The sequence below is a fragment of the Barbus barbus genome (assembly GCF_936440315.1).
Source record: "Barbus barbus genome assembly, chromosome: 6".
Classification (NCBI taxonomy): Eukaryota; Metazoa; Chordata; class Actinopteri; order Cypriniformes; family Cyprinidae; genus Barbus; species Barbus barbus.
The window spans coordinates 19,704,621-19,950,398 of NC_136734.1; the positions used below are offsets into that span (position 1 = coordinate 19,704,621).

At 37.8% G+C, this 245,778-nt stretch overlaps 10 protein-coding genes across 26 annotated transcripts; 4 read left to right on the forward strand and 6 right to left on the reverse strand.

Moving 5' to 3' along the window:
* Positions 1 to 663: 663 nt before the first annotated feature.
* ckmt2b (creatine kinase, mitochondrial 2b (sarcomeric)) lies at positions 664 to 8,326 on the reverse strand. Of its 2 annotated transcripts, XM_079418555.1 has the most exons (11): positions 8,103 to 8,220; positions 5,769 to 5,936; positions 5,486 to 5,684; positions 3,978 to 4,073; positions 3,621 to 3,842; positions 2,880 to 2,906; positions 2,039 to 2,124; positions 1,670 to 1,793; positions 1,443 to 1,577; positions 1,126 to 1,251; positions 664 to 897 (listed from the first exon to the last, which is right to left on the reverse strand). In XM_079418555.1, the coding sequence occupies exons 2-11, from the start codon at positions 5,912 to 5,914 to the stop codon at positions 781 to 783; spliced, it is 1,278 nt and encodes a 425-aa protein (XP_079274681.1). In that variant the 5' UTR covers positions 5,915 to 5,936; positions 8,103 to 8,220; the 3' UTR covers positions 664 to 780. The 2 variants fall into 2 exon arrangements, with proteins under 2 accessions (XP_079274681.1, XP_079274682.1); XM_079418556.1 differs by lacking the exon at positions 2,039 to 2,124 and having other exon boundaries at positions 2,880 to 2,965; positions 8,103 to 8,326.
* A 668-nt stretch (positions 8,327 to 8,994) lies between these two features.
* On the reverse strand, positions 8,995 to 87,880 carry LOC306870736 (ras-specific guanine nucleotide-releasing factor 2-like; the record flags this gene model as incomplete). The annotated part of the gene is made up of 28 exons (XM_079418162.1): positions 8,995 to 11,432; positions 12,504 to 12,572; positions 12,698 to 12,815; positions 12,903 to 12,982; positions 13,085 to 13,282; positions 13,383 to 13,467; positions 13,664 to 13,767; positions 16,490 to 16,550; positions 16,686 to 16,798; positions 21,187 to 21,293; positions 23,499 to 23,588; positions 24,991 to 25,116; positions 30,255 to 30,667; positions 31,994 to 32,086; positions 34,202 to 34,450; positions 35,326 to 35,408; positions 37,088 to 37,224; positions 37,672 to 37,735; positions 38,988 to 39,148; positions 40,763 to 40,881; positions 41,742 to 41,851; positions 42,363 to 42,556; positions 42,898 to 42,977; positions 45,849 to 46,102; positions 46,259 to 46,348; positions 48,181 to 48,328; positions 51,360 to 51,466; positions 87,605 to 87,880. The coding sequence occupies 28 exons, from the start codon at positions 87,878 to 87,880 to the stop codon at positions 11,340 to 11,342; spliced, it is 3,822 nt and encodes a 1,273-aa protein (XP_079274288.1). The 3' UTR covers positions 8,995 to 11,339.
* Positions 87,881 to 89,855: 1,975 nt separating this feature from the next.
* On the reverse strand, positions 89,856 to 149,984 carry msh3 (mutS homolog 3 (E. coli)). Of its 3 annotated transcripts, XM_079418120.1 has the most exons (24): positions 149,672 to 149,982; positions 149,458 to 149,560; positions 148,120 to 148,352; positions 147,734 to 147,931; positions 146,739 to 146,855; positions 146,273 to 146,390; positions 145,477 to 145,610; positions 145,213 to 145,379; positions 131,759 to 131,889; positions 130,041 to 130,149; positions 127,549 to 127,633; positions 126,188 to 126,297; positions 123,404 to 123,536; positions 121,845 to 122,032; positions 121,496 to 121,664; positions 114,600 to 114,664; positions 114,017 to 114,133; positions 113,689 to 113,796; positions 112,776 to 112,890; positions 109,940 to 110,097; positions 104,523 to 104,709; positions 94,575 to 94,701; positions 92,212 to 92,380; positions 89,856 to 90,246 (listed from the first exon to the last, which is right to left on the reverse strand). In XM_079418120.1, exons 1-24 carry the CDS (start codon positions 149,819 to 149,821, stop codon positions 90,165 to 90,167), a joined length of 3,273 nt encoding a protein of 1,090 aa, XP_079274246.1. In that variant the 5' UTR covers positions 149,822 to 149,982; the 3' UTR covers positions 89,856 to 90,164. The 3 variants fall into 3 exon arrangements, 1 of the variants encoding a protein (XP_079274246.1); XR_013784289.1 differs by lacking the exon at positions 94,575 to 94,701 and having other exon boundaries at positions 149,672 to 149,971; XR_013784290.1 differs by lacking the exon at positions 104,523 to 104,709 and having other exon boundaries at positions 89,871 to 90,246; positions 149,672 to 149,984.
* A 992-nt stretch (positions 149,985 to 150,976) lies between these two features.
* Positions 150,977 to 161,234, reverse strand: ubac1 (UBA domain containing 1). Of its 4 annotated transcripts, none has more exons than XR_013784358.1 (11): positions 160,823 to 161,234; positions 159,717 to 159,837; positions 158,963 to 159,036; positions 158,743 to 158,850; positions 158,547 to 158,649; positions 158,128 to 158,236; positions 156,879 to 157,137; positions 156,312 to 156,398; positions 155,990 to 156,128; positions 153,143 to 154,511; positions 150,977 to 152,348 (listed from the first exon to the last, which is right to left on the reverse strand). XR_013784358.1 is itself a non-coding variant. In XM_079419778.1 (10 exons), the coding sequence occupies exons 1-10, from the start codon at positions 160,958 to 160,960 to the stop codon at positions 154,396 to 154,398; spliced, it is 1,254 nt and encodes a 417-aa protein (XP_079275904.1). In that variant the 5' UTR covers positions 160,961 to 161,234; the 3' UTR covers positions 150,978 to 154,395. The 4 variants fall into 4 exon arrangements, 1 of the variants encoding a protein (XP_079275904.1); XR_013784359.1 differs by having other exon boundaries at positions 150,978 to 152,351; XR_013784360.1 differs by having other exon boundaries at positions 150,985 to 152,348; positions 153,737 to 154,511.
* Positions 161,235 to 161,387: 153 nt separating this feature from the next.
* On the forward strand, positions 161,388 to 164,731 carry LOC306870708 (endosome-associated-trafficking regulator 1-like). 4 transcript variants are annotated; one of them, XM_079418134.1, is made up of 8 exons: positions 161,388 to 161,663; positions 161,814 to 161,899; positions 162,149 to 162,553; positions 162,685 to 162,758; positions 163,224 to 163,335; positions 163,458 to 163,520; positions 163,687 to 163,826; positions 163,948 to 164,731. In XM_079418134.1, exons 1-8 carry the CDS (start codon positions 161,624 to 161,626, stop codon positions 164,030 to 164,032), a joined length of 1,005 nt encoding a protein of 334 aa, XP_079274260.1. In that variant the 5' UTR covers positions 161,388 to 161,623; the 3' UTR covers positions 164,033 to 164,731. The 4 variants fall into 4 exon arrangements, with proteins under 4 accessions (XP_079274260.1, XP_079274259.1, XP_079274262.1 ...); XM_079418133.1 differs by having other exon boundaries at positions 161,395 to 161,663; positions 161,814 to 161,920; XM_079418136.1 differs by having other exon boundaries at positions 161,402 to 161,663; positions 161,855 to 161,899.
* Positions 164,732 to 164,876: 145 nt separating this feature from the next.
* Positions 164,877 to 178,612, forward strand: snapc4 (small nuclear RNA activating complex, polypeptide 4). The gene is made up of 25 exons (XM_079419236.1): positions 164,877 to 165,259; positions 165,943 to 166,083; positions 166,377 to 166,417; positions 166,530 to 166,632; positions 166,750 to 166,772; positions 166,887 to 167,033; positions 167,145 to 167,270; positions 167,371 to 167,449; positions 167,538 to 167,619; positions 167,818 to 167,919; positions 169,795 to 169,867; positions 169,977 to 170,141; positions 171,629 to 171,779; positions 172,127 to 172,233; positions 172,404 to 172,498; positions 172,602 to 172,696; positions 173,389 to 173,471; positions 173,560 to 174,036; positions 174,139 to 174,225; positions 174,471 to 174,618; positions 175,278 to 175,348; positions 175,445 to 175,510; positions 175,661 to 175,691; positions 175,836 to 177,988; positions 178,075 to 178,612. Exons 2-25 carry the CDS (start codon positions 165,960 to 165,962, stop codon positions 178,159 to 178,161), a joined length of 4,716 nt encoding a protein of 1,571 aa, XP_079275362.1. The 5' UTR covers positions 164,877 to 165,259; positions 165,943 to 165,959; the 3' UTR covers positions 178,162 to 178,612.
* A 332-nt stretch (positions 178,613 to 178,944) lies between these two features.
* On the forward strand, positions 178,945 to 185,585 carry card9 (caspase recruitment domain family, member 9). 6 transcript variants are annotated; one of them, XM_079418610.1, is made up of 12 exons: positions 178,945 to 179,263; positions 179,464 to 179,601; positions 181,960 to 182,285; positions 182,752 to 182,931; positions 183,015 to 183,158; positions 183,313 to 183,438; positions 183,895 to 184,083; positions 184,262 to 184,297; positions 184,458 to 184,506; positions 184,593 to 184,636; positions 184,713 to 184,792; positions 184,939 to 185,585. In XM_079418610.1, the coding sequence occupies exons 1-12, from the start codon at positions 179,062 to 179,064 to the stop codon at positions 185,030 to 185,032; spliced, it is 1,608 nt and encodes a 535-aa protein (XP_079274736.1). In that variant the 5' UTR covers positions 178,945 to 179,061; the 3' UTR covers positions 185,033 to 185,585. The 6 variants fall into 6 exon arrangements, with proteins under 6 accessions (XP_079274736.1, XP_079274732.1, XP_079274734.1 ...); XM_079418606.1 differs by having other exon boundaries at positions 178,981 to 179,263; positions 184,425 to 184,506; positions 184,912 to 185,585; XM_079418608.1 differs by having other exon boundaries at positions 178,981 to 179,263; positions 184,425 to 184,506.
* Positions 185,586 to 185,657: 72 nt separating this feature from the next.
* Positions 185,658 to 198,943, forward strand: ccdc180 (coiled-coil domain containing 180). Of its 2 annotated transcripts, none has more exons than XM_079419461.1 (37): positions 185,658 to 185,957; positions 186,104 to 186,222; positions 186,309 to 186,388; positions 187,244 to 187,353; positions 187,500 to 187,628; positions 187,736 to 187,846; positions 187,927 to 188,022; positions 188,106 to 188,269; positions 188,490 to 188,609; positions 188,709 to 188,788; positions 188,877 to 188,965; positions 189,052 to 189,171; positions 189,258 to 189,431; positions 189,543 to 189,658; positions 189,794 to 189,920; positions 190,004 to 190,049; positions 190,137 to 190,261; positions 190,332 to 190,519; positions 190,827 to 191,002; positions 191,715 to 191,895; positions 191,985 to 192,131; positions 192,239 to 192,383; positions 192,474 to 192,590; positions 192,679 to 192,777; positions 192,856 to 192,942; positions 193,020 to 193,207; positions 193,552 to 193,616; positions 193,748 to 193,856; positions 194,091 to 194,171; positions 194,256 to 194,325; positions 194,419 to 194,563; positions 195,918 to 196,078; positions 196,307 to 196,444; positions 196,555 to 196,666; positions 197,211 to 197,313; positions 197,415 to 197,556; positions 198,528 to 198,943. In XM_079419461.1, exons 1-37 carry the CDS (start codon positions 185,898 to 185,900, stop codon positions 198,660 to 198,662), a joined length of 4,455 nt encoding a protein of 1,484 aa, XP_079275587.1. In that variant the 5' UTR covers positions 185,658 to 185,897; the 3' UTR covers positions 198,663 to 198,943. The 2 variants fall into 2 exon arrangements, with proteins under 2 accessions (XP_079275587.1, XP_079275588.1); XM_079419462.1 differs by having other exon boundaries at positions 185,696 to 185,957; positions 193,050 to 193,207.
* LOC306871491 (protein O-mannosyl-transferase 1) lies at positions 198,854 to 210,224 on the reverse strand. 2 transcript variants are annotated; one of them, XM_079419464.1, is made up of 20 exons: positions 209,941 to 210,224; positions 209,710 to 209,837; positions 209,505 to 209,611; positions 209,141 to 209,191; positions 205,046 to 205,192; positions 204,846 to 204,951; positions 204,600 to 204,659; positions 204,364 to 204,457; positions 204,127 to 204,282; positions 202,846 to 202,976; positions 202,648 to 202,743; positions 201,848 to 201,940; positions 201,567 to 201,663; positions 201,387 to 201,479; positions 200,908 to 201,028; positions 200,735 to 200,832; positions 200,538 to 200,651; positions 200,316 to 200,442; positions 199,935 to 200,112; positions 198,854 to 199,410 (listed from the first exon to the last, which is right to left on the reverse strand). In XM_079419464.1, exons 2-20 carry the CDS (start codon positions 209,826 to 209,828, stop codon positions 199,236 to 199,238), a joined length of 2,163 nt encoding a protein of 720 aa, XP_079275590.1. In that variant the 5' UTR covers positions 209,829 to 209,837; positions 209,941 to 210,224; the 3' UTR covers positions 198,854 to 199,235. The 2 variants fall into 2 exon arrangements, with proteins under 2 accessions (XP_079275590.1, XP_079275589.1); XM_079419463.1 differs by having other exon boundaries at positions 209,947 to 210,218.
* A 287-nt stretch (positions 210,225 to 210,511) lies between these two features.
* LOC306870811 (uncharacterized protein) lies at positions 210,512 to 228,982 on the reverse strand. The gene is made up of 12 exons (XM_079418238.1): positions 228,783 to 228,982; positions 224,817 to 224,946; positions 224,430 to 224,529; positions 224,268 to 224,353; positions 223,961 to 224,129; positions 223,701 to 223,880; positions 223,478 to 223,600; positions 223,201 to 223,313; positions 219,744 to 219,771; positions 219,557 to 219,659; positions 219,377 to 219,476; positions 210,512 to 219,224 (listed from the first exon to the last, which is right to left on the reverse strand). Exons 2-12 carry the CDS (start codon positions 224,943 to 224,945, stop codon positions 211,881 to 211,883), a joined length of 8,475 nt encoding a protein of 2,824 aa, XP_079274364.1. The 5' UTR covers position 224,946; positions 228,783 to 228,982; the 3' UTR covers positions 210,512 to 211,880.
* Positions 228,983 to 245,778: the final 16,796 nt, after the last annotated feature.

Here is a 245,778-nt window from a genome sequence, read left to right on the forward strand (position 1 = left end):
TGCTCCCGTACACAGACAATATGCCCTATCTTAAAATAGTCTTGACAACGATCCACAATACTACATAAATTATATCAACGGAACACATCTGGAAGCGCCAGGTTATTATAAACATTTACTGTATACATGAATGAAAAGCCCATTACATCTAACAGCCTCTCACTTGTGTGTACAGGCCCTCCATTCCCCTTTCCTTCATTATGCCATATTTATTATGGTCCTGTAGTCTCGTTTGTTTGGAGATAAGTTTCTCTTCACCTGCAAGCAGGCTTGGTGACGTAACAAGACATAGTGAAAGCTGATTGGCTGGAATGAATATCACGGTTAATTGTATAAGCTAAATGTGGAAACGTGGCAATTAAAATTATTTATTTACGTAGCGTTATTTGAATAACTATGACATTTTATTTTATTTTTAATAAAAAAAATCTCTATATTTTTATATTATATTACAACATTATATATATATTATGTAAAGATATATACAGTATATATTTATGTAACGATAGATGTAAAAATATATAATGTTATATTACAACATTATATATTTTATATTATATATATATATATTACAACACAAAAAAAATTTTTTTTTTTTTGCTAAATAATAAAAAGAAAGTGCATAATAAGCTAATTTATTTTAAAGATTCCACAAGACAGAATTAAAATATGAATAATTTATTCAGTTGAGTTCCCTTTAAAAAGGCCTGCAGACGTCATAAATAACAGGTTACAGATCTCTCAGCTGCCTAGCTCTCAGTTCCTCTCTCAAGGATGCCATTATTTCTTGAACTGGGCTACTGGTGGAGGGATGGTGATATCCTGGCCCTTCTCAAGTTTCTTTTCACAGTCGATCAGGTAGTTGACACCATCAATCACACACTGAACGAGCTCAACCTGAAAGGCAATGTCAAATAAAATTGGATTTAATCACTGGCTACATGTTTTTTACAAACATATTGAAAAACTACTTTTATTAGCAGCATTCTACACTACTAACATTTGGTAAAACATCTCACATAATCGTTTGGAGTATGTCTACTTTCTATTTGCAGAATTTTCTATTTCTTTCCAATTTGATGCATTTGCACGGGTTAAGACACTCATCAAAGGTGAGCTATTTACCTCAGATTTGCCTAGACGGTCAAGGTTGGAAATATCAAAAGTGTCACCCACAGCTGCAGTATCCACGCCCCCTGTACCACGTTTTTGTAGCCTGAGATTATCCAAAATTTTATTGAAGCGTGAGTCCTGTTCAGAAGGGTATATGAAGTAGAGGACATTTTCTTAGGCTTTCAAGGCTTTCCGTGGAGTATTTAACATAAATTCTCAGTATATACAGTATATATTTCATTTGATCATTATTGATGGGAATTTAACCCATGACCTTGGCATTGGGAAATCAGTTTCAGATTAAACTGAACTATGTGAGATTGTAGCACCTTGCTTAGGAGGGGCAGACGGACGTGGACTCCAGCTCTCAGGCCGGTGCCTAGGTTAGAGGGGCAGGTCAGGATGTAGCCCAAGTGTTCATTCCACATAAACTCCCAGCCTCTCTCCTGAATCAACCTCTCGACCTGTGAAAAACAAACATCATAAACTGACCTCATTTCGATTTAATTCACAGACAATATGCATGTTTTTGGGCTGAATGCTTTGACAGTGATACCTCTTTCAGTCCTCTGCAGAACCTCTCAAACACCCTCTTCATGTTCCCACCCTTTTCCATGGAAATGACACGGGTGTGATCCTCCTCATTGATCCAGATTAAAAATGTTTTTTCATTGTTGTGCCTAGACATGAGGACAAAATGCATTCAGGAAATTTTGCTAAAACTGTTTTTATTCAGCCCTACGTTTTGCAGTAGAATCCATGAATGTCAACTAGCTTTTGATTCCATGTATACTAGTTGTTCTAGGGTTATTATTGTAACAGTGAATCAAAAACAGACACCCACAAAGACGCCTGATTATGTAACACACACAAGCACATGCTCTCTATAAGCGCCCTCTGGTGATGCAAACCTCATGCACCATACCAGATGCCTCTGGCATCGGGCCAATCCCGCGCCATTCCTGCACAAGTCAGCAAGGGTGATACGGGCTTGTCAAACAAGAAGTGGTCCTGGAATTTTCAAGAAAAGAAAAAGAAAGGGAAGTCTGGACTGGTTCAGTGTGGTAAAATATCTCCTCCAATCCTCTCCTTTCTCTCTGGTTGACCATCTTAGTTGTTAAGTATCTAGTGCGTTAAGTATCTAGTCATTCAGGCTGACATTATTATGTATAAAATGTGACTCTGGACCACAAAACCATTCTTAAGTCGCTGAGGTATATTTGTAGCAATAGCCAAAAATACGTTGTATGGGTCAAAATGATCCATTTTTCTTTTATGCCAAAAATCATTAGGATATTAAATAGAGATCATGTTCCAAGAAGATATTTTGTGAATTTCCCACAGTAAATATATCAAAACTTAATTTTTGATTAGTAATATGCATTACTAAGAACTTCATTTGAACAACTTTAAAGGCGATTTTCTCAATATTTTAATTTTTTTGCACCCTCAGATTCCAGATTTTCAAATAGTTGTTTTTCGGCCAAATATTGTTCTATCTTGACAAACCATATGATATCTTATTTATTCAGCTTTCAGATGATGTTTAAATCTCAATTTCAAAAAATTTACCCTTATGACTGGTTTTGTGATCCAGGGTAACAAATGCCTCTCTGGAACTGGAATACAGCTGCTGCCAAAAAAAGATTTTCAAACAGACATCTAGGTGAGAATATCTGAGCCAGCTTATGGGTGACTAGTAAAGGATGTGCTATAGGAATGTAGTGCTATGTTCTAACAACAGGTCAGTAGTTCTTCAGTCTTACCAAATCCCACGAGCATCTGGCCAATCTCTAGCCATACCAGATGCGATGAGGAGAGGAGACAATGGCTTATCAAAAAGAAAATGCTCCTTTGGTAGGCCATCATAAGACAAGAGCAGTGAGGTTTGTTAGAGAATTACAATATGCAACGGCCCTGATGAAAAGACGAGCATGTGTCTGGGCTAGTGTCCCTAAAAGTAGCTAAACCAGCAAATATGAAGTTTATACTGTGCTGGATGACCAGCTTCATAAGTGTTTCTGTTAAACAGTATTACTATGTTTATATACCAGACAGAATAGAATGCTGCAGGGATGATGTATTTTCGTAGGCCAAACCCTGGAAATGTTTGGAGACATTTTCGCATTTTAGCACTTCCAGTTCCATCATTCTGAAGTCAATGAGTTGTTTTGAATGGGTTTAAAAGCCTTTTAAAAAGATTTTTAAACAGGGATCTCTCAAGGTTTGTGGAGGTACTGCAGGTGATCTCCAGATAATATATAAAATATAGAAAAATCATTATATAAGATAACATTTTGAATTTGTATTATTTTATATCTGGTGTCCCTGCCTCAGAAGAGAATCTAAGTGAAGGTCTGTAAAGTGTGAAAACCTGGAAAAACTGTATATGACATGTATTTGCAGTTATAGCAAATAAATTTCAACTGACATGCATTTGCGTCAGCCTCCATAGTCATTTGCCTTCAGTGAGATTATGCTGAAATGTGTTTCTGGTGTGTACTTACATCAATCAGCTGCTGCTGCTCTTGCTCGGTCATCTCTGTCAGGCTGTAGTATTTGCCCGCCAGATCATCCTTCAGACCAGAAAGAGCCTGGACCACCACACGCTCCACCTCACGGCGTTCAGCACGAGTGCAGGCGGGTGGCAGACTGAGCCCACGAACACTGCGGCCTGTGCGCACACGTGATGACAGCACATAGTTGTCATCAAACATCCCGGAGGTGATCTGTTCAGAGGCCATCGGTAGAAACATTCAGTTTCCAGTGTAACTAAACTGAGGCAGGTCTCACCTTGCATGAGTCCTGGATGGAATGAGTTTGTAAAAAGGGATCAGAACCAAAGACAGCAGAGGAACCTTTACCTTTGAGCTATCCAGGTCTGTTGGGTGCTTCATTGTTGTAGGGTCATAGCCATTGTGCCTATCCTTAATGACTGGGTTAAAGATTTCAGCAAACACCTGAGGATCACAGCTATAGTCAATGATAAAGTTCATCTGCATGTACTGCATTTATGTCGAAGTACCTAATTTTGATACCACTTATTGACAGAGTTGACCATGGACAATAAAATAATGAACCCAAATTCCTTTGTCTGTTCAACTGAATATAACATAGCTCTTTTCAAAGTAGAATCACAGTGACCACAGTCCAAAATTGAACTCTTAAAAACTATATGTGACCCTGGACCACAAAACCAGTCTTAAGTCAGAACTCTCTGTGTTGAGAGTTGCTGAAATCGCGTTTGGTCTCGTACTGTATCGCGTATCTTGTCAGTGTGTGCACTTGCTTGGCCATTTTTAGTGATTAATAGGAAAGTGGGTTCATCTGAATTCTAGTAGTGAAGACCAAAGAGTGTAAAGACCATCGACTCCACCGGGCTGGGACACCGGCAAAGGATATAAGTATCGCTTTTTATTTTTATTTTATTCATTTATTTTTTTCCCTTTTTATGTTTACTATTGAAATGTTGTTGTATGCATTTGTCAATTTGATTTAATTTCTGTATTTTCTTAAATGGGTGTGTATAGAGTATTTACAGAGTGTTAACTTTTAGTTTTAGTTACTTTTTCTTATTTGTAAGTCGCTTTGGATAAAAGCGTCTGCTAAATGACTAAAAGTAAGTAAAGTAAGTCGCTGGGGTATATATGTAGCAATAGCCAAAAGTACATTATATAGGTCAAAATTATAGATTTTTATTTTATGCCAAAAATCATTAGGACATTAAGTAAAGATCATGTTCCATGAAGATATTTTGTAAATTTCCTACCATAAATATATCAAAACTTAATTTTTGATTAGTAATATGCCTTGCTAAGAACTTCATTTGGACAACTTTAAAGGCGATTTTCTCCATATTTTTATTTATTTGCGCCACAAGATTCCAGATTTTCAAATAGTTATATCTCGGCCAAATATTGTCCTATCATAACAAATAATTTATTCAGCTTTCAGATGATGTATAAATCTCAATTAAAAAAAATATATAAAAGACCAAAAATGGAGCCACATTTTATTTAAATATCATCAGCACTGTTGCTCCTCATATTAAAATTTTTGCTGGTAAATGCTGCCTTCACGTGCTATCGGAATTATCATAAATATTCCTAGTCGGAAATGAACACCCTTTCAAGCCATATTTACAACTGGGAAACTGAGATACATTTGATACCTGAGTTTCCCAGTTGGGTGGGAGTGATGGAGAGACCTTTGTCTTCCATCACTGTTTGTATTGTGTTCTTACTGTTTTTGTGCAGTTCGAATAGCATGTGAAGGTAGCATTAATATGAGAAATATGTCTTATAATTGTGGTACTGATTATTTTATTATCCTCTAAAGCCAGTTTTTACTGCTATTTGGGCCAGTTTTGTACCTCATAGCTCTCCTCATCACCAGCCACCATGCCCACAGTCTTGATGAAGGGATGACCAGGGTTGTCCACTCCAGTCTGAATACATTGATCAAGACTCCAGTTATTGGGGGTCAGCTTGTCCCTCAGCTGGCCATAAATAGCAGGAGTCAAGACAGAAGCCATGCAGTTGTTGTGTTTGCGCAGGTCTGGGTAGTCAGCACTTGGAAAGATAAAAACCAAGGTTAACTGGAAACTAAGTTCTCAGGTTAACTGGAAACTAAGTAAAGTCAACTTTCCTACTCACCTGGGTGGGTACAGCTTCTTTTTCTCCCCAGCAGAGACTCCCGACTCAGTCATGATATAGCTGGATACCAGGGTACCTGCACCCAGGCCGGCCATGATCACAGCCGTGTTGCGTCCAGACAGCACTCGAGTGAACATGCTTGCCATCCTCACCACTCACGAACTTCCACTTCAGAGCAAAGGACAGCAATAATTTTGTGTTAAAAAATGTTTTGTCAGGTAAAATAAACAGCTTTTTATGTGATTAAATAAATATTTAAAAAAATAATTATTCATTTTATTTTATTTTTAGTGAAGAAAAGTGAAGTGGGAGAAGGTTCTTGAGCCAGGATTCGAACTCGGGACACCCGTAGCTCAATGGCGCTATATGTCGGCTGTAATAATTTTTTGTGAATTAATTTCAATGATATTAATACAATTTCTTGTACCTTCGTATTTTTTATTTGTTTGGTTTACTCAACAATTTTAATTCATGTCTTAGATGGCCAATAAAAGATTAAAGGTATAGTTCACCCAGAAATGAAAATTCTGTCATTAACTACTCACTCTCATGCCGTTCCAAAAGACTCTCATTCATCTTTGAAAAGCAAATGAAGTTTTTTAAATATCCTTTTTTATTTATAATTTTTGTCTGTCCACTGAAAGCATATCCAAACCAAGATTTTCACACATCAAAAAGTAATGATCAACACACATCTCATGAAGTAAGTGTGTTTTATAGAGCTTTGTTCAGTGTTCTGGTCATGTGAATGAAAGCCGAAATTAAATATGTTCATCATATAAAGCGATTGTCTCTCTTCAGAAATCTTCAATTAAACCACTCGTTTCATATAGATTACTTTTTTCATATAGATTAATTTGACGTATAAAAATCTTGGTTGTGTGGACTTTCAATGAACGGACAAACATGATGAGAAAACATTACAAAATACTTTCATTTCTGGTCCGAAAATAAATTATGGCAAAGAAATTATGGCATTTTGACTGAAAGTAAGTAAAAAAGTAAAGTTGTGACGTATGGTGACCCATACTCGAAATTGGTGCTCTGCGTTTAACCCATCCAAATGCACACACACAGCAGTGAGTAGTGAACAAATGCACACACACGCACGCACGCACACACACACACACGGAGCAGTGGGCAGCCATGCTGCGGCGCCCGGGGAGCAGTTGGGCACCTCCCTCAAGGGCACACCTTGCTCAAGGGCACCTCAGTCGATGGTGGAGAGAGCGCTGAACATTCCCTCCCCCCACCTACAATTCCTGCCGGCCAGGGGCTCGAACTCGCAACCTTTCGATTACGAGTCCGACTCTCTAACCATTAGGCCACGACGTCCCCGCATGAATCAGTGAATCAATGAATCAGTGTTAATCAAAGGTGCTCTACTTGTCAATACAGTGGCTTGACATGGTGAGCAACCTCTGTGTCCTGACATACGTGTTGACTTTTTCCACTGAGGACTATCCAAATATACATTGGCTTTGAACTTGATGCCAAAGTAATATATGCCAGCTTATATTTCACATGCCCCAGTACCACGCAGTGCAGCCCGTGTGCCACATATGTTCCTGTCATCAGGTTTCTAAAACTTTACCCAAACATTTTTGATAAATCTTACACAAAACTTTAGTTATAAGCACTTCAACAAATGTTGTTTAAAATATCTAAATAAACTATTATTTTTTTAGTAGAGACTGGGTCTACTTGCTAATCCTTTTTTTTCACCATCATCTTAACTATGTTATCACCACCCTGCTTCTTTACAAAATTCACAGTTTGTGGTCCCTACGAGGAACTTATGGTTTCAGTGGTTCCAAATATTTTAGCTGTATGCCAAAGAGGTCAACCGGTCAACACTGTCTACACAGTGTTACAGCTGACAGTGGATCCACAGCAAATGGTCTTACGCAAAGGAGTCCAGACTTTGCCGGAATATGTTACAATTATCACATGACCTGTGACCAGTAGAGGGGCTTACAATAAGACAGGGTGGCTGTGCGATGGTCACACTTCTAGAGCATTCTAAGAATGTAATGGTGTGCATTATATAAACATAGAGAAAAAAATGGTGCACTTGCAAATGGAAAACAAACATTATTTACATGATTTTAATTATTAACAGCCATTTTGGATAAAGATATTAACTTGTTTCATTTTAGATTAGTTAACAGATTAGTGTCAAAACGTTCAAACACTGAACCAGACCATCATAAAATATGCTTAGCACAGTTGCAACTGGACAAAATCTAGCTTCCATTGTTTCTTTACATTTCTGTCAATAAATGAAGCTACACATACAAATGATTGTTAAAGCGAATGCTTTATTGTACTCACCTGTAGGACTGAAGGGGTCTCAGGCTTCTGTACAGCAGACTGTTCCCTGTAGAGTGAGACCACACTGGGCCTGTGCTTAAAATAAGAGCTCATCTCTCCAGCCAATCCTATTTCATCTGTCAGTATGACACCACGTCTGTGTGTCCTTGAGTTCTCCCTAACCAGTGGAAACCTCCAGTTACTGTACGCAGCTGGTGACTATGATACTATGTATACATATGTTTACCTTTCACCCACCGTAGTCCATCAAGTGGCCATTATTTTACAGTCCATGTTGAGATATGGATATAAAAAACTTTACAATGTTAATTAAGTGTCTCTATTTTCAGACAAAATACCCTTTTAAATGTTGTACTTTGTCAGATGTGGCTACAGTTGATATATAAAGGTCACTTGTTTAGTGGGACAGTGTGTGAGGGATAAAGTTAAACTGGTATTTGATTTGCACAGCCCATGAGCTTGTGCATTATCTGGTGCTCATCCCTCCCTTCCTCTGTAGGATTATGAGGAGAAAGAGAGACCTTGACATTAGTGTCTGGACTGTCATAACACTCTAGTTTTCAAATAATTTGTTCACAATCCACACCCTTCTGAAGAGACATATTTATAGTAGAGAACAGAAGCTGTGCTCTTACACCTATCCCTTTCAGTTTTGAGAAACATGAAACATGCAATGATTTCACTATACCCAAATGGCCTCTAGTCACCAGATGTCAATCCAATAGCACCTTTTGGAGGTGGTGGAATGGGAGAGATGTATCATGGACGTGCAGCTGAAAAATCTGCAGCAACTGTGTGATGCTGTTGAGTCAACATGGACCAAAAATTTATCTATCTATCATTTGATAAATAATTTATTGTAGATTCCATTGTTTGTTTGATTTGTTTATTTGAAATGAAAGCATGGAATTTAAGTACTGAAGCCATACATTCTCCAAGAGAATCGGTGATAAAATAAAGAGGAAGAAAAAATAAGGAAAAATAGTTTGATGCAGAAATGTACAAAAAGCAGATTTCACAGAAGGAATCCAACCTGGACATGCAAAGACATGCAACATACCAAAGCAACAATTATGTGTGCACAACACACTAAACCCATAAAAAAGAGAGAGAAAAAAAGGACAAAGGATTGTAAATTAATCATATATGCTACATTTTTCTTAACACATTTAGCAAAATGTAACAATTACAAGAGTGCTTGCAGAAATGAAAATCTTACGATGGATGGGGACAAAAATCACATTATATCATAAACCCATATTGACACACTATATACAAAAAGGGTCAAATAAATATGCCAGGAAATAAATACTACTGATTCACACTTGTTTTAAAGATAACAACGCTACATTGATGAGAGTGTAACTGACACCTTTCCAACCCACTCACCTCTGAGATCACATTCACACCTACAAGCTCTCCTGCCTTTCACACACTTGCACATAAAGAACAGAAATCCATCCCACTCCGAAGAAAGGAAAGATCAGACAAAAACAATATTGTTTTCATACAGCACAGTGGTAGATATATATTTATGGCCAATTTGACAGTTCTCTGCCAGTCTATGCATATGAAATCTCCAGCTATTACGATCAAAGTATTTATATAAAGAAGTGCAGTCAGATGAGAAGATAAATATATGTATGTATCTGTTTTACTTGAGGTTTCTAGAGAGTTTAAAAGAGGCTACACAGCAGCTGAATGACACATGACCACAAAACATGTCTTGCAATGCAATTTCCAAACATGCGATCACTGAATTTTTCATGCAAATTATGGAGAGACCCTCTTTTCTGTATAGCTGACCAGTGGGGTCATTACATTAAAAAGCAGGAAAACATTGATTATTGGAAAAACTTGCGAGTCAGATTTGGTTAAGAATCATTCAATGATAATAAACTTTTCCTCCAATAGGGGGCGGCAAAGCCTCGACTTACTGTAAAATCAGACCAGAAAAGGTTTTGCATTGCACAAGCATATGTCAATTTTGGACTACTTTGTAATGCATGGATGATGCAGCCTACTGTAAGTGGATTATATCTGCACGCTGAGGCTAAATTACGATGTTTTTAAAATGAAGGCCTGTTCACACCAAAAACTAATAACTATAAAGATAACTACATTAGCGTCCACACCAAAGCATAATGTTAACGGTGTTTATTATAACCACGCTCAGCAGTTTTGTTGTCTGCCTCTTAAAATGCGCAAGCTCTTTAAAGCAGGATGGATTCTGATTGACTGTCAATGTTTTTTTATCATTCATCAGCTGAAAAAATAAAAGTTGATCCCAACAATATCGGTCCTTCGTATCATAACAGTTGTGGCGTGGACTCTGCTCTTGATTTAGAATGATTTTTAAAACTATATCTTTATGGTGTGGACAGGCCTTTACACTGAATTTGAGCAGAAACTGCTAATTTATACTTGTATTTATTGGTTTAAATAGTTTGAATATCTCCATCCTGTCATCACTTTGCTACACAGGCCAATAATATCCAAACTTTTAAGCATTGCTGAGACAATTGGTTTTCATTTACAAGTGTCTGAGAATATGAGAAGGCACAATAAACTGATTTTTAAAGAGCTCACGTAGCTTCAGGGGCTATTACGAAATATCAATATCATCTACAACTGGTTAGTATTTTAGAAAGCTACTACACATTCCAAATACTTAGAAGTCTGATGTATCTTTTAAAATTTTCATGTGGTATTTTGGTTCAGTGCAGCCAGCTGTTGGCAGATGGGACAGCACATGGAGTGTAAAGTTGAGGCAAAGCACACAGCAAACCCACAGTCTAGTTCATGCACAAAGTCACTACCATTACCAATGAGGGGATGTGCCAAGGGCCACAGGCCCAGGGGGGCCACAATACACTACATAATATCTGGCTAATAGCTCTACTTCTGTACATGCTACATATCTTCAACCACTCTCTTCACAATTTAGACTGAATCCATCTGCTCGACCCTGAAACTCACTCATGACATCTGACCCCTGATAGTGGCCAGTTTTCATCCTTCATTGCTTCCATGATAAAAATCACCCTTCAGGGGACATTGTGGTGGTGAGCACTGTTTAACACTTTCCTCCAAACCTGGACCCTCTACTTTTTCACACTTTCACTTTCCTCCTTCACGTCTCTCTTTCTCAAACACTAGGCATTCTTCATGCCTTCAAAACATTCCAAGAGTGAGAAGCACATCTAGATGGAAGCTGCCAGGTACTGAGGTTGCAGTTCATGCAGGAAGCCTGGGTTCAATCTTGAGAGACAAGTCATACAGTGTGTCTTCATCCATAATCAAGGTCTTATCCAGAAGATACTGTGTGACCTGAACACGAAAACAGTAGATTACAGGATTACAAATTGGAGTGGAATTAGATTGCATAATAAATGTTTAAAACACACTGAAAAGTACAGGGTGTCATGATTCATTGAAGTCCAATATGCTCATATTTTTTCATGATATATAGCAATCTCTCACACACACACACACACACACACACACACACACAGACACACAAACTTCTGGCAAGATGTATACAGTATTTATGGATGTCACATTATGGTTAACTTGCAATTTGTTTAGACATACACTACCACTGAAATATTTTTTTTCCTTACATTTTTTAAATAAACGTCTTCTAATCTTAACACATTAGCATTTATTTGACCTTGAAATACAGTAAAAAAACAGTAATGTTGTGAAATATTATTATAATTTAACATAACTCTTTTCTATTTTTAATATATTGTAAAATGTAATTTATTCTTGTGATGCAAAGCTGAATTTTCAGCAGTCATTACTCCACTCTTCTGTGTCACATGATCCTCCAGAAATCATACTAATATGCAGATTTGGTAAATCAAGAAAAAATCTTATTATTCAATGCTGAAAACAGTTGTGCTACTGAATATTTCTGTGGAAATGGTGCTACTATAAAAATGTAAAGTAATATAAAGCATTTTTTTAAATAGAAATCTTTTGTAACATTATAAATGTTTTTACTGTCACTTTTTATCGATTTAATGCATTCTTGCTAAATAAAAGTATTAATTTCTAGGAAGTGCATTTGCTTATTTAAACAAATACAAGTATAAGAATTAATACTAGAAGTAATAATAATAAAAACATGAAAAACATTGCTTTTGTGTAGCTTTTGTCTAAATAAATGTAATCAGTAATCAGCTATATATAACATATATACAGGATTTAACAAGCACTGATTGCATTAGTAAAAAAAAAAATTACCCTTTTATACAGTCAAATATTATGAACAGTACAGATGTCTGAACACATGCCTGAGATCAATCAAATGATATGTATATAGTAATGATATTGAAGAAGCATTGATGCATGGAGGTGTCAGAACTTGATCTGAATATGAATTATCAGTCTAACCTTTGGTTGGTGCTCAATTCTGTAGGGAGTTTGCTGGAACTGTCGGATCTCTCGTATGATATGAGATATCTGCAGACAAAGTGTCATGATTCATTAGTCTACCCACACAATATCAAAGATACTAAAGCTACACAAAAATGAATTAGTCTTTTAATCCCTGAGCAAATTATACAGGATATGACATCATTTCTTACCATTCTCATCTTTGAGAAGTTAACCAGACCTTCCTCTGTGAAGTTTGGTGTTCCCTCTTCGATAAATGCGAGGTCTGTCAAGTACATACCCAGATATGGAACACAAGGGGGATTACAGCTGTAGAAAAGACAGAAATGAGGTCAAAAACAAGTCATACGTTATGTAATAATAATTTAGGTGTTTCAAAATGTATCAGTAGCTCACTTTTTCAGAGTTTCCCTCAGGTTTTTAAACCTTCCCTCAGATGACACAGTCTTTTGAAGTTTGTCCATTAGTGCTTTAGTCTGTTTGAAGAGACACAACAGCGATTAATAATTTATGACTTTCCATACTGATGTAATCTACTACATAAAACATTACAGCAGTTTTCACTCTGCATCTCTCACCTGTTTGCACACTTTAGCCCATGTCTTCTTTAGCCTGTAGATGGCGCTCCGGTTCAGGGCAGATGTGATCTCCAAGACACCATTATAATTGTTGAGACAGCGGCAAATATCAGCCACTGCTACCCATTTTTCAATAGAGCTGGCTCTAGAGCCCACATCTGTGTGGCTCATGATCTGAGAGGCCACGAGATTACTCATCTACACAGAGAAAGAGAGAGACAGTTTTATAAACAGGGTCATGCTTTTGTAATTCAGTCTCCTAAGAGGGTAGCAGATAGATATTTCCATATATACTCACATCATTGAAGTGCTGACTTGTCTTCATGATGTATGGAGTTCTCTCTGTCTTGTCTGTCTTCATCCATCCTTGGCCCAGGAACTCCCTACAGCAAGAGCACAGTGTATAGTGTTAGATGTGCATCTACAGAGGCTTCTTCTCTCATGAACACACAAGCTTTTTTTGAAGCCCATAATGAGTATGTTCAGTAAGGCTGACACAGATTTGTTCATGCATTATTCTCTGGTGTCTTTGAGGCTTGAGGTCTGCATCTCTCTGTACTGTATTGATGCTCTACTCACTCGTAGGGAATGCTCCTGAAGACTATGTGATCGAGAAGAGTGATTTGTTCAGCTATCTCCATGGCTGACAGAGATTCAAAACACTCAGCCTTTGGGCATTCAGCCTGGATGAGACGAACAGACACAAAATCAGTTCTTTATTGTGACAAGATGCCACTGTAAATGTACAACAACTCCTGGTATTACAAATACTGCATATCTACAAAATATTTTAAATTATGTTTTCATTAGTCTATATGTTTTTCCCTAAAAAATGAGCAGGTGTTCATTTTTAATAACTGAAATAGGATAATTAGTGCAAAAAAATGTACTTTTTGTCATTATTTACTCTCCCTCAAGTCTTTCTTTCTTTAGTGGAACACAAAATAATAAATGTCCATGATGCTTTGTTCCATACAATGAAAATTAACAGTGACCAGGACTGTCATGCTTCATAAATAAATAAATCTCATGGGCTGTATTCCAGCCCTTCTGAAGCCATATGACAAAAATGGAACAGAATGAAATTTAAATAATATTAAATGAAAATCTAGCTTGATAGACAGTCACCATTCACTTATATTACACAGAAATGAGCAGCATAAACATTCTTCAAAACATCTTTGGTGTTACATGGAAGAAAGTAAGTCAAACAGGTTTTGAAATTAATGAGGGTGAGTAAATTAAGACAGATTTTTCTTTTTTAGGTGAACTATCCCTTTAACAATGTAAACGTTCTATTCTGGGAACATTTGTACTTGTGACAACGTAACATTGTTTAATGGCAAAGTGCAAAATATCATGCTGATGCTGATATGACAGCTAGAAATTACACATATTGTACGTATATGAACTTATGAAAATCTATAATTAAACCGCCAATTAGCGATGAGTGATTGTTGGTTCTGTTTTCTTTGGCAGAGACACTTTTCAATTAACACAGTAGGTAAGGATTTTAAAAGCAAGATAAGGGTGTGTGTGTGTGTCCAGGCAGCATGCATTACTAATCAAAACATGCACTTACTCTCTCTCTCTCACACACACACACACACACACACACACACACACACACACACACACACACACAAAACTGTACAGACTCAGCCCTGATAATGCATGCTGTGTTTGTAATTAGTGAGCCCAGTATGCTGCTGCCAGTAGCACATTATATCATACAGCCGCGCATAAGTGTATGAATACATTTATCTGCGTATCTATAAACAATGGTGCATAAGAAACATTAAAATCGACTTATGTTACTCACTCAAGTCCTCTTAAAACACAGAGTACTGCATACAATATTAATTAAATGTACAGTATAAGCATTGGAATAAGTGGAACTGACTGCATTATACAGTAAATCTGCATATATTATACAGTAAATCTGCATACAGTGCAGATGCTTCTTTTACAATATTAATAAACATGGACTACTCTCATCACATTAAATAATAGCTATTTTTCCTTCACTGCCAATGACGGAACAAGCGAAACTCAACAAATATCACTAGCAGGGCTTTGAAATGTAATAGCATGATCATTTACAATAACACATGGATATTTCAGGCAGGAAATACCCCTGAAAGGCTGTTTAGAGTGTGTTTTTGTGTGCGCTGGCTTTGTTGCATAGAGTTTGCATGTGGAGGACAGCAACAGGCGCTCCGTCTCGCTGTTTCAAGTTGTAATTAGAGTCCTGCTGCTCAGAGATTTGCAGTTTGAACATGTAATTCAGTCCCTGAGCCCGATGCTGCCTCCGAAGCTGCCTCATGAGGCATGCCAAAATCTGCCTTCCCTCTGAGATCTCATCCTTGGGTGGCTGCTCAACAGTGATAAGTGATAAGATATCTTCGGACACATGAGACAGCTGGGCATGGGCGTCTTATATCAAAGTCTTATACAAGCTATGCTTTAAAACAGATTTAAGATTTAAATTCTCATTGGAGGATCCAAGTATGCATGTAAGTATGTCTGTTCCTCCATCCATCTGATCATTCATATTTATTCAAAGATGTGATATAAATTCAAGTATTTCAGCTATTTTAAGGCCACTCATATGCCCCAATGTCCTGATTTAATAGGAAATGACACAAACAGGGACTTTAATGGCATAGAATACATAGATATTAATATTGAGATTCTATAATGGAAAGTGTTCCTAAGAAGTTGGACGCATAGCATTGTCTAAAATGTCTTTGTATGCTGAAGCATCACCCATCAGACTGCCAAACAGAGAAGTGTGATGTGTCACTCCACATAACAGGTTTCCACTGCTCCAGAGTCCAGTGGCAGCATGCTTTACACCTCTCCATCTGACGCCTGGCATTGCACTTGGTGATGTGAGGCTTGCATGCAGCTGCTCAGCTATGGAAACCTATTCCATGAAGCTCTTCCCTCACAGTTTTTGTGCGGACATTTATGCCAGTGGCAGTTTGGAACTCTTCAGCTATGGAATCAGCAGAACGATGGTGACTTTTACATACCATCCACCCACTCTGTGGCAGAGTGATCCCACTCTGTGACTTTACATGACTGTCTTCCGCTTCATGACTGAGTTGCTGCTGTTCCTAAATGCTCCCATTTTCCAAAAATGCCACTTACAGTTGACCGTGGAATATCTAGCAGGGATGAAATTTCACAAACTGACTCACTGCAAAGGTGGCATCCTGTCACAGTGCCACATTTGTGAATGCAGACTGCATGGTTAGGTGCTTTATTTTTATACACCTTTGGTCAGATTGAAACACCTGAATCATGCAATTAAGAGGTGTGTCCCAATACTTTTGAAAGACAACGTAAGCTATTTCTTGTGGTTTATAAACATATGCAAAGGCTATAACTTATCCTCACCATCTGAAGAATGTCTTCAATCTTCAGCTGGGCATCGTCCTGGTCATCTTGAGAAAGGGCACTGGGGAGAAAAAGCCAACTTCCTTTAATGAGCTTTCAAGTTTGCCTTGAAAATACAATCTCAAAAAAGATCTATATTTATACTTAAATGTATACTTTCATTTCATGTGTGAAAGGTTGTGCTTATGTAACCTGCCTTAGTATGTTTGCTGTGGCTTTCCTCTCCTGGGGAAGAAGGTCAGGGTCTCTCAACACCTCCTCTAGCAGGCAGATCACACTCATCTTCAGCTCCCCATTCATTTCAAAGTCCTGAAACCCACCAAACACACACACACACACACACACACACACAGAATCACGATCCACAAACATGAACGATCCATGCATAATTTAAGTAAAGTAAAGCAAAGACTGATGGGTTCACATCCCCAGTAGACCGACATCAACTACTGGGTGAATCTAAATTAATTTCCTTGACATATGACACATTTGTTTTCTTTATTTTAACTAATACAGATTAATCTAATGCAGATTCTGTGCGTAGACTGAAAAATATTACTATCAGTATTTTTGTGTAGATTCTTTCGTAAGCATGTTTTCAAAGAACATATTTTGAATTAAGGATATCAAATAAAAAAAGACAGAGAAATGTAGTCAGATTCCTCTTATGGGGTTAAAAAAAAAAGGTGAATTCAAGAACAGAACGAATCTTAAGGCCCGTTCACACCAAGACTGATAACTATAATTATATTAGTGTCCACACCAGCAGATGATATCGTCTGTTTATTCCAAGCATACACTTGTCTGCCGCTTTAAATTCGCAAGCTCATTATAGCAGGTTTGATTCTGACTGGGTGTCAATGTTTTTCAGCTATAAAACGTTCATCAGCTGGTAAAAATCATTCTGAAAGTGATTCCAACAATATTGTTTCTCTGTGCCTTTTTCATTATAGCTATGGTGTGGACTGCTATTCTTTAATATTGAGAATGACTTTATAGTTCATATTTATAGTTTATAATCATCTTTATAGTTTTTGTCCTTGGTGTGAACAGGCCTTTAAACAATTTGCTTTAAGCTAATTTGTCTTGTTTTAATGATGTTTATATACATTATTTTTTACTGCTAAACAAGAACAAAATACAGATTAATAAAACTATTATGCAGCGTGAAAGTGTTTTAGATTGCACACTCTCCATTAGTGCTCATCAGAGGCTGTAATACCTCAGCTTTACAGTTTCCCAGTGCACTAATCAACAGCTAACCCAGCCTTTCCTCTGTCTCTCTGTGCCTGCAAGCACTGCAGGTGGGTGGCTAATCTCTTGTGTCACAGTTAAAGCATTCTTCAGTTCTGGCTTCATAAAGCCCCGCATCTATTAAACAGTCAGTGTTCTTCACTGTTTTTTCTCCATTCACTTTAGGTTTATTGTTGAAATAATTTGGCCATCGGGACCAAAGCATCCAGCTAGTTTGATCTATCCATGTTCATACCATCTGTGTTTAGAGCACTTTCATCTGCCAGTTTTGAGCTTACTAATAATTCCTGATCCTGACATGAAAAATGTAAATATTCCTCTAAGGGACAGTCATCCAAAATAGCATAAGTGACATGATTTAAACAAACCAATAAATTAGTACATAATATTCAGTGCAGCCTTTCAAATGCAAATGCATAAAGCACTTGAGCGCTTGTACTGTGTTGTTCTCAGAGTATAAGTACTCTTATGTTTGATATGCTAGACTGTAGTTAGCATAATGGGCAACTCACTTGCTTATTCCTGTTATGCAGTACAATTTTATGTCCCCTTTATGCAGTATATGTCTGGATAAAACATTAAAATTACCCTTTTAAAGTTTTTTTTTTACTTTCCTAAGAGATCATTTCCAGATATCTTCCTGCAAATAGAAACTTTAAAACAAAGAAGCAGGACCAGAACGGTTTAACCATTTTTCATGATTTTGTGAGGTTTCTGCACTTATTGGTAAAGTTGGTGGACCATCTTGGACCAGCAAACAAGATACTATGTAACAAAAACCTGCTTAAACTGGTGTGACCTGGCTTTTCCAGAAGGGGCCTTTGAAAATATATTGACTAAATATTAATCTGAATTCAAAAAGTAGTACCAGATAGTATCTGTTTCAGTTTGTCAGTTTGTTTTTGTTATGAAAATGGTATAAGGAGAAAGATAATGTAAACATCTGATAGAGGATGAGAGAGATGAAATGGCAGTGCAGGGTCTCTGGGCTCATTAACAGTGCAGCTGAATTCTCAGTCCTCTTATTCACTTGTGGGGGGTTTCAAAGAGATTCAGCAGCCTGCAATAAACGCTTCTAGGTCCAATAGTGATTTACACTAAATCATACTGTAGCTGGTACCACTTTACTGTGATAACAGTAGATAGCGGCTTATTCCAGTTTTGTCCCTAGAGTAACAAAAAAAAGAAGCCAGTAGTACCATGGTAATGCCATGATTTATTAGACACAGTATCATGTCAGTGTTGTTATTAAAATAATTAATTTTAAAGTTGTAATAAATTAAAATATTAAAGTAAATGTTAGAAACATTAGATACTAGATGAAAAGCAAAAATTAGAAATGTTGCCCTGGCAAACATAAGAATAGAATTTTTATAAATATAAAAGAAAGCTAAATTGAAACAGTGAAAAAAAATCTTACTAAATGATACAACATATATAAATAATACTCAAATAACATTGTATCATAATATATGATATGAATAATAATACTTCGAAGTGCTTTTGAGCAACTGCCTATTATCAGCTGAATATTTCACTTCTCTCCCCAGTATTTGTAAACATTCTTCTTCTCGTGTTTCTCTCATTCGCATCTTTCACCTGTGCAACCATAAAGGTCACTTCTAACAAGCTCTCTCTGTGTGAGTTTGTCAGGCCATTCTTAACCTAAACTGACAAAGGGTTCAAACAGATCAATGCAATTAGCCCACACTTTGCCTTCACTCAAACAAAGTGAAGTAAATGGAAAAATAGCTGCTTATTTCAGAAGGCCATTATGAGAGACTGTTTCCACTGCAGCAGATAATTATGCTGGCTGTGTGTGAGGTCCTGTGACTGTGTGTGTGTACTAGAGTATTGCTTTGAACAGTTGTCAATATTAATGTTATAATATCCCATGCTTTTGAGTCATGAAAAAGTTGGAGTTAATGGGCATAATATTATACAGATCAATATGACGACTATGGCTTTACAGCTGAGAGCAAGCCAAGTACTGCTGAAAATACCTGAATCAATAAGGATACAAGTGTACAGAGAAAAACCATAAGATGCAGTAAGGCCATAAAGCACAGCACACGGTAGATTTGAACATATAGGCCTACCACAATTCATTTAACAATTTCCTCCAACTACCAATGAAACAATATAAAAATAAAATTAAATAAAAATTTTCTGAAAAATTAACTCTCAGGCCACTCAAGATGTAGATTTTGGTGCAGATGTAGAGTTTTTTCTTTATTACATTGCATTACATGTATTGTAAGCACTTACATTACATTACTCACCACTGGATCCTCTGCAGTGAATGGGTGCCATCAGAATGAGTGTCCAAAGAGCAGACAAACACATCACAATAATCCACAAGTAATCTACACGACCCCAGTCCATAAATTAACATCTTGTGATGTGAAAAACTGCATGTTTGTAATGAACAAATCCATCATTCAGATGTTTTTAACTTCAAAGCGTTGCTTCCGGATTAAATACATGTCCTCTATCCATAATATTGCTTTCTCTAGTGAAGAAGTCATGTCATCTAAATCAGGAGAGAGAAATATGTACAGATCAAGCTCTGTTTATGAGCAAAACAGTTCTTTTTTTAAAGATTTATTCTTGGCATGTTTGCATTCGAGTAGTTAGATAGGAAGCAAAGATGGAGAGATAGGGGGGACAGGATCGGGAATTGAGGACTGGAATTGTGTGGATTTGATGTTTGGATTCTTATTCTGATGGCACTCATTCACTCCAGAGGATCAAGTGGTGAGCAAATGATATAATGCAAAATTTCCCCAACCTGTTCTGATGAAGAATCAAATTTTTTAAATGTTAAAAATTACTTTTCCTATTCCAACATAATGTGTACATTCAAAGTCATTTGTATCTCCTTGAATAATGTAACACAGGCTTCCAAGGCTTTCAAAACACTGATCAGCAACATTAACTCAAATAAAGAGTTTGGGGCGAGGCTATCTGTCAGTCCAACCAATGCTAGATGGGCAAATGTTCAAACAATTATTATTCTTTCAAATCCACTTGGTTGGATGCTACTGGCATAGAAATTACACACTTCACCTTTAATAGTCTCTCTTTCAAGAAATGCATTTTGATCCAATATTGGTGTGGTAATTAAGGTTTGGTACTGTTTATGTAAGGTAATTGGTTTCTCTTGTGAAAATAACATGGAAATTGTGAAGAGGTGTTACGCTTCCTCTGCCCTGTAAAATATGAAGCCCGGGGGTTAACCATGTGTTCACAGCTGAAGTCTGGACTAAAATGTATGCTGATAATATATCAGTCTAGCAGCAGGGAAGGAGAAAGAGAGGCTGATGAGGGTGACAACTACTGCTTTAGGTTTGTAGTGACATGAAATGTGTCAGCTGCTGTTCGGTAAGGCGATGTCATTGAAATACAAGCAGCTACAGAAGAACTGATGCTGATGGACAGACCTGTGAGTGTTTGGAGACCCAGTGGCGCAGGACATTCAGGACTCTGTTGGTAGCCGCACGACGTATAATAAACTCCTTGTCACAAGTCCGTTCAGAATTGTTAAAGACTGCAATGGAAAATACACACAGTAAGGGTAATACAAACAGACCTGTAATATCCAGGCTGTCGTTTCAAAATGTAAAACCAATGTGAATATAGATTACATGCTCAACAGCTCATTTACTTAATTTGCAAGGCAATGTACAGTGGGTACGGAAAGTATTCAGACCCCCTTAAATTTTTCACTCTTTGTTATATTGCAGCCATTTGCTAAAATCATTTAAGTTCATTTTTTTCCTCATTAATGTACACACAACACCCCATATTGACAGAAAAACACAAAATTGTTGACATTATTGCAGATTTATTAAAAAAGAAAAACTGAAATATCACATGGTCCTAAGTATTCAGACCCTTTGCTCAGTATTTAGTAGAAGCACCCTTTTGATCTAATACAGCCATGAGTCTTTTTGGGAAAGATGCATCAAGTTTTTCACACCTGGATTTGGGGATCCTCTGCCATTCCTCCTTGCAGATCCTCTCCAGTTCTGTCAGGTTGGATGGTAAACGTTGGTGGACAGCCATTTTTAGGTCTCTCCAGAGATGCTCAATTGGGTTTAAGTCAGGGCTCTGGCTGGGCCATTCAAGAACAGTCACGGAGTTGTTGTGAAGCCACTCCTTCGTTATTTTAGCTGTGTGTTTAGAGTCATTGTCTTGTTGGAAGGTAAACCTTCGGCCCAGTCTGAGGTCCTGAGCACTCTGGAGAAGGTTTTCGTCCAGGATATCCCTGTACTTGGCCGCATTCATCTTTCCCTCGATTGCAACCAGTCGTCCTGTCCCTGCAGCTGAAAAACACCCCCACAGCATGATGCTGCCACCACTATGCTTCACTGTTGGGACTGTATTGGACAGGTGATGAGCAGTGCCTGGTTTTCTCCACACATACCGCTTAGAATTAAGGCCAAAAAGTTCTATCTTGGTCTCATCAGACCAGAGAATCTTATTTCTCACCATCTTGGAGTCCTTCAGGTGTTTTTTAGCAAACTCCATGCGGGCTTTCATGTGTCTTGCACTGAGGAGAGGCTTCCGTCGGGCCACTCTGCCATAAAGCCCCGACTGGTGGAGGGCTGCAGTGATGGTTGACTTTCTACAACTTTCTCCCATCTCCCGACTGCATCTCTGGAGCTCAACCACAGTGATCTTTGGGTTCTTCTTTACCTCTCTCACCAAGGCTCTTCTCCCCCGATAGCTCAGTTTGGCCGGACGGCCAGCTCTAGGAAGGGTTCTGGTCGTCCCAAACGTCTTCCATTTAAGGATTATGGAGGCCACTGTGCTCTTAGGAACCTTAAGTGCAGCAGAAATTTTTTTGTAACCTTGGCCAGATCTGTGCCTTACCACAATTCTGTCTCTGAGCTCTTCAGGCAATTCCTTTGACCTCATGATTCTCATTTGCTCTGACATGCACTGTGAGCTGTAAGGTCTTATATAGACAGGTGTGTGGCTTTCCTAATCAAGTCCAGTCAGTATAATCAAACACAGCTGGACTCAAATGAAGGTGTAGAACCCTCTCAAGGATGATCAGAAGAAATGGACAGCATCTGAGTTAAATATATGAGTGTCACAGCAAAGGGTCTGAATACTTATGACCATGTGATATTTCAGTTTTTCTTTTTTAATAAATCTGCAAAAATGTCAACAATTCTGTGTTTTTCTGTCAATATGGGGTGCTGTGTGTACATTAATGAGGAAAAAAATGAACTTAAATGATTTTAGCAAATGGCTGCAATATAACAAAGAGTGAAAATTTAAGGGGGTCTGAATACTTTCCATACCCACTGTATATAGCCTATAATAAAGTATCCATTTTTTTTTCACATTTTAGACACATTCAGAGCAAACCCTTTAATATTTTCACAATTTGTTATTCTGATACCATAAAAGTACTAATGCAATTCTGATGGTATTTAGTAGGATGAGAGAATGTTATGCAGGTAAGAGGATTAGTTTTTTGACAATTTAATCTAAGCAAATTATTCCTTAATTCAACATGTAAATCTTGAGCCTGCTATTCCTGTTATGATTTGAAATACTCTGCTGATGCTGAAAAAGCTAACAGAGCTGCAGAAACTGCAACAGCTTTATGTGTAAAGTGAATTTCAATTTTAAGTGAATTTGTGAACACAGTAGTAGAGGGTCTACAGCATTCTGAGGCAAAGGGCAAAGCATATGAATCTGTGCGCTTCTCTTGGGTTGTGTCAGTGGTGCAGTGTACCTGGAGGGCTGCTGTGTCCAGCTGCTGCTGTGGCGATAGCAAACGCAGAGGCTGGAGAAACAGAGCAGCGCGAGTTCTCAGCTGACTGGACTAGAAAAAATAATACGGAGAACAGATTTAACAATGACCATTTAAAAAAAAAACTGAATCGGCCAAAAAGGGTGATGGCGCCTACAAAGAATCAAGTCGCTCAAAAATTCTCTCATTATTTACTCACTCTTGAGTCATTTTATCCATGGAACACAGAGAATCCAATAGTTTATTTATTTATTGGTTTTTAGGTTGGACCTCAATAACATCAAATGTCATTGAATCCCAAGTGTCTCATAACCACACGGCATGATGTCAAACCTGCACCATATCCATCATATTTGGTGAATCAATTTGCTGAATAATGGCTTAATTTTCAGTCTCTTCATCACACAAAATTATAGGATGAACAACTTTATTGAACTACTTTTAAAGTATTTTTATCCATTGTAGCTTGCTAGCTCTTGATCTCCATGGACTTATTGTATAGAAAATACTAATGTTAATACCATTTCAAAATTAATTTTTAGCGTGTGTTCCACTGGAAAAAAACAGCATACAGGTTTAGAATTACATTATGGTAAGTAAATAATGACAGAATTTACCCTTGACTTCCTCAGTGGACGTGTAGTACAGTATGTACTGTACGTGTAGCAACGCCATAGTTATGTCATAACCAGTCCTTTTGACAATCTGGTCATACTTCAAAATGACAGACATTTTTGCAAAAATTCCCCCTTTATTCAGCCAGTAACTGAGTGAACATATGGAAAGAGCTTTTCATGGAAGCTGAGAGAGCAGACGCAGTTATAAACCATATACTGTATATATCTACAGCTAATTGCTTATGTTGAACAAAATGAAGATGCTAATGATACCCAATGCAAACAGTCTGGATGGAACAACAGCTGCACCAATCAGAGCCAATTATGTGCTGGTGGAAGTCCCATATAATTTACTCCTGTCCCAAATCTCCCCATTTATGGCTTAATTTAATGTCATCCAAGCACAATATTTGACTGTCTGTGACTGTGGCCATTTAGTTACAGAACTGGAATTTATGGAGGAATGCACTGAGTATCATTTGATAGAGGAACCATCAGGAATGTCACATGCTTTCTACTCTAAAATGCAAATTGAAAATATTAGACACATAAAACTGATCTAAGACTAGTATAAAAGCAACTTTGTGTTCCATTGGCTATTTAATACATGCAATAGGACTTCACAAAGTTATCTACAGTCGAGCTTTATTTTATTAAATTATAGTCAAATCTTCATTTACACTGCCTCATTGTACGGAAAAATCAACAATATTGGAATGAAAGTGTTTCATTCACAGAAGTATCTATATTTCTCTCGGAAAGTCATAACTTGCCACTGTGTTTGACTCTATAGTTGTTCCCGTAAGAGGCCTGCACTGCCAAGGGAGCCGAATACAAACAGACATGTGCACGCTTACCTCCTGACTGTCTGTAGCGGAGGTGGCGTGGAGTGGAGGGTGAGCGGCAGGGAGAGATTTCTCCTGGTTCACTGCCTTGTGGCGACTCTGGAATAAATTTGTCCAAAGATACTGACTCCAGCACAGCTGAGGGGAAAGTCAGACCCTTTATTAAAATGGATAGAACCCCTCCTTGAAAAATGAATGGTTTTAGGGCAACAACTCTACAAGAAAAAGAGCAGGGAGCAGGGAACAGCAAATAACTATTGCCAGGGAGTGGCTATAGGTGGCTTAGGTCGTTGATACAGTGATATGAGATGCATGATGGTTACATACTGGCACAAGTAAAAAAAAAAAAGTAAACTCTAAGCAGGGTTATTACACGGCCTTGCATTCTTTTAAAAGAATTCTGCCAAATTTTGCCTAATTTCCATGCTTATCAGTGTTTGGATGCCGTAAAAAACCCACTGATGCAGCAGAAAACATCTGGGACATGTTTGCTTTTTCTTCCGTCACTATTTCTAACTTTAAAATTGGAGTAGGCATAATAAACAGGCATAATAGGCACAAATGGGAATCGTTCATACATGTAAAAACTGTCAGAGAATTGACCAAACAGCTGTACCCTGGCTCAGAGGAAGATAGGAACCATGCCTTTGTGTCATTTTTTTGGTGATTAATGGATGATACTAGACTTCATCGCCTTATGAAAAGGCTGAAAGGGAAAATGCTACAAAAAACTGTTAGAAACTGTGATGCACTACAGCAAAACAGGCACAATTTTTTTGGAATCATCATCCCAAAATTAATTAAAATAATAAATAAATAAAATGTTGGATTTCATTCAGTATGATGCAGGGCGCTGTTATAGTTAACCAAAACTAAAACCATAGAAAAATGTTACTTGAAATTAAATAAACGTTAACTTAAATGAAATAAAATAAAAACAGTTCTCGTTTTCATTTAATTTAACTTGATGTACTAAAATAACTATTACTTAAATTAAGTTTTATAACCAAGCTATAGACTATATAGACATATTTAAAGCTAATAAACTAAAAATAACAAATAAAATAAATTCATTGTGACTAACATTAAAATTAAAATGGAAAATATAAAAATAAAAAGTAATTCAAACTATTAATAAAAACTAAAATAATACCTCAATCTGCTAAAATAACACTACCCCTATGCATATACGATATTCTGGTCCAGAAATACAATTGGAAACATACTGTATGTAAGCAAATTATGTTTTGCCTGGTTTATGACAGACATTGATATAATACTTTGGGCTAGCAGTTTGTAACAAGGTACATCTGTGACAGAAAAATATTAATCGACAATAAATCCTCTATGTAGGCTCTCTCAAAACATTTGACTTCTATAAACGCAGAAAAACTCAAAATGACAGTAAAATCGAAAACAATAAAATAATCGTATAATTATTATTTTTTTTCTTCAAGTGAGACATTGATTGGACTGTGATACAAAAACAAACCAGAAGAGATCCTCATAGCAGGTTTAGTGTGGCTCATCTGATGCAGTGTTAAAGCTTACTATTAGTGCTAATGGTTCACAATAAGAACTCAGAATGTGGTGGATTTTTAGAAGAAAGAGGGGATAACAATACAAGCACATCTCTTTAAACAAGCAAGAAGCAAACTAGTAGTTCACACACCACACATCCTAACCAAAGTCACTCAAAGATGTCCATTTCCAATAAAAAAATTGATCCTTTGAATGTTTCTGAATAAAGCAAGCGCTTTATCATTTGGTTGAGTTTCAAACATGCCTGCTTCTGCCAGTATAACCACAAAATTATGGGTGTTTCGCCAAATATCTCAAGTCTTCTGTTTTGCATTAAGGAGGCACACAATGCAAGAATGTTTGCACTTTATTTGCGCGTGGATTTTATGTGGAGACAGGAGAATGTTGGTGAGACTAATAGCCTATAAAAGAAAATAACACATTTGTTTGGCCGTCAAGTTATCATAATGAAGTAGTTTTCAATGTTATTTGGAGCAGCTACAGATATCTTTCCCACAATATTCACTATGCCAGCAACTTCTGGGAGTAGATGAAATTATGCTTTTAAAAAAGCAAAAGCCAGCTAATGAAGTTCATATATATGAACATCCGTATTACCATCCAGCCAGTGTGTTGACCTATTTCCAACATCCCACCACTGCTCTATTCCAAAACCTAGTACGCTGCCAACAAAAGCATCATAGGCATGCACCCAATGCGAAAACTTTTAAAATAAAAAATCTTAATTATACTTAATTAGATACCTTGTTTTAGCCATATTATAATCCTCTCATGTAACCTTCCTTGAAAAGGCAGTGCCAAAATGCATTGTGATAAGCTCAGTGAAAAAGTCCAAGGATGAAGCAAGATAAATTTTCATTTGAAATGATAAAGAATTCACTCAGTGCTGAACAGTATAATCAAGTATAAAAAGTATATGACTTTAGTGTACTTATAAATGACCAAACATTTGTGTGCAGTAGGGCTGTCCTCGACTAAGGATTTTTCTGGTCGACTAGTTGAAAAAAAATATTTTTTATGTCTGTAAGGTAAAGATATACACAGAGTTTCGCACTCAAGTTCACAGACCGAGACGGCAAAAAGCGCATCATGTACGCTTTCATTATTTTACAAAAGCACGATTTGTTTTTATTGTGAGTGCAAACAAATAAACGTAGAGTCTTTACAGATTTGAAAGATGTATTATTCTTATCTGTATGACCAAAAAAGACCAGGGCCCGTATTCATAAAGATTCTAAGAATCCTCTCAGAAAACTCTTAATTTAGCTTAAAAACTTACGTAGGAGTCTTAGCTTAAGAGCGATTCAGGTCCGATCTGAGAGCAACTCTGAGTAAGGAAAAGACAAAAACTGTCATCTTAGAGAGGAGGCGGGGTTGACCCCGTTGCTATGTATGACACAATCTTTTGAAGACTGTGATTGGTTGGTTGTCAAGAAGGAAATAAAAGAGTGCTTTTAAGAGTATGGTATATTATAAGCCTTCACTTTGAAATTACAGGCGGAATTTTTCCTCTCGCTCTTTCTCACACACACACACACACACACACATTATATATGTATATATATTCTTTATTTTTTATTTAGCATGCTGTCATACTTAGAGCCGGTGGCGCACCTCCATCGGGGGGCATTTAAATTTCTAGGGGGGGGCACAAATCACATTGTGTGTGTGTGTCGGGGGGCTGGGGGGGCTGCAATCTGTGATCTCGTGCAGTTGCTGATGCTCGCTAAAGCGTGCAATCGCATTATGTGCGCTGTTTTATCGGTACTTTCGCTTTCAAAATCGATCGCGTTCAGCAAGGAGAGGAGAGGATGGAAAGTGGGGGGCACAGTAACTCGTTTGGGCGCCTTGGCACCGGCCCTGCATATTTACTGTGTTTTATAGGAAATGAACAGAGACATATAAGCCTAATAAGTGCTGTAACAGACCCAAATCATCACTGCTGCATAGTTGCATTTTTCCAGTTGCCAAATATTTTAATGTAGTGATTTCTGGCGCTATGGCAATTCTGCGCAGTGTCTGAGATGTTAGCATGTCTTTAATAAGATCAGTCACAAACATGATCCCTGCACGAACTAATGTGTAGTGGTCTTATTAACTCACTGTCATGCATTGTGTGCAACACATTTCTTCTCCCTCTTCATTTTCGTCCATTTTCTCCACTGCTAAAGAAACTCTTAAGCCCCTTAAAAGTCCTCGTCCATACTCCTAACAAGTTTGACCTTAAGACCTCTTATAAGGGTTAAGATGCTTTCTGAATTAATTTTTTCTTTACTATGATTTTTTTCTTTAATTTTAAGAGTAAACGCCCACATTTCTAAGAATTTTCTTAGAATTTTGTCACTAGGAGCTACTTTTTGCATTAAAATTCTTCATGAATACGGGCCCAGTATTTTAGGATCCATCTGTCCTGCAGTGAGCGCTATTCTTCAGACACACTCGGCACAGACACAAGAGCGCACATTTCTCTAGGTTAACATTAGATTGAGCAGCCATGTAAAGTTGCTAATACTTACATATTTCAGATGATAAGCCATATTTGAGGTAGATGAATGATAGTGGAGCGTTTGGATGTCCTGCCTGATGTACTGTATTATCATAGACTAACCGTTAACGATCTGTTAGTCACAGACTGCGTGACTTCGCCTGTGGATTTTTTTTTTCTGCGACTAAGCGACTAATACAATTTTGGTCGACAAAGTCTCTTCTGGTAGCCCTAGTCTGCACTATATATTTTTATTATTTTTATGTGTTGCAATGTTAGCTTAGCAATATGCCAACACCAAACTGGTGTGCAACAGTGCCCATGCTTTTTTTTTTTACCTGCTTTTGTCCCAAAAGTATTTTTCCCGTTGGGATTTTTTTTTAAAAGAGGCTTTGATAAACCTTATTACCTTGCCTTATAGCCATGAACCAAACCAACCAGTGAAGAGGTGAATTACAAAATGACAAACTTTGAAACGTTTTTGAAAATCGGACAAAAAGACTCAATGGCTTTAATGGGGGAAAGAGCTACAATACAATGAAGCACTGCAAATGGCATAATCAAACTAAAAACATTTTTATCCCTAGAGACAACTGATTTAAAGATGTTGATCTTCATGTGATGCTTCATGGGAGTGTTCTTTTGACACAATTTGCTTGTTTAGATTCTCTGAATTGTGGAGGTTTTTTGTAGAATCATAGGTTACAGTTTTTCACCTAAACTTCTGTTGTTGAACACGATTATTTAAAAAAAATAAGTTGGAAAAAATGTGGACTGATGACCTAAACAAAAGTAAGTACCATTAATTAACAACCTTAGCTTGTAGCTAACAATAGGTTTGCCTTTAATGGTTTATAACAGGGGTGCCCAGTTCTATTCCTGCATATCTACTGTCCTGCAAAGTTCAGCTCCAACCCTAATCAAACACAACAGAATCAGATAATTAAGATCTTCAGGAGCATTTGATCATTACAGACAAGTGTGTTGGATTAGGGTTGGATCTGAACTCTGTAGGTAGATCTCCACGAACAGGATTGGGCATCCCTGGTTTATAATTTAAAAATCCCTATAGAGAAAATGAAAGGGATGTTTACTTCCGGAAGCCAACTGTTAGATTTTGACTTCAGTCATGTGTATGCTTCCAAATTATGAGGTTCCATTTCAGTGGACACCATGGAAGGCCCCTACTGAAGGACAGGGGAACTCTATAGGTTTTAAAATAGAAAGAGAAAAAGTATTTTCTGCTCACCTCTCCTGATGCTGCGACGCAGTTTACCGCAGAGGGCATCGATTCGCGGCACCTCTGCATTCTCATCCAGAGCTCCAGGGCTCTGTTCGGGGGAGGATGGACTTTGTCCACGGCCGAGATCCAAAGGGGGCTTGTTGTTGTTGTTGTTGGACGGTGGCGGTGAGATGGTGGGGTTGGCAGAGGTTGGACTACTGGCTGCAGAGGACGAGGTCGTGGACAGATCCAGGATGCCTACTTTTGAGCCAATAGGGGAATTAAGAGAAAGTTTCCTGGTGCGAACCGGAGAGGAAGTACGGGAGGGGATGGAGAGAGGTGGAGGAGATGAGAACTTGCGACACAGTCTGGGGGATTTGTCATTTACATGGTCCCCGCTGCGGTTGTTCTGGTTGGTGGCAAAGAAAAGCTCCAGGGATCTGAGAACATTGAAAGATAGGGCATAAATGGCAGAGCAACACTGGCACATCTCTCATGTTCTGTTCACCGTACTTGCATGCCCCACTAAACACACTTGTCAAATAGTTTCTGGGATGCATTCTGGAAATAAGGAATATTGATAGCAGCTTTCAGAAATTGAGAAAACAGCAGTAACAAAGCAGGAAAACATTGCAAGATGTAAAATCTGCAATGGATGATAGCATTTGTGCAAGTGCAGAAGTTTTGAGAATCCAGGATTTAAAGGGGTCATGAACTGAGAAAACCAAAATTCCCTTGATCTTTTGACATATAAGAGGTCACTGTACTATAAAAACATCCTGTAAGTTTCAAAACTCAAAACTTTCTCATTAGTCTAAAAACAGCTTATATTGACGCCAATCTGTTGTGGAAAGTATGATGTAATAGTGTTGCCTCCTCAGAAGATCAACATCTGCTTCTACATCGCTGCCTGTTTAGCCCCGCCCACCGATTCAAGCACGTAGTGTAAATAACGCAGGTATACGCAGAAACCAAACGATAAAGATGGCTCCGAAGACAACAAGTCGCTGTTCATTGCCAAGTTGTGGAAAAACAGTCTTTGCATTGCCTTCCTTCTGATCCCAACGTTAGGAAAGAGTGAATGAACTTTATTTTTAATGAAGTTCCAGACCACATCAGTAAGAATTCGTTTTTTTTTTGTTTACTTCATTTTACCACAGATTCGTTTACAAACAAGGCGCAATTCGACGTGGGATTTTCAGAAAGATTGAAACTAAAAGATGATGTTGTGTCAGCTATAGTGGATCTGACTTTAATGTCGCAACACACAAGTGTGAGTAACTGTTTTTATGACGTGGTCACTATTGCTTTGTCTGATCGTTTGATATGAGTATTTATGTGTTTTAACCTAAATCACAGCAGCATCCATCTGTGAAGGACGTAGACTGTCAAACATACACAACTGTTAGCCAATCATAGCAGTGGACGTTTACTTACAAGTCTACAATCCACCATGCCTATTCAAACAGACCGTTCAGATGAAGGGGCTCAAAAACAGGAAAGAAAATGGCCTATTACTTCTAAATTATGTTTTTTTTATGTAAAAATCTTGATAACATTATAAGTGGACCTCAGAGAACAGTGCAAAATAAAAAACAGAGGCAGTTCATGACCCCTTTAATAAAATCAAATATTTGTAACTTCCAAAAAAGAGGATAAAGATTCCCAAAAATAAAGACAAGCAGAGTGGAAAATGTGAGGATACACACTAGAAGAAAATGGACAGAGATAAAAGTGAATGGGTAACAGAGAGATGGGTTTGTTACTTTGACTGATCCAGTGCTATCTTCTTGATCTTCAGGCTGTAGTCTGGGCAGATGGATGTAATGGACAAGCGGTCAAATGAGTGATACTGGACCCTGTGTGACAGCAAAGTAGGTGTGGGGATGAGGAACATCAGAGACAACACATTAAACGTCACATCACTCACAATGACCACAAACATCTGCACATGAGGTACACAGGCTTCTGCACAAGCATACTGAACATTCAAGGAAAATGGAGGAGGAAAAGTTGAGCACTTTAAGGCTTTCTGAACTACTTTTTAGGTAAAGGTTACCAAAAGTGCACCAATTTAACTTGGCAGAACACCTGCTTTTGGAACAAAACATATTCTTGTATGCAGAGATAAATGTCCTACTCACTCTCGCTCACAGCAGTGCTTTAGACACATACACCTAGTGGTTTCTTACACATATTTCTATCACACAGAGCATTTGAGTGTGAATATATGGTATTATTTCAAAAGGATTTGACAGGCCACAATGTAGAAAACTGACTATGATCCAACAAGTTTCCAGAGACAAGCTATTTGCCTGTCTACACAAAATATAAAACTGCTGTGTGACGTAAGACAGTTATAGCCATTCAGAAGATATTTATGTGGAGCAGGACCAGTGAGATCTCTCTATGGGCACTTTAAATGTGATTTCTTCTCAGGGTACTTTAAATATAATTTCTGATTTCTTTGACTATAGAATTGGCTGTAATCTACTGGCTAAAGTATATTGAATATATACAACTGCAATTTTTTTATTAAAGTTATTATTAAAGAGTGTCTCTGATTAAAACTTCAGAAGTAAGTTTAGCTTAATGTAGCTAAAAATACATTGTATGGGTCAAAATTATTGATTTTTCTTTTATGCCAAAAATCAATAGGTTATTAAGTGAAGATCATGCTCCATGAAGATATTTTGCAAATTTCCAACCGTAAATATATCAAAACAAAATTTTTTATACATTTGATTCATTTAAACAGATAGTTCACACAAAATAAAAATTCTGTTATTAATTACTCACCCTCATGTCGTTCTAAATCCGTACGACCTCCGTTAATCTTCGGAACACAAATTAAGATATTTTTGATGCATTCTGAGGCCATACGGGCCATTTTTATGGGATGTGTCCTTGCCAGGATTTCTATATTGCCTAAAATATCCAGGTTTTGGCTGTTTGCACTGTGCAGGTAGATTATTGTGTGATATTCTTGAGAGCTATAGAGAGCAGAGCAGACCGGTCTTTTTTGATCGGTGCGCAGCAACGCTTCAAGTCAAACGAACGAACAAACATGTGCGCATATTTACATCCCTTTGATCGTTCTCTATAGATCTCACCTTCTCACGCGCAGCGCCACGATTGGTCAATTATGTACAATACCTGCATGTTATTGGTCAAACTACTTTGGATGATTTAGGCAATATTAAAATCCTGGCCAGGACGTGTCCCATATGAATGGCACATATGGCCACCCTAGTCAGAGAGCTCTCAGAATGCATAAAAAATATCTTAATTTGTGTTCCAAAGATGAACGGAGGTCTTACAAGTTTAGAATGACATGAGGATGAGTAAATAATGACAGAATTTAAATTTTTGGGTGAACTATCCCTTTAACGGCGATTTTCTCAATATTTTTATTTCTTTTGCACCCTCAGATTCCAGATATTCAAATAGTTGTATCTCTGCCAAATATTGTTACATTCTAACAAACCATACATTAATGGGAAGCTTATTTATTCGGCTTTCATATGATGTATAAATCTCAATTTCAGAAATTGACCCTTATGACTGGTTTTGTCACATTTAAGTTAATTCAGAGAAAAGAGATATCGAGGGGTGAGAACCAGAAGGGCGTAAGTGACATTTTTGGTGAAATGGATATATATACATCAAATGAAAGCTCTAAATGAGCTCTTTCTACTGGCAAAAGTACTGTCATCCATGAGTGTACAATTTTTTTTTATAAACAATTGAAATCAGTACACAAAGTCAGATCAAACTATGGTAAAATTTTGGCTCTCCTGTAAAGTTGGTGAAATGTCACTTACGCCTTTCTGGTTCTCACCCCTCGATATACAGTATATATTTTGGACATTGAAAGAAAAAAGGCTGTAAAATATACAGTAGATATACATTTTTTTAAATTTGCATTACCCAGCTCTAGCAGTGACTTTTAACCCCTTTAAGAGCTCTATTACCTGACTGGTATGGATGTAAAAGGCTTCTTGTAGATGTCAGCCAGTTTCTCCATGACCACGGTGGCGGTGGTGAAGATCCGGTAGGTGTGCAGGAACGTGTTGAGGAAGTCTATGGAGAGGAAGCGCAGGTCGGTCAGCCTCTCCAGCAGTCTCTCCACGCTGGCGTAGCGGATCTGAGGAACCTTGCAGGAGTTGAGCGTCTTACTGAAGCAAATGTCAACATCATCTTTATGAAGACGCGCATCGGATCTAATGAGGAGCACAACCAAAGCATCTTTACTGTCTGTATGCTGTACATTTATGATGATATTATAAAGCATTAGTGGAGATGTACTGAAATCATTTTTCCACAGTTGATGGTAATTGTAGCTAAATGTTAAATTGCTCATAACAAATGTAACTTAGATTGCAGAGTAATAATAGTAACATATACTTGAAAATTGTGGTTAATTTTGATTAGAAGCTTTATGCTAATCTACAAGTGGAATATTAAAACTATTTAAACTCAAATCAATATTTCATATCTATATTTATTTCAAATTATTTCAAAAGTGCAAATGCAATAAACAAGAAACAGCCAGTTGGTCATTATACCAAAATAAACTCTAATTCATCCAGCTGGGCTGACTGTACATTCTCACTTACATCATAAAATCAATTTTTTTAAATAAATAAATACATACATACATACATACATAATCATTATGCTTTGCTTATGGCCCTTTTTTGCCAATGGTAGTCAATCACATGGACAGCTGCACTGAAATACTGTAATGCTTTCTGGACTGGTATTGCCAACATATTTTCCAGCAGGGAGAGAAATTAGTCCCGGTTGGTTGCCCTTATTGTAGTGTGCTCACTGTCACTGCAGTGTTTAGCTTGGACGTATGCGTTTGCACATGTGCAAGGAGCCAGCACTCGGGGCTTCAGTGCATGTTCACTGGGCCAGCTGATGCATTTTTGGGCACTTCAAATTTTGAAGGATTAGTTTAAGGATTTTTGGCTAGTTGAAATATTATTTTTAGCCATTCAGTCTTTTACAAAATCCTTCTATTATTGCAAAAACACTGACCCATAACAATTAAGACAAACATTATTTCACAATAAACAAAGGCCTGACTTACTTGATCATGTGTGGCACTGTGACTTTTGAGTTCTCCTCAAACACGCTGGTCATCAGGCCATTACAGCGGATGTTATCGATGCACTATATAGAGCAGAAATTCAAATGAACAGAGGGATCAAACCAAGGAGCAAAGAACAGAGAAAAACATGATTCATCCAGTCACTAAACACTAGACATACTGTCATTTCTTTCTTTGAGATAGGGGGATTCAAGGACAGAGAGATGTCTCTCGTGGGTTCATCAGTAAGCCAGGTTCAGTCCACTAGTGCAAAGTGATCCCCTTCAGGAACAAATCTTAACCTCATAGCTTTTGGTGTGAAGTTTCAGTGAGGTGGGTGTTAGTTATTATGTTTCAGTTCTTCTGTAGAGCCATTTTCCTTTTAAAGGCTACAGGGAATTTTTATGGTTAAGTAATTGCACACACTATAGATGAGGTGTCAGGCACCGTTATCTTTATATTTGTTTATTACTGTGTATGCCTATAATCAACAGGAAACTAGAGAGAGACAGGGTCGTATATTGTTGAATATGAAAAATGAAGCAAGCTAGATACTAAAACTTCATCTTCAGTATGTGTATTAACAACCATGCCACAACTCTGACCAAGTTTATCAGTGAGCATTTACAGAATAATAATACATACACTACAAATCAAAATATATATATTTTTTTTTGTGTGAAAATAATCATGGTTTCCACAATAATAAGTTACACAAATGTTTTCATGAATGGCTACTGAAATGTATCATTTAATTTACAATTTAAAATATGAGTGTAAAAGACTTTTCACAAACATTAAAAATGACAATTTTGTCATTAATTACTCACCCTCATGTTGTCGAACCCTTAAGACCTTCGTTCATCTTTGGAACATAAATTAAGATATTTTTGATGAAATCAGAGAGCTACCTGATCATAGATAGCAAAGCAACTGATATGTTCAAGGCCCAGAAAGGTAATAAGGACATCATTAAAATAGTCCATGTGACATCACTGGTTCAACCATAATGTTATGAAGCTACGAGAATACTTTTTGTGTGCAAAGAAAACAAAAATAATGACTTTATTCAACAATTTCTTCTCTTCCATGCCAGTGTTCTTAGTTCACTGTCTGTATATTCTTGTTTCAATAAGTAAGGCCGGGCAAAAAATTGCAAGTCATCTTCTCTGTCCAAATCTTCAGACATGTTCATGATGACTGTTTTATGTACAGCGTGCGTCTTCCTCTGCTTTAAACAAGGCGCAGTGCATCCAGGTTCTACGTCATAACGCCGTCTCCTGCGTCAGCAGCAACACACGCATGTGTCGTGATACTGTCGTGAATGCACATCAAATACTGACACAGAAGAGAAGAAATTGTTGAATAAAGTTATTTTTGTCTTCTTTGCGTACAAAGCATTCTCATTGCTTTATAAAATTACGGTTGAACCACAGATGTCACATGGGCTATTTTAATGATTTCCTTACTACCTTTTTGGGTCTTGAATGTGGTAGTTGCATTGCTGTCTATGGAAGGTCAGAGAGCTCTCAGATGTCCTCAAAAATATCTTAATTTTTGTTCTGAATATGAACAAAGGTTTTACAGGTTTGGAACGACATGAGGGTGAGTAATTAATGACAGAATTTTTGGGTGAACTAACCCTTTAAAAAGCTTGCCAACCCCAAACTTTTGAATGGAAGTGTAAATGATATAATACCCATGAGCAGTTGACTGTAACCGCAGAGGAGGAGCTGTTGGTTACATGTGGCTTCTCTCTCACCTGGCTGATGTCGCTGGTCCAGGCCGCTTTCTCCTGACGGGATGGTGCCAGTAGCACCACAGTGAAGGCAGGAGCATCTGAGGGCTCTACCACAATCTTAAAGTCCAGGTGACCAAACACTTGCCCTGAATTCTTAGCTAAAAACAGATGGTTACAATTAATCATGGATCATGCTTGAAAATCCTAATTTACCAGTCCCGAGGGACCACTCAGGAAAACAATGGCAATAAAAACTAATTAAACTGAAGGGATCTCTTCTTAGTAACACAATAATGGTGGTGATGTTTATTAAATAAGCTCTTAGGGACCATATTCAGGGATCACGAGAGGGTCGTTGTGATGCAGTTTTGAATTAGCCCTTGGGCTTCTTTCTATACCCTCAAATGGATAATCAATCCATGACAATTATCATCTCTGTCCATTTGACATTTAAACAGCAGACAGTTTGGACTCTTTTCTAACCTGTCTATAATAGTTAATTAACCTGCAGTATATGAATAATGGCCAATTTATAGCTAATGATGCATGTCTCCACTCATTTGTGCTGATGTGTTTGAAAATGTGCGTCAAAGAAACAGGCTCACCGTCTTCGTCGTTAGCGTCAGGCTCCTCGATGAGAGTGCACTCAATCAGGGACAGCACACCACCTTGCTGCCAGAGTCAAACAATTAGGTTGAGAGGTTAATCACAAAGGGAGAATTTCCTGATATTGATGGTTTGTTAGAATAATGGCTTTGTGATGGATCTCATGTACAAAGACATTTCAAAGGTGTATTACAAAAGCCTTTGTAGTGCTTTCTTATAAATCTCCTTTTGCTGTGGCAATCACCAAATAATTAAATAACTGGTCATTATTTAGTTGTATAACAAAAACAAAGTGTTTTTGAGAAAATGAAACCAAGAAAATAACTTGGGATTATTTAATGCATCAAACAAATTAGTAAATATTTTGTACTACAAAATAGCAAATTGTTTTATGTTGCAAATTAATTCAATATTAACAAAAAATATTGTACAACTATATTATTGTGATGCATATAAAGCAGAGTCCTGTACGCGGACAGGTAATTGGCTTTATATTCATCAAGATTATTATTGAAGCATGAAAATATAATTTAATTGAATAATACATAGAATAATTTATAAACTGTATTTAGCTATAAAATTAACAAGATGAAAACAAACTATTTTAAAATTTAATTGATATAATGTAATATATATATAATGTAATATATATATACTGTATATATATATATATATATATATATATATATATATATATATATATATATATATATATATATATATATATATATATATATATATATATATATATAGCATCAGAATTCTCCTGTGATTTATGCATTTACACTGCTAGACTGTTAGTACACAAACTAAATAAACTGTATCAAGATATTTTTTTTAAACCCTCTTAGTTATACCTAAGCTGACAAGGAAATTCAGCTCCAGAAATTGTGCCTGAGCATTGACCCAGTCAATTAAAATAGTACAATAGCATGTCACAAAGTGTGAGAGGACAAAGAGCAAGCACACTATGCAAAAGTTTTTTTAAACATTTTTTGATGTTTGGTGTAGCCAACTTTGCATTTAAAAAATGCTTCTACAAAGTGTGAGAGGAGTAATACACAAAATACGGCCAAGGGCTGTAGGGACAGAAGAAAATGAACAGGGGAAGCTCAAATCTCACATGATTAACCTTTTGACATTATTACAATTATCAAATACTTGCCGCACGGTTTCTAATGTCATTGATCATCAGGGGTTTGCTTTATAATCACTATGCCCTAGCTGCCCTGAAGACTTTTTTTTAGTAAGTGTATAGTGATAGTGTGCAGTAAATTTTCAGTTTCAGTACTCTGAGTGCATGTGTGTCACATACTTTTAGCAGGTGAAGTTTGCCTCCTGAGCTGCGTGTGCAGATAAGGAAGTGCTTGGTGAAGAGAAAGCACTGTCTCTCCCCTTCCTTTTTGAGTGAGAGAGAGCCTAGACGCACCTTACTGAGCTTCCCTCTCTCCACTGAGGGCAACTGGATCAAAGAGCCTGAGAGAAAGACATCAGAAACGAGAGAGAGAATGTAAAACTATTAGACAACAGAGCAACAGCAGCACAAATGATAAATGAAGATCAAAGACACCTTTACCACTGAACAAAAGATTACAAGAAGAAAGGGAACATGGGAGATTTTTAATCAAGTGAGAGAAATCATAAGGAATCATATTCAGAAATTATAAACCAGAGCCAAAAAGAATGTATCCATGTTTCCATACAAGTAATATATTTAGGACAAAATCTATTTACAACAAAAAATAAATCTATTTACTTTATTAAATCAGTTTATTAAATTGATATCACACTTTTTATAATAATTGAATTTTTTTACTAATTTATAATTTGAAAAAAAAAAAATTTTCTTTTTTTTTCTTTATTTATTTTTGCATATATTCATGTATATATTTTAGTTGCTACTGTAGTTTCCCCACCCTCTTACATTTGATTAAACAAGATACCATTCTAACTATATACACATATACAATTTTTGTATATATTTTTTCACAATTTTTTTTTAACAATTTTTCTTTAACATATCTAAATAAATTCATCTTATGCTTAGAGGGTTCATGGGTTAACGTTTCAAGAGGAGAAAAATGATCTTTCCACATTTAAAAAGCTGGAGAGACTATTTTGACAAGAAATTAGTTTTATTATCGCTAAAAAAAATTAACATTTTACAGAGGAGATTTTAGCATTTTAGCAGTGCATAATGCACAAGATGAACGATTATAGATGCATGATGAATGATCTTTATTGTATCACTGTATGTGGGCAGAGACAAATAAATGTTCTCTGTTGCTAATTTTTTTTCAGAAATCAGCATCTTACATTGAAAATATAATACTTCATGTATAGTATAGCAGTATAAATAACCAGTAGTATAAATAACCTTTCAAAATTAATTGTCAGTTTTTTGCTGTGCCTGTAAGAAACACCCACATTGCATGTGAAAACGGAAACTTCTCACATACGGGATGCAAGATATCTGTACAATTTAATTTGAACTTTGTCATTGTTCAATGACAGCCTCTTTGCAAAGCCTGTATTGTGACAGGACTCAGGATAAATAATAAAATAAATAAAAAATATTCAATTAAATTAAATTAAATAAATGTATATAACATTATATAAAATCAAAATAAACTTAGGCTACTTTAAAATTTGGATCCTATAGACAGAATACAATATATAAGTAATAGTAATGATAAATCCTCTCACACTGACTCATGGAGCTCACGCGTTTTAACAACAAAAGAAATTGCTTTTCCTGTCACTCATTCTACAAAAGAACATGAACTTTATCATGGTGAACTGATGTCATTTCCTATTCCATACATTGCATGTAGAGACCCCCAAAGTGCTTGTTATTCCTGGTTTTCTGCTTCTCCAGTACAGGGCCGGATTCTAATACATTATAAAACACCTCAACTGAAAACATCAGACACTCTGTCAATCCTGGAGACAATGCTGTCCAATTGTGAAATCATGAATAATTCAGAGCCAGAGGGGATCAAACCGAAGCTGTCGCTGTCACTCAGGTGCTGGTTCTGCTTAAGGCAGTGTGTCAGGCAGGTGGCAGCTTGAGGTGCTAACACGACTCACCTTGTCTCACAAACGTCTGGCTGGTGTCAAGGAGGATGTCACAGCCCTCCACAATCATGCGCTCAATAGCCAGGTTCTTACGGATGTTTTCTGTGTCACTCACTTCATCGTGCATCACCCTGGAACAATGCAAACATGACACTTGTTTCACAAATGGAAACGTGAGAAATTCACCTTCTTACTTTTTGCCACTTTGGTTCTCTGGCAAAGCTGTAAATGAACATGTCAGGGTATAAGAAGCACAGGGTATAAGACGAGTCGACATATTTCCAACTACTGCATAATGCCAAGGGCAGAAAACAGGAGGAAGTTCACTACATCTGCTGAAGCACTATCTGCATTGCTTTGACATATTATTCACTAAAATAATTCAAATGTGAATCAACTACAATTTAATTTTAAATTTAATGTATGATATAAAATGATTCAAAAGTTCTGATGGTCATCGGCTGATGTATGGATCAATAGAAAATGTTCTCTTTTCATTTAATTTACTGTTGAATTCTCCATTTAACACCTGCTTTTTGCAGTGGAATTAGCAGAATATTCAAATAGTGCTGTGCTTTTTTGAGTAGGATTCTAGTGATTTATATAGAAAGTAGAAAAAAATTACTTAATGCTCGTGGCACAATGCTATTTCAGTGTATTAAGGGGATGGGTCACCCAAAAATGAAATTTCTTTCATTATTTACTCACCCTAATGTTGTTCCAAACCTATATGACCTTCCTTCTTCCGTGGAACATAAAATATATATATATATTTAAAAGGTATATATATATATATATATATATATATATATATATTTTGGGTGGGGGTATATATATATACCCCCACCCAAACCCAAAACCAACATTCTTCAAAATATCTCCATTTGTGTTCCACAAAAGATAAAAAGTCATACAAGTCTGAAAAGGTTTTTGCAATGACATACAATGTGCAACTGTTTAGTAAGTTCTCCTCTCAGGGTGGTTTCCTTACCTGGAGAGTTCCTCCAGTTTAGACTTGGCAAACTCTAGACTTTTCCTTTCCACATGCTCATGAGGTGTATGAGCCAGTAGCTCATGGAGAGTGATGATATAACGAGGGATCTGTCAATCAATAGCATAAAGAGAGAAAAATTGTAAAGACCGAAAGCGTACAGAGTGAGAGTTACAGCAGGTCTGCATAGAATCTGCACCCACAGAATGTCTGTCTATCAATCAAGTTCTATATGTCTGTACTCAAAAAATGTGACTAATTTGATAATGCTTTCACCAAAGTGTCTAGTTTTCTCTGTCTAATTTAATTCTACTGACCACAAAATCACCCCAGAAAAAAGGTCTACAGATTCTGTCTGGACCTTGAGTTCAGGAAACTTATAAAAGATTACTTTGAATGTTTGAGTAATTGAGATACATCAGACTTCTACAAGTGATAAATGAGGCTCTTTGTGAGTGAGTGTGAAGAGCTCGCTAAAATGTTTTATGCAAAACAAATGTCTTATTTGTAGAAACACAAGCCAGCAATTCCCAGTGGCAGTTCAATTAGTTGAACAAATCAAGCTCTTCAGTGATCAGCCTGGAATTGAATATGACACTAATGAGATTGCAAAAGTGGCACCTGAAACATGGGGTATGTGAGGAAGGTTTCCAGCATCCTCCCCTCACACGCAGCGTTTGATTCGTACAGCTTTAGGAGTTTGTCAAAGTCCCGGTTCTGCTTACAGTTGGCCAGAACCTGAAGACTGTACTGGTGGTTCCTAACAAACTCCTGATAGATGTTCAGCATTGGCAGCAAGATATCAAAGAGATCCGCTAAAAAGGAGAAAACAACGTCAAAGTCATTAAAAAAACAGATTCTTTTATTCACAGCGGTGCTTGAAAATGCTTATCTTGGGTTTAAGATGTTGGCGGGTTTTTGTCTGGCTCTCATTGTTGTAGAAGTGTGTGTATGTGTCTGTATACGGTGAGATAGGAGAGAGTCAGACGTCATTGACGGGTTTGATTGAGATGCTATGCGTCAGCGGAAACAGCTTGTCCTTGATGTTAGTGTCACCCTGCAATGTGCTGTCTTTGTTGATGGGGTGTTCTGAATAGCTGCTCCTGAGTACGGTAATTAGCTTTCTGAGAGATAAAATGTAACAATCATGACATACCTAGAACCAGTGTGGGCCAGTTTGCTATCCTCGCCTTCAATCCCTGATGGAATATTTCATGTAGAAACATGATTGTCTCACTGAGGACGAAAAAGAGTATATATCAATACAATAAATATTTTAAAGGATTTATTAAAGGGGTCATATGATGCGATTTCAAGTTTTCCTTTCTCTTTGGAGTGTTACAAGCTGTTCATGCATAGATAAGATCCCTGAAGTTGCAAAGACTAAAGTCTCAAAACCAAAGAGATATTCTTTCTAAAAGTTAAGACTTGTCCACGCCCCCATGAAATGGCTCATTCAAACATGCCACCACATGTCTACGTCACGGTGTGGGGAGATTTTCAAAACACCGCCCAAATGTTTACGACTGTGTGTAGCACAATTCACGGAGGACTATTTCCTGAACCTGGCAGGAGAGTAGCTCAAAGGCTGTTTCTATAAAGTGGGGCAATTCCAACTTTGCAAGGACAGTTTGACGCTTCTGAATCACAGCCTGTAAGTACGTTTCTGCTATTGACTATTCAAGCACGAGTTTTGAGCTGTGTAGAGTAGTGCTTGTTGTTTGTCTTTCTCCAATCACAAATGCAGACATGGTAATGTTTGCATCACGCCGTGTAAAAAGACAGTATAAGTCATTATAATCAGTAATTATGTCCCCACTGGTGAAACACATGCCTTGTTTGTAATGGGTTTTATTGTTTTAGTCTCGTCTCGCTGGGAAAGGCCATCACAATACAGTGAGGGGCGTAACATTTCTGTCTTACGCTTGAGGTATTCGGCCAATCACAACGTACTGGATAGCTGGCCAATCAGAGCACGCCTCGCTTCTCAGAATGATGAGCTTTGTAAAAATCGACGCGTTTTAGAAAGGCGGGGCACTGAGGAGCAACAATAAATGTACAGTATGTGGAAAATAATGTGTGTTTTGAACCATGAACCACGTAAACACATTGCATTACACCAAATACACAAAATAATGTTCTTTTTAGCAACGTCATATGACCCCTTTAAAATATCAATAAATCCGATTATTCCATGGCACCAGGGTCAAAGCTTAACACTCACCTTGTGCCAAAGGCGAATAAAAATAAATCACTCACCAATAAACACAATGTTGTATTTTGGTTGCAGTTCATTTAAAATGCAGTACAACATTTATAGGATGTTTTATTTAGGTTTTAAATAATCAACACATTTGATTGAGATTCATTGAGTTTCAAAAACATTAAGGATCAGTTTTATCAGGCAAATTAGTGCGAGAGCGCATTTCCAAAACAGCACCGATAGACGTGGAAATTTCTGTGGTGATTAACTAACAACACGCAAATTAAAGAACACAGATGCAACATCTCATTTACATATCGACCAACGCAATATACCAAGTGCAGCGCAATAGTCGCAATTGGCATAGTCGCAAATAAAGAATAAAGAAAGAAGGCACAGTTCATTGAAAAGAAGAGAAAAATTAAGTTTTGATAGACTTGGTATTGCGGGACTCTTAGTTGAGCGTTCCAAGCCGTCTTTTATTTCCTGAAGCAAATTAAAAAATATATTTTTTGGCTTGGCCTGGCATGGCAAATGATATGTTTGGATAATGCGTTCTTCTGGCATTCCAAATAAATTAATATGTGTGGAAAAAATCCTCTCCCTTCTAACACGCACTTTCTGTTCTCTGCGGTGCCTCCTCCTATAGCAACAACAATTGCAGCCCTTTCAAGCGCAAAAAAGTATAAGACATGCTTTTTTGGGGTGTTAAATAATGGCACAAATACCAGTAATCTGACGATCACAAACATTAGTAAATCTCATTGCGTGATTCATTTTAATACTGTCAGAAAATTTGCATCTGAAAGGGAAACTCCAACAAATTCATATTCAATAAGGTCAGGCGCAAAAATAACTCTGTCCACTCCCTTTTCATTGCTTATTCGTCACTGCGCGTCTTTAGTAAATCAGTATTTACTAAAGACAGTACTTTTTTAACGCCAAAAGACGCTTTGCGCTGGTGCAAGCTGTTAGTAAAACTGGTCCTATGTCTGTGTTACAGAAGGATGTGGATGAAATAGTTCAAATCATCATGCAAACAAGCTGTCACAACACTGCAGTAATTATGTGTCAACACTGACCCTGGTTGATCTGGGTCAGAGGCTCTCTTTTATACATTTTTTACAACCCAGGATCATTGTAAAAAAATCCTGGTGCATAATTTCAGCAAAATGGCATTGTTTTTTTTTTTATATTTCAGAGTTTTATCTGAAACAAATCAATGTGAATCTGGGAACGTTTTATTATGTTAGCTGTATGTTATGCATTGTGGCAATTCAAAAATTAAATGTCCAGGGAGTAGCGTAAGAAGGATGATTATCTCTCATTCCACCAACACTAAACTTAACCAACAACAAAAGCAAATGTTAACAAAAGCAAAAATGACAATGCTTTTGCTGAATCATCTATGCCATTAGCTTGCTTCTACAAGTCTCTGAGTTCTTTTATCTTGGCTGTATTTTACTAGATTTGGACATGAAGGCTCTGAATCATCTGTGTAGTACTGTACCAGGTGAGCTACAGAGCAGGTTTACTATGTCAAAAAATCCACACATATGAAGCTGGTTATGTGATGCAATCATTAAAATATATTAGTTTTCACAAATCATGCACTATTGTAAAATTGTTTTGAGGTAATAATATAATATTGTGAAAGGAAAATGCAAAAATAAGTCTTTATTAGTTGCTAATCTGTCCCTGTAATTATTACTTGTGTGAAAAGGAATAAAGTTGTTGCTGTTTTACTGCCTCTAGTGTTATTTCAGCTGAACTCTGCAGTGAATTATATGTTCAGGCACATTTTTGGAGGTTTGCAAAAATCTAGGCCGAGGTACATTTCTTACAGGTCACTGGTTTTTCCAATGAGCCTTTGTTGATTTTTGGCAGAGTCCAAACTCACACACCTGTTAAGGAAGATGCTACTGACATCATCGTGGCTAATGGGTGGTTTCTTGGAGCTGGCGGCCATTCTGAGTGGCCTCAGGAAGCAGTTGACCAGGATGGAAAGCTGATGGACATACTCTGTCTCAGCCTCCACCATGTTGAAGACGATCTGGTTCCTCTTCCTCATGCTCTCAGCATGAGGAGAACAGATGTAGTCCTGCACAATAATCTTCCATTTCCTTCTACACAGCCACCCTCGCATGAAGCTCTGGACCTACAGAGACAAAGTGTCTAGAATTACTATTTGTGGTCACAGTTTGATCAATGAACTTCTCAACCAGTGGCCCTGGTTAAATGTTTAACAAACCCATATGGCAGCGGTACACATATGTACACATATTTCTGGCCATGTAATGCTGAAGTTCTTTACCTTTTTGATTTTTTTAATATCAGGATCCTCCTCTTCCTGGTATACATGGTAGGGACGCATTCTTTCCTTAGTTTTGTTCAAGGCTATAATCTTTAAGAGAGAACAAAACACAACATGACTGAGCATTACAATGCTGAAAACACTTGCGAAGGGAAATTGGTGGAGGTGACTGTCAAAATGATTGGGCCGCTGTGGTTATAATTTGACAAATCAGATAATGTTGAGGTATTTAACGCTCATCCTTCTCAATGAATAATCAGTGTGTCATATATGTGGATCACTGAGACCCTGTGTGGGTGCTGGCACATAAGATAACCATCTTAACTTCCTCTCCACAGACAATTTCCTTCCTTCATTCAACAGCCTTCATCAAAAAGCTCTCTCACCAAGCCTTTATCAGCCATTTACTTTGGATGCAAATAGGCTAAATGCCCCACAGCGTATCTCCCAGTATATGCGGTCTGCAGGCACAAGACAAGACTTTAGTTTATTGAAGTGCTATTGTACACTTTAGATAATAGATAGTGGTCATGTTTGTTGTGTTTTCTTTATTAGTTAAGTGTTAGTTTGGAATTTAGAAAATCTTTGTGTATAATCTGAAGGCTTTTATCGCTACTCTGCCTTAAGTGGATAATGGTTCAGTTTCCTTATTCTAGTTTTACTGCCATCATATAACATACAAAATTTGTTTTTTTCTTCAGTTTCACAACAATAAAAATTTGAGTTTCTTTTAATAAAACAAACAATACAATCACTTACCAAAATGCAGCATTTACACAGAATATACAGTATTTGTGAATATCTTGGCTTTATGTCATCAATACAAATGTTTTCTACAATATCAGGGTGTGAGCCAGTAGTAGTTGGTATCTTTTTTAATTGTATCCTTATAAAATATTTTTTAACTCAAAACAAGTTTGAATGCAGATGTTTCAGTTTAAAAAACAAATCACTGCTTTTATGGCTTCATCATTTATTCATAAAGAATACTTATGATATAATCATGACAATACAGCATAAATGGTTTTTATGGCAATTTATATTATACACCAGATCTATGTTTATATAAAGAAATAAGAGTGCAAGGAAAATGACAGCATGCAATAACAACGGTAGTTAGAACATAGATAGATAGATAGATAGATAGATAGATAGATAGATAGATAGATAGATAGATAGATAGATAGATAGACAGACAGACAGACCGACAGACCGACAGACCGACAGACCGACAGACCGACAGACAGACAGACAGACAGACAGACAGACAGACAGACAGACAGACAGACAGACCGACAGACCGACAGACCGACAGACCGACAGACCGACAGATAGATAGATAGATAGATAGATAGATAGATAGATAGATAGATAGATAGACAGATAGATAGACAGATAGATAGATATCCCGTCTTTTGTGAGTACTGAGCAATAAGTGTAATCAGCCTAATTAAGATAACGTTTCTCGTTTCTTTGCATTGATTTATACTTTGAATCGTGTGTTCACATGCCACTGACCCTGCAATGTCAATAATGGGGCATAATTCTTATCCCCATGGCGACTGGTCCAATGGGGAGGATAATTCCCTGGTAACACAACTAGGGAACAGATAAGATGCAGAGCCTGAGAGATGCTCTGTGGCACACTGGGATTGCATATGTTGCCGGTAACCTTAATCACAAAAAGAAATACAACAATCTGGAAAAAGCAATGTGAGAAAAGCAAACCTATGGCTGAACTCCATATCAGGATAAGTCACAAATGCTTTTAGTACACAAGACCGTTCAGTAATGGCGACATTTTTGGAGACCTGCACTGTTATTAGATTAATGGGCTCTAGAGTGGTTCACTGATTCATAAAATTGGACTGCATGTTGGAAAACAGCCCATTAAATGGCACAGCTCAAGCATATACAGTTACCTCAGATTTAAGCCTCTCAATCTCTGTGTCTTGGTCTTCCAGCTGTGTGCGGAGCTGATTGGCTGCCACCTTCTCCGTCTCCACAATCTGCACCAGGTGGATGTACTTCTGCATAAGAACCTCACGCTCGATGATGATGTCAGAGTAGCTGAGATGAAAACAACAGGGTTACACTCAAATTTAATGAGTTCTCAGAATATAAATGTAGTCGTTTATGTATGCCTGGGTTCATTTAGCGGGGCTCAACAATAAAGATGCCCAGTTGAGCAAACTGCTACTATCAAGCCACTGCTGAACATGTTACTAAATCTTAACTTGATCATGTTGATCATGTATGTGTTTTTTTTTTCTTTTTTTTTTTAAATAGCCTGTGTGTGTTGAACCTACTGAACTCACCATCACTTTCTTATAGTAAAGACAGTAAAATTGTGTTTATGAAATTGCTCTGATGGATTTAAATTGTAACTTTTATCATTCCCAGATATATTTATTTTTCATTTTTATAATGAAAATTTACTGAAAATTTTTAAATTGTTTTTAAAAATACAACATATATGCATGTTTTAAAAAAATGTAACACACACAAAAATGGTGCACTTTGACTTCACGTATTGTCTGTGATTTATTTCCAGTTGCATTTAAGTGAACAATGTCGGCCTGTTTGACTGAAGTTCAATGTGGCCTGTCCAGATGTTCACAGGCACATCTGTTCATGGGTAACCCAATAATCTGTTAGATTCGGCCGATCTCTCCAGTGACGCAATATAAATGTACACTGCGGCTTGAGTATAAATCTGTATGAGGAGTATAAATCTCTAGAGTGTCAGCATGTGAGTGCTTTAAATCACTGTGGGTTTGTGTGCCTGCAGAATATTAGGTGCATGTATGTGTGTGTGTGTGTCTCTTTGCGTAAGTTGCTAACAACAACAAACCATTGTCATAACATCATAAATTTGTTTTTTTTCCCCACTCAGACTTAAAACTGTATTTGTTTCATTGTTTAAGCGAAGCGTATAATTATCTCAATGTCAAAATACTTTCACAACTATAAATAAGCCATTCGTAACATTAGCCCAAAAAGTGTAAACACTGAGGCTTTTCAAAACATTGCTTGAGCATCCTAATCAGCCCGGCTCAACCAATTACATGAGTTTGGATACATATTCAAAAAAACAATATTATTGTCATGGTGTCATGTCCCCCAAAAAAACTGATTTTAACTCAGGATCCCTGTTTCTTTTCTTTTCTGCATTTCACCTCTATTCTAGCTTGTTTCCTGACGTAGCTTTCTAATAAACCTGGCATTATATACTATGAATTTTGTTGGCTCTGTATTGAATTGCTTATTATGCTCCTCATTTTTGGTCGCTTTAGATAAAAGCATCTTCATTAATGTAATGTAATATATATGCTAAAAGAAAACTGTACCACTAGACCTAGTCACTGTCTTAGAAGTATTTACATATATTTTCGGGTAAATAAAGCTATTGTTAACTATTACAATATTGCCAAATACAGCAACAAATCTACAGTATGACTTCACGATTCAGTTAGGCTCATCAATGATTACCCCATCAACTTCGGTCAGAAATCTTGGTGTAATCTTTGATGACCAGCTGACCTTCAAAGAGCACATTGCAAAGACTGCTCGATCCTGCAGGTTTGCACTACACAACATCAGAAAGATCAGGCCCTTTCTGACAAAGCATGCTGCACAACTTCTTGTCCAGGCCCTTGTCGTTTCTAGGCTGGACTACTGCAATGCTCTTCTGGCTGGTCTGCCATCAAACACAAGCAAACCTCTACAAATGATTCAGAATGCAGCGGCACGACTGATCTTCAACGAGCCCAAAAGAGCGCATGTTACACCTCTCTTCATCTCCTTGCACTGGCTACCAGTGGCAGCTGGTACTACCACAGGCTCAGCACCCTCCTACTTCCACTCACTATTACGAACCTACATCCACTCCAGAAGTTTGAGATCTGCTAGTGAGTGACGCCTTGTGGTACCATCACAGAGAGGCTCAAAATCACTCTCCAGAACATTCTCGTTCACCATTCCTGGCTGGTGGAATAATCTTCCCACCCCTATCCAGAACGCTGGATCCCTGGCAATCTTCAAGCAACAACTGAAAACTCATCTCTTTCGGCAGTACTTGACCTCATCCTAAACTCAAAAAAAAAAAAAAAAAAAAAAAAACTCTTTCCCTCTATCTTTCTCTCCGCTTACTAGCTTGTACTTATTTGAACAATGACTGAGACTTGGTGTTACGAGCACTTCCTCTGTCTGACTGCCTCTTCAAGATGAATCACTTTTTGTATTCCCAAATTGTAAGTCGCTTTGGATAAAAGCATCTGCCAAATGACTAAATGTAAATGTAAATGTAACAAATAATATGGAAAATATTATGTAAGAAGCTTAAAGAAAGAAAGAATTAAGAAAGAAAGAAAGAAAGAAAGAAAAGAAATGCTGGGAAGTTAGAATAGAATAGAATACAATACAATAGAATAGAATAGAATAGAATAGAATAGAATAGAATAAACTTGTCCAACTGTCTACTTGGAATTTTTTTTTACTAAAACCCATTTCAGAAAGGGGGAAAAATGAATCCCAGCAAAAAGACTTGTACATGCATAATAAACTACTAAGTTACTAAAAAGTTTTCAAGTTGCCAAAGGTTATCTTTAAGTGATCTTGCCTAGGGCACCAAGTGAGAAAGGGCTGGTACATCTTTTATAAAAAAAAAAAAAAAAATAAAAGATTGGTGCATGGCAACAGGGCTTCCACAGTCTGAAATGACAGCTTAATATTCAGTCTTGCTCTAAGGCAGATCTGTGATACAACAAATAAAGCAGTTTAAGCTTTCTTTAGAGATTTGTCTCCTGGAGATGAGTTGTATAAAACATGACTGCAAAGTTTGATCTTAGGCTGCATGTCTGAGCACCAGGGAGAGGAGAACAACAGTGCTATCAACCTCAGAGCGGCTTATTTGTTGCTGTGCTGCTCTGCAGTGACAGGGATAAATGCACAATGCGCTTAACTTAACCTGCTCTGATATGTCTCTTTCGTATTATGATGATTTTATTCTTTCAGCCTAAGAGTAAAGCTTCTTTAGCGCTTCTAAATATTATCTTTGACTGAGCAAGATACAAAAAACAAATACACACAGTCACACTACCTGGCCTGCTGGATGGCCTCCACCCATTCATCACATTCTGATTCCTCCTCTGTCCGCAGTTCCAGAGGCTTCTGTCCATCATGCCCGAAGACAACGAGGAAATAATGCTGAAGAGATAAACAGACAGATACAAACTGAGAAGTTAGTCTGTGTTGAACCTACTGAACTTCAAACTGTACTACAGGCACTTTCCATAAATAGTCTACTTTAGAGAGAAGTGGTGTGTGGCCCATACTCGGAATTTGTGCTCTGTATTTATCCCATCCAAGTGTACACACAGTAGTAAATATACACCCAGAGCAGTGGGCAGCCAATGCTGCGGCGCCCGGGGAGCAGCTGGGGGTTCGGTGCCTTGCTCAAGGGTCTCAGCTCAGTCATGGTATTGAAGGTGGAGAGTGTGTTGGTTATTCACTCCCCCACCTACAATCCCTGCCGGACCCGAGACTCGAACCCACGACCTTCGGGTTACAAGTCCAACTCTCTATCCATTAGGCCACGACTGCCCTTTAGTGTCCTATTTTAAAGCATTACAGGCATTTTTTGTTGTAAAATTTATTTGATGCTAACTATTTCATGCTTAGTAAATTAGCTGTATGAAAAGCAGCTATTTTTAACACATCAAAATTAATTAATTGTGGCCTGTCTCACTTCACGTCTTAACTTTCTCAACTGTATTCAACAATAAAATTCTAACAATGTCACCATCTTGACAAAATCTGTTGAATCTATTTAATTATTTTTAATTATTGCCTAATTTTATTTACCCGTTTCCCACATTTTCTTCGCAACCCTCTTACCATCTGTTTTTTGTCCAATAAAAAAAAATATATACAACATTCCTTAAAATTGTGACACTTATAACCACACTCACAATTTGGAGAGAAATAATCTCAGTTTTACCACAAAATGCAGTGTTCAATGCTTGTCATAATTAACCTTGTTATTTTTAAAGAAATAAATAATTAAATCTTTCTATTTAATTTGAATGCATATTGCTAAAAAAAACAAAAACAAAAAAAACAAAACAAGAATAACCATTTGTTAAAAAGCAGTTCAGACATTATTTTCTACCTTATTTGTCCAAAGCACTACAATCTACAGTGCCCTCCAAAAGTATTGGAACAGTAAAGACAAAATTGCTCTGTTTGCTGTGGAATCAAGACATTTACAAAGATGAATATGAGACAAAACTACAGAATGTCACATTTTATTATTGGGCGATTCAACACATACTGTAGATGTTTTACCAGCTAAGAAGTTCAGCACTTTTAGAGTTTCATCACCCTATCTGATGTGAGCATAAGTATTGGAACAGTTTCCTCACAGGTCTTTCTAAGTGATCAGCTGTGTCCTGTTGCATTAAGTGCTTCATATTGCATCAGGACAATGACCCATAACACCCTGCCAGTTCAGTCAAGGAATTTATAAGGGCAAAGAAATGGAAAGTCTTAGATTGCCCAAGTCAATCTCCAGATTTAAATCTGATTGAACATGAATTTCACCAGCTGAAGAGGAGAGTAAAGGCAGAAACTCCCCAAAACAAGCAACAATTGGAATTGGCTGCATTAAAGGCTGGGGAAAGTATTTCAAAGGATGAGACCAAGAGTCTGGTGATGTCTATGGGTCACAGACTCACTGCTGCGATTGTGTGCAAGGGATCTGCAACTAAATAATAGCTTTTAATCTTTTATATCTGCCTTATGTTCGACTTTCCCAATACTTATGCTCACATCAATGAGTGGGATGAACTCTAAAAGTGCTGTTCTTTTTATTTGGTAAAACGTGTGTGTTGAAACGGCTAATAATAAAATGTGACATTCTATAGATTTGTCTCATATTCATCTTTTAATCATATTTGCAAATGTCTTGACTCCACATCCAACAGAGTAATTTTGTCTTTACTGTTCCAATACTTATGGAGGGGACTGCAAAATATGAAGTTCAGGAAAAAAAATTACCACCACAAAAGGCCTGCTTTTAGATATAGCCATCAGAGCACCTGCTCTGTATTAGAAACAGCAAACTTTTACTGCTAACACACAAATGCTGACAAGCATCGTGAAATAAAACAGGTACAAGGTTAGGAGAGTCTGAGCAATATGCAGCTTGAGGCCATCTGCAAGGCAAATAAACACATACAGCCGCTTAACAGCAGGTGTGAGAGGAGTTGAATCAGCTATTGTCATAATGACCTGAGGGAAAATGCATGGTGTGAGCTGGTTAGCATGTGACATTCATAAGCAGCTTCACAAAGCGTAGAATAGCATATGCATTTCATGTTAAATGTATTGTTTTTTTGTTGTTTCCTAGAGTTACAGTTAAGTATGGCAAGTGAAGACGAGGGAAAAATATGGTAAAACACAACTTAAGAAAAGTCCACAAATAAATAAATAAAACACAGAATAGAATAGAATATGTGTGTGTGTGTGTGTGTGTGTGTGTGTGTGTGTGTGTACACACAAATTCTTGTACATCCAATTATAAATAACGTCATCAAAGTTAAAAGCAACTAGCTATTTTTTTTATATAGCGGAATAAACTATTACTGCAATCCCTGCATAAGTCAAGTCAAGTCTAGTCAAGTCTGCTTTATTGTAAATTCTTCCACATGTACGGCACATACATACAGAGAATTGAAATTGTGTTACTCTCAGACCCTTGGTGCATACAGTTAACATTTAAGACACTGACAGTAGACGTTCAAATACAGATAAATACAGTTTAAACATATGTACATACAACTATACAGATATACAAATGAGGACATTGTAGAATAATAAAGAAAGAGATAGATAAAGTGGCATAAGGCACATGGTAGATAGAGTGCAAACCAGTTAAATAAGACAAAACTGTGCAGATATATGTGTATATGTATAGAGTGTATATATATAGTGCAAGAGGATCTTATCAGTCTGAGGATATTGTAGAAAAATAAAAAAAGAGATAAATAAAGTGGCATAAGGTACATGGCAGAATAGATAGAGTGCAAACCAGTTAAATAAAAAACAAAACTGTGCATATATACGTGTAGTGCAAGAAGAGCTAATCAGTCTGTTAAAGTGACAAGAGAACAGTCTTTTTATCAGACTATCCGAAGAGGTAGTTTGCAGTCAATGCTGGATGAGGTAGTGATCAGTCCAATGCTGCACAAGTGACAGGTGCTGGACACAGTTTTTAAGTTGGTGGGGGGTGGAAGGGTCCTGGGGATGTGGGGAGCTGGGGGGGGGGGGGGGGGGGGGGTCGTAGTATCAGTGTTCAGTGTTGCATGGGGTAAAAGAGGGGAGGGGGGGGCAAGGACGGGAGAGAGTTCAGCTTCCTGACAGCCTGATGTATGAAGCTGTCCTTCAGTCTGCTGGTCCTCACCTGGAGACTCCGCAGTCTCCTCCCTGATGGCAGCAGACTGAAGAAGCTGTGTGTCGGGTGGGTGGGATCACCTGCAATGCGGAGGGCTTTGCGGGTGAGACGGGTGCTGTAAATGTCCTGGAGGGAGGGGAGAGAGACACCAACGATCTTCTCAGCTGCTCTCACTATGCGTTGAAGTGACTTGCGGCAGGATGCGTTGCAAGCGCCATACCACACAGTGATGCAGCTAGTCAGGATGCTCTCGATGGTGCCTCTGTAGAAGGTGCACATGATGGGGGCCGGGGCTCTGGCTCTTCTGAGTTTGCGGAGGAAGTAGAGACGCTGCTGTGCTTTCTTGGCCAGTGCTACAGTGTTGTTAGTCCAGGAGAGGTCCTCTGTGATGTGCACACCCAGGAACTTGGTGCTGCTCACTCTCTCCACAGTCGCACCGTTGATGGTCAGAGGGGCATGCTGAGTGTGTACTCTCCTGAAGTCAACAACAATCTCCTTCGTCTTCTCCACATTCAACCATATACACTGCTGTACATGGTTGAATGGTTGAACCACATTCAACCATATAACCATATACACTGCTGTTTCAAAGACATTATTAATGAAATATCAACTGCATCAAAGCATTACTAACAACGGTCTGACATGCATTTAAAAAAAAGAAAGAATTGTGTCTTGGCCTTTTTCAAACAGTGAAAATCACTTGTGAATAAAAAAAAAAAACACTCTAGCAGCATTTAACTGACACTGAGAGCAAGCAATCACAGTCTAAATGCAAGAAAGCTGATAATTTCCATCCCTTGGTGCCTGAATTAGCATACACTTAGAATCCAGTGGGAAATAAGTCTAAAATATATAAACAATTCTAACTAGTTTATATAATTTCTTAAGGCATCGTTACACATATAAATGCAATCTGCTAATTCAAAGGCTTAGGGATCAGAAAGCAGAACATATTGTGTTTGTTTGTGTATCTGATATTTGCATTTATTTCACATCTGCAGCTGACACTAATGAAACGAGTGACTTCAGCTGGTCATGCAACAGTAAACACAGCTCCACTCGTCGCTCTTTGAGTCATCGCTAGACTCGCGAGGAGGAGACGAAATACAGCGCAAACATTTGAGTCAGTTTGTGACAGCCATGTACTGTACATGTCAGAGACAGAAAGAACTGTTTGTGTGTACAGATGTGCATATTCGTCCAGTATATGTATGTGCACATATATAATCACAAAACTGCAGTTGAAGTCAAGTTCAAGGGATTAAGCGTTCAGTGTTTTCTAGCGCAGACAGGCATGAGAGGCCTTATGTAACCCTCCCTAGATCTATTTACAGTCTCTCAGGCTGGCTGCCTCTCTGGACGTCCTCCTGCACTCTTCTCTGGTCGTTTAAGTTGCATGTAAACAGAAGGATAAAATCTGCACCAGGCATTCCTACATACACAAAACCATCTCTACGCTCTCAGAAAAAAAAAGGTACAAAACTGTCACTGGGGTGGTACGTCCCTGCCCCCCTCCCCCCCTTTTTTTTCTTCTTTTTGTTTTACTACAATTGCCAGTGGCATTATCTTCCATAGTATGGAAAAAATGCTATGGAAGTCAATGGCTACCAGCTGTTTGTTTACCAGCATAAATATCTTCTTTTGTTTTTAACAGAAGAAAGAAACTCATACAAGTTTGGAACAACATTAGGGCGAGTAAACGATGACAAAATCTTTATTTTTGGGTGAACTATTCCTTTAAATATTCAAATTCATCTGCAGCATCCAGCAGACCTACTACAACCAGCCACTGTGGTGTCTGTTAGAAATGTTGGTACTGTAACACTTACAATAAGGTCTCATTAACATTAGTCAAAGCCATAGTTCACAAAAAAATAAAAATTCTGTCATTAATTCTGTCATTAGGCTGCATCTTACAGCGTGCGCAGATCGGTGAAGGAGGCGAAGCAGCGCTACGGGAGGAAACTAGAGTCGCAATTCCAACATGGCGGCTCTAGGAGCCTGTGGCAGGGACTTAGAACCATCACGGACTATAAAACACCACCCTCCATATCGGGGAATGCGGACGCTTCTCTGGCTGACGAGCTGAACACTTTTTATGCTCGCTTTGAGGCTGCAGCTAATCACGCTAGCGGCGCTAGCAGTGCTAACTGCATGCACGCTGAGGAAGCCGGTGAGGACAACGTATTCACCATCACGGAGCATGACGTGAGGAGGGCATTCAGGAGAGTGAACATCAGGAAGGCAGCAGGACCAGATGGCATCACAGGTCGGGTTCTGAAGGCCTGCGCTGACCAGCTAGCACCGGTATTCACCGAGATCTTCAACCTCTCCCTGGAACAGTCCATAGTCCCCTCATGCTTTAAGCAGTCCACCATTGTTCCTGTCCCCAAGAAACCGCAGCCCACCTGCCTAAACGACTATCGCCCTGTAGCCCTCACATCAGTGGTGATGAAGTGCTTTGAGAGACTGGTCAGAGACTTCATCATTGCATCACTACCAGACACACTGGATCCACTACAGTTTGCATACAGGCATAACCGCTCCACGGAGGACGCCATCTCACACCTCCTCCACACCACAACAAGTCACCTGGACTGCAGAAAAGGGAATTATGTAAAAATGCTGTTTGTGGACTACAGTTCAGCGTTTAACACCATAATTCCCTCCACACTCACCTCCAAGTTGGAGGTCCTTGGTCTCAGCACATACTTGTGCCAATGGATCTCCAGCTTCCTGAAGGACAGACAGCAAGCCGTACGGATGGGTAAACACACCTCATCCTCCATCACCCTAAGTACTGGAGCCCCTCAAGGTTGTGTTCTGAGCCCCCTGCTGTACTCACTGTACACTTATGACTGTGTGGCCACTTCCAACTCCACCACCATCATCAAGTTTGCTGATGACACTGTTGTGTTGGGCCTGATCTCAGACAACGACGAGACAGCCTACATACAGGAGATTAAGAACCTGGAGAGTTGGTGCCAGGTGAATAGTCTACACCTGAACATCAGCAAAACTAAGGAGCTGATAGTGGACTTCAGTACGAAGCAGGAGCGGTCATACCAGCCGATCACGATCAACGGGACTCCAGTGGAGAGAGTGGACAGCTTCAGATACCTGGGTGTTCACATCACGCAGGACTTGACTTGGTCCTGTCATACCAGCACCCTGGTGAAGAAGGCCAGGCAGCGTCTGTACCATCTGAGACGCTTAAAGGACTTTAGACTTCCCTCTCGGGTGCTTAAGACTTTTTACACCTGCACCATCGAGAGCGTCCTGACGGGCAGCATCACTTCCTGGTTCGGGAACTGCACTATGCAGGACAGACGAGCCCTCCAGAGGGTGGTGCGTTCAGCGGAACGTACCATTCACACCGAGCTCCCTGACCTGCAGGAGATCTACAGCAAGCGGTGCCTGACCAGGGCCAGGAAGATAGTGAAGGACCTCAGCCATCCCAACAATGGACTCTTTTCTCTGCTGCGTTCAGGGAGACGCTTCCGCTCCATGAAGACGAACACAGAGAGAATGAGGAGGAGCTTCTTCCCTCAGGCCAATCGGAGTCTTAACCACTCTCCACTCTAATCACATCACCCCACACTTCCACTTTGCACATTTTCAAATACAATCTGCACTAATTTGTAGAAGGTTACGCAAGGATAAATGAGTGGGACTTACATACCATTTGTCTTTGTCTTTAGTATTCCTTTTACTCACTTATACATTTTACTGCACTGCACAGCACACGGACACTTTATCACTGACATACACTTTACTTTTTATAGAATCTATATAGAATCATATTCTATTTTTATTCTTCATATCTATTTTTTATTCTCATATCTATTTGTTATTTTATTTTATTGCTAGTTTATTTCTGTATATATGTTTACTGTACTTTTTCTATTTGTATTTTTGTAAACTTGAGGTTTTTCTTAATTTTGTTGGACAATTTGTTGGACAGTCGTACAATACATTTCACTACATGTCGTACTATGTATGTATATGCATGTGACAAATAAAATTTGAATTTGATTTAATTACTCACCCCCATGTCATTCCAAACCTGTAGCCTTTGTTCATCTTCAGAATACAAATTAAGATATTTTTTATAAAATCTGAGAGCTTTCTGACCCTGCATAGACAGCAATGCAACTGAAATTGTTGAATAAATAATTCGTTATAAGTTATTGTTTTCTTTGTGCACAAAAAGTATTCTCGTAGCTTTGTAAACTTACAGCTGAACCACCGATGTCACATGGACTATTTTACCAATGTCCTTACTACGCTTCTGGGTTTCATGACAGAATTTTCATTTTTGGGTAAACTATCCCTTTTACCCAAATTAAAAGGGATTAATTACCCATTAATTAATTAATTTACCCATTAATTAAAAATTGCATTAACTAAAATTAACTAACAATGAGCAATACATTTTTAAAGCATTTATTAGTTTTTGTTAATGTAAAAAAAAAAAAGAAAAATAGGATTAATACATTCTGTAAATGTATTGTAGGGCTGGGCGATATGTCAAAAATTATCGCGATATCCGATAATATTGTCTACCCAAGCCCCACCTCCACCACACCCCGCCCCGGCTGAGACAACATTGCCTACATGCACCATAAACACGTTCAGTTTGGTCTTAATTATTGCCACATTAAAGTTTCACTTTTACTTTTTCTTAGTTTGTGTTTAAACTATCAGAAAACATTAGCTTTACTGTTATGTTGGTGTTGCTAATAATTTCCATTCTGTTCTTATCAAATTTGTGTTTGAAATTAATTTCGTTTTGTGAGGAGAGCTGTTGAGGAAAAATAATAGAACCCAATTTTAAGTTCATCATGGTGAAGTTGGACATTCTGGCGGTGATTGTAAGAATGATAAATGCATGTTGATGTAATTAATAAATGCCTCAATCATTCATTCATTCATTCATTTAATATCTTGAATAAAATATGCCTATTTTCCGATGTTTGTCTTTCTTTTTGGCATTATCGCCGGTGTAGACATTTCATGATGGTCTATATCGTAGGCTATTTGAGCTATATTGTAGGCTATTTGATATTTAACATGTATGATTAAAATCATGCAGAGATTAAAAACAAATTCTGAGCAAAAACGTTGAGTTTTTTTTCTTTTCTGGTAGCCTAGTTCAGAGGTCTCTTTTGGCCCGTTTTTAAATAAATAAAAATAACTGCTTTTTTATTAGAAGCGGGGTGATTTAAATTAAATTTTTTGTATTTTAATTTTTATAGTTTTTATTTTATTAATCAAAATAATAAAATTATTATTTTCTCACCGGTAGATCTTTCTGGGTGGCCTGGGGAGGGGAGGTATCCAAACCACATCAACTGGTCAGTGGAGTTCCTCAGGGATCGGTTCTTGGACCCCTCCTCTTCTCCCCATACACTACAGCACATGGCTTCTCCTATCACTGCTACGCTGATGACACACAGCTCTATCTCTCTTTTCAACCAGATGACCCAACGGTAGCTGCACGGATCTCAGGCTGCCTGGCGGACATCTTGGCATTGATGAAAGAACATCACCTACAGCTCAACCTGGCAAAGACGGAGCTTCTTGTCTTCCCTGCCACTCCGACTCTACAGCATGACTTCACGATTCAGTTAGGCTCATCAATGATTACCCCATCAACTTCGGTCAGAAATCTTGGTGTAATCTTTGATGACCAGCTGACCTTCAAAGAGCACATTGCAAAGACTGCTCGATCCTGCAGGTTTGCACTACACAACATCAGAAAGATCAGGCCCTTTCTGACAAAGCATGCTGCACAACTTCTTGTCCAGGCCCTTGTCATTTCTAGGCTGGACTACTGCAATGCTCTTCTGGCTGGTCTGCCATCAAACACAATCAAACCTCTACAAATGATTCAGAATGCAGCGGCACGACTGATCTTCAACGAGCCCAAAAGAGCGCATGTTACACCTCTCTTCATCTCCTTGCACTGGCTACCAGTGGCAGCTCGCATCCAGTTCAAGACACTGATGCTTGCATACAGAACTACCACAGGCTCAGCACCCTCCTACTTCCACTCACTATTACAAACCTACACCCCCTCCAGAAGTCTGAGATCTGCTAGTGAGTGACGCCTTGTGGTACCATCACAGAGAGGCTCAAAATCACTCTCCAGAACATTCTCGTTCACCATTCCTGGCTGGTGGAATAATCTTCTCACCCCTATCCAGAACGCCGGATCCCGGGCAATCTTCAAGCAACAACTGAAAACTCATCTCTTTCGGCAGTACTTGGCCTCATCCCAAACAAAAAAAAAAAAAAAACCTTTAATCTTTCCCTCTATCTTTCTCTCCTTCCCTTACTAGCTTGTACTTATTTGAACAATGACTGAGACTTGGTGTTACGAGCACTTCCTCTGTCTGATTGCCTCTTCAAGATGAATCGCCTTTTTGTATTCCCCAATTGTAAGTCGCTTTGGAAAAAGGCGTCTGCCAAATGACTAAATGACAAATACAATTTTCAGTGTTGGGCTGCCGAAACTCCGAACGCGTGCATGTTGAGCTGAGATATAGTTTTGTAGCAAACGAATTAAGAATTTATAGTGCTATATCTCAGCTTAATTAAACATAATTATACTGTATACACTGTTTAAAAAAATCTGTAAAAATAGGGCACTATGTGCGCTGTATATGCTGTGAAGGAATTTGCATATTTTAATTATAACTCATGTTTGTGGTTATTCATCATTATACATTGTTTAAATATATTCAGAAACACATGCAGTGCTACTATTTTTCTTTTTTCTGTTTAACTTTTATTAAACTGCAGATCAAAATAGAATAGGTCTATACCCTAAATAAGGATAAATAGGATTGCATTTCCAAAATCGCATACGCAGATGCACGTTGCCATTATGGAAGTCTGCACCGAAAAACAGGCAAATAAAATATAAACCGAGGTTTCAAAAGTGATTAAGTTAAGAGCAGTGAGGGATTTTCTTTTGTTTTGTTCTTTGAATAACATTAAAGACTGGCGGCAGCAGCTGCTGTCAATGCATGTCCATACACCCTTGTATTATTTCTCAACTCTTTACGTTCACTTAAGACATAACCGATTGTATTTATGGGATATTTTGATACAATTCTGTGTGTATTTGTCCATTCGAATGTGTAAGAATGCCAGAAAGAGAGCTGAGTCCAGTGTTCGCGTATATAAGAGGTGGCTTTTGTGCATGCGCTTTGTGTGTGCGCAGCACGGAAGAAAGCACTCAAGTGCAGAAGCGAGTTCTATTCCTTCTTGCAGTTGAATCTTTTGGAATCACAATAAATGCGCATACAGGAATCGAGAAGCAGAATCGAAATTTAATTTTACAACAAGTAATTCGGTTCCTGACCTTCCATCTGATCTGATTTCAAAAATTGGAACAGCTTTTCGATTCCCAACCCTCCTACTAAATTATTTAATTCTCGCATGCAAAAAGACCTGTATGGTGACTATGGGGCCGTGAATTATTTTTTTTTTTTTTGCAATTTACTAGGTTTATCATTTGTCTTTTTTTTTCTTTTTTTTAAAATCGATAATCGTCTTTTACATGACCGTTGACATCGACATCGCGATACTTACAAGACATAGTCGATATACGATAATATCGTCATATCGCCCAGCCCTAATGTATTGTTCATTGTTCGGTCATACTGATACAGTTAACTAATGCTAACAATTGAAACAGTATTGTACCAAAGGTTTAAAACAGCTACAATATTTGCAGCACCCAGAGGCATTTTTTCGAACAACAAACTAAAGAGGTTTGTGAGCTGCCTTGGTGAAAGGAGGAGATAAAAACAAAGTCAAAACAAATACACAGACATCAGAGTTAATACAGAACACAATATTACATCTCTACAATCATAAGCCCTGGAGTAATCTTTTAAATAGTTTTTGCAAGGCTCTAGTGTATACTGATATTTCCTGCGATAACAGGAAGTAATTTGCTCAAACTCATAACACTCGCTAAGAAAGACAATCAGATTTTACACAAAAAGAACATTCAAAAAGGAGATCAACTTCTATAAATGAAAAATGGTCTGACAACACAAGATAATATAATATCAACATATGATAATCGTTTCAGGACATGTTTAGAATAGTTGGGTAACAAGAGTTACATGTATAGAAAAAAAATGACTGAAAACTATCAAAAATATGCTCATTTTAAAAACCAGACAAAGCAAAAACCCACATCAGGCCTTTCAGATTTTCAGCTCAGTTTCGGCCTTTTGAGTCAGTGCATTTCCAAAGAAAATGTTCAATTCATTGATCATGTTGATTAAAATTAAAAAGTTTGAAGTCAGTTTTTTTTCTTTTGAAATAAATTAATCCAGCAAAGATATATTTGTGACCTTATAAAATAATTTGTGACCTTATAAAAGGAAAGTTCACCCAAAAATTTGTTATCATACTCACGCTCAAGTTGTTCCAAAACTGTGTGATTTAATTTCTTCTGCTGAACACAAAAGAAGATATTTTGAAGAATGTTGACAACCAAATAGTTGACGGCAGCCTTTGACTTCCATAGCATTTTTCTATACTGTGGAAGTAAATGGCTACCATCAACTCTTTGGTTACCAACATTATAAACTTAGGGTGTATTCACACCTGTTTTGTTTGGTTCGATTAAAACGAACTCTGGTTCGTTTCCCCCTTTGGTGCGGATCTTTTGGGCAGGTGTGAATACAGCAATCGCACTCTGGTGCGCACCAAACAACCGAACCCGAGACCCAGCTGAAGAGGTGGTCTCGGTTCGGTTCCAAACGAACCAAATATGGTGAAAAAGCACTGCGTGCCTAAGCAGAGTGCAACATGATTTTTACTATGTAATTAGGGGTGATGAAATGCCTACACATATTAGTATGCATTATGCAATAATAATAGCAGTGATTGTAATTGTATGAACAATTTAAATTTCTAGGGGCCACAAATCACGTTGAGCAGGGGGTGGTGTTTTCGGGCGATCGTGCAGTTAGCTTACACGTGTGAAAGCCTGCAATCGCTCTCCTATGCGCGTTTTTTATTAGGTTTCACTTTCGCTTTCTTTATACCTGATCCGTGTTCTGCGCAGTGCTACTATCAGTATGCCATGGTAGGCGCACATAAAAGCATGCTCTCTCCGTCTGAACCGTCTTGCAGCACTTATTCGTCTTCGCAAAATCCTTGTTACAACATGGTATAGATGACATTGTCTCATCTGAAGTTCATAGGTGTCTGCATATTGCGTTTGTAGCTGATAAAAGAAAATCAGTAAAATAATAACAATTGCACTATGAAAAATCGTACTCGGTTACTATCGTAACCTCGGTTCCCTGAGATACGGAACGAGTACTGCGTCTTGCTAAAGACGCTATGGGAAAAAGCCTTTTTTCTCCTTTACTGAAGCCTTATTCAATCACGCAGTGAAACTGCACGATCATTGGTTCGTGCAGTGTGTTAAAAACGAACCAATGTGTCGGCAGCGGAGCTGCATGAGCCTATGGCGACGGAGCCCGCCAGATCCCGCCAGAATGGGCGGGGTTATCTGGCTATATAATCGGCCGTCTGGCCATAGGATCCTCAGGTTTACTTCGACTGAAGCGACGACTGAGTCGTGCAGCTACCTGGCACGGCAAAGTACGCAGTACTCGTTCCGTATCTCAGGGAACCGAGGTTACGATAGTAACCGAGTACGTTCCCTATCGATACTCCACTCGTACTGCGTCTTGCTAAAGACGCTATGGGAACACAATTCAATCACGCCGTGCTATGGTAGAGGAACGACTGTGTAAAATACCTCCATAAGCATTCCATGCTCAGAGGGAAGTATAATAGTATACTCGGGCTAAAGCGAGCTGAGCTCGTAGGGGTCACGCTCGGCCCGGGTCATTCCATGTATTCCTCGCATACTCAGCACTTTCAGGGCTGAGATATGTAAGGAACCCATCAGAGAGCTTGAGTGCCCGTGCAGTCAAGAGTTCTCCGTTAGGGTTGTTCCCACAACGTAAGTCATAATCATCTAAGCAGATAGGACCCTGGCCTGCAAGGCCGGTACATCCAGCTTATAAAACCTTGCAAATGTGGACGGCGAGGCCCAGCCGGCCGCCGCACAAATTTCTGTAATAGACACACCGCTAGACCAGGCCCGTGACGAGGCAATGCCTCTAGTCGAATGGGCTCGTACTCCAATGGGGCATTGAAGGGCCAAGGAAGAGTAAGCCAGCGTAACGGCATCCACTATCCACTTAGAGAGTCTCTGCTTCGTGACCGGAAGCCCTTTGGCGCGGTTACCGAAGCTAACAAAGAGCTGTTCCGTGCGCCTGAAGGAGGCGGAACGCTCAAAGTAGATCCGTAGGGCTCTAACATGGCATCACAAAATTAACTCCCGGTCCTCCTCGGAGGGAGGAAGCGCGGAGAGTTTGATGACCTGAGCTCTGAACGGAGTGGAAAGTACCTTAGGTACGTATCCATGCCTTGGTTTTAGGACGACCTTGGAGTCGTTTGGCCCAAATTCCAGGCAGGCGGGGCTCACAGAGAGCGCCGGCAGGTCTCCTACTCGCTTGACTGACGCTAGTGCTAGTAGCAGAGCAGTCTTCAGCGACAGTGACCAAAGGTTCGTGGACTGGAGCGGCTCAAAAGGAGGGCACCTCAGGGCCCTCAGCACAGTGGGTAGGTCCCATGTAGGGACAGTAAGGGGCCGAGGCGGATTCAGCCTCTTGGCACCCCTTAGAAAGCGGACGATAGCATTGTCCCTACCCACTGATTGGCCCGCAATAGGGGCGTGGAAGGCCGCTATAGCCGATACGAACACCCTGAGTGTGGAGGGAGAGCGTCCTTTATCCGGCAGTTCCTGCAGGAAGGACAGAATCACCGCCAACTCAGATGTAGGGGGGTCCTCACCGCGGTTTAGACCCCATTCAGAGAAAACCGCCCATTTAAGGGCATAGAGGCGTCTCGTAGACGGGGCTCTAGCCTCAGAAATGGTTTTTAGCACTCGCTCTGGGAGGCTGGTAGGCTCCCGTTGAGCGGCCAGAGGTGAAGCGCCCACAGTTTGGGACGAGGGTGCCACAAACCGTTCGCCTGAGAGAGGAGATCTCGTCTCAGGGGCACGGGCCAGGGGGCTGCGGTTAGCAGCTGGGTCAGCTCTGACATCCAAGGCTGGTTCTCCCACAGGGGGGCCACCAACAAGACCTTGTGTCGTTGTTCCCTGATTCGCCTGATGACCTGAGGAATCAGAGCGATCAGAGGGAATGCATAGAGGAGGTTGGGCCAGTCGTGGGCCAACGCGTCCTTGACCTTCGAATAATAGGCTGGGCAGTGAGAGTTGTCTTTGGAGGCGAAAAGGTCTACTTCGGCCTTGCCAAAGATTCTCCAGATCATTTGAACCGTCTGCGGATGGAGCATCCACTCTTCTGAGGGGATGTTGCTCCGTGATAGCATATCCGCTCCTCGGTTCAATCTGCCCAGCCAATTTGCTGCTCTCAGCGAGCGCAAGTTGAGCTGAGCCCACTCCAGAAGTCGCTCTACCATAAGGAAGAGGCGCTTCGAGGAGAGACCTCCCTGGTGATTTACGTAGGACACCCAACCCATGTTGGAGGCGTCTGTTGTGACAACTTTCCTGCTGCAGACCATCCCTATGGTCACACCCTTTCTGAACCATCGTGGGTTCTTCCAGGGGACCAGGGCTGTTACACAGGCCTGGCTCACCCTGATATGTAGGCGATCATGTCGCCATCCGTGGGGCGGAACCCGTGGTTTCAACCAGCGCTGAAGGGGCCGCATGCGAAGCAGGCCCAACTGTAGCACCGGCGATCCTCTGAAACGCTTTGACGGGGCGAGCGGTGCCGCTCTGGAAGGAGGCTGCGAGCTTTTAAATGGCCAGAGCGCGTTCCGGCGCTAGCACAGCTCTCATCTGAGCTGAGTCCAAAACTGTTCCCAGAAACGACACCCGTCGGCTGGGAAACAGCGCGCTCTTGGCAAAATTGACCCTGAGCCCCAGGCATTCTAGGTGGCTGAGGAGGAGGGCTCTGTGTGAGAGTAGTTGTACCTCTGACTGGGCCAGAATGAGCCAGTCATCGAGGTAATTGAGAATGCGGATTCCCATCTGCCTGAGAGGGGAAAGAGCCGCGTCCATGCACTTCGTAAAAGGCGAATCTCAAGAATCGTCTGTGATGGGGGGCTATCTGGACGTGAAAGTATGCGTCTTTCAGGTCCAGGGAACAGAACCAGTCCTCTGAGCGAATTTGCGAGAGGATCTGCTTCAGTGTGATCATCCTGAACGACCTCCTCACGAGGGCGCGATTCAGGCGTCTGAGATCGAGGATGGGCCGGAGGCCGCCATCCTTCTTGGGAACGAGGAAGTAACGGCTGTAAAAGCCTGATTCGCTCTGAGCTGGAGGAACCATTTCTATGGCTCCTTTTTCCAACAGCATCATGATTTCTGAACGTAGAACGTGAGCGTTCTAGCCGTCTACAGAAGAGGAGACCACGCCGCTGAAGCGCGGGGGTCTGCGAGCGAATTGGAGTGAGTAACCTCGTTCTATTATCCGTATAACCCATTCTGACACTCCGGGGATGGCCCTCCAGGCCTTGGCCCGCGTGGCAAGGGGCTGGATAAACTCGAGTGGCAGGCCGCCTAGCGGGGACCTGAAGCTCGTGATAAGAGGGAGAGGAATGTGCTCCCTTTTGAAAATGTTTGCGTTTTATTTCCTTGCTATAACAACGATCAGTTGTGTGGGCGCTTTTTGAAAGGGCCCAGTGTTCACAACAGTATTTACCACAAACTCATTGCCATCGGCACCCGGAGCTAAACGGGGTGTTTGGAGGCGTGACAGAGGCCATTTGGGCCGTGGGCACAGCCCAGAAGCGTCAGGAGTCTGAAGCTGTCAGTTATAATCATAGTGACAACTTGCTTTCGATCTGCCTAAAAGGATCAACCACTCTTAGAAGAGGGGTATTAATTACCATTGTGTAAACACACCAGCAGATCAAAAGTGCCGCTCGCATCCTCTCAGATCCGCTCGTAGCGGACGAGGGGCCGTCTTCACTGAAGAAGGCGAGCCGAGATCAAAGAGTGAAACGCGGGGCTGCGCTGGCGTAAATTCACTCAAGCTTGATCGCTCGAACCCTGGAGCTTGCAGTTTCTTCCCCGAGATAACTGGGAGAGTAGAAACACTAGAGCAGGGGAGGCGTGGCCACCTTCATTGAAGAAAGGGACCGTGAGCGCGGCAGGGACAGACTGATGCTTTCATAATGAAAGTAGCGCTGGCAGATCAAAGAGCTGCAAAAGGCGCTAATCCTTAGTGTAAACACACTGGCAGATCAAAGACTGTATGCAGAGTGAAAAACGCGGGGCTATGCCGGCGCGAAAAATCACTCAAGCCTTTTTTTTTTTTTTTTTTTAATATTTGTCTCCTTCTCCGAGGTGACTGGGAGAAGAGAAACGCGAGAGGCGGGGCCGCCCAGTGCAGCATGTTACAATGTGCACAGAAGGATTGAGCCACTCAATGTAATGAGGCGTGCTAATCCACACGCGCTGGCAGATCAAAGCGCTGTATGCAGAGTGAAACACACGGGGCTATGCCGGCGCGAAAAATCACTCAAGCCTGAACGCTCAGCCATGCGATTTTACCGTCTTTTTCTCCGAGGTGACTGGGAGAAAAGAAACGTGAGGGGGTGGCCGCCCAGCGCAGCATTTTACAATGCGCACTCAATGTAATGAGAGGCGCTAATCCACACGCGCTGGCAGATCAAAGCGCTGTATTCAGAGTGAAACACACGGGGCTATGCCGGCGCGAAAAATCACTCAAACCTGATTGCTCAGCCTCACTCGCTGTTCCTGTCTCCGAGGTGACTGGGAGAAGAGAAGGGGGGAGGCGGGGCCTGCTACATAGAGGGCCGCGAGCAAATCAGGGCAAAGCCCGGCTTTCGGTGAAAGCAGGCTGCCTGTGTGAGCGCAGTTTCAGTGACGCACACACATAGCTTTCCACTCCGGTCCGCCAAAGAGAATTGAGCCACCCAATGAAGGAGGAGCTCTGATTCTCACGTGTGAACACCGGCGGATCAGAGCGCTGCAGGAAGCTCCGTGGCTCTGATGTTTCATTCTCCGAGCTTTGCTGAGAGAGGGGAAACGGGAGAGCGGAGCTGCCTCCACAGAGACGGACAGCGAGCGGGAAGAGCGAGACTCATACTCGAACGAGCTGTCTCAGTAAGCGCGCAGTCAGTGCGTGGGCGAGACCCAGACAGGCGGCGCGCGCTCACTGCTCTTTTGCATCGTGCAGGATTCCCTGCACGAGCCACACTCGCTGTTGCGGCATTTGCAACAACGCCGATAAATATGCATTTTTATAGCACTCACCGGATGGCGGCAGCGAACAGACCGGGGCTTCTGCGGGGCTGGAGCGCGGTGAAAGCGGCGTCTCAGCTGGCAGGAGGTCTCTGGCTCAGCTGCGAGGCGTGTCAACGGCGAGGCGGCTTCTTGGGATCAGCGAAGGCGAGATGTCGTCGCTGAAGGAGAAGAAATCTGAGGATCCTATGGCCAGACGGCCGATTATATAGCCAGATAACCCCGCCCATTCTGGCGGGATCTGGCGGGCTCCGTCGCCATAGGCTCATGCAGCTCCGCTGCCGACACATTGGTTCGTTTTTAACACACTGCACGAACCAATGATCGTGCAGTTTCACTGCGTGATTGAATAAGGCTTCAGTAAAGGAGAAAAAAGGCTTTTTCCCATAGCGTCTTTAGCAAGACGCAGTACGAGTGGAGTATCGATAGGGAACTCCATGATTAGCCTGTTTTCGAACTTCCTGCTTTTCCCTGCTTGAGAATTTCTGTCCAATGAATTGATGACCTTGGCACACGTGTGGTTTTGTTTACAATTACTGGTTCACTTGAAAAAAGGGCAGTGTGAAAGCGAACCGCACCACCAAAAAAAAAAAACATTCTATTTGGTCCGGACCAAAGCAAGTGAACTAACGGACTTTCCTGGTGTGAATACACCCTTAGGTTTAGACTTGAGCATGAGTAAAGGTCCTTGCACACTGACTCAGAAATTTGCGTATGTGTTTTTTCATTTATTTCATCATCCTTCCATCCTGCTTGCTATGGATACAAAAATGCAGAAAATCGAACCTGATCCGAATTTTTTATGATGGATGAAAGTTTCGGAGGCAGTGTGCAAACATGATTGACAATGTGAGGTCATATTTATTTTTTAACGTGCGAAAATTTCGGACGAGAATTTTGGACTCAGTATGCAATGAACTTAAATGATGACAGAATTTTCATTGCATGACCTAAAAGTTGTCTGGTTATTAAATATAATCAGTGCAAGATTGTGCATAAATGCAGTCATACTTAAGTTTAGATAACATTCAAATTCTAGATAAAATAACAAATACTAATCCCAAACTACAACTTAGCAAAAATGTCTGATATACTATTAATAGAGCCAAATATTCTCTTTGAAAAAAATAAATAAAAATAGAGAAGTAGCCCACACGGATGCTGACCTAATAAACTAAATCATTGGCGCTCTGCCCCTTTACACGCATGAGCTCTTTTTAATGCGGGTGAGACTGGACCGGTGTCACTCACAAGCAGTTATGTCGGTTTTTCCCCTGGAACGGTCTGACTGAAATATTTCCTAACCTATTTCCTCACACAAGTCATACATTTGCAAAATTCTGAAGCCCTGTATTCACAAGGCCATGCCCCAAAGCACTGAATTATATGAAGAGTGTCTATTCTGGGCAAAGCTCTTATATGGAAGCCGTACACAAAGAACACTCTTGTTCGACTCACAGGAGGGCACTGAACTATGTCACCACATTAGTGCCCAAGGCCAACACAAACCAACAGGCCTGGTGAGCAGGGTGAAGGTTTGGCCCAACACCTCTAAATCTAGTCACCGAACCCTCCACCAATACACAAATTCATCGCAGCATGTATCCGCAATAGTAATTTGCTCTGGAAATCTGCCAAGCCTACAGAAGGGAAAAACAGAGCGGGTGGGTGAGAGACAGAACCTCTTGCATAACATTTCTTAACAAGTGTCAAGCATATTTTTAAACCATCACTTTACCAAACAAATCTCGTTTCCATGACAACGCAGTGCTCTGCGCAAGAACAGTGATCAATAATGTGTTTTGCTCTGCATTCATTACTACCGCTTTCTTCGTTCAGCGCCTTGCCAATCTTCATTTTAACTTCCTCGTCTTTTAGGAGTTATGTTATGAATACGTTCGGCTTGCCTTTAGCAAATCATATTTGCCATGATCTTAGCACCGTAAATGATGATAATATGTTGAAAAAAACAAAAAAACAGCCTAAAGTGATTTCTGCTGGTTTGATCTGGTTTGGACAGTTTGGCCTGTCAGCCAGATGGTTTTCCAAATTGACGACCACTCAGACCCCCAATAAAACCAGCAAAACAGAATAAACAAAGACAAAATGGGCCTATATTAAAAATAAAGTTTGTTTATTGCCATTTTTGGTTCCATCAAGAACATCCATGGAATCTTTCCATTGGTTCTTTAGAATAAAAACAGGATATTTAGGTCATTAAAATGTTCTTCACTTCAAGAAAATAATGGTTCTTTTAAGAACTTGATGGAACCAAAAATGGCTCTTCTATGGCATCACTGCAAAACACATGCAACAGAAAAACTGCTTCTTTTAAGAACTGTTCACTAAAAGCTTCTTTGGGGAACCATTTATTCACTGAGTGCCTTCATTTAAACTTCCTCGTCTATTACGCTGACAGGAAATTGTTGTTTCGCTCACCTTTTGCAAATAATATTTGGCATCATCTCAGCACTGTAAATGACAATGTTGAAAAATAAACAACCTAAGAGGATTTTCGCTGGTTTGATCTGGTTTAAACACTTAGCCTGTCAATCAGCCAGTTTTCCTGCCTGACAAGCACTCAAACCCTATAAAACCAGCGAAACAGAGAAGATTGAGCTTAACTGGATTGGGAGACCTCCTTTTTTTATTTTAAATCTTTATTTTTTAAGAGTGGAGTGGAGGTCGGTTTAAGAAGGACACATATTTGTCGCAGTTACTTGTCCGTTTTATGCATTTCTCTCATTGGAGGAAGGAAGAAGAGATGGAGCTGTCAGCTTTGCTGGTTTTTCAGGAAAAGTGTTGATGTTCGCTGTCTGGATGAAATAGATGATGTTTTCTGCTCTCACTCCTGCTGGGTGCTTATGGATACTGTTTACAATCATGCGGTTTAGCTGTACGCTATGTCTGTAGTTATCTTATCTTTACAGCTACAGCCAGATATAAAGCAATCAATCACAAAGCAATATTTGCTGCTGTCATAATGCATCTTTGTGGTATGTTTATGACAGACAGATGGCAGTAAAAGAAATGGAGCAGGTCCTGCTTTTTCTCAGGGTGACAGCGCACTTTTCTAGTTTTCAATCAAATTTTTATGGAATCTATTGTAATATCCCACCTTAATTACTTCTTGACATCCACGTAATATTTAACACAGAGTATAAAGTGGTCTGTCAATAATATTTGAATCTTGAAGAAATTAAGGCTGGAATACAGAACACAACTTTTGCCCAGATTTTTGACCTGATTTGCAGTCTGGATAAGTCAACGTTAGCTTCCGACAGTCAGAACCAGTCTGTAGATTTTAGTCAGTTGGAGTTAAGGTCTCTGCACACTGAAGACCATTGCACACGAGTCCGAAATTTCCACATGTGTTTTTCAGTTTTTCCCCTCCTTTCCTATCAAAATGCATGCTACGGATGCGAAGACGCAAAAAATAGAACCTGATCCGAATTTTTTTGGACAGAAGAAAGTTTTGGAGGCCGTGTGCAAACGTGGTTGACACAATGTGAGGTCGTATTTATTTTTTAACGTGTGAAAAAAAAATTCAGACTCTGTGCGCAGAGACCTTGAGTCTTAAATTTTCGTCCGAAATTTCCCTTTAAATTACGCGATTCTGCCGCACACGCGTTCGTTACTAAGCAACAAGAATGCGCGCGCACATGGAGTGTGTAAGTTGGAAGAGAAAGATCCGATGAATGCTGTAGGTAACCCCTTCATTTTTTTTTTTTTTTTTTTATAATTTAAGATTCCTGGACGAAATCACTTGCCTGTGAAAAGATAGTGAGAGCTGATTTTGGGGAATATAGCCAAATTCGTGCTAAAGTGTATTATTGATGCAGTCAAAAAAACTCTCCAACTGCTTTGCAACCAGAAGCTTTAAATTAGCATTGGTTCCTGAAAGGAAAGTACTAGAGGTGATATAACAGTTGCAGTGTTGGGGGTAATGCATTACAAGTAACGCGAGTTACATAATAATAATACTTTTTTCAAGTAACTAGTAAAGTAACGCATTACTTTTTAATTTACAAGAAAATATCTGAGTTACTTTTTCAAAAAAGTAACACCAGTTACTTTTTCCCATTTATTGACTGACAGTGCGCTGTGAACATGCTGTTACTGTAGTTCTAGATTAAATGTGAATGTGCATTAATTCATTCCACTCGCAAAAAACAGATTTATTATTCATCAAAATGAATTAAAACAGTGAAATGCAAACTCAGAATATGACGCAAACCAGCAATAATTAAATGTTAAACAACACAAATGTATCTAATCCCATTTTATTAACCGATGTCTTTGCTGCCGACCTTTGATGATCCAGTTCAACCATACTAATAAGCAAAAATGACTTTAGATAAACTAACAGATGTGCTTGATTGTTTTTTTATTGCTGAAGAGTGTTGAACCTTCTTCTCCTGCGTTCTACTTTACAGACGTCAATTTACTTTTCCTTCAGCCTGAGGTTTATTCATCACACTTTTTGGTGTGAAAGGGCTTTTACGTTTGCTATAATTAGAACTTCTTATTAAAAACAATCAAGCCCTGCTCATATTTAAAAAGTAACGCAAAAGTAATGTAACGCATCACTTTCCATAAAAAGTAGCTAAGTAACGTAATTAGTTACTTTTTTAGGGAGTAACGCAATATTGTAATGCATTACTTTTAAAAGTAACTTTCCCCAACACTGAACAGTTGATAAATCTGACAAATTAATCCAAATACATGTGTTTGTTGCACATTTTGATGCCTTGATGACAGGGGTAGGGGGCTCCCATATAAAGCAATGTGGCTTCCCCACTCAAATTCAGATGCAGTGTGCTTTCCATGGTGGGTTTGAACAAAACTAAAACTAGGAACAGTTTGACTCTGGATGGAACACTATTATCTGTCATGACAGTGCTTTATGTGGGAGTCCCTCTACCCCTGTCATCAGGCATCAAAATGTGCAACAAAGATTTACAACAGAAAAAAAGAAACATAAGCTGAAATGTATACTCTCTCACTCTCTCACCCACTCACTCACTCACCCTCTCACGCGCACACACACACACACACACACACAGCTTTACATACATGCTCAGGGTAAGTGGGGTGTGAAGTAATGAATTACAAATACTCACGTTACAGTAATTAAGTAGTTTTTATCAGTAATTGTACTTTTTTGAGTAGTTTAAAAATTGTGTACTTTTACTTTTACTTGAGTACATTTTAAGTGATGTATAGGTACTTTTACTCCTCTATTTTCCTCCATTTGTGGTCGTTACATGCTTATTTTAATTTCATTTTTATCCATTAATGTGATTGGATAGAGAGATAGTAATCGGTCTCGTGACTTTCGTCAAATCAAATTGTGCATAGAAAACTTTAACCGCCAACTGCTGTTTATCATGGCTACTACTGGAAGTGCATTCTTCAAGCATCAATTCAGTCTCATCTTCCTCTAATATGTTAAGGTAAATTTCGGATTTCTGCTTGCTAAATGATTTGTACATATGCCTGCCTATCAACACGACCTGAAATTTGGTGTGAGGTTTCGGGTTTTGCGTACAGTGTTAACTCCCGCAAGTGCCACGTTCGGTAAATTCCCACTCACTGCGCTGCCTCATCTCTCTCTCGCGTGCGTTCTGCTGCAGTCACTTGGATAAGTCGTTGTTGCTTGTTGAACGTGTTTACTTTTGATGAGTTTGAACGCGTGATGTGTGCTGTGAACAAGTGTGATGGAAACACTGTAAAAGGTATGGCATTATGCCATCCTTCTAGAACAATGCGCATTTATGTTAAAATTGTAACATAAATGATCAAGTTTAGTTATTCTTATTTGTTTATTGCAAAACGCTAAAACTGGCTCCGTTTTGGAGAGAAATGGGCTCTCATTTGAACCCATATCATGGTGTGTGATGCTGAACTATGAGTTTCTAATGGTGTTTGTATTTGCACTGTTCTAAACATTAATATTTTATGTGCAACAACAGCATGTTGTCTCAGTGGCCTTACACATGATTTTAAATCTATTTTTCAAACTTTATGATTTAAATGGTGATAATTGTTCTGAGAATAACTTTCATCTTTTCTTCAACTGAATATTGTTTCCGTGCTGTTTTGATGTGTTTTAAAGAGTTGGCAGTCAAAATTAAAACTGTTGTATGATAGATATTGTTCATTCTCTATGACAAACAAGATAATGTGAATCACAGAATGTACAACGTTTTTTAATTGTGACCATGGACCACAAAACCAGTCATAAGTGTCAATTGAGATCTATACATCATATGAAAGCTGAGTAAATAAGCTTTCCATTGATGTATGGTTTGTTATGATAGGACAATATTAGGCCGAGATACAACTATTTGAAAATCTGGAATCTGAGGGTGCAAAAAAATGTAAATATTGAGAAAATTGTCTATAAAGTTGTTCAAATGAAGTTCTTAGCAATGCATATTACTAATCAAAAATTACGTTTTGATATATTTACAGAAGGAAATTTACAAAATATCTTAATGGAACATGATCTTTACTTAATATCCTAATGATTTTTGGCATAAAAGAAAAATAAATAATTTTGACCCATACAGTGTATATTTTTGGCTATTGCTTTAATATACCCCAGCGACTTAAGACTGGTTTTGTGGTCCAGGGTCACAAATGTATAAATTGCAGTGTAGAGCGGTTATTATGAAGGGGTAGAATCCACAGCTCAGTACTCACTACTCAATACTCATGAGTACTTTTAAATAGGCTACTCTTTTACTCTACTCAAACTACATTTTTTGGAAGGTAATGGTACTTTTACTTGAGTATATTTTTTCTGTACTCTTTCCACCACTGAGGGTAAGTACTGTAATCCTACTATATATGTGTACAGTATGTACATTGAGTACTGCTGTTCAGTTGGCATGTTTGGGGCAAAGTTTCTTTTTATTTTTGATACATTTGTATTTTTAAATGCATAAATACAATGAACAATAGGTAAAATTAAACTGCTAACAAAAACTTGGGTGCTGTAAATATTTGAGTGACTCCTCCCCCAATCTCACTCCAAACTTTCACTATAACTTGAGAGCCCTGTTAGTGTTTCAAAAAGAAAGGCTTCTCCAATTACTGTTTATTTATTTTTTTAAATCTTATATTACATGATATAAAAAATTTAAACAACTTTCTAGGGTCAAATTTTGCTATGGAGCAAACATGAAATGTGGTTTCTATCACTGGTGAGCATGGAGCTGGAAATGGAAAACCCAGAGTGTGACTGGAGTGGAGTGATTACAGAACACTTTCAGCAAGAGGAGAAATCGCTGTCACTCCACTTCACTCATACACTCGGCAGAAAAACACCGTAGGCTTGTTTAAGCTGTTATTTTTGGCAGGGTTTTGGCAGTACGAACATCAAGCTCCCAAACCCTGTCTCTGATCTGTGCCTCCACAAGAGGAGTTGCACCACACAAGGATCAGATGGAACTAATTTAGTTTAGGCTCCTACTGATCACATTATCAACTCAGACTATGGAAATATCAGGTAGACTTTGAACGTGTGGACCAGTGGCAAAACATTTTTGAACCCTTTGAGCACACAGAGCAATATCTAACATTCAGAGGGAATTTTAACAATATATTTAAAAATAAAACACTTAGCAGTGATTGGGAGTCACGGGAAAAATGTACAAAACTGATGAAAGTATTCATGAATATTTTTCCATTTGATTAATGTCTAGCACTTACACTCTTATGACTTATTATGGGAGAGTGTTATAAGAGTGTTGATTATGTGGGAGAATGTGTGGATTGAATTGATTTTTACTTCTCACTGATATCTACAAATATTACATGTAAAATCACTTTGTGCAACGTGTGCAATTTCTGTGCCTCCATTTGGATTTGCAAAAAAAAAACTACGTTATAATAATGATCAGCGAAACAATAGGAAGATCATTGCATCATGTGCTCACTACATATAGTGCAGTTACCTTTCATGCAAATGGTAGTAGTTCTAAATATAACTATAATCAACACTTCATGATTAATTTATCTTGCTGGCTGTTATAGTAAAAACACAGTAAAAGTTTTCAAGAGAGTTCACATGTACTGCTCATTTCATACGCAAAGATATTAGCCAATCATAGACACGCCCCTTCCAAATCATAGGGCTTAATTCAGGGTAGAAAATGACAATTTATATCTAAATTATGACCATTTTTGATGAGGAAAAAAATAAGTAAATAAAAGCATACTAAGATTATAAGTGCACCTCAGGAAACATAATAAAATCATTTTAAAAATGCATTTCATGACCCCTTTAACGAAAAACACAAATTATGATTCGCAATAACACAAAGCAACAAAACAGCAGGCTTCACATCCCAAAACAATATTTTTCGTGGGGACCTGCCATTTTAATGCTCCCAATCTAGAGCTTATTTCTGAGGCCAATTATCAAAGCGTAACAGCTGGGAATAAGTGTCTCCATATCTCCTCTTAATCTAGTAAAAATTCTGGAGGTGGAGGATTTCCTCACAAAATGTATTGTTAATGAGGAACACAGGGACGAAATAACTTTCACTGTGAAACTACTGTCGTTTAATGCTGAAATACATCAGTATAATTGGAAAAGATTCACATTATGTCTGAGCTCGTTCTTCCGATGGTAATGGTAATGATAATTCTCGAGGCTCCATGGTGGTGGAACTGTCATGGGTCGTGATATATTTCATACATTAAAAGTGTATGAATTTGTGATCATCTGCTTTTGTGTGAAGATGGATGAGCTTACATAAGATGCCGAAGAAAAAAAAAAGAATGGTCATGGCCCTGGAAATAGTCTCTTAATATGAATTATTAACAATAATTGATTCAATAATAGCAGCTGCTTCACTGTAGACATACTGAAATGTGGGTGCAAATTAAAATAAACACTGCATTTCAAGACATTTTAAGTGTCTGCACCAAATCAGCCAGATAAACTACATTGCCCCCCTTTTTCTTACTTGTACTTTTGAGAACAACAGATAAGGTCTTTGCACACTGAATCCGAAATTCTCATCCAAAACTTTCACGTTAAAAAACGAAACACAACCTCACATTGTGTCAATCGTGTTTACACACTGCCTCCGAAGTCATAAAAATCAGGTTCGATTTTCTGCGTTTTTGCATCCGTAGCAAGCATTTTGATAGGAAAGGATGACGAGTACAAAAAGCGCATACAAACATTTTGTGTGCAAGGACCTGCAAAGATAAATTTCTACATCTATTCAGTCACAGAAATCTTTACCATCAGATACAAGGATACTTGATAAAATCACTATTTATTTAGCATGATGTTTTATCAACACAAGCACATCGTGTCCAGCTGTGCGTATCTCAGAGGCTGATGACAGCAACAGGATGACATAACTGCACTCGGGTGTGAACAGTAATGAGGCAGCCAGCAGCGATTCTTTAAATGTTATTAATAACTGCAGTCAGGAGAGCAAATGTGTAATCTAATATCATCATGACGTCAGTGGTCATGGCTCAGCATATTAGTAGATCAATATTAGATGGATCGTTTAATATTTAGATTAGTTTGTTTTGTAGGGCACACTGGGTGGGCAATATGTCAAAAATAACATCACGATTCCAGATCTTATCACAATTCTTTGTCATGTTGGTTTTACTATTTTGTAAGTTGTCTGAGCAGTACAGCCAAACTAATTTCCCTATTTTTAAAACAAAGCCTTATAAAGCAACAAAATATAAAATAAAAATAAATGGCAGACATTTATGCCAAAGTGGGCGGAGATTAAAAAAAATCTTTGTCATTATTTTATCTTTGTTATTAAAAAAATAAAAGCAGTCTGAAGAGAGAAAAAAAATGGGTGAATAAAGTATGTTAAATGTCATAAACAATGATTAAATTTTATTAATATATTATTTGTAAAATATTTTTGTCAAAATATCTGTTACATAAATTTACAAATTACTTTTTTGTTTGCAATACAGAGCAATATCTACAATTAAAACCTTAAGTAAATAAATAAATCTGTTTTAAAAAAATAAGGTGAATAAGGTATATACTTGGAAGGGAATACTTCCTTAGAAGGGAGTATATTTTTGCAGCTCACTGGGGTTTGGAGCAGAGATACGTCACAATGTATTTTTCTTTTTTTAAATGGATGAGTATGTTATTTCCAGAAAGAAGAAGAATATAATGCTGACTGTTTTTGTAAACTGTTATTAGCAAGAGTCTGGCAAAACAGACTGGGACTAAATGTAATGAAAAGACAGATGTCACATTCCACATGCTCTGTCCTTTCTTGCAAATCACGGAGTGCAAATTAAACTATATCAGAAACACCTGCTTGTTTTTCACTCCAACATTTTCCATTTTAAAAAGTATTTCGCTGCCCCATTATCTTAGTCGTGCTTATTATATCAGCTCATGCTGTAAAAAACATAATTGTGCGCTATCTGGGCCTGAACAGGACTATTAAAACAATAAAACAGGTTGTAGAGTGAAGAGCAATGCAGTGAAAAGGTCAGGCTACTTGAACTTTTTTCCAAAACACATCCATCCGATGATCTGCTGGGAATTATGTGGGATTTCCCAACGCATGTATTTTCCCTAATTGGAAAAACAAACTCACGTCAGGCCTTCTGTTAATAAAGATGCGAAACACCTTGTTTTTTAACGCATTTAGGGTGTGTGCTTTAATTACAGTTAATGCCTGATGCCAAATTACAGAAATTTATTTCAGCTATCACACACCTTGTTCTGAAATAGCAACATGTATTTCCACTGCAATATGAAACTGCAGTCAGAATTGAACTGCAGTGACGACGCACAACCTTGAGCTTGCATAGCTAAAGGTGTTTGCATCCACGTATTTGCTCAGAGTATGTTTCGGGTCTGAAACTGAGCATGCGTACAATATTCAGAAAACACATAACTGCAACTGCAGTAAACTCAGAGATTTAGACTGGGATCTGTTTAAACAAACTTCATACCGCCACCTTTCCTGATCTTTCATATTTCTATAACTCTGTACCTGCTCATTTTATGAGAGCAAACCAGCTCATCTTTTTTTTTAAGTCCGCTGGAAAGGATGATCTACATGTTGTAGTCTCTCAGTCGGATTATATGAATCCTACGCACTGCACACATTAATGCCTATACTTTCAAATTAACGGAGCCATAGATACTGTAAGAATAACATGCAAGTAAGCCTACTGGTGAGTGTTGCTCAAGTAAACTTGAACTGAACCCTTTACAAACACTTCTAACACTATGCTATAGTGTGTCATACTATATCATTATATATAATATATCAGAGATTGGTCACAGTCACTATGAAAACCGATCAATAATGAATGAGATATTACTGTTGCTAGAGATACAAGCTTATTGGCATCTCACTTTCTCAGTATAATCTTTAATAAGACTAGCAGCGCAACAACATCAATAACTCATGTGGGGTAAAAAGCAATTTTTAGGTGTTATTACATAAGAACAGCTACAAGAGGTCCAACAGACTAATTCTCTTTAATCAAAAAAAAATCACTACTTATCAGATGATATCTTGCAATAGGTTGCAAACTGAATCGAAAATTAATGATGTAATTTTTTTTATCAAATGTGACCCTGAACCACAAAACCAGTCTTAAGTCGCTGGGGTATATTTGTAGCAATAGGCAATAATATGGGTATGGGTAAAAATTTGTGATTTTTCTTTTATACCAAAAATTCCTACTGAAATATATCAAAAGTTAATTTTTGATTAGTAATATGCATTGCTAAGAACTTAATTTGGACATCTTTAAAGGCGATTTTCTCAATATTTTCAGATTTTCAAATAGTTGTATCTCAACCAAATATTGCCTAACAAACTATACATCAATGGAAAGCTTATTTATTCAGCTTTCAGATGATGTATAAATCTCAATTTTGAAAAATTGACACTTAAGACTGGTTTTGTGGCCAAGGGTCACAAATATGTCAGTGATGTAATAGACACAAACAATAAGATGAGTAATAAATCATCTGCTCTGTACTGATGAAGTAACTATATGTAACTGAGTTCAGGCTGTATCAGTTACAAAAAAATCAAGCATTTGATTTGATGCTGTAAACAACATCAAATGGGACACCAATGTCAAAATCTTACATTTCATAACACTGAAATGCTGACTACATGAAATGTCAATCAATAAAATTAAATAGGTAGTTCACATTAAAATGAAAATGCTGTACTTGACTTAACTTTCTTCTGTGTTACTCAAAACGAGATGTATAATGTCAATGCTGACTGTCAAAAAGGACAAAAAAGTTAAAAAAAATAAATGTCCAGACATTATCTATTCTTTATGTATTCCGAAGCTGCATAAATAGCTTTGTGGACAGAACAGACCAAAAGGTACACTTAAAAATAAAGGTGCTTCACGATGCCATAGAACAGGGGTCTGCAACCCTGCTCCTGGAGAGCTACCATCCTGAAGATTTCAGCTCCAACCCCAGTAAAACACACCTGAAGCAGCTAATCAAGAAGGTTTTCAGGGCTACTTGATAATTATAGACAGGTGTGTTGCAGCAGGGTTGGAACTGAAGTCTGCAGGACGGTAGCTCTCCAGGAGCAGGGTTGGAGATCCCTGCCATAGAAGAAACTTTTTGTCTAACTGGTTCCATAAAGAACCTTTAACATCTGAAGAAAAGTGGTGAAAGAAGGTTCTTCAGATTATAAAAAGGTAAGGAAGAGATGGTTCTTTAAAGAACCAAAAATGGTTCTTTGATGGCATCGCTTGAAGAACCTTTTGAAGCACCTTTATTTTTAAGAGTATACACAGGTAAGAGTGTAACAGCCCCTGCACTCTTAAAAATAAAGTTTTTATTTATATATATAATTTTTTTTTTTTTTTTTTTTTTGCTAAGATGCTATAGATGCTAACCATTTCTTCACACTTTTTTCTTAGTGTTAAGAGCATTTTAATAATCTGATAAAACTTTTTCCAGTATAAAATAAAAAAACCTTTTCCAGTATTAAAAAAAAAACTTTTTGTGCAATGGAAAGACTGAATGGATGTTAAAGGTTCCTAATGGAACCGTAGATGGCCATAAAGACACATTATTACATTAGAAACAGTGTGGTCACATTTTCTTTTATTGTATGGAAAAGAGCCATCAAGACATTCAGCTAAACTTCTACTTCAATGTTTCACAAAAGAAAGAATAAGGGTGAGTAAAATAATTAACGGGTGAGTAACAATTGTCATTATGGGTCAACTAACCCTTTTAATAGTGCAAGTGTTGACAGCTAATCACTGACTAATTTCTTTGGCTGAAGACTCAAGCAAAAAACACATCAACAAAGCGAAAATCATCAACTTTGCTTACAAGAACTTGCAGTATTACTTTGTCATCCTTCCCTCTGTACCTGAGTCTCTTCTGAAAATTACAGCCCCCACAGACAATGCATCTCTTTGCCCCTCATTCATCAGACTGTCAGCTCATCAGACATGCTGGATATGAATGAACTACACACAAGACCAAGAAACATCAATGAGTCTTTGGATAGTGTATATGAAATATAAAAATAAAGAATTGGTGTTAGCATTTAAACTGCATGGAAACAGTAAACAACAGTAAAGAATTTACCACTGTAACCTAACTGCATTCTGTTGAATTATTTATACTACACGCACAAACAAAATCATTGGAATCTGAAAACATCAGTAAGATATGCACTGAATCAACTACATCCAGCTTGAACAAAGCAAAGATCAACTTCCCTTGTACAACATACAAATGCAGCAAGTTTGTTGATGCTCTAAGGTGATTATTTATTTAGAAATGATAAGATTATGATATTGATCCAAGGCACAACATTAGCAGGAATACAGTATTTATAACTTATGTCTGTTTCAAAGCACTTCATGAGTCCCAGAAGTGTGTTATTACCCCATATAATTTCTGTGTTGATGCAATTAATCTTTCATAAAGGCAGTTAATTGAAATGATCTCATAACAACAAAAGACTCAAAATCAAATCATGATGTCTGATTGTTCCACGGTCTTTATAAGCTTAAGGGCGTCTGTTTGCTGTATTTTCAGCAAATGCCAATCTTCAGAAATCTGGCATTCTAAAAAGAGTTTTGGACTTCATAAGAATACACAAATAAAATCAGTCAGGCACACTGACATTAACGTTAGCTTTATGTTTCAAATAAGTAGCTGGAAATCTCCACCTACACATTTCTGTAAAATCTTTATGCTTTGCTCATCAAAAAATAGTCATTTCTATTAAAAAAAATGCACTTTGATCATTAGTTACAGTGCTGAAAACATTTATTCATATTCGTTTTGGTGGGTTTACATTTTCTATTCCTCTGGGTTCCTCTCCCCAAAGGAGTTTTTGTTTCCCTATCGACTGCTTCTACACCTGTCTGTACTCTTTATAGACCAGCCCACATTTATTCCTTTGTGTCTTTTTAGTTGTCTGTGGGAGAGAGTGTGCATACTTATATGCAGCCGCGTGGGAGTCTGTGGGTGTATGATTGAGAGAGTGTGTTCTCACAGAGGAAAAAGTCGATACAGGGTACAAACATGCACTGTGTGAGAACTATATGACTTCTGTAGATTAAAAGCCATCTCATTTCTGTTTGAACAGGCATAATATTCAAAAAGCTACACAATTGCTGACACTTACATCTTTTTCAGCTATAAAACTGAATATTTTAGTATGGCTAATTTTCCGAAAGCCTTAAGTTGACATGGTATACCATAATTTTGATAAATGCACAAATGCACAGCACCATTAAAGGAGTCATGAACTGAGAAACAAAACTTCCCTTGATCTTTCGACATATATAAAGTCATTGTACTTTAATGGCAATGGCAATTTTATTTATATAGCACTATTTACTACAACCAAGGTTGACCAATGTGCTTTACAATAAAAATAAACTAAAAACAGCAAAGACAAGGAAGTAATACATCATAACATACAACAAAACATAAGACAATGATAACAAGTGCTTCAATCAGAATAAAAGGCCTTATCGAACAGATAGGTTTTTAATTTGGACTTAAAAATAGCCACAGATGAAGCCATTCTAATAAAACTGGGCAGATCATTCCAGAGTCTTGGAGCAATTGTAGCAAAAGCGCGATCACCCCTACACTTCAGCCTCGACTTGGGGATAAACAAGAGTCTCTGGTTAGAGAACCAGGGATCTGGTTACATTGTGCTCCATCAATAGATCAGAGATATATGAAGGAGCCATACCGTTTAGTGATTTATAGACAATAAGTACAATTTTAAAATCTACTCTGTAACGCACAGGCAGCCAATGTAAAGACTGTAAAACCGGAGTAATATAATCCCATTTATGGATCCCTGACAGAAGTCTAGCTGCCGCATTCTGAACCAATTGTAATCGGGATAAAGCTGTTTGACTAATCCCAGCATAGAGTGACTTACAGTAATCTAATCTAGAAGTAATAAAAGCATGAATCACTTTCTCAAAATTTTTAAAAGAAAGAAAAGTCTTAGCTTTAGACAAGAGCCGCAACTGAAAGAAGGATGATTTGACCACAGAATTTATCTGCCTATCAAACTTCAAATGTTCATCAAATACCACACCCAAGTTTTTCATGTAATACTTAACACATGAGGATAACCCACCAAGATTTGGTTCAGAAACAGTTGATGAATCTGAGGGTTTAAAGACAATAATCTCTGTTTTCTCCTCATTAAAATTCAGAAAATTTAGCGACAACCATTCCTTTAGATCTTCCAAGCATGCCAGGAGAGCATCTAATCCATCTGAGTTTCGTATTATAGGCAGATAAACTTGTGTATCGTCAGCATAACAGTGGAACGACAGCCCATACCTTCTAAAAATGGAACCAAGTGGAAGCATATATAAAGAGAAAAGGATGGGAGCTAAAATAGATCCTTGGGGAACCCCGCAGGTTAATGCAGCATTACTAGAAGTAAGATCTCCCATCTTAACCGAAAAAGTTCTATTGGTAAAATAAGATTTAAACCACTCCAATGCACTGCCTGTAATACCTACACAAAATTCCAGTCGATTAATAAGGACAGCATGATCAACAGTATCAAATGCGGCAGTAAGATCTAGAAGCACAAGAACAGCGTAGTTGCCTGAGTCACACGTTAATAATATATCATTAAAAACCTTTAACAATGCAGTCTCAGTGGAGTGATATTTTCTAAAACCAGACTGAAAAACCTCAAAGATCAGGTTGTCGGCTAGAAAAACATCCGGTAAAAACATTTTGAAACTTACCGGATGTTTAAAAACACCCGGTAAGTTTCAAAACTCAAAACTTTCTCATTAGTCTAAAAAAAGCTTATATTGAAGCCAGTTTGCCTAAATGACAGGTTGTGGAATGTGCCAATCTATTACGTAATAGTGTGGCTAAATACTGTCTCTGCAGAAGAACATCAACAACTGCTTCTACATCGCTGCCTGTTTAGCCCCGCCCACCGATAGTAGTAGTGTATAAGTAGTGTTTACAACAGAGTTGAATGCAGGTCTACACAGAAACCCAACGATAAAGATGGCTCCGGAGACAACAAGTCGCTGTTCATTGCCGAGTTGTTTAAAAAAGTCTTTGCACTGCCTTCTGATCCCAACGTAAGGAAAGAGTGGATTTACTTTATTTTTAATGAAGATCCAGACTGTGTCAGTAAGATATTGGTCATTTGTTCACTTAATTTTACCACAGATTTGTTTACAAACAAGGCACAATTTGACACAGGATTTTCAGAAAGACTGAAACTAAAAGATGATGCTGTGCCAGCTATATTGGAAATGACAGTAATGTCACAACACACAAGTGTGAGTAATTGTTAGATATAATATATATATATATATATATATATATATATATATATATATATATATACACATATATATTTGTAAGCAACATTTAAATCACCATGGGGGTGACCTGTGCCAGCTAAACAACACCCATATTTATTTGTTAAAAGTAAATTTGGTCAACATTTGGAAGTACATACCAAATGTAGTACATGGAAAACTAACACTGACAGAACAAAAGCCACAAAACTCTCATTTTGATTTCATGGGGTCCTCAAGAGATTCAGCTTTTTACAAAAGGTCCACTTTCTATCTCGTGTAGTGGTGCTCCATAGAGAAAAATCATGTTTCTATTTAGAAAATAGAGAGGTCTGTCTGAATGATATTATTTCATATCAGTAAGAGAGACACTATTGTGTTAAGATGATGACTAAAAAATAAAAAAATACCACATCTTTTCACCTAATTATTCTGTATGTATGTGACTGCAAATATGTGCCTGTGAGAGATTCATCAGCTGATGAAAGTGTTAACCACAACATGGGTGGTTATAGAGCTCAGATAATTCCCATATTAGTCTTTTTTTTCTGTACAGAGGTAACAGACTGCACCTGTTGAATGGGGAGCCTCTAATACTGTTGCTAACTGAAATCAATATCTGACATCAATGGCAACCAGCAATATCATACTTTTAATGCTGCCAGCAGACCACTACATTAGCAGAAGGTGAACATTTCCTCATGAAAAGGAAAAAGGCTTCATCCACATTTCTTTGTCAGAACCCCATTTGAGATTCAATTATTACCTATCTCACATACTAAAGAAGACATCACGAGTCAATATAAACATTATAGGGGTCTTCTGGATGTGATGATCTTATATCAATGCATAAATTAAAGGTCACGTTTCTGCACTGCTCGATATTCAGAGGACTTGGGGTGTCCACTGCAACAGGTTTTCATGTAGCAAAGAAATTGCTTTTACAAGACATTTGTAATTATCTATTAGATACTTTCCAACACATTGGCGACGTTTAGCTTTTTACGATATGAGCAGAAGACTAATATATTCTCCAAATTTAAGATTAGGCTGGATTTCCAGAAGTCAGCGATCCATCATTACGCATACTGTGATAACAGCACTCAAAATACAAAAAACAGAAAGATATTTCCTTCCATCTCCAGTATTTTTACCATTTTGGTTATATTTAATGTGCCAATTATTCAAGGACTTCGGGGGGTCTGGGTCTTTTTAACAGCACAATCTCTGGAGGTTCCTCACGCGGATGCACAGTTAGCTAAATGACAACCTTTGAAGACGTTTTAAACAGAACCCTCTATAGTTTTTGAGATTATGTGGTATCTAGAACTATAGTAATATGATAATGACCACACTTACGCATTTGTCGATTTACAATCCGACACTAATGTTAAGTGCTAAAGCAGCGTATTGTTGCTATGGTTACCTCATCACTTCGATTCACAAGCCTGTTTAGAGCGTTCCGACAACTTGTAATTGAACTTTTTTTAGCTAAGGAAACGTTTAAAGGGCAGGCTAAAGTAACATGTACGTTTGTGTAAAAAAAATACATGTTTTAAGACACCTTATCCTTTGTTTTTACCTCCTTTGGAGAAGTTCAAGCCTTATAAGTGCTCAGTCTCCCTAAAGCCTCCATAATCCGTGCCTTTATTAAACTGGTATGTTGAAGAAACGTTGAACTCACCAGCTTGTCAAGTGCGTCTTTGCCAGCAGTGGATACCTTGAGCGCAGGGATTCGTTCACATGTGCATCCTTCCAGAAGATAAATCCCTGATGGTCGAGCACTCTGGTCGGTGTCGAAGTAAAATAAAACATTCTGATAAAGTGCAAAAAACTTCTCATGCCATTTACTGTTTTCTGTGGTCTTCTTGCTGAGATAACCTCGCTTGGTGCCCTCTTTACGCGCGATAACGGAGAGATACAGAGCGTGTCCCTCATTGTACCGAACACTCTTCTGCATTTTCCGTCTTGGTTTAATGTGTATTCACTTGTTTGTCACCATATCCCATGTGATTTTAACTTTCCACCTAGGATGTTTGGAGAAATGCGCACGGGAAAGTTGCCGAGCTGAAGCGCACTGCGACTCATCCAAACGAGTTCGGAGCCCAATCCATTCTGGCCTGAAGAAAAGTTTTAACTCCGACGAACAACACTATCTGTCAACGCGTTTAGCTCACGCAGTACAGCAAAATAAGCAATAGCAGTGGACAGACGGTGAGAGAGAATCACTGTTGAGATCAGATGTAATCGGCTTTGGCATTCTCTTAAAGAGACAGCGCCTCTCTGGCGCTCTCTCTCCCGCGCTGAGATCCACTTTCCCTGGTGGCTGAGCTCAGCTTTTAATGAGTGGGCGGATCGAAAGCGCGGCAGATAGACTCGATCTTAATGAGGAGGCGGGGGATGCAGATATTTTAATAAGGAGGCGGGGCTGTGTATTGATTTTAATGAGGGGGCGGAGCGACGCGCGCACACACAGCAAGCAACTGTCAGGGTTCAATTAGGTGCTTTACTGTTAAGTTGCTTTAAAGGAAAAGCCACAATTTACACTGAGTACATGCAACATGTTACATTTCAGATTCCTTGATATTCATCATTTAGAAACAGAGGTATGCTGACAAAAAATAACTACAAGCAGCATTAGAAATTACACATTACATTCATAGTTTATCATTTCATTAAATACTATGCATAAAAACTGACACACAAACAGGTGTAAAGGCCCATTCACAACAAGAGCGCTATCTATAAAGATAACTAAAATGTTGATTATATTAACATTATATCCACACCAACACATAATACCATTCTGTTTATAAGTATACACTGCCATTTTGTCATCTGCCGCTTTAAATGCTAAAGTTCTATAAAGTCGGATGGATTCTGACAGGCTGTCAATGTTTTTATCGCTCATCAGCTGGAAAAAAAAACAAAGCAATTCCAATAATATCGTTCAACTGTGATGTTAGTTATAGCTGTTTTGTGGATTTCCATATTCTTGTAGGATTAGAATAATTCAAATTTTAGATTTACCATTATAGTCCATGATGTGAGCAGGCCTTAAACAGCCAACACAGAACACATTTTTACATTCAACTGTTTTTTTTTCTCCATTGTTGTCTATGTACAGTAAACACGTGCCAGACAATGTTGTACTTGTGTCTCAATTACAGCAAAACACAGCACGCAAGTTAAAATGTCAATTTCCTTAAGCACATTTTCGCAAAGTGTCAGATAAGGGACAAATGCTGGACTAAAGATCACTGTCACATGGATGCTTCCTGTGCACAAGCAAGTGACATTCTCAGACTGCATCAAGCTTCAATTATATTTGAGAAATGCACATTCATTTTCATCTTATTTGCCATTCTTAACTTTCATGATGTTAGGATGACAAATATTAAGGGTCAAGTTGGTAATGATAACTGATATACTGCATCTTTGATGATATAAAGATTAAATAATACAAATCAATTTTAAAATCCAGTTCAGTCAGTTTACTTTATAAAGTGTAGCATCTATAATTCATGATTTTAAATGACATTTAAAATAATATTATTAAATCAAACCTGGGCAACTTCAAAGCAATGCAAATGTGAGTAAGGGAGGAAGACACAGGAGGGTTTTATGTTCTCAGCCTGACTGCTTCAGCTTTTATGAAGACTGATTATCATTCACCTCAGACGTCACATTTGAAGAACAATGAGATTACTGAGGAAACTTAAAGGGATAGTTCACCCAAGAAATAAAAAGTCTGTCACCATCCCAAATATTTATTACTTACATTCTCCTGTAGAACGTACATTTAGTCACCATCAAATAAAACTGTTTGCTTACCAACATTGTTCAAATTAAGAAGAAAGAAATCATACATGAGTGAGTAAAGGATGACAGGATTTTCATTTATGGGTGAACTAATGAAATGAACACCACAATTTACAGAAAAATTTTTAATTTCCAGTTTAATTAATGTACATACAACATGACACTAACAATCTTAGAAAGGTGCATTATTTTCTTTTTTCCTATGGACACAAATACAGCATATTACCAGCAAACCTTCTGGCCACAGCATCTGGAGAGTGTCTATATAAGACATCATTCATAGTTGTAAGATATACTGTTTTGAGTTAACGTTAAAATGGGTGATCAAATACATGATGTATTCAAATCCATGATATTCAGTTCCTGTTTGTTTAACGGTTTTTGCAACCATCGTCCTATGGGCAAAAACCATCATGCTATTATTAGAGACTACACTTTCTCCAATCCAGCAATGCTTCCTTGTTGGTGATACTCCAGGCATCAGATAACAGTCTCACCATTTTCCTATGTTTGTAAAGACATAAGGGTGTAATATCATGTTACATACTGCACAATTACAAAAAGGTTTAAACAGTGTCAGTACCTCAGGAAATATTTTCTAATAATGTAGACAATTCAAAGACATATGGAAGCCTGTTTCCGCCACTGAATACAAAAAAAAAAAAAAAAGGTCATTTGATTTTTTCATTTCTTTTTTTTTCTCAGAATTGGGAGATATAAACTCATAATTGCAAGTTATAAAGTCAGAATTACAATGCATAAACTAGCAGTTGAATTCTTTCTCAGAATTGCGTGAAGTCAGTATTGTGTTGAAGGAGTGGAATCCTGGAGCCATCCTGACCTTCATCAAGACATTAATTATATGGTTTCTTGAGTGATTATTAATCAGTTTTTAACCTCTTAGATTGTAGTTGACTGAATAAAGTTATTAGTTACCATATATTACGTACACTGCTGTTGAAATGTGTCTTTTTCCCTTTTATGTGAGAAACAGGTCTCTCCATATGCAAACTTCTGCTTTCTCCTCTAAGGTTCAACAGGTCACTGACTGGCTAGGCCATAGAGGTCATTGGGGCCTCTTGTCTATGTGGCCAATGTGTACCTGAACATTTAGGGTGTTTTATATGTCTGTATGTAAAAGAATAAGCTAAATATGGTCCGAGTCTTCTCTCCCTTTCTCTCTCAAGAAAGAGACTCACTGACTGTGTTTTGGGAAGAGTAACTGATAAGAGTAATAACGTAGCTACCTGACCTTGACGGAGATCAGTGTTTCTCTATGTATGTGCGTGGTTATCTGTTTTGCAGGACCAGTTGCTACCAGTCTTCAGGGAGATTCACAAACGGAACCCATGAGTAACAACCATACGGGATCTTCTGCCACCCTGGTGTCCGGGTGGCAGATATACGTCTTAGGAGAAGAATGTTGCATCTGACCTTTAAAAACATGTCATCTAAATAACCTTTGGAGATATGCTTTATTAACTTTATGCACATCTGTTAAGAGTTTGCTTTTTTTTCTGTAAACTGACCAATCAGAATCCGTTTTACCTATGCATTGATGTAATTAGTGACCTCTGTTAAGAGTACAATTACTGGCGTTTCTGACATGTAAGGAGAGCGGCCTACGAACTCCATCGAGAGTGCTGAAGCTGAAGCTGATTTCTGCCGGATGAAACTGCAAACTATTTTCTTCAGTAAATCTTTCTTCAACTGATTGCATCTCTGACTCCTGGTCTTCATTCATCATACCTTGTCCTTGGGTTTTAACTGTAAATTCCCCTACAGTGATATTAACTCGCAATTGCAAGACAAAACTCAGAATTGCTAAACGTACAATTCTGACAAAGAAAGTCTGAACTGCAAGATATAAACTCAAAATTGCGAGAAAAAAATCTGAATTGTAAGAATTTGTTTTGTTAATTTTTATCCAGTGATGGAAACGGGGTTCCATTATGACATTTGATAAACTGCTGCTGTTTTACACTGAGACTCATTATGGATATCTAAACTTCAGTATGCACTGACATGATATATAATCATGGATAACTGATTCTGAAGATTAACATTTTAATCTGAAGAATGACTTTTGTCTATTTACTCAATTATTTACTTCCTCTTCTACATTTCATGCATGTGTAAAAAGGAAATACTGTAAATGCAACTGGACAAACTGGCTTCCACATACTGTATGTGAAAATAATCTATGCAAAGCAGCTGACTTTACACAGTTAGGTTAGGTTACAATACATTTCTAATTCTGACTATTTTTAGCACTGACTTCAATGTAATAAATACAACATATAAAAATATGTGAGTATACAAAATATTTTTCAATTAGAGCCTCAAACCGAGTAATAATTTGTAACCTCTTCACTGAAAAGTCTTTAATTTGTTCTGAAAGAAGCTCCTCCACAATCCAAAATGACTACAGTGTTCTTTTTCCATTGTGTAACCAATCAGCCCACGTACCTCCGGCTGTTCACGAGAGCTTCCAACTCTTTGGATTTGAATGCAGCGGTCCTGAGGATGGACTCTGGGATTTCAGCCAGACATGCTACATTTAGCCCATAGCTCCTGGCGGCTGCGCCTTCAATCAGCTGATAGAGAAATGTGATGAACTCTGGCTGCACCTCCTCCTCTAGAAACGAGAGTAACAGAGTTATTAAACACTTTGGAAGCGCTATGTGCATCAAAGTAATGATCAGAGGATTCAATGTGATAGAACAAGTTTAAAGAAAATAATTTATGAAAACAAGTTCCAAGATAATCCTGATGATGAGGATACTAAATTTATACAGTAATAAACAGTCTACTGCTTAAATACTATATTGTTTTATGCTAATATTGCAAAATAATGCTTTGATGGTCTATGCTACAATTTGATGAATTGATCAAGTATTTTAGCCATTATACTGGGATAAGAGAAAGCATTTTAACATACAAAAAAAGAAACACATTACCTTGAAGTATAAAGTATAACAGCATATGACCAAAGTGTCAAATCAGTGAATAATACCAATGTGATGGCATAATAACTGTAAATAATTTTTTGTCTGAGAAAAGATATTTCATCAATGATGGACATTAGAAGGTCATTGAGTTGTGCTGAGAAATTTTTCCATAAAAGACACTTCTTCAGAACTCTGTTAATGTTGTTTCTTGTGTTATGGTGTGACAGTAATGACACAATTATTAGTAATCTGATTTGTGAATCTGATTTGTGAACATTTCTTGATCTCTGATTGTGATTTAGACATGAATTTCAATGACGGCAGGCGAACTACACAGCACAGTACAATGAGAAACTGAAGAGGAAAGACTACTTATGCAATAGGATTACTGCCATACACACAAGCTAATTGTTAAGTAACCACTACCTGGGTCTTGTAACAGTGTTACAAGGATTTAAGGTCCTGGAATTCTCTTTCTTCCTGGAAAATGTAATTTTATACCACAGAACTCCAGAAGGCCTGACTCCAATGTTTCCAAGCCATCAATTTGACAATAAATTTGTTCAAATTCCATTTCCTAGTCATATTCGTTTATGAAAAGTAGCTTCTACCAATCAAAGTACCAGCCAAAGTAGTTTCTATCACAGGAGAAGCAGACTTGGGCTTTCTAAGCAGGATGCTTAATTTTGAACCTTGATCAAGATCTTGAGATAAACAAATGTGCTAACTGTTGTAAAAGTGAAATCGGAAAATGTAAAAAATTTAAAATTACTACTCAGGGTTCTTGTCTTCTGCAGTCCTATCTGCTTCTCAACACTATGTAAGAGCAAATATGATCTGTTGACCTGTCACCGCCTGAAGTCATTTACAGATCAAGCAATGTGCTACACAACTTATTACCAAATCTATTGCATACATGAAAGCAGGGAAAATATTTCTCATATTTCATAATGACTGATTCAACCATTTCCAGTTTCTTGAATAACAAACTGATATTTGAAAAAGATGTTTGGAAACAAATATCACATTGACGGTCTCATCTCCTTCAAAGGGAAAATTCACCTGAAGATGAAAATTAATTTACTCACTATCATGTCATTCCAATACCATAAGACTTTACTTAATCTTCAAAACACAAATTAAGAAAATAAATAAAACCTTAATTTGTATTTTAACGATTAACCAAAGTCTAATGAAAACATGAGTAAATGCTGACAGAATTTTCATTTTTTGGATGAATTATCAAAGCATGTCATAGATAAAATAGTAGATAAAATGGGCATGAATCTATCAAAAACTCCAATAAATGAAAAGAGGGGCATAGAGCATGCATAGAGCATCTACAACTTAAATGAAAGGTTTTACAGAAGAAAAAACATCACGAAGCAGATAAAAAACACGCACGAAAAAAATATTTGGTTAAGAGTTAAGTACTCCGTTCTATTTCATTTTATTAATAATCAAGCGTTGGGCAGATCAGACAATAGGTGGATTGACTAACAGAAGGTCTAAGAAAGTGTGCCGCACTCCTTGATCACTCAAGCAACATAAGGTCAATGCAAAGATGAATAAGTGATCCATGAAATCCCGAATGACTCAGCTGACATACAACAGCAAAGGAACTGGTTCAGAGGCCATCAAAACCAGCATATTCCAAGACAATGCCTCATTCCCTACTACTGCTTTGTGTGCTCTGAAGAAATCAACTCCCTGATCCAGACACTAATGGCTTTCGCAGATGACATCAAGATGAAGTTAAGAAACGTGCATGGTTCATTATCAAGAAGGGCAAGATCAGGATTTTGAATGGAAGTGTATATATAGCCCAATGCCAACTCAAGAAGCTGATGTAATGTGAGTTGTGGATAATTCCATACACACCATCAGAAGTGCTCTCTGGCTCATTCAGCAGGAAAGCCATGTGGTAGTTCCCCACATGCTGCGGGTACAAGTGCTCCAGCTCACACAATGGAGGGTAGTGGGTCACAAACAACGTCATACACTTCACCTGCAGAAACACACAGAGAAGAAAAATAATCCAACTTCACACATCTGCACATAATTCAAAGGTGAAGCTGTTTCTGAAAGTATTTTTAACAATGTTGGTAATCAAACAGTTGACAGCAGCCTTTGACATCAGCGGTACCGTCAACCTTCCTCAAAAAAAGTCAATGCCTTTCATCAACCAACCATATATCTTTTGTGTGTTCAATAGCAAAAAAAGAACCATGTTTGGAAGAACTTGTGAGTGAGTAAATGATGCCAAATTTTCATTCATGAAAATGAAAAGCCACGCTGAACATTTAATCAGTGTTATTTTTGAGGGATATTTGATTGTTGATAGGAATATCAAGAAAAAATACAAGCAAACTAAATCAGAACATCTTGAATAACCACCAAGTCTGGTCTGGAGAACACAGCTTGAAAGCTAGTCAGAAAGAATTTGAACTAACTACTTAAGACAATTCATTACAAATTAGCACCAATCATAATCAAAACTCAATATTGCAAATTTATTCAAGGACCAACAATATAGATTTGGTTACTCAGCATCCTGCTTCCATATGACTGCGTGACAGAGCGAGACATCCTTGAGCCAGATGCACACACCACGCAAACAGCAACCGCCCCCTCACTCTCCATTTACGAACATTATCAGCAGCCCGGCAGACCGCGCGTGCATCTGTGTACATCGCGTTACCACCTCACCAGTGCACACATTTCATTCCAGAGGGGGGATGTGTTCACTTCTCCATTTATTGATGTGGTTGGGTTTTTTAGCAGGCTCAGGGGAGGCATTGAGCTGAAGTGTGAATATGAGACGCAATGCAATGGAAGATATGCAGACAGAGCACCGAAGCAGAACAAGTGGCATGTGATTTTTCTTGTAATTTTTCTGTGATTCATTCCTCACAAGAAGTTCACATTTATTAGAACTTATTTATTAGAAGTTGGTTTTGGAGACTTTCAAGGCAAGGCTACTAACCTGCCCATTACCATCAAATACAACCAGCATTCTCTGTGAATGCACAGGATGAACATTATTGAAGCAAAATATATCTTTTATTATCTTTTATTGGTCAGCAAGTTTTTAATTACTGTATAAAGAAAAAAATAGACTTGAAGCGTAAAAAGTAGGGTGAATCCATGGTACATTGCTTCTACACAAAGTCTTGTTTGTGTCAATATTGAGGCTTGGTGTGAAAAAGCGATTAAATTAGTAATTACATTACAATTAAAACAGATATTGTTACATGTAGGCACACTTTTCAGCATGGAGTCCAATCCATAATAATTATTCTGGCCAAAAACTGCTCACTAGAAAGATAATATATCATCTGATCAATAGGTGAAACAACCAACTAAAGAGTGTGTCAATTGCATAATGTTTAGTGACAAATACAATCTTTAGAGCAAGTTGTGATTAAAGATCTCTAATTAATTTTAAATGTACACCGTCGTTCAAAAGTTTGGGGTTGGTAATGTTTTTTGAAATATCTCTTGTAATATATTTTAAGATATAATGTATTCCTGTGATGCAAAGCTGAATTTTCAGCAGACATTACTCCAGTCTTCAGAACTTATACAGTAGTGTAAATTTCTCTAAACTCCAGTAAATTCAGTTACTAGTTTTACTGTCTAGTAACTTTAAAACATGACTTTGACCATGTACAGACTGCAGCTAAATTTGTTATTGTCAATCCACCTTTCTGAAATTCTTTTCAGTTATTTTCTGCAGGAGTGCCAACCACATTCTACAACAGTAAAATGCAGGTAGTGATAACCGCATTTACAGAAATTCTATAAAGTACGGAACTAAACTGAACAACTAGTTGTTAATGGCGTATTAAAATGCATATCACAGAGTTGTGTCTTTTCTGTATGTGTGGTGCAAGAAATCACAGGGTAAATTTAGCCTCAATAGTGTTGCCAGATCTCGCTAAAAAAACAAAAACAAAAATGGAAATAAGCCACATACCAAAATCACAAACCACAAACCCAAAGGCACTTAATAATTGCCACTTGTAATAAAAAAAAAAACACTTGTAAAAAAAAAAAAAAAAAAAAGTGAACATGGCAACCCTTCAAGAGTGCGCTCTGCAAAGTAGCCTTCCAAAGAGGTCTGGCCGATAAAACAATAATGATAATCATTGCGATATAATTTTCTTCAATAAAACAATAACAAGAGTTCAATAAATGTTTGATATAATGTTTATGTGCTAACTTAAACTCATTTAAACGGCACCACACAGACTATTTATGCGCTCGACTCAAAGTTCAAACGGTAACTCAGTGCAAGCTTACTAAAGTATATGCGTTTATTCTTTGAAAAGTCTTGGTCACATGAGCACTAAACTGCGCTTGAATTCAGCGAAGTGTTCAGTGAACACAAATTACTGTGTTTTAGACTAGTTCAAAGTAGGGCTGGGCGATAATTCGATAACGATAATTATTGCGATATAATTTTCCTCGATAAAACGATATGAAGAGTTCAATAAATGTTCAATATAATGTTTATGCGCCAAAAGCGGAAACGAAACAGCGTGACTCATTCGAATCGCGCCACACGGACCGTTTATCCACTCGGATCAAAGTTCAAACTGCCGCGTGGCGCGTGCTCACTAGAGCAGATGCGAGCACTAAACAGTGCTGTGAGATCCAGTGAAGCGCTTGAATTACAATGAATCCAAATGACTCTGAGATTTAAACTAGTTTAGAGCCAAACAGGAGAAACACTGTGCAGTCAGAAGGCTTTTCAATCTTCACATCGCCATCATTTACCATGGATTTACTGTAGTAACTGTAACACTCACTGTACCTTGGTATTGTGGCAGAAATGTAGGATATTCACATTGAATTTTATTACAGGAGTAATGGTATATAATTATAGTATGTATCTGCGATTAAGCTATAGTATGTGTGCATTTATAAAGAATGTTTTTAGACTACTGTTTTTCATGCAAACAGGCTACCTAAAAACCATGTAGTTATATTTTTACCATGGTATTGAGGTGCTATATGTGTGGTTTCAATTGTGTTTATCATGATTTAAATGTATGCTACTATGGGAGATCATAAGCTTAATTAAAAAAAAACTGAGGTTGGTACAATTTTTACAGATGTTACTGATTATAAAAATGAAAAAAATATTTTTTTACCTCTACATCCTAACTCAAGCTACTATCAAATGTGCATTTCTAAAAGAGGAAAAAGGGATATTATTATTAATATTATCAGGCAATCCATACCCGTTTCTTGATTTGAAACAATATCACTCATTAGAACATGCAGAAACTAAGAAAATAATTTTCTTTAGATATTTATTTTAAGAAAAATTATCGACTGATATGAAAAAAAAATAGTGATAATTTTTTTGGCCATATCCCCCAGCCCTAGTTCAAAGCCAGATGAAACAGCGCTGACAAAAAAAGAGAAACACTGTGCACAATTATACAGTCAGAAGGCTTTTCAATCTACAAATCATTTACCATGAATTTACTGTAGTAACACTAACTGCACCATGGTATTTTGGCAGAAATGTGGGACAATCATAATAAATTTTATGATATTATTAATGAAGACATGAATTAAATGTATTAAATGAGTAAGGGAATATCATTACAGTATTTTTGTGATTGTTTGTGCATTCATACTAATGTATTTAGACTACTGTTTTCGATACAAATACCTAGAAACAATATAGATACATTTTTACCATGGTATTGAGGTGCTGTATGTGTGGTTTTAACTGTGGTTATCATGATCTAAATGTATGCTACTATGGATGACCAACGGTTAATTTTAATAGAACTCAAAAAGTCAGAATAATTACATTTCGCCATATAAAAATTAGGAAATAAAGATTTTAAAACATTTATCGTGATATTGACTGATCTGAAAAATTTTATCATGATAATGTTTTTGGCCATATTGCCCAGCCCTACTTCCAAACATAAACAATGGTTCTGTTGACGGTGGTTCAGGTAAAATCACCAAAATAGCAAGTCATTGGTGGCTGCATTATAACTTTGATCAGAACTGGTAAGATGCCAGAATGTTGCTATGATTACCATGGTGTCAATCATCACAGTTTCAAGAGTGAGTTCTTTTCTGCACACACATGAAACGATCATTTAGGGGATTCACTCCCTTATTTAAATGCAGTCCTCAAACTTTACAGTGAGTACAAGGCCAGAATTGACCTTCTTCCTGAAACATACAATTCTGAGACCGCTTGGTCGACTTAGCCATTACGTCGTCTTTAGCACACCTCCTCGCTTCTTCAACTCTCAGATATCTCAACTTGGAAATGCTCTTTGTAAATACTGGGGAGAGACTCTGCCTGCCTCTCGCATGTGCTCCGAGTGCTTTGCTATGGCAACCAGAGCTGCTCCACTACCTATTGCCCACAGAAGAAAGTTCTGCGTCAAGGCTGCTCACAATGCATCATTCAAATGTGTTACACAACAAACGTATTTACATTCTTGAATACAGCGCAGGTGAACGAGTAAGCCTTGTTGCCATAGCGATGTGCAGACACTCTCTGCAAGATGCTGCCAGGACACATGTACACGTTGTAAAGGCAAACGGGCATGGACAAAAAGCTATTCTAGTGTGAAGGGGGGATGTTTAATATGAAGCGCATACTTAAACACTGAAGCGTTTTATTTTGAACCTCTGTGAGTGCTCAGTGTCACAACTCCAGCTGTGCAGCACAAGTCTGAGCATATAATGCTCATAATATTCTAAATGGATTCTAACGTATAATATGACTACATTTGTATATTTTCTGAAGAAAATGTGAGTGGTGCTTGCCCACAAAACACATTAGCACCTTGTTAGGATGTTGGTCTGTAGTTACTAAGATGTTCAGAATAGATTTTAATGCATTGCTATAGAATTGCTAAGGTATTCTGGGAAGTTGCTTGTGTTGTGGGGTCAGTAAGATTGTTAAAGAAATTTGCAATTTTATTCAGATAAGATGCATTACATTTAACAAAGGTGTAATAAATAAATAAATCCAATAAATTATGCTCTTTCCATTAAATTAAAGGACCCTCAAACGCATTTCCTCAAAAATATTAAGTAACACAACTGTCTTCAACTAATCTAATCTAATAATCTAATAATAATCTGCATGTTAAAATGATTTCTGAAGGAAATGGTTGCTGAAAATCACAGGAATATGTTCAATTTAATCGTAATAATATTTAATGTTTTTACAGTAATAATACAGTGTAAAATAAATTTAGCCTTGGAGAGCATAAGAGGCTTCTTCCAAAAAAAAAAATATATATATAAATAAAAATTCAATTAAATTAACATAATACATTTAGTAATTTCTGTTTTTCAAGAAACTTAAAATTTAACTAAAAAATTACATTAAAAAAACAACAAAAACTATTTCTTTTGCATGCTAAAAATTGATGGGAAAGGGAAAATTTGGCAGGATAAATTAAAATGTGAAATACGGCAAAAAAAGCCTCTTTGTTAAACTCTGCATGAAACATCTGAGTTGATGATGCTTGCCTTAAAAAGGACCACCATGTATTTAAACAGTCATTTTGTTTTCCATAATAGATTAACAGCTTTGAAACAAACAGCTCATGCCAATTCCGTGAGCAATGTGCATCAGATGGTCAGTGAATGGCCCATGGCTTTGCCGTCTGACAATGTCCCCACCAGGCGAGACGCACGTTTCCAGTGACTAATTTGTCAGTAATTTGTCAAACAATTTGTCTCACCTCACTGAAAGCGAACACGTACCATGACGTGGCACAATCACACCCAATCAGAACATATTTGATGTTTAATATACTGCTATGTAGAGCTTTCATTCAAGTAAAATGACTCGAATTGAAGATCATTTAGGCTTTGTTGCATCATATGAGACTGAGACATGAGGATACAGGTGACATGAAAAGGTAAGAGAAAAATGGAAACCCATTCAAATGGCTTTGAAACATACAGTTAATTAATAACTACATGGCAAAAACAACAAGTTTACTGTTGATTCTTCATTTGTACCATTTATATTCTCTGTTGAACGCATAAATATTTTATATGCTTGTTACCACATTCTCTACACAGGTTGATGATTATTGAGATTACTAGTATGAAAGGACTTCCTCGTTGACCATTAAACAGACAGAAAACTGTCACCCTGCTGTAAGGACAAGCACCCTTCAATAAAAATCTCTGAGTAAGAGAGAAAAAGAATGGGAAAACAGGAGAACGATGTAAAAACCATCTGAAAAGAAGACAAACAGCAGCAAGGCCTTGGCTATGCTGGATCACAGCTGAGTTGTGGCAAACAAGCCCATCCATGTGCCAATAAATAAATAACTCCAGCCTGAGGCAGTATCAGTACAAGAGACCTGTGGTGGGAGAAAGAGAGCAAAATAGAAAAAGAAAGAGTGATAGATCTTGCACCTGAGCCAATGCCATAGAGACACACAACATTATGCAATACCCAGTGGAGCCCACCCTCTGACAGCCCAAACACCAGCACAGCATCTAAAGTGACGTTTACCTTCAATATGAGCAACTACAGCCAACAACCAACTAATTAGCACTTTTAATTTGCCACACACAGGATATGATTGCCAACTTTACTAGCATCTATCTCATTTAACTTGGCAGCAAAATTTGGTGTTCACATTGGTGTGAAGGGACTTATATATTGACAGTCACTTGCAGCTAAATTTATACCTGCGGAGGATGCTGTAAATAAGACAAATCCAATGTAGTATAAACAATACATCAAAATATTTGATTAATTTAATGTTAAAGTTTAATTTCTGCACCATTAGTGTCACAAAACCCACAATTATGTAGTTGAAAAGGTATTTATGTATTATTTTTCACTTTGAGTTGTTTTCTGTGTATAACTGACACTTGTCTTGAATCTTGAAAACTGAATTTGAAAAACTGTTCAGTAGGTTTCCTCGCACTTTACCCATCAGCCATTGGTCGAACACACAAAGCCCTTTCACACATACAGATTTTCTTTTCTGGAATATTACCGGTAAATTGCCTTAAAGAGATCATGTGTGAACAGTACTTTTTCAAAAATACCGGTAAAGTCGTTCTGGAAATTTTACGGAAATTTACTGGTATTACTGTGTGAAAGGGCCTATAGTCCCATCCCAAACTCACATCGCTGGTTTAGTCATTGTTGGCGTATCGGACTGGTCAGGAGAGTCAAACAAACAAAACAATGTTTAAAACGTTTAAACTTTTGGGAAAATCAACCTACCACTGGTTAAATTTAGGAGAAAACTACACAAAGCAGCTCCAAACATGTGTGTCTAACAGGAGATAAACAGAGAGATGCAACATACTGTGTCCCAAAGGATGGACTGGTGTGAGATATTTTTCTGTGTTTCTGGGGGCGATTAGGCTCCCTTGAGTCTAGCATATCCCTTGACGCTTTGCTTTGGAGTATGAACCATTACATTTATGCATTTAGCAGACGCTTTTAAAGGTGGGGTGTGTAATTTTTCAAAAACGCTTTAGAAAACTGAGTCGGGGTTGAGTACCAAAACAAACTTGAAGCCAATCAGCAGTAAGGGGCGTGTCTACTCATGATATGGAGGAGAGAGCGCTCAGTGAACAGCCGAGCCCAGTGACAGAAAGACAGTGATGGCGGATAAAAAAACAAAAGTGGAAAATGTCTGCAAAATGATAAGGCAAGAAGTAGGGCCTGTGTAAATATCGGATCAGCTTTCCAGCGCTCACTGCACATTGGGACAGTGATCACTCGAATTCTAGTGACATGATTACGTACAGCGTCAAAGGACAACATTGTAGAACGTCACCGCTTGAATGAATAAATAACAGGACCGATCTTTTTGATATTATTTTTTATTCTCTTTAAACACATTGTTTTGCTTTGTTTCACAGAACTAATCGTTGCCTGGGTTGCGTAGATTACGTATGTGTGGGGCAGAGCTATCAAAATAGGGACGAGACCCTTTTGGGGTAGGGGCGTGTTTGTTTTGGTGATTTCAAATATCAACATTAGCTTCCAGAAATCGCTTACTCCACCTTTAAGTCTCGATACCCAGTTACAGATAATTTTTGACCCCGTTGCAGTTGGAAGAAAAACATTTTCCATTTCTGTCAAATGGCACCTAGTACAACATGCTGCTTGTCAAACTTTCAAATGCTGCCAGATGCCAGAGAACTGTTATTAAAACTGTGAATGCTTTAATGAAGTTTACACTTTCAACGAAGGCATCATTTTTAGCTGTTGTGATTAGTCTGTGACTCATGAGAGTTTTTCTTTTAGCAGAGGAATATACCGCTGATGGTAAACACAGCTGTCCAATCAGAATGTCATTTTAATACGTCTAACGAGGTCGTTCTCCTGTGAATCTAAGTAGTCTAACCTGTCAAATTTGCAAGTTAACAAAGCACACTGGAGATGCAAAATATCCCTGAATACCACAGAACTGAAAACCTTCCATTTAATGTCCTCTCAAGAGTCACGACTTAGCATTTTAGTTTGGAGTGAGAAGAGAAATCAGAAAATGAAGACAAGAATATGATCCTTAACACAAGAAAATACAAGATTTTATAGTTTAACCCAGGATTTTTTCTAGAGTTGACTTTCAACACAATTAATGAACATTCAATTCTGCTGTAAAGAAAAATAAATGTATTTTAGCATCTGTTTTGTAAATGCATTTCTCATATCATGTGAACTACTCATCCAAATGTGGCACCAGAAATCAAGACTCCTCTCCCCAGGCAAGGGGAGAGGAGTCACCCAATCTTTTCCCAATCTTCTATCGTCCAACTTTGTTGAGCTTTGTAAATTACAGCATCCGTTTCCTGTTCTTAGATGACAGGAGAGGCACCTAGTGTGGTCTTCTGCTGCTGTATCTGCTTCAAGGTTCCACATGTTGTATGTTCAGAGATGCTCTTCTGGATACCATGGTTGTAATAAGTGGTTATTTGAGTTACTGTTGTCTTTCTATCAGTTCGAACCAATCTAGCCATTCTCCTCTGACCTCTCGCATGAACAAGGCATTTTCGCCCACAGAACTGCCCCTCACTTGATGTTTTCTCTTTTTCCTCTTTAAACCCTAGGGATAGTTGTGTGTGAATCCCAGCAGATCTGCAGTATATGAAATACTCAGACCAGCCCGTCTGCTACCAACAACCATGCTTCATTCAAAGTCACTTAAATCACCTATTCTGCTGTAAAGAAGGAAAGAATTTTCCCCCATTCTGAAGCTAATTTTGAGCATGTGAATCCTCACGTTCATGCTGTATGGAAACAGCTCAAGGGCAAAAATTTTTTGCGATACACCAAAACTTATGTGACAATTCGTTTTTTTAGGGATGACGTCATGGCGCACACCAATTTATCGGTAAAAGGCCAGTTGGATTGAAACAGGCTGTAGACAGCAAATTTCACAAAAACATTTTTTACGCATATCTCTTAAAAAAACTGGATGGAAACTTGATTACCGATGCTCATTCTCAAAATGGCCAAATATCAGTGGATTAGTGGGCTTGGCTTGCCACGCAACATTAGGGTTAAAGATTTGGGAGCTGGGTTCAATCCAAAGTAGCAGTGACCTAAGAACTGAAGAATTACTGGAATCACAGTCTTCTATTTAGCCTGTAAACAGGGTACATAACCACAGGCTACAACAAAGGGAATCTCCCTCCAATAATTATACTACAAGTCATCCGGGATGAACTGTGTTACTATATGGCATGTTGTAATCTGGCATGAAAACATGTCAGAATCACAGCCTTCCTCTTTAGGTATATTTGCCAAGCAAGGCCTCCAAGTCTTTCAGTCTCACTTACGTCTCTGATGAAGGACTCTAGGGTAGCATAGGCAATGGCGATGCCATCGTGAGTGCTGGTGCCTCGACCCAGCTCATCCAGGATGACCAGGGAGCGGGAGGTGGCATGAGCCAAAATATCCGATGCTTCCACAAGCTCCTCCATAAAGGTGCTTCTTCCCCTTGAGATGTTGTCAGATGCTCCCATTCTGTCAGAACCAAAACCAGTTGAGCAAATTAAATTAGCCTGTGAAGAAGCATTTAGTTTGGTAAAAAAATTTTTTTTAAATCGATCACTCTCACATTGTTCCAAACCTATATGACTTTTCTTCTTCTGTGGAACACAAACATGAAACTTAAAAGGAAGAATATGCCAGTTAATCCTATCCATACAATGGATGGGACTGGAGCCTTTAAACTTCAAAAAAGACGCAAAAGCACCATCAAAGTCATCCATATGACTCAAGCACTATATTCCAATTTGTCTGCAGCTATATTGTAGCTTTGTGTGAGGAGTAGATTGAAATGTAAGATGCATTAGGCACAATGTGGACAAAAGTGTCCAGAATACATTCTTTAAAAAAAATCTGCCTTGTGTTACAAACACAAAATAAAGCCATACAGGTTTGCAATGACATGAGAGCGAATAGATGACAGAATTTTAATTTTTGCTGAATTTTGGCCTTTAACTCTGACCAAACCATGAGGGTTGTAAGTTAAGAATAGCTTTTGTAACTGTCGTGTTAGAAAGGTTCTTCAGTTACAGCAGTTAGCCTCATTACAAAGACTTGAGTCACAGTCACAATAAAGAATGATAAGACCAATTCATAATCATGAGAGGCAGATGAAAGTGGCCTACAAATACTCTTAAAATGCATTACTGGTGTGACTATGCAGTGTTTGACTACAAAAAAAAGACTGGTTGGCAGCTGATAACATATTTCAAGGCTATAAGGACACTACCATCAAATATGAACACCACACAAAGATCACGTGGCTTGCAAATGCAGCACCTCATTATTTCATAAGTTGCTGAGAGTGCAGGTAAAAGCTGACGCTGTTGAAAATCACCAAACAAACTTCTAGGGTATGTTTGTATCGCAGGAATCTTGCTCTTAAACTACTGTATTAAACAGATGTTAATGTTTGGATTTTTCTTATTTTCTTTTTCCAGTGGTTAGTAGAAAAGCACAATGTAAAGCCTCCATAATTCAGGCCAATTGCAACAGCATTAAAGAAAACATGAGCCAATTAATGTGCTGGCCATTGCAGGTCATGTACAGAATCCCCAGAACGCAGAATTATTCTTTGTTAACAGCTAATCTGAAAATTATTCCCATTATCCTGGTAAGGGGCTTCAGCCTACTTTTAAATTGAATAAAACGCCACACACAAGCTTTAGCTGGACTAATAGTGTAGCTCTGAGACAGAACACAGATGGTATATGTAGTCTGCTTTGCTGTGAGCCACATTAACAAAATGCCACTTTCATTCTATTTGTTGCTTTTGTCTCTAAATGTTTTATGGGTTAGATTTTTTCTGTTTTTTGCATCCGTAGCAAGCATTTTGAGGTGTTTTGACAGTTCAGAGCCACTATAAAAGTGAATGCCAAAATCCAGAACGGCGATTGTCAAGTTCATCCACTTCGTCTCGCAGCGCAAAACACTGTATATAGATCCTTGCACACTGAGTTCAATGAAATTGGTGGTCTTCTTTTTAATATGTGGCTCTAGTATCGCTAGCAAAGCATCAAACTGAGCCACTGACATCCTGAAGTAAACTTTGAATTGCTCCGTCCTCTATATTTTAGGATTGGATGGACCCAATATTTCCTTTCTTTTTCTTTTTTTAAGAAGTGAGAGGACAACAAAATCCTCCTCAATGCTTGAAGACGCCATTTAGTAAGCTACTGTTTTGTATTAATTAATATTAAAGTCTCTTTAAGACAAGTCGTGTCACTCGGCAGCCATCTTTGAAATGCCTCTCAGGCATGCAAGTGCAGCTCCTATCTCTTTGAATGGGGAAACATCAAATTCTCCAAACCTGTTCACTAAGCTTACGATTAAATTTCATATTTGAAATCAAAGAAATTTGACAACAACTGTATCATAAATGTTTCTTTTGCTCGAATAGCGTTATAAAAAGCTTATTTCTCAGGCTAGATCAGCCAGTGCGCATGCGCAGTCCTGAGTGCACGTCTCAGAGCGCTGACTGTTTCTATAGCAACCGGGACTTCTAACGGCAAATGCAGAGATGCGCTGACTTTACTGATTAGCGATTGGCCCTTTCATTCAGAAGCCAGGGCTTCCTGTGGTTGAGCGGGCATATTGAGCGTTGCATTTTTCCCCATTCTAAACGTCTTGGGTATTCTATAGTCTTTGTTAATACGCATCGGACTCAGTGTGCAAGGTTTCTGTGCGTGACAAATTTTTAGGATAATGAATACGAAAAAACGCATACGACAATTTCAAACTCAATGCAATGACCTTAACACTTGCTTATGTACATTTTTCTTGTAGAAACAATTCACAATTGGTCACGTCAGCAATAAGATGTTTCTGCGGTGAAGCAGTCTGGTTGCCATAAAAGCAATCTCAGGCTGAACACAGCTATAATAAACACATTAAAGGTCAGACGGTGCTATGAAACTCAAAGATATTTCAAAGAGGAAATGTATATTTTTCTTTATTACAAAAGATTTACTTTTTCACTTTAAAATGCTTCATGTTTCTTTTTTTTTGGAATTGCACAACTTCCTGTTTCCATCACAACCAAAACAAAGAGGGAGAAAAGAGCTTCCAAACCTTAAGTGCTATTCAATAAAAGTGTTCCATCAGTGGGGGAAAAACATTTAAAAATACTGTCTGTCTGCCCAAAGACTCACACAGATGCTCAGGACTGTGCAGACTTCTGCAGTTTAGACAGCTATTATGGGCATGTCACTTCAAATGAGATGAAAAAGCATTCTTCTTCTGTGCCTGAATAGTTGACGCACAATGCTTTCATGAAAGCAAAAAATAAATAAATAATAAATGTGAGAATTTTGACAAACCTCAGGCAGTGTGACAAATTAAAATTTTAAACAAAGTACATTTTTAAACATTCCATAAATAATACTTCCTAATAATATTCCTCTTAAATAATATAATGCATGATAATTATTATCACCGAATTGCAGAAATGCCTTTTAAAACCATCTTCGATTGAGTGAAGCTTGACGTGCACTTTTCAAAGATATTTAATGTCAGCTACCCAACAATAGTTAGAGTGCATCACAAATCTTTGTTACATGAAAAGCCAAAATCTAGTCAAAGCATCTGCAAAGGCTTTTGACTCTGCTTAGGATGTAAACTCTTTTACAGCATTCTACAGTCCCACTACGCAAATGCGATAACCATTCAATGTTTCTGCTTCACCAGAATGCACTATAGGCCACCGAACGCTTCAGGCTTAATTGGGTGCTGTTTAAACCTGATCTTGACCTGTTAATTGGAACAAACCAACACTGGGGAATGAAGGCAATTATCTTCTGACGTGAATAGTGCCAGGACTGGGTTAATTAACAAGGCAGCACTTCACTGTTAACGGTATGTACAGACTTAGAGGTAGTGTCAAAAAAAACATCTAACACTACATCACATCCCCTTCCTGCTGAACGGTCTCGCAATGTTGCTTTAAAATCTTAAAAGATAAAAAACATTTTCACTGTAAAATAAATTCACTCAGTCAGTGTATGTTGCATATCATCAAAATAAAAGAGACTGCTGGCTGCTAAGAACATTTACAAAATACCTTAATTAATTCTACATTAATACTAGCTTTAAACAAAATATTTTCAAATCTGCAATAGATCTCAGGCATTTTCCACTTGCATCTGAGTCTAATTAGTGAACCGCTGTGGATGTTGTTGATGTTGGTTGCCTAATGACTAGCACAGTCAGCAGAAATCATCCACCCCTACAACAGTAAACAATGTTAATAAATCACATCAAAATGAAAGACTAAAGCAAGTAAAGAGGGGTTGGAAGTTCACGTAAGTTCTTAAGAAATAAGAGCAAGAGAGGTTTAGTTAACATACTTGACAAGAATCTAGATATTTCATTTGAATTTATGAGGGAGGCGAAACACCACTGAATAAATTTCTGTGACAGTGAAGCTTAAAAAGCCCAAATGAAACAGGCAGGCCATTTTTTTGTTTTCAGAACACATTACAGGATGATAGTAGATTACCACTGACACTCACAAGAAATATCCATCAAATCCTTTTACAAATAAAGCTTGGTTTTGATGTGCAAATACATTTGTTTTGATTTTGTTATTTTTCTCTTACCAAAGAGAAAATGTTCTACTAAATGCCTTTGAAGATTCAAGCCAAACAAATGCAAAAAATAAATAATAAATGTGCAAAACTTGATAAAACTTAAAATTAGGCTTTTAAAATTCTAATTTTAAAATACAAAAAAAAAATTACAAATTAATTTATAATTTAAAAATTAAATTCAACAAAACCAGTACATATTAGTTTCACACATTAGTCTTGTTATTTTTTATTAATTGTGATTTAATATTACAGTTTTATTTCTTAATTATTACATTTCTATCTTAAAAAGGGAGAGAATGTTTGCCATTAAAAATCAAACCAACAGCAATGACACCATTGCAAAATGAGCAAAGTGAATTATGACTCGATTTTGTTTTTTTGCATGTATTTAAGAGAGCAAAATTGTATTTAAATTAAAACTCAATGTTTTCATTCTCGTCGTTCGTTGCCTGGCAAGCACCGGTATTTCTTTCTGGACCTGAAAATCTATTATTACTCTGCTCTTTAAAAATCAAGCATAAGATGTGGCATAAGGTCTGAATAGGTTTGACTCACACTCCTGCCTCTGTAATCTGTGGTTACCGGGGTTCTGTGAAAAGACTAGTGGGCATGGTTTCAATTCTGAATTCAAGCCCCTGAAGTGTTGTCATGGTCACTAAAGTTCAGCTTTGTGCTGTCATACATAACTTCCTCTCAAATGGCCAGAAAACAAAAGAAACAATATCTCAGTAAGTGCTGATTTTTCCACAGGTTTAAGAAGACAGATGTTTCCAAAGCTTCTGTTCCTTTGGAAAATGACCTATCGACATTTCTCAGTAAATACTGCATTATGGCAGATCGGGTGAGGCTGTGATAAATCTCCTATGAAAGTGATCTTTGTTCTTTAGGAAAGAAAGTTGAAAACAGGAAATAAGAACGGTAGAGAATAAAAGGTTTGGAAATTTCTTTTCATCAGAAGATAATATGCAATTAAAAGATCTCCGATGCATTTTGTGACAACCAGAGGAAATGATATGCATTATGCTCATAGTGAGGCCTTTTACAACTACAATAATCTTTTCTCACCCACTGCTTATAAGCCACTAAGAAGAAGGTGGTTTTTGGCAGGTGGAAGTTACCTGACATATATGCCATCTACAATGCCCACTGACGCCTCTCTGGCAGGAACAAAGGATCCCAGCTGTGCCATGATTGCCACCAGAGCAACCTGTCGGATGTAAGAGCTCTTGCCACCCATGTTGGGCCCAGTGATGATCATGGCTCGCTTGCCATCCCCCTGAAGACAGAAAAAAGGTAATCAGATGAATATTTGTGCAAGATTACAGTAAAGATTCTTGAGGCGGAACAAAGTTCAAGCAGATGTAGATGCTAATGTTCTGGCTGACTGCTTGAGTGTCAAAGATAAAGAGGGATTCAGGGATGGAGCACAAAGGTCAGGTCTCAATCATCTGGACAGAAAACGCTGAGGAAACACAGCTCAGTTATTATGAAAGAGTACGACCAGCAGAAATCAATTTATAATGAAATAGAAAAAAGGTCAGAGACAAGAGAATAGACACACCAGCAAAACAGTTTGGGTCAGTAAGATTTTTTTCTTTTAAATAATACTTTTATTCAGAAATGATGCCTTAAAAGAGACAATAAAGACATTTATAATGTTACAAAAGATTTCCATTTTATATAAATTCTGTTCTTTTTAACTTTCCATTAATCAAAAAATCTTGAAAAAAACCCCCACAATTTTTCATAATGTTTCATAAGCACCAAATCAGCATATTAGAATGATTTCTGAAAAATCATGCGACACTGAAGACTGGAATAATGCCTGCTGAAAATCTAGCTTTGCAATCACAGAAAAAAATAATCCATTTTAAATTTTAAATTTTAAAGTTTTACTGCATTTTGGTACATGGAGCCTCGGTGAGCATTGGAGACTTCTTTCTAAAACAAAAAATTACCGACAACTTCTGAACAGTAGCATATACTACAGAAATACACAAAAATGGGTATAACTAAATCCAAAAATCTAAAACCATTTATTATTTAAACAGTTTTCATTAAAAAAATATATATTAACTTACAAGGAATAAAAATAAATTATATTAAAGAAAATGACTAAAGAAACACTGAATGGGATTATAAAAGTGATTCAGAAAAATTGTTTAAATCAAAATCAAAAAACTGAATGGATCTTATATTAAAAAAACACTGACATTCAGTGGTTCCAAACAGTATTTGGACACTCCAGCAACATTTCAAATGTATGAATGCCATAGCAGTAGAAAAACAAAATCACATCAAGTGGCATTTTTTTTCCAAGAAAGACATTAAAAAAGTATACTTTCTGGCAGTCAAGTGGATCATATTCATCGTCCTGTGGACACCTGTGTGAATGTGAGAGGAACTGACATCATGCAGTAAAAATCACATTGACACCATTTGTTTAAAAACCATTGCATCATTTGTTTGCAGATGTCACATGGCTATTTTTTTACAGTTGACATTCAGACATTTTTAACAGGTTAACGTCTGTTGAAGGGTTTTTAAAAAAATGTCTGAGTGAATGAGCATATGACAAGTAATGTGAAGAAAAGTATGGTGACCCAGCAAGACGGCTTCATTATTAAAGGCTGACTCACACATTGAATGGAAGCCCAGTGATTGGGTGGGTGGGAGAAGAGAAAGGGAGAAAAAGAAGTGACAAAGGTATTAAAAAACATATGCTAATCGGGATGGCAGAGTGGGTGGCCGATACAAAAGGTTTGGCTGCTGGTTCAATAGCATTTTCGTACAGGTGAAGTAAAAAGGATTACCCTGCAGTGAAAGACAACCACACAGCCTTTGGTATGAAGACAGATTCCCTCACCATTATTTTAAAATTAAACGCTGGAACAATAATCAAGTTTCATAAAATCTCTAAGATCTATAAGCCCCAATGGCATTTTCTGAAAAAGAGTTGTTAATGAGAATGTGGAAGCACAGATTATTAATATGGCTCATGAATATGTGTCTCAAGTAAAGTGTGCAATTTCCGCAATGCTAGAATGAAACCGAATAGGTGAGTGAATCGTTATTTTGAGATGGTCCGTCAATGAATCAGTTTATCCAGTTCACAAAAACCAGTGTGAATGAACCAGACTCATCCGGCTCTTGAGAACAGCGGTTAACAACTCCCTGCAGGAAAAGATTTATCAGGGAATAACTTACTCTATCAGAGACAGGGATGGACCAATATTAAACAGTCGTGGCCTAATGGTTAGAGAGTCGGACTCGTAATCCAAAGGTTGCGAGTTCGAGTCTCAGCTCCGGCAGGAATTGTAGGTGGGGGGAGTGTATGTACAGCGCTCTCTCCACCCTCAATACCACGACTGAGGTGCCCTTGAGCAAGACACCGAACCCTCAACTTCTCCCTGGGCGCCGCAGCATAAATGGCTGCCCACTGCTCCGGGTGTGTGTTCACGGTGTGTGTGTGTTCACTGCTGTGTGTGTGCACTATGAATCGGTAAATGCAGAGCACAAATTCCAAGTATGGGTCACCATACTTGGTCGTATGTCACGCCACTTTTCACTTTAAACTACTTTTTTTTTTTATAAAAAAATGAGCATTGAATAACCATACAGACAATCTAAATGCAAAAAAATTGGAAATTCATTTTACAGCTACTCAGTATTACAGATTTCATTTTTTAAATATCAGCTTCATATCAGGAATGTACATCATGCATCAGTTTAATATCTAAATATATCTCTTATCAGAGGATTGGAATATAGTGCGTGAGTCATATGGACTTATGGATTTATGCTGCTTTTGGAGCTTTAAAAGAGTTACCAGCACATTGCTCCTTTTGTTAAAATGTGTGTTGCACATGAAAAAGAAATCCATACAGGTTTGAAGAAACATTCTAGGTCAACTAATCCGTTATAACACAATAACAGTATTAAAAAAACTGTCACCTGTAAGTGAGTGTCATTGGGGACATATTGACCCTCATCTCCCATTAGCGAGGTGATGACCGGATGCTTGCCTGCCGTGATCAAAATCTGACTTTTATCTTCAAGAACCTCAGGCCTGTGCTCAAGACATGCAAAAAAAGATGCTTTAGACATCAATTAAGAAGAGTATTCACAATTAGATAAGCTGACAAAAAAAAAAAAAAATCAAGAATGAATTCGCCAATATGAAGTTTTAGGAACACCATATTGGCACAACACCTTACATTTAAGAGTTGGAAATTATGGTATCAGCTCAACACACTTTTGAAAAGTCCAGAGGGAGAGGATAAGCTCTGGTGCTCTGCAGAACAGGCAGGAGGGGGAGGCGTTAAGGAGCAGAGGGGGAGTAGTTGGCGGAAACCTCTGCTTTCCAAAGTCAAATCCACTCCCCCACACAGACTGTCAGAGGAATATGGAGTGGGCTCTATACTGCATGGGGGTGGGATTCATCCTACTGTTGGACTCAATTCGGGCCAGGGAGAGACGGAGATGTGGGGGCTCCAGGGTCCCCTTACTCTCGTTCATCTATGAAAGCTTATGTAAGATGCTTTATGCACATCTCACCAAACACAATAGAGAAATAGAGCTTCTTTGTAGATGCTCGGAAATGATTGATTTTATTGCACTTCAGTGTGCCAAAAAATGCTTTAAGACTGGGAAAAGTCCCTAAAATTGTTCCCAGAACTGCACGTATCTGACATTTGAATGTTCAAAAGGAATAGAACACTAAAGACAGGCCTTAGAAACAAAGCTTAGTGTATTCAATTTGATGAACTAGGTAATCTATGAGAGAATATGCATGCTTGTGCAATATGAGAGATGACAGGAAGTCAGCAGAGAATACGGGAATAAAAAGCCAAATTCATTACCACACCTGCAGTAATTATTTTCTTTAGCAACCTGAGCCAATGAAAAGAGGCAGTCCATGGTTGCTAGGTGACACACTGCTTTCCTCAGGATATAGTAATGGTCCCCAAATAGCCTACACATGGTAAAAAAGAGAGAAGGCTATTGAGAAAGAGATAAAGAACGCTGCCGGGTCAGAAAGTGATGGGATAAAACGCATGTTTTATATGATTAAATTACTACACAGCAGCTTCCTGATTTCAAAGTCTATACTGAAACAAAATGCTGAAAGCATCTCTACCAATCAACATGGCTTCAGTTAAAAACGATTTTTGTCATATTTCAAAGGTACGTACTGAAGGAAGTTGATCCACTCGTGATTGCAGTCAATAACCAGCTGCTCTTGTAGTTGCTGCAGGCGCCGATGTTTCTCCACAATGAATGGAGTGTGATAGCGGCCCACAACCTTAGTGCTGAGGATGAAAAGCAGACATTTATTGGTTTGTATCTACATTATTTTTTAATGTATAAGCAAGCTATTTCCAGTGAACCTGCAAGAAATCATTAGCCGATATAGCCAAATTACTAGAAAAATTACTGCATTACTATCCAGTGTGAGCATGATTATGGTAATAAATTAAAATATTATGATAACAAACACCAGTTTGCAATATCAAGCAGTATGAGGAACTGTTTTTGTCCAGCTAACATAACTGGAAGCAGCCAACACCAGAAGCCTTGCACATTCGAGTTACAAATGGCTAGACCATTTGTTAAAAATAAGGTGGATAAAAAAAAAACTTTTGACATTTATATGATGAGAGGGCCATTTGGTAGAAGTTCTCTTAAGAGTACATAGTAGTACATGTACTCTTACTCACAGTACATAGGTTTCTTTTTAGGGAGCAAGTGATCAAATTTATCAACAATGGTGCCCACCTGCTGATTTTGACCCAGTCTGCCGGGACTATAGATGACATACTGTTCTTTACTTCAATGAGAAACTGCACACATAAAAAAAGAGACAATTGTCAAATCTTTGTAGACCGTGTGTAAACCTTGAATTTTAATTTGGTCACCATCCAAAGTCATATTCAGTAGCAAAGACTTGAAATTATGTAAAAACAATTTAGGATCATCATTTCATTTTAAAAAACAGAAAAGAAAAAAAAACATTTTATTACCTTCACATTACAACAACCATAGATGTTTCACCACAAATAGTGCTGTCCTCTAAAAACCAAAGGAATTGTTCACCCAAAAAATAAAAAATTCTGTCATCAGTTACTCACCCTCATATAATTTCCAAAACTGTATCTTTCTTTCTGATGTGGAACATGCATTTAAATATCTTTCTAGCGTGGAACATATTTGTCAAATATTTTGACAAATGCCTTAGCGTTTGGAGCCCAACATGAATTAAGAGCGAGTAAATGATGACCGAATTTTCATGTTTGGGTGGACTATACCATTAAAGTCTCCCATCGTCTTGCTAATGATGGCTATCAAATCAGTTCTGTATTTGCATATTTAAGTCACAAACACTCAGATAAAGTGAACAGTTCTGTTTACTGACCATCTGATGCATTTTGCATAATAAATGGCAAGTGCTTTGTCAATCAGGCAAGATTTTGCTCTAATCTGACTGGTTGGCTATACACAACTTCTAGGTGTAAACTGTAAATATGTAGACATTTTTTTAATTTTATGTACAGCACTGTTGTGCTATTATTTTAGAGAGTTTTCCCCCCACACTAGTATATTATTATGGTATTAACTTATAATTCATATAAAACCTGCCCCTATATCATATGTAGAGATCGACCGATATATCGATTCACCGATATTTTTCCCGATATTTAAGCATTTTTCCATAATCAGATATCGGTATTGTAATATCGGATTCCCCGATAAACACGTTTTGAGAATTGCGCGCAGGATCGCAATTGCAGCGCATCTGAGGGGAGAAGAGACAACAACAACGGCGTGCAGGTACTTGATTTGCTGTAGTTAGTAAACTATTTAATATTACAGTCATCAATGAACAAATTAGATGCATTACATAAATGCCTAATATATAGTTTATGCAACTTGGCTCTAAGAAATATGATAAATAAGATACTCTGTCAAGCCCTGTCCCTATAAAGATATAACTTTGCCTGAAATAACACAGCCATGAATTAGCGCATGTTGGAAATAAAAGCGCTGAATTGAATTCTCTCTCTGTGGTCTATTAGTTTCGTGAAGTCGGAGTCACGTAGATAATCCATCAAGTCCTCTCCCAATAAAGACGTAACTTTGCATGAATTAAATAATACAGCCATGAATGATTGCATGTTGGAAATAAAAGCATTGAATTTAATTCTCTCTCTGTTGTCTATATGTTCATCATTAGTCTTGTGAAGCCGCTTTCATATTGCAGCTCACTCAGTGGCTGATGCTCAAGAAATGCTCAGCACTGCCACTGCATGTAACTTTTAACAAGATTCACTTTTTTGAAGCACCCTAAATTGTATTAACACTTACTATATAACCATTATTTTGTTTATAAACATCTAAATTAATACAACGCTATGGAAATTAATTATTTATTATCTCTGCAATCGATCGCAGTATGAGTAGCCTATAGTTCTGTGTAAATGCACAGATAAACCGCGCTGTCAGCAGCATAATTTAGAGCATGCCAGTTGAGAAATGCAATAAAATACAATGCTTGTTATATTCCAATATTCCAGAGAATATTATTCCGTGAATTAACATTATACAGTGAATTATTCTTCACTCTTTAGCCTATTAAACAGTTTATAAACCTACTAAAACTAGTTAAAAATGAAGTTGATATGACTCCGGTCCTTTATTTATTTTCTCCATTTGAAAACATTACATTCTACGTTTATTTTGCTTACTGCTAATATTAGTGTTGCTACTAAAGCTTTTTATAAATAAAATGTTTTTTATTGTTGTAATACGAAGATTAAATTTAACATGACAGGGCTCTAGACTGCGACCAAAATGGTAATTTTTTGCGAGTTAAAATTTGACGTGGTTGCATTTGTACGAGTGCCTGGTCTGCGCTGCTCCAAAGCGTCTGCTTCATACACCGCGCGCTGCCAGCCGCAGCACATTATAGCAGGAGTCAGATTTCACTGATACGTGAAGAGAGGTGCTTTCAGCACGAGCGCGTCGTGGGTAGAGCCTGGTTTATACTCGCCGCGTCAGCACGAGCGCGAAGGTACGCGTCGCGGACGGAGCGCAATGGAGGATTTTGTTTTCAAACTAAAGTAAAAGACCGCTTCTTAAACCAGAGAAGGTAAACATGCTGGTATTCTTGTAGAAAAAACATGCAAGTCCTGTCAGCTAAAGCCAGTTTAGTTTTACTTTTCTTTTTGTTTTCGTTTTGAGAAGCTTGTTTTCTTTGCCGTTTACCTCAGGTTATGCTATGGAGGCTTTCCTTAATTAAAAAAAATAATAATATCAATATTTATTTTCTTCCTTAGAGTTTGCTAAACATTCTGTAATATACTCGGTATATAGTACAGCATGTGATGTGTCCTGTGCCATGCCTCGTCTTATTCGCTTTTGTTGATAAATGTTATGTAAGCTAGTTTGTCATTGTCAACGTACTGTTTTATTGTTGTTGTGCTTTTTAATTAAGAATAATAATGAATCCATCTTTTGTTTTAGTCTTAAAAAATTAAAGGTGTATACAGGTCCTTCTCAAAAAATTTGCATATTGTGATAAAGTTCATTATTTTCTGTAATGTACTGATAAACATTAGACATTCATATATTTTAGATTCATTACAACACAACTGAAGAAGTAGTTCAAGCCTTTTATTGTTTTAATATTGATGATTTTGGCATACAGCTCATGAAAACCCAAAATTCCTATCTCAAAAAATTAGCATATTTCATCCGACCAATAAAAGAAAAGTGTTTTTAATACAAAAAAAGTCAACCTTCAAATAATTATGTTCAGTTATGCACTCAATACTTGGTCGGGAATCCTTTTGCAGAAATGACTGCTTCAATGCGGCGTGGCATGGAGGCAATCAGCCTGTGGCACTGCTGAGGTGTTATGGAGGCCCAGGATGCTTCGATAGCGGCCTTAAGTTCACCCAGAGTGTTGGGTCTTGCGTCTCTCAACTTTCTCTTCACAATATCCCACAGATTCTCTATGGGGTTCAGGTCAGGAGAGCTGGCAGGCCAATTGAGCACAGTAATACCATGGTCAGTAAACCATTTACCAGTGGTTTTGGCACTGTGAGCAGGTGCCAGGTCGTGCTGAAAAATGAAATCTTCATCTCCATAAAGCTTTTCAGCAGATGGAAGCATGAAGTGCTCCAAAATCTCCTGATAGCTAGCTGCATTGACCCTGCCCTTGATAAAACACAGTGGACCAACACCAGCATCACTGACTGTGGGTACTTGACACTGGACTTCAGGCATTTTGGCATTTCCCTCTCCCCAGTCTTCCTCCAGACTCTGGCACCTTGATTTCCGAATGACATGCAAAATTTGCTTTCATCCGCTGAGCAACAGTCCAGTGCTGCTTCTCTGTAGCCCAGGTCAGGCGCTTCTGCCGCTGTTTCTGGTTCAAAAGTGGCTTGACCAGGGGAATGCGGCACCTGTAGCCCATTTCCTGCACACGCCTGTACACGGTGGCTCTGGATGTTTCTACTCCAGACTCAGTCCACTGCTTCCGCAGGTCCCCCAAGGTCTGGAATCGGTCCTTTTCCACAATCTTCCTCAGGGTCCGGTCACCTCTTCTCGTTGTGCTGCGTTTTCTGCCACACTTTTTCCTTCCCACAGACTTCCCACTGAGGTGCCTTGATACAGCACTCTGGGAACAGCCTATTCGTTCAGAAATTTCTTTCTGTGTCTTACCCTCTTGCTTGAGGGTGTCAATGATGGCCTTCTGGACAGCAGTCAGGTCGGCAGTCTTACCCATGATTGCGGTTTTGAGTAATGAACCAGGCTGGGAGTTTTTAAAAGCCTCAGGAATCTTTTGCAGGTGGTTAGAGTTCATTTTTTGTTAAGATGACTGAAAGGAGGAAAAACCAAAGTGAAGTATGGACTTGCTTCACGCAGTCATTTATTTACTTTATAACAGTAAATAAATATCGGTTCTGCATATCGCTTATCGGGCACATAAACATACAAATAATTGGTATCGGTTATAAAAAAAAATCAATATCGGTCGATCACTAATCATATGTAAAAATGTGGCACGTAATTGTCTGTGTCAGTCATACTGTTTCTTCTTGGCAACAATAAGAAGCCAAGTGGACCAGACATTTTTTTATTTTTTTAAGTCGTAGCTATATTAGACTCAGCTAGAGATGGTGGGAGAAAGAGGGATGGCCAGAGTCTATACTCTGAGATGGAAAAACTGTTGTGTATTCATGAGAGAATAGCAACAGTGAGCAGATGGAGAAACAGATGTGGAGCTGCATACAAACTGCAACATTTCAGACCCTGTCCTTGTAGTTGTCATCTCCTAGTAAGGTATTATTCAACAGTATATCTACGACAGAATAAAATGAGTAAAATGGCTTTTTCCAGGTTAGAAAAAGATTTACGATGTAGAATAGGTAGTAATTAGGTCTGTTACTAAACAAATAATGTCACATAATTGAAGACAGCTGCAAATGCATTACATACAACAGAGATGCCCAAACCAGGGTCTGTGGGCTCCAAAGAGAAGAAAACACATGCTTTTGAAGCATATCTTTATTTCTAATTTTATTTATTTTATTTTTGCATTGAAATCTAATTTGCAATGGGAAATTTTTTTTGTTTAATTATTACATATATATTGTTAGTCATTTTAATAAAAATTCTACTTTTGGCCTCAGTCAAGATTGATTTTTCCTTCGTTGGTCCTTCGTATTAAAAAAATTGTGCACCAGTATTAGACAGATCATGGGTGCACCTTTCCATGAACAGGGTACAAAAAAAACCTGAAACTCTTCAGAAAAACACTACTTTTGTGTGAATTTGACATTTTTTAGCAAAACATTTAAACAAATCTAAATTCTAAACTAATCTATTTCTCAGTAGGTTTTAGTTAGTTTGTGACAAAAAAAGACTTCCCATATTTGTTTTATTAAAATAACTTAAGTAACAGGTTTGACAGTTAAAGGGTTACACCACCCCAAAATTAACATTTTCTAATTAATCACTTATCCCAATGTCATTCCAAACCCGTAAAAGCTGTAGGATATCAGAGCAAATCAGACAATTTAAGATTCGATCAGAACATTGAAACATGAGGAGCCGAAATATCACAAAAAGACAAAAGGATGTCATAAATCAGATCCCTAGCGCCATGAGTCTGAAACAAACTAACCAACCACCTCTTTCACAGAACATCTTACAACATTAACACAAAAGAACAATTATTGATAATCCCAACTCAGGATGGAGATTGTAAAATTTGGGGCAAGTAACCAAGATTGATGGTCAAAGACACAGCACATCATGACCAAAATCATTAGTAGAGACTGTTGGGTGGGTTGCCCCACCCAGGACAAGAACCAGACTTATGAGCAACTAATCATTTCAATGCATAACTCCATATTATGTATGTAACCCACACATTTGACTATCATGTTCTAATCACTCATTTTGTATGTCTTTTTAATAACTATTGAATAGCTTAAGGATTCATATTCATGTTTGGTATGTATGAATGGGGAAATTCTAGCTTGAAACTTTTCTTCCAATCAATACTCTGTCAAATATATCATATTCTGGTTATAGAAATCATGTCCAAAATTATACTCTGCAAGAGTAAGAAAATTTGGACCATATGACTGACCAGATAACATGTTGATTTATGGATTGGGAGAAGAAACAGAGCAACACCCCTAGCTAAGACAGTATCTAATAGGACACCAGTGGGGATGTGTCCAAAAGCCGAGTTTAAAAACTCAGGACACCATCAAACCATGCTTTTAGCTTCTAGCTTTTTAGCCATGCTTTTTGTCATCACTTTTTGCATTCTTTGAGCGTTGTTTCAGTGTGCTTCGGCCTGCACGCCAGCTGCTACTTAACACCACGATGAGAAGCAAACCCACCTAGTCTTGTTACATCCTTTTATTCTTTTACTTTAGTCTCTTTTCTTAAGTTAAGTTTGCCACAATGTCCAGCTCCAACTCCACCTGTTTCAAACTTCAACCAGCAACTGACTCCGATTGAACTGACTGATTTTACTATCCAGTGCAATTCGTCTCCTCCGCGTCACCATAGCGCCATTTTGGAGAATATCCGCTGGATGCAAACAGTGTACGCTGCTCTGTGTCAGCCACACCACACGGATACATTTTCTACGTTTATTTACACTTTGATTTGAACGAAAACAGTGTACCCGTGTGGTGTGGAGACGCGGAGGAGACGAATTGTTGAATAAAGTCGTTATTTTTGTTTTCTTTGCGTACAAAATTATTCTCGTTGCTTCATAACGTTACAGTTGAACCAATGATGGCAGATGGACTATTTTGACGATGTCTTTCATACTTTTCTGGGCCTTGACAGTGTTGTTTACTTGTCAGTCAATGGGACAGTCACAAGCCTCCCGGTTTTCATCCAAAAATTCTTAAATTGTGTTCCAAAGATGAACGAAGCTTTTATGTGTTTGGAACGACATGGGGGTAAGTGATTAATGACAAAATTTTCATTTTGGGGTGGAGTAACCCTTTAAGCTTGACAAATTTGTGCACTTTTGACAGCAACATCAAGGCACTTGTGCCTTTAACACAAAATAAAGTGTAGCATATTTGTGCTCAGTTCCTGAAACTCATTAATAAGAAGAGATCCTTGATGCTTTTTACCTGCTGGCCAGACACTGTGGTGTATTCCAAAGAAGGGTTTTTTAACACTAGGCGAACCTCTCGCCGTTGCTCCATTATGTCTGATAGGACTCTCTGGATTTCTTCTTTTCTGTTCCAGATCACTGGGAAGTCAGTCAGATCCACAAACATCTCTGTCTTATTACCTGTCCTAAAAGGATAGGTGTGAGAGATATTTTACCAGAAAAGCTACATACCTGTATAGAATAAAAGTCATTTTTCAGCAATATGAAAAAATATCTTGTTATATATATATTTTATGTAGGGATTTGGAAAAAGGCAGGTTTAGGTGAATAGTCATGAAGTCAAACTGTTTAAAGATATAACTCACTTTGCAGCTTTCTCATCCAGTACTTTCAAGAAGTTGTGGGCAGGGCTTAGAAGCTGAGGTGTGTCCAGCAGGAGGTTTTTTAGAAGGGCAGAGCTGAGCTGTGATTGGATGGCAGGCATGAGGGCTTGAAGTTCAGCACTCAGGCGAGAGAGAGTGCTGGTGATGAGGTAAAATTCCTGAGTAGAGCACTGACAAGACAGAAAATATCAAAATAAACAGAGAAACATGTCTTTAAAATATAGCCAAGTACACATTGTATTGTCAAGTAGGGGTTATATCAATTTTATATCTTGCTACTTTCCTCCAGGTTCAATTAACTGCCTCTTTGTAAGCTCTTCAAAAAACTAGAAAACAATTTAGAAAACAATCAGTGCTGTAAATGTGGGTGGTCATGCATGCACGTGCTTAAATGCATTCAAAGTTGTGGAAATACAAAAAAATTATTTCTGCAGATTAGTTTCAATGAATGATTTGCTTGGGCTTGATTTACTTCATGAATTAATAATAATATTTAAAAATACATATATCGATTACCAGAAGAAATATGAAATGCTTAGTTGTAAGTTGTAGCTGGGCATCATTAATCATTATATGCCAATGGCTTGTGCTTATGCAATCTGTAATTTCCATATTTTGATGACAGTAAGCACCAAGGAGCCAATTAAATCTCTGCTTGATCTTGTGTATGTTTATAAACATCAAGCCTATTTCCCAAAGGCTCAACTTTAGTCATTCCTACTAAACATAATGAGGCAATACATATCCACTCTCTGAGTTCATTAAAAACAGTGTGAAAGTCCCCTGTAGGTCTATGCAAAAACTTTCTGACCTTTTTTACAGTAAATACATTTAATTTATGTTGGAAGTGCTACTTTGACAGTCTACCACTGGTAAATGAGAAGCAGAAAAACAAAAGAAAAATACAAAAATGCTTAAATACTGAGGAATACTGTTTTTTTTCAGGGTGAATATTAAGTTTCATTCCTAATATTCAATGATTTCCAACTTACTAACGATAAAGTTTTAGCCCAAAACTACATACGGTATAAACCTTTAACATGTTTTGTTTCATAAATTCTAAATTTTGTTTTTGATGACTGTCTGTTTATAAAAATGAAGGACAATGAGATGACAGAAACAGGCAGGTGAGGCGAGGTTAATGAGGACCTTCTGTCTCTACAAAACAATAATCATTCCCATTCCTGCTCCCACTCTTGTCATCATGCTAATAGAGCCATTAAACAGAAACACGCCATTAAAGCACCTTCCCTTCAACCTCCTGCCTGATTCCAGACACAAATGGAATGAAAAAAGCAGGGAAAATATAGAACTTTCCATCAATTAAAATAAATTCTGGTCTTGAGAGGTTTTAATTTTCAGACAGAACATGACAGACACTTTTAGTGCCGCCATGGCCACTATGGTCTAAAATATATTGTTGTTCACTCTAATTCAAAGCATGTGTGAACTGCAAATGAAAAGGCATGGATTCCTGGTGGATCTGTGCAGTAAGAATTGTTTTAAACAGATAGTGATTGTTTAGGTAAAACAGGCTTTACTTTTTTGTGGTAGATACTGCAAAGTCCCCTCTCGAGGTCAGGTAGACGAGTTAGCAAAGACTGGAGAGAGGGAAGGACACTGGACTCCGAGCACAAAATTTCTGCTACTGCCTCCTGTCGAGCCTGGATATCACTGAGAGAGAAAGAGAGAGAGAGAGGATTTGAAAAATAGTATAAACAGAAGCAAACAAATCAGTAGGGATTGTAGGAATTTGTCAACAAATGCTATGTACACAAACGAGATGAACCACTAGAACAAAATAAGGCCTGTATCAAACAGCACACCTAAGTGAAGCAGGATCGTAACTGTCAGCAGATCACATTGTGCTTCTCTGTTGTGATGCAGTACACAAAATAAAGATATTTCTGGGTTACTACACCAAAGTACTTAAAGAAACACTTTCTTTTAATAAAGGCTATTAATTATAAAATGGTTATTAGGCCTGACAGGTGTTTTTTTCCCCCGAGAGAATGGCCAGTTTACTTCATTACTTAATTTTACTTCATAACATCATATATTAAAACAAAAAGACTGTGTTGACAAGTCTTATGACCAAAAGTGTGCACTGGACTTCAGTGGTATCAAAAGGCTTGTTTTGCAGCAGAAAACGCCTTTTGATACCACCAAAGTCCAGCGGACACTTTTGGGCATGATCTTGTTTTTTAACAGTTATTAAACAGTTATTACTGTGAGTAAACAATTTTAACCCATATCTTGCTGCATCTTTTGAGACGTGACTATGTATAATACAGTTCAAAATATTTTTAAAACAAGACTACATATATTTGATCACAAATACAGTTAAAACTGTAATATTAGGAAATAAAACAGTTTATAGAGGTCATCGGATGCCCATTTTCCACATGTTGATATGATTCTTTAGGGTCTTAATGAAAAGTCTATAACATACTTTGGTTAAAATTTCTCAATGGTAGTGTAAAAAACATCATCTTTACCCTGTCAAAATCAGCTCTGTTTTCATGAAGTCGTTTTTTCAGCCCAAGTTGCTTTAAATGCTAATGAGCTCTGCTGAACCCGCCCCTCTCTTCCGTGGGGTGACAAGCAGTACTGTTTACTTTAGCCGCGAAACTGGCTAACTAGCAAGTTATTAGGAAAGGCGATTTGCAAAGATTTATAAAAGACTGTTTCTTCTGTAGATGAAGCTGGATCACGAATGATTCGCGCGAACATAGATGCATTTAGGCAGATCGAGGATCGGCGCATTCACTTCAAAGTGAAAGTAACGTTAATCCTCTGCGTCTTCAGCGGCTCGGATGTCAGGAGTAAATGATGACTGCTATATTCATTATTACATCCAACAACTAAACACTTCAATCGCTTAATCTGAGACATCTTGTCTTCCTCTGCACCGGAGTCGGCGGTCAGACTGTTTACAGCTCACTCAGGGCAGGTCTAATGTAAGACGATCTTGTCAATCAACTATCGTGGGAGAGGCCTGTACAGAACTACGTCATTCTGACAGGAATCTCAGAACAGCCTGATTTCAGAAAGGAGATTTTAAAATAGGGATTAAAAAAAAAAAAAAAAACACTGGGTGGATTTTGATCATTATAGGATGGATGTGTACAAACACTTCCAACACACATTTATGTTCAAACAACTTGAAAAGTGAATTTTGCATCCGATGACCCCTTTAAAAATAAAGTTTTTCTATTTCAAAAGATTATTGCCATTTATTCCTGATCAAATCTGAATTTTCAGCAGTCATTACTCCAGCCTTCAGTGTCATATGACCCTTCAGAAATCATTCTATTATACTGATTTGATGCTGAGGAAACATATTTTTTTTATTATCCATGTTGACAACATCTTAATAATTTTGCGGGGGGGGGATGTAGATTTTCTTTAAATCAGGATTTTTTGATAAATAGAAAGTTCAAAAGAACAGCATTTATTTAAAATGGAAATTATTTATACCGTTATATTGCATTTACTGTCACTCTGGATCATTTCAATGCATTTTTTCACAATAAAAATAATCATTTATTTCAAAAACATAATGACCCCAAACTTTTGAATGATACTTATGAGGTTGGTAAAGACAGTTTAAGATAATTTCGTAATCTAACAGCATTGCTCAACCATTCCACAGACACCACGCCAGCATTTCCATGGAAATTCACATTCAATGGCATGATAGTCTCAATTCAAAAATGCTCCCCAACATGTCTGTTAAGAGGTTTGGCAGGAAAATATGTGGATTTAAGATTAAATTGTTATGGATTCAAACATTTATATATTTATTTTTCTCTACAAACATAATCGGATTCTTTGTAAGCATGCATTACATCACACACAGATCCAAACAATCCCCCATAACCTTTAAAAGGCATATAAAGATGAAATCAGATTTGTTGGTGCCTTGTCAATTTAATTTTTGGGAGATAAAACATCAATACTAAATTTGAGTAATAACCAAAAAGAAGAAACCTCAGATTAAAAACCTGCATTTTATGGCAGGTTATCCATTTTTATATGCAGTAGTGTTTTCCCATAATCCATAGGAGATTTTTCGAAAGAGCCAGAACAGAATTGTAATCCCGCCACTGTCTGAAAAGAGGGCAGCAAAGTTCCTCTGTTTTCAAAATATTCTAGGACTAGGATTAACCTAGGCTCAGAGTTTCCAGCTCAATATTATCTGTAGTGGTGTAGTGAAGATCTGTGCATGCCACTTCTATTCAACATTGCAAACACTCTGCATCTTCCATATTAGCATTCAAATCACTGTGATTACTGAATAATACTATTAAATAATGACTCACGTCACAGACTTCAACGGCTGGCTCACCCACTTTCTTAAAAGTCTCTTCCCAAATGGAGTTTGAGTGTGATCCAGAACCCACAGCAGACTGCCTTTTACTGAACCTGTGGTCTGACAGTCATAAAAAGGAAGTCATTATGAAATCCAAACCAACATCCTAGGTAACAGATAAATCACTTGGTTAGCAATAAACAAACGCCCATGTTATTATCCAGGCACAAGGCAGAGAAAAATGGCATAATTATATTATGTTGTTATATTTACACCCTAATACTACATAAAAATACAGTTTTAAAGCGAAGCTGAGAGGTAAAATTAGGTAAGTCTTAATATCATAATGTAAAGTTACATTTCTTAAACAGGATTTTTATTTAAATGTTATGTTCATTGTAACAGACAATGCATTTCTACATTAGCGAAAGAAATGTACTTTTTACTACAAAAAAGATTTTGGTAATAATCCTCCTTCAAATTTTATCTGATCTTCACAGAAACTGAGTTGGATTACCTTCAGTCCACATCTGACAAAAATTGTCAAATGGATATTTTGTTCTCCAAGTAATTTGCCTAATACTGACATTCAACTCACTATCACTAAAACTCACTAAAAAAAATGAGCAAGTCGTTGAAAGCTCATAGGTTTGAACCTCACAGAACGCCCATAGTCATTGTTGCAGCAACTTTTAATACTATTTTTTAATCTATCTTTACTGATCTTACACGGTTTTATTTGTTAGTTATAATCATTTAGCTTGATCTACTGTAAAATTGAAAATCTGAGTTTCAGCTGTCACTATTTAGCCATTACATACTTAATATTTATAATTTAGTTCAAAGGCTTCTTAATCTGAGACCATTAGCAATGAATGCTTGTAATTTACTCTTTTATTTATATTTTTCAGCATAATATAATTAGAGTGAAAAGATTAAATGAAAAAAAGAAGCTTTTTTTCTTTTGCTTTAGTGGCTGCAGGAGATGATCAGCATCTTGAGCTTGACAGTCACATGATCGCACGTTTACACAAATTTACTGTTTAGCAAATGTAATTTTAATTAGCATCTAAAATGCAGAAACTGAAATGTATTTCTTATATACCAACACAATGTTTTCTTGGATTTTTGGACTCTGTTGTACATAAACAAGTCTTCACAGAACACTGATGCACATAGCACATAGTCAAATCCAATCACAAGTGATCTCTGAAGAATCATTTTAGACACATGTTATGTAAATAGCAATGTTTAATTGCTGAGCACAAGTGATTATCAGATCACCCAAGACGGATGTTAGTACTAGGTGTAAACAGTGCGACTGCTTATGTAAATTATTCAATCACGCATATTTTCCTCAGTTTGACTGACCTGGTTGCACAGGATCTCCAGGTTCTTCATGGTAGCAGCACTGAGCTGCATATGGTCAGCGTCACTCGACAGCCGCTTGAACGAGCTGCAAATATCACAACACAACCAAAATGTGCTTTCCACAAGAACAACTCCAGCTTCATAATTACATCTTTACACATTTTCACATCTTTGAAAAAAGTCAGACTAGCAATAATACACTGTCATGACAAACTATTATGTAGCAAGGCCCTATTTCAGCTAATGATGCATGTTAATTAAAACCCTTTCAGAAAGTCTGCGAGGTCAACGCCTCTTATTTTTCTTTAAAGAACATGCTTAATCAGTCTGTAATTACAGGATGTTTCTGAACATTCACACATCAGGGGTGACACTCTACTAGCATCATGATTCAGATTTGGCTCTGTTTCCCGCTGCTACGCTATACTCGGATAAACGAAGGCCCTTGTTAATACCTATGTGCCTGATGGAAGTAGGTGTGAGATGTGTCTACTTTAGGTGAGGAGAAAAAATAACAGAGTTTGTCTCCTAATAGGTTCACACTATGCCACGGAATTCATCAATGTGTAGGTGTAGCAGACACGGACTCATTCAGGAAATACACAGTGAACACATAGTTAACACTCTGTTGTTGAGTTTGCTATTTTATTATTCAAATATTCATTATTACCACACAACAAGCACTGTCAAAGCATAAATCCAAACTAACATAAACAGAAACCAAAGGGAAAAACAGAAAAAGGATTTACACAAAATTTCAAATTAGCCCTTGTTTCTGTCATCAAATTTACATGTTCTCACGTTTTTTCTTTTTAAACCTGATGTGAATGACATAAAGAAAAGTTTTTAGGCTACTTATAGGGATGGGTACCGAAACTCGGTATTAAATCGGTCTCGGGGCTAAATTATGAAAGACCGGAGTATCGATAAGATCTGACGTTTTCGGTACTTCTGTCGGTATTGGAGAAATTAAGAAAACACACATACATTTATTCTTGCTCTCTCTCTCTCTCTCTATATATATATATATATATATATATATATATATATATATATATATATATATATATATATATATATATATATATATATATATATATGTATAGTGTCGCCAGCTGTTTTTATGTGCAATAATATTCAAACATTTGTCTATGATGCATTTTTGCTATGCGCAATTCAGAAGCCAGATCGCGCTCACGCGGGGAACTTCAGCACACGCAACATGAAAGTCCTGTTTAATTATGATAGAAGAGAGAACCAACTATTCAAACATCTGCTCACACTTTAGGCCTGTGGCTGTTATATTAAGCTAAGTATTTATTTATTTTTTTCGATTTTGGCTTCCAAGGATTATAGCCGCATTTCTTCTAGCACAACTCCCTTCCCTTCATAGCGGCGCGGATTCGTTCCTCCGAACCAAAACTTAACATCTGAATCAGCTCAATCAGGGATTGTTATAAAATGCCGTCTTTACTGTTGCTACATTGCAGGACATATTTGATAGTAAAACGTTGAGAGTACAATCTGAACAAGTTACGCTGTTCAGGCTGAAATGTGTGTGCGCGCGTGTGCCTGCGCGGCGGCGTGCTCCAAAACGGACAAGCAAAGTACACTTTGAGCTTCGGGCGCGTCGAAATAACACACAAAAATATGCCAAAAAATACACACACAATGTGTCAAAATGGCCGGTTATGAGAGTCTTCACTTTTATGTTTTAAGTGGACGAGAACAGTTGGGAGAAAATCCGATGCGTGTCAGTATATTGTCTTAAAGTGTCAGACTGGAGCTTGAGCCTTCAATGTTAATCAAAGAACAAAATGCAAAGAGAAAATCACCCACAGCTCTTAATCTGAACAACGTTATAGCTTTAATAAACATAAATCTATCAGAACATACAGTGAAAACTACGCAGTGCTTATTTACATTTGATTACTTTTGTAACTATTACTTACCTGAACATTAATATTAGTAGAGACCTTCATGGAAAAATGAAAGCACTGTTTATTTCATTTTGTTTGTATGTTTGTTTTATTGTATTTGTCAGTTTGTTTTACTTTGTTTCTTTGTTCATGTTGTTACTGTATCTTATGTATATAAAACACTAAAAATACCTGCACACTGGTGCATTTACAAATTGATGAAGTGCAGACATTTTTAGTGTTTTATATACATAAGATAAGATACTGTAAGAATATGAACAAAGAAACAAAGTAAAACAAAAAGTACCGATAAGAATACCGTTAAAGTACCGGATCGATAAGCAGTATCGGTAAGAGTAGTAATACCGTTAAAACCTTAACGATACCCATCCCTTGCTACTTATAACTTATTTTTGTCATTTATGGAGCTTGACAGCCACAGTTCCCATTCACTTTCATTGTATGGAAAAGAGCAGCAAGAACATTGTGCTAAACTAAATCATTTTGCATTTCACGGAATAAAGAAAGTCATGAGGGTGATAAATGATGACAAAATGTTTGGTTAAATTGTACCTGGAACATAGTAAAATCTTCTCTAGCTTAAACTCAGTCAGATACTGGATCACAGGACCAAGACAGCAGATGATGGGGCTCTCCAGACCCATACAGAGGGAGTAGGAACCTATTTCGAAAAAAAGAAAATGCATAAAAACATATTATATTACTTAATTGTACTGACTGATGTTTTGTGCTTTTAGCATTAATGTGCAATTGGACAGACTGAGTCTTAAAAAATATGTTTTAAAGCTTCTGCCTTTCTGTATACACTACCATAACTTTGGGGCCAATATTTGATTTGATTTGATTTTTTACGATTAATACTTCTAATCAGAAAAGATGCATTAAATTTGATCAAAAGTGACAGTAACAAAAAATGTAGAATGTTAGATTATTATATTTCTATTTTAAATAAATGCTGTTTTTTCTGTTCTTTCTACTGATCAAATAATCCTGAAAACACAAATATTAAGCAGCACAACCGTTTTCAACATCAAGTGTAATAAATGTTTCCTGAGAACCTAATCAGCATATTAACAAGATTTCCGAATTTCTGTATACTTTCCATCACAGGAATAAGTTATAACAACATTTCACAAATATTAATTGTAAAATGTGTGAAAATGAGTTTTAACTATTTTTAATCAAGTAAATTCAGCTTTGTTGAGCATTAGAGACTTATACAAATCCTTTAAACTGTAGTGTCACTGTCAAGATTTCTAGACTTTCTACTCACATATAACAAATCTGCAAACAAAGAGATTTACTGAGCGCTCTGTATAAGATTGTCACAATACCAATATTTAAGCAATCTATAGAAATCATGGAAATTCATAACTCTTTCTATATATCGATTTTTGACATCATAACAAAATCTAATGTTTTTGAAATCACTTAAAAAAATAAATGTCATTAAAATTACTAATTAAATTCAAATAAAAGCATGTAGTCCTAAATTATTTCTTAATTAAGCAAGTAATTATTCAAGTTAACAGTCAGTAATTAAATAATTAGGCAAACATTAGTTTCAAGTGTTAAAGAAATTAAGAAAATTAAATGCAAAATTCACCAAATGTGAAACAGAATTACTGAAATCAATCAGATATAAACATAAATTCAATGCTTTGTAATTAGCTTGAATTTAATTATAAAATTACCTACACAATTTTCCCCCTTCGGGTTTAACTTTGTGTTCATGTTCATGCTGGTTTTTGTCACGATTACTGTGGAAAAAAACTGGACTGTTACATTGTTTTCGTTTTAAAATCTACTTGGTATTGAAGCGCCGGTGCTTCTGACATCCCTATTTGCAATAAACATGACAGAAGGTGTTTGGGGACAATAATTATTAGACTAAAGACTTGTTGCTTGTCAACATTTTTCAATGTACGTGACATCAAGCTGCATTTGAGATACAAAGCAAGGAGCATCAGAGAAAACTTCAGTGATGGTGAGGGAGTCTGTTGTGTGCAATTAATGGATCCCACACAAGACAAAAAGGTGATTTAGTCCCCGTCTTGCCAGGAAAAGCCACCACCCTACACATGTCCAGCCTAAAGGACAGCAGACATTGATCTGCCACCCTTCTGCCTACAGGGAATGATTTTTCAATTAAACACACTGACCTCACATTAGTTTGGGCAGACATCTCTATCCTAAAGACCAGCCGATGATTCATCATGACTGGAGGTCAGAGATCAAAACACAGACAGGAGACAAAGAAAGCCATTTACCCTTTTCCTGGTTTCCCACAGCTGGATGAGGGGTGTCTCTGTAGAAATCCTTTATAATTCTCATTGCAGCTGGGTATTCAAACATGGAGTTTTCCCGTTTCTCAATGCGAATTCGGTCATCTGCTTGGACACTGAAAGAGGAGACAAACAGTAGGTTTACACAGGACAACGGGAGACTGCACCAGGTAAAACCTCTAGGAGAAACGGGAAAATGTTCTTGCATACTTTCTATATTCTGTGTACCATATTACACTTCAAAAAAAAAAAAAAAAAAATGTCAATGTTATCGAAAATCTTTTTTATAGACGATCATAGATCATAAAGTGTTTGTGCAAAAAAATCTTGCAAAAAAAAAAAATCAGAAATTAAAAAGTTTTCTTGTAAAGGTCCTTAAGTTCACTACAGTAGAATAGAGTTATCAGTGATCATGGGTTTGATTTCCATGGATCTTACATGCTGATAAACACAGTGTGATGAAAATGAAAATTAAATTTTGCCTAAAGAAATAAATGTTTTTTAGAAAACTAAATTTAATGAATAAGCCAATTTTCACCCCAATTCTTATCATCTTAATGCAAAAAAAAAATGTAATTGTTTATTAAAAAATATAATTTGACTTATATATGGCATGCAATTATTTATTGTCCTTATGGATACATAAAAACAATGAAAACTATCATTCATAAGATTATTAAACGTTTCTGAAAGACGTCTCTCCTATGCGCACCATGGCTTATTTAACTATATTTTAATATAAAGATATTTTTCAGCTGTCATTACTCCAGTCTTTAGTGTAACGTGGTCATTTAGAAATTATTATAATATGCTGATTTGCTGCTCAAGAAACATCTCTAGTTATTATCAATGTGAAAACACGTTGTGCTGCTTAATATTTTTGCAGAACCATGACATTTTTTGGATTCTTTAATGGATAGAAAAGTTCAAAGCTTTTATGTAAAAGGAATCTTTGTAACATTACAAATGTCTTTAAATGTGATCAAATGTGTCCTTCCTGAAATTGTAATAATTACTATATTATAATAATGAAAATGTAATGAGAACCACCTTAGGAACTACTACTACAATTTTTTTTTTTTTAATTACAGCAGTGAACATTTGAGGCAGGGATGCTTAACTATTAAGTTATGCCACAATTTATAAATAAAATTACAAATTAACATGGCTCAAATATGTTTTTTTCCTCCTTCAAAATATTTTTTTCTGTTTTGATTTTAGGATGAAATATGAGCTTCACGTGTTTTTGAAATGACTAATTAAGGTTACTTAATATTCTTGTTACATAATAGAAATTATTCAAAGAAGAAACGAATTCTGTTTTTTTTTTGGTCTCATCCTAAAGCCTTCAATACCAGTGGATTTTCTCAGTGCATTTAAGGTGCATATTAGTCTCACACACACACACACACACACACACACAGTCCATTCACTTTTGCTTCCCCACCATTCAACACCACAGAGATCTCAAGGACGCAGGTTTTCTTTGTATTTATGTGCTGTTGCTGGGGCAACCAATGAACATATGTGGCCTGTGCAAGCGTGCAGCCAGCTTTATCTTCCCCAACAGTGTAATCGACTTGCTGGAAAAAACAAATAGTAATAATTCATTTAAAACAGTATTGTGCCCATGGGTGACTGTTTCCACAAATCACAACTATGCTTTATATACATGCTTTAGAGAAGGCAATATCTTAGGTCATTTTGATCAATGTTTTGTCTTCATTTTAAATATTCTTGCAGTGAAAAATTAATTTGTCCAAATACAAATATTCTATATAGTCTCTCAACTAGTTACAGTATGCATTACTGCCATAAATCATGTTGGCAACATTTTGATCCATTTAAGGGACATTTCACCCAAAAATTTTAATTGTGTCATGATTTACTCACCCTCGTGTCATTCCAAATGTGTTTGTTTCTTATGTTCAGCACAAAAGAAGATATTTTGAAGAATTCTGAAGAACCAAACAGTTGTTGGTCCCCACTGACCTCCATAGTAGGGAAAGATATACAATGGAAGTCAATGGGGACCATCAACTCTTTGATTACCAGTATTCTTCACAATATCTTCTTTTATGTTCAACATAAGGAAGAAGCTCATACAAGTTTGAAACGACACCAGGGTTATTTTTCATTTTTGGGTGAAGTACCCCTTTAAAAATGCTTCAAGGTAAATGTCGCATCCTTCCTTCTTACAAAATGCAACAAAATTTAAATGGTCATGAAAGATTGGGTTACAACTTTGCATTATACAAACCCGATTCCAAAAAAGTTGGGACACTGTACAAATTACGAATAAAAAAGGAATGCAATAATTTACAAATCTCATAAACTTATATTTTATTCACAATAGAATATAGATAACATATAAAATGTTGAAAGTGAGACATTTTGAAATGTCATGCCAAATATTGGCTCCTTTTGGATTTCATGAGAGCTACACATTCCAAAAAAGTTGGGACAGGTAGCAATAAGAGGCCGGAAAAGTTAAATGTGCATATAAGGAACAGCTGGAGGACCAATTTGCAACTTATTAGGTCAATTGGCAACATGATTGGGTATAAAAAGAGCCTCTCAGAGTGGCAGTGTCTCTCAGAAGTCAAGATGGCAAGAGGATCACCAATTCCCCCAATGCTGCGGCGAAAAATAGTGGAGCAATATCAGAAAGGAGTTTCTCAGAGAAAAATTGCAAAGCGTTTGAAGTTATCATCATCTACAGTGCATAATATCATCCAAAGATTCAGAGAATCTGGAACAATCTCTGTGCGTAAGGGTCAAGGCCGGAAAACCATACTGGATGCCCGTGATCTTCGGGCCCTTAGACGGCACTGCATCACATACAGGAATGCTACTGTAATGGAAATCACAACATGGGCTCAGGAATATTTCCAGAAAACATTGTCGGTGAACATAATCCACCGTGCCATTCGCCGTTGCCGGCTAAAGCTCTATAGGTCAAAAAAGAAGCCATATCTAAACATGATCCAGAAGCACAGGCGTTTTCTCTGGGCCAAGGCTTATTTAAAATGGACTGTGGCAAAGTGGAAAACTGTTCTGTGGTCAGACGAATCAAAATTTTAAGTTATTTTTGGAAAATTGGGACGCCATGTCATCCGGACCAAAGAGGACAAGGACAACCCAAGTTGTTATCAGCGCTCAGTTCAGAAGCCTGCATCTCTGATGGTATGGGGTTGCATGAGTGCGTGTGGCATGGGCAGCTTACACATCTGGAAAGGCACCATCAATGCTGAAAGGTATATCCAAGTTCTAGAACAACATATGCTCCCATCCAGACGTTGTCTCTTTCAGGGAAGACCTTGCATTTTCCAACATGACAATACCAGACCACATGCTGCATCAATTACAACATCATGGCTGCGTAGAAGGAGGATCCGGGTACTGAAATGGCCAGCCTGCAGTCCAGATCTTTCACCCATAGAAAACATTTGGCACATCATAAAGAGGAAGATGCGACAAAGAAGACCTAAGACAGTTGAGCAACTAGAAGCCTGTATTAGACAAGAATGGGACAACATTCCTATTCCTAAACTTGAGCAACTTGTCTCCTCAGTCCCCAGACGTTTGCAGACTGTTATAAAAAGAAGAGGGGATGCCACACAGTGGTAAACATGGCCTTGTCCCAACTCTTTTGAGATGTGTTGATGCCATGAAATTTAAAATAAACTTATTTTTCCCTTAAAATGATACATTTTCTCAGTTTAAACATTTGATATGTCATCTATGTTTTATTCTGAATAAAATATTGAAATTTGAAACTTCCACATCATTGCATTCTGTTTTTATTCACAATTTGTACAGTGTCCCAACTTTTTTGGAATCGGTTTGTATTATTTGCATACATGTGTGCTGGTTGTACTTTAAACAGTTTTATATCTCAATGTTTATTCTTGTCCTTACAGCTTGCCAACAGATGCTTCACCTGAAAGGTAACTAATTCAAAGACCAGTTCCAACCCTCAATGTAGAAATTGTATTACCCTCACTGGCTATCAAAGCCAAACAATGAAAACAGGAGGAAATTTGCCAAGTTATTTTAAGGAATAAACAATAGACAAAAACCAGTGATGAAGCGTGATTGTTTTGTGTATGAAGAAATTAAAGTAGTTTGATACGGTACGGCAGAGGAGCATTCAGAATCCATTTCAAGTAACCAGTATGCTTTGGGAGAAATTGATGGCAGTGGCACCTTCAACACACCACCTGCAATTCCTCTGAGGCTCTCATTAACCCACAGCACTACAACCACTCGGCAACAGTTGCTATGGGCCCTCCCGCACTATCACACCCCTGAGAATTGAAGCGCACAGCACATGGTTGGCAGTGGAAACCAGTATACCTTATATTAGTCTGTACTGCTGAATAGTATTTACAGCAACATGAAGAATGGAATGGAAAAATAGAGAACAAATGTCAGATTTTAACAATGATGATAAATTGGCCCCCCACAATCAGTATTTTAGAAATAGGAAAGACCTTTGTTCATCTTCAACACAAATTAAGATATTTTTGATGAAATCCGAGAGCTTTCTGACCCTTCATAGACAACAACACAACTACTAAATTCAAAGCCCAGAGAGGTAGTAAGGACATCATTAAAATAGAATGCTCCATGTGACATCAGTGGTTCAACTGTAATTTTACGAAGCTACGAGAATACTTTTGGTGCAGAAAGAAAACAAAAATAATGAATGTGTCGAAGTCTGACATGGAAGAGAAGAAATTGTTGAATAAAAGTCGTTATTTTTGTTTTCTTTGCGCACAAAAATTATTCTTGTAGCTGCATAAAATTAAGGTTGAACCACTGATGTCACATGGACTATTTTAACGATGTTCTTACTATCTTTCTGTGCCTTGAACATGGTTGCTCCATTGCTGTCTATGAAGGGTCAGAAAGCTCTCGGATTTCATCAAAAATATGTTTTAAGGGTTTGGAAGAACATGAGGATGAGTAATTAATGACAGAATTTTCAGTCCCACTTTATATCAAGTGTCCTTAATTCCTGTGTACTTGACAGTATCTAGATGTGTACGTAGTAACCGCAGTAAGTACACATTGGTACATAGTATCTACAGCTCTAATGTTTGTGTAACTACACACAAGTAACAACCCCCTGAATGGTATGTGTAAGTACAAATGTGTAACAGGACTAACAGCACTTTTTGGTAAAGAAAGTGTTACACTTTATATTGAGTAGACAATTCCTATGGATTTACCATGTAATTACTTTGATGTTACACAGCAGCGGCCAGTAAGTTAGGCTTTACATATAAATAGTGGTTGGTGTCCAGCATTTTACACTTTATATTAAGTGGAGAGTTCCTGAGGAGTTACCATGTAAGTACACTGGTATTACAGTGGTGCACCAACTCCAACTCGAGATCCAACTCCTCCCACTTTACATATCCCTAAAACTACCCGTTTCCAGCCCCTGGGTCAAATTGTTCCAATTACTCTTATACATACTGTTGCTACAAAATGTACTTATATAATTCCTGTTACACGAGTACTTAGTGAAGTGAAAAAAAGTGTTGTTACCAATGTTCTGTTACATAATTGTACTCACACATACCATTTTGAGGGTTGTTAAATGCATGTAGTCACAGAAATATTATAGCTGTAGATACTATGTACCAATTTGTACTTGCACTGTGGTTACATACTACGTACAGATCTAGTTACTATGCAAGTAAACAGGTATTAGGGACACAATATAAAGTGGGACCGAATTAGAATTTTGGGGTAATCATCCCTTTAAAACACTTTACAGGGTGCTATTAATTCCCTACTTCCATATAAAAACAAACATAAACCATCACTTGATAGAATGGAGGCTTACCGACAGCACTTATGCAAGCCTGCATAGTTCACACACTCCATTCTAACAAGTCTTGAGTTTAAGCTAACAACAGTGCCCTTTAAAGCTTGTATGCAGACATAAATGCCTACGCAGTGATTTGACAGTTGTTCAGGTGGATCGGTCAGAGGCTTTGACCTTTAAATATTTTGATATATAATTCTGCTTAATGCTTCTTTTCCCCCCAGATTTTCTAGCACCATTAATACAATATTAGAGGTTATGTTCATGGAAAAATTATGACAGGGTGATAGAGAAGAAGGACAGCAAAGAACAACAAGGCCAGACATGTCTGGTTATAAAACACAAGGAGGTAAAATGAGGCAAAAAAAAGTAGCAGCTGGAGACCAGACAGGCAGGGAGAACATGACCGAAAACCCATAATTAGGAACAGAAGATTTGAGGAAGTGAGTGTGATCAGGACAATTAAAGCTTAGGTGTGAAATTTCTGCACAAATACACCAATCAGGACTGCAAAAACAATGACTGTTTATTAAACAGGTCTCTCTGTCTGTCAATGGTCAAGCAAACCTGCCTCCAAACTCTTACCATTGGTGTCCCCATGTTGGGTTAGTTGGGATTCTCAAACAAATATTCTGAAAACACCACAAAGACACTGTATGTACACTGTTCAGCAGTACAAATAGGACAGTACAGAAAGATATAGATAGAGTCTGATGGGGAGGCTGCATTCTTGCCTGGAGTATGTGCCCCTCACTAATTTAATCTATTACCTTCCTCAGTCCTCTTGGTACCTTTAAGCGTTGCCCTTGGCAACAGTGATCACAGTCACAGGGATGACCGAGTCAAAACTAAATCAACAACATCTGTCTGTTTAAAAGACAAAACAAGAGATTTTGCCCCTGTCAACTGAGCAGTGTTTCTCTCAAGACTGCAATGGTCATTTCTTTTTTTCCTTAGGAATTTACTAGGTTTGGCTTTGTGATGACCCTTGCTGTGGACTCCAAGCAAGTACATAATCCAGCACCTTCAAAACTACTCACTCACTTATTTATCCATGATTATTCATTGTTATCGAAGATGACGTCACTTCCAGAAGTGTGGTTACTTTTGGCCATTGAAGGTGGTCGTGGAACCCAATTCATGACCTGCATGTTCTTCTGCAGCAGGGGTATCCAAACCTCTTCCTGGAGGGCCACTGTCCTGCAGAGTTTAGCTCTAACCCTGAACCAAAGTAATCAAGGTCTTCAGACTTACTAGAAACTTCAAGGCAAGTGTGTTGGAACTGGCTGAAGATAAACTCTGCAGTATATTGGCCTTCATGAGCAGGATTGGGCACCCCTGTTCTAAAGTTGTGATGTGAATGCAGAGTTGAAAATGTGTTGGTGACTACAAAAAACATGTTGAATTTCTAATTGTTCAACACCCTTTTAGGGCGCATGCGCACGCAGCGACCGGCAGCATAGTAGCGTGATGGTTGTTTGTTTGTTGTTTGTATAACTCGTTAAAGTTATCCAAGTGCTCTTTTCATATCTGATCGTAGTTTTTGTTCGCGCATCTGCAATTTGCGTGCATGATCAGCTCTGCAGCGATCGCTTTTTTCCTGACCGGTTACAATGAAATGGTCTGTTGGATGTACACTGCTGGTGGTGTAGTGGGAGATTTTCCATCTGGCGGAGGCCTGGTGCGGCACCTTTCAGTCTCGGATTTTATACAGCCGGGTCCTGATCTAACCTTCCCGAATATCACCGACATCAAATGGCAGTATGGAAAGAACGGGAGCTCTACTAACGCACCTCGTCGGAGATCAAGGAAGTGGGGTAGGAGAGGTGGATTACGCGAGTGAGCAAGGCGACCTCTGTCGCGCTTTCCTTTGCCCTCTATCCTCCTTGCTAACATGCAGTCCCTCCGAAACAAGTCTGATGAAGTGCAAGCCCATGTCCGATACCAACATGAATTTAAAGAAGCATGTATCCTGGCCCTGACAGAAACACGGCTGGGAGAAGCGGACTTGGACGCTGGCATTGCATTGGATGGTTTTGATGGTCCTTTTTGCATGGATCTGGTTGCAGCGACCACTGGCAATTCGCGAGGGGGCGGGGTGTACCTGTACATAAATGAGCGCTGGTGTAGAACAATGCTAGTAAGAGAAAAGTTGTGTACAAAAGACATTGAACTCTCAGTCTCAATGCCCCCCTTTTATCTACCTAGGGAATTCCCGCAGATTTTTGTAACTGTTGTTTACATTCACCCGAAGGCTAAAGAAAGTACTGCCCTAGAATTAATCTATAGCACTGTTCAGAAAATACAGGCAGTGTCCCCCGATGCCCCAAACTTAATTTTAGGTGTTTTTAATCAGTGTTCATTGGACAAATTTTTTTTAATGTTTTTATAAATGTGTGTCCTGCCCAACCAGAAATGGGAAGATTCTTGATCAGTGTTATGGTTCCATTAAAGGTGCCTAGAAATCTGTCCCTCTCTCTCCCCTGGGTTCTGCCGATCACAACTGTGTGCATCTTACACCAGCGTATCGCACTTGCCTTCAGAGGGGGAAAGTGGATACCAGGCAAGTGAAGGTCTGGTCTGAAGAGGCTTTGCTGGCCCTGCAAGACTGCTTGGACTGTACCTCGTGGGAGGAGTTTGTTCAATCTTCAAGGGACATAGATGAATTGACTGAAGTGGTCAACTCATGGGTTGCATATTGTGAGGACACTGTAATTCCTAAAGAAGTTGTCAAAATATACCCCAATAACAAGCCATGGGTGAGAAAACAACTTAAAGACTTGTTGAAAAAGAAAAAGATAGCATTCAGGCAAAATAACCTTCAGGAATTACACAGTATTCAAAAGGAGATTAAACGTGAAATTAAAAGGGCTAAATGGGATTACAAATTTAAAGTGGAACACAAACTGAGTAATAATCTCCTAGGCTCAGCATGGGACAGTATTAAAACAATGGTGGGTCTAAATGACAAACTAAAGAAAAAGCTGATATTGGAAGGCTTCACCTCAGACATATCCCTGGCCCAAGAACTAAATCATTTTATTCAAGATTTGACAAACATGATTTTAGCAACGAAATTGTTGGCCAAAAACAGTCTTTACTGTCCCAGCCCCAATCAGCTGTATGTTATATTCTTCTGGCCAGGATATTTTACTTTCAACATCAGTCACCAGCCTGGGTGTTAAAATGGACTCACATCTGACCTTTGTGGATCACATCAAACATCTGTGTAAGACCTCTTTTTTCCACCTGAGGAACATCGCCAAACTTCGACCTATGCTCACTTTTGGAGATGCAGAAAAGCTTGTCCACGCCTTTATCTCCTCCAGGCTGGACTATTGTAATGCGCTCCCGCTCCTCATCGGGATCCCTGGCAAAAGCCTCCAGAACCTGCAGTATTTTCAGAACAGTGCTGCTAGGATCCTGATGATAGTGCGCAAATATGATCATATCACTCCTATCCTTAAATCGCTCCATTGGCTCCCTGTCTCATACAGGATTGAGTATAAGGTTTCCCTCCTCACCCACCAGTGTATCCATGGTGACGTGTCGATAGCCCTTACGTCACTTGTGATGAAGTCCTTTGAAAAGCTGATCAAGAGAGAATTGACATCTAGGACAAACTGTCTTCTCGACCCATTACAGTTTGCATACAGAATCAACAGAGGGGTCCAGGATGCAACTGTAACAGTACTCAACCTCATTCTTAATCACCTTGAGGGCAATAGAAACCATGCCAGACTACTGTTTGTGGATTTCTCATCAGCATTTAACACCATTCAGCCCCACCTGTTGGTTGAGAAGCTCTTGCATCAGTTCAAACTGAAGGCTAACTTTGTGGGCTGGATATTAGACTTCCTCACAAATAGATCCCAGCGAGTGAGAGTAAATGGGCATCTTTCTGACTTGGCCCTCACATCAACTAGCTCACCACAGGGGTGTGTTCTTTCCCCCCTCCTCTATATTCTGTACACTAATGACTGTCGCTCTGTTACTGAAAATCGACCCTTTGTGAAGTTTGCTGATGATATGGTTATTGTCAGCTTATTGAACAATGAGGAAACTTCACACGGTCCGGTCATTGATCACTTCATAACATGGTGTCAGGATGCCTTTCTTGAGCTGAATGCCTCTAAGACCAAGGACATGTGTATTGATTTTAGGCGCAATGTCACTAACACTGAAAAAACTAGTATAAATGGTCAGGAAATAGAGGTTGTTACAGAGTATACGTTTTTAGGATCTATTACTGATGATAAGTTGTGTTTCGAGTCAAATACCAGTTTGCTTTGCAAGAGAGGCCAGCAGCGCCTGTATTGCCTGAGGAGGCTGGCAAAGTTTAATGTGGACAAGACCCTGTTGACCCTTTTCTATAGGTCCTTTGTTGAGTCGGTTGTTACCCTCTCCTTAATCTGCTGGTATGGGTCTATTACTGCAAAACAAAAAAACTCCCTTTCAAGGTTAATTAAGGTGAGCAGCTGCATCACAGGTTCGAAGCAGAAAAGTCTGGAGGAACTTTATCAGGAGCAGATGTTAAGAAGGGTTGAATCTATCCTGTCAGATAGTTCTCATCCCTTACAGGCTGAATTTCAGATGTTGTCATCGGGATTACGCTTTAAATACAAAATTCCTGCTGCCATTCTGCTTCTCAATTCTATAAAGAACCATAGATAACTTATTGACTTACTATTATTGATTGTTTATTGGTTTTTATTGTTTTTAGCCATGCCTGTAAGGTAGGCAATCTCTGTATTGTGTGTGTGATTGTGTGTGATTTGTACTATACTATCTGTTGCACAACAAATTGCCCCATTGGGGACAAATAAAGTAATATGAACTTTATTTGAACTTTATTGAACTTACATGCAGCACTACATGCCAGCCAGTTACTAGCCATTATTCCCTGGTGCAATACAACTTGCTTTTAAGGTCAGTAAAGCCGGTTCCGTGATTAGCAGTAAATCTCCATCACCTGCTTTCAAATGGAGCAGCATTTAATACACAGAGCCGTAGTTCACTGACAAGCTACACAATATCGCGTTCATTATCGAAAGTGATTCATCTGCGATAATGAACGCGAGATGCTTATAACGTTTATCTGGGAACAATGTGCAGCATTCTATCAGATCCATAAGGTCAATCAATTATAAACATACGCCAACACAGGAGAAGACATCATTACCTTTGCAAATATGCCAACTAAGTGTTCATTGCGATTTCAAAATAAATGTTTAAAGTTAAACCCTCGCTCTGAGTTAGCATGTTTTGATCTCCATGTTCTTGTTCAAGAAATGACAGTGGCATTTCTATGATTAAAAAGGGGCCAAATATTAAAGATTAAGTGGACAATTTAATTAAATGTTTAGTCATTATACTGATTGCTTTTACACTTTACAGTGTGATCTAATTCTTGTTTAATATAACAAGGTCAAGGATAAGATCACACTGTAAAGTCCACTTGAAGGGCATTTGATATAATACATAACACACACACATATATACATTATACATATTATATATAACTATATGTATATATATGTGCGTGTATATATATATATATATATATATATATATATATATATATATATACACACATTAATTTACTTATTAAATAATTTTATATGTTTTGTTCAGTAAAACCACATGATTATTTGTTTTTGATACTTTGCTTGAACCAATTATTATTGCTGTTATATCTCAATTTAAATACATAAGTCTATTGTTCGCTAAGGTCTATTTACCACAAAAAATTATCTGATTACTCGATTAAAGGTCAGGATAATCGACCGATTTACTAAAATAGTCGATAGTGACAGCCCTACTATTGAGCTCAAGTATAGCCCTGCTTTTGAGCTCAAGTATAGACTTTCAGCTCAAGCTCACCTTTCACTTTCAGATTTCAGTGACCACCAGGGTAAATTGAAACTAGATCTTTCTCCAAAGAGTGAAATCACAGAAAATTAGCAAGGAACTGGCTGTGCAGTTGGGTAGACCAAAAACCAGCTGTTCTCAGATGTGTTCCAAGAGGAACTCTGTATGGCCTGATCACCAGGGTGAAAAATCTAACCCTGATTTGTCAAAGAAATGTTACCTGTGATTCCAGACAATAAATCACAAGGAGAAAAAAACAAAGTGCATTTTCAGGCAGCCAGTGAGTAGTCAGTATGTGGTTCTCTTGGGTTTGCAGGTATTATTTCTGCTTTCAGCCAACTTGCTCATCCAACATGCGAAAACATTAGAGTGTAATACGAGCTGTCTGAATAAAGCACCATCTAGACATGTTTTATGCCAGATACCCTTCCTGACGCAGCCCAGTACTGAGTGTGCCCCAACTTGGGCAACCCCAGTGCTGGGACTAGATAACATACCATCACCTGGGTTATACTTATACCTTTTTTTACAGCAAAACCACAAAAAACACTATAAAGTCGTGACGTATTGTGACCCATGTGACCCATACTCGAAATTGGTGCTCTGCGTTTAACCCATCCAAGTGCACACACACAGCAGTGAGTAGTGAACAAATGCGCACACACACACACACACACACACACACACACACACACCGTGAACACACACCCGGAGCAGTGGGCAGCCATGCTGCAGCGCCCGGGGAGCAATTGGGGGTTCGGTGCCTTGCTCAAGGGCACCTCAGTCGTGGTATTGAGGGTGGAGAGAGCGCTGGACATTCACTCCCCCCACCTACAATTCCTGCCGGCCGGGGGCTCGAACTCGCAACCTTTCGATTACGAGTCCGACTCTCTAACCATTAGGCCACGACTTCCCCTATCCTGTGTCAGTGAAAAGCTATGTCCAGCACTTTAATGCAGACACTTCAACTGAGTGATGAAGCACCAGTACCAGCTCAGCCATAATGAATATCATCCATTCTACTTAGCTATGTTTAGCAACCTTGTCTACATATGACCACAGGCACTGAAACAGCCAACAAAGTCTGGCTGGGTCTTTAAATGAAGTTTGATTTAAACTAAGAGGGAAATACTGCTAGCCTTGCAGCACACCCTCATGGAATTCTTCTCAATTTGAGGTATACTACTGTGGCACTGAAAAACAGAAGCAGAAAGTGCACTTGATTGTGTAGGGTAAAAAGTCTGTGTATATGTATATTTAACTTTGTGTGTACATAAAAACATAGGATGGATTTCTGTGGTTTAGCTATTAGCATGGATGCACTAACACACTTAACTGTGCTGCTCAGGTGAACAACATAAGTTTGAAAAAGAACAAAAAAATATGTATTTTCACATTTTTGGATGTTCTCACAGGCAATGAAACATGATGCCAGTAATGAGGTGATAGTCATTTACTGACATCTAGTGGTGACAGTAAACAACTGCTAGTCACTATGAGTTGCAAAGCTTATTGCTCCATTCACAACTGAAGACATATTATAATTCAAAACAATTTGAAAGCACTGAGAGAAGACTTCTTCCATGACAGAAGATTTTAATTAATAGCTAAGATGCATTTTTGGTGTGGATTTGAAGGACTGAGAAATCCTTTAAGCAATCATTATATAATTTGGAGTACAGTCTCCACACACTCACAGAAAGCATTATTTTAAAATTGTATTTACCTGGACAGAGCGATGTTGCGTAATAACCTCTCAGTCGCCTCTGAAAGGTCCGAAGGCACCAGGATCTCTACAGGTTGTATTTTTAGTACCCTGGATTCCAGCTCTGAATGGGATACATTATCTTTAAAACAGTCCACCATCAGGTCCCCAATGCTCGGCTGGACCACCTGTAGTGAGCATTAAAAGTTATAATAATATGGGATTGTTTTAACCATCTAAAACTTTTTGTTGTATTACAACAATGACACTACAATGATTTCTTACCACCATCCCTACGGTCAGCTCCTTGCTCTGTTTATCAAAACTCTCGCTCACGCACATTAAATAGTTGTTGCCACTGTCCTGCACCACATCTTCAGCTTGCTCCAAATCTCCCAGCTTTAGCAGAGGATTCACATCTGAGAAAAAGGCAATTAATCATTCATTGCAGGATTCATACTATTTAAAAAAAAAAAACAGATACTGTGACCATTTTGTAAATTGATACACTACCCTTCAAATGTTTGGGCTCACTAAGTTTATTTTGAAAGAACTGAATACCTTTATTCATCAAGGATGCATTCAATTGATCAAACATGGCATTAAAGTCTTTTACATTCCATTTCAAATCGATTTATATTTATAACTTTCCATCCAACAAAGAATCCTGTACAAATGTATTTCCACAATAAATAAATAAGCAGCACAAGTTTTTTTCAATATAATAAGAAATGTTTCTTAAGCACCAAATCAGCATATTAGGATGATTTCTGAAGGATCATGTGACTCTGAAGACAGGAGTAATAATGCCTAAAAAAATCATCCCAGAAATAATTTACATAAAACATATTGAACTACATAGACAGCAGTTATTTGAAATTGTATTAATATAACAATACTACTGTTTTACTGTATTTTTCATCAACCAAATGCAGCTTTGTAAGCACATGAGACTTCTTTCAAAAAAATTTGAAATCTTTCCGATCCAATTGAGTAAACTACTGCTGGACAACAACAGGGATATATTCAATCTCAAAATAATAATAATAATGGATCTACTGAGTAAGAGCACAAACAATACCTTCTCCGACAAGTGTGGATTTGGTGTAAAGTGCATGTAGTTGCCGTGTGAATAGAGAACTCTTGTTGGTGCCGGAGGCCTTGATGGCTGTAGTTTCGGTCTGCTTGACTACACCTACCTAAGAATGACATTTACATTTAGTCATTTAGCAGATGCTTTTATCCAAAGCGACTTACAAATGAGGACAATAGAAGCAATCAAAACCAACAAAATAGCAATAATATGTGCTATGACAAGTCTTGGTTAGTCTAACGCAGAACATGTAGCAGTTTTTTTTTTTTTCAAATAATAAATAAAAAGGAATCAAGTAAATAGAATAGAAAAAGAATAAAGAATGCTAGTGTTAGAGGGTCTATTTAGACATGAAAACACTGTTATGGTGACTGAAATCACAGAAATTTGATAGATTTACTTGTCTCTATATGACAAATTTTCAGCATATTGTAATTAAGCAAACATCAGTGACCTTGTAGCCCTGAGAGACCAGTCGCCGAACATGCACAAACAGGCGATGAGTAGGGATGCTGGCTGTCATGAAGTTATGGTCCAGATGACAAGTGATGTTGAGTTCCTTTGCAGCGATCTATTTAAGAAAAAAAAGTGGCAATTATGGGAAAGCAACAAATCTTTCACGCACATGGTAAGTCTTTCATAGTCTAAAATGATCATTTATGTTAACAAGTCAATGTCATTGCATTAAAGGAATAGTTGACCCCAAATTTAAAGTTCTAATTTTAAAATTCACTTGAGCTTCTGTTTACCGTATTTGATGAGCTCTATGTATGTACATTGATCAATTAAATCTGTCAGGTTTCATTAAAAATAATTTAATTTGTGTTTTGTGACAGAAAGTTTTGATGAGGAGAGATTAAGAATAAAAAGTCTGGGTTAAAAAAAAAAAAGTGTAATTAAAGTATTTTCAGGAAGATTGAAAATCTAATGTACAATGATTTTCAGAAAGTAGATTTTATTCAATTCCTGCTTTGCGTTTTAAAAATATTCTTATGTGCAATCATTAATGTTGAAATGTCCTGTGAAAGTTCTGGAAAGGTCAAGGGGTACTTTGACAAAAAAACAGGGAAGCTAATACAAACACATAAAAGACCATGTAAAGGCCACGTAACAAATGTATTTCTTAAAAAAAATCCACAAGAGAGCAAAGAGTGTCTGATGATGTGCAGCATTAAATATGCACCAAGCACTATATATATATATATATATATATATATATATATAAAAATGTATTTATTTTTTTAATAAGACACTTGTTTGTCATAAAGTACCTTAAGTCAGACAAATAATTAGGTTGAAAAATTATACAAACGTTACAAACACAAGCAAAAGTCATATGGGTTTGGAACAACATGAGGGTGATGATTTAATTTGTGGCTAAACTAAACCTTTAAAAGGATAATTTATCACCAATGTCTGCTATTTGTGATGGGCTGCTCTAGTTCTTACCTCTGCATCCTCACCGAAGAACCTGTACTTGTAGCCACACTCAACGCAAAGCACTGTGTCCACATGTTGTTTTTTGATCTCCATGTACTGTTCCTCTAGAGGAGTGTATATGGTCTTGGTTCTCCGCTTGGGAACACCAGGCTCTTCTGAACTCTTTTTGATCACAGTATTCTTAGCAAACGGACTAAAGGAAAACTCCTGAAAACAGAAAAAGTTCAAACATCATCAGTGCTAATGGCCATTCTGGCAAACACTGAGAATGAGATGAGCTGTGTTTTCTTTGAGTGAAAATCAAGTACTTCATAAACATGCAATCTGCAATAAAGACAAACAACAGTCTTTCAATGGACAACTCTGAAACATACAAGTTTTGTATAGAATCAAACCTGTTTAATCTTAATAGGCTCTTTTTTGACCTCTTCCTCCAATTCTTCGTAGGAATTTATTGCATTGTGTTGTTGTGGGGCAGAAGACTCAGCTTTTCCAGAGTCTGAAGGCTCCACCTCCATCTTTTTAACCTGATCAGAGACTCGGCTCTCTGAGGTCCCAGGGCAGCTGAAATCTTTAAGCCTCGCCAAGGTGGCATGGCTGAGACTGGCTCTTGAGAACACCATCTTATCTATTGCACATAAAAGAGAAAGAAAATTAAAAAGAGGCTAAGAGGTTAATACACAAGCAAGAATTACAGTCAGTTGTGCACTGTCAGCACATTTTATGTTAGTCATGTACTGTACTTTTATTTTCATGCCTTACAAACCTAAACATTTTATTTTCTGATGTTTGGAATGCTGTCTTTATGAATTTATAGCTTTTACCGAGTTAAGTTATTAGATTTTCTTTTCAAGAAAAAATGAAGTCTCCTGACTAGGGGTCGACCAATTATTGCCACCGATATTAAACATTTTTATGGTTATCCGTAGCGGTCATTTTCAAAACCGATTTGCGGACAAAATAATTAATACGCATTTAAAGAAAGTTTTTGTCAGAGCCCTTGTCATTCTTTATTTTGACATTAATTTTTATTATTACACCAGACCAGGTTCAAAATATCGGTTATCTGTAATAATCGGTATCGGCCCTGAAAAACACATCAGTCGACCCCAACTGCTAACGCATAAATATTGCTACATATAAAAATATGGTGGGCCAGCGAAAGTATTTTTTACAATTCTGTAATTGTTGAGCCCTGCTTAGTGTGAATGCCAAAAGAGACATTTCTCTCATATAGAAGTCGTGGCCTAATGGTAAGAGAGTTGGACTCGTGATCCAAAGGTTGCGGGTTCGAGTCTCCGGCCGGCAGGAATTGTAGGTGGGGGGAGGGAATGTCCAGCGCTCTCTCCACCCTCAATACCACGACTGAGGTGCCCTTGAGCAAGGCACCGAACCCCCAACTGCTCCCCGGGCGCCGCAGCATAAATGGCTGCCCACTGCTCCGGGTGTGTGTTCACAGTGTGTGTGTGTTCACTGCTGTGTGTGTGCACGTTGGATGGGTTAAATGCAGAGCACGAATTCCGAGTATGGGTCACCATACTTGGCTGAATGTCACTTCACCTCACCTCACCTATACTCCTTTCTTGTTATTTACTCTCTGTAGACTGAACAGGTTTAAGAATGTATTTGTGCCTGCCTCATTATTTGTGCCTATTTTAAAATAAAAATGTGAAATATACCAGCTGAAGACAACAAAAACAAATAAATGACATGCATGGTGCATGTATCCTTACAAGTGCTGGGGGTCTCCATGCACTCCTCATCTCTCTCCTCCTCCACACTGTGAGAGAGTTTGGGCCGTTTCTCCGAGGACATTCCTCCATCAGATAACCTCTTCTGAAATAGCACAGGCTTAGATTTCAGGATATTTGTCTTGAACTGTTGATATGACTCTATAGTATGAAAGGAATAAACAAGCTATGCCTGTCCTGCATATAAAGCTCTTACCTTTCCTCTGCCCTCATGGCGCTTAATCCCGGGCTGGTCAGTTGGTTGAGATTTATCGTTTGCACTTGTAAAGAATCTGCTGATAGTTGTCTGAGTGCTGGACTTCTTGGAAGATTTGGATGCATTGATATTTTTGACACTTGTATGCATTTTACAGCAATAACTGATTATTAACGTGTTGCCTGCAGCATTTACTTTGTTTTTTGAAAACTGGCCAAAACTCTTGAGGATTAAAATAGTCTCTAAAAGAAACTAGTACTGCGGATCATGTTGGCGCGTGAGTGACGTATCCAGTGTCTCGCGCACGCTGTACTGCAGAGGGTGAGGGATGCGCTAAACATGCGCACTTACGCAGGCAGTACGGTGATGCAGAGGGTGAAAGTGGCGCTAGGTATACGCAGTCCTCCATTTACAGAGGTCCATGGTGGAGGAAAAATTGTAATTGTAACAAACGGCAATCACAAATTTACATAGTACTGTTTTAAATTAATGGTGACTGTTCACGCTGTTCGTTTGAACTTGGCTGGGTTAAATACAGAGCACAAATTTCAAGTATGACACACCTAACTTACTTGGCTAAACATCTATGAGGTACAAAAAAAAGTTTTAAAATTGCTGCTTTTATAAAAACACACCAGTGTTCAACAAATAGCATATTACCTTTTGAAAACTACACTATCACTATTGATTTGATAATTATTGATATATATATATATAAAAAAACAGTAAAGGCACTACAATTAAAATAAAAAAATCAAATGTAATTCAAAATATTAATATAAGTGCTGTCAAACGATTAATCACATCCAAAATAAAAGTTTTTGTTTCCATAATATATGTATGTGTAGTTTGTATATTATTATGTATATATAAATACAAACACATGCATGTATATTTAAGAAAAATGTTGTTTATATATTATAATGTAAAATATAAATGTATATACATGTAAATATTTTCAAAATATACTGTTTGTGTATGTATTTATATATACATAATCAATAAACAGTACACATACATATAGTATGTAAACAAAAACTTTTATTTTGGATGCGATTAAACGCAATTAATCGTTTGACAGAACTAATTAATAAACAGTATATTTAAATAATACTGAAAAAAGACTGAAAGTACTATCAATAAGCATAACCAAGTTAAATTGTTCCCTTAAACACACATTTAGATTACAGGGTAAATGGGATTGGTGAAAGGTTAAGGAAAGACATTTGCCTGTGTTCAGACTTGTGAACTGTGTTGAATTATCAACAAGTGTTGAGAATAATAATAACAATAATATGAGAAAACAGGGATTTCAAAACTTTTTTTATTATTCGTCATGAAAGACTTTTCAACAAGTGGATTGAGAAAGTTACATTTCAGTTCTCAAACTGTAGGGGCCTTATGTGAAACTGAACTTGTACACGGAGCAAGGACACAAAATTAAAATGAGAACACAAGAGCACCAAACCATCAAGATATTTCATCATAACTTCTGTGACCTGATTGCCTTTTTAAAATGAGAGAGAGAGAAAAAGAAAATAAAATTTTTTAACATTTGATCAAAGATCATTTTAAGGTATTCAACAAACTGGCATTAGGAAAATTCTAATCCAGATTCCAAACTGACACCGTTTAACCAAAAAGCATTTCTAAACAGTAAACGAATAAACATCAAACATTTTAAAATACTGAAATCATACAGCACTTTCTACTTTACAGAGCTTATCCATGATGAAACCAAAATTTGAAATAAGATATGATATGAAAGTGCACATCAATTACTCAAATACCACAATGCATCATGATACTGAAACCTGTTGTTTTTCTGTTGAGGCAACAACAACAAAACTAAATTGCATAGAAGCCTGTACTCTCTAGTCCCCCAAAACAATATAAGCTACATTTCTTAAGACCAAAACTTGTTCTCAAGACAATGGAGATGATCTGATTTCAAATGCTATATGCGTTCAACATAATCTTTACCTACATTTGAAGCCACTCAAGACAGTGAAGTGAACATTGCAATTGGTGAGGTCTTCTAAAACTGTATTATAACGACAATATCTCTAGGCATGGTGGTTTCATGATTGGTTATATTTGGCCTCAAAATAAATATCACACAAGGATAGTAAGTCTTCATTTAAAGAGTAAGTTTTCAGATATATTCTTAAGAGTTATCTGATAATGCAATCACTAAACTACTGTTATTTGTATTGATAAAGTAGGCATTACTATAGCAGATATTTGCCCGGTATGGCTAAGAAACCCCTGAGCACACACTTCACACCAACACAATTCAAATATTGAATGGAAACACTCCACGCTCGGCCAAAAGGACAAAAAAAAAGGCATTATTCATCCTCTAATTCACACAATTATCTATGAATCTAAAATTGGTGTTTGTTATGACCGCATTTTTGTAATATATTTATCTGATACAAATCAAAATGTTAAAAAAGCATAACAGAACTATTTAAATCACATTTTTCATCTCGAGTCTTAAGTAATCATTTCTTTTAGAAATCCCAGCACAGGTATTTGAAGCAGAGCATATGAATGAAAGACGTCCATCCATAAATGATCTCCACACCAAAAATGCCTCAGTTTTATCCCAGACAGCGTGTTTTAAAATGAACATCTCATATACACTATATTGCCAAAAGTATTGGGTCACCCCCTTCTAATGAACATGTTTGACTACTTTAGTAATTTCTATGAGTACAAATCTTAATGTTTAAGCATGTAATGATATTCTAGGTGCTTCTAATTTTATAGCAACAGTTTGGACAGGACCCTTTTCTATTCTAACATGACAGTGCCTCCGTGTATAAGGCACGGTTCAAAAAGACATGATTGATTCGGTCAGTGTGGAAGAACTTGACTGGTCTGCAGAAAGCCAAGTCCTAATCCCAGCTGAACACCTCTGATGTGACTTTAAATGCAGACCTTGAGCCAAAAACTCATCAGCAAACACCAATGACTTGTATAGACACTATAAGGACAAAAGTGTTGGGACACCCCCTTCTTTAGAAACAGAAAAAGGCACTAACAAAACTGTGGCAACAAAGATGGAAACATAATTCATGTATTTAAAAATTGTATTTCCATCTCTGTTGCAACAGCTTTGGATGCGTCTAAAATGACAGCACCCTTATGTACAAGTCATTGGTGTTTGGTGATGAGTTTTTGGCTCAAGGTCTGCATTTAAAGTCACATCAGAGGAGTTCAGCTGGGATTAGGACTAGACCAGTCAAGTTCTTCCACACTGACTCAATCAATCATGTCTTTTTGAACCGTGCCTTATACACAGAGGCACTGTCATGTTAGAATAGAAAAGGGTCCTGTCCAAACTATGTTGCTATAAAATTAGAAGCACCTAGAATATCATTACATGCTTTAACATTAAGATTTGAAATTACTAAAGTAGTCAAACATGTTCATTAGAAGGGGGTGACCCAATACTTTTGGTACTATAATGTATCATGTAAAATAATGCTGTGTACTATGAATGCAGTCTGAATTTCCTGTGCAAACTAGAAAGTGCACTGTAAAAAGTGACATAAGAGAACTGTGATGACACTGAGAGCACATGTAATTCATACTTGTCATTGAACACAAACAACTTGAGCAAACATAGCATGTAGTAGAACCAATCCATAAAATAAGTCATTTTATTTTAGTTAGCACAAACTAAAGTTTGTCCAGCCTCCGGTAATGATGTAAAGTAAGACTCACATTAAACGTGCAGGGATGCGAGTGAGATAAGAGGCAGCAGCTTGATCATGATGGTGGATAAAAGTTCTGTATCACTTGGAAACCCCTGATACAGGAGCTACTGGGAGAAAACTAAGATAATGATCCAGTTCTCATTAATACCAGCTTTGTTCTAAACCGACAGAATCAAAACTGACTTGTGTCCATTTGGACAGATGAATCCAGCTGTATAGTATTTTTATAGATCAGAAGAGTGAAAGAGATACGAGGAACAAAGGGATCAGGTTTGATTTCACTATCTATCATTTATCTATGTCCATAAGGGGCTCCAAATTTCTATTGTGTCACCACAACATCACAGAAATGTCTGTAGTGTTAATGAAACCACAAAGCTTTGAATAATCTTCAAATGAGGAGTTGCCAAAAACTGCTGGTGCTTGCTTTGCTTTCCCTCAAAACGTACCTTCTTCATTTGATGTTTTTGGAAGGAATTTATAATCTAATACATAAACGATTTCATTTTTGAGCCAATAATAAAAATAACTGAATACACATTGTTTATCTCCCTGTAGAAACATTCAGTTATGACAAGTGTACCATGTGAAGTGTTAAATAATTTGGATTAAATTTGATTATTGAGCACAAAAACCATAGAAAATTGCTTGTGGTGACTTTTTTCTTGTCTTTTTAGATGTCCAATTGTACAATTACATAGAGAAATTATATAAAATAAAGTAATGTGCTTAATAGAATTAAAAACAGGTCTTATTAAAACATAAAAAACTAAATAATGGAGTAAGCAATTTGTCATTAAGTTACTGCTTACACTGAATTTGTACAAGTGTAGTTATAAATAGATATTTTCCTCTGTATAACATGATGTGAAAATGTCATCATTGTATTTTTACATTCATCTTCTGTGACTTCTCCACTTAATACAATAGTTATGTCACACACACACACACACACACACACGTCTCTTCTAAATGATTGACCTTTTTCCCTATGCTTTACGTGCGATTGAGTGTCTGGAAGATTCTGGAGATCTGGAGCATGACAGGACCTGTCTCTGGATCGTTCATCCATTGCGTGCTGTTCAGTGGGTTCTCCAGCATGTCCTCAAATGCTGCAAAGCCAAGAAAAATATGTCTCAGCCAAATCCAACCAACAACTGGCACGGACTGGACTGCGTCTACTTGAAAATGCAGTTTAGTCTGTTTCACTGAATGATTCAACAGCGGTCTTGGACTCCATACAAATGTTTTAATAACTTTTTTTTTTAAATCACATTAAATATGTTAACAAATAGGCCTGTAGATCATCTAGTGGCACATAGTATTATCAATGCCAAGGTCATCATTGGTTTGATTTCCAGGGAACACATACTGACAGTAATTCCATGCTTGGAATAATTAAATTTTTTTATTGTTTTGAAAGATGTCTCTTATGCTCACCAAGTTAATCATAAATATACTAATAACAGTAATATGTTGTTACATTTTAAAATAACTGGTTTTTAATCAGTCTTTATTGCTTTATTTTTTTTGTGGAATCTGTGATAAATTACTATTCAAATGTTTGATCTGTAGGATTTAAAAATAAATAAATAAATAAAAATAAACTTTTATTTAGCAAGGACACATTAATTTGGTCAAATCTGACAAAAAAGACAAATGATGAAATGTTACAGTAAAGATATTTATAATGTTAAAAAAAATTCTAATAAATGTTGTTCTTTTGAACTTCCTATTCATCAAAGAATCCTGAAACATCACATAAATAAATTACATTCTAAAATGTTTTAAATTGTAATAATATTTCACAACATTACTGATTTTACTCTTCTTATCAAATAAATGCAGCTGAAATGAGCAAAACAAATTTCTTTCAAAAACAATAACACTTTTGGCCACTAGTGTAAAGAAATACAATCAACATTTAAAACATCCCACCAGTTGTGTGTGGTAATGGAGGTTAAAAACATTATGAAAATATATTAAAATATACAATTATCAATTGGCAAAATATTTCACAGTGTAGACACTTTTAAGTTCAAGTCCGTTTAGCAAACGGGCAACTAGATAAAATTTGAATAAGGGACCAAAGTGGTCACTCGCAGAGCTCTAGTTCAAATGGAACATACTGTCCAGATCTCAGCAATTCCAAGATTAAGTCCTCTTTGCAACCGTGGCTAGAAAGGAAGCTACTTCCGAGCAAGTCCAAGATAATTCTGGATATTGTGAAATGTCATGTGACAAAACCTGAAAGGCTTTGGAAGTAACTGCTGTGGTCTGATGAAATGAAAATTGAGCACTCTGGCCTAAAAGCAAAGTGCTGTGTTTACCACAAACCACACAGAGCCCAACACCCAGATAACGTCATCCTGCCATCAAGCACGGTGGTGGCAGCATCATTGGACTGGGTTACCGTTCAGCTGGAGGAACTGGAAAACTCGCTGTCATATTAGACTAAATGGATAGAATCAACTTTGAAATAACATGTTTTGATCGGTCTTCTACAGAAAAGTAGGAAAATACAATTGATTTGACAAAGCTGGAACAAATGCTTTGAAGAACCTTTGAGTATACAGGGGGAAAAACACACCTAGAAGAGTCTTGGGGTTTGTGAGACCAAGCTGTACAACGGGGTTCTCCAGGATGGCCTGAAACAGGGGACTGTTGGTATCAATGCCCTTGTCCAGATCCTCAGGGGTGGGCTTTCTGTCACCAAGCAGCCATTCACACTGTGTGGGAACAGAAGTTACAAAACAAGGATATGGAATAAAAATGTGGCCTTGATAAATGTTGTTTAACTAAACAAAACAAAGACTTAACCGCACATTTCACTGATTATCACTGAGCTCATTTAGTCTTAGCTGACTGTTGAAATAACTCATGATTTTATGATCCTCTGAATGTTTACATACAGCTGCATCCTGTTGATTATTATTGACGCGAAGTGCATCAATCACCTCCTTCTCATCGAAGCCCATCTCCATCAGCGCAATGACTGCCTGCACACAAACACACAGACGTTCTCTTGCAAAGATGTTTGCGTTCTCTCGCAAAACTTTTGCGTTCCCTCACAAAACTTTGCATTCTCTCGCAAAGATGTTTGCGTTCCCTCGCAAAACTTGAGAACGCAAAAGTTTTGCGAGAGAACGCAAAAGATTTGAAAAATATTTTTTCCTCCCACCAAATCTTTCCACCACCATGACCTCTAAGTGTCTCCGTAGATGGTCATTTCTATGGTATAGTAACCAAACTGAACAAAGGATTGGATTTCATTCTGATTGTAATGTGCAATATAGTTTGTGTAAATAATTTTTTTTAAAAAGCAGAAAAGCATTTATTCCATCTAACAGTTTAATCTTGCATTGGTTAAACAAAGGCTATTGTCATAGTATGTCAGTGTTTCAGAATATTTCATCACGTTTGAGTTTAAAAATGAGCTATTCTTCTCCTGTTTCTCATGACACCCACATGACACTAACCCGTGATTCAGGCCTGAACTCTCTTTTCCTCCTGATCCGTTTGAAGATCTCTGTCAGTTCATCCTGTTTGGCCTCCTCTAGGCTGGCCTGGGAGGACAGACGGGCCCGGGCTCCTGAAGCTGTGGCAGAGGGAGCTGGGGCAGGGGCAGGGGCTGCAGCGGCCGCCGCCCCTGGGGTGTCCTGTCCAGGCAGAGGAGTGTCAACCATGGGGTCATCCACATGCTCAATCAGCCATTCCATAGCCTGGGTCACAGACATGCTGTAGGAAGAGTAATTAGTTATTTAATTTACTGAGAGGTGGCATATGCTGATGTTATTCAGATGTTATCCCCCGTAACGTAGAAAGGGGACCTTATTATAATATTAGTGCTCCTTAATCTGCAAGTTTCCACCCACAGTGCCTCCACTGTGTTTTCACAAGTGACAATGGTGTACCAGTTCTAATGCCATGGCGAAAGTTTGAGCAAAGCATGCTAACTGTTCTGTCTTTGGCTGCACAGATGAGCACAGAACACTATTTAGAGTCCCATCCTCAGAGGAGAGAAGAGAGCAGTGGATTTATTGATTTATTTACTGTATATTACACTGCTGCTACACAGATCTAATATAAATACGTGATTTCTTTCCCAGGTGTTTACCTTCACAGACATAACCATCTGTTTTGTAATTCATGTGTGTTTTTAACATAAACTTGCATGTATTTGACAGTTTAAGCGTAATAAGACATGAAAGAGAACTTAGTTTAATACTCACATGCCATGTAACAGCCGCTTTCTGTGTGCGTGCTATGGACGTGTGCGCTCAGAAAACCATATCAAAAGTTTTAACTGATATGACTTTAAAATGCATGATTTTAGCGCCATAGACATGTTAATCAAAACCAAACAGATGTGTTATGCAGAATATCTGAGGTATGAGCTGTAAAGGCACAGCCCTATTCTGGAGGGGGGGGGGGGGGGGGGGGTATCATGTTTCTGCCTCCCCTCAAAATAAGCATTTTCAAAATGATATAATAAATGATCTGTGGGATATTTTGGACTGAAACTTTACAGACACATTCTGGGGACACCTGAGACTTATACTATGGATTGTAAAAAGGGGCATAATAGGTCTCTTTTAAAAAGAAAACCAAGTCATTTTTGTTTAAGCCTCGCTGACCGATATGACAATGGTCTTAAACTTCATTCTGAAATACAAGAAATGCACTATTCACAGGCATATTTATGACACAAGAACAAAGAATAGTCACTGGTTTAAGCGCAGAGCCTTCGCAGCACGACTCTCAGGGAAACCCATCTCAGTCAGCTGCTGCAGGGCCGTTTCATCCACACGGTCCTCCTCATCCTCATCAAGCATGGCTGCCAGAGAGGAGAGTTACAAAGAATAATCAATCACTCACCAACATTTGACTAGTCACTAACTAGTCAGACATGTCCCGTGAGAAAGGTTCTGAGCATTTATCAGAGATTTAAAAAAATTAGGTTAAAAACAACCTCTTGCCAAAAGAAGTACTGTGGCAATGGTACTCTATGGTACTTCAAATAAATAGTATGTTCAAAAAACATAGCATCCACAGCAGATGTCTGAAAAGCATGGTAATTAATTGTTTCACCAAGGTTTAAATAGATTTAATCCATTCAGGATTCTATTCATACATCCATAGCTTACCATTGGCCTTTTTGAAGAGCTCGACAGCATCTGGATTCAGAGCCAGCAGCTTCTGAGCCACTTCAATAAGTGAGACCAGAATCTTCCTCAGCTCTGTTTGAAACTGATGAAAACAAAAAATCATAAAATGTAAAACAATATATTCTAAACAATTGCAATGCAGAAAGGTCTAACTGAACAGACCGCAAGCACCCACATCTCTGATATTGTGTTGAGTTACAGTGCGGTCTGTGTTACGAGTGGACAGGTTTGCTGTGGCTTTGAGGATGGCCTCCTTATCTGGTGCTTTGTTCTCTTGCTTCTTCTGTCAACAAGCACAAACACTGTTTAATTTGGAAGAATCACAAAGCTTAGAAATGTAATGTATAGTATTAATTAAGAATAATTCACCCAAAAAGAAAACTGTCACCAGATACCTTCTCTTCAGAAGATATGTCGGCCATCTTTGGTGGAGCCGGTGGAGGTCTTTTCTTTATCAATAATAAACAGTCTAGAAAAGAAACAATAATGAATCAGGATTCATGTCTTTTAGAATCTGATTTTAAATACAAAGAACATATGGAAAACATGACTAGATCTTAGATTAGTGGCTCTTAACCAGGGTCTGGGACCCAATTGGGGGCCTTGGCAAGCTTGCAAAGGGGTCTCAAGATGACTTAAATAATTTAAATTTAGCATGAAAGGAAATTACAATTATCTTTTTTCTCTATTGTGATGTCTATCCAAGAGAGAAATGCCTCCTTAAACAAGAAAAAGGTTAATGCATTTGATTAAAAAAATATGAGAATGGATAAATAATTTATAATAAACACTGTAATGTTCCACTGAAAAAAATGTCCATTTTAATTTAATGGTGACTTTAAAACAAGACATAATAAAAATAAAGTTATATCTTATTTCAATTCACTCCCTAAACATTTATTTCTATGAAGAATCAGGGTTCCCACTGTCTTGAAAAACCTGGATATGTGAGAAAGTCATGTAAATGACTAAAATCTGATAACTCAAAGGGAATTTTTGTAATGCACTGCATATGAAATAATAAATACGATACAAATTGTGAGAATTTTAAATACTTATCTTTAGTCCTTATCTAGTAAAAATCATGGGGGCCTTTGAATATGTTTGTGGAAAATGCCACAACAAAGAACCACCAGATACTTTAAATACCTTTGTCTTTAAGATTTTCCTCAGCAACTGTTTTGGATTCTGTGAGAATTCTCTCAGTGGCAGCATGAATGAGTTTGTGATGTGTAAGTGTTTTAGGATCCTCTAGACTTCCATGAACATACTGTAAGAGAAGAAAAATACCAATAGAGCGGATCCACTTTATATTAAATGTCTTTAACTATTATGTACTAACACTGAAATACATAATCAATAGATACAATGTTCTTATTGCATACATAAACAGTTAGGGTTTTAAACAGTATCAATAATTTAAAACTACCTGCATATACATACATGTATACAGAAATTAGTTACACTGTCAACCCAAACCTTACACCACATCCCACCCTTAAACCTAACCATACCACCACACCTGTCCCTAACCTTAACCGAATTCAACTTCAACAGCAGCAAAAGTGCTGCCATCTTACGAACCCAAACTTTTGAACAGTACTGTACATTTAACCCATAAACATCACAATCATGAGCTCAGCCCGGTAGTACCACGGTACAGTTGGTGTCAATTGTTACCATGGTATATTGATATACTCCTTGGTACTGAATAATTAATGTATCCTGCTTTTTACATGATACTCCAAGGTACTTCAAAGAACACTATGGTACTGTCATTATAAATTTCCATAAAACTTGGTATAATTGTTATATTATGCACAGGGTAATACCATGGTACACATTGCACACTGTAGCTAGGACATGGCTTGACTTGGCGATGCCACCTGCTAAAATTATTACAAAAACATTCACAAACTTAAAGCCATAAAAGATGCAAATCACATCCTCACAGAAAAAAGGGTGCCTTGAGCTGCACAGATCTGAGTACTTGACAGATATACTGTGAGCAAAAAGAGGCTGTCAACAAGTTAATGTCAGCTCTACACTGTAAACCAACCAGTGTGGCAGTGGTAGTTACATACAGTACAGCCACAGAGACGGAGGTGACGGACCAGTTTGCTAAATTATAAATAGCACCGTCGACTCGTCTGCTAGTTACTAAAAATACTTGGCAATGACTCTGACAATCCAGCGGGCCTGTCCTGTCCGGGTTGGCTAGCAGTGCCAGCTAACCGATGGCAGACCCAACTTACATGCTTTAAGCATTTCTCCTTGAGTTTCTCTATAGTGGTGTCTTCCGTGACTTCCTCCAGCCACTCAGTGCCCTCCATGGTACAGATGTGGACCTTCAGGACTTTGCCTGCAAAGATCTTCTCCTCCTGCACGAACATTGTAGCGGCAGCAGGACTGCAGCGCTCCCTGCTGAAGACGCTCCGCGAGCCCGCTGTCTACAGCCCGGAAAGCTGCCCTCTTCTCCGCTTAAACCTGCCCTGGCAACAGACACGGGCTCACGGTCTCATTCGGACATTTTCAGGCCGTCCGATCTGTCCTGCCCGCCTGCTCCGTGGGACTGATAAATTTTCGCTGGGACAGAGAGGTTTGCTCACTCGCAGCTGCAGCAGAGACGCTCCGTTGACACCTGCGAAGCGAGAACGACAGCAGTGCGCATGCGTGCGGTCGCGGACTGTGATTGGTGGAAGTACGCAAACACGCAGACGCGCATTAGGGGTTCAGACATCAACCCTCACTCCGATCTATAAACTTTTATCCTCCACCTCGACAGGTGGCGATATTATACATGCTCCCTGTAGTAAAACTGCTCTCTGCCATACAGAAGGAGAGACATCAGCACTATTTGTGAGATACAGTAATGAATTATGGTTTTGATATTGACCATAATTAAACTAAACATTTACTGGGGATACATTTTACTTCCTGCAGTACTTAATCTCTTTTCCTCTCCTACACACCGTGTAATGTTGAACTCAGGTATTTAGTAATAACAGTCTGCAGGATAGTTTACGTCTCTGTTCACGTTGACTTTGTAAGTTAGCATGTCTAAACACAGGACGAAAAAGCTCATAATTGAAGATGGTATGTGTCAACCTTCTTGTCTTTTGCTCTTTCTATAATACATCATGATTGTAATGCAGCACTAGCTGTCTTGAATATGTATTATAGGTTTTTATATAAAACATATAAAAACATAGTCATTTTTAATGGCTTGTACAAATTTACTTTTAGATGAGCCAAAGCAAGATGAGCTGAATCCATTTTCTTTCAAGGAGTTCGTCAGAAACAAGAGCCAGCAGCCTTGTACTACAGAAGAGGTCAGAAACAACATGACAAAGGTTTAGTAGATGGCATGACTTTTGACTGATGTCCCTACTTTAATGTCCCTTTAGAAGTCATTAATGTAGGGTAAGGGTTCACGTTTGTGTATCTACATGTCAATGTAAATATATGAATGTAAAACTTGCCAGTAAACAAAAGTAAGTTTATGCAGAATTTCATTGCTGGTAGATTCTTGTCTTGTCTTTTTTTAAAATAATGTTTCATATGTATTTGATTCTCTGAAGGTGTGTGGTGGAGCATTCCACGTCGAACAGGACTATAACACCTCCATAGATTTTGCCACGAAGGGGCCTTTCTTCCCCTCTGCGCTCTGTCAGCCTTCTGAAAACGAACCTGAGGAAACGTGGATTGAAAGCAGCCACCCATCAGCCCTTGATGGTTCTCATGACTTTGAACTATGTGGTACTTTAGACCTCGGTGCTTACTCTGAGCAGTCATCTCTGTGCAGTGATGAGAGGGAAGCAAATGTAACTGAATGGGAACTGGGTGATTCTGACTTCCTGCCAAAGAACCACTTAGCTAGAAGAAGCACAGGAAGCTATGAGGGTGATGAAGAGACTTCAGTGATTGACATTTCCTTCCATCCGAAGAGGGGTAATGCTGAAATTGGCTCAAAGAATCTCCAACAGGTATGTTGTGTGAATTGTTAATGGTGTGAGGTTTTGCTTATACATGAGCCAATTGTTATACAATAATTGGTGCATTGCTGCTTTTCAAAAATGAACGTTTTAAAGGTGTTTTTATGTTTTATGTGTTTTAGCTTAGAGAAGAGAATTCTCTACTCAGAAAGCAAGTCAAAGAACTTCTTAGAAGGTCAGAATCTGACTCCAAAAGGTAGGCTATTTACACTAATTGTAATATTATATACATTACTAAATGTAAAATAACAAATTAATTATAATTCTTTTGCGGTAATTAAAGATTAGCTTACCCAAAAGTTAAAATTCACTCGCCCTCAGACCATCCAATATGTAGATGAGTTTGTTTCTTCATCGGAACAGATTTGGAGAAATGTTGCATTAAATCACTTGCTTACCAAAGGGTCCTCTGCAAGTGAATGGGTGCCGCCTGAATGAGAGTCCAAACAGCTGATAAAAACATCACAATAAATCACATGACTCCAGTCCATGAAGAAACAAACTCATTTATATATTGGATGGCCTTATGGTAAATGTTCAGCAAATTTTTATTTTTGTGTGAACCATTCATTTAATGGACTTAAATTTGGATGAATTGCTGCTGTTTTTTTTTTTAAGTTCCTAGATGATTTCTCATTGTTAAACTATCCAATTATAATAGGATCAAACAACTGACAGATGAGTTGCACAACAAGAAGTTACAGGAGGAGAGAGAGGCTAAGGCTTTGGAGACAATGGTGCAGTCAGTAGAACAAAACCTTCAGTTAATGACGGTATTAAGCACTGTGTTATCATTCATATGACAGTTTTTTTTTAATTAAGGTTTATTAAATAAATTTTTAGTGTAAATCTCAATCTTAAAAATGCTTTTAAAATTCTGTTTTATGCAATATAGAAGCGAGCGGTCAAAGCTGAAAATAGTATTACAAAATTGAAACAAGAGACACAACAACTCCAGGTTTGACTTCTTTATGCATAAGCACACTGAAAAAAGCATACTATGTACATATATTATGTAATCCAGCTATATAATGCTGTATAATAAGTTTGTGAATTTATGATCAGAATATTTTTTCCCGTCTGTTATTGTTCTGATTAAATTATTTTTAATGTTTTCGTCCCAGGGCCAGCTTGAAGGATATAAAAGTGAAAATGAGAGGCTAAGATACAGAGAAACTACTGCCTTAACTACAATGAGACACAATGCACAAGTGGCCTCTGAGTACCTTAACAAAGCAGCTCAAGATGCTGAGACGTCTATCAGGTATGATTAACAATGACCATTGAGTTTTATTGTGCTTTTCTACAATCATTTAATAATAATCAGAAATGTAAATAAATGATCTAATATATCATTGCCCTGAATGTGTTTTGTATTTTTACAGGCAGTTGCTGTCAGGGAGAGAGACGCTCTGTTTTGTTTCCCAGTTATTGACATCTATTGACAAGATCACCGAGATTCATGATTGACTTTTCTTCAAACAACATGTTCTGTACACTATAGACTCACTGCTTTTGCATGGTACATCATTGTTTATTTTGTTCATCCACTTCATTAACATCATGTTTAGTTCACATAAAATAACAAAATGAGGTGTGATGGGCCAAATGATGACCAAAGTAAGCTCTAGCAGGAACTTAAGCATATAAATGATTGGTCTCAAACTCAATTCCTGGAGGGCCACAGCTTTGCACAGTTTAGTTCCAACCCTAATCAAACACACCTGATCCAGCTAATCAAGCTCTTCAGGACCACTAGAAACTTCCAAGCAGGTGTGATTTGGAGCTAAACTTGCAGAGCTGTGGCTCGCCAGGAATCGAGTTTGGGACCACTGATCAAAATACTTAAGTGTACCAAATAGTGCCTTGGATTCTCACCAAAATCAAAGATCTATATTGTATGTGAAAACAATATTTTCAAAAACGTTTTGCACTTTTATTAAACAATGAGTCAAGTCACTTCTTCACAAATTATTAACCCGATTTTGTTTCTTGATAGTATTTTGATATATAACTTAACATATTTAATATGTCTGCTGTTTTAAATGACAACATTTTAAGTATTTGTATGTTTATTTAAAAATACTTTACTAATCAACATTGGATTGTGTGCCTATTGCCTTATATTCATAATGCTCTTTATTGATTTAATAAAGAAGATTATTTCAGTCACGTGGTCCTGTTGTTCTTTGAGAATCCAACAATTAGTATCTCTAAATTATTGCGTTAACATTTAATAGATGCTAAATTATGAAACCATTTTATTAAATGCCTTTTTATATATTACTAGTACATTTTCTAGTTGAGAGGCGATGGGACTTTTATTATGAAGTTTCAGTGAAGATGACGCACTATTGACGCGCGCTTAATGTTTGTACATAACGTTACATGAGCGTAGAGTAGTTTTACTAAGGGATAATTAATAATTAAGATTGACATAAATCTTTGTGGTATTTGCAACCAGCCATTGACAGCAACGGCGTTGATTTATTGTGTAACAAGTGTAAATCTTGTTCGCAAAGTCCCTAAGTGCACTCTTTGTAAACATGCTGCCCCACAGGAAGATTTGAGTGGGACATTTCGAAAAGTGTTGCAGTGATGCTGCAGGATCCAGCTGCTGTTTTTGTTGTGTTGGTGTGATAGAAGAGCTGCAATACTGAAGCCAATAGCAGTATGATGCAATAAAGGAAAGCTAATGTAAGTACATGTCTGCACAGCACAGACAAACTAGATATTTGGTTGCTATATGTTACTTTCCCGTTGCCAAACACTCATGTAGCCTACTGTATTTTCTTCGTGTTTACATTTTATATCGAATATAGAAGGTTTTTAGATATTTGTTTAAAGATGTGTTGTTTATTACTACAGCATTACATTTGCGTAGATATGAAACGTTGCAAGTAAAGAGAAAGTAAAATAATTACCCACTTAAATGTCTATTATGTAACCAAAAATAGATAAATAAAAATCCATTCTACATTTAATTGAATAATTGAGTACTGTATTTAAACTGAAATCAAGATACTTTGTAAACCAACCTTTTTCTTAATATTTTAAGTATGTAAGAAACACTTTTAAGATTCATCATCATTTTAAATTCAGCTGTAAATTCTGAGATTTGGTGTAGATGAGTTAACTTTTTAAAAGGAAAATTGTCAATTTTTTTGGTTTCATTGGCTGTTATGTGGAAAGTCAAAGTAAAATTCACAGGAGAGAATAAAATAGACTTTGTTTTGTAGTTTTGTAATTACAGGAAATTCTTTAGACCTGTGAAATATGCCCAGAATAATATCCATGCACTTTACACCACTGTTAATGGGTCATATTGGCAAAGTGTACAATGTTGTAACCCAGTAACCTGTAAAAAATTGAGTTTTCAGGTCTCGCCTCCTCTATCATGGAATCAAATGAGTTACTTGTGAAGAGGGATAAAATCCAGAGGGAGATTTTGGCTCTTGAGAGTACTCTGGGTGCTGACAGCAGCATCATAGACCTACTGTCATCTGACAGCAGCAGTGATGGTAAGTCACTGTCTCCTAACGTGAAAGAGGTGTGGTTTGGGCATCAATTCACCAGTGAGTGAATCAGGTTAAGCATAAGTGAGTCGTTCTTTTATATCAAATTTGTTCACAAAATTGAATGAATGAATCAGAAGTGATCTAAAAATTATTTTATGAAATCCTTACCCTACATAACTGCAATGTTCATGGAAGTCTTGAAATTGCATTGGCCAAAAAGTGTAGGGGCCTTGTATTTAGCCTGTGCGCTCACGCTGTGCTTTGTATTAATGTAATATATAACGTTTCCTTGACAGATGATGAATCTGATGACAGTGGACCTGAAGTTGAAGGATTGGTAAGAATTTAGAAAACGGCATGGTTAATATAACACACTATAGAAATTAAATGTAATATTCTTCTTGTAATGTTTTCTTTTCTTTTTTTTAATTACTTGTAATTGCCTCTAGGAGCGTGATGACTTGGAGGCAGAGCGTCTGCGGATACAGAGGGATATTGAAGAGTTAGAGAATACACTTGGTGCTAATGGAGCACTGACCGATGTTTTGGATGGTAAATAATATCTTGGTATTCATAGCGATTATTGGATTTCATTTTCAGCTATATAAATTATTAGTTTGTAAATTGATTTGTCTTAATTGTATGTGTGTTGTTTTTTTTGTGAAACAGAGAGTGAACATGACACTGATTCTGTAAGTTTCCACTTTGTTTCTTTGATACATGCTTGTGCTTCCTTTTTTTTATATATATATTTTCTAATTATTGTTTTAAATGCTTATAATACAATATTGTTCTGCTCTCATTAGAGTGATGAAGACAATGATGATGATGATGAGTTGGATCTTCCTCAAAATGTGGAGACTTGCCTACAAATGAATTTAGTCTATCAGGAGGTGTTGAAAGAGAAACTAGCTGAGCTGGAAAAACTCCTCAATGAGAATCAACAGCAGCAGGTGAACGACAAACATCAGGGCTCTAGTTCATTGAAAAAGAGTCTTCAAGCCACTCAATTGTATGAGTTTAATTACAGTAGAACCATTTTAAAGATAACTGTACCTCCACAGAAAGAGATTGAGGCACAGATCTCTGTCCCAAGCACTTCTAGCTCCTCCGTACCAGGAGTTCCCCCTCAGAAACAATTTCTTGGCTACTTCATGAAGCCTTACTTCAAAGACAAACTCACCGGTCTGGTATGTTATAAAACTAATACTGGAAGTCTTTTTTTATTCATTTTTATTTTATTTTATTTCTTTCCTGTGAAGTATTATTAATTATTTTGTTTGCTTCTAGGGTCCTCCAGCAAATGAAGAAACTAAAGCGAGACTGAGTCATGGTACCAGACCCATTGATGACCTGAAAATAAAAAGATGTATGTTTTATGGCAGCATGCTTGCTTGACATTAGTTGTATCTAATTGATTTTTTAAGAAAAAATAAAATGCTGGTTAATTCTTTCAGGGGAAGGTTGGCAGAAAACTTTGCTGACCAACGCAGTCGCCAAAGACACTATGAAACGGATGCTACAACCCAAACTATCCAAGTAAGTTCTGGAAAGGATGGAAAACCAAACCTAAATATCTGGTTATTGTTGCCTTTTCTGTGCAACTTGGATAAAAAAGTTGCGCATTTAGTAATGCAAGTTTCCTTTTTCTGTTAAATTGAAGTATATGTGTACTTTTGTAGATAATGGCCATTTTTATTACATTTTGAGAGCTTCCAATGGTCCGTGTTTTCTTAGGCTGGACTATCTGAGTGCCAAGATCTCTAGAGCTGATGATGAGGGAAAAGAAAAATTGAAAAAACAAATGGATTTAATCGAGAAAGACATTGCAGGAATAAGGTAAAGGCATTTTAAGCACCTCGTCCTTTAAGATTGTATCTACACTATAGTTCAGAGGTTTGAGGTCAGAAATATGTTTTTTTTAGTGCTGTCAATCGATTAAAAAAATTAACTAATTAATCACACATTTTTCTAAAATTAATCGTGATTAATCACGCTTAACCCCACCTAACATTCAAGTTTTTAAATAAACAATCTTCAAATGTACACTGTACAAACAACATAAAGACAGTATATTTTTTATATTTCTTTAATGGTATCTTTTTCATGATTGAAGGCCAGCATCACTGATATCAATACTACTGATGTCTCTATAAAAAAAATTTTTTTGCCCCCTGAATATATGTCAATATATGTACACTATAAAATATATATGTATACATATATGTCTCTATACAATAGTTTTTCCCCTGAATATTTAACCATTGACTGTAGCCATTCAGCATTACAGTATAATTGAGAGCTATCAATTTTAACATTTATTAGGCTTAACGTCTAATTTAAGTGAACTTAAAACAATCTTCACATGAACCCATTATAATAAATGACATATTTAGCTAGCTGTGCCCTTCAGCAGAAATATACAGAAAATGAATACTTACCAAACACTAAATTCTAAATTAAATATAGATGAACCCCTTAAAACTATAAAAGTTATTGATTTCCTCGTTTTTTCTTTTGTTCTTGGATTAATAGACATCACAGCAGCTGGTTATTAACTTATTTGCCTGCTATTGCTTTAAAAGCTGCTGCTGCTGAAGGTGATGGGGATCTGACATGCATCTTATTTTCTCACAAATCTCTTTACATTTTCTGACTCACTTCAGGTCTGAAAGTCTCAACTAATGAGCGTATGAGTTGAATTGGGTATTTTAGATGAGGGAGACAGTGCTGGGGTGCCTCAGGACAGTTTTTAAAACCATTTCAGAGACATGTACTTAAATGCGACGCATATATAACATAGGCTATTGCATGCATGCACACAGTTTAAGGCAGCTTTAATCGCCTTTTTGGAAACTTCATGCCTTAACTGACGGCATAACTACGACATTGCATGCACGTAGTTTCTTTCGCTGTATGATATGAAATGATACACGCGCACCGGCACCTATGTGTGTGTATTTGAAGAGTGCGCGCTACGAGCACAGTATCTTTTACGCGCTTGTTTGACTCGCGTCTGGCATGGAGGCGACGTATAGAGCACGTGTCTGAAACATCTCCCGTTTGATGTGGTCATAAAGACATTCTGCATCTAAATAAACGCAATCCGTTGCAAGAAAAAAAGAGACAGAGGCAGCAGTTGCGAATGGGGTGGCCAACCCTAGCCCCGCCCCTGCGTTAATTGCATTAAATATTTTTAACGCGTTAATCTGAAAATAATTAATAGCATGCGTTAACGCGCTAATTTTGACACCACTAGTTTTTTTTAAAGAAGTCTATGCAGTTATAATGCTAAAAAAGAAAATTGTATTTCAAATAAATGCTTTCGTCAAAGGATGCAAAAAAGGCATATTAAGCATCACAACTGTTTTTAACATTAATAATTATAAGAAATGTTTGTTACTGACTAAATCAGCATATTAGAATGATTTCTGAAGGATCATGTAACACTAAAGACTGGAGTAATGGCTGCTGAAAATTTAGCTTTGCCATCACTGGAATAAATAGGATTTTAAAATGTATTCAGATAGAGAACAGTTCTTTTAAATGATACAAATATTTCTCAATATTGCTGTTTAACTGTATTTTGAATACTCTAAAAGAAGCCTTGGGAGCATAAGAGCCTTATTTAAAAAAAAAAATGTATTGTCCCCCAAACTTTTGAATGGTTGTGTGCAAAAAAATGTGTAATCAAACTTTGTAATATCGTCTTAGTGCCCTGAGAGACGATCAGCTGCTGGGCAATCGGTGTGACGATCATGACTGGGAGAAAATATCCAATATTGATGTATGTTATGTAGCTGTTTTATTAAGGTGCATGCAAATAAATCTTGTTCAGTCTTCTAACATCAGTTTTCCATTTCAAAAGTATGAAAGAACGTGTTTTCGTTTGATAGTTTGAAGGTTTGCGACAGGCTGAGGATTTGCAAAGGTTCTGGCAGAACTATTTGCATCCCTCCATTAACAAGTCAGTATGGAAACAGGACGAGATTGATAAACTGAAAAGAATTGTGGAAGAGTACAATTGCTGCCATTGGGACAAAATTGCAGAGGCTCTTGGGGTAAGGGTAGAGAAATTCATGCACTTTCAAAATAGCAGCTAATGTTAACATGCTAATTAAGGTTTTTATTATGTTTAACAATGCAACTTTCATCATATAATGCCTTTGACGTTTTTTTTTTGTAACTTATTTCAAAAAGTGAAACTTTCATATATTCTAGATTCATTACATGTAAAGTAAAACATTTCAAAAGTTTTTTTTATTTTTTTATTTTGATGATTAGAGCTTACAGCTCATGAAAGTCAAAATCCAGTATCTCAAAATATTAGAATATGTCCTAAGATCAATCAAAAAAAGGATTTTCTAAGCAAAAAAGTTCAAGTTCTTTAAAGTATGTTCATTTATGCACTCAATACTTGGTCGGGGCTCCTTTAGCACAAATTCCAGCATCAGTGAGGAGTGGGATGGAAGCGATCAGCCTGTTGCACTGCTGAGGCACTATTGAGCCTTCAGCTCATCTGGATTGTTGGATCGACTGTTTCTCATCTTTCTCTTGAAAATATACCATAGATTCCATATGGGGTTCAGGTCAGGCATGTTGGCTGGCCAATCAAGCACAGTAATATCATGATCAGCAAAGCACAAAGTGGTTTTGGCACGGTGGGCAGGTGCTAAAGTTCTGCTGGAAAAGGAAATCAGCATCTCCATAAAGCTTGTCAGCAGATAGAAGCATAAAGTGCTCCAAAATCTCCTGGTTTGACTTAGTAAAACGCAATGGACCAACACCAGCAGACGTCAAGGCACCACAAATCATGACTGACTTCGGAAACTTCACACTGGACTTCAAGCAGGTTGGATTCTGTGCCTGCCCAGTCTTCCTCTAGACTCCAGACCTTGATTTCCAAATGAAATATAAAAATTTACTTTTATCTGAAAAGAAGACTGGACCACAGAGCAACAGTCCAATTATTTTTCTCTGTAGCCCAGGTAAGATGCTTCTGACGTTGTTTCTGATCTGAAGTAGCTTGGTAGCCCTTTTCCTGAAGATGTCTGAGTGTGGTGACTCTTGATGCACTGACTCCATCTTCAGTTCACTCCTTCACTCAAGCTCTCCCAAGTGTTTGATTCGGCTTTGCTTGACAGTATTCTAAAGCTTGCGGTCATTCCTTGTGCTTGTGCACCTTTTTCTTTCTTCCTTCCAGTCAACTTTGCATTTAATATGCTTTGATACAGCACTCAGCAGTCTTCCCCATTATTGTGGTTTCAAAGAACAAGTGATACCTGGAATATAATACTGCAGGGATTGTCATTTAATGAAACTCAAATGTGAATATTCTAATATTTTGAGAGACTGGATTTTTGACTTTCATGAGCTGTAAGCTCTAATCATCAAAATTAAAACAATAGAACTTTTGAAATGTTTACCTTACATGTAATGAATCTAGAACATATGAAGGTTTCACTTTTTGAAATAAGTTACAAAAAATCTTTTTTGAGATGCACCTGTATATATATATAAAATAGTTTGTGCATGTCTTTTTTTCCAGACAAATAGAACGGCTTTCATGTGCTTCCAGACTTACCAGCGCTACATTTCAAAGACCTTCAGAAGGAAAGAGTGGACAAAAGAGGAAGATGAGATCCTAAGAAAACTTGTTGAAAAAATGAAAATTGGCAACTTCATTCCTTACATACAGAGTGAGACAATTGGATCTTCTTGAGCGCTTGTACTGAATGTTGCATGTTTGTTTCTAAAACATTTCATTCTGACCCTAAAATCAGATTGTATAATCCAAATTAGAAATAAAATAGTTGATATTTATAATATAGATTTAATTCTTATATAGATAGAAAAAAAACAGTGAGGGAACAATAAAGGATTGTTCATCTGACTGCACTTTTCAGTCGTTTTAGTCGTTTTTTAACTGTTTTAAATGTAAGAATATGTCCTTTATAACAGGTTGAATTTATAGATTTAACTTACTTCAATTGTGTTTTGGAAAATCATAGGATCTATATATTTGAATTATTTATTATCTCCATAGTGTCATACTTCATGGAGGGCCGTGATGGCTCGCAGCTGGCATATCGCTGGACAACCGTTTTGGATCCCTCTATAAAGAAAGGCCCCTGGTCCAAAGAGGAGGACCAGGCATGGAGCATAATTAATTTAGGATATTCCACTTTCTTTCAATAAATGAGAAACTGATTTAATGCATTGTTTTTGCCATATTCCATATTCCATCAATGAAGACATGATGTTTTAAAATCTGTTGCAGTCATGCCTATGTTCACTAATTTGACTAACCCTTCTCATATCAGTTGTTGCGGAATGCTGTCGCAAAATATGGCACCAAAGAATGGGGGAAAATCAGATTGGAAGTCCCAGGCAGGACTGACGGTGCTTGTCGTGACAGGTACAGAATGAAATAACATCCCTGAAATCATTTTAACACCCAAATCAATCTGGCTGGATTGACTAGTGCTTGATATGTAAATATGAATATTTTTGCATCTTAGGTATTTGGATTGTCTTCAGGAAAATGTGAAAAAGGGGCCTTGGAGCAAAGAGGAGGTGGAACTACTGAAAGAAAAGGTTACGAAATATGGCGTTGGTAAGTGAAATTCCTCTTAAAAGGTTAAATCTTTAGAATTAACCATCACTACCTCAATAAATTAGCTTTAATAAGCCTTAAAATAGGCAGAAACAATATCCAGTATCCATTTAAATATCCATTATCAACCAATACTGTTAACTGAGAAGGATCATGTGACACTGAAAACTGGTGTAAAGTCTTCTGAAAATTCAGTTTTGCCATGACGGGAGTACATTTTAAATTTGTATTAAAAGCTTATTTAAATCATAAAAATATAAAAGTACTGTTTGACTGTAACCTTGGTGAGCATAAGAGACTTTAAAAACATGAAAGAAAAAAATCTTAGCAACCCTAAACTTATAAAGGGTAGTGTATTTAAATAACTAATGACCATTACATCAAGGCCAGCTCATGATGTTACTTCATACAGGAGATGATTCATGACATTGACATAATTTTTCATTGTTGTTATTGTTTTGTTTTTTTACCGTATATGGAGCAAATCTAACAAAACGTGTAGAACTGTTCCAACTTTTTGAAATGATACATGCAAAGTGTTTATCAAATTTGAAAAAATTATTTACATTTTGTTTAAATATTTAAATTTTTTAATTTCACATTTTTTGGGGGGGGGGGATGACCCTCAGTCAAGTTTGATTTTTGGCCCTTCATATTAAAACGTTTGGGCACATCTGCTCATTATTTTCCAGGAAAGTGGGCAAAGATTGCCTCAGAGATCCCAAACCGGATTGACTGCCAGTGCCTAAGCAAGTGGAAATTACTAACACAAGCTGTAAGTTCATTCTTCAGTATGTCTTGCATCCTTCAAGAAGATGAAATATCATAAGCATACACATTTGGTTGTTGTTTCTGTTTTTCAGAGTAAGAGTAAAGAGTGTCACAGTAAAGGTATAAAAAGACAAAGGAAGCCATCAACAGTGCCACGAAAAAGACAAAAAGTATTGAAAACTATTAAAGAGGAGATGCTCACCTCCAGCGAGGATGAAAAACAGATAAAGTATATGGACAGTGATGTTGAATCAGATGTTCCCTTAGTCAAAATTTGGGAAATACCACGAAAGGACTACATACAGCCAGATATGAAGGAATGGATACCTGTAAATGCAAACACAGGGGTTCATTCTCTAGGAAATGTCAGGACCGCGTGGGTTCATCTTCCCTCTAATGAGGAGCAGCTAGAGAAATCCACTCTAGAATCTGGCTCAGGCCGCATTCGATCAAAGAACAGCAAATGTCCAAAAGTCATGCTCAGTTTAGAACGCAATACCATCCTGAACCGCTTTGGAAACGTGGAAAGAACTTATGTAGGTTTGAAACCTACTGTCTTGCAGAAACAGGTAAGATGTTTTCTTTTTCCTTTCTCTTTTTAGGTCAGATCAGTTTATTTAAATGTTCTGCATTGCTTCTGTATAAAAATGAATTTTGTTTCATGCATGCAGACTGACGATGAGAAAGCCATGCTCAAGGTGTCTGTGAGTGATATTAAACACTTCCTGCAATGGAAGGGAGCATCTGTAGTTAAGAAGGTATGGTTAACACAAACACATACACATTTATAGTAAATAAGGCCATTACATTATTATTAAGTATAATAGAAAATAGTTGCCACTTTCTAATCTAACAAGATTTAAAACTATAGCCCTATTCAGACTTAAGACTGTTAAGGGAGTGTTGTCTTTATAATATCATACTTACTATTAAAAAAACACATTAAAATACACTTACCTTATATTGATTGTATGCTTTTTTTTCCTTTCAAAATGACCTAAAGGAGAAAATGACAAGTCCAAAAAATATTAAGAAAAGAAGGTCAGTTCAGGACACGGCCAACCATAATAATGACCTCCTCAAAGCCATCACCCCATGGATTGGTAATGTGATCCTGTCTGCTCCAGTGAATGAAAACACATTTTGTGAAGGTACAGACCCTTGATTCACTTCTGGCAAAACATCTACATTTTTGGGGGTTTTTGTGGCACTGCAGCAATATTTGAGCAGCCTCACATATCAGACAGTTAATTGCTGATAAATAAAGTTTTGCCCTTTCTTCCTGTTAAATATCTTGTTTCACTTCAAAATGTATCACATTATGGAAGGGTGGTTTCTGCAGGTCCTAAAAAGTCTTAATTCACCCTTCAACAATTTATAGCCCTAAAAAGGTCTTGCATCAATTAATTAAAAAATAATGGAGATCAGTTGGAAGCTGTATTTTGATGTTCTGCTAATACAACTCATTGTGAGTTCCCTAGTTATTTATATTTAGAGAACTTATTGTAATTATTTTATTGAGTGATATGCATTTAGAGAACATTGTTTTACATATTGTGTAAGAGAGAAACATTGCGTTTCCTTTAATTTAATCCTTAAATTTTTTTTACTAGATCTTAAATTGACCTTAATAAAGCCTTCAGAAACCCCGTGGAAGTAAAATGAGTTGTAACTCTAATTCACATTGACTTTAAGCAATAAGTGCAATTTAGTTTATAGTACTATAATGTGCAGATTCAACGTGGACCTAATTATGAGTAAATAATTCAAGGCTTTTTTTGTCAGTAATTCATCAATAATCATTTTATAGGCGATGTTGTTGGAATGAAAGCAGAAGACATCGCTCTTCCAAAAACATCAGTGTTTTCATTTTTCCTCAAAGTAAGCCTAATTACTTTGTCAACGATTATTCTGAAATAAAAAAAAAAATAAAAAAAAGCCAGCAGTGTTTCACATGGTTGTATTTTCTTAATACAGGCTTTTCAAATAGATATCAAGGGTTGCAGGAATGTCATTGAAATTCATCAAATGATCAACATTAAGGTATTTATCAAGCCAGCGTCTTAAGTTATTAGCCAAGTTGTCATACTTTGTTGCTGATGTGTATATGCAGTAGTTTTAAAATAAATTATCCTGAAGATTAGTAGCCCCTCAGTAATGTCAGTTGTTCTCTCTTGTCTTGTCTTTTTTCAGAAGCCAATTGCTCAGTCTAAACCAAGAACAGGTATGTCAGTTTATATTTATCCATTTTTAAATTTTTAAATATAATAGCAAATAATGCACATCCAAAGAGCTCCAGTTCTTTCTGCAGTAACATTCTTAATTTCAATGTTTCCTTCCTATGGTTATTTGGCTCCTCCTCAAAAAGTGTCAGCGATTCTTAAGGATGCAAAACAGAAAGCTGAGCACAAGAAACCTGCAGAACCTCCTCAATATCCACCTCCCCTGCAGCCAGTTCTTCTTAACCCTCTCCAACTGCCAGTCAGACAGATGACAACCCCTACTTTGATTCAACCCAAAACTCTTTTCATTACACAGTCAAACCAGCAGAGGGCAGTGCAGCCTTTACTAATTAAGTCACCACCACAAGTTTTATCACAGAATCCTCTACCGCTAATACAGCCGACTGCACCTGCACAAACTGTCATGGCCTCAACCCCCAAATCACCAAGTACAGAGGACTCAAACAGCATCACATCTGCGAAACGCATCCGCAAACCTACTGAGAAAGTCCAAGCCCTAATGGAAGAAGCTAAAGGTAGTAAAAAAGAGTCACCAAAACGAAAGCAAGGCAAACAGAATGTTGTTTTTCCAACTATTACATTGCAGATGCCAGTAAACTGGATTCTTGCCCCCACCAATTTGGTACAAGTAACTGGTCCACTTTCCACTAATATCCCAAGCAACCAAACACAAACTGTGCCAAACAGTTCCCCCCTGAATAACAGTATTAGTCCATGCATCTCAACTAATCTATACCCAGCATCATCTGCACTGATTGTTCCTGCTTCCTCTGCCAGTCCTGCCCTTATATATTCTTCAATCTCGAATGCCTCCAGAGATACCCTAAAGACTTCCTCCTCTGTGAATATTAGCACCAAAGGCATCCAGACATCTCTTTCAACTACTTCTACCTTATTACAGAGCAGAAGTGTGCTCCATAGTGTTCAGATGTTATCCCCGACACCTATCAAAGTGGACCAAAAAGGTTCACACGTTGAAGCTACGAAGAACTCCTCTGATTCCTCTTCTGATGAATCCACTGTAAGGCAATATCAGACATCTACATCAACTGGTTCCAGAGTATCTCCTGCTGTTTTCAGTGTTCTTCCAGTTCCCTTGACTATGCCACCTTTGGCTAGTTCACCAGTCGCATTGAAGCCAACAAATAATGTTGCAGTGGCAAAGTCTCCTGGTGTTACTGAAAATGGCTGCATTCTTGTGAGAACTAATCAGCTGCCAACCGTCGTCCAACAGAGAAGTTTGCCCAACACAATATTGAGCCCCCTTTCTGCTTCTAGAAGACCAATTGCTCATTCACCTCAGGTTGTAGTTCAATGTCCTCAGATTGTAGCTCCGTTAGCTCAGATCGTGGCTTCATCACCTCAGATTATGGCTCCATCAGGTTGCATTGGGGCTTCATCACCTCAGATTATGGCTCCATCAGGTTGCATTGGGGCTTCATCACCTCAGATTGCGGCTCCATCAATTCAGTTTGTGGCTCCATCACCTCAGATTTTGGCTCCATCACCTCGGATTATGGCTCCATCACCTCAGATTGTGGCTCCATCACCTCGGATTATGGCTCCATCACCTCAGATTATGGCTCCATCACCTCGGATTGTGGCTCCGTCACCTCGTATTTTGGCTCCGTCACCTCAGATTGTGGCTCCATCAGTTCAGGTTGTGGCTCCATCACCTCGGATTATGGCTCCATCATTTCAGATTGTGGCTCCATCACCTCGGATTTTGGCTCCATCAACTCAGATTGTGGCTCCATTAGAAATACCTAAAATCAGAACATTAAGTGAAGCATTGCTCCCTCTTCCTGATATTCCTTCTGATGTTGTTAGTTTTAATCCTCACTTGATATTCCCTGAGCAGTCATCTGAAGTAGATGACTGGATGAATGGAAAAGGTGGAATTCCATTACCTCATTTAGAGATGTCTTTGCCTTACCTTCCTCCATCTGCCGCCAGCATCAAAACACTGACTTCTTTGCTCAAAGTTAAACAATCTCTGCTTGCAGCTGCAGTGAATATCCTGCCAGTTGAGTATCAAAACTATATAGAGGAAGAAGCTCAAGTAGCTGCCATCCGCAAAATGATTGCCGAAAAGTTTGCCTCAAATCCAGCGTACCAGCTTTTGAAGGCTCGTTTCTTGTCGTGCTTTACTTTACCAGCCCTTTTGGCCACAATAAACCCTTCTGTGCAATGTGAGTTGCCCACAGATAACAATGGTGATGAAGATGAGGTCTTGTTATTACAAAAGATAAAAAAAAGGATTCGGCCACCAGCTGCAGTAAGTTGCACGTAACATTGAAGCAGTCTTTGTTTTGTTTGTTAATTTATTTTTATTATAATTTATGCATTTTCCCTATCTTTCAGAGGATTGATCTTAACACAAATGAAAACGAAGCATCAGCAAAACAGTTCTCAGGAATCAGTACAAAAAGGCAAAGGAGTCGTCGTTGATTTAACTTCAGATTTTGTACAGTTCACGATTCGTGTAGAAATGTGTACCACTAAAAAAATCAATATTACAGTTAAAGGGACCAGTCAGATATTCATTGCACTAATTTCTTTTACTCCATCCATACGTTTTGTTTAAGAACATTCAGTATGTGTCCTGACAATTTTTTGAAAAAAAAAAATTAATAAATTAACAAGACTCAGACATTTGCACTGAGCTACTATTAAGTTATCATATACTTTCATTTTGTTACTGCTTTTTGAATAAATTGTTCTGTAGAAACGTGAGCTGTTTTGTCATTGTTTGTTTTTGTGCATTTGTATGATTAGCATTTGTATTTTTTATGCTTTTATATTATGTGATCATAATGTGCAATCCACACCTGAATCTAAAAGTTTGTGAACTTTTAAAAAATCATGAATTTATAATAAATTATTTTGTACATTCAATACCACTTAATAAAAGTACAGAATTTCTTGGGATTTTAAACAAAACTCATTTCACGTGACATGAGAACATAAGCACCTTAATAGAAGCTGTAGTATTTTACATGAAGCTGAAAGCCTCACAAGGGGATGACAAGTTGAGATCACAGAGACATTGAATATATTAATAACGGTTGACTATATATTTTATTCAGAAAATTATGAACTCGTTATGTACTCATTCTCTGACCAAATACCACAGAAAGTGGTTTCAGCTCAACAATCCTTTGTGAAATAGAAGGAAATAAAAAAAACTGCAATGACAGCTGGAAAAGGGGAACTTATGTCACCACAGTGCTCAGTGGACTTCATTTCCTTTTTGAGTTTACAGGCGAGCTAAATGTATAATGCGCATTTAGCCTTAAAACTTGCAATTAAACAACTATTTTCAAGCTAACAAAAGAGCTAGTGTCAGTCATGTTTGATGGCCCAGGGGGTTTTGAAGTGGAGGAGGATGATGAGTGCTGGGCACGGTTGGAAGACTACAGAATGCTTCTCATCAAGACCATTGAGCCCTCAAGGATAACACCTTATCTGAGACAATGTAAAGTGCTGAGCAGTGAGGACGAAGAACAGATCTACAATGACCCCAGCCTGGTTATCAGGCGTAGAAAAGTTGGTAAGTGTTTTTAGGCCACCTAAGGTGCAACTGTGTTCAAACATTAAATATGCAGCAAATATTGTTGACAAAAATAGTTACTGTATTATCAGAAGCTAGATACTGAATAATCTAAAGCTTTCTATCTTATTTTCTAAGTATACACTTAGTGGTCTCTAGATATTTACATGGTTCAGGAAAGTTTTTTTATTTGCTTATAGGGGTGCTGCTGGACATATTACAAAGAACTGGCCTCAAAGGATATGTGGCATTTCTAGAGAGTTTGGAGCTAGACTACCCAGATGTGTACCGCAAAATCACCGGCAAAGAGCCTGCTAGGGTCTTCTCCGTACTTATTGGTAAGTTGTAAATTTTTCAGTTGGTTAGAATAGATTTTAATATGTTAAACAAAACAATACTTTATTCATTTATCATCTTTTATGCAAATAAAATCTGAAAACTGCTATCATCATAGGCCAAAGGACTTTGTAAAATATTGCCACAGGATTTGGGGTCTCTGGAGGTACTAAAAGGGGTCCTTAGAAAGGATATAAAATGTCATGATTCCAAGTTAATTAATGTTTGTTCATGCAATGTATGGATTCCCAGGCTATTGACATCTCTATCAGTTTCTTTCATGAACACATAAGTTTATTTTTTCTCACAAACCCCAGTTTGTGAAAAACCTCCTGTAATGTAATGCATTTCATGATATTGATAACAAAGAATGAAATAGATTATCTTTCTGTTTTTGTTTTTTTTATCAATATGGTATATAATAATCACATTCAAGTCTATGTGATAAACAAGTTTGGTCAAAAGTAATCAAAAAGTAGTCATCTACCCAACACTGCATACTACACACATTTATACAGAACCTGCTTTTTATTATACAAAGTACTTACTCAAAAGAAAGAATGCTTCTGTTGAATGAATGATTCAAGGAATCACTGTTAAAGACACTCACTTGTTGCAATGCCACCACCTGCTATAACAATGTACACTGAAAAATCCCTACCACAAATGTCCAGACTGACAGACTGTGTGGAAAAAGTGATACAAACAGAGCAAGTCCCAGTGCTGTTGGAACTTGGAATGCTGCTCTGTTAATTAAATTTAAGACTAACTGTTTAATAGTATTACTAAGTTACTAAGCCTGCAAGTTCTCTTCCAGATCTTATAGTTGGGGACCTTTCTATCAGGGATAAAAAATTCAATAATCTTTAAATTAGGAACATTTTAACCAAAGAAAACAGTATCCTTCCTGAGGCAATTGTGGAAACAGGATTATCCCTCACTTTTACTTCAGAATCTGTGGTCACATAAATAAATATGTAATTCCTAATAAAGTTAAAGAAACTCATTTCAAAATAATTCTTATCCATGTAATGATTGTATTAGTAAGTTCAAAGTAGGGTTCTCGCCCTTATGCTGTTTTTGTAAAGAGGAGTTGGAAACTATTTTTTATTTATTTTTCAGTTGTAATTATAGCTACTAAATTATTTTGTTCCCAAATTTCTTTGCTTCTTTTTGAATTGTTCAACAAGTTTGTCAATATAAATTATATAATGGTCTTTTTTTTTGGGGGGGGGGGGGGGGGGGGGGGGGATTGTGTTACTGGTCTAGTGGAAAAGGACACATAATTAAAATTCTTGTTTTATTTGGGAAATATCATATACACAAACCAAAATGTATGTTAGCTGTACAAAATGGTAGACTATTTTCCATTGATTTAAATATTTTTTATGAATCTCTAACCTCAATACACTGTAAAAAAGGATCTTGATTTTAACGGTAAAACACTGTGAAAATGCTACAGTAAAAACCTGTTAAATGGTTAACGGTAAGTTCCTGTAAAATTTACAGGGAAAAACCATAAACTGACGTTCCCAGAATTCCCTGTGTTTGCATTTCAAATTTAGTTTGAATTTGATACTTTTTCTTTTAAATAACTTTTTTCTTATTTTTTTCTTATCAGTTATGTTTATTAGGGTTGTATGTTACGTCTAATGTTGTTAAATTAATGTTTATTGCATATTTCAGTTTAATGAGTCTCACCATGATGGTGTTTAGTGCTTGTGTGAATGACAATGTGCACCTTCTATATATGTTATTATTTAAAAGCTGCCTGCGATGGGCATTTGGTGGTTATCAGTGTTTTTCAAAGGTACAAAACAGATTTCAGTACTTCAATAGGTAGGTATATTAACATTATATCAGTTAATGAAATTACGGTATTTAACTGTAAATTTAAGTTTAAACTGTAAAACCTAAAATATTGTTACCGTATTTTGTACGGTAGAATTCCAGCAACCACAGCTGCCAGTTTTTTACCGTACATTTTACAGATTTTTTTTTACAGTGTACAGTACAATCGTAAAGCCGTTAAGACATCTCAACTACTAAAGAGGATACTTGATGTATTAGATATAGTTGATCTTTTTTGTATTGGATTGTATTGTTTTACAGACTCATGTATTTTTATACTGTTGACGTGTTGTATTTTGACTGTTCCCTTGTTGTTATTGCAAAAAAAAAAAATAGTCTAGATTAAAGTAATTAAATTGTGTAAGATTTAATTTTTTTAAGTATTTTTTTTATATAGCCTACTGAAGGTGCAAGCACAGCTACAAATGTTGTGCCTCTTGACTATAATTTCTGTCACGGTTTCTGTATAAACCTCTGTTTTATAGAACTCTCTCTGTCTGTTCACCCAGACACGGCCGGTGAATGTGGCCTCACTCAGTTCCTCATGAGCGAGGTCTCTCGCCTACAGAAGCTCGCACAGGATGAACGGAGGAAGCGACTCGAAGTATCTGCGCAGGCGGCGGAGCAGCTAGACACCATCCGCCAGCTGCAGCTGTGTGAGAGCGAGCTGCACAAACAGCAGGACCGCGTGCAGCGTATCCGAGAGGAGCGCGAGCGCATGTGCGAGGAGGCGCGTAAACTCAGAGACGAGAATTACCGACTGATGCACGACCTGACCCGACTGAGCGAGGACAAGAACTGCGCGCTCATGTGTAACAGAGACCTCCAGCTCGAGGTGATCAGTCAGGCCAGCAGGAAAACCTTTCAAAAACATGTCTGGGTCATAGTTCACCACAAAATAAATAAGAAATGAAATGCATTTGCGGTTGAAACTGTAATTTTAACTGTAAATTTCATCACTCTGGTTTCCTCAGCAAGGTCCCAATAGGATTTAGTCAAAAATATCTTCGTGTTCCGAAGATGAACGATGGACTTTAAGGGTTTGGAAGGACAAAGTTGGAGAAAGTAGACTATTAGTTTTCTAAAGTATTAATAAAACAATAAAAAAAGTATTAACAAAAAATAAAATTATATATATAAAATGTATAATATATATATATATATATATGTATATATTATTTAATTATTTTTTATTTTTTTCAAATGTTATTCGATTATCTTTTCTCTTTGTATTTCTCTTTAAAGTTGATCTTTTCTCTTTGCATGTTTTCCTTTTCTCCCTTTTTGATCCTTTCTGTAAGATTGAGAAATTGAAACACAGCTTAATGAATGCAGAAAGTGACTCAAAGATCCAACGGAAAAAAACAATAACCTTGAAGAATGCCATGGAGCAGAGGCCAAGTCCTGAGCTGATCTGGCAGATGCAGAGAGAAAATGACCTCCTTACAGCTCACATACAGGAGCTTGAAAGTGCTTCCAAGGTAAATCAGTCTCATTTATTAGACTACACTAATCAAAATATAAACAAGAATGCCTAATACACACAATTCACACACTGACACAGGTCCAAACTCTGCAGCATGAAAAACTTGATTCACAGTCATTAGAGGAATTCAAGCAAGAAAGTCAGGCACAATACCAGGAGCTGGTGAATGATCTCTACAATCTAAGGAGAGACCTACATGACGCAGAAGAGCTGCGTGATAAGGTAGCTTATGTTTAATATGTGCAGACTGGATTCAAAGTAAATGTTACTTTATTTTTGTTATGCATATCATATTACGAGTTTTTTATATAAATGTGTGTGTGTATATATATGTATATATATATATATATTATATAATTCTGTTTTTAAATTTAAGTATCGAGAGGAGAAGGATGAGTTAGAACTGAAGTGTATAATGCTAAAAAAGGACTCAAAAATGTACCGCGACCGAATGGAAGACATTCTGAAGCAGCTAGAAGAAGTCATCAAAGAAAGAGACAAGGTATCTCACTTTCCTCTTTGCATGACAAAGCATAAAGCAACATAATGTGGTAGATCATATGCACAAATAATGTGGTAGAGATGCACAAACAAGGGCCTGTGGACCAAAGTTGCCCTGTGACAACTTTTGATTTGGACCACAATCCATATCACAAAAACATGTCATTAAAGCATATCTTCATTTTTAACTAATCTTTTTGCTTTTAACATATTTTATTTTTGCACTGAAAAGTAGAAAATATACATTTGATTAAGAAGTTTAAATTTGAATATAATATACTTGGATGTAATTTGGCCCACGGCCGTCAAACTAATTTGATTTTTGGACCTTCATAAAAAAGTTTGGTCACATCTGCATCAGATGAAGAAATGCCAATCTTTATTCAGATTTATTCAATGCATCTGTTGTATGTATCCCATTAAGCACAACAGTTGTATGGCACTGCCCTTTTAATAGGCTATTTGTACAAGAGAGGAGTACCATTTGGAGAACTCCAAAAATCTCCAAGACAAAGACCAGTACCGCAAACAGATACGAGAGATGGGAGAGCGTTATGATGAACTTCAAGTCCAGTTGTTTCGAACTCAAGGAGAGGCTCTTGTTCTTCAGTCAAAGCTTCGCAAACAGAAAAACCCAATTCAAGCAGTATGTACACTTGAAATTTATACTACACAGATTGAGCGTGACATGTGAATGGAATAGATGAGTCATTATTTAGTTCAAGTGCTTCCTGTTGTGTCACTCACATTATCTTTAGGCCCAAAATGCATTATCATTGGGTAATGGTCTATAATGAATAGTATGATGCATTTTATTCCCTCAGAACTCAGAAGAAAGCTCCTTGCTGAGTTCATTTGAGGTAATTTTATATAACTCTCTATTAAACATTTAAATGCAAACACTCTTCTGAAATAAGATATTTCTGTTGTCTTTCTCATCTTAAAGTGGCATTGTTCTCCACAGCATTTGGTTTGTATTCTTTTTAGTCATCAACAGGGTTGCTTGCATTTTGTCCACAGATGAAAAGTCAGACTAGTGAGGAGGAGTCCAGGGAAAGGTGTGAAAAGGGTAACATTCTCTGATTTTCTCCATCAGATCTCATGTAAAAAATATTATTCTTGTTTTTTAAACATTGTTCCTGTTTCCTCACACAGACATGAGTGAAGAGTCACAGAGCCAGACATCTGGAGAGTACAATGTAGGTATCTTTGTTGTGGATTCTTATTCATACACTGATAGTGGCTTTATTTTTTATGCATATTTCATGTTTGCAGTATTCCGAGAGGATGTTCTCTGAGGAGGGCATATCAGCTAACTGCAGACTTAAAGGAAAATGCAACTTTCCTTATAGGAGGTTGGGTTTTTTTTATTATTATTCTTTCATAACAACAATTTAACCATTGGAATTAACCACTGAAGCAGAGCTACTGCTATATTTCAGATTTTAATTAAATGGAATGATTTGTTTCTAAGCAATACTCCTAATGTGGTCTTGGACAGGAAACGTGCTTTAAGAACCAAAACATTCACAGACAAAGAGAGTGTGCAGTGCATACTGGACAACACTACTGGGAGTGATACAGACGGGATGTGACGTACAGCTTTGGATGAGGAGACGAAATGTGTCCTTCTTTGAAGGCATATTAAAATGCAATTTAATAACAATCCAACATTGTTCTGCACCCAGTGACCCATAAAACCTGATTAACATCATATCAATATCATAGTGTTCACCGTGAAAGTATGTCCAGTCAATCACTTGTCATAAATCTGATCTGACACTTTTCTGTTATCTATTAATATATAATATAATACATATAAAATCATTTTTTTTGTCAATTTTGTTCTCTTGATTCTCTTGAATTTTGTTCTTTTGTACCCAAGACTTTAAGGTATGTGCAGAAACTGATGTTTAAAACTTACCCTAAAAATATCCACTGAACTTAAAAGTCTGACTATTATCTCTAGTTTCTCATATAAGGGCATGAATTATACTATAAGAACTGATGTGAATGGGATATTCTAATTATTTTTCTATTAACTTTTTGTGAAATTATAATGATGTATAAAATAAAAATACAGTATTATATATATCTAACTGTTTTGTTATCAACGGCAAAATGAAATAAAAAAAATGTTTGACCAAATATGTACTTTTTTTTTTTTACTACGTTTGAATGAGAAATTTGATTGGACCGAACACACCACTTGATCTCACAGTTGGTTGGACTTTTTACACCGCCTGCGTCACCTGTGTGGCTGCCATAGCAACAAGAAAACGCTGAGGTGAAGGGCAGGCCTGAGTGAACGCTTCCATGAATTAAGTTATTTGTATTTACAAAATACGCAGATAATTGTGTTGAAAACTCTTATAATGAACCAACCGTCCTATAACTTCGCACTGATTTCGATATAGATTTGTTTTGAATGAAACATAAGCATATTATTCCGTAGCTACAATGGCAGACACGCGTGTGCTTCCCAGCGGGAAAGTTTACCGGCAGATGTTTGACGCTCAGGTAATAGTATTCATAGTGTCTGAACGGTCAATGTGCGTTTTTACATATAGTGATGATGTTTGTAATATTGCGGATAATTTTAGATGTGAAATGCTGGTCTGAAGGCAGCCCTGGGCGTATGTTGATATTGTTGTGTTCGTGGTCAGGTTCAGTTGTCTCTGGCTCTCTTTGACTCGCGGAGGACGCGCGTCGGGGATGAGGGCGACTCTCTGCTCAGTGGAGACGCGGCAGACTCCGCATCACGGCAGCCCAATGGGCCCACACGGTATGATGCTGCTGCTGCTGCTCCTCAAGATACGAATTTGATTTAAATTTAAAGACAATGCTAATTAAACGTACCGTGTTTGATAGGAACACACTTAACTCTGGTGGAAAAAGAAATGAGGACCAGGATGATAGTGAGGAGGTTTGGGGTCTTCCAGACACTGTTGGTGAGAACTTATAGTGATAAATGTTTGCAACATAGTCTTTTCTTTTCTTCAAGCCATTTTTGCTACAGTGTAATCACACCAATAAGTACTGAGTAATAATTATGAACAGCATGTAAGTTGCTGGTAATTATGCATAATTTACTCTTAATATTAGTGCATGAAACATGTCCGTAAAATAAAGTGTTACCTGTACATCCAAACATAGGAATAGGAGCCAATAAATGATTGTAATACTTGTTCTGTTTTTGTAATGCAATATACCTTAAATGTTTTTGAATGAAGTCTCTTATGTTCACCAAGGCTGCATTTATTTGTTCAAAAAACAGTAATATTCTAAAACACTTTTAACATTTAAAATAACTTTTTTTCTATTTGAAAATATTATAAAGTGTCATTTATTTCTGTGATGACAAAGCTGAATTTTCAGCAGCCATTACTCCTGTCTTCACATAAAATCACATAAATCGTTTTAATATGCATTTCCTAGACCAACAACAGACTAACACAGCTTAATATCTATTAGAAAACAGTTGTTGCTGCTTAATATTTTTGTAGAAACCATAATACTTTTCTCAGGGTTGTTAGATGAATAGAAAGTTCAAAAGAACAGCAATGTGTCCTTGCTACTTAAAAGTGTTTATTAAAAAAATAAAAAAATCTTACTGACCCCAAAGTTTTGAATGGTAGTGTATGCAAAACAAACATTTGTTCAACCAGCATTTGTTAATTTTCAGTCAAAGAAACTCAATAAGACATGTTTGCCAAATTTATTTTCAATAATAATATATACAGTATATATTGTATAATATAAAACTGACAATAAAAAAATCTATTGTGATTTTGTTTTGTCTGTAGTTCCAGAGAAAAAAAACTCAGACATCATTGATCGTCTTGCAGAGAAAAGGCGAAGGGATCACAACGAAGTTGTTTGTCAGTTGCAGACAGAACTCTCCAGCATCAGTGTGGTACACACACCTATATATGTATTGCCAAAATGTGTTCATTCTTATGTAGAGTTCAGTTAATCTATTATCCATCTAGTGTTTAATATGGCAGTTTTACTAATTATAACTCTCAAAGGTACCTTATTCTGTGATATATCTGCATTTAGGGTTTTGAACCGTTATTCAGGCAGATAGGAAAGGATATCCTTCTCAGATTGTCAGAGCATAATGACAATATTGAAAACCTTATGCAAAAGATTGAAAACATCTCTGATTTGACAGCACACAGCTATCAGGTGAGGACCAAATGTCTTATACAATACTTGCAATTTCTCAAATTCAGTATTTGTAAGTAAATATGTTTAGGATCACTCAAGTGTTATTCATCCTTTGTCTTATAAAGGATATGCATGACATCTGGAACAAAGTCTGCTATGAATCTTCCTTGAAAAGAAAGTTGATTAAAGAGCTAGATGAGATATATACCAAATATGAATCTGAGAGAAAAGCTATGGTATGTGGTCTATATTATGTAAAGCATATGTTCCCAGAGTCAGTAGAGTAGTACACTGCCTATTTGTCCCTCTTTCCTAGATTTCAGCATTATTGAGAAAGTCCACCACAAAGCTGGAGAAAATCAGTTATTTGATGCCATGTGATATCCACAGACTGATTGACAGTGAAGCCATGGTAGTATATTCTACATGACAAATATGTATTTGTATGTTTTTCATTAGTTTCTTTCTTTTGTCAAGAATGCATGTTTTCCACAGATGATAAACCAAGCTCTGCTAGCAAATCGACGTGCTTTGGCCAAACTGTGCTTGAATTTGATGGAGAAACATTTGCAAATGGACATTTTCCAAAGGCTGAGATGGGAGGAAAAGCTCCAAGATTGGAAACAAATAAAACTTAATGACGCAGTTACCCGGTTCAGGTAGGTATGATGTTAAAAAAAATTTAAAATTCCCTTGACAGAAAAGTAATGCCATATTGTTTACCAACAAAGTGCATGATCCGTCTGATGAGAATAGTTGGCAATGGGAGTTTTGTTGGTTACGATAGTTAAGAATCCTACCAGGGCCACCAGAATATCGTACAGGGGAATTATATTATCTAAAATACAACATATACCCATATTTATGTTCTTCCTGCAGAGACGTTATGAACAGCCCTCACAATCGGAACCCTAAAAACATTCAAGATACTCTGAGCACTTTGAAGTCAGATCAGAAAACACAGAGTGATAAACGCATCCAAACACTGGAGATGATTAGGTGAGAAATGAATCGCTGATTTCTAGAATTACACACCAATTCCTCAGTGAATGATAGTTGACATGTAACATTTACTTACATTTTCTGCCCCATATTAAGAGACATGACGCCTCCAAGAATCTCAAAGTCATCAGTTGCAGAGTGGTATTCAACACTGTCTGCCATCAATGAGCAAATAGGTCAGAAATGTGGTTCTCATTACAGTAATCCAGCATTATAAAATGGTAATATGTGCACTTTGTTCCTCACTATGTTCCATTTCTACAGATTGTATTCACGTTGCCACAATGGAAAAACTTCATAAAAACTTTGAGAACAACTGGCAATTATGTTTGGCAGAGGTTGATCTCTTTAAGGTGAGAAATAACTTGTGCTTTCTCATTTGTCTTGATTGTCAAAGCACTACAGAAATGCAACAATATTCTCAACTCTTTACACACAGACAGAGGTTTCCACATACGGATTCACCTCAGATGAAATACAGAATATTGTTAATGTGGAGATACTACCTCTCATTGGTCAGCGCCAATCTCAAACTGAGGTCTATTTGGAAAAACTTGATGTAAGTATTGTTTCCTCAATGGGTTAAATGAAATCTCTCCGCTTCTGCACTATCATGTTATATTGTGTACTTTAACATTTTTACAGAAAGCTTTTGAGTGTTTAGCCAAAACCGCAGCTTATGACAGTAAGTGCCTGTTCAAGTTTATGTGTGGGGCAGCTCAGCTGTGGGAAAACCACTGTGCAGGCATGTTGAACAGAGAACAGCAGCTACAAAGTTCACTGGAGTCCCTCAGTCAAGTCCACGAACAAGAGATCCAGGCAAGATTTTACATACAACTTAATATTAATATTTTTTGCAGTATTTTGTAACATTTCACACCTTGACATGTTTGAACTTGGATATAAGCTGTCAAATGTCTCACACTACAGAGGAAAGAGGCCCAGCTGGATATGATGTTGGACAAAGTCAGGCAGGAAAGCTCAGACGAAGCTCTGAAAGCCTCTTTAAAGAAGACACTAAACTGTCTGGAAGAGGTTAAGAATGGGTAACATACATTGAGATTTCTTTGAGGTTTTTGTTGTTTTGTTGCTATCTGAACTTCACTATAAAAAGAAATAAATCAACAAAATAACGAGCACCTGTACATTTTTGTAAATCCTTTTCCTGTATTGTTCTTAAGGTATATGAACATTTATAAAGAGGAAGTTGAAACTGTGGAGTTCTACCCATCATTAGTCTTGCAGGAATTACAAACATACAGTCATTCTGTCAGCCAATTCTTTAATGTCAAAGAGATTTATGGCCAGGTACATATTCAACCAGAACATTGCTGTAATCTCTGTTTGTTTAAAGACAAACATTGTTAAAATAACTTTATTTTTCATTACAGGACTCATTACAGGATTTTTGCCAACTTTATCCCTCTCTTAAACTTGGTGAGTTGAAAACTAACATTGAGGAACTGTATTATTCTGTTGTCTCTGAACCACCCATTTATCATGCTTATTTTGGTGTTTACTCAGGTCAAAGCATGACAAATATTAAGAATGAAAGATTGGAGGCAGAATTTGAGGTGAAACACAGAGGCGCACAAAAGCCACATTTCAACAATCAAGGAAGTTCAAAATTCAGCTCGTCCAGTGCAACGGTAATGACACATACAACTTACCCCTTTTATTTTGTGTCTACTTAAATATTTAATTTCCTCTTTTTTGTAGGATGACCAAGATTGCAAGGCTTTGGAATTTTCAGTCTCTCAAACCAAAGAGACTCTCACTACTGCAAAAGGAAATGTGTACAACTGTTATGGTTTTCACACTACCCGCGATGAGGAACAGGAGACAGACCTTAAGGAAACCGAGCTGGTTTTCTACCCAAAGGTTCTCGTTGTTGAATTGCTAAAAGAGTAAGTGTACAGTGGAAATTATAGAATGGAATAATGCTTTGTTTGATCATAGTGATGTCTATCTTGTGTTCTTCCACTGATTGTTCAAAAACAATATAGGCTACTTACAATCATCAAAACGAAAGCCAGAAGCTAGAGTGTTTGAATCTGAAATGAAAATTGTGTAATGATAAAAAAAAATCCATGTTCTCTTTAATATAATTTACTTCTTCTTGCAGTTCTGTCAGTTTATTGTTGTTGTTTTTTTTGTGGGTAACGAAGAACGAAATTAATATTGAAAAACCTCTGTTTTGTTGTTCCATGATAGTGTAAGACAAACATTTTTTAGCCATCTGGAAGAGAGGTTTCATATTACTCTAACCAACACTAACACTGTTGTGGAAGCCAAGAAAGAGAAACTGAAAGCTCAGCTGGATCTTCGCCAACAGCTCCACCAACCTCGTGCTGCAAGAATAGAGATGGACATTCACAATGTCAGAGCAGGTTTGTCCCCTCATCACATCTAAAGCCATTTTGGCTTTTACTTATTTGGAGTACTGTAACAGCCCATGTGAAAAACAAGCATGCTTTAGCATTCATATAAAAAAAAGAGTACTTATTACTGGAATATTATTATTTAATAATAATAATATAACTGAATGTAATGTTTTCAGACATAAAATCTTTTTTGACATACTTTTTTTTTCATTTGAAATACAATTAAAGTGTGCTGTTGAATTTACTCATAAGTGTTTAAGGTAAACCAAAAAATCGTTTAATTTCTATTGAAACTTGTATGTCATATGTTTAAATATATTTGTAGTTACGCATTTGTAATGACAAAGTTGCAATTTAGTACATTCAAAATATATTTTCATTAAATTGAATATTGAATAACACACTATAATTCAAATTGAAATCAAGTGTGCTTTAGTATGTTTGTAAACACATCAAAATAAGTGTACAAAAGATTAAAATATGATTTAAAACACTTTGTATTATAAAAAAGTGCACGTAAAAAGTGTACATAAGTGTCTTAAGAGAGTGTACTCTCCTTAAGTGGCCTTATTAATATAAGTACATTTTTTATTCTAAATATACCTTTAATATTTGAAGCACACAAGTGCAAATTCAGTACAGTTAAGCGTACTTCTTTTTAACAAGAGAGAAGTAAAATGTTGCAATATGACATTTCATAACTCTGTTACTTGGTCAGCTGAACTAGTGCTACATCGAGGACGCATGGACCGACACTGCAAGGGTATACTGAACGTCCTAGAAGGCTGCCGGACAGAAGTACAGGAGTTACAGATCCAGCAAAATAAACTGACGGAAGACTTCCTAATGCAAATCTACAATAGAGAGAAAGATTTTACCCTTGCCACAAATTCCGAAAAGTAAATGAATGAAAATAAACAATGTAATTATGTGTACAGTTTATACACAGTCACAATCTCACACTTATTCTGGCCATTTTTATTCACAGGATAAATAAACTTCGTACCTTGCTTCAAACCAACCTGAAAAAGCACATCAGTATCATCCAGACTTTACAAAGAGACTTGAGACAGAAGACAGAGTTCAGATTGGAGGCCCTTAGGGACTCAAACGTTCAGATAATGAGATCTTTCAAGTACGTCATTGACATTCTCTGTATAAGTAATTATAAGTGTTGTGTTTCACAGTGAATTTATATATACAATTAGAATATATTATTAATCATTGATGTATTTTCACAAGATTGTTTTCTGAGGGTGGGAATTTTACACCCCAAGAAATTGAAGTATTTCATTCATATCTGGAAAAAATGGACAAGCGCATTGATTCTGCAGAGTGGGCCATAATACAGGACATGGAAGAAAGAGAAACAAAGTGTCTGGAGCGGGTAGAGATTAAAGATTTATTATTAAAGAATCACACACTAAAGAATTATTAATTGGACAGGAAGTAAGAGTGAGAATCCATTTTTCCTCAGGCCAAGGATATACTCCGGAAGTTTGAGGAAAAATTCAGTTATCTTGCTATCGATCTGAAGTTTCTTGAAAAAATGCAACAGATTTTTACAAATACACGGGTCCAGATCAGAGGCGAGGTATTATAAGTGTATCATTTAATCTTATTTAATTTCCTTCCCTCTGTCTGCTGTTCATAATCTGTTGAAATTGTATTTGTCTGCCCAGGCTTTTAAGAGTAACATGCAGAAAAAGGCGATTGACAGCATGCTGAGTAATTTAAAGGAAATGACTGCCGAGTATGACCAACCCAGCTCCAATAAGAAGGTAAATGCCCTAATACATTATTAGATTCACATTTATGACATTATAATACTGGTCTACAGAAAACAATTCCTATTGTAGATTGTAACCATAGTGGAGGTAACCATTTTAACAACTTCTTTGATGGAGGAACTAAAGAAGAGGTGCCAGTACCTTGACTGCTTCTTGGTATGGCATTACACATTCTGATAATATAGGCATGTTGAAATGTAATCCCTATAGAAATGGATGATATATTTTTATAGGATGCCTCTATGGCTGTCCCCCGACCACAGACTCCACTTCAGGGGGCTTTTGCAGTTGCAGCTCGCCCTAGGTCCCGTATACAGGAAAAAACAGGCAGTCCAGATGGAGATGGCCTGCTCCATCCTAGCCACATTGGAGTGTCCTTCCTGGATGATGCGGCGGTGGGGGTTATCAAAGGCCTACTCAAGTCAGTGTCCTTAAATTTAAAATGTTCACCAACATTGTCGACATTGTGTCATTGGTTCTGTTGTGGGCGACTATTTGTAATGCCCTCAAACAGGAACACGTGACGTGTTCCTGTTTTCCTGTAGCTCAAATAGTAGAGCATGGCGCTAGCAACGCCAATCATGGGTTCGATTCCCAGGGAAAGCAAGAGCTGATAAAAATTTAAAAACTGTAACTTGAATGCAATGCAAGTCGCTTTGGATAAAAGCGTCTGCTAAATGCATAAATGTAAATATGTTGAATGAAGAAAAATTAGGAAATAAACTACTTCTCATGACATACATAATGTCCATTTCCTGCTAACAGGGTAGGCAAAGCCCAAGACCTCAAGGAGGCAAACTTTGACCCAATAGAAAGACGCCCTTCAGCAGGTTGGATTGTTTATGTGTCCTCATCATTTACAGTAATACGGCTGTTGTGGTGTTATTAGTTTGCCTTTTTACACTAATCTGTGAATACTTTTTGTGGTTTCTTTTAAATATTGTAAATTCTCTGCCTTCAGCAAGGTTAAACTCCTCTCTTGGATCAGATTGGAGGTCAGGAAAGAGCCCCAGTCAGTCTGGAATAGAGACTCTGCGTAGAAAGTCAGTGGAGTCGATGACCACCCAGAGGTTTGACATTTCAAATATGACAAAAGAGAAAGAAATTTAGGAAATACCATTAGAGAAGTGGCTGTGTCTCTCTTGTGGTGGTAATATAGTAATATATTACTATAGTGATAAAAAAAAAAACCTGGACACAGAAAACGAGCTGTAATAATTAGCATACTTTCCATTTAGTTATCATATAAAATGGACATTTATGATACAAAATGTTTTATAATTTCTTTGAAACATTTCTGTCAGTTTAAGGAGATTCTCCAAACCCAACCGCTTTGATAAGAAGTTCCTTATTTTTGGCTCAAAACCTGAAGAGCAGCAGGACAGGTCAGTGCATTTGCTGGCTGTTATTTGATTTTTTTTTTTCCCCATGTTAATTTCACGTTCTCTGAATATTTTTGCATTTCTCAGTGTTCCCTTTAAAGCTTCAATTACCAGTATTCTGTGGAAAGCCAATGATATTCTCCTCTTGGTGGCAGAGGTACTATGAAAAAATATTAAGAGTGCCAATCTGTTTTATGCAAATAAGTTGTTAAAACAGTTGATTTTGGACTGAGCTATGTGTCACCATCAGGAGTTCTATAAGAAGAAAGAGCGCCGCCCTATCACTCGGCCTGAGCAACTGCAGGAGACATTTGATCAGTGTGCAGAGGAGATCCACAAAAGACTTCTTATCTACCAGAGCCAGTCACATGATTACCTCAACAGCTGTCTGCAAGGTTAACCCATGAGATATTGTCCAAAATGTTACTTACAAAAATAGGCAAAAAAAGTTGACCAATTACAATGCAGCTATCACATTGATGTCACTGTTTGATGATACTATTCCCTTTTTAAGTCTGACGTCAAAGGTCACTGTTCCTCCCATCATATAGTTACCCTCAAGTTGATCCAAACATGTTTGAATTTTTTTTCTTCTGCTGAACACACAAGATATTCTGAAAAATGTGGGTAACCAAACAGTTTCTGGACCCCACTGACATCCGTAGTATTTTTTTTGTCACACTATATACACTATATTGCCAAAAGTATTGGTACACCCCCTTCTAATGAACAGGTTTGACTACTTTAGTAATTGCCATGAGTACAATGTTTAATGTTAAAGCATGTAATGATATTCTAGGTGCTTCTAATTTTATAGCAACAGTTTGGACAGGACCCTTTTCTATTCTAACATGACAGTGCCTCTGTGTATAAGGCGAGGTTCAAAAAGACATTATTGATTCAGTCAGTGTGGAACAACATGACTGGTCTGCAGAAAGCCAAGTCCTAATCCCAGTTGAACACCTCTGATGTGACTTTAAATGCAGACCTTGAGCCAAACACCAATGACATGTACATTACACTATATGGGCAAAAGTATTGTGACACCCCCTTCTTTAGAACAGAAAAAGGCACTTCCAAAACTGTGGCAACAAAGATGAAAACAGTTAATGTATTTTAAAATTGTATTTCAATCTCTGTTGTCTAAAATAACTGTACCCATATGTACAAGTCATTGGTGTTTGGTGATGAGTTTTTGGCTCAAGGTCTGCATATAAAGTCACACCAGAGGTGTTCAGCTGGGATGAGGACTTTCTGCAGACCAGTCAAGTTCTTCCACACTGACTGAATCAATCATGTCTTTTTGAACCGTGCCTTATACACAGAGGCACTGTCATGTTGGAATAGAAAAGGTCCTGTCCAAACTGTTCTTATAAAATTAGAAGCACACAATTCCCTAGAATATTATTAAATGCTTAAACATTAAGGTTTGTACTCATGGAAATTACTAGTCAAACCTGTTCATTAGAAAGGGGTATCCCAATACTTTTGGCAATATACTGTATGTCAGTGGGGACCAGCAACTATTTGGTTCTTCAAAATATCTTCTTTTTTGTTCAACAGAAGAAAAATACTCATACAGGTTTGGAAAAGATAATGACGGACAGGTAAAATACAATGTTTTGAAATATCAGTACCATAGGATGCCTTGCAATCCTGTAATAACAATAACAGAGATCTGATTACAAGACAAAACAATGTGCATTTCTAATATTTATGACAATATGTGATACTTTTCGCTCTGTGTAGAATTTCAGCTGCAGTTGAAGGCCATTGAAGAGTTTCTGTCCAGCGTACCTGAGAAGCTTTTTTTTAAATTAAGAGATCAATACCTTGAGGATCTGAAGCAAAACATGACAGAAATTCAACACCAGTTTCAACTAGCTCAGGAGCAAAGTGAACAAAAGAGGGTATGTGAACAAATGCAGAACAATGGTGAGAGCAGAGGAAATTATTCTGTCATCATGTACTATCAAGTTCCTCCCATTTAGTCACTCTGAGGAAGGCATTAAACCGTCACAGTGAAAGAGTACTATTATCTACATCAGATATTTGCAAAGTATTGCACACATGAACCTGTAGCTATTCATGAAGAATAGGTCACCAGGTTTGTCCTATTTTGTGGCCTGCTGTCATAGAGAGAGTACAGTGGTCAGTTGCGTGTACGTCTGAGCCATCCGGCCTGTGAGACAGAACTGAAGCAACTGGTGCTGGCTGAGGAGGAGAGACAGACAAAACAGAGACAAGCCATCCAGAATACCAGACAGGAAGTTCAGGTTACAGACTTGGTGCTTTAACTCAAATAATTTCTGTTCTGCTTTTGTTTTGTTTTGGTGGTTTTTTAAAAATCACAAAAATTAAACTTGGTCATCTTGTTTCTGGACAGGCCTGTGCTCTCAAAAATGCAGAGGAATTTGTCACTGCTCTTGCCAGGTTGGCGGAGACCTTGCTCTTCCAATTCGATAACCTCATAACCATTCATGAGGTTCAAGTGGGATGTAAGTTTATGAATTAATGGATGGAAATGCAGATGGTGCCACAGCACAAGTTTGATATGGTTACGATCAGTGTTGGTGTTGACATAAGAAATATTAATGTAATTATAGGAAATAGGTAAACAGATTTTTTATGTGTTTGCTGATAAAAAAAAAAAGAAGTATTTGAATATATATGCACAATTTTATTGCATAGTTTTTTTGTGTGAATAGGTCTTTCAGACATGTTATCAGCTAAGGACAAAAAAAAGAAGGAACCTGTTTTTCCCTATGCAATATAGCTACAAAATAACAGTAATCATAAAGCTTTTATTTTGGCAGGGAACTGCAATGAGACTTATCTTATCTTTTGTTGACAGATTTTTAAATGTGGGGGAAATTTTTTTTTGAAAAACATACTTTCCGTAAAAAGTAACAATGAAACTGGTTATTTTCTTTAGGAGTAACACAATAGTGCAACATGTTACTTTCAAAGACAATATTCTGCAACACCATACAATAATCATTCATTTACTGAATCAAACCTGAATGTCTTTTGGAAAAGCAGATGCTGAACAAAAGAAAGCGAATATTACTACACTTATCCGCCAAACACAAACTGACCTTCTGCTGGAAGACAAGAGCAGTACTCTGAAGCAGAAAGGCAGCAGGTATGGAAATACTACTCAAAATAGTCTTTCAAGCACCATTTTTTTTAAATGGTATATGGGACATTGTGAATGTTAAATGCTGAATTGCACGTGTTTTATAGAACATGGTCAGGCATTTGTTATTTTGGATTCACTGATGGCAGCTCATTTCATAAAGAATCTCAGGAAACGGCCACCATCACAACTGCTAAAACCACACTAGGGCATCTTAAGGCCATTGAGGACCGAGACGCAGTGCATGAGGTAAGTTCATTTCAGATAAGCTGGATATATGATTTATTCTTGTCTAAACATGCCTGATAAGAGCATGAAATGGTCTTTTGTGCACTTTTGTGCTTAGTACAATAGGATCAACATACAACAGCTTTAAATGAGCTCTATTGGAGCTGTAAACTGCCTACAGATCAAATGAGGCTGCAACATGCCAGTTCATCCATTCAGAGGCCTGTAACATCATGCATTAGTAATTTGCAAGGTGTAGCCTTTTTTGTTTTAATTTTGGTTTGCACCTAAAGATCTGCAGGTTGAATTTTAAAGGCATTGTCCATTCAAAAATGAAACTTCTGAAAGTGAAAGTGACGTGACATACGGCCAAGTATGGAGACCCATACTCGGTATTCATGCTCTGCATTTATCCCATCCAAAGTGCACACACACAGCAGTGAACACACACACACCGTGAACACAAACCCGGAGCAGTGGGCAGTCATTTATGCTGCAGCTCCCGGGGAGCAGTTGGGGGTTCGGTGCCTTGCTCAAGGGCACCTCAGTCGTGGTATTGATGGTGGAGAGAGCGCCGGACATTTGCTCCCCCCACCTACAATCCCTGCCGGCCTGAGACTCGAACCCACAACCTTTGGATTACGAGTCTGAATCTCTAACCATTAGGCCATGACTTCTGTCATCATTTACGCACCCTCTAACTTGTTCCAAACCTGTATGAGTGTCTTTCTTCTGTTGAACACAAAAGAAGTTATTTTGAAGAAGGTTGGTGACCAAATAGTTGACAGTAGCCACTGACTTCCACAGTATTTTTATTTTTTTCCATACTATGGAAGTCAATGGCTGCCATCAACTGTAGAAAGAAAGGAACTCATACAGGTTTTGAACAAATAGAGGGTGAGTAAATGACCATTTTCAAGAATACGAACATACGTAAATATTTATTTTTTTAAAAAAGTGTTCTGCTTGTGCAACTGTTAATCTTCCCCCAGCACTATGGGCAGAGGGTTCAGGAGGAGCTGTTCAAAGCCCAGCGAGAGTGTGATGCTCAGGAAAGACAGCTGCAGCAGTGGCATGACCACTGGCAGAGTCAGCTAAAAACCCTCGCTTCACTGAACTCTGAATGACCGTGAGACATTTATGAACACTGACAATCTAAGCAGAGGCATTAAAAACCCTCAAAGAGAAGGGGCACTACACTACACGGACTTGTCTTTCAACTGTGCTAACTCAACATTTACACACTAATCTGTTCCATGTTGTTGGATTCATGCAAGGATTAAAATAATGGCTGCTATGAATATGCTAATACAAAGTTTGATGATATAAAAAATGTTTATTCCATATTTCCCAGTTGAATTGGTTAGTGTTGTGCAAGGATCAAATAAAAGCAAATTCTAATAAATGCAACCCATCTTATTAATTTTACAAGTCCCTAAAACAATATAATAAAATTGCCATACAAACAGAATGATATGCAAACATAAGAGCATGATAAATTAAGCACTAAATAGTGCTTTACAGTCCATTTGGTTTAGAGTTTTGAGATTGAGCAGCATGAGTTCTCATTTTTCACATTTTTTAAGTTTGGGTACTCTAGACCCTAGAAACCGTATTTCACAGATCTCTGGAGAGCCAGCAGCACTACCAGCTACCACACATCATCGTGAATTTACAGAAGCTCCCATTCTTAATGGATTTCAGCGTTTTCTTAGGAGAATATCCCAACTCTCTCTCCAGCGCAGTGCAGCAAGCTCGTCTGACGATAATGCTGGCTGGCCGTAGGTCAGAGGACTCAGGTTGTGGTAGGACACGTATACTGAACAAAGGACTGCCAGAATAGCACCACCAAATGCTTTCCTTTGAGCTGGGGATCTGAGAAACAGCATGACATACAGATGTGATTTACACTGGTGTGACAATGATTAAGATACAGGTTTCATTCACATACACTATGATTCAAAAGTCTTGAGTTAGTAACTTTTTTTTTAACAAATCAATACTTTTATTCAGCAAGGATGCATCAAATTAACCAGAAATATTCATAATGTCATAAGATTTCTATTTTAAACAAATGCTGTTTTTTTTTAACTTCCTATTTATCAAAGAATCCTGAAAAAAAGTATCATTGTTTGCTCAAAAATATTAAGCAGCACAGCTGTTTTCAACAATGATGATGAAAAATGTTTCTTGAGCAGCAAATCAACATATTAATGATTTCTGAAGGATCGTGTGACTAAGACTGGAGTAATGATTGCTGAACAATATATTCAAAAACAAAACCGTTTAGTGTAAATTGTAATAATATTCACATTATTACTGTTTGCACTGTTTATATGATTGGATCTTACCAACCCCTAACACACTGATGATTTCCAGACAGAAATTAGAACTCTTACCTCAATACATGGATGTACAGGTGCTCTATGACTACAGGTATCAGCAAGATCTTGAAGGTGAGTGCTGGAAGATAGTGATACAGAAACAAAGTCTTCTCCATTAGGAAGAACGGCAGGTAATTCACTGCCCAGCCTCCAAAACAAATGACACCAGCCAAACCCAGCTGCTCCCAAGAGTCTAAGAGAGAAGAAAAAGCAGGAAAAGAACAGTTTATGAAAGGTGATGGTGAAGCAAACGTCTCTAATATTATTGCTCCCACTTTGTCAGAGAATAAACTCAATCTCCAATATTGAACTTCTTTGTGCAACGTCTTCCTCACTGTCTGTGCGACGAACATGAATGATGCATCAAATCATATGGCAGAACTTGCAGGCACAAACCTTGAGGAATGTCTTCAACTTTCCTCCGTCGTCTTAGTAAGTAGGTTAGAAACATAAGACCGTAAACAGCCAGTGAAAGGTTTGCAATGGTCCAATTAACAATATTCCCAATCAGCTGAATTTGTGCCTGTATTCAAAATAGAAAAGATTAGATTAGTCCCATTATCATTCTGTCAAACACAAAGACATAAAAGAAAAACCAACAGAATGATGCTGACATACATTACTTGAAGGATGAAGCCAGTATGCAATGTTGGTGTCCATTGTGATCCAATTAAGAGGTGATGAACTATATTTGTGCTCAGACTCTTCATTCTTTACTGTCAGCATCTTCCACTGTTACTCAAACATACAACACCAGCTTTAAATGGCTTTTCTAATGATTGACATCAGGATCATTATTCATATTTAATATTCACCTGCAGCTCAAGAAATTTGGCTATAAAAGTGAGGTTTCTCTTGATGTCGCTGTGGGTAGGTGATTTCAACTCCAACTCCCTTTCCTTCTGTTCCTGACCTGTATAGATGTGAGTTTAATCAAGGAAGAACACAAAAGCAATATGAAAACATATAAAGATGTTAATTCTCATACTTCTGCCATAGCGATGCTCCTCCACGTTCCACATGCCGCTCTGCTGGTAGCCTTTATAAATCTTATCCCCAACCACTTCCAGCTGTTTGAAACCCCACTCCGGCAGAGATGCTCCACTGAGCTGCAGAACATTACAGAACAGGTATAAATAACACTTTTAAAGAAATACTCCACCCAAAAATGCAGATTCTGTCATCACCCTCATTTTGTTCTAAAGCTGTATGAATTTCTTTCTTCTGTGGAACACAAAAGAAGATGTTTTAGGAAATGTCTCAGGGGTTTTTTGAGCTCCTATGTTGTTTGGTTCCCAACATTCTTCAAAAAAGCATCTTTTAGGTTCCATGGAAGACAGAAAGTCACACAGGTCTGGAACAACATGAGGGTGAGTCAATATTGACACAATACAATCACTATTGATATACCCACACACATACAAATATTAGTATACCTTTTTCTGTAAAAACTACTTATACACAAACCTTTAAAACAGCTGAAGTGTTCACATGGACTAGTCGCACCTCTGATAAAATCGTCTTCCAGATCTCTCTATCAGACTCCCTGTTCACTATGTCCTACAGTGCAATGAAAATAATGTATCATAAAACAAATTTTGAGTAAATCTGAACATGTATTATAGATTTATGGGTCTCAGATCTTACCACTCTCCATAGATTCTGAGCTGGCATAGACACATTAAAGTCTATGTAGCCAGACACTTCCTGTGAGTGAGGACTCATGGGGGCTGCAACATCATGTCTTGAAAACAAAGCACAGAGAGGTTATTGTAATCTTAAACAGATTACAAAAAATATTATTAGAATTATCAGCTGATAATGAAATATCAAAATAATTTGACAATGTATTTTAATTGATATTAATGTAAATTAAAACAATTTAAAATAAAATTTAACTTTTACAAATCTAATGATGGTGGAATTACGTGTTCAGGTAGCGAGAGGTCATTCCATGTAGCAGCTGAATAATATCGCCATGCCTGACAGGTCTGGGTGGGCTGCTGACCACGAGACTGTGCCTGAAGTTTAAAATTACAATTCATGTAAAATATTTAGCTGCAGCCCACATATGGGTCATATGAACTTCACTAAATTATTTTTAGTCATGCTATATTTATTAAAATTAGCTGAAAATTTACTCAACCTCAGGCCATCCAAAATGTAGATGAGATTGTTTCTTCTTGGGAACAGATCTGGTGAAATTTAGCATCACATCACGTGACCCTCTGCAGTGAATGGGTACCGTCAGAATGACAGTCCAAACAGCTGATAAAACATATTTTTTAAGAAATTCTCACGACGCCCTTCAATCAATTAATGCAAAAAGCTGCATTTTTGTAATCAATTAATCAGCCACTTTGTAATTTAACCATTGTTTCTGGCTAAAATAATGAAAAAGTCAAGATTAAATCAATATGCCAGTGGATTTTGATGTGAGATGTTTTTCACCAGAGGAAGCATTATTATGGATTATGGACAGTTACCAGATGCGACAGTTAAAAGTTCAAATAAACAAACACAAGATGTTAATTGATGGACTGGGCTCGTCTGGATTGCTTGTGGATTATTGTATTGTTTTTATCAGCTGCTGAACTCTGATTATGTCGGCACCCTTACCCTTCTAAATTTCTCAGACTCATCTACATCTTGGATGCCCTGAGAGTCAGTGAATGTTCAGCCATTTTTTCTCTATTTTTGGGTGAACTATTATTTTAAATCAACATACCGCCCAGGGTCTTTAATAATCCACCAGTTATTGACATCTTTAAAAGGATAGCAAGTCACCTGCTGCTGGTGGGAGCTACCACGGCCATTTTCATACCTTTAAGCATAGATAATTAGTAAAGATCAGCATGAAGATGTGGTCGTTAAGGATTATGTCACATTGATCCTACGGCTTTGTGAAAGAATCCTGATGTCTCACCTGACTGGATAGTTAACCTTGTGGGAGTGAAGCCAACATGGAACAGGTTTACTGGACATGGTGCGGAGAGTGACCTGTGAGCCAAATGCAACATCTAAGGGCTGCCCCTGAGTGATCCGTGCTAAACCGCCCTTTATAGGAGAAATGGGAGAAATAAAGGAGATGGTGACAATTACACTGTGGACTAAACCAAATCTGTTTAAATACATTATGCACATTTGGTGTAAGTATTTCTTTTTTTAAAGAAATCATCTTTTATTCAGCAAGGAAGTTGTTCAAAAGTGATAGTGAAACCTATAACAAAAATCAATTTCAAATAAATGTTGTTTTATCAATCTATTTATCAAATAATCCTGAAAAAGATATATAACACTGTTTCCACATAAATATTAAGCAGCACAGCTGTTTTCAGTATTGATGATAATAAGAAATGTTTAGGAATGATTTCTGAAAGATCATGTGACAGTGGAGTAATGGCTGCTGAAAATTCATGACATTTTAAATACATTAAAATAAAAAAACAGCTTTTAAATACATTAAAATAAAAACCAATTTACAAAACAAAAAATAATTTTAAATAAAAAAAAAAAAGTTTAAATTGTAATATTTAATCGACTCTACCGTGCGACTCCACCGGGCAGGGACACCGGCAAGGGATAGTAGTAGCTTTTTATTTAATTTTTTCATTGATATGTTTATTATTGAAATGTTGTTGTTATATGCATGTGTTAATTTTATTTAATTTCTTTATTTTCTTAAATATGTGGGTAGATAGTATTTATAGAGTTGTAACTTTTTAGTTTTAGTTACTTTTTCTTATTTGTAAGTCGCTTTGGACAAAAGCGTCTGCTAAATGACAAAAGTAAAAAAGTAAAGAGTGTAAAGACCATCGACTCTACCGTGCGACTCCACCGGGCAGGGACACCGGCAAGGGATAGTAGTAGCTTTTTATTTAATTTTTTCATTGATATGTTTATTATTGAAATGTTGTTGTTATATGCATGTGTTAATTTTATTTAATTTCTTTATTTTCTTAAATATGTGGGTAGATAGTATTTATAGAGTTGTAACTTTTTAGTTTTAGTTACTTTTTCTTATTTGTAAGTCGCTTTGGACAAAAGCGTCTGCTAAATGACAAAAGTAAAGTAAGTAAGTAAAGTAATATTTCACAATATTGCTGTTTTACTGTGATTTGATCAAATAACTGCTGTCTTGGTGGGCATTAAACATAAGAGACTCAATGAGCATAATTTTTTGAATTTCCAAGAAACTGATCTGTACCTCTAGACTTGCTTGAAAAGCACTGCTCATCATCTGGTCATGTGGTCCACTGCGATACAACAGGGTAAGATGGATGTAGAAAAACCCAAGGTACATGATGACGGGTAACACCACAAGAGCCAGAAAGCGAACCAAAATCTGCACTACAACTTTGCCCTTTTCACACAGATCACAAAATCAAAATGTGCAAAATCATAGTGCTGTAAAACCCAACAATATTTGGTAACTAAAACTCACATGGCTTAAGGTTCGATCTCCGATAACATGCCAGGTGTGTACAGCTGCCAGGCCTAGCAGTAAAAAGTATGTGAACATACCCATGTACTTTACCCTGAAAACAAGCCAAAAAAAAAAAGAAAACAACCATTTGGCACTACTTAAATTTCGTTTTCAGAGCAAGTTAAACTAGATTTTTGCACTTTCTGAAGTAAAAAAAAAAATCATCTTCAAAAAAACTTTATGACCGTACATACCCAATTCCACATGCACAACTGACCCCACAGGTCACGAGCCAAAACCACCTAAAAGATGAACTGAAAGAAGAGAAAGCACATGACACATATACAACCATGAAATTGAGGCAAATAGCATACAGCCACAGAAGGCTGACGAGACTATCTATTTACATTGTCATTTAGCAGATGCTTTTATACAAAGCGACCTACAAATGAGGACACTCCAGATCTGAGACTGACAAAACAGATATAAACAATTCTTACTTGTGTGCTTTGTAGAAGCGGAGGTAAGACAGTACAGCTAACAGCAGGAAAAAGATTAGAACAGACTCCAGCAGCATAAAGCGTGATTGCACAATCAATGAGTTTTCTGTCAAAATGAAACAAAACTATTTAACCTACAGTAACAGGAAGGAAAAACCATCATTAGGCAATGACTTGAAAATGATATGCTAAGCACTTACCCATGAGGAGGAGCACACAGGCCCCTAGTGCTGAGGAATGGGAATATCCGAGCTCCGCCACCAGAAGATAAGCAAGAGGTATACAAAAAGATCCAGCAAGGGCCGGTATTACCCGAACGCTCCAAACAGGAACATTACTGGTGTATTCTACAATAGACCAAAAATAAATAAGAGTAATGCAATTACTAATGGCCATGTCATGTAAAATAAAAGGACAGTTCAAATGTTGTCTAGACAAAGCCTTGCCTGAACATTTACAACGGTTTTTAAGGTTACATAAGTCTTAGTGTGTCATGACAGTATCTCACAGAAGTGAGTACACCCCTCACATTTTTGTAAATATTTTATTATTTCTTTTAATGTGACAACACTGAAGAAATGACACTTTGCTACAATGTAAAGTAGTGAGTGTATAGCTTGTATAACAGTGTAAATTTGCTGTCCCCTCAAAATAACTCAACACACAGCCATTAATGTCTAAACTGCTGGCCACAAAAGTGAGTACACCCCTAAGTGAAAATGTCCAAAATTGGGCCCAATTACCCATTTTCTCTCCCCTGTGTCATGTGACTCGTTAGTGTTACAAGAGGTGCGTTCGACTTGAAGCACGGCTACAGACGGTGGTCAACGAGAGTAGCTGCTTGCAGTCAGGGGCGGAGTTGAAAACGGAGTCGTCAAGTCGGACACTTCGGGGCTCTCGTAGTTTGCTGCATCTACCTCAGTCATGGCAGATCACGTGGCGTTTGCTTGCTTTATTGCAGACGAACTGGAAGCTATAGAAATGCCGTTATTGTTGTATGAAATTGAGCACAATGAGCAACGAAAGTGAGTAAAGGTTCAATGTAATAAGTATTGTTTTTATATATCCAAAGGGACATGGGACCATACCCAACACCAGTGTGACTTGTTATTTCTAATACTAACCAATCAATGCAATTATACTTAACAATTTTCATTAGAAGTGATTCTTTTTTTATTACTATGTTGGTTTATGTTTTAATAAACCTTTAAGATGTATGTAATATTTTGAAAGGGTGTCATCACGACAGAAACAAGTTTTAAGTAAATAAATAGAACATATTGAAAATTTGACTTGTGCAGTATGATTCATTATGTGTGTTTTTGCTACTGCAACTTAATAAAAATAATCTATGAAGATAATAATTGTATGTACTAAATGTGGTTTTCATTACAGATAAAAGAATTAGGATGTTACATATTTGTTTACTTATTTTACCATTTCTCCAGTTAGGTAAGCACATTTTAGTAAGACAAAACACCATGAACATTCAGACGTGAACACCATGAACAGGCCTACGGATAAGCCCAATTTATTTGCCTTTCTATTATGATTTATACCATCTTATGAAAGTGATCTGAATGTTGTATTAAGTTGACATCCAGCCAGAGTTGTTGGCAGTAATCACATGCAAGTGAAGATGGATGAACCCAGCAAGACAATTAGTATCAATCAGAATCCATGATGACCACATTATATTAAAAGTCTGTAAGATTGACACTTGATTTATTCCATAAAAAAATGATCTAAATAGGTTATGCAGCTTAATACTGTAAAGGGTCTGTATGAAAAAGGTCCAAAATAAACCTATGCACAAAACCTATATAAACGAATTAACAAAAAAGTGATTGCAGTAAAAATAATTGTAATCTTTTAATAAACATGATTTACGAGATGAAGATGACATGAAAAGTTAATTTATTTTTATTTTTTTGAAAGTCCGTATATGAGCATTAGTGGGACTGAAGTTGTCAGAATAAACCCGAAATACACGTCCTTGTTGTCATGTGGTGAATTTGGCCAATCGTGAAACAGCTGTGTCGTCATCAGCGCTCCCGCAGTCGCTCTGGAGAAATTGCGCCGGCTGAGTCAGCCGGCTGCTCTCGAAGCGCTATCGCGGTACTTTGATGCCACACGTGACAGTGTCGTGTGGTCGGCGCCAGTTCAAGTCGGACTAAATTTCTAACCGGCATGCACTGCTTCAAGTCAGCCGCCGATCGGTCTGCTAAGTGCTGCATGAAGTCGAACGCACCTAAGGTCTCAGGTATGAATGGAGAGCAGGTGTGTTAAATTTGGTGTTATCGCTCTCACTCTCTCATACTGGTCACTGGAAGTTCAACATGGCACCTCATGGCAAAGAACTCTCTGAGGATCTGAAAAAAAAGAATTGTTGCTCTACATAAAGATGGCGTAGGCTATAAGAAAATTGCCAAGACCCTAAAACTGAGCTGCAGCACGGTGGCCAAGACCATACAGCGGTTTAACAGGACAGGTTCCACTCAGCACAGGCCTCGCCATGGTCGACCAAAGAAGTTGAGTGCACGTGCTCAGCGTCATATCCAGAGGTTGTGTTTGGGAAATAGACGTATGAGTGCTGCCAGCATTGCTGCAGAGGTTGAAGGGGTGGGGGTCAGCCTGTCAGTACTCAGACCATACGCCGCACACTGCATAAAATTGGTCTGCATGGCTGTCGTCCTCTTCTAAAGATGATGCACAAGAAAGCCCGCAAACAGTTTGCTGAAGACAAGCAGACTAAGGACATATATTACTGGAAACATGTCCTGTGGTCTGATGAGACCAAGATAAACTTATTTGGTTCAGATGGTGTCAAGCGTGTGTGGTGGCAACCAGGTGAGGAGTACAAAGACAAGGGTGTCTTGCCTATAGTCAAGCATGGTGGTGGGAGTGTCATGGTCCGAGGCTGCATGAGTGCTGCCGGCACTGGGGAGCTACAGTTCATTGAGGAAACCATGAATGCTAGCATGTACTGTGACAAACTGATGCAGAGACTGGGCCGCAGGACAGTATACCAACATGATAATGACCCCAAACACACCTCCAAGACGACCACTGCCTTGCTAAAGAAGCTGAGGGTAAAGGTGATGGACTGGCCAAGCATGTCTCCAGACCTAAACCCTATTGAGCATCTGTGGGGCATCCTCAAACAGAAGGTGGAGGAGCACAAGGTCTCTAGCATTCACCAGCTCCGTGATGTCATCATGGAGGAGTGGAAGAGGACTCCTCTGGCCAAACCTGAACTCCATGCCCAAGAGGGTTAAGGCAGTGCTGGAAAATAATGGTGGCCACACAAAATATTGACACTTTGGGCCCAATTTGGACATTTTCACTTAGGGGTGTACTCACTTTTGTGGCCAGCGGTTTATACATTAATGGCTGTGTATTGAGTTATTTTGAGGGGAAAGCAAATTTACACTGTTATACAAGCTGTACACTCACTACTTTACATTGTAGCAAATTGTCATTTCTTCAGTGTTGTCACATGAAAAGAAATAAAATATTTACAAAAATGTGAGGGGTGTACTCACTTCTGTGAGATACTGTAGCTTGATGCTATGTAAACTTTGCTAGGTAGGTTGCTAGGACATTGCAAATCAGTCATTTCTGGTTCTGATCATACAGTAGTTCTGCATTAGTAAGAACAGAATGAAAGACTGTGCTATAATAGTTTTAATTTACTCTAGTGGCCCTCAACCTGTTTTTCAGCATAAATACTAGAGGAATATCTTATCAATGTGTGGGGTGTCAAACAATGGGGTGTCTTCAAGTCAAAGATGTTAAGAACCACTGGTCTAGAACAAGGGATTCGCCATTTACTGTGTGATCTCAATAGTGTGCGCGCGTGTAATAAAAGTGTGAAAATATTCATTCAAAATTAATGTCACGTTTCACTCATCTCAAAATAAAAATCCAATTTTATATGACAATGTGCATCTATAATAATATTATATTAATGACTTTGAAATGTACACATCATAGCAAAAGAATGTAGTCAAACGTTTCACTGTTCATCTCATATTTAAAGAAAAAATATACCAAAAATATAGCAAAGTATACCGTACTATATGCAATGTAGTGGACCAGACTTAAAATGCAACAATATCTAACAGGGGGTCTGTGCTCTGACTCTCTACCATCTACCAAGTGACCCTAAAATAGTTTAACATACTGTAACTCCTCTAGAAGTTAAAATAGGCTTAGAGACAGTAATAAATTAGGTCTGTATATGAAGTTACTTGGCTTTGTCAACCCAACATAAACCTGTATGAGATGATCACCTGCTCCAATCCTGTTCCAAACAAAGTTGCCATCAAATCCTCCTAAATACGCTGCAAAGATAAATAATATGCATTAGTAAATGGAGTTTATTTGCAAAAACAGATAACTCCATTTTTTTTACATTTTCAAAAATCATGTTTTATTGTGTTAGTTACCTGTTTTTTAAGTTATTTTTTAACCTAGTCAAAATAACCCAACTGTAGTTTGATTGAGATTAATTGGAACGCACAATGAAAAAACATGATTTTCTGAGAATTGTTAACAACGGAGTTATCTGGGTTTTTTGCAAATTAACTCTTCAAATATACACAAAGTGGCTTAACTTTATGAACATAATTTATAAAGTATCAAAAATCTTCTCACCTCCTAAAGCTAGTATCATGTGGCCAAACGGTGGACCGCTCTCATCAATGAAAAACACTTGCTTCATGTACAGAGACAGGAACTGTCCGTAATAGACTTCATCAAACCTGTGGCAGTATGGAAAAATGATATATACACATGTGAATTTCTTTTAAAAAGAATGAAATTATCAACAACAAAAAAAAACAATTAAACGAAGACTTACACAGCAGCTTTAGGAAAGTGAATGCCATACAGTCTGGTCACGAGCGCTGAAACAGTCACAGCCACCAGCAGCAGATTGATCTCCACTGTCACACTGAGGGGCAGTCTCACACACTGCATGCTGCCTGGCTACATCCATCCATTATGGTCAAACATACCGTTATATACAAACACGCAGGATCCGGCATGTAAAAGCATTTGCTTATTATGTAAATGCATGTAGTTTATTTACCGGTACCTTGATCCAGTTAGATTTAGTTGTGAATTTCTCAAGAGTTTCGCAATCATTGGTCAACACTGCTGCTCGCGACTACATTATTCTGTGTCTTTTCGCAAAATGTAATGAATACCGACCTTCGCTAAACCTTGACTTAAAAAATATATATATATGTATACAACTGTGTCCCTGGCATAAGCGACAGGTTTAGTCTTCACCGTAAAACACTCAAATTTGTAAATAAACCAACAGTATGAAGAAGCTTATGTGCTCTAGTGTTTCCGGGCAGTACTGGCCACATTTCAAAATAAAAGTTCAAACATTCCTGCACTTAGATGAATCCCTTGTTATACAATGACACGCAAACGTATTTGGGCACGTAAATCAAATACTAAAAATATCAAGTGGAATTTATATGAAAGAAAAATAAAAAACTAGGAGATCTATTATATACATATTTTTGCAAGAGATAAGATACAAAATGGAGAACTGAATTAATGTGATCAAAGTCATTGTAAATGTTTAAAAAAATAACTGAAAATGAAGAAGAATCAGAATAAAGGCCTTGAATCATTTGTTTATCACTTTTATTATTATGTATGCATTTTAAAGTTATACAGTTAATATGTGAGCTACATTGCTATGAGTAATGGTTGTGAGAGAAAAAATAAAAATAAATCAAACAAATACTGTAAGTGTGTGAAACAACTGTTACATCCATTGATCCATCCTTTTTTCAAATCACTTGTTTTATGTGCTGTAGGAGTCAGCACATCCCTGAAGCCTATCCCAACATACAACTGAAACAAAGAAGTTCAAATGACCTTGATAATTCATGACTTAAACATTTAAGGAAAAAAAAAAACATCTGACAAATCACAGTTCTGGGAAATATTTTCACAGGACAATCACAGAGTTCAAAGAAAAAAAAGTAATTATTTTTTGCATTTCAACATTGATGAAACGTGAAGCTGCATGAACTGCTCTTCTAACAGAATGGAGTGTAAAATAAACAACAAACCCATAAGCATTACATATTCACAAACATTTGCTACTTAAAAGATATTAAAATAATGCTAAAAAGGTTGCACTTATACAAAATACATTGATGTTCAAAGAAGACTTAATACAATTCATAGAAAGAATTTTCTTGGCAATAAAAACAAGGGCAGTTGTGGCAGATACTCTATAATTTGGAAAAATTCAATCACAATCTCACATTTGAAAGGTATGCGGTATGTAATGGAAGCACATAATGCACATTGGAAAAATGTTTCACACAAAACACCTATGCTGTGTGAGCACCTGTGTACTCTGAATATGAGGAACAAATTAGATAAATTTAACATCCAATCCAGAACCAAACTGAATGCAGTGGACTGTTGCATTTTCATTTAATTGAATATAAAAATAGTGCTATACATTAAAAACTACCTCTATAATGAATTTGCAATGCATAATATAGAAAAAAATGAAAAAATGTCTAAATCAAAGATATTATAGCTAGACATTTATCAACTAAATGTTACACTGAACATGCTTATTTCAGTAAATCCTAATCCAGGGGTAGGCAATGTCGGTCCTGGAATGCCGCTGTCCTGCGGAGTTTAGCTCCAACCCTAATCAAACACACCTGAACAAGCTAAGCAAGGTCTTCAGAATGACTAGGGCTACATGCAGGTGATGTTTTTTTCAGGGTTGGAGCTAAACTCTGCAGGACATCGGCACTCCAGGACCGATGTTGCCTACCCCTGTCCCAATCCAAGAAACACCTGTTTTATAAAATCCCAAATATTTCAGAAAAAAAATATAAAATACAGTTGTTGAAAATAGTTTGCATTATTTTGCATATGAAAATGTAATAGATAATTTCACATTATGTATATAATTGGTTGGTCCCTTAAGCAATGCATAGGAGGCTTGTACTAAAACAAGAGCCACAAATCACGAATCTGCTAAACAATTCTTGCCCTAACATGGCGTTTTGATTTGCGTGCTGATGTTGACTCAGTAATGGCTTTTCTTTTCCTCTGATGTCTCAGTTTCATTGTTTGTTCTACTTCTGATTCAGAATTTGATTCATCTTCCTTAGTTTTGGATTCATGCATTTGTAGCCTAATTGATGTTCGTCTGGTTGAAGCAGTAGTTGAGCTACTCTGAACAACATGCTTTCCAATGGCAAAACCTCTCTCATCGTCATCAGAGATATTTTCTTTACCTGTCTCATATTTTTCTGCAGATGTGAATATCTCTTTTGGAGCCTCCATCACCACTCTCTCTTCATCTGCTTTGTTTTCTTCTTGATCAGAAGTTTCCTCTACCTCCAATGCTAACGCAAAGTCCTCATTTGTACTGGACTCAAGAGCTACATGTTGCTCTATCACCTCCGCTACTATTTCATCTGTCATAACGTCTTCTTGGTCCTCATCTGCCTGGGTTTTATTTAATATGCTCTGGTTTTGCTCCTCTTGAGATTCACCTGCATCTGGCTCTCTGTCTTTATGTACATTACAATCTCCATCTGATTTAGCCCCTTGTGCATTTTTCTGGATTTTCTGTAGTATTTCTTCACCCAAATTACTGCTCTCAAAAGCTGCTCCAGTTGCATCTGACCTCAACTCTACACTGTCTTCTGTAAATGTCACTTCTACTGAGTCAGTTTGTCCCATAACTGCCTCCTTGACTAGCTCACTATCGTCCTCATGTTCTTGTTTATGAAGACGTTTGGATTTTCTTGGAGCAGCTGTTTCAACAGTCATTCTTTTTCTCAGGGATCTCCTTGCCACTGCTGTTTCCTCCAAATTAGCAGAACTTCCTTCCACACCTTCTGCGGCTCCCTCATTTTCTCTTTCTTGGAGTGGTCTTGCTTCCTTCTGTACACTAGAAACCTCATTCTCCTCCTGTTCATTAGGCACCGGCATATCTTCTCTCTCAAGATTTTCTTCTCGAGATTTGTTCTGTTCAGTATTTACCTGGCTGCCACTGTTACTTTCCATGATTTCAAACAGAGTTTCATTACCTACCTCCTTAGTATCATCTTTTGTCTCTGATTTTTCTGACTTTCCAGTTGTGTTTGTCTGAATTACGCACTCTTTTATCTCCAAATTTTCATATTCAGCAGTGCTGTCTTTAGGGATTAATGCTTTATTCTTCTTCCCTGTAGGGACATTTAAATAACCAGTTTCTCTTTCTGACTCCAGCTCTTGCCTGTGGAGGAGTTTTGATTTACTTCTTGGTGTAGATTGGACTGTTACTGTTCGGTATCTGAGACTTCTTGTAATGGAAGCTGTTTCTGGCTCTGAGTTTTCTAAAGCAACCTTTTCCTCCACAGCTGTTGTATTAAATTCATTTGTCTGATCGGTTTCCCACACATTTTCACCCAGTGACACTACTTCTTCTTGTTCCTGCTCTGTGTTTTTCTGTGAAGGCTCTGCTTTTTCTTCTTCTTGAACTCCCCCCTCTACATCTTTTTGTGTTTTATCCATTTCCACCAAAATTTTGTTTTCAGTTATTTTAATTAAGGCCATAGTCTCGTCTTCTTCAACATCTGTAGATATTTCAGGCAAAGTTTCATCCACCCTTCCCTTATCATTTGAAGTAGTTTCCACCCTTTTACTCACATATTTTGGATGCTCTCCAGTTGATACACTTTCTTCTACATCTTCATCTACCACCTTATATTCCTCTACTTTCTCTCTCTCCTTTCCATCATTCTGTCCTACCAAATTGTCTGTTGGCTTTTGCCCCTCAACTGTCATGTCTTGTTTGTCCTCTTCTGATGTCAAGTTACATAGGTGATATTCACTATTATCTGGTTCACACAGTTCCAGTTGTTCCTCTGTGTGAAAATGTGTTAAGACTTCTGGAGTGTCAGTCTGTTCTTCTGTATTTTGAGAAAGTTTGTTTAAGTCTACAAGTAATAGTGTGTCTTTTTGCAGTATTACTGGAGTACCATCATCTTTCTCTGCCTCTTCATGAGGTTCTTCTTCTGTAGGTTTGTCCTCTTCTACAATCTGAGATGCCTCCTCTTTATCATTTATTTCTTCACCCATCAGCAGTTCAGAAGTCTCAGGTGCAATAGCTGTAGTTTCTTCAACATTTGTGTTTGTCATTTCATCAAGACTTTCCATGTTGCTCTCTGCTGTAATTATTGGGATACACACATTCAAAGTCTCTTCTGTTGTTGCTGAGGTTTCTTCATGTTCATTTCTACTCATATTTGTCTCTTTCACTGGGTCCAACTCTACTTTGTGGAGATGTGTAGATTTTCTTGTTTTCTGTGTAGCTGTGACTGATTTTGCACTGAGCCTGAGACTTCTCCTTGTGATCCTTTCATTGTCACTTTGATCGGTTTCAGTGCTTTCCCCTTGTGAGAATTTCTCCTCTATTTGAATGGTGGTCCCCCCTACAACGTGTGCTTGCTCTTTGCTAACCACAGGCTCAATCTGCAGTCGTAGTACTGGAGTACCATCATCTTTTTCTACCTCCTCATAAGGTTCTGCTTCTACAAGTAAGACCTGTGAGACTTTCTCCTCCATTTGGATGGTGGTCCCCCCTACAATGAATGTTTGCCCTTTGCCAACCACTGGGACAAACTCCATGTATTTTTCTGTCTCCGTTGTTTCTTTGTCATTTTTAACCAATGGCTCATTTTGCTGTTGCTCTAAATGGGCTTCTTCTTCCACCTCAGATGTCTCCTCACCTGTGTCTCTAGTCACAGCTAAATTGGTTTCCTTGTCCTCCATCTTGTTGATTTCTTCAACTCCTTTTTCTACTACATTATCTTCAGGTTCTGCTTCTACAAATGGGATGACCTCAGTAGTCTCTACAGTTGATTTCTTAAGTGTTTCCTGAATTTTATCAACTACCTTTCCTCTTATTGGGATGTTTCTAGTATTATCTTCAAAAGCTTTAGCCTCTTGTTTTTGTAAACGTCTTGATTTTCGTCTAGGTGGAGACTGAATTTTTATTGTTCTACGCCTGAGACTTCTCTCTGTGCTGACTGATGCCTCCTTTTCTAAGACTTTCTGGTCAGTTTCTGATGCCTCCTGACCAAGACCACTAATTTCTATGTCACTGTCTGTTTGTTTTTCTATATAAGTAATATTGTGATCTTTTTCTGCCTCCTGAATTATGTTTGTTTCATCTGCCATTGTTGTTGATTTTTCAGGATGCTCTCCGGATTTTACTGCCTCTTCCACATTCTCATCTACAGCCCTATAAACTTCTGCGATCTTGGTTACTTTTAAGTAATTTTGTTCTTCCAAATCTTCTGTTGGTTTTTGCTCCTCAAATGTCATGTCTTGTTTATCAGGTTCATTCTGTTCTTCAACTGTGTTTTTATCCTCCATTTTGTCTTTCTCAGGGGTCTTTTCAGTATCTTCCTCTTTCTGTAATTGTTCAAGCTGTTCTTCCTCTTCTGATGTCAGATTACATTGTTGATATTCACTATTATCTGGTTTATCCTGTTCCAGCTTTTCCTCTTCAACTTTTTCTCCCTCCTCATCAGGTTCTGCTTCTGGCAGTGAGACCTGTGATACATTCTCCTCTATTTGGATAGTCGTCCCCCCTACCATGTATGTTTGTTCTTTGCCAACCACTGGGACAAACTCCATGGATGTTTCTGTCTCAGCTGTTTCTTTGTCATTTTTATCCTGTGGCTCATTTTGCTGTTGCTCTAAAGTGGCTTCTTCTCCCACCTCAGGTGTCTCCTCACCTGTGTCTCTTGTCACAGCTAAATTTGTTTCCTTGTTCTTCAACTTGTTGATTTCTTCAACTTCTTTTTCTACTACATTATCTTCAGGTTCTGCTTCTACGAGTGGGATCACCTTCTCAGTAGCATCTACAATTGATGTTTGAGGCCCTTTCCCTTTATCAACTATTTCTACACCTTGGTCAACCTCATCAGCTTCAGTTTCTGTTATTAGGACTATTTCAGTTTTATCTTCAAAAACTTCAGCCACTTGTTTTTGAATACGTCTAGACTTTCTTCTTGGTGGAGACTGAACTCTTATTGTTCTTCGTCTAAGACTTCGCTGTGTGCTGACTGGTGCTTCCTCTTCTAAATTTTCTTGAACAGCATTCTCCTGGGCAAGACCGCTCATCCCTTCATCATCGTTCTGTTTGTTTTCAATTTTATTGCTTTCGACCAGGCTGCCGTAAACTGGCACCGTGGCCAAATCTTCAGTTGGTTTTTGCTCTTCAAATCTCACGTCTTGTTTATTGAGTTTGTTGTGTTTTTCAACTGTGTTTTCTTCCTCCATTTTCTCTTCCTCAGGGGTCTTTTCAGTGTCTTCCTGTGTTTGTACTTCTTGTTGTTCCTCCTCTTCTAATGCCAGATTAGACCGTTCTTGTTCACTTTTATCTGGTTCATACAGTTCCAGTTTTTCCTCCAATTGGAAATGTGTCAGGTCTTCTGAAGCCTCACCCTCTCCTTCTGTATTTTTGGAAAGTTTGCTCAAATCCACAAGTACTACTGTTGCTCTTTGTAATTTTATTACTGGAGTACCATTATCATTCTCTACCTCCTTGTCAGATTCTACAAGTGAGACCTTCTCTTCAGGGCCATCAACAATCTGAAATTCTTTTTCCTGATAATCTGTTTCTACACCCAAAGGTAGTTCGGAGCTCTCTGGAACTGCAGTTTCCTCAGTATTTGTGTTTACCATTTCATCAAGACTTTCCAAACTGGCCTCAGTTGTAATAAGTGGCATACAGACATCCACAGTCTCTTCTGTTATTGCTGATGTTTTTTCGTATTCATTTCTACTCATGTTTGGTTCTTCCACTGGCTCCAACTCAGCAAAATGTTCTTCTTTGTTCTCCATCTCGTTGTCATCTTGATCCATTTCATCCTCTCTCTCTTTTGTCATCAATATTGTATCAGTTTTATTCTTGCTCACCACTGTGTGTCTTTCCTGATGTTCAACAGCTGCTTTGGCTTTTTGTTTCTGTACACATCTAGATTTCCTTATCAGTGGAGTCTGAACTCTTATTGTTCTACGTCTGAGATGTCTTTCTGTGCTAATTGGCACCTCTTCTTCCTGGACATGTACTTCCTGAGCAAGACTGCTCATCTCTATGTCATTATCCATTTGACCAGCTAAATTTGCTTCCTTGTTCTCCATCTTTTTAATTTCTTCAACTCTGTTTTCTAATACATCCTCCTCAGCTTCTGTTTCTATGAGTGGGAGTTCCCCAGTAACCTTTGTAATCTGATTTTCTTTCTCTTTATCATCTATTTTTGCAGCTCTAAGGAGTTCAGAACTTCCACATTCAACACTTGCCGTTTCATCAGCATTTGTGTTTGCCATTTCATTCTCCTCTGGACTTACATCCTCTGCAACACGTTTTTCATCAGTCCTGAGTTTTGCATAAACTTGAGGCTCAACACTTTCCACCTGTTGCATCACTGCTTTGCTACGTGTAGATCTCCTAACAGGGGTGATCAAGACTGGTTTCAAAGTGCTCCTAAGATATCTAACTGTCACCCCAGGGTCAACAGGCTGATCTTTAAGTCTTGTGGATCTACTTGGGATGTCGATAGAGCCTTGTTTGGGAAACTTGTCTGCCTCATACAAATCTTGCTTATCCTCTTTATCTTGTTCAAAGTCTGTTTTTTCTGGTTTTTCAACTTGGCTTAGAATAACAACCTTTGTGGTTTCTGATTCTGGCTCATACTCTTGATCTTTGTATGCAGGTGATTGTTCTGGAGTTCTGTTGGCATCAGCTGCTACATCATATTCTTCTGTTGTGGTAGTACAGGCTGGTTCTTCCATAAGTTTAGTGTCTAATGTACCATCTTGTTCTTCTTTTCTCATATTGTCTTCAGTTGCTTGTTGCTCAGGTGACATGATGAGTTTAATTTCCTCTTGTTCAGGAATACCGATCTCTCCATGATTATCACCTGCCTCCTTAGGAGAAAGTTCATGCAGATCTACAAGCACAACTTTGGCTTCACTCAATGTCAACATCACAGTGCTATTCTGCATCTCCTCATCCTCTTCAGGTGTTGTTTTTGATTCCTGTATTTCAGGAGGCTCTACAGATGACTGTAGTGGTGCTTCTTCTTGATCTGTTTCTTCTCTTTCCACTACTTCAGAAACTTCAGGAAATACAGTTTCCTCAACCTGTGTAATTTCAATGTCCATAGTAGATACAGTTTCCACTGTAAGCAAATATTTTTCTTTGTATTCCTCAACCTCAGACTCTGCCTCTGCCTTTTTTTCAATTTGAGCTTCTTGTATTTCCATAACCTCAGAAACATCATGTTCAGGTTCATCTGTTGATTGTTCAATATCTTCTTCTTGCATTATTATTTTGTTGTGATGTTTGGATCTTTGTTGGCCTGTTTTCACAGACTTTGTAGTTTTAAGATCTTTTTCGGCAGGATGATGCCTGAGTCTCTTGGACCTCCTTGAAGGAATTAAACCTGATGTTCTCTTTTGAGGTAATTTGTTGAAGACCTGTTCTGCCTCATCAGGGCCTAATTTATGTTTACTTGCTTTTTCAATTAGTGTATCCTTGTTTGTCATCGTTTGGTTTGGTTCAGAGACTTCTGTTTCAGCCTCATTTTGTTTGGGCTGGCCACATAAGACCTCTTCAGTAGTAAGGACCTCTGTCACAGAATCTGCCTCCATCTCTGTCTGGTCTTTAACTTCCACAGACTGTTGCAGAACTGTGTCTTCATCCTTTGGTTCACTTTTCTCTTGGCCTGTGTTGTCATCTCTGTTTTCCTCAATTTGGTCCTTTTCACTTTCTGCCATAACCTCATCTTCTGCTCTTTCTTTATTCTCTGTTATTTCCACATCCCAGTGTGCTTGTACTTTTTCTATTGATTTAGCATGAATCTCTGATTGCTCGGCCACCTCAGTCTCACTCACAGTTTTTTCCTCTTTTGGTTCATCTGTCATTTGTTTTATTTCCTCCATCTCTGCCTCAAACACAGGTTCATCTTCCTCAATCTCTTTGTTCTTTCCTAAATTTTCATTTTTTTCCTCTTCAGTTCCTGTACTCATCTTAACAATTTCTACGTCCACCACCGACTGAACTTGGCTTTGGTCAGTAGACCCTATAGTGGCTCCTTGTATATCTATAGTGTTCTCCTTAATAACCGTTTCACATTCCTCTTTACTACCTCTTTGGTTATTAATTTCCCCAGCTGTGGTGAGGTGGGTAACTGGACTCCCCTCTGATGTAGCTGTGACAATGTCTTTTTCAATTTCATGTGTCTCCTCTTTTTGTGATCCTCTAAACTCTGCAAAGTTTGTCACAGTTGCAGTTACTGTGTCTACTGAGCTCTGCCAAATTAGAGAAGAGAGATGTTAATTAATGAACTGAAAGTGTGAAAATTAAAAAAGGCCATTTTAAGAAAACAACAGAAAGTGCATAATAATAATGTTCAGGCTGTTATTACTGAAGCAAACATGATGTTTTTCAGTTGAATACATACCCTGAGTACCGTTTCTGATTCTTTTACAGAAAAAGTGTTAAGATTTTCCATGGCTGCCACCTCAACTGAACTTTCAACTCCTGCCTCAATGTCCTCCACCCTTTGTGAGACAGTTATTTAAATACATAGTGTAGTAATCAATACTGTTATGTTGTATTCTGCTGACAAACAATATGTTACCTGATTACGTTCTCTGAAAGCCTCTCCTCTGAAATTTCTCTGATAGCTCTTCGTTTCAGGTTGCTACCTCTGCCACGCCTTGTGACAGGTATATCATCTACTTCTGTAACAGTGAAGAACATCAGCGAGATTCGGCTGAAGAGGCTTTTTTGAGCAAATTATTTTTCAACCAACAATTTATACTTGCCTTTGGTGATGTCTATGATGGTCTCCTCCTAGAATTTGAAAGTTGATATCAATGTTAGGTATAAGATTCACTTTGTAATATTACTGTATATAAATTTATTATCTAAACTAGCAGTCAGTTAATATGAATTTAACCATTCAGCCATTACCTTGATGCATTGGCTGAAAAATCACATGCATCAATCTTGACATTTACTGTATCAAAATGCTAAAAATCGAATTAGTTGCCAACTAATTATGTAGGCACAACTGCATGCAGAAATCATTTAAAGTTTAATTAGGAGTTCAAGCATGAAGTGCTGAAACCCTATTGTAACTCTTAGGATTTTTATTATTATTATTCTTCCCTAAAACTGATCATGCAGAACAAACCATAAGGCCTAGAGAGCTGAAACTTGGTCAGATGGTAGTAGTCCAGCCTTCTTGTCAGATACCAAGGCTCGCCCCAATCAGCCTATGGGGGCACTACAGCGAACAAAAATGTGAAATCGCTCATAGCCCCTAAAACGCTTGTCGTATAGACTCAAAAAAATTACATTTTTGAAATCCTTGGGTCAAGGCGGTCAAAAACCTAAAAAATCTGATTCATGCTGTGAGGTACGGTTTTTCCGCAAAATTGTCCAAAACTTACTTTTGCGAACTAGTACTAGGTTTTGAACAGTTTTGATCTCCTCGTTTTGAACAATTTTGCCTCTGGGACCAAAGCTGTCAATCAAACTGTTCATTAAATATTTGAGATTATTTAAAAAAAAAAAAAGCTAATTTAACTAGTGAACTAGACGTGGTTTTTAAAATCAAAATCAATCAAATCAGCGCAGTACTATTCTCTAGACTCTCTAGGTCAATAATTATCAAAAAATGTTGAACAACTACCGGTCATTTAATAATATCTTCTTTACATAGTGTACCCAAAGTCCTTTGAATCCCAAAAGAAATCCCACAAATTCTCAAATCTGTGTAAAATGATGCATAATTTCATTCTAAACAAGCATGCAAAATTTGAAGAGAGATTGGGCAAAAAATAACACTGTAATAGTTAAAAACAATGTGTTGTATGACAAATTGCAATTTATAACCACTAGATGGGAGCGGAAGACCACTAATGGGCTCATTCAACTAGCTCAGTGGTTCTCAAACCTGTCCTGGAGTAGCCCCAGCCCTGCACATTTTGTATGTCTCCCTCATCTATCACACCTGATTCAACTCATCAGCTCATTAGTGGAGACTGCAAGACCTGGGCTGTGTCCAAATTCAGGGTCTGCATCCTTCGGAGTACTCATTTGAAGGATGTTACGTCACAGCGCCGCGACGAAGGCTGTCCAAATTCGTAGGATCCTTCAAATGCAGCCCACAAATACGTCCTCCTTTTCCCCGAATTGGAAGGATGGGTGTGGTGGATCCTTTCCCGTCCTACCTATCCCATAATTCTTTTCGGCAGAGCGTAATGGCGGACGAAGCGAGCGGTAGCGGAGTGGGAGAGGAGTTTCTCTGACAAAACAAGCTAAAGTTTATGCTTCGGCTCAATGAATTTGTAGGAGAAATTAGTAGAATACTTAAAAACAAATAAAAATAGGCTATAATGGCTTACCTGGATGTGACTGTCTTGTAGTCTGATATAAAAAACTCTCCGACAACGAGCAAAGAAAGTATTTAATTTATTTAATTGCTTTATTTCTTCCAAAAGAATTAAAATGAGGAGAATAACTCTTTGTTTGTCCATTTTCCCGCTTCTTGCTTGGCGCTGTCACGGTTGCTAGGCGACAGGATATGAGCAACGGGTAAGGGAGGGAACTGAAAGAAGGGTAGGCTGTCCAAATTCACAAACACCGACTTCCGGGTTTTGCGGACGTCGGAGGATCCCTCCTCCTTCAACCGGGTAGGAAGGATCCTAAGGAGGATGCAGACCCTGAATTTGGACACAGCCCTGGGCTGTATCCGAAATCGCCCCCTATACCCTCATTCACTATTCCCTACATTAGTCCACTCATACAGTTCACTTGAAGGAGTGAGTTAAAACAAGATAGTGAATTCGGACACTGAGTGCACCGGAAGGACTGCCGCTTTTGCATAGTTTGCTTGCTGTTAAATAATCATTTGAAACGGGCAGCTCCAGTAGTAAGATTGAAGGATATACCTTGAACTCTGTCACGGAAATTATTTATAAACCCTAATAGTCAATTTACCACTAATTTTGTACCTGTGTTGTATTACGCTGTATTACGCCGTGGACGAGCGCTTCTAAAATCAATGAATGGATGATTCAGCTGCGGGTGCCATCTTCTGGTGAGACGCGGGAATTCACTCGACGCACGACTCTCAGTGCATTCTGGGGATTCTCTAGCCGTTGAGTGTACATCGGTTGTACACTTGTTTTTGCGGTGCATTGTGGGATTGAATGAGTGCACTCAAGAACATCCACTATGGTTTCGAACACCACTTAAAATGGCTGTCCCCTCAACTAGTGCACTATTTGAGGGTATAGGATGCGATTTCGGATACAGCCCTAATTGGGGTTTATCAGATATAGGGAGACATACAAAATGTGCAGTGCTGGGGGTAGGCTACTTCATGGAGAGGTTTGAGAACCACTGAACCAACTTAAACAGTACTGTTCATAGGTTTGATGGATTCATGCTTAGAGATCATAAAATCACTGTTATAACATTTGAAATCACATTTAGTCAAAGTTTATCATTTTGTTCATACAGACATATCACAGGGTTTCCGCGGGGTCTTAAAAAGTCTTAAATTTAGTTGTATCAAATTTAAGGCCTTAAAAAGTCTTAAATTGTACAAGAAAGTCTTAATTATGATTTCAAGAGGTTTTAAATTTGGAGACTGAAAGTCCAGGATTGGGATATGGCTGAATGTGACGATTGATCTTCAAAAGGCTCTGATTTCATTAAAAAAGTCCGGTGCTGCGCTGTTTTGTGTTCTGTCTCTACCGTAAAACCGGTATATTTCAGCCAAACGCGACACCTGCTGTCAGAGAGTGAATCTAACAGGTTAAACTAGAGCGTGTACGAGTTTCACTGCACGATTCAGTCTATTAAAATACATTTAGAATGATCACGTGATTTAAGATACGGGGGCAGAAAATGTATAGCCTATATTTAAGGTATATCATTTCATATAGTCAGCATGATTACAAATGTGATTTTGATTTTACGCACCAGTTCAATAAACAAGAAGTTAATATTAAGAGACTTACGTTTTAGACACTATATTTCCTGCTTTTTCTCTATTTCTTCAACAAAATAATTCCAAACACAGCCACAGCACTGTTTTGCGTCTCTGAGCAACATGACGGTGATTCGTTCCTGAATGAATCAACCTTTTAAACGATTCAAGGTTGAATTGTTTAAAATTCAACGATTTTAACTTTCAGGAAAGTTAACTGAATAAATTTTCTCTCAAAACAAATTTAATTAATACAAAAGTAACAGAAATTAGGGTACCATAATCTCCACTGTATATTCAGTGGTTTCCTGAATTTTTGTGAACTCAGTTTCCATTGGATCAGTGGTATCATCTTCATCAAAATTCAGTTTGCTCACAACCTGGTCCTTCTCTGTTAACAAAGTATCACATTATTAGGACTGTAAATCCCTTACGATTTTCAATAAGATTAATTGCATGATATGCCAATTAATTAATTAAATTCATCATCACAAATAATTACAAATATCAATATTTCCATATCACTGAAGCTAAAAATACAGATATTTTTCTTACCCTTTAACTTCAACTTCTGTAGCCTGTTGGCTATTAGAGTTCTCTGGAAAGGGCTTCCTATTTTCTCCACTTCCCACAGAAACTCCTTGTCTGCTGGATGTATACTGAAGTACTTTTCACAAACTGTAAAGAAAGAGTTAGATGCCAAGCGTAGAAACCAAGAATAATATCTGTTATATGAGAAAATGTGACAGTTGACCAGACTCTAGGTCTAATTCTATACCTTTATACATAGCTTCTGAAAGAGGAAATTTGAACCCTATGTACTCATTTCTGAAGCTACCAACAAAGTCTTCCAGTATCTTTATGGCATGACCCTGGCCCCGGTGACACTTCCTGACAAATATTGTGTCCATTACAGGAAGTTGATAGCATTGGGTCACGAAGTTCCTGCATAAGGCACCTGTAAGTGAAGAGAAATATGAAGTAACCAATAAGTAAGGTATGAAATTGTATGTGAGGCTTTGAAGAAACTGTTATTGCCTTTGGGTTTGAATGAGTAAAAGCCAATGGCCTCTCCTTCCTTCCATAGTATTTTTGCAGCTTCATGCTCAAAATGACAAAGAAAGAAAACATCTTCACTGCTCTTCTCATTTCTCAACACAATTCTGTTGAGAACATACAGGACTATCCTTTCCCCAAGGGTGCTGACCTAGGAAAAACATGGCACTAGTTATTAACAATTACTTATACATGTTTGCAAAAGAAACCAGTTTGCTAATGATAACATGTTATGTGACATGTTGATTGAAGCATTACTGGCCTTGCGTAAAAAATAGAAAACACTGACCTTGATCAGGCCTGTTCTTGAGGGCTCTGCTGTTTTAAGAAAATCTTCAACACGCCACCACCGATCCAGCAAATATAGACCTACAACTGCATAAAATATACAGTGTTAGCATCACAACATGTTAAAAATTGTTCTGGTTTTCATCACTTTTGACTATATTACCTGTGTTAGAGTCATCAGGTAAGAGCAACGCAAGGAGCTTTTTTTCAGTATCTGTTCCATATAGAGGGACAAAAGTCACATTGCACAGTCCAATTTCTATCTGTCACCGAGGGAACATAATTAAAAATGTGAAAATGTTTGTCATAAGAAAATGTTTTCAAGTCACATTGTGCAAATGTATTCAACAAACTGTTAAAAAAAAAGGATTCTCTGGGAAAACACACAAAGCCAATATTCCGAAGACATAATCTGTCCTTAATTCTTTATTTTAAATAATAAAGTATTTACATATTTAAAGGGGTCAATTTATTTGTACTTTTCCATGAAAATTATATATATATACATTTTGGAGGGAAAATTTGCATACAATATACTTGTTCACCTTACCTGTTTGGAATCAGAGAGGCTGAAGTACTCTTTACTGTTTCTGTAGGGGAGCTGAGACATGTATTCCTCAGCTGTTAGCTCTAAGGTCTCATGATCCACATTTGTCAGAACATCTACAGGAAATGCCATCCTATGGAAGAAAACATTTGTTTTAAAAACAAATACCCCTCATATAATATCTAAAAATGTCCCAAATGATAATGACCGCTTATAACCCATGTATCCTAGCTTTTGGACCAACATTTACTGGTAGATAAAACATGGTCACCAAGGCTGCATTTAATAAAAATGCAGTAAAACTTTATTTTAATTTAATTTTCATTTAATTTTAAAATTCAAATCAAATTTCATTTCAATTTAATTTTCGATTTGAATATATTTGCAAATGTTTTTTTTTTTTTCTGTGATGGTAAAGCTGAATTTTCAGCAGCCATTACTCCAGTTTTCTGTCACATAATTGTTCAGAAATCATACTAATATGCTGATTTGGTGCCCAAGAAACATTTCTTATTATTATTAGTGTTAAAAACAGTTGTGCTGCTTAATGTTTTTGTGGAAACCATGAGACCTCGAAAGAACTAAAGACTGTAACAAATTTCCCAAATTCTCAACAGAACAAAACTCGGTCTTGAAACAAATCTATAATAAGCAATGTATTACTTTGTATGGTGAGTGTGACAAATAATGTAGTTGTAGCATTCCTGATGAGCATGGTGAAACATCGCTTTATTTGAATGGCAAAATATGCATTTAAAAAAAAACCTATAAACAGAAAATGTAAAATAACCAAACAGGCTTTTTCAACTTAGAAAAACATGATTTCTAAGATCGATTCAATATGGATTCACAAACCAAAAAAGTTCTGAAATCCTCTGTTCACTGTATATCTCCTTATCACAAATGGCACAATGGCCTCTAACTTAGAAAGGTGCAAGGTGCTTCATACCTGTTTAAATGTATCTACTGCTTTAACTGTGGCTTTCTAAGAATGTGGTAAATGCTGCTTGCGACATAAGGCTTAGAATTGCCCTTGAGTGATAGAACTGACAGCCGCTCTAGAAAATTATTGCAGTGTAGATAGAAAAAATTATCATGGTTAGCTCAAGGTATTCTGGTGTACCACACCTCCAGCTCAACTCAACCACATAAACATTAGTAGTTCTCACATTTCATACCAAGTAGCTCTGTAGAAACATGGAGGGAGTCTTGGAGTTGAAGAACATAGAAGTAGGAGGAGCAATGAATGTAACATACACACAAAACAAACAAAAGGGCCTCTTTTCTGGCACATTTGTTTAATGCTTATACAGTATAGTTGCCTTAAAGATCACTTGTGTAATTACATAGGCTACTTGTTGTATCATCTGTCTCTTCATGGTTTCTACATACCACCTTTGAAAAAGTAAAGTAAAACATTCAATACAAAGCATATACTCTAGGAGCTACAAGAATGAGACAATATGTAATGAATTATGCCTTTAGAACACAGACTGAATGTTAGCTTGTGTCTGAACCAGTCAATACAAGAATGTGTTTGTTAGTAAGCCTCATAACAAAGTGGGCTTGTTCATGTTTGTGCCTCTACTGTGAATATATTTGATAGGAAAAACAGTTAAGGGCTGCCTTATGAATTAGTCAATGGCCCTTCTGTCAGGGAACATTACCAGTGAGGCAGAAAAGCAAGCTTTGTGCGTGTCTGTGTGGTTGGGTTTGCTGAGAACCAGATGAACACCTTACTCACGAACACACCTGCAGGGCAACTGGATATGAATATTGGCTCTTTGCAGAAACATGCTCGTTGTGAACTACAACTGCACAACCAGCGTGCAATCTGGTTAACTGGAAGATAACAAATATAACAGTAGCTACCTAGCTTCATGAAATGTATTGTACAGAACAAATTTAATACAACATTCCCCACATTCACGTAAAACAAGAGGTGCTTACATGTGACATTGTAGGCCAACATGAAAACAAATCATGCAGAAATTCTACATTAGTGCATGTGCTAATGGACTTGTCTTAACATTTATCTGCAGCATGCACTAAAATATGTGACCCTGGACAACAAATCCAGTCTTAAGTTACACAGGTATATTTGTAGCAATAGCCAACAATATATTGTATGGGTCAAAATTATTGATTTTTCTTTTATGCCAAAAATCATTAGGATATTAAGTAAAGATCATGATCCATGAAGATATTTTGTAAATTTCCTACCATAAATATATCAAAACTAGTAATATGCACTGCTAAGGACTTAATTTGGACAAATTTAAAGGCGATTTTCTCAATATTTTGATTTTTTTTTTCACCCTCAGATTCCAGGTTTTCAAATAGTTGTATCTTGGGCAAATATTGTCAAACCATACATCAATGGAAAGCTTACTTTTTCAGCTTTCGGATTATTGATTTTATGACTGGTTTTCAGTGTTGCCTGGTTTTCACAACAAAACCCACCCAATTGCTACTCAAAGCTAGCCCAAAAATAGGCCAATTGCGTTTTGAAGGGGGTCCCCCAGTAAAAATGGCATTTGGGGTGGGGGGGGGGGGGGGGGGGGGGGGGGGATACACATTTGGGTGGTATTCCCCTGGTAAAATTAGCATTTCAGGGGCTAAATATCAAGTTATTGGGATTGCTTCAACCCGCTGACATGAAAAACAGTGATAAAGTAGCCAAATTCCAAAACATGTCCAGGGTCACATATTAAGTAAATTAACTAACAAATTAATACTTTAGCAACCAATAAACATTCTTTAAATAAACACATTCAGAAACAATTTTAGCATCACTAAAGGTTGGGATAAAGCTTTGGTATAATGTTTTCTTCTGCATAAAAACGTTTTTAAATGTATAATTAATAAATTAATGAATAAATGAATGACAAAATATTTATATAAATGTATTAATTTATGCGGAATTACGAAACTTTGCAATAACACTTGGGAGAAGTCACCTAAACAATACCACAAACTGTAATATAAATAGGCCTATATGATATACTATTTTTAAAAAGCTTAATGAAGGAAGAAATCAAAGGACAGGCAAAGATTTAAAAAAAATAATAATTCCAGATGAATTTCGTGCAAAGAGAATTCTTTATCTAAAACATAAAGCAAGCAAAAGTATCTGGAGTTTTCAGAGTCACCAGTAAAGTACTTGGGGCCCCTAACAAAAGCCCTGAACACTGTGTACTTTAAGCGCGCTAAAGCAGAGAGTGGGTGTGTGCGTCCCACCACGCTACAGGAGGAATCCCTGCATTTAAAGTCCCACGAACCAAAACAAACTAATTCAGCACTTCTTACACGTGTTCCTCCATCTCAACCAGAGACATTTATCGGGAAACCATTTAAAACATCTATATGAAAATATTTGCTCGGAACTCCTTGTCTATGATCCTGGATGCGTGTTTCGAGAGGTTTTTCGAGTAAAAACTGTGCAGTGTGCGCGCATATGTGCAAAAAAATGATCTTTTTGTGTTTAAACATCTATGTTTTGAGGAATGTGGGCCTGTGGAGCGATTTAAAGCTTACACTTGAGCTGGACCGGGCAGGATTCGTCAAGTAAAACGCCGATAAAGCATGCAGCCCCCCAAAGCTTGCAGTTGCATAACATACAGCGCACATGTGTCTTAATAATGAACTTAATTAAACATTCTGGATGTGCTCGGTTCTGCAACTCTGCAGCAAAGACTGTGTTGTTAAAACAGTTTTTTTGTAAATGATTCTCGACATACAAGGGTTAGGTAGCCAGACTTGGGCAAAAGTGAAGTATTTAAATAAATATGCCTGATTCATTCTTCATAAAGAGTGGACCTGGTGAACTGGAGCAGGAGAGAGAAGCTTTAGTCAACAAACACTAATCCAGTGCGCTGATGCGTACTTGGCAAGTCGCGCCATTACATTGTACTGATTTGAAGAAAAATAACGACAGAGCATTTTTCATAGAAAGAAAACGAGACTTACCTGACTTTTAAAAACTCCGTCGATTATAATAATTATTTATTCCCGTAAACCCCCGTGGATTAATATTGCGTGGCTGTTACATAGTAGTTGTGTATCCCTCTTTTAGTTGTGTATCCCTCCCTCTTTTTTTGAGAAGCGCACGAGCAGCCAACGGGAGATGAGCGGCGCGCACAATCTCGTTATGCAATCACATTCACACTGCCTAAAACCTACATGCTAAATCTGGAACGAGTTTGATATTCAAAACAAACGTATTTGAAATAGAATAAACACAAATGTGTTGTTAGTAGAAATAATCAACTAAATCTTAAGGATAAGGGTAAGAGTATGTTTTAGGGTTTTTGTTACTGTCTAGAAATAAAATACCCATAGGAGAGGGAAATCACACACACACACACACAAAATTACATGTAATGAGGACTCTCATGAATCAAAACTAAAAGACTGAAATTCAGAAGAATTGGTTAAACCAGAAACAAGACACCATGAATAGCCAAAAGACAAATAAAACAGAACAGAAAGACAGTAACAGGACAGGACACAGGTAATAAAACAAAATAACAAGAAATAGCCAATAACCAATGTACAAAGCAGCAAAAAAAAAAAAACTTTGCTACCTACATTTCATAGATCTGTACTTTAACTGTCAACAATGAAGTTAAACTCCATAATGAATTTAAAACAGATGAAAATAAAGCTGAGATGACACTTGCAGTATGACAATTGCATACATTTTGTACAGATCCTTGATGTAATTTTTTTGGGGAAAAAGATAATCAGCTAAACAATTGGCATGTTATATCATGATAAATAAAATATCCTTTAAACACACTGTACTTTTATCCCTCACAGCCTTGTTTTCATTCCTGTCAAAAAATTAAATATTGCATTACTTTGATTAAGATCTATTATGTTATTATTATAGGGTCTTATTTGTGTCTATTTTATAGAGAAATTATGTCTTATGAAAGATCAGCCTTTGAGCTATATACAGTTTTCCTGCCCCACACCATTTTCACCAATATGATTGATCTCAGAGAACAATAGTCGGTAGCACTTTATTTTACAGTCCTGTTACTCATGTACATGTACTTATTATAATTACAATAACTAGGTAATAACTAGGTACTAACCCTGAACCTACCCCTAAATCTAACCCTACCCCATACTTACCTTATATTACCAGTACTTTCTTAGGTAGGTACACTGTATGTACACAGAAGTACACATACTGCAAAATAAAGTGCAACCCAATAGTCTATAAAATTGTCTAAATAGTCTCTTAAAATTTGTTTTTTTGTTTGGATAAGTTGTATTATAATAATCTTGTCTGTGTCATATGCATAATATGTTGTCAAATAACTTATTATAAACCTGTGAGGCCAAGTTTTTATGAAAAGAGATTGTGGTAGTTTTTCATTTGTGACTTAAATATGTTTTATGTAATTTATCAATGTAATTTATAAATGTTTAAAGTTGTTTCTTGATTACATTTTGTCAGTGAATAAAATCAGTTTTCTTGAAATTACATATCTCTTTCTGTTTTAGATTTAATGTGAGAAATGACATTTCATAGCGTTATTGCGCTGTACCTTTTATGATCACTAGATGGCGTGCAATATTCGTTTTAGACGGTTTTAGATTACAGTGTGATTAATTTGAAGTACAGCTGATTTACCCTTATTAAACCTGCAGACTGGAAAATGTCAGGGAAGAATAATTCATTTTTGAAAGCATTCTTCCTGTATAAAAACAACAAAAGATATAAAAATAATCAAAAAGTAATACAAAAAAATTGCATACATTTATATGATTTAAACATAAAACCCTCAATAGAAATATCACATGCACCGAGCAGACATTTTTTTTTTAAATATACACTTTGTCCTGAGACCATAGGTCAGCCTTTCAGTTATATGCCAGTCTGGCTTCACTGTGTTCAGCTGTTTAACAGTTTTAGACTTTTAGCTAGTTTTGAAATTGTGAAAACCTTACAGTTACTAAGACAAATTACCCCTAGATGCTTATAATAAATGACTGGATTGATGGACCACTGCTGAACTGTAAACATGGGAAAAAGAAAAGAAAAAAAAAAAGTTTGGTATAAGAAAAATACAGATGTTTTCTTATTATATATAATATACACAGTGCTGCTTGAAAGTTTGTGGACCCTTTAGAATTTTCTATATTTTTGCATAAAGATGACCCAAAACATCAGAGTTTCATACAAGTCCTGAAAGTAGACAAAAAGAACCGAAACAAGTGAGAGAAATATATTTTCTTTGTCATTTATTTATTGAGAAAAATGATCCAGTATTACATATCTGTGCGTTGCAAAAGTATGTGAATCTTGTAATGATGGGTCAGAAGCATGTGGATCCATTTGAAGATAACTTTAATAATCAAAAGCAGGGTCAAACAGGCAGTGTTCAATCAGCAATGGCAGGAATATCAGAGGCAGAAACGATACCGGGCAGGAGTCAGGTCAAGCAGCAAAACAGTCGGAGGTCCAAAGAGCAAGATCACAAGGGCAGGCGGCAGAGAATCAACATTAGTCAAACAGTCCAAGATCATACACAAAAGGGTCACAGAATCACAGCGTAAATGCTCAGAAATGTCAGCCGGGGCAAAACAAGACTTCACAATGTGTGTGTGTGTGTGAGTGCTGTTCAAGAAGTGGTGGATAATGGGGAACACCTGTGCAGGTGAGTAGTCTCTGAAAGGGTGCATGGGAAATGGAGTCCGGGAAAGTCAATACTCAGGTGAGGGTGCCCTCCGGTGGCCATCGGAGAGAGCCACAGAGGTCTGATTCATGACAGAGCCCCTCCCCTGCGAGCAGCTCCGGACGCGAGAGGCATTTCGACGCCGAGGTCTTCCATGAGCACGTGGTGCAGGTTTGTCTGGATGAGCTTGATGAAATTCAGTGGTAAGTGTGGGATCCAAGATGTCATGGGCGTTGACCCAGGATCTTTCCTCTGGGCCATACCCCTCCCAATTGATCAGGTATTGCAACACCCGCCCATGGCGTCGAGAATCCAGAATCTCTCTGACCCGGTAAGCCTCCGTCCTCTCATCAGCGACCTCTTCCTGGTCCCTCTCTCCTCTGGGACCACCGGCAGGCTTAAGCAGGGAGACATGAAAGGTGGGTGAGATACGATAATTGGCAGGTAAAGCTGAATGATATCAGAATGAGAATCAGAATCAGAATCAGAATGAGCTTTATTGGCCAAGTATGTTTACACATACAAGGAATTTGTTGAAGTGACATATGAAACTGGAATGATTTGTCTGAGTATTTTGAATGGACCTACATACATGGGACTTAATTTCTTGCTGGGCAGTCGGAGTCGTAAGTCTCTAGCGGAGAGCCAGACCCATTGTCCAGGGACATATTCTGGTACCTCCTTTCTCCGGCGATCAGCTTGTTCACTAGTTCGTCGTACAGCTCGTTGTAGATGCACATGGGGTGCATCCAAAGTGTTCTCGCTCCTTGTAAGCCAGTCGTTGACTGCAGGGAGTTCAGAGGGTTCTCCTGACCAGGGAAACAGAGGCGGCTGGAAGCCGAGAACACAGTGGAATGGGGCGAGTCTGGTTGAGGGTTTGCGGAGCGAATTCTGGGCGTATTCGGCCCAGATCAGGAACCGGCTCCAATCATTCTGGTTTTGATGGCAGTAGGATCTTAGAAAACGGGTTATTTCTTGGTTGAGTCTCTCCACCTGACCGTTGGATTGTGGATGGTAACCTGAGGTGAGACTGACGTTGATGTTAAGTTGTTGACAGAAGGATTTCCATACTAGTGACGTGAATTGTGGTCCCTGGTCTGAAACAATGTCTTCGGGAAGTCCATAGAAATGGAAAACCTGTTCTAACAGTACCTCTGCGGTCTCGAAGGCTGTGGGTAGTTTTGGCAAGGGTATGAGTCGGCATGCCTTGGAGAATCGGTCGATCACGGTTAGAATGGTTGTGTGACTTCTGGAGTTGGGAAGGTCGGTAACAAAGTCAATGGCAATATGAGACCATGGACGTTGTGGAACGGGCAGAGGCTGTAACAACCCAGCCTCTGTTGATGTGATGTGATGATTTGGACATATTGCAGGTTGGGCATTGTTGGACGAATGCGATGGTGCCTGTAGTGATGGCCACCAGAAGCATGTGGATCCATTTGCAGATAACTTTAATAATCAAAAGCAGGGTCAAACAGGCAGTGTTCAATCAACAATAGCAGGAATATCAGAGGCAGAAACGATACCGGGCAGGAGTCAGGGCAGGCAGCAAAACAGTCGGAGTTCCAAAGAGCAAGATCATAAGGGCAGGCGGCAGAGAATCAACAGTAGTCAAACAGTCCAAGATCATACACAAAAGGGACACAGAATCACAGCGTAAATGCTCAGAAATGTCAGCCAGGGCAAAAACAAGACTTCGCAATGAGTGTGAGTGTGAGTGCTGTTTAAGTAGTGGTGGATAATGGGGGACACCTGTGCAGGTGAGTAGTCTCTGAAAGGGTGCATGGGAAATGTAGTCCGGAAAAGTCAATACTCAGGTGAGGGTGCCCTCCGGTGGACATCGGAGAGAGCCACAGAGTTCTGATTCATGACAAATCTATGCTTTCAGTATCTGGTGTGACCCCTTTTTGCTGCAGTAACCGAAGGTAAAGTTTCTTGTAAATGCTGATCAGTCCTGCACAATAACATGTAGGAGTTTTAGCCCTTTCCTTAGTGCAGAACCACTTAAACTCTGTGATGTTGGTTTCCTCCTATGAACTGATTGCTTAGGTCCTTCCACAACATTTTAATTGGATTAAGGTCTGGACTTTGACTCCAAAACATTAACCATTCCAAAACATTAACTTTGTTCTTCTTTAACCATTCTTTGGTTAACCATTCTTTGGCATTCTTGTGTGCTTGGGGTTGTTGTCTTGCTGCAAGATACACATTCTCTTGAGACTCTGTTCTTAAACAGATGTCCTGATGTTTTCCTTTAGAATTTGCTGGTATAATTCAGAATTCATTGTTCCATCAATGATAGCAGGCTTTCCTGGCCAAGATGCAGCAAAACAGGCCCAAGCCATGATACTACCACCACCATGTTTCACAGATGGGATAAGATTCTTCAGCTGGAATGCAGTGTGTTCTTTTCTGCGAACATAATAGCTTCTCATTTAAACCAATAAATTCTATTTTGGTTTCATCCATATATTAAACCTTTCTCCAGTAATCCTCTGGCTTGTCCACATGATCTTAAGCAAGCAATTTGCTTCCTGCTTGCAACTCTGCCTTGCACACCATGGTTGCTCAGTGTTCTCCTGATGGTGGGCTCATGTCATGAACATTAACATTAGCCAGTGTGAGAAAGGCCTTTAGTTGCTTAGAAGTTACCCTGGGAACTTGTGCAACCTCGCAGACTATTACACGTTCTGCTTTGGAGTGATCTTTGTTGATCGACCACTTCTCGGGAAGGTAACAGTGGTTTTAAATTTCCTAAATATTCACACAATCTGTCTGTGGATTTGTGGACTCCAAACTTTTTAGAGATAGTTTTGTAACCTTTTCTAGCCTGATCAGCAACATAAACTCTTTTGCCGATGTTCTCCGTAATCTCCTTTGCTCATGACATGATTCATTTCCACAAACATGATCAGACTTTGATAGATCCCTGTTCTTTGAATAAAACAGGTCACGTACTGACATTTGATAGTCATTGTACTGACTGAAAACACCTCTGCACAGATGGTCTCAAATTTCACCTTTAAATTAATTACTAATACTTTTGCAATGCACAGATATGTAACACTGGACACACACACACACACACACACACATATATATATATATATATATATATATATATATATATATACTGAACATGAGGCAATGCCTAATTCAAAATACTGGTAAAAATATATATATAAAAACCTGTGAAAATATGGAAAATTCCTTTGTATTATATCAACACAGTGCTGCTTTCCCTGAATTCAAGCCTCAGTTATGAATTTTGTGTAAATTTACTGTAAACATACCAATAAATTTACCCAACCTGACACTTATGAGAAACTACTCTTGTGCTGAGATCATAGATGCCTGATGTCTCCACTGCTAAAAGTACATACTATCATGACACAATTAACAATTCACCTAACTCTCGCATACTCTTTAAAACATTTTCCTCCCTCCTTTGTCCTTCCCCTCCTTTATTCAAGATTCAAGATTCAAGAGATTCAAGAGTTTTATTTGTCACATACACAATTATACAGAGTATAACCAGCAGTGAAATGTAGGTCAGGTCCGCTCCAAGGACAGTGCAATTATAAAGTATACAAATATTAAGAGAAGAAAAGTAGAAAAAATAAAATAAAATAAAAAGATAAGATAAAAAATATAAATATAAATGTGCAGGTCAGTATGTTGTTGACTTAAATAGTAATAAGAGGAATGTGCAAAAATAATGTGCAAAAAAGTTGTACAGGGTATATAAATAGCAGCAATATGAGGTAGAGAAAAATTATGAATAGCTTATTGATATAGTGATATTTACATGGAGTCAAGTGATGTTATGACACAGAGTTAGAGTTTAGGAGCCTGATGGCCTGGGGGAAGAAGCTCCTCCTAAGTCTCTCAGTTTTTGCCATCAGGCTACGGAAGCGCTTACCAGATGGAAGCAAAGTGAATAGCTGGTTACCAGGGTGATTTGAGTCCTTGAAGATTTTAACAGCTCTATTTTTGCAGCGTTTGAGGTAGATGTCCTGCAGAGAGGGGAGAGCAGACCCTGAGATGCGCTCAGCTAAGCGCACAACTCTCTGTAGTGCTTTGCAGTCCTGATTGGAGCTGTTTCCATACCACACTGAGATGCACTGAGTCAATACACTTTCTATGGTCCCTGAATAGAAAGTTTTCAGGATTGCTGGTGAGACCCTGAATTTCCTCAGCTGTCGCAGATGGTACAGTCTTTGCCTGGCTTTCTTAACCTGTGTTTGGATGTGTGTAGTCCAAGTCAGGTTCTCGGAGATGTTTACACCGAGGTACTTGAAGCTGCTCACCCTCTCCACAGGGGTCCCACTGATCATAAGAGGAGTGTAGGGCTGCTGCTGTCTCTTCCTAAAGTCCATGATCAGCTCTTTAGTTTTGCTCACATTCAGAGAGAGACAGTTGTCCTGGCACCATGATGTGAGACTCTCTACCTCATCCAAGTATGCGGTCTCATCGTTGTTGGAGATGAGGCCCAGAACCACAGTATCATCAGCGAATTTGACAATAGATGTGGAGCTGTGAGAGGGCACGCAGTCGTGCGTGTAGAGAGAGTAGAGCAGGGGACTCAGGACACAGCCCTGTGGGGCTCCTATGTTCAGAGTGATGGAGTTTGAGGTGAACTGGCCAACTTTCACCACTTGAGGTCTGCCGGTGAGGAAGTCTTGAATCCAGTCACAGAGTGAGGAGTTTAGGCCGAGGTCTGTGAGTTTAGATGCCAGCTTGATGGGGACTATAGTGTTGAAAGCTGAGCTTTATTGTCAATGAATAGCAGCCTTACATAATTTCCATTGTTGCTATCAACCCTAACAACTGATGACTTTGCCACATACTTCATTAATAAAATTACAAACCTCACTGCACAATTTTCCACACTTCAATCTGTCAAATACATTTTACCAGCAAACATACACTCATTCACATCCTTCTCTCCACTCTCTGAGGCAGAAGTCTCTAAACTCATCCTTTCCAGTTATGTTACTACATCCTTTCCAGTCATCCTACTACTTGTCCACTTGATCCTATTCCATCTCATCTCCTTCAAGCCATTTCTCCTGCAGTTGGGTGACTAATCGGGAAAGCCGATTAGTCACCAGAAGAGACGGACGGCAGCTCGCGTAAGTGTTGGAATACTTGGTCGCAGTTCTGTTGTTTAAATTATTTACTTGCTGCTAGGAAGGAATAGTTCGTTTCCTACCTATTTCTACTCTGCATTTTCGTTGAGGTTTATACAAACCCGATTCCAAAAAAGTTGGGACACTGTACAAATTATGAATAAAAACAGAATGCAATGATGTGGAAGTTTCAAATTTCAATATTTTATTCAGAATACAACATAGATGACATATCAAATGTTTGAACTGAGAAAATGTATAATTTTAAGGGAAAAATAAGTTTATTTTAAATTTCATGGCATCAACACATCTCAAAAGAGTTGGGACAAGGCCATGTTTATCACTGTGTGGCATCCCCTCTTCTTTTTATAACAGTCTGCAAACGTCTGGGGACTGAGGAGACAAGTTGCTCAAGTTTAGGAATAGGAATGTTGTCCCATTCTTGTCTAATACAGGCTTCTAGTTGCTCAACTGTCTTAGGTCTTCTTTGTCGCATCTTCCTCTTTATGATGTGCCAAATGTTTTCTATGGGTGAAAGATCTGGACTGCAGGCTGGCCATTTCAGTACCCGGGTCCTCCTTCTACGCAGCCATGATGTTTTAATTGATGCAGTATGTGGTCTGGCATTGTCATGTTGGAAAATGCAAGGTCTTCCCTGAAAGAGACAACGTCTGGATGGGAGCATATGTTGTTCTAGAACTTGGATATACCTTTCAGCATTGATGGTGCCTTTCCAGATGTGTAAGCTGCCCATGCCACACACACTCATGCAACCCCATACCATCAGAGATGCAGGCTTCTGAACTGAGCGCTGATAACAACTTGGGTTGTCCTTGTCCTTTTTAGTCCAGATGACATGGCGTCCCAATTTTCCAAAAAGAACTTCAAATTTTGATTCGTCTGACCACAGAACAGTTTTCCACTTTGCCACAGTCCATTTTAAATAAGCCTTGGCCCAGAGAAAATGCCTGCGCTTCTGGATCATGTTTAGATATGGCTTCTTTTTTGACCTATAGAGTTTTAGCCAGCAACGGCGAATGGCACGGTGGATTGTGTTCACCGACAATGTTTTCTGGAAGTATTCCTGAGCCCATGTTGTGATTTCCATTACAGTAGTATTCCTGTATGTGATGCAGTGCCGTCTAAGGGCCCGAAGATCACAGGTATCCAGTATGGTTTTCCGACCTTGACCCTTACGCACAGAGATTATTCCAGATTCTCTGAATATTTGGATGATATTATGCACTGTAGATGATGATAACTTCAAACTCTTTGCAAATTTTCTCTGAGAAACTCCTTTCTGATATTGCTCCACTATTTTTCGCCGCAGCATTGGGGGAATTGGTGATCCTCTTGCCATCTTGACTTCTGAGAGACACTGCCACTCTGAGAGGCTCTTTTTATACCCATTCATGTTGCCAATTGATCTAATAAGTTGCAAATTGGTCCTCCAGCTGTTCCTTATATGTACATTTAACTTTTCCGGCCTCTTATTGCTACCTGTCCCAACTTTTTTGGAATGTGTAGCTCTCATTAAATCCAAAATGAGCCAATATTTGGCATGACATTTCAAAATGTCTCACTTTCAACATTTGATATGTTATCTATATTCTATTGTGAATAAAATATAAGTTTATGACATTTGTAAATTATTGCATTTCTTTTTATTCGTAATTTGTACAGTGTCCCAACTTTTTTGGAATCGGGTTTGTATGTTTGTCTGCACTTACTGGTAATTAGAATAATTTGCGCCTCAGCTAAGAACGAGTCTGTGTGATTGTGCGAAGTGTTTAGTTTCGTCTTGAGCTATTAGCAGTCCTTTATGTGTTTAGTTTCGTCTTGAGCTATTAGCAGTCCTTTAACCTTATTGGCTGGGCTGATCAGAAGCCGGCCACAGCTGTTTTCACTCTAGTTTCCTAGACTGTATTTATTTGATGTCCGAGCGCTGACGCGGAAGCGTTTGCGGAAGCGTTCATCCGTCGTGCTCAGCCTCCTCGTGTGAAGATCAACGGGTGTAAAGACCGATGATTTTTTCCTGCGGGACTTTAACCGAGCAAGGACACCGAGCAAACACTTAAGTATCATTTCTATCTTCCCTCACACACTCTCCTTTCCTATCTTCTATCCTTCCACCTCTATCATGTGTTTCCAAACCATACCGGTTCTCTCTCAACCTCGCTATAAAAACACATCCAGAAGGCTACGTAACCCGGCTAACCTGCGCCCTATCTCTACATCTTCCACTGCACCTCTTTCTTTCTCTGTGGGTCTCTGGAATTGCCAGTCAACTGTCAACAAAGCTGACTTCATTTCTGCTTTTTCCTTACATTCCACACTCAGCATCTTGGGCTTGACTGAGACCTGGATTCGTCCAGAAGACTCAGCAACCCCAGCTGCTCTCTTTCACAATTTCTCTTTCTCTCAAACCCCAAGGCAAGTTGGCCGGTGCGGGGGCACTGGTGTGCTCATTTCAAACAATTGGAAATACTCAACCCACTCTCCCCTAGACAACCATGACTCATTTGAATCTCATGTCATTACTGTAACAGCTCCTATAAAACTCCAGATTGTGGTAATCTACCGTCCCCCTGGCCAAATTCTAGCCACCTTCCTAGAGGAGCTGGACGGGCTGCTGTCTTCTTTCATGGAGGATGGCACTCCACTCTTAGTCTTCGGTGATTTCAACATTCACCTAGACAGGCCTTATGCTACAGACTTCCATTCACTCCTAGCTTAATTTGAAGTGAAATGACATACTGCCAAGTATGGTGACCCATACTCGGAATTCGTGCTCTACATTTAACCCATCCAACGTGCACACACACAGCAGTGAACACACACACCGTGAACACACACCCGGAGTAGTGGGCAGCCATTTATGCTGCGGCGCCCGGGGAGCAGTTTGGGGCACCTGGTGCAACCAAACTGTAACATTCTGGTACAACCACTACATATCTCTGACCATTTCTTCATTACATTTACTTTACATTTTGCTACCCGGGTGCCACCAACTCCCTTACCGGTTACTTTCAGACGTAACCTACGCTCCCTTTGCCCCTCCCTTCTTTCCTCTGTAGTATCCTCCTCTCTTCCCTCGCCTACCCATTTCTCATCTCTGGATGTGAATGCAGCTACTGACACTTTATGCTCTACCTTAACCTCTTGTCTAGACGACATCTGTCCTCTCTCCTCCAGGCCAGCACAGGCTGCCCCTTCTAACCCCTGGTTATCCGATGTTCTTCGTGAGCATCGCACCAAACTCAGAGTGGCAGAGAGAAAATGGCGCAAATCAAACGATCCGTCGGACCTGAGTAGGTATCAGTCTTTGCTTTCATCTTTCTCTACTGAAGTCCACACTGCCAAATCCTCACATTTCCACAACAAGATCAACAGCGCTCCAGACATGCGTAGTCTCTTCAGAACATTTAATTCTCTCCTCTGTCCCCCTCCTCCACCTCCCACCACTTCGATAACAGCTGATGACTTTGCCACTTTCTTCACAGACAAAACTAGAACAATCAGTAACCAGTTCTCAACTCCACAAACACAGGACCTCCAATCAACCACATCCACTGCTCTAACTCCCATCTTCTCCTTCTGTCTCCTCACCGAGGCAGAAGCATCCAAACTTCTCCCCTCCAGCCATCCTACAACATGTCCTCTCGACCCAATCCCCTCACACCTTCTCCAAACTATCTCTCCCACACTCTTACCAGCACTCACACACATTATGAACACATCTCTCCTCACAGGCATCTTCCCCACAGCATTCAAGCAGGCTCGGGTAACCCCACTGCTCAAAAAAACTACATTAAACACTTCTCTTTTAGATAACTACAGACCTGTCTCTCTCCTTCCATTCGTAGCGAAAACACTCGAACGAGTTGTCTTCAACCAGCTCTCACTGTTTCTCTCACAGTACAACAAACTGGATGCTAAACAGTCAGGTTTCAGGAGTGGCCATTCAACAGAGACTGCGCTACTCCCAGTCACTGAAGCCCTGCGAATTGCAAAGGCCGATTTCAAGTCATCAGTCCTCATTCTGCTGGATCTTTCTGCTGCTTTTGACACTGTCAATCATTAGATCCTCCTGTCTACCCTCTCATCACAAGCATTACTGGGATTCCACTTCGCTGGTTTGAATCCTATATCACCGATAAGTCTTTCAGGGTGGCCTGGGGAGGGGAGGTATCCAAACCACATCAACTGGTCACTGGAGTTCCTCAGGGATCGGTTCTTGGACCCCTCCTCTTCTCCACATACACTACATCACTGGGTCCCATCATACATGCACATGCCTTCTCCTATCACTGCTACGCCGATGACACACAGCTCTCAACCGAAACTGCCTTGCTCTCAGTTATTGAAGCCCTAAGACTTGCAAGAGTGGCTTCCAAGTCTTCATTACTTATCTTGCTGAATCTGTCTTCTGCTTTTGATATGGTCAACCACCAGATCCTCCTGTCAACCCTATTGAGAAAGGGCAGCTCAGGAACCGCACTCCAGTGGTTTGAGTCTTACCTCTCAGATAGGTCCTTCAAGGTATCTTGGAGAGGTGGGGTATCCAAGTCGCAACATCTAGCTACTGGGGTGCCTCAGGGCTCAGTTCTTGAACCACTTCTCTTTCTTTCTACATGGCATCATCATGTTCTGTCATTCAGAAACATGGCTTTTCATATCACTGCTATGCTGATGACACTCAACTCTAGCTCTCATTCCATCCTGATGATCCGACGATAGCTGCTCGCATCTCAGCATGTCTATCAGACATTTCTTGCTGGATGAAGGACCAACATCTTCATCTCAACCTAGCTAAGACAGAACTGCTTGTAGTTTCAGCAAACCCTTCACTTCATCACAATTTCACCTTCCAGTTAGGCTCATCAACCATAACTCCTTCAAAAACAGCCAGAAATCTTGGAGTTGTGATTGATGATAAGCTGAATTTTTCAGACCACATTGCTAAAACTGCCCGGTCCTACAGATTTGCTTTATACAATATTAGAAAAATCAGGCCCTTTCTCTCGGAACATGCAACACAACTCCTTGTTCAGGCTCTTGTTCTGTCCAGACTTGACTATTGCAATGCTCTCTTGGCAGGTCTTCCATCCAATTCCATCAAACCTCTACAATTAATCCAAAATGCTGCTGCAAAATTAAACTTTAATGAGCCGAAAAGAACGCACATCACACCTTTGTTCATCAATTTGCACTGGCTACCAATAGCTGCTCGCATTAAATTCAAGGCATTAATGTTTGCCTACAGAACCTCCGCTGGCTCTGCACTCCTTTAACTAAATTCATTACTTCAGACTTATGTGCCCTCTAGAAGCTTGCGTTCTGCAAGTGAACGACGCATTATTGTGCCATCCCAAAGAGGCACAAAATCACTTTCACAGACTTTTTCATTAACTGTTCCCATCTGGTGGAATGACCTGCCCAACTCAATCCGAGCAGCTGAATCCTTACCCGTCTTCAAGAAATGGTTAAAAACAAATCTGACACACATTTGACCCTCTATTAATTGCATATTTATTCTCTAACTGCTAGCTTTTCTTGAAAATCTAACACTAGCTTTCTTTTTTCTATATTCTATCTACTCGTTTTCTTTTAAAACAAAAAAACACTTTCTATGTGTACTGCATTAGGCTAACCAAGACTTGTCATAGCACGTACATGTTGTTGCTCTTTTGTTGGTTTTGATTGCTTCTAATGTCCTCATTTGTAAGTCGCTTTGGATAAAATGTAAATGACTAAATGTAATAGTTATATTCAGCAAAACCATGACTGGACTATACTTGGATCAAAGCAAAACACCTGAACATGGGAGTGTAAATGCTTATTTACTCAACTCCACCCTCATTTAATGTCTTCATTCACCTACTTCCTCTCCATTACCTCTACTTTCTCTCTTTATACACTTTTCATCACTAACCGAGAAGTGCAAGAAGCCTCGGTGGCCCTCACACTGTAGGTTATCTGCCTGTTCTTCTCCCCCACTGACTATCACCCTCTGTGGAGTCAGTGACCTGTAACCACCTGGGCAGAAGAAGAGTGAGGATACATAAGACTTCATATCAATAATTGAAAGAAACTCTGCCCCCTTGTTTTAATTTATTGATAAGCCCACCTTGCAATATTCCTTAATTACTCCACCACCTGCACGCCCACCCTATAGAATGCAGAGGAAGGCATTACGGGAGGCCAGAAAATGATCCGCTGAATCAACAATTGTATCTTTGTGTGGCTATGATGGAGAGATAGGTGTTGGGTTACATTAGCACATTTCTTTGAAGCTTATTGGCATTGCTCAAACAATAGACCTTCACAAGCTGTCATGCTGCAAGAACTGTGAGGCGCTTCTAGTGTGTCCATCGCAGGAATTTCAAGAATCTGTACAGTTTTGATCAAGTGCTGTGGACAATTGACTGAGGACATCACATTGTGTATATTTCAAATTGAGAATAGGCATTTCCTGAAGAAAAAGGGGCACAAACAAAAAGTTGACAAGCCAGTCTTCATCGTTTCAGTTAGCTGTCAGCATAGCATTTTTAACAAGGTATTTACAGTGGACTTAGATTTAGCTGAATTCAGCCATACAGTCTCATGACATGACTGATCGGATTCTCTTTAATGCAAACAGGTTTAGCAAAAACTGTGTGAGTTGGACTGCATTCTGGTCTGGTTTGATGTCAGACAATATAATAAGACATGAGCAGTGTTGGGGAGTAACTAGCTACATGAAATGGAATTATGTAATTTAATTACAAAATAAAAGTAATTGTAATGTCTTCTCAGTTTCCTGTTTGCCCTTATTTGGTTTTGTTCCGGTTCTTATCATTAGTTCATTATTAGTTAATCATCGTTAAGTCTGCTCACTTGTGCTAATCTCGTTTGCTCCTTAGTTTGTATGTCTTTATAAGACTTTAGTTTCTAGAGTTTCATTGTCCTATCTTAATTGTAACCTTTGCTTGGAAACGTTGTCTCACACTGCCCTTTGTAATTAAAGTAACTTTCGTTGAAATTCCCGCTTCCTGTGTTCCCTGGGGAGACATACCGTTACACAGTTACAGTTAATTACAAAAAATGTGTAATTAAATTACAGTTTACTTATGAAAATGTTAATGATTATAAAGGGGGTTACATCTGATTTTTTCACACACACTCCCACATACAGATTTAATTGAGTTCTTTCATAAACTGCAGTGAATGCTCTAAAATATGACGCACCAATGTTTCAGAAGTTTATAACATGCTTATCCGATAACTTTTATATTTCCTAGGGTTTATGTATAGCTATGCTTTATTTTTTTAAGATTAATTGTTTTTTTCTAAGGCATTGTTAGATTCCAGTGTTTCCTGTCATAGCTATGCAAAGATTTGATTTCAAAAACAGTATCATAGCTATTAAACTATTTCTTGTTATGATAAATCTGTATTTAACCTCAGAATCATTTGAAAGTAAGTCTGATTTTGTGGTGGCTGTGCTTCAAAGGGGACATCGGATGCCCATTTTCCTCAAGTTTCTTTAAGGTTTTCTTGAAATGGTCTCAGTGGTCGTGTAAAACAACACCCTTTTTACCTTGTCAAAAACAGCTCTGTTCACAGCATCTCTCAGTGCATATCTCTTTACATATTAATGAGCTCTGCTCACTCCGCCCCTCTCTTCTGTGGAAGAGCAAACGCGATTCGCAAATAATCATAAAAAAATAAAATGTGAGACTTGCCTCTTCTGGAGGTGCAGCTGATCATGAACAATGGGTACTGATCCATCCTTGAACAAAACCTGCCTTGAATTGTCCCTCATTCAGAAAGCACGATTTGCGCAGCCAGACATAAACAAATTTAGTGAAAGTGAAGTGACGTGTGGTCAAGTATGATGACCCATACTCGGAATTTGTGCTGTGCATTTAACCCATCCAAGTGCACAAACACAGGAGTGAACACACACACACACACACACACCCTGAGCAGCATTAGAAATTTAGAAAAGTAATTAAAAAGTAATCAAATGTAATCAGTTATATTACTTTAATAAAGTGATTGAAAAGTTACACTACTTATTGCATTTTAAGTAGAGTAACTTGTAATCCATAACCTATTACATTTCCAAAGGACATGAGAGATATTATGTTGGATCGGCAGTCGTGGCCTAATGGATAGGGAGTTGGACTTATAACCCGAAGGTCGTGAGTTTGAGTCTCAGGTCCGGCAGGGATTGTAGGTGGGGGAGTGAGTGACCAACACTCTCTCCATCCTCAATACCTTGACTGAGGTGAGACCCTTGAGCAAGGCACCGAACCCCAAGACTGATGGCAGAAGGTCTGGAATAAATGTCAGCTTTCATTGGCCAAGGCCCGCCCATGAGTCTGTTTGACCGACATGCCAAACAACCAATCATAGATCGTTTCGTTTAGCTTCATGTTTCGGGTCGTGGAAATGTTGCCACAATAAGACCGGTGTGTAAAACTCTCGGATGTATTTTAAATATTCAATGCCGCAAACTTTAACTATTTCACATACTTTTGAAAATCCAGCATTTAGTTGACTCCGATAAGCATTCGTCGTCACAGTTGTAAACAAGACGGCTCTCTTCTTTCTCGAGGGGGTTTGGCGCCACGGCATCTGTTTCCCGGCGGAACGAAAATAAACGCGAAACTCGCGTCTCCCGGAATCCGGTTTAATTCAACCAGTCATATTCTGACTTCAACATTCTTGAAGTGTTTCCAAAAAAGTGTGCCAAGTGTGCCTAAACGACCTTTAGACGTTTAGCCAACGGTCCGTGGGCGTGGCGTCTGAGGCTGAGACTACCGAACCCCCAACTGCTCCCTGGGCTGCCCACTGCTCCAGCTGTATGTTCACTACTGTGTGTATACTTGGATGGGTTAAATGCAGAGCACAAATTCCAAGTATGGGCTACCATACTTGGCCACACCACTTCCCTTTCCCCTTCCCTTTCTGGACATATCCTACAAATCCGCATTCCATACAAGAATGACTTGCATAAACAAATCTTTGAACAATACTGGTACATTTCCAGATTCACAGATGATATGCTCCCAGATTTCACCAAATGGAGACGTCATTGACTGCATATTTAGCATAATGTGTATGAATATGTACTCAAGCTTACTTAATAAG

Coding starts and splice junctions, on each gene's coding strand:
- ckmt2b (XM_079418555.1), bottom strand. CDS start 5,914: ATGGCAAGCATGTTCACTCGAGTGCTGTCTGGACGCAACACGGCTGTG. Junction 5,685..5,768: donor AAGAAGCTGTACCCACCCAG/GTGAGTAGGAAA, acceptor TATCTTTCCAAG/TGCTGACTACCCAGACCTGC. Junction 898..1,125: donor ACCGTCTAGGCAAATCTGAG/GTAAATAGCTCA, acceptor ATTGCCTTTCAG/GTTGAGCTCGTTCAGTGTGT.
- snapc4 (XM_079419236.1), top strand. CDS start 165,960: ATGGAATCAAATGAGTTACTTGTGAAGAGGGATAAAATCCAGAGGGAG. Junction 170,142..171,628: donor AAATTGCAGAGGCTCTTGGG/GTAAGGGTAGAG, acceptor CTTTTTTTCCAG/ACAAATAGAACGGCTTTCAT. Junction 177,989..178,074: donor GGATTCGGCCACCAGCTGCA/GTAAGTTGCACG, acceptor CCTATCTTTCAG/AGGATTGATCTTAACACAAA.
- card9 (XM_079418606.1), top strand. CDS start 179,062: ATGTTTGATGGCCCAGGGGGTTTTGAAGTGGAGGAGGATGATGAGTGC. Junction 182,932..183,014: donor AGCTTGAAAGTGCTTCCAAG/GTAAATCAGTCT, acceptor ACACTGACACAG/GTCCAAACTCTGCAGCATGA. Junction 183,439..183,894: donor TCATCAAAGAAAGAGACAAG/GTATCTCACTTT, acceptor CCCTTTTAATAG/GCTATTTGTACAAGAGAGGA.
- ccdc180 (XM_079419461.1), top strand. CDS start 185,898: ATGGCAGACACGCGTGTGCTTCCCAGCGGGAAAGTTTACCGGCAGATG. Junction 188,023..188,105: donor TGATTGACAGTGAAGCCATG/GTAGTATATTCT, acceptor TGTTTTCCACAG/ATGATAAACCAAGCTCTGCT. Junction 189,921..190,003: donor TCAAAGAGATTTATGGCCAG/GTACATATTCAA, acceptor TTTTCATTACAG/GACTCATTACAGGATTTTTG.
- LOC306871491 (XM_079419464.1), bottom strand. CDS start 209,828: ATGCAGTGTGTGAGACTGCCCCTCAGTGTGACAGTGGAGATCAATCTG. Junction 204,458..204,599: donor AGTTGTGCATGTGGAATTGG/GTATGTACGGTC, acceptor GCTTGTTTTCAG/GGTAAAGTACATGGGTATGT. Junction 202,744..202,845: donor AAGGTTAACTATCCAGTCAG/GTGAGACATCAG, acceptor CTATGCTTAAAG/GTATGAAAATGGCCGTGGTA.
- ubac1 (XM_079419778.1), bottom strand. CDS start 160,960: ATGTTCGTGCAGGAGGAGAAGATCTTTGCAGGCAAAGTCCTGAAGGTC. Junction 159,838..160,822: donor AGGAGAAATGCTTAAAGCAT/GTAAGTTGGGTC, acceptor CTTCTCTTACAG/TATGTTCATGGAAGTCTAGA. Junction 156,129..156,311: donor ATAATCAACAGGATGCAGCT/GTATGTAAACAT, acceptor GTTCCCACACAG/TGTGAATGGCTGCTTGGTGA.
- LOC306870708 (XM_079418133.1), top strand. CDS start 161,624: ATGTCTAAACACAGGACGAAAAAGCTCATAATTGAAGATG. Junction 161,921..162,148: donor TCAGAAACAACATGACAAAG/GTTTAGTAGATG, acceptor GATTCTCTGAAG/GTGTGTGGTGGAGCATTCCA. Junction 162,554..162,684: donor GCTCAAAGAATCTCCAACAG/GTATGTTGTGTG, acceptor TATGTGTTTTAG/CTTAGAGAAGAGAATTCTCT.
- msh3 (XM_079418120.1), bottom strand. CDS start 149,821: ATGCATACAAGTGTCAAAAATATCAATGCATCCAAATCTTCCAAGAAG. Junction 148,353..149,457: donor CATGGAGACCCCCAGCACTT/GTAAGGATACAT, acceptor TATGTGCAATAG/ATAAGATGGTGTTCTCAAGA. Junction 121,665..121,844: donor CTGGATGAGAAAGCTGCAAA/GTGAGTTATATC, acceptor CTATCCTTTTAG/GACAGGTAATAAGACAGAGA.
- LOC306870811 (XM_079418238.1), bottom strand. CDS start 224,945: ATGGCATTTCCTGTAGATGTTCTGACAAATGTGGATCATGAGACCTTA. Junction 219,772..223,200: donor AATATACAGTGGAGATTATG/GTACCCTAATTT, acceptor TTCAAATTCTAG/GAGGAGACCATCATAGACAT. Junction 219,660..219,743: donor CATCATAGACATCACCAAAG/GCAAGTATAAAT, acceptor TCACTGTTACAG/AAGTAGATGATATACCTGTC.